Below are 288,358 nucleotides of genomic sequence, written 5' to 3' on the forward strand. Positions count from 1 at the left end.
ACATAAATATATTGTTAATAAAAGGATCTAAGCTGATTTAAGTAAACCCTGCCGGCATCGATGCATCGATGTCCTTGTAATGTTTCTCTCAAAAAGAATATCCAGCCACCGTTTAATATAACTGAATGGGCCACTGTTAACACGAGTGCTTTATAGAGTTAGAGATTTTAAGGCGTTTGTATGCATTTAGTATCCAAGAACGTCAGAAAGTCGAATTGAGGAAAAGACTTGAGAGTATTTAAGAGTTGACTGACTGATTTGTTTTAAATCTGAATTAATTTTAAAAATTTATTGAAAAACTGCATATTATCAGAATATTAGTGTAGGTGGAAGCGAAAGTTAATATAGGGAGGGGGAATCCCCGGTTCAATGAACGCTTTTTAGCTCTGTTGGTGATGCTGACGTAATGCTTTTAGGCATAACAAACTGATTTTCCTATTTATATTCACGACTAAGAGACGGGAATGGGTGTGCAGCTCGAACTATGGAGCCTGAGTGTTTAATGCCGTCCAAAAAACATACAAAGTTCAACATCATAACTAAAGAATGGTATACAAATATTCCTCAATAAAGTCACTCGGGCTAAACTAATCACGTGCGCCGCCTGATACGAAAACCCCAAAAACCCAATGGGAAAAAATTGGGAACGTATTCCCCAACCGATGCGGTCGCACAACCTCTGGGGGTTAAAGGTAGAAAAAATCAATCGATAGATGAATAAAGTAAGATATAAAAATAAAAGTTGATAGTTCGAGAGCTGAGATGAATACATTACAACTGTCAAAACCTTATATACCTAATAACAATAAAGTCAATTAACGCCATAGCGGGTCACGTGTGTTCATACCAATAGGAAAGTATTTACATTCTCCGTCACTGCCACTACGTTTAGCTCCGCCGAATGTAAATACATTAATCTGGTCATAACTTCACTGAAAATTTAATTTATCACTTTCAGGTTAATAGCGCGCCTGGCAAGAAAAAGAACTTATTCTTACGTGTTTTTTGCCCTGACCATGGCAGGTGAGTGCAACTTAATTGATCACTTAGCTATCTTCCTGTTGTTAGCGAAAAACAGCGGAAGACTCATGTTCAAGAAAAAGGAGGAAGAAAATCAAAGAAAGCTGGAAATGTAAAAGTTGAGAGACAGGGTCCCTTGGGCACCTAACTGAATAGGCCACTTTCGATATATTAAAATTCAGGATGAATTTATGTCGAAAGTGTTCTACCGTATTTAGAAAGCTGTAATTAAGCGGTAAGGAAAATTACTAGCTTTAAGTTACCCGCCTTGTAACTATGGGGCAGATGGTTTGAGCACAAATCAAGTGGCATTTGATATGATTCTAGTCAGATTCAGCTGACTGAATTTTTAATTTTGTCTTCTGAAGAACACCAGAAACCTACGAGTTCTACTAACAAAGACCAAGACAATGAAAATGGAAGTACTGATACCACGGCTGCAAACCATCACCATAGCGACTCCTTATTTCGAAGTGAAAGAGACACCTGGAAAACAGTACCCACAAAGGCTCAACACACAAGACCACCGAGAGGAGGGCCACATCGTGGCAGGAGAATAGCTAATGCTACTCGAGGGGCGTCAAGCAGGTCGGTACCGCACCAAAATCAGCGTGAAGATGGTCGACAGCCAATTCGTGGTAGAGGTACCAGGGGAAGAAGAGGGCGTAGTATCAGCACGAACACACCAGGCCGTGGTCACGGAAGAGGAGGTAAGTTAATTGTCGACATCGTAGTTGTCAACTAACGAAAAACGGCTTCTTTAAATGAATGACTGAAGAGATGAAGCACTCCGATTACTTCCTTACACCGTTAAACTGTTGTACTTTAGTGGGCATACCGTATTTATTCGATTAAACGCCGCGGCCGGCCTTAATTAAATTTTTAGCGTTTTCAATGAGGCGTTTATTCAAGGGCGGCGTTTATTTCGAAATCACTTTTTATATATATATATATCACTGACAACAGTTATTGTATGTTATTATGCTGAGATAGAATCGTAAACGTCTGGATGGTGTAAATTACCAAGTTGTACCGAGGTTTTTGGAGTAAACGCCGCATTCTTCTGATTAGGTGCGGCGTTTTTTTTAATATTCGAGGGTCGCGTTTATTGGTAATTTTGTTTCCATCTGCGGCGTTTAATCGAGGTTGGCGTTTATTCAAGGGCGGCGTTTAATCGAATAAATACGGTAATAAGGAACGGGTTGGAAGAATTTGCTTTAGAAAATGCTCTTTGGAATAAGTTAAAGATAAAAGTTAGATATATTTTGGCTTAGAATTTTGATACAAATCATGATGCCGAACATGGCATGGTGTGTAAATTAAAATTTATACACCATAAAATTTCACTTTGATTGGCTTGAAAAAAAAGCCAATTGGAAAAAAATTGGATAAGATTGGCTTGAAAAAACCTCTTCAAATTAACTATCGGGCTCTAACAGTACAATTTGAAAAAATTCAAACATTTTCAGTTCTCTTGGCAATGTTTTTGCCCGTCCGTGGCTTCATACGCCACTAACCTACCCGGCGACAATCGTAAGTCGTTACTACTTTCAAATCTGCGAAGCTGCACTCGTAACAACTTCGAAAACATGCGGCAGTAGATTCTAGGATGCGACTTCTTTTTCCTATATCGGAAATGTAATTCAGGCGGATTTGTCGCAGTCAGGTCGATGTTAATATCAGAACCAGCGTGTTGACCAAATACCAGATCACGGTGTCTTGCTGTACTGAGCACATGGTGTTCTTCTTTTCTGTTAACCGCATCAATCAGCCGTATTTTCCGTATTTACGCTAGGCGTCTTTAACGTCTTATATAAACATATCCGGCAATATTTATTTATTTATTTATTTGCTCCTTATTTATTTATTTAATCATTTAATCACGCAGGGCCTAACAGCCAGCCCGGAGCAGTGCAACGGCAACGTTACGATCCAGTCTTCTTAGGTTTTACACAACCTGATATCAAGTACGAGTGGAACAAGTTGTATGTCTTGGGACTGCGTCACAAATCATCACGAGACAGCTTAAAGAATTTCATGGAGCTGGTCAGCGGCGGCGCCTATAAAGTAAGGCATTTGGAGTGGTTTGGAAATGGAAAAGCTATCGTGACATTGAACACTAAAAAACTCTCAGGACCAGGTAAAACTTAAAAGTAAGCAGTAAATTGACAGTTTCAATAATTAAGCATTGACCTCAAGTATTTTGAAGGGAGTCAGATCATAACATACATTCGTTGGGATTCCTTGTCCTATTACAATCATAACACTAATAACAATACTAACACCTTGTAATCTTAACATTTACCTCATGAATAGATTGAAAGATTTAGGCACCTTTGTCTCCAAAGAGGATTTCGAATGTTGGCTTATCTTATTTGCCCAATCCGGTACAGAATTTTTTCATAGATTTTAGAAAATAAGAACCTGTTTAAAATTTTTAGGCTAAAAGGTGGCAAATTTTAGCGTAACAGGTTCTTACAATCCAGGTTCTTAGTCGCCGGGTTTTATTGTATCATCTTTAGCAAACTTGCGAGACGCCGATGAGGGCTCTCGAAATTACTCCAAAGGGATCGCCATAAATATAGATCTACAGTCTTTGTCACAAACTCTAAATGTGTCTTCGGAAAAAAAGTCCGTCGAAGTAAAACCCAACCTCGGTTAAAAAGTGTACATGTTGATTTAGGCTTAACAATATTTATTTTACCTAAGATTTTTCAAATATGCTGACCGAAGCGAAAAGAAGACCACAAGAAGGCGTGAACTACGTCATTGAAAGGGCGCCAGAATGCAAGAGCATTTTTGTCAGTGAGTTTTCCGAGGACACCACAGTGGAGCAAGTTGAAGCTTATTTTGATGAAGTTGGTTCTTTAGATCTGGCTCGCGGAGTGCAGGTAAACCATCGACTTTGGGAGGAAGATAAAAAGCACAAGAGAGCTATTGTCTACTTCAAAGACAAAAGAAGTAAGTAACATTTTCTAAGCTCCTTTTCTACTAAGTTTCGACCCCACGTAATTTCAGGTTTCGTACACGGCCTATTAAACATCAGTGTCGGATCCAGACCTTGAGGTCTCCAAAATCCCCTGGATCCGCCACTGAGGTATGCCTCGATTCCCGCCTCTCTCTCTCGGGTCCGGCCATGTTCCCGAACAGCGGCTGGTAATCAAACCTACATACTTGTCAATACTGATATGTATGGGAAAATGCCTCAGCTCCGCGAAGCCTTCTCAAAGATGGTGAATCCTAATGAATTTGTGAATCCGAAATAGGAAACGTCCTTGTTTGGTTTTATGTTGGATGAAAAACTCTTCGCCATCAACCTTAACACAGAAGTATTATGATGATTTTACTTTCGATGTAATACGCACCCCTAATACTGAGATTGGAGTAAGATTTTATAAGACAACTGAACGTTATTGTTTAATTAAATGAACGGATCTTGAGCCACGTTTGTGGCGTCAGTTTATTGTATTGCATCCCTGCAGGAGCCAGAAGGGACCTTTAGATCCCGCGACGACGGCAATAGCAACGGCAACGAGGGTGCCTCTTTGTGCGTGCAGCGCACTTTTTTGCACATATATTAGCCGTACCTGCACGACGACGACATTAAAATTTATTTTATGTTCTAAGCAGGGCGTAGACAAGCGAAAACGAAATGTTTTTTTTTCTTGTGAACTTGGGATATAGTTCTTAGGAATTCAGCTCCAAGAGAGTTCGGCTACATAATATTTTCACAAAGGCTGTAAGTATGAGTGAATTGGAATAATCATGATAAAGATTGAGAGAACGTGAATCCTCTCTTTAATTGGCTTTTTCGACGCCGTCCTCGGATCTTAGAGGATGGCTAAATCGCATTGGTAGGTGGGTCGTGGGTCGTACGTCGTGGGATGTGGGTCGTGGAAGGTGAGTCGCACACGAGTCAGTGGCCTCCGTCTTTCGTGTTAAGTCCACAGTCACATAATTTTTCAATAAAGCGAGACCAGTCCATATCTTTTTAGTGAAACCAACCTGATTATCAAAGCGGTGTGGTTAAAGCCTTTTTTCAGGATATTTTTAATTAAAATCTCATCACTGCTTTGTATACCCTTCAGAAACCGGCTGATGCAGCAGGATAGTCCTGATCAATACCGGAATCCTCTTAACGAATGGACTGGTCTGTCCGGGCAGTTCTAACTAAGGTCAAGTGCTCTGAGATAGCTTTTGATTCAAAGACGTTCAGTCCTGCTACTGATATTAACACACTTTCATTATTTGTTAGTTGGCGCGGCCTACCTTTTTTATCACAAGTTTTAGTACCCTAGGAAATTTGCTAGCAAAGGTAGTGAAAATGGGTGAAAATTGTTAAAATTGAAGGCGACAAACTGGGTACGCGTGTTGGGTGTAAAGTTGTCAAAAAACAAACCAAAAAAGCATATGTTCATGACTTCAATTTCATAACGAGATTATTTCATATCATCTTAGAATAACTTAAACGAGGCCTGGAAAGAAAATTGATGGCACGAAGGTTTTCACACCCTGTGATTTGCCCATAAAGTGTTATGTTCTCTATGAACAAATGTTATCAGTTGAAGTTAAAACTTCTTTACACGGACTACCACTAGATCTGTGATTTAGGCTTTTAAATATTGTCACTCAAAGGAAGTTTGCTGTTACTAAAATAGTGCTAGAATTGACGTGTTTAAATGGTGATGATTGGTCATAATTTGTTTTATGGAATAGTCTTCCCTAAACTAAATGCCTAATTTGATTTAAAAGCCATACTGGAAGGTTTTTGTCCAACGATATAGAATGTGAAACAAAGGCCGGGATTAAGGAGTGTTTTTTCTTTTTTAAAACTGGAAGTGGTTTCATTGGACGCATGTGCATTTCACTATGTACGCAGAGTGTGCGAGGAACATGCAGGAAAATGGAAGAGGACCGGGGAGGATAGACTTAGGCCCAGCTCCCGGTCTCTCCCATCGCTCACTTTGCCACCGAAAACATAAAAAAATTCTAGCTCGCGCATTGCGCTGGAGAAAAATTTTGAGCTCTACTTATGAGCAAGTCTACGAGGAGGAAATATTTCGTTGATAAGTTTGCATTACTAAATTTTATCGGAGAAACTTTACATAAATGTTAGGGGTCGTGTAAAGACAGTAAAGGGAGACGGTGCCTTCAAAGTCTAAGAGCAAGAGTCTTTTCGAAGAGCCACTATCCACAAAGCATGACGGCTATTATTAGGCACGATGCACGACCAACGACGCACGACCCACGGCCCTCGACGCACGACTCACGACCCACCCACCCACGCCAATTAGTCAATCTCCGGATCTTAAGGTCCCTATTGACATCAGTTTTCCAAGGCAGAGAGAGTCATGGATCAAGATAGGTCAAAGCACCCCGTAATTTTTTCTTATTACTACTTTTGTGTGTTTTTCTCTGTGTATCACAGGTGTAAAGAAAGCAACGACGATGGATCACTTTTTAAATGAAAAAGCCCTTCACGTGGAGGCTTTTTACCCTTACATGGGAATAACTGGTGAAGATAAGCAACCAAAGGGATCATTGCGACCTCTTCCAGGTGAACCTGAAGGATCCAGACAACCAGAATTCTACAAGTCAGTTAATCGGGACTTAATGGAATTTGTAATGAAGTCAAACCAAGAGGTGAAACTGAGGGAAGAGCTAGACTTGAAAGAACGTGCTCGAATCAGGTGGAACGAAGATGCATATGTGCTGATTAAATATGGTGGACATAAAGTGGACCAGGAGTTCGATGAACAGGTTTGGAAACGCCACTGTTCTGATATCGTCGACGCATTTCTCGATAACTGTTGTGCTAAAGATTTTCCACTGGAAGAGGAAATTTTGGACGAAGTTGCCGATCAGCTGCCGCAAGTCGAAAGGGCACTTCCGAAACTCACAGCGCAAGTAAAATTACAAAAGGAATCTTGCCAGCTAATACTGATATGTCAAAAATCAAATATGCCCGATTTTGAAGAAAGGCTAAAGGTTCGCCTCAAAGACATCAAACGAGAGGTCCTTGAGAGAAAGTTGGAGCAGAAGAGAAAAACAGACATACCTTGCGAAAAGCTGCAACTTCTTCAAAATGCCAGAATTGAAGATATACTGAAGAAAGAAATTAATACCGAAATTCAAGCGAAACTCGACTTAGGCAGCAAAAGCCTTGTCGTTAAAACACCTAAAGATCTGATGGCGTCGGTCATGTCATACCTGAAGCTGCGTCTGGACGAAATCGACCACAATTCCATGCCTTATCCTCCAGAGATTTTAGACATCTTAAAAACCAAAGTCGGGAAACGAAAGATGGCGGCTGAACTGCCAGAGGGGTGCTCCTTCAACGTCGACGAGAAAACCAAAAAGGTCATCCTTATCGGGCGAACACCGGAGGAAACTATACAAGGCAGGACGAAGGCGATGGAAGTGCTAATCAGCGACCGAAGTCTCGTTGTTAACGACAGAGATAACCATCTCATAGGATCCGAAAAGTGGAAAGATCTTTGTAAGAAATTGGAAAAGCGGCTTAAGATCCGCACAAAACGAGAACTATCTTGCATTGCCGTCTTTGGGTTCAGGCAAGATGTCTCAGAAGCTGTTACCAAAATGAGGGACTTTCTTAACGAGAAGAAAGCAACAGAAGGAGAGTTCAGACTAGGTTCGTCGATACATCGAAGGTTCTTCAATGAGTTCTACAAAGATGAACTATCCAAAATCAAAGAAGAGCTTGCAATTGCCTTTCACGCAGTCGAGATTTCTTTAGATGAAAACGGCGATCGAATAGTCTTTTCTGGAACTGAGGATGGCGTAAAGGAGGTAGAGGAGAGGTTGTACCTTTTGCAAGAGCAAATTAAAGAGAAGATGTTTAATATTTCCACACCAGGCATGCGAAGCTTCTTAGCTCAAGAGGATGGAAAACGGTTGATCGCAGCTGTAGAACAAGAGCAAAAGTGTGTTATCGAAATTACGGAACAAAACGGAGACCAACGTGAAGACGATGAAAGTGACGACGATGAGCCATTGAGCACCGGTAGTGACGGTGAAGACGAGGTTGATGAAAATAAAGAAACCATAGTCACCTCAGCGGGAAAAAAGGTTATCTGGAAGACAGGAAACATTGAAGAAGAAAAGGTTTGCCTTACTATTCTTTTTGCACTTATTCACCCTGAAAAGGAACACCAAAAACCAAACCAAAACAAACAAGTGAACGAGTTCACAATACAACGCTTTTGTGAAAACTTCGTTTCATTTACTGAACCGTAGTAATTCCCACTCTAACTTCCGGTTTGATCTGGAAAGTGTCTCCAAAGGTTTATCAGGTTTTTGAACTGATAAAGTTTTACCCGCTCTAAATAAGTTAGTTTGAGAGAACACAAGGTATAGGCCATCGGACCAGTATATCGATCTGACGAAACTGTTATTCATTGCAGGCAGATATTTTAGTGTGTTCTGTGGGCTCAAACTTTAAACTCTCCATTGGTGCGGTTGCAACTGCGATGAGCAAAGCCGCTGGACCAGCACTGCAAAAAGCCTTGAGAGAAAAAGAGGATGAGACAGCTGACCTCGGTGAAGGCGACATTATTCACACCGTTCCTGGAAACCTACCCTGCCGCTGGGTAATTCACTGTGTGTGTTGTCCATGGAAAGAAACTGCTGAGCAAAAACAGGTTGGCAGGAATGAACAAAGTCGCATTTTGTTAAACATAGGGATTGAATAAACCCTGTTTTTGGTTTTTATTAATCTCATAAGCGAGGTCAGGACTACATAATATTCTCATTGAGGTTCGTCATTGAAAACAAGTGACATCGCAGGTCCAGAACTAATTGACACTTGCTAATTCGAATAATAAACCTGTGAAACTACTCTGTCTTGACGTTTATGGGATTCCTTCGCAAAATCCACGAAGCCAGGGCACTGGGATTTGTCGATAATGCTCAGCCCTAGCTGTTTAGACGATTTCTGTGGAAAAGGGGTGGTTCATTGAGTCCGGCCCTTCTATGCTACTTAAGATATATTTGTTTTGATAGAAACGAGTTAATTTCGCTTAAGTAATTATGTGCAGTCATATTAATGAACCGAAGACTATCTGTTTGGACTACCTTCGTATTTCAACCAATGGCCGAAGGTATCAAGGAGCCCTCACAGTGAATGTCGGCCGTAATATTGAAAGTATTTCAAATAAATAATTAAATAAACAAGCATGTGCTATCGAAACTAAAAATAACCCACCTGTTTACAGGGTTCTTGCTTGGTCCAAACTCATGTTACCTCTTTGGTCCAACAGATTCTCAGAGATTTGTTGCGGAAGTGTTTTGACAAAGCTTCTTTGCTGGGGGCGAGCACTATTGGTCTACCACTGATAGGAACGGGTAACCTTGGTTTCCCGTATGACGTCGCTGTCCAAATTATGATAGAAGCTGCTCTTGATTACAGTCAAGCAAACCCAGACTCACCTCTAGAGGAGTTCAGATTCATTGTGTACTGCGGTGACCAGCTTGGCATTACAGAGTTTGAAGAAAAGTTTAGAAAGTTTAAGAAAGAAAACTATTCAAAGCCAAGGCCCTCTAGACGTCCAGCTGACCTGCGAAAAAGACGCCGGATGACCCCTGTATCTGAATTTAGTTGTAAAGAGGTTTACCTCGAAGGACTTACGGTGAAGCTTGTAAAAGGAGACATCACGCAGGAATTTTCCGACGCAATCTGCAATGTAGTAACCCAAGACCTTGACATGGAAAGTGGCAACTTAAGCAAAGTCATTGCTGAGGTCTGCGGCGAAGTGGTGCAAAGAGAGCTACGTTCAAAAGCACCGCAGCGTCCAGGAGAAGTTTTGATGACCTCAGCTGGATTGTTATCAACCAAGAATATTATACATATGGTTGTAGTATCTGGAAACAAGAAGCATCTTCAGGCATGTGTAGAGAAAGCCCTTAAGGTGGCTGATTCCGAAGGGTTGGATTCGGTGTCCATTCCAGCGGTTGGTAGTGGAGGATTGGGATTATCCCCTGAGGACTCGGCAGAAGTAGTTTTTAAAGCAATCGCTGCGTTTGCTGACAAACCTTCCCAATCCGTTTATGACGTGAGAGTTGTGGTCTTTGACGACTCCAAAATTGGTGCATTTGTGAACGAGATGGAAGACTTCCAAAGGGAGAACGCTCCTGTCAGTTGCTCCGAAGCCAACGAAGAGGTAGCAGATGCAGCTTACAATGACGAAACTCTGGAGGCCCCAGCGGATGATCTCCCTACATATTGGCGACGCCAAAAGGTAATCGTTCATGGGACCACAGAGTCCTTTGAAGCAGTAATAGAAGCCCTAAAGGATGGACTCATAAAGGCATGCAAGCATCCGCGCGTTATAAAACATGATGTCATCAACCGTTTGTCCAAACGGTGTATACGTGACCTAAAAAGAATGGCACGTGCACGAGATGTGAAATTAGACCAACCAGAAGCCGATACCATCAGACTGGAAGGGCTTCCTAAAGATGTGATGGACATAAACTCAGAAGTGTCCGATGCCATCGATGAGCAGAGGGAACGAGAGCACAGGGAAGAGCGAGCAGAACAAACGTCCAAAACTGTTCAATGGTACATGGTCGACGTCTCAGGAAAACTGGAGCCTTTCGAAAAAATGGCCAACAATGAAATAGACTCAGCATATAAAAGCAAGAAACCGTCGCTGCTTTTTACGCATGAGGATTTAAAGGCCGAAATCAACTTTGGGACCATGGAAGTTACATTTTTGAGAAATGGGAGGATCAAGCAAGTCCAACGAATAGATGGTAAGAAAATGCTATATTTAACTTTAGTCTGTTTAGCGTCTGTCAAAATAGAAAATGTCAAGTCAACGTAGAAAAAGTAACAAATAGTAGATCAACTACAATGCTTTCAAACAGACCATAAGACAACAAAAAAGGCAATTAACCCCTGGAAAAATACCACTGACATACAACCAAATTTTGTTTGTTCTGTTCAAACATCTTGGATGCCAGACCCCAGGCCCAAGACTACAGTCGACAGTCCTTAGACTGAATTCAGATCCAGGGCCCAGTTGTTCGAAAGCCGGTTAGCGCTAACCCAGGGTTAAATTTTAACCCAGGTTTCTTTGTTTTTGTTGTTCAAAAGCATTTTTCAGGATAATTTTCTCTATTCTTTTTAGAGCATCAAATCATCAAATTGTGGACAAATAGAATAAAACTGAATTTGCTTTTTGAGCTGTCATATCTGAATTGAAATTTTACACTAGCCCTGGGTTATCTTAATCCTGCTTTGATCAACCCAGCCCTGGGCCCAGTTGTTCCAACGCCGGTTAGCGCTAACCCAGGGTTAAATTTGAACCAGGGCTTCTTTTTCTTTTCATCAAAAGCACTCTCTAGGATAATTTTCTATATTCTTTTTAGAGTATCAAATTGTAGGCAAAGAGAATTAAACTGAATTTGTTTTTTAAGCTCTCAGTTCTGAGTTCAAATTTCGCACTAACCATGCGTTATCTTAACCCACCTTCGAACAGCCCGACCCTGCACTCTAAATTCTAACTTTTGCATGGACTTTTCGTGTGTAGCCAAATAAAACAACGACAGCAATCAAAGCATCAGACTGATAAAATTTAAGACTTCAGAATGACTGTACTGCTTTGGTTAAACTCGTGGCCTTTTTGGAATGGTCGAAATCTGCTGGAAGTATATTTAAACGATTTCACATTGCCTGCCCCCCCTTCCCCCCCCCCCCCTTTTTTTGAAACATTGTGAACACTTACGATGAGGTATAAAAAGACAAATTCGATGTTAATTGTAGATTTGAAATTAAATGAGGAATGAACATCGTAGGCACCAGCAAAAGTTAGAAAATTGCAAAAAGGTCTAAAAAGAATTCAAGGTTCTGACGGGACGTCGACATATCAGGTACTTCCTCGTTGCTACATTACCATTTGAACTCTGAGTTTGTATCAAGCCACTGACGTCGGTCAGATCCAACAATTTATCGGGCTTTTCACTAAGTTCCATAACAGGAATGAACATAGATTAAGTATATAAAACTGAAAAAATTCTACTGTTAACTATAGAGGTAAAAATCAACAAAGTGATCATCGCGGTTGTTCAGCCTACTAACTTTTTTATTTTCTAGTTGATTTTCTCCCGCTAATGATTTTACAGTGAGCTCCGTGAGAGAAAATATTTAACTCACAAGAAGACATTTGTTTTTAATTAGTCTATCCTCTCCCTGATGAATGGGACCCCCAGCCTCGAGACGAGCGCGGTAAAGAAGAGACTCTGCATTTGGTCAGCCTTGCACAGGACTCCCAAGAGTTCAAAACGGTCGAAGAGAAGTTTCTTCAGTCGCTGCGTGGGAAAGTCTCCATAACCAACATAGAAAGAGTTCAAAACCCATCGCTGTTTAACGCATACGCTGTGAGAAAACAAACTATGGATTTGAAAAACGGCCCCCATGAAAATCAGCTGAAACTTTTCCATGGAACAAAGTACGAATCTTTTAAGCCCATAAACGTGCAAGGATTTAACAGGAGTCTGTGTGGTAAAAATGGTGAGTCAGGCATAAAGTGTCCTTTTTTTTAGCTAGCAGCAAAATGATCAAAGAGTAACTAACCTTTCCTAGGGGGCAACATAAGGGCTAAGAAAACAAGCATGCAGGCACAAACACAGTTCCCTATTTTCCTGCTCCTTATTAACACGGTCAAACGACAAAAAATTCCACCACTTCTGTGCTCAACGGCAGTAATTTTTCTAAGTGGGAAACACTGTTTGTATCCCACACGGGATGCATATGAATTTAGTTGCTATTATGTGACCATGAAATAGCCAATGGCTGCGAAGCGATTGATCAAGAGACAAACAAGCTAGAGCTTTACTGATCGGTGAGCCACACATGACGCTAGTCATACATAAACCCCCCAATGGGAGTTATTATATTCTATTTGTTAGAACTAATGATGGGCCGCGGCATTTAGAGCTGTCTTCTCTTGAGAAAGCCCTTATGTTGTCATTACAGATCAATTTAGGTTTATGGGAAACTGCCCACCTACCCCTCCAGTGAAAGCCATCATTTTGCCCTAAAGCCTTGTTTTCACTAGTGCATAAGCAGAAGCATAAGCACAAGCACATGTGTAAGCAAGTGAAACTGGGTCGACATAAGCATAAGCAAAAGAACAAGAAAAACGGACAACTTCATTCTCCTTGTGCTTGTGCTTGTGCTTATGTCGTAGCTTAAACTAGTGAAAACTGGGTCGACATAAGCACAAGCATAAGCACAAGGCCGTGGACCAATCATAGGTCACTTTGACCCAGACCTTATGTGAATATATCAAAAGCAATATGGCGGACGCTTCGTCGGCTATCTTGTATATCATCGGGTTGAGGAGAGCTGGTATTGAGAATTGAGTCAAATATGCCATTCTGCGCGTGCGTATATGCCCTTATGCTTATGATTATGAGCTAGTGAAAACCAGGCTTAAGTGAGAACTAAGTGTTAATATTTGCATAGGGGAGGGGTAGGTTGGCAGTCTCCCAGAAGCCTGAATTGCATGATTCGTCATTACAACCTAGTTCCTCAGTGCCAGTGTAAAAGGTACAAAGTGGCTGTTTATTAATTCCTGTGAAGGCTAAATTAATCATCCAAATAGAAAGAGAAGAGATTGTTTACATCCTCAACCGCAGAGGAAGTCAGTTCATCGAGAAAAGGTTTTATTGAATTTTGTAATTCAGGTACTTGTAGCTCATTACTATGCAAAAACTCACTTACAAACCAAGTGATGGCGCTCTGATATGTTTGTTTGCAGCGACGGCCTACGGCGATGGTGTTTACTTTGCAAAAGATGCCAGTTACTCGGAGACATATTCACAACCAGGCCCTCACGGTGAACGCTGCATGTACCTGGCGATAGTGCTTGTTGGGAAGTACACCGCTGGAAATCAAGGAATGAAGAGGCCACCCCCAATAGATCCCAACAAACCAGAAATTCTTTACGACTCGGTCGTCAACAAAAAGGACGATCCGACTATTTTTGTGATTTTTAATGATTTCCATTGCTATCCCGAGTACATAATAACATTCAAGAAACCGTAAAGAGTAGTTAAATTAGCCCATTCGGGTGGTTGGTAATTGAGGTTATTTTAACGAGTATCATCCTGCACTACCTATAGATAATTAGAGTTTCAAATACATGTATTCATTGTTGGGCTGCCTGGGCAACCCAATCATAATTTGGGCTTCGTCTTCAGGGTCGCAAAAAGACAAAATGGCGGACGGACCACGTTTCCCGTCCCCCCTATGATTGGGCACCTTTTTTGACTATTGAGGAGAGGATGGGTCATTTTATTCAAAATATTTTCTGTTTCTGATTGGCTCAAATTCTCCGGCTAATAACCAGCTAGCGTTGACCAAATATGGTACACGCTTACGTATATCCGCGGTAAAAGAACATCAATAGGGAGCTTAAGCAAAGGCGTTTTGGGGGGACGCACGTCAACTGGAATTGAGACCTTTACTCTTAGCCACAAGTTGCTCGGCAACGTTTCGGCAACTTTTAATTTTTTTTAGCATTTTACTTTTTTCGCGACATTTATTAGCTTTCGAAAGAAACGTCAGCTAAATTCAACTGGTTTATACTACTGTGTGAGTGTGTGGACTCCAGGACTGGCCCAATCATCAATGCCAGCTTGCACGCCTTTCCGCGAGTTCAGTGGTATCACATGACACGTTTTTCAAGACGGCGGACTGTCATCAGGCCCGATTAATCCTATTGAGGAAGCTAAAAGGCTGGGGGCAAATTTCGCTACCCCGAGTTAGCTAAAATGGCTAGAGAAAAAAAATCCAGACGAATCCGGTCAGTAAAATCTGCAATAAACCAACTTCACGTGCAAACAAGTAAAATAAAATAGCAACTATTCGGCAACTTTTTCGGAATTCAGCAACTTTTCGAAAACTTTAAAAATAAAATAGCAACTTTTAGACACTTTTATTGGCAACTTTTTGGGAATTTATCGGCAACTTATGGCTAAGCTTAATGACTTTACGCTACCAAATATGTATCGCTAAGTGCCTTTATTCTTATAGAGGCGATTTGGCCGAGAATTTGGGCTAAACCACTGTCCATGACTAAATTAAAAAGGTCCATTTCCGGTTGACGTGCATCCCTCAAAATCGTGTTTGCTTCAGCTCCCTAATAGTTCAGCCTATCGCCAAAAGAGGGACGGCAAACCTAAAGCCTTGTGGGAAGCTCAGCTAGCTCAGTTGTCTTCATAGGGCTGGGGATGATTGTGGAAAATTTCACACGTTTTGTCTGCAAGAAATAGCCGAACTTCTGCCCAAAAATAAAAACATATAGTAGAAAAGCGAAATTACTACCCAACGGATGACAATTGATATTTGAAGAATATCTTTGGAAATTAGAGAAAGAAGGAAGGCTAACATCTGGGAATATAATTTTTTGCCAATATTTTGAAAGGTACGCCTTTCTTCTTCAGGGTCTTTGCTTTCTGTTGTTCGTATATTTTATAGATGATTAGATCCTCTACTAGGATCCGGTTTTTAATTTTTTGTAACGTTGTTCCTTGCTTCCAAAACTTAAGTCTTAGGCTTAAGTAAACATCCTATTATCATCTGAATTTGCCGAGGAACAGACAAATGAAGACCAGAACTTTACATCGATCGAGGTAAGCTTAATGATTTGAAGTATGTCAGAATTATTTTTTTGAATTATCAATAGCTAAAAATTATTGGATTATGCAGATCTTAGAGGGTGTTATCGGTCCAGGAAGATTAAACAAACGCCCTCGAGGATCTGGATAATTCTTCAGATCATACGAATGCCGAATCCCGAATCTAATAATTACTGAATTATTCCCTCATTCCAGGCCAGTGAGCAAGAAAAGAGGCCGAGTCTCTAGTGGACATTCTTATCATCGTCACCTGAGCCTCGCGTTGGTTCTTTTGTTGACAGGAATTCTGGGAAGGTGTAAGGTATTAGGGTACCAAAACCGATAACACTCTAATCTAAGTAGATTTCAGTGAAATGTTTAGCCGCATTCAGAAATGAGAATAATTATAGCAGGATTAGCTACAGATCTAGATATCCCCGTTAAGTTAGTACTTGTATGATGATCATGCTCTATACCACTTTCGATCCAGCCAGCCAAAAAAAATCAAATGTTGACGACAGGGAATCTCCATATTGCTTTTTTACGCTCAGATTTTTCCGCGCACCGCCATTTAAGAATTTTTTGACGTCGTGTGGTCTTAACGCTATGTGTTGAAATTTCTTTTGAAAGTCAACGGCTGGATCCAAATCAGACTTCCTTCAATCATAATGGTGGTGGGCACAATAGAAAAAACTATATATATGTACATACATTTCATGGTAATCAGCTCCCGATTTCATCTCCTTCTTTACTGATAGTGTTTGCTAAGTGGGCAGGTCCCTATCAGGAAATGTTCACTGTGAACGATGCAAAGAGACTAATAACACGTTAATGGCTTAAAACCGCGGATATGCTATTATGATTTTCTTGCTTTGAAACATCCTTTCGACATTAATCTAAAGAGACTTTAAGCAATTTAATAGTGCAAAGAGCATATATACGTATATACTGAAGTGGTTAACACTGTTCTGTCATATTGTATGTTTAAAATAGTAAGAGTAGAGATTTAAACAATTGTACGTAAAAATTACCCAGATACATGATTTGCATGATTGTATATCTAGCCGGATTTTTGATAACGTTGTCGCCAAATGGACCTTTTGCATCGAACAGTTGTTTTATGCCAAAGTAGCTATTATAAAAACTAAGAGTGCAACCATTGCTTTTTTTTCTTCTCCTCCTTTCCTTCTTCTTGCTCTTTCTTTTTCTCCTTTCCTTTTACTTCGTTACTGTGATTTTGGAGATTCTCGGGCTTAATAAACCTGCCTTTTGACGCCTTTTCACTCAAATGACCACACATTTCGTTAGGGTTGGTTTTCAAAAAATCGGCTAGATATGGAAAAGGCAATATTAGTGATATCTGATAAATAATTTCAATTGTCTGGTATCTAGCAAATATATGAGAAATAATCAAGTTTTTAAATAAATTAAACAGACGACCGCTACTTTAGTTAAACTTGTTTGGCTTCATGAGGTTGTGGTGATAGTCTTTTTTACGTCATCCCCTGCCTGGTTGTCTCATGGACACTCTCTTAGGGACGGATCATTAGAAAACTAATGGGGTGGGCGGGCGAAGTACAAAAAAAATATTCTCCCAAGGGAAAATTAAATGAGAAAAAAATTCATGCTATGGCCTAAGAAAATCATACAAGAAATTTGATAACGAAAAAATTCCTGCGGCTCGAAAATTCCCCCAACCCCCCCCCCCCCCCCCCCATAACGTTTCTAATGGTCCGTCCCTTAACGAGAGATGTCGAAGGGGCGATCAAAACCTCTGTTTGGCGCGAAGACTTATTACAAATGACGTAGCTGAAAATTCATTGATTGATTGGCTGAAAATAGATATCAGAACACATGTGTTCTGGTAACACAATGGCTCATATAATAACTTATTCTTATTCTGAAAACTGTCAAGTGAACGCGCCATAATTCATCAGTGATCTACAAATGTATCTCTATTTCTAGGGGTTGGAGTAATTACTGGACAAGCTATACACTCAGTATGGAAAATATTTAATTACTATAGCCCAATATCGCCTGTTAAAGGCGTGTTGTTTATTTATGGCATGCGTTTGCGATGTTTAGCTTTTTCAAACAAACAAAAAAAAGAGTTATTTTGCCCTTTCCCCCGGGTGGAGCATTTGCGCACAAGAAAAAACTGTTTGTCCACACAACGCGTAAATCGAAACTGACTGTCCGCCCCTCAAAAGAAACGAGTTATCTTGATCTCATATTTTCTTTCTCTCTTTCTTTCTTTTCTGTTTTTTACCACGGAAACACAAAATGTTGACTTGTTCGCTTAACAGTAAATGAATACTTCCAGATCCATTTCCTGCTCTTTGTTTTCTTGCTTTGTCTGCAATTTTTAATCTTTTTAAAAAAATGTGCTGAAATTAAAATTGTTATTTCCGTCACGTCGTCACGCTTGCAGACAATTAACTTCTCCTTGGTCTAGTTCCCCATGACTTTTTCTTGCGGAAAAGTCCTGGGAACGAGGTTGGGCCTCATTTTCATATCTTTTTCCCAGAATGAAGGCGGAAGTAGAAAGTAACTTCAGCGAAAAGGAGTGAAATTCGATTATTGCAGCTACAGAAAGTTTGCTTAATCAAGTCTTCGATAAATTGCTTCTTTAGTGTTTAGAGGTAAGTCGAGTGAACCGAAGAAACTTGTTAAACAAAACATCAGCTCGCCACGTTGTTTCTTTCACCTGGAAAATTAAAACAGGTATGTTCAGTCTTGAAGTTTATTAACCTTAAAATATAATTTTGCACATAAATGTTGAATTATTTAAAACATAAGCTTACGTGCCGAAATATTATTAAAGGTGAATCTAGGATCAGTCAGTAATCTGTTATTCTGTTCTTCCTTTTTATATTTCAAGCCATAGTTACATTATAAAACATACCAGATCAGAAGAAATGCTCATGCAATCATTCTTCGGTATTCGTAGATACACTTCAAAATATAATGTGAAAACATTTTAGCGTAATACCGATCGTAGTATATAGCACCCCTTGGTGATACCTCTGACTAATATTGATTTTATCATAGCATTGCAAACTGAGAGCTCAGAAAAACGAGTATTTTAAAAGCGAAAGCACTTTCTTTTGAATCTTCGCTCTCCGGCAAAGGCCCGGAGTCGATGTAGCAGAACGATCAGTCATGGCAAAGATGACCAGTTTGCCAAATGGATAATGAATTATATTCAATTACAGTGAAACCTCTCGTTAATCCGACCACAGGAGAGTCATGAAAAATGGATATATGAACGAGAAGTTTTTCGTTAGGTAAATTAAAACATTGTGTTTTCACGTTTACCTTTCCAAAGCCGCCCGTCCGTTGTGTATCTTTATAGAATGGGGGATCGCTCACTTTTAATGCATTCACAGCTCAAAAAAATTATAAAGGGGTTGGCAGAAGACAAATCATTGTGAGCAGCTACTATCTGTTACTTTACATTCACAAAAAAATGGTAAAAGTCTTATAAAACACAAGAACAAGTTTGGGCTTGATTGCATGGAGGTGGGGGACCCCAGGTAGGTGAGGTGACCCGCTTTGGTAGGGTAACCGGACCGTTCATATAGTCTCTCATTTTAATTTGATCACGATTACATGATAGGTGGGGTAACCCACCACATGTTTCCTCACCCATCTGGGGTCGCCCACCTCCATGTAAACAGGCCCTAAGAGAAGCTGTATAAAAGGAAAGAAAAACGAGCAAAGCAAGGAACGAAGGACTGGAAGGAGGGAGGCTGGAAGGAAAAGTAGGCAGCTTAGTATTCCTAGAAGCTAAGACTGAAGTTAGATATATTGTCACACCTAACACTTTTCTACATTTTTGAATCTTATATTGTTTTATTTTCTAATTACTGCATGCTTCAGATACAAAGGTTGAAGCCCGTTAGATCTCTGACGCTTTGGATCCAATATGGCAGGTTAGTGTTCGGTCAGAGCACTATAATTTTAGTTCCTGCATGTTGTCATATGGGATTCAGATCCTTCGAACGAAGGGAAAGGTAACATTTTCATGCACAATCCTAATGCCCTGAAAATACACGAAATAAATGACTGGCAATCGGTGATTTGAAAACTAGTAATTATTGCATGAAGCTGAGTATGCTTGCGTTCGACGCAGAACTCACTTCTAATGCAAATATGCAGCTTCGGGATCACCTAGTACCAACTTGCTAAGATAGAGGGAGCCTGGGATCATAATCATTGCATGCACTCCGCAATCTTTGATTAATATCACCAATATGAAGGTTCTGCTACTTAACGAGGCGTATACACTAATGTATACGAGATCTTAATAATTCATCGCAATATAAGAAGCCGAGTTGAACGAGTAATAATACAATTATTGCATTATCCGTCCAAGCTCAAAACATGCTTTTTTCCTACTTACTTCTATGTACAATTCTCTTCTTCAAAACATTTTCTTGTTCCTTGGCAAATTAGTTTTATGTTTATTCTGGCAGACATTTTTCATAACGCAGTTGTCATCCCTCAAGTGGTATTTGCGTATTATTGCTATGTTTTTCAGACAGTATTTGTACTATTTCTCCTCATAACATGTGATGGCATGAAGGTTTGATTTCGGCCTGCGTTGTCAAAAAACTTTTCAGGATTTTGAGTTTTTCTTTGACGTCAACCAAACCGTTACTGTAGCATTCAATCTTTGCTTGTCAAATGAAGGTGACAATAAAGAGCATAAAAAAATGAAAATAAAAATAAATGTTGGCGAGAACTTACCGATTCGTTTTCACCCTTCCATATCTGTGTTTCTTCCGGATTGAGAAGCTCTATAGAAACAATTTCACCTCAATCTAAATTTGCCATGTTTCCTTGAGCAGGTAAAAGTATTGAGAGCTATGATGATGATCGATGTGTGTGAACAACTTGTTCCAGTTCGGTGCCGTTGTTGTTCATAATATACCCACACGAAACTGCTATCCGGCAGAGTGTAAACATAGCATATTAGGGTTTTGTAAGCTGCTCTGACTGCCACCTCAGACAAAATGTCGGCAAAATTGCTATAGCGAAGGTCCAAGAATTTGTGAAGAGCAGAGAACTCCTGGACTAGGAAAAGGCAAAAGCCCGAGAATACTGCGGTTAGGGTTAAAGACCCAGGGGTAGTCAGTAAGGTCGGGAGAAAAGGTGCTACGAAAGGTTTTCCTACTTGAAAACTTTCGTCGCTTCGTTTCTGACTGACTGCTGCGGATGCGGAATAGACCTAATGAAACACGTCAGTCGTTACATTAAAGCATACATCCTCCAAATTTGGTCACCTCTAGCTGGCCATTAAAAAGTAGCCTTGGGATTTAAGTCAATCTGAAACGGATAATAATTAAAAGTGAAAAACAAGGAAGAAAAATAGTGAGCCGAATTAAAATTTCAGTCCTCAAAAACAGTTCATTTTTATCATGAAGAATGTCCATAATTTCTTTTTCTTTTTTATGTCATTTTAAAAGAAAAAGGTAAAGGAGGAATAAAACCACGCAACAGTTCAAGATCAGGATTTTCGAGGGCTAGAGGAGGTCGAGGAACCTACTACAGAGGTGTTGGGAGTGATCCGCACGCGGAAGGCCGGGGAAGAGGGCGTGAAGAACAGAGAGGTCGAGGATCAGTTAACGACGGACAGAGGCGGTCACGTGGAAGAAGGGGTAATTTCGTCCTCCTTCCTCTCCCTCTAAGAAGTGTTTGAGGCCGTTTTTTTTCCGCCCTGGCTCCTCATCCCTGCCCGGGATGAATTTGTGAGAAAGCGTGGCTTTTCTGTTGTGAACCTTAAGACCTCAGTGCATCTCTGAATCGTCTTATGAATATTTAAAACAAGCGACTAGGTTTTAACCACGGGAATGGTGAATATTAACCGGTCCCCTTATATTATATAGTCGCACATTAATTTCCGACCTCGCTCAGGTGATTTTGTGACTCGTTGTGGAGGCCCGGGCGATAAACTCCATATCCAAGATGAGTAAATTGCTCCGTGTTAGGTTCCGTCGTAAAGCTTTTCGAATTAGCGCCACGTGAAAGGGGAGGTGCCGCAAGGTCCTAGGCATCATTTTTGGTATCGTGGTCCTTTATAGGCTAGTTAAATCTCACAGGATATAAACCGTTGCTATAACCTGAACGACCCGTTCATGTTAACTTTTAAGTTAACTTGAACAAAATAGCCCACTATGTGTGCTTCAGTATTTGGTAAAAGAGAAAGGAGGTAATCTATCATTTTGTTGAACAGATGCAGCTTCTCGTGGATTCATATTGGACACTCGATATGAGGCAAACAAACTTTATGTTTTGGGTTTAAACAAAATAACCACCAAAGATGGTTTAAAGATGTTCATGGAGAGAATCAGTGAGTGTGATGTCAAACATATTCTTTGGTTTAAGCCAAAAGGAAAGGCCATTGTGACACTGAATCGTCGAATTTCAGGTGGGTATGTGGTCGCTGATTTCAAGGTTATCAACGATAAGTTTCTGGGATTCTTACTTTTTTGTAGCCTGCAAAAAAAGCGTTAGTATAATCTGCAGAATTGTCGTCATTTTTTTGCGTCTTTCAGGTTGGCGAGGGTAAGCGCGAGGCTGGCGTGGAACGTCAGTATGCACCACAGACAGTTTTTCGTCTTCCTTCCGTCCCTGCTGTCTGGTGGTCTATGCCCGCCCCGTGCTTGCCCTCGCTCGCCTGAAAAACGCAAAAATAACGGCAGTTAATTCTGCAGATTATATCAAAAGAGATTTGAAGAGCATCGAAAATGAAACTCAAATACATACAGTGTTTTGCAACGTGCCAACCGCCAACTACCGCGATAATAATATTATTCAATCAATGATTGCGCATACTGACCTCCAAACTGGTTCGATTCGCGACCGGACTAACACGCAAAGGTTTTACGTAACTGAGGATAGTAGAAGGTAAATAAATGCCTTTGTTTTGCATCTGCAGTGGTTTAATAGACCTTCTACGGTCTTCATGATCACCTTCACGATATGCTTGTTCTGGGACTTCAAAAGAAAAGGAAGAAACACTAAGCCGGACATAACAACCTTTGGCAATGATTCCCCTTAAGTAGTGGGGTACAGATGTTTTACTCCTTTTTTGTGGATTTAATTCACTTTTTGAGTGGTATACGTTAACGCCGAGGACGTCATGCATCTTATTAAGATAGGATGGTGTCAGAATACCCTAGGGGTTGACGTCATCAAAAAGCATTGAAATCATAATCTATAAATAGAAAAGTGATATCATGTCCCTACTTGGTCATGATGATGCCATAATTTATTCAGGTAAGATGATATCATGGTTTATTTTAACCAGTCACTGATTGGTTGGTGTAAAATAAACAAAAAAGACATAGAGGTAAACTGAAAAATCTTTATTTCAATTTTTGGTTGGCCATTAACAAAGCCGTTCTTTCTAGTCCCGGTATTTGGTGATCTGGCATCTGATTAGCATTTGGCATCTGATTCGCGTTCACGTGCATTACGTGTGTTTTCACTCATTAAGTAGATTAAGTCTTGGTTCTAAGTCTTTGTGAATTTTATGCAAATTTTTCCAAAATCGTTGTTAAAGACAACCTCCAGGAATAATTAATGGTAAGGTAAAATAACCTTTAAAAAACTTGAAAAAAGAAATCCAAATTCCTAGGTCACGTGATCGACTGCTCCCTTTTTTGTTTGAAAATTGCAACCAACGATTCCCACCACTTGATAAACGTAAAACTCCAGTTTCTCTTAATCAAAACTTTGACACTACAAAGTGTCTACGAAATCAACTCGGAATGGTTGGAATCTTCACACTTTGTTGGTGCAATTGGTGCTCACTGACAAGTGCCAGTCCTCCTCTAACTAAAATTGTCGTTAGGACAAAGAAAAAATGACTTCGTCTCATTCCAATCGTTTTTAGCCACTGTTTGGACCTACGAAAGGACAACGGTTTGCTTTCTACATTGTGGGCATTTCGAGCCAAAGGATTTCTCGATAAAATAGCGCGTGCCTGGTCACGTCATGCAGTTATAAACAATTTTTAGAATGAAATTTGAAGATTTTTTATTGAAGTGCAACTGAGCGTAAAAAACAGAATTGTCAAGAATACATCACAGAATACATCAAGGAAAATTAACGGAGTTTTGGATACGTAACTACAAGAGACGCTCGGAGGCCAGGAAAAACCCCTACAAAAAACCTGCGAGAGATGGGAAAAAATAGAGGAAACCTGGGTAGGAAAAAGCCAAAAAAAACCTCCACGACCTTCCTATGAAGCCGAAAAAATAACAATAATAAACGAAAGTACACACATCATATATATAGATAAATTCATTGAACGTAGATCAAGCTTCAATAGAGTTAAGCTCTATTTTTAAAATCAATCAACTGATCTAAATAAATCCTAAATATATATAAAATTTAAATTAAACGCAGAAAAGGAAGCGTAAAGACCGAGAATGACTCGCATACTAAACAGCCATATTTATATCAGAATACAAATACCTCTTAGCACGTATTAAAACAACAATTGCATTCAGGAAATACTGGAGACACAATCATACAAAACATCTCACAATTAATTCAACAGCTACAATAATAGCGAACAGAAATCAATTCTCTTCTAATGCTTCGCAACCGAAGAGAATTTACAACTATAAAAAATGAGGAGGAGGAGGAGGAGGAGTAAGTAAAAAATAATGCATAGTGTAAAAAAGAACTAGATTGCCTTTTTTGGTGGACTCAATATATATTTCTTTAAAATCACAAAGTATTTTTTTCTTTTTCCAATTATTAAAGGGTCATAAAGTTGATTTCCTGTGTCTTTAAAAGAAACGTGTCTGGTTTTATTGCGAGCATTTATTAGTCACATGTTTCAATTAATCCTTCCTAAGTTTTTTTATTATTATTATTATTGTTTTGTGTTTTATGATAACATGTCAAGGCTGTCTCTTGTGTCTAAGGGACTGTTTACATGGAGGTGGGGGACCCCAGGTAGGTGAGGTAACCCGCTTAGGTGGGGTAACCCGCCTGTCCATATAATCTCTCATTTAAATGTGATCACGTTTACATGTTCGGTGGGGTGACCTGCCACATGTTACCTCTACTAGGTGGGGTCCCCCACCTCCATGTAAACAGTCCCTAACTTTAGAGCCAATTTGTGTTCAAATGTCAGCACATTGTTGTTCTTCACGTTCGAATTTCTATGCAAATGTGCATTGTTAACTCGCATAATTAACCGACTAACGGCGCCTGAAACAAGACCCCCTTCAGGAGTTTGTCATTTCCTCGAGATAGAATGGAGAAAAAGGTCAGCAGAATATGGCCCGTAAGTACTTTTCGTCCATGACGTCATCGGCGTTAATTTTTACCACTGAAAAAGTGAATTAAATCCACATAAAAAAAAGTAAAACATCCCTACCCCACTACTTCCTTAGTGTCTGTTCCTTGGCCACACTATATAAATTGGAGCCCAGCCCCGTTGTTATTGTGATGGTCTTCCTACGCCAATGTGGTTAATTTAGTTTTAAAAATAAACTTTCTCAGGTTTTGTAGCTTATTGTGATTGCAATTTATTCTTTCAGATTACAAATTTGATAAAATTCGCGAAGAGGCTAAGAATAGGAAGCTGGACTATGAGTTCGTGTTAATTGAAAGAGCACCGGTGTGCAAGAGCATCTTCGTGAAAGGAATTCCAGAGGACACTCCCCAAGAGACCATTGAAAAGTACTTTGATAAGTTTGGTGTGGTGGAAAAGTTGGTGTCTAACACAACAGAGGTCAAAGCAAATAAGGCGAAAGAGCAAAGAGCGATCTTGTATTTCAAGAAAGAGAAAAGTAAGATTTTTGTAATTTCTTCATACTAACCTCTTTCCTACTGTTTTATAAACAATTGCAGTCGGTAAAGTGAAGGCAGGCGATCGTGATAGTGTTTCTAGGGAAAAAAGCCGGAGTTAGGCCTAAGCCGAAACGTCAAACTTTTCCCGAGACGAACCAAACTCTAATATGGGTCGACCTATATTAAGTTTTTAAAGATCGAACTTAGGATGTGTTGAACCAATCCACTCTTGAATCAGACCAAAAGGCAATCTAGCCGGCTAGCAGGTGTTCAGTAATAATTTTTCTCCCGAACGAGGCTAAAAGATACATTTCATACAAATTTTTCAATTTTTTAGTTTGGTTCGTCGTATGTGAATATCGACGTTTGCCCCGCCCGGAGATCTTTATTGGACGTTCTATCCGTCTGATAAGTAGACGGCTGGCCGGGACGTGTTGGACGCTCTAAACTCATTTAGAGAAAGTTAACTGAGCCAGACGTCGAACTTCTCATGAACTTAACTTACTAAGTTTGGTTCGCCTCATGAAAAGTTCGTCCTTCGGTCTAGGCCTTACATCGCGGATGAGTTTTAAAACTTTCATTTCATAACTTTACTCTAGAAATTCGGAATACAAGGAAGTAATAGCAGATTTTAAAAGGGGAAATGTAAGAAAAAGTTAGAAAGTAATCACCTAACTTCCCGAGGGTTACTGGATCACTACCGTTTGACTTTTAATTGCTTGTTTACATCTGAGCAAGAGCCATAATAGGACGTGATCTGAGTCATTATGAATTATAGGATGTAGAGCGGGGACAGCAACACCAACGTCAAAAAAAGCCATAGGTTTTAATACTAAGCAAAACAGTAATTTTGCTCTTGCGTTTATTACCTCATCGTCAACCGCTTTGAAATGGCGCCAAACATTTTCGTGTATACAACCCACGTACAGAGTACATTTTCATCTTAATTAAATACCGGAGGGTACTCCTGGGAATTCTTGGTGGGGGTGTGCCGCCCGGTTCTTCAAACCCTGACCCGATTTCAGACCAAAATATGTTCAGATTTTCCACACCCGTTTTCAGACCTGGCCTTTAGGCAGAAATTATGTTATCATTACGTAGATAAGAGCGCAAACAAAAAAATTCTTCAAATCCATTTCGAATTCGCATATTTCTCTTTCTTTCTTACTCATTTGGAATTGAAACGATAAAGACGTACGTTCATACACTCTCGTAGTTGACTAGAAAACCATACCCGATTGCAGACCAAAATTGGCAAAACCCTGCCTGATGGGGTGGCACATACAGGCTATATAGCTCATATAAGAGAGTACCCCCCCCCCCCCCCCCACGAGATTAAATATCGACTTTCTTCTGTTCTAAAGGTGTGAAGAACATTGTAGAGAATGATCACTTCCTTGCTGATAAAGTTCACTTGCACGTGGAGAGGTACTACCCTTTTATGGGTACAGTAGAACCCGTTGACGATAAAGGGCCACGATATGCCCCAGACGCGGAGATGCTAGTGTCTGAACTCCCGTATTTTCACATGGATGTGGATATGGATATTATCGAATATGTGACCAGCAAGTGTAATCAAGGTTTAGAACTCAAAGACAGACTATCCCGTGAGCATGCACACATCAATTTGACCAACAAAGATGGGTATGTTCTTATCAAATACGGCTCTAGAAGCCAGAAGCCAGATGAAGATTTTGATGAAGATGAATGGGAAAGACGTTGTATCGAGATTATAACTGACTTCCTTGAGCGTTTCGCAGTGAGAGACATTCCAGTCGATAAAGATATATGGGAGCCAGTCATTGACCAGCTTCCTCAAATTGAAATGATGTTTCCAAGTTTTTCTGCCCAAGTAAAAAAGTTTGAAGATTTGAAAGGGTTAAGATTAATCTGCCTCAAAAAAGATTTGCCCAAGTTTGAGGAAAAAGTTCAACGTCGGCTTGCAGAAATCGCGCAAGCAGAGCTGGATAAAACACTTGAACAAAAAACTTTGACAGATATACCCAACGAAAAACTTCAGCTTTTTAAGAATGCTGAAATAGAGCATATGCTTAAGAAAGATGTCCATCCAGATGTGAAAGCTGAAATCGATTTGAGCAAAAGAAGTATTTTCTTGAAGACTCCCAAAGATCATATGCTTGCCACCACAGCCTATCTTCGCAAACGCCTAGAGGAAATCGACCAAAATTCATTTTCAAGTCCTCCAGAAATAATAGAAATTTTGAAGACAAAAGTCGGAAAAAGAAAGCTGAATGATGCATTAAAGGACGCGACAGCTGAAGGGTGCGCCTTCAATGTTGTCGAAAAAAACAATGCAGTTCTGTTTCTGGGGAGAACTCTATCAGATACCGTGAAGGGCCTTGAACTAGCCAGAAAGGTACTTGTTACTGGCAAGCTTGACTTAAAAGACAGTGATAACGAGTTACTGGTATCTTCGAAATGGGATAATCTTCGTCGTGATTTGGAAAAGAGCCTAAAAATTCGGTGTGAGAGACGATTGACGGAATTTCACGTATTTGGAATGCAAAAAGATGTGGAAAAAGCTTTAAAGAAAATGAGAGACATTTTAAATGAAAAGATAGCAACAGAAGGTGAATTTAGATTCGATTCACCGGCGTATAAAAGATTATTCCACGACTTTCACAAGCATGAAATAACAAAACTCGAAGAAGACCTTTCGAAGTTTTCAGTCAAAGTAACGTCCAACGAACGTGGAGATTTATTCTTCACGGGGACAGCTGAAGGTGTAAAAGAGATCAAAGACAAGTTCAAGGCCTTTCAAGACGAAATAATCGAAAAGCATTTCTACATTTCCTTGCCAGGAATGAGGAGTTTCCTGGCGAAAAACAAAGGTGAACTTGTCGGGACTGTGGAACGGGAAAACAAATGTGTCATCGAAATTGAAGAAGTCTGCGAAGAACATCTGGATGAACAAGTCGATAGCGATGACACGTCCAGCCTCGATACGGACAACGAGAACGAGGGCTTCGATGAAGATGACGAAACATTTAGGACTCTAGAGGGAAAGAGAATAATCTACAAAAGAGGAAAAATAGAGGAAGAGGAGGTATGCGTTTTTTTTTAGCTTTTTTTGGTATTGATTTCGATTAACCGTCTTTCTGTTTACGGAATCCACGAGCCTTTTCATATGATATGGTGACGACTGGTGAAAACGCACCGTGACTGACGCGTTTCATACTTTTAAGGGAACACGCTGAAGTGCGTTTTGTCACGCTGAAGTGCGTTTTGTCACACTGAAGTGCGTTTTGTCTAGTTTGAAACACGAGAAGTAACTCAGTAGTTCTACACTGAACAAACTAATAGTTCCCTCGAATTTCCCTCGCGAAACATTAAGACCCTCGTTAAAACAAAACTAACCGTGTTTCCCTCGGCAGATGATATCAAGTACTAGTGGTCTATTATCAATGCTGCGTTATGATTGGTTGATCTACTTCTAAGTTATATGTTATAGCCCACTAGTAGCGAAAAGTGCCGGCTTTGAAAACCAAAACAATGGCGGCTGAATCGTGTTTTGCTAGCTAAAGTTGTTTTGTCTGGATATTTTTGACCAACTAATTGGATTTTACTAAAACAATTATTCCTCTCGCCCTCATGGCTTCTGAGTCAATAGCCCATTCGGCGTTCGGCCTCATGGGCTATTGATTCAGAGCCCGTTCAGACTCGTTGAATAATTGTTAATTATTTTTCTTTTATAAACAGGCGGATGTGCTGGTTTGCTCAGTCGGTTCAAACTTGAATTTGTCGATTGGAACGCTAGCACGTGCCATGAGCAAGGCCGCTGGTCCAGCTTTAAAAGAAGCGCTTCCTAAGGAAACGAGTATCATGAGACCAGGGGGAATTGTTCATACGTCGAGCGTAGGAAAATTGCCATGCCGTCACGTGGTGTTCTGTGTGTGTTGTCCTTGGGATGAAGGATTAAGTGATGAAAAAGAGGTAGGAATAGTACAAAGCTCTTTAACAGCATCGATTATTAATGGTTCCTTTCGACGTCCAAGTAGAGTGGCATAAGCCATGATGTACTTAGGCTTAAGACATATATTTAGCTCCGTACTTAGTATTTAACAGACAAATTTGTAATTTATATATGAGAGTACGGTTTTTTTCTTTCTAAACCTAAATTTAAAACTAACTGAGCCTTTACTACTTTCGTCTTCACTTCAAGCAAAAATAATGTTGTCTTAGAAATGTATTTCCTTAATTTTTAGCAGAACCTATAGATTAATATTAATTTGTAAGGAACTCTGACTACCAGCAAAATATTTCCTGTAGTTTTCACCTCATAATAGTGTATCCTTCACACGACACCATGCGCGTTGGGCAACAGGAAGAACTAACCCTTTTTTGAATGACATGAGGTCAGACTAATTTTCTTTTAATCTCGTTGTATTGCCATTAAAAGGAGTGACAGAATAAGCCTTTTTCAGTTTTGAATCCTTTGGGAAAAACCTTGAGATTTCGACTTTTTTCGGTCTGTATATAGAGACCCTTTGGGACGAAGCGGGGCCATTTATACGAGGAAAAATAAGACGCGTCTTACATAAGACGCGAACTTTCCGTATAAACGGCACATTTCGTCTAAAATAAGACGCGGCTTAGCTAAGACGCGTCTTATTAGATAAGACATGCTCGTATAAATGGTACAGTTCGCGTATTATTTAAGACGCGTCTTATTTTTCCTCGTATAAATGGCCCTAGTGTTTAGATGGTTTACCGGCATGGACGCGACTCTTTACAGTGTTGAAAGTCGTCTGACTTAAAACTAAAGAGGGCCTCTTTAGTTTTAAGTCAGACTAGCTAAGTTTTACATTAAAACCAGTAGCACTCACTGTCATATCATTTCTTGGAGCTTTTCAATGACCCGTTAATTTGTTGTTGTTGTTGTTTTTTTTTTCCTTTTAAAGATTCTTCAGACGTTGGTAAGGAAGTGTTTTGACAAAGCGTTGGAGCTAGGGTCGTGTTCCATTGCTTTACCACTCATTGGTACCGGTAATCTCCGTTTCCCGTATGAAATTGCCGTTCAGGTCATGGTGGATGAAGCCCTCAGCCACAGCAAAACTTACCCCAACTCACCCATAGAAGAGGTTAAATTCGTTGTACACAAGGAAGATAAATCTGGGTTGTTAGCCTTCGAGGAGAAATTTAGGGATATAAAGAAAGACCCTGAACGAGAAAGATTTATGCTTCCTGGAAACCCCTTGACCAGGCACTTACATTGTAACAAAGTTGAAGCGCCGATTCTAACAGGACCGAGATGTACAAGAGCCTATATAGGTGACACAGCTGTGGAAATAGCACGTGGAGACATTACCAAAGAGTCCTCAGAGGGCATAATCAGTGTTATAGGCGAAGATCTTCAAATGAAAAACGGTGTGTTGAGTGCGGCCATAGCTGATGCTAGCGGTAGTGAGGTCCAAGAGGAGCTGACAGCGTTTATATCCCAAGTGTCTAAAACGGTTTTGAGAACTTCTGCTGGACACTTGCCAGCCAAATGGATTGTTCACATGGTCGTACAATCAGGAAACAAGCAACACCTCCAAGCTTGTGTCCAATCAGCTCTTCAGGAAGTCCATTCCATGGAATTGAAGTCGATTTCTATTCCTGCGATTGGTAGCGGTGGGCTAGGTTTAAGTCCACAAGAATCGGCAGAAGTGGTTTTGGGTTCAATCTACTCCTTCTTGATGACAGTGGGCCCTCCCATCACTGTTCGAGAAATAAGAGTTGTTGTCCTCGATGATGATTCAGTAGAAGAGGCGTTTGCTTGTACCCTCCAACAGATGACTTCCGAGTCCAGTAAAAGCTACAGCTCCCCGGCTCAAGGCGATAAAGAAGAAGAGGCAATCGGAACTAAAAGAACAATAGAGGGCTGTCGACACAAGGTGGTGGTGTATCGACGACACGAGGTTTGTGAAGATGCCATAGCGGCTCTAGAGGCTGGTGTAAATAAAGAATGTCAATCTGTTGACTTCAGCGAAGATGCCGTACACCGTTTACCAAAACGGTGCATCAAGGAATTGAGGCGAAAGGGGCGTGAGGAAGATGTTAGTCTTGATTTTTCCCGACCAGGGACTATCGCCTTAAAAGGATTTCCATCTGATGTCCTGAAAATGCACGGAGAAGTTTTCAAAGTGGTTCAAGATCAGATTAAGGAGGAACATCAACTGGAACGCGCTCAAATGACGTCGCGAAATATTCAGTGGTGTTACCTGAGTGTAAGTGGGAAACACGAACCATTTGAAATGATGGCGAATTATGACATAGAAACAGCGTCTCAGTCCAAGCAACCTTCTGTCTCTTTCACGCACAAACATTTAAAGGCTGAAATTAAATTTGACCTCCACCAAGTCAAGTTTCTGAAAACGGGGGCAGTAAAGAAGATCTTTCGGAAAGAAGGCAAGTGTCTATTAGTTTATAGATTTTACAGTTTGTATATGTCTGTTAGCTCCGTTCCCGGGCCCTAAGAAAAGGTCTATTTTCGGTAAACAAATGTTGAATAAATCAAGAATCTAAAGGAAATAAAATCTCTTCGTAAATTAGAAAAATAATATTAAGAAAAATAACAGTGAATCAAGTAACTTTTACAAGTGCGAACTTTTTCGTTGAACTACTGTCCTTGAATGGCACATTACGTTGTTCGGCCCTGCAGAAATCTGTGCTATAGGTAACGTGTCCATGAAAGATGAAATTATGTTTGTTAATGTAAACAGTTATAGGAAATTGCACTTTCTTTTCTTTGATTTAGTTATTCCCCTTCCCCCTGAGTGGGATAGCCATCCCCTGGATCAAAAAGGACGGGAAAAGAGGCTTCATCTAGTCCTTCTTGAGGAAAAGTCGTCCGAGTACCAGGGAGTTGAGTGCATGTTTATGCAATCTATCACGAACGAAAAGGTATGTATTAACAGAATTACATACAGGGTTTTGCGTCCATACTGCCATTGAAATTAGAGTCCTGGTCAGTCGGTGATTTGCAATGTTTTAAAGTTGTTGGTAGTCTCAGCGTATACAAAGGGCGAATTCGTTCTCAAATCATTGGCCTAAACTTTGCACCCCATTTTTTCCCTTTGTTTTAAAGGTCTGTCTCATAAGTATTCAGAGGGTCCAGAACCCACCAATATACCGTTCCTATACGATGAAAAAGCAAAGCATGGCGGAGAAGAATGGAAACCACAAAAACGAAAGTTATCTGTTTCATGGAACAGGATATCACAATGTGAAGGACATCTGTGCTCACGGATTTAACCGGAGCTTCTGTGGAAGTAATGGTAAGACTACACCAGTTCCTCCTTAAAAATAGGTAGCTTTCGATAACATTAACGTAGGCGCTTCCTTAGAGAGAAATGGGCTCCCTTCAAACACTGCCCCTGAGAGAAATAACTTGAACTAAGGCTCAAGGGCAGCAACCTCTTAGGTTTCTCTCTTTTTTTCCCCTTTTTTTCTTTGTAATTAGATTTATTACTTTCTAAAAAAAATGTATAATATTCTATTCTAGCGTAAGCCATGCAGTATGAGGCGAACCGAGGCACTCGCCTCGGTAAAATTTTACCAAATACTGTCGATTTTTATTTTTTTTATCAGACTGATAATATTAGAAGATTTCATACGGCTAATTTCGTACAACGGACCGTGTGTTCGCCTCGGCCGTAGTTTCTTCCTGGCTACGGCCTAAAGTGTTCATGTCGGTCTGTCATACAAAAAGTAATGGTAGGGTTAGGAAGAAAAGAACCACAGAAACTGTTGAATCGACAATTATGGCTAATGTGTATGAAGATTGTGGGCTATGACTGGACTAAAAGTACGTCATATGGGATGCTGCTATAATCACTTGCGATTTGAGATGTTTCTGAAGAAAATAGGAGTATATCAGCTAAAAGAAAAGTGAATGAGAACCATCTGAAAGATAGGAAGGTATTTGTTCAAATTAAAGGAGACCGCTGATGCAAGCAATCGAATTAAAAAACGAAACATTAAGCCCCCAAGGGGTAATGCAAGCACGTTTTGTTTAATTAATTTAGTGAAGACGATGGTATCATTTCTCTATAAAACCTGAATGTAAGGGGGAAAAGCTCAGGAACATAAAGTTGGAGGTCATGAAATCGAAGATCGTTGAACAAATTCAGACTTCAAGCTTGTGAATAAATTCCATATCGGATCATTCCGCATGAAGTTTTAGAGTTGTGATAAGATTTAATAGGGAGGGGGGCTTTATAGAGAATTTATGGTATTTTGCTTCTGGATAGGCCATTTGCACTTAGAGGACAGGTGACATCGTTTTTATGAAAATGAAAGTTATATGATTTTTCTGTTTAAAAAACGATTGGTGGGTCATATCTTTAACAAAATAATAGTGATTAGTTTTTTCAAACCTGCACCATTTTCTTAAAATGAGTAAGTTCTTAGCTGGTCACGTGACCAAAATGAGATTTTAAAATTATGAATTACCAATTTCTAAACACAAATTTTGCACTTAAACTTCAAGGAAAATGTTAAAAAGTTGATGTGGGAACGTTTACAGCACATCTGAGCGTAACTATCAAACTTTTAACAAGATCTAAGCAAAAGGTAGTTTTGGCCGCCATGTTGGAGGGCAAAAGTATGCCCTCCAACATGGCGGCCAATACAACTGATACTACTTTGTTGAAAAATCAAAGAGCCATATAAAATATCTCCTTTAAATGCGTTTCCTCTCAAATTTCGGGTGTAAGATAATTTTTATATGCTCTGTCAATTTTTGGCATCAACAAGATTCCAACTCATTGTTTAAAGGAAGCATTGGTCACGTGACCTCTTAGTGCAAGTTGTCTATTGCCGCTCATTCGAAAAAATCTTGTCAAAGAGTGATATTTTTTCCTACTACTTGTTTCATTGGGTTTTGTTTGAAGCCAGAGAGATATAGGTACCTGGGTGGTCGAATTATCCATGGAGTTGAGAGTTGTGTCTTTCAAACAAAGGAAATCTCGATATGATGCCGGGAGATCTTGATATGGTTTTTAACTAAAGAAGCTGCATCAAAATGTTATTCATACTGACGGTCTACCAAAATTTTCTTACGCACGAACATTTCATCTTTACTGAGTACAAGTTCATTCTATTTCTTATAGGAGTTAGTTATGGAGAAGGCGTGTATTTTGCAACCGAAGCTTCTTACTCTCTCTCATTCTCAAAGTCGCCGAACTCTAAAGGTGAATGCTGCATGTTTCTCGCAAAGGTACTATCTGGCAAATATGCAACTGGAAAAGAATGTATGAAGACACCACCTCCGATAGACCCCAACAAAGGCGAACTTCTCTATGACTCAGTCGTGAACTCTACTGATGATCCGACTGTCTTTGTGGTATTCCAAGATGACCAGTCTTATCCCGAATACCTAATCACTTTTAAGTGCTTATCTAGTTATTACTAAGAAGCCCAGAGGCATAGCGTCGAATTAGATAAAATACTCACTACAGCTGAATATTAATACCATAGGTAGCCCAAGCTCGAAGTATGATGAGCGTGGGCACAGTTGTCTATCCTTCAGCAGGAATTAAGGCTATAAAGAAGGATTTTTTATCGGGAAAAATGATTGTTTACGAAAACTAAATATATCAAAGAGATTTATATTAAAAAGGACTTACCCTACAGAAGTTGTGTGCTAGTTATTCTTCGCGTGTTTTCGCCGAACCGATTTATGGCCATTTTCTTGGTTTCAGTAGATCCGGTTTGTTCGTCCATGCATTCAAACCCATAAATCGCCATGGGTGTTTATTTTTTTAAATTCATATCTCGGTCATATTATTTGTAGGTTTCATGAACAGTCATTGAATTGTTTTCCCCTTAAAGATCCTTATATTTTCGAACAGAGTTTTAACTCGGTGTCGACGCTCATATTTCGAGCTTGGTACTCCACTGAATATCTGATCTTAACTCAATCGTGCGTAAGTGCGCGCTAGTTTGCATTGTAAACGTACTGATTTAGCAACGTATCGTAGTTCAAGTTTCAGATCGATTCAGACCGCATCTGGCTTTTACTTGGTATAAATGATTATTTGTGAATCAATTTCATGTTAGCCTACAACCAATTTTTGAGCATTTTGGTATTTTACATATGGTTTGGAGCACCAGTAGGTACATGGCATAAATTAATTGTACACAATTTTCTTAAAACTAAATCGATTCAGTTAAACACGACCGCACTCGATGCATAAAACAGATATCGTGAAATTATTACACAATTCACCACTTAATATATAAGAATTTTGGAGCAGTTTATTCATTGTCGGTTAGCATTACCTCACTTAGGGTAGATATTTGGGTTAGGGAGAGGTGGGTGGGAAGTTTCTCAGACCACAACTTCGGCCAGACTGCCGCCTTGTTAACAAATGGGCGTCATAAAATTGGCTCAAAGGAAAGAACTTCGTGGTGAAATCAAAAGGGGCCCTTAGTTTTGGTGACGTATTGCTTCACTTAATCAGGGGCCTTTTCTCAACCCAGGTGGCAGTGTTGTTATATCAAATCTTATGTATGATGTCCATAACAATATGATGGTACCTTCTGACATTTTAAATCTTTTTCAAGAAACAAGTAGCTGCCACTACTACAATAAAAGAGCATCGGCTTCAAGAAATTTTTATTTTAACAGTTCCGATCTAGAATTATATAAACTGTCTTTCTCTCGCGTTGGGGCTAAGCTGTGGAATGAGATACCCTGTAACATTCGACAACTCCCAAAGAATAAGTTCAAAAAAACACTCCGCAAATTACTTTTTCTGAATTCAGAAGATGACTATATTAATACGCCCACCTTAATTAAAAAGGTACTGAATTAGCCAAAAATGTCGAAATATAAGTTCTTGCTTATTAGTTTCTACTTTTACAATTTATTTGTTTAATTCTTTTTCCTTTAGTCCGTTATCTAGTCCACATCCATATTACGATTTTTATTTGATTTATTAGTAACTAACTGCAAACTTTCCTTAGTTAATAGCCTTATTCTTTATTTCTTATATTTTGCACGCATTGTCCCGCCTCGAATAGCCTTGCTAACTGCGGGCAATACTTTTGTAATTTTATTTATTTATTAATAAAGGTTTTTTGTTATTTTGTTGCTTTCAACTTATTTGTGAATTCATTCTGAGCGCCAAAAACCTCCGCGCCTATCACAGCAGCTAGACTACTAATTCAAACAAATCCTGTTCATAGTCTATCTTCTCTTTTGAGACCGTCCAGCGCGCGAAAGAAAAAAAAAACGCGGGGATACTTCACTGATACACATATCACCATAGTAACGAGATTCACACCCTCATCAAGAGATCCGGACTAGATAGAAACCCTCCACCTCTTCATCAAGCACAGGTCGACCACGTTCGAAATATTACAATCGGTTCTCCTGCGTAACGTTCAAAATATAAGGGTTTTGTATGGGAGAAAAACAGTTGTTTCTGTCAGGAGCCCATCGGCTCCTGTTTCTGTAGAATATATACGAATGTGAAAGGATTTAAACAAAAATCTGCTAACCTCTCTTAAGTTGTGTATTTCTCCTACTTTTCCATGTGGTTTCCGAGCTGATGCATGGCCATTTGATTATCGGTGTAAAGCAAGAAACACAAATCTGTGTAAAGGCTCGATTACCAGCCGCTGTTCGGGAAAATGAGCCCGCAAAGACCGGACCAGGGAGACGGCGAAAATCGAGCCTAATCTGTATAATGCAAGTTGTGAAGAAGCTAAGGCTTAGCAATTCGCGATTTTATCTTTTGCTTCATCATGGTTGCATTAAGCTAGGTTATCCGATCTGTCTTTTAAATTATTTAATCGTCGAAACGATTTACCCTTGATTGATTGATCAGCACTGCTGTAGCTTGTTTCGAAGCGCTTTTACTATTACAGTTATAAACCCCCTCGGATATAAGCTCCTTTCTAAAACCCCTCATGAAGTTTTATCATCATCGGAGACCTAGGGACAGATAGTGGGGGCGAGGGAAAGTCTAAACGGGCGGGAAAAAATGTCAAAAATGGCTTGAAGGAAATCTAAAAACGGGAGGAAGACTAAAAGAGCTTCTCTACTTTCTTCGCGCATTTTTTTCCCGCCCGTTTTAGACTTTCCTTTGCCCCAGCTATCAGCCCTTGGCGGAAGTAGTGGCACGTAGGCTGTAGCTGGTGATCTCTGGGGCCTGCCCGAGAATCTTCCGGACTAATACGATCCATTGACGAGATCCGCCCGGAGATCTTACTGACAAAGACTGGCACGAGTGCGTGTTCGATTTCTCCTATCCGACGGATCTTGAATATTCAGCGCGACCAAGGCGACTATGTTTTCCCACGGTAAAGCTAAGGATTCCTTATATTATTGCCGACAGCAATTACTTGGACACAATGCTCTTATCTGCTGATTGCGGCCTTGAAGACTTGAAGTACGGAATTTTATGACCTTTCGCTCCTAAAAGTACTTATGTGTCGCTTTTGAAAACGTCTGGAAAGGTCTACACATCTTTCTCCTGTTGTTTGTCTGGAAAGGTATGATTTTCATTTTCGGTTTGTGTATACTTTTGTGAAGTGATCTTAAAAATATCTCGCTGCAAAATTCTGAACAATATCTGTTATCTTCGAAAGAATGGGAGAAAAACTATCAATTACAGCGCTTACTTCGAATTGTGAATTTGCTCACGCATACAGGATACAGCTGATACCGGACAAGTTGTGAAGAATATTATATCCAATGAAGTAGATTGCAAGCTTATGTGCAGTGAAGTGTGCCGAACGTCTTGAAAACATCGGGAAGTTTACTGCGAATAAACTACAGTCGCAGTGGGAAAGGTCGTTTTGAGATGGGTGAGTGTCTGACAATTGTGTGGCTTATAGAAATTACGGCGAATGTTTTAATTTTAAGACATGCGGGAAGACATTAACCTAAACCATTTGATTGAATGAAAGCTTAACCTTCTGTCTGAAATTTCAACTATAATTTTTAACCCTTTGGAAGAAGAAACTTCTGACCATTCTGTACTTTCTGCAACCAGCCATGTCATGATCTTGTCTCTCACTCTCTCTGATATTAAAAACGCGGCGATTCAATTCACAGATTCTTGCGCGTGTTGCATTTATGATTTCCGTTTTGAATGTGAGGAAAAAATTTACTTGATCCTGCCAAATTTAAGCCGTCTTACAGACCTCAACATAAAAATATCCTCACGTGTTCTGTATTTTTAACAAGAAACGTTTTGCGTTTTGATGTTGTGACATTTATTTCCAACAGCAGTAGCAGACATTTGTAGTTTCTCGATATAATATCTGCACGCTTCCTCCACGTAGCTAGAATATATGCATGTCGAAATTTCCCTTTTTTTTTTTTGCAAAGGTCCAAATTAGTCTTAAGCTTATTATTAAAAACCGCTTACACAAATTAAACTACTCTGACCGATCGCTGTTTTTGCTTGTACGTATGTACTGTGGTTAAAAAAAATGGAAAATTTAGAAATCATTGTTGTCAAATGTACAATATTTTTATTTTGTCAACGGCGATCGAATGTGCAGCAAATTTATAATGAATGGAGCTGCCCGCCGAGTGCTTTTCTTATTAAGTGATTTCTCACAGTTTGGCGTAAGACTTTAGCTCTTGAAGGTATAAAATGGCTAGTTTTAAACATGTACATGTTCTCTTGTGAGATCACAGTGTTTCTTTAATCCTAAAATGTCGAAACAGGAGCAATTTTTATTTCTTCATGTTCTCTGATTCTATACATGTATAAACGTGCGAACGAAGTTTTGTCTTCTGCTACGCTGTAAATAACAGTACATGTATTTGGAGCTCAAGATTGAAAAGCTTTTAAACTGGAATGTTCTGTTTCGTAAAGTTGCACCAATGCATTTTTATCGTTGTTTGTATAAACTGTGTAAACACAAGAGAAATCACCACTCGACAGATCTCTGTGACTTCGATTAAAAAATTCTGTTCCGGAGCGAGGATTTTGCTTCCATATTAGGCAAAAACGTTTCTTATAGGTGAGTTGTTCTCGGCAAGCAAATTATAATAATTTGCCTAAAAATTTTATGTCATTGGGATTCTGGCACGAATGATTATTTACATGGAGATTGAGGGCTAAATTTGCCAAAAAGGTTTTTTTGGCACGCGATGGAAGACTTTGGCAGCATATTAGGACAAAATTCTAAACAACCGATTCGACAACCATATGTATCAATGATAAAATAGATATTCTTGTAATATGGGGTACAGCCGGCTGACACAACTTTGCTAGCATATTCTGGACAGCATTTATTCATGAGGGAGTAAAAATTTGCTTCCCAAAGGTCAATGGTAATAGTATACGCTCAACTTACTCTCTTCTTTTTAATTAAAGCAAAGCTGAACAACTTCCGTTCAGAAATTTAAATAATTTTTTTCTTTTAAAATTTAGTCTCTTCTAATCCTTGATCCCTTAAAAACAATCACCTTTTCTCAGCTGAGATTAAATCCCCCACCCCCCCCCCCCCCCCCTCCAAGGCTCAAAATAGACTCTATTTTTTGCAGGATACGAAACTGTATAATATTATGTGGGTTCTGAGTTATTTCTGAGAATTTAACCATGTGATGTCTGGGCTCTATGTCTTTCCCTCTTAATTATTTTATTTAATTGCAGCTTAACTGTAGCTTTTTGATAAGTAATTTTTGGAAATAGATATGAAATAAAACTAGACACATAAAAATTATTGTAAAGTTAAGCAAATGTTTAAAAGCTATTGACACCACTGAATTTGTTAAAAGTACTTTAATACATACAAATTGTACTTAATGATCACACCGATTAATTTTTGGACTCAACATGTTGAACAGTGGTACATTTAAATGTATGCACCCAAATTTCAGAGCTTAACTGACAGATGACCAATAACAGCAACTTAATTGAGCAATCAGGTCAATAACCAGAGTTTAATATCATCAACTGACCTGATACAACACACCTTGACTCTGAAGATGACTACTGCACAGATGATTGAAACGTCAGTCACTGTCACTAACAACAGTCCTATTCAGGACTACGTTCTCCCGGACGATCATACTCAACCTACTTATGAAAGTATTAAAACTTGCACAAAAACAGCCGCACGCCGCCATATTTGTTTTCTGTATCCTGTGCGTACAAATTGGAGTGGGATGCATGTGCACAATGGACTTCCCTTTGAGAAAACTTGTACAAGCTACCTTAATTCCAATAATTTCATGTTTTTAGAGCCTTATAGAAACACCAATAAGTGAAGTTTAGGATTTGTTGTTAACTTTTAGTTGACCACTACTTTTCTTTCAGATGATGATCTTGAAAGTGGGTATCTAAGTCCTGGGAGTGATTCATCAAGATCGCAGACACACAGGCTGCACAACAATTTTATGATGCTAGAAAACAAGGTTGGAGTTTTTTGTTTGAGATGTCAAACCTCTGTTTGGGCTAAAGCAGTTCTAATTAACTCAGAAACTGTATAATTTTTTCTTATAATTTATTAGGCATTAGATTTGGCACACGTGAAGTTTGACCTCTGAAACATGCTGTAGCTTCTGTTATAACAGCAGTAAAGAATTATGTCTTTATGGCAGCCAGTCATTAGTGTTAATCTCAGAGAGGTGTCCCTGTTTAATTTTTTTACAGTACTACTCAGCCATTCTTTATGTTTCATGAATAGTGCTATGCGACTCTTGCCATGCGGCAAAGAATCACTTACATGTAGCTACAGGTTGCAGTTCTTAAATTTAATTTTTTTGTGTTAGTCACCAAAAAGCTTTCACAATGGATTCTTCAAATGGTGCAAGAACTTTAGCCATGACACTTGCAGTTTTTATGGCATTAAGCCCAACGAGAATTGCATTCTGCATTGCAGGAATTGTGTAGCATGCAACGACAATTGCATAGCACAATGTTTTGATTTGGGTCTTGCGAGAGAGAGGGTGTTAAGTTACTTGAGTGTCCTTTAGAGAGAGCTTCTTGACAATAGGATTTCTCTTTTCACTCTAACTGATGTTTGTCAGCATTTCAGTCACGTACAATCTACATGTGTACATTATTCTCAACACCTTTCTCCATATATTTTCTTGTGTCACTAATACTGACAAGAATTTGTTTTAAATTTATCTTTTGTCATCATTTCCTTTACTGTACAGTATGCATGTAGGATTAATGTCAGTTACAGGTTTACCAATTTGCTATCAATTTTGCAAAATCACCTTTTGAAGCTAGTTGAGCTTATTTCCTGGTCACTGTGTCTGGCTATAATGTGCCAAAATGTGGTTAAGAACTCAAGTCAATTAACTGCCTTCTGTACCATATCATCTTCCAAAGTTCAGGCACGTGCAGAAAGCAAATTTGAGATAGTTTGTGGGTTTAATAGTGACACAGAAGACTTGACTTTTACTTTCCACTTTCTTTGCCCCTCGTCTTTCTCTTTTTTTCTTTTGCCGGGCATTAACTAGGCTTCATTTCAGTGGGAGAAGTTTTTGGCAACTTTAGCTTTTATTAGGATCTTAGGATTAGCTTTATTTATATAGATGAAAGACAATGTAGGTGGATAGTGGAACAAGATTTTCATCAGAGTCATATTTATGATGGTTTTTAGCCTTTTCTCCAGCCTCCCTGACTGAATCGTGCTCGTTTTAGCGTGTTTTGAAAGAATCTCTTCCCCCTTTACAAGTCAAGTTGAATGACAAATTAACGTTGTCCTTGATAGTCAAAACTGATGATGCACATGTGAAATAGAAGGGAAGTGGGAAGTAGATCTGCACATGCGATGAAGGGCAATTCAGGTGGGGAATCGCTTAAGAGCTGGCACATTCATGCACACTACAGCTCGTAACTGCCCATGCACAGCCACATCATTCTTTCCTGTACCACTTGTGATCCATCAGTCAGTTTTAATAGCCATAAACAACTTGGATGCCCCTTCTGGCTTGTGCAAAGGGAAGAGATCAAGTGCTATTCAGTCAAACATACATGTACTAGGGAAAATGCAGAAAATCTTTTCCACTACCCTGAGTGGTAAATCCTTAAAAGACATTCCTGCTCACCATTGTCCTTGATGCCCAGCAAAGTAAAAAAAGAAAAAAATCTCTGGTGACAAGTGGGTCAAAGTAAATGGAGCATTAATTTTTCTCTTTGAGGAACCAATGAGGTGATGTCACTGGTACAATAATTGTACCAGTGACATCACTACAAAATCCCTGTTACAATAATAATTGTAACAGGGATTTTGTATGTTAACAATAATATTTTGAACTTGAAAATTGGCCATGAGTGATGCATTTCATTCCTCCAATGTTTGTATGACTCATTCATGACCAATCTCTTGTTTGTCATGTGATTTGTACAAAGTCGATCATTATCTTTTAATCTTCTCTTTGAAAACATTATTTTGAGCTGTTTAGTTTGACGGAGCTCTCGGTTTCAAGTTGTTAGCACCTACAGTAGTTTGTGGTTTTAACATCCACTTTCCATGTCATTTCTTTGCATGCTTGTGAGAATTAAAAGGGTAGAATTTTACTATTACAGGTAGTGAAATTGAAGAGAAGCGCATGGCTTTTGCATTTACATGAAAACTAATGGATGTTAATGTAAACAATTATTATTTATTGCAGTCAAATACAGTGCGCATCAAATTTGAATTTCGAGGAGAGAAAAGGTGAGGATGCATTAGGATCAATTCTATTTGTTTATTTTTCAGTCATGTGAATGTTTGAAAATGTGAACTCTTCTAGGTGCCAAGGGCAGGGGTTTTCCCAGCACTTTGAGTCCTGGTGCTTTTTTGCGGGGACTTTTATAATAATAATAATTAATTATGTAATCTGGCCAGTCTTTTGTGTGTGTGTGTTTGTGTGTTTGTTTGTTTGTCTTTGGAAAATATTATTTTTAGCAAGTACACCATTATTCTTCATCAAGTTGTTTAATTTGTTGCTTCACTGCCAGCACAGTCTGTTCCATTGTTTTGTTGTGGTGCCTTTTTTTGTCAGTGTGGTCTATTTTGTTTTGTTTTGTTTTTTGTTTTTTCTTGTTTCCATTTCTCAGTGTTGTCAACTCTTGCATATTCTATCAGTAATAATAATATCAATACAATTATAGTGATAAATCATAATTTTTTATCAGTATTATTTTTACCAGCTTATTTTTTATCTGTATTTCCTACACTGTAGGTTTATCTAATGGTTGCCCTGTCAGCATTGCAAAATTCATTATTTCTGTTGGCAATTAATACTTGCAGCATACATGTGTAGCTGGATGATTAATTTTGTCCACTGCTTGCCTGCTGTCTTTGAGCTTAAGGACAGTAAACAATTCTACATGTAACTGGCAGATGCAATGGCTTTAATTATCCATAAGCTACAAAAATGAATCCAGCGTTAACCTTGTTACCATGAGTTTGATGTGATTTAAATAACTATAATTGATATCAATTTCCATTAATAAATTGGTACACTGTTTAAGTTAATTTATCGTCTGGCTAATTTCCTTAGGATAATCCCAATTCCAAGGCCTGTTATTTTGTCAGAGCTACTTGTAAAGGTGAAGACAGCTTATGGACAGGAGTTGACTATGAACTATGTTGGAAATGAGGTACAGACTGTTAATGTTACTCATAGTAAGTTTTATAAAATAATTATGCAGGGTTCTCAATAGAAGGCAGCACCCGGCGATTGATCGCCGCTTACTTTGGGATTTATAGCCGCTTACTTTGTGTTTAGGTCACTTTTCTTTGCTTTGTTTTGACACCTCTGGCTTTGCTGAAGAGCCTCCTACTTTATCATTGATCACCTCCTACTTAAAAATCTATTGAGAACCCTGTTATGGCATGTATGCTCCAGTAGTTTTTGGAAAGTAATTGTGCCAAACAATGTGTAAAAATTGCAGAACACGTGATGAACAACTGATTGTGATGGGTTATTCTCATTGATCTCAAATGGCTCCAGTCAGTCAATTTTTTTAAACCCAGTATTGTACTAGTAACATATACATTATTGTAAGTGGCATTAATTTTATGATACCAATAAGCTCTTTGTCTATTTATACAATTAGACCAAGTCTTGGTTAATGTAAAGTGGGATGCTTATAGTGGCCAGCAGTGCTGTTCACCTTTCAGGCTTTAATAAAGTGAAGAAACACTGATTCAAGCTTTGAACACTATTTAAATTCCACTTGTAGTGTTGTAGGTGAAAATTTATAATAGAGAGTTTTAGATCCGAGTTTACCGCGAACCTCTAACCGCGGTTTGCCGTTACCCGTTTGCGGTTCAACGTTCAAACATAATTCGATTTAGATTGGTGGTGGATTAAAGAAGTGAAATCTGGTTTATTTTTCTACTTAGAAATAGAAGAAAAATGAATCAGTGAAAATAAAAGAAATTTACGGTAACACTGGGTTATCTAGCAGCAAAGAGCTGTAAATTCTTACATTAGTTCTTCTTGCAATTTTACAGCCGCCATTTTGAACCAACAGCCATGAATGGCACTTGTTTTCAAGATCCAATAGGATTTATCAAATTTAGCATTTCGCCCGTATTTGTGCCTTTGTTAATGGATAAAGACTTGCTCCACAAGATTTTTGTATCGTTACGTGGGATGAAACAAGATTTATACTCTAAAATCTTTCAGGTAAATGACATACGTGAAAATCTATCTCCCCACGTTGAAAACGCACGTCGTAAACCTCAAACGTGACGCGAAAGACTTGTCACGTGACCTCCAGCGGTTAGCGGTTCGCGGTAAACTCGGATCTAAAACTCTCTAATGAGTCAAATTCTTAGGGAGCACACAGTTTTATTATTTTGCAAATAATATGTACATTAATTTTTGTGGTGTATTGGGTGCAAGGACATGTACCAGAACGAGTAGTGGGCATGCAGTGACGTTTTTTTTGCTTATTAACTGTTGCCTTTCAATGTTCTCACGTATTCATTATCACCGTAATTATTGCTGAATCTCTGAATGCTTGTTTTTGCACCTGGGATAACCTGAGAAAAAAGCCGACATTTCACGATAACACTGTGGTTTCCCCACAAAGTGACATCTGAGAAACAAGTGCAGAAATTCCATACTGATGATGTGCCACTACCCAGATCTCAGTATTGAGTGCCTCTGATTGGTTGGAAATATGTGTCATTCATTATTGTAATCAAATTGCAGTCTCAGTAATTATGATGTCGCAACTGTTTCAAGTTAACAGAAGCTGCAACATCAGAAGGCAAAAATGGGTGACAAATTTTGTCCACTGTAGTGTAAGTTGTTATTATTGGGAGGACTGGGTTATTAATAATACATCATGTGTTTCTTTTACAGATTGCAAATGCAATTCCTATTTTAAGCCAGGCAGACCTTGATCAGGCCATTGAGATTTTGGACAGAAGCCAACACCTCACAAGTTTAAGAATACTCTTGTCTTTACCCAATGGTGTCACCGAGAATGCTGGACACCACAGCATGAAAGCAAATTCCTCAATGTTGCCTCCCAGTAATCCAAAGGTTGGGTCTTTCTTTGGAATTGCCAGCAAGCCATTTTATGTAAGTGATTGGATTTTGATTTCATACAGTGTTCTCACCAGGCAGTGGCCCTGTGGGATTCCCACAAGAAAATCTGAGATGGTGCATAAAGAAGAAGAAGATGCACCCTCTTGGGCGCAGGGGCATGCTACGAGTCAAACAGACTTTAGAACATCTACAGTTAAGTAGTTTTAATGGTGAACCTAACACCCCAGCATTTGGCTTGGTCGTATGCATAAAAAAACATGATATCAAAACATTCAAAGTCTTAAAATTTGTTTCCCTAACTTTCATTGGTCCCAGATTGGTGCATGCATCGTTATCGAATCACAAACACCCCGTCTGCCATATTGGATCAGGTAGATTCTTCACGTAACAGATAGGCTTTTGTACATTATGCTAGCATTTTTTCGAGTATTTTAGTGAGGCAAAAGCATGGAGCATTATTCGAGCATTTTAGTGGCATTTTCCCCGGAAAATTAATTTTCCCGAGAAAATAAAATAGAAATTAACTTTTTTCAGGAACCCATGCCCCATGAGCTCCTGCTTTTTTAAACAAAATGAAGACTAAAATTCAAAATTCACAAAAAACCTAATACAGTTGGTTTTTTTGGCTGTATTTATGAACTTGTACACGTTGTCGTTGTTACTCGCAACACTTGCACGTTTTTGTAAGTGTAAACTTTGAAATTAATTAAAAAACCGTTTGTATAATGAGCATTATCCGAGCATTTTAGTGACTTTTTTGGGGAGACCGAGCATTTTAGTGGGAAAAATGGAGCATTAAGGTGGAGCATTTTAGTAGGGAAGCAAAAGCATAATGTACAAAAGCCTAGTAACAGATCATTTGGAGTGGGGGCTCAGCTTATACCTTTGTTCCCCTAAAGGGTTCTTACAGGTCCCCTGTTCTCAACAGAGGGGGCCCTGGGAGTCCCCAGGCAAAATCCTTGTGAGAACACTGTTCATGTAAACTACAGCTAGTGTACTTCAAATAAGAACTCATCTTATCTGTGATGTGTGCCTTGTACAATGTAAATGTTAACTCAGGGTACCTTGAAAGTTGCATTATGAAAATATTGATCAATATCTGGAGTGTTTATTATTATGTGTGGCCTACAATGTGGGGCTTCCCTTCTCCACCTAGGGTTCTCATTAAAGTTTAAAGTAGACAGCCAGGATGTGAAAGTAGGTGGTTTGGTAACTGAGTACTGTAGGTAATTTCAAGCTATCACTCTCACTTTACCCTTTTTTCCCAAAAAGTAGACACCTCAAACCTCCAAGTAGCCGTTTTTTTAGCCAGCTAATCCTGATTATCAAGAAAAATTCTGCTCTTCTTCATGTAATATTTTTTTTTCTGTCAGTGATATTTGATTGTTGTTGTGTGATGAAGGTAAATGCCTTTTTTTTGTTTTTTTCTTGTCGGAAACCACAGAAAAGGGGGCGGCCCACAAGATATGGCTTCTTAGGAAACAGGTAAGGAAAAGAACTGTTGATATAGAATATTATTTTTTACTCAAACCAAATCACCCAACCAGGCCTGTCAAAAAGTTTTGAAGTAGCAGGCTGCTACTGAATAGTAGGTGGCTTTGGACCTCACACCAAAGGCACAAGTTCTTGAGGGCCGAGGCATCTAGGGACATTTTGAAATTTAGAGTCTCAGGAATGCCATTTCCAGAGTTTTTCAAGAGGTATTTTCCACCACAGACACCATGTTGTTTCGTCAGAATACATGTACATGCAAGACTGGGAACAATGTCGTCGAAATGTCCCAGGTGTTCCACAACATGGCACAGTTCGAACGTTTCACAGATCTAAACCATTTTAATTATGCATTCAATGTCATTCAAAACTTGGAAACGGATACTTTACAAATAATAGTTATTCGATGGTGCTTATTTTTTGTGAGCAGTTATGGTAGCAGGAACTGAAAGTAGCCAGCTAAGGATGGCTAACTAGCCAGTGGGTTTGGCTGGCTACTGGCCTTTATTGACAGCCCTGCCCAACTCCCTCTCCCCTCTCAGCCTGTCAAAAAAAAAAAAGTTGGTCCTTGAAAACTCCCTATTATACAGTTTGCGTTTATTTTAAACTGCACAGGCTTTGATTTGTAAGATGACTGTAGAAAATGTCTTCCTACAGTGTATAACTACATGTAGCCTAGGATACATTCAGTGTATGTCAGGAAAAGCTTAAATGATTGAGAATTTCACCCTATCCTGACCATCCCAGAGTTATTAGATATGGTGGAAAGTCCAGGTGTCCCAGATGTCGGTTTGATTTGTGAATGGGGAGACAGTAGCCAAACAATAGGGCTTTGTTGGCATATTGATATTCTGAGGTTGGGATTCCTGTGATATCAAGCTTTAGGATATTGCCGACATTCCAGGAACTTTGAGGGTCATAATGTATTTTAGGGATGATAACAGGAAAAAGAGGCTGTTGAGCATGCTTTTAATTTCACTATCCCACATGATCATGGACGTCTATGAATTTATGGGCGTGATCAGTGGGAAAATCTGGAATTGTAAGCAACCAGTGAAATCGATGATTGTCTAGAATTTTTGATACAAATCAGTATCAATGAAAACCAGGTTTTTATGTGAAGTAACTTGCTAATTAACAAAAAATAAAGGCATCTTTCCAGGTCACAGTCCACACCTGATGAGATAGCGCATATCGCATACATGGCAGTGGATCCACCCAATACTCCGAGTCTTTCCAGATACAATTACATCCAGTACATGTCTTCAAGTAGCATCAACACCACAGGGCGTAATTCACCTCCTCCTGGATTTCATCATGACCAGATCCCTATGCAGCCTTTTCATATGGTCAGGGTAAGGTTTTATTGACTGTTTTCTTCAAGGTGAAAAGCTGTCAAGCTACACTAGGGCTTTGTCGGCATTTGAACTGGTACTAATATTCTGAGGTTGGGTGTCCTGTGGATCACATTGAGGAGCAAAGGGGTCACTCTGCCACCTCCAATCTGCCAACTGACTAGTAGTATTTTACAGGTTTAGAATTGCACAGGAAGCCCAACCACAGCTAAATAAATTTTAATAATATTGTACTCACATTGTACATTGTAAGCATAAAATTCAATGTTGTTGAGTTTGCATTAATTTATAAAAATTAATACTGGAATGTCACTGTGTCTAAGGTGACCTTGCACATAATGCATAACTCAAATAATAATTTTTAATGATCTACTAAACATAAGTACTATTGTAAAGTAGGTGCATGAAGTATAATTAATTGTGACAGTTTTTAAGCAGTAGGTTACACTTTACAGGTGTAGAGTCCTAGCAAAAAGCAAAACCTGTAACTTGAAAACCAGATGGTTTAACCAGTTTATGAAGCCATTAATACAATGTAGCAGAGCAAACGTTGTATTCACATGCACATTTGGTTCACTATTTTGTCTTGTTTAACATTTGTCTTGGGTCGAAGATAATGTTAACGGACTCTGAAGCAAAGGAAAACAAAAATCAAACTGTTTTAAAAAGTTTTTGAACTAAGAAAAATAACCACAGTATAAAATACACTGTTTGTTCCCCATACCTTCCTGAAAATGTTTTGTCAATGCCACAAGGTAATTACCATTAGGTAATTATTTTTTCTTCTTTTTTCTTTTCCTTATACTTGTAAAGGGCGAGGGAGAATTTATTCCAGAAAGTCAAGATCATGTGGTATGTATAACATGGAATATTGTATCAGATTAATTGACTCCTTGTGTCATATTAATTTCGTTCATTTTGAAATGTTACCCTCTCTTTCGGGTTAATTTTCTTAATTGAAAGTCCTTTTCCACTGAATTTGCAGTTATTTAAGTTGTGTTAATTTCCTAAAATAAGGTACAGTGTACTACAATACATGAATGTATCATTATTATTTTTATTTTGGTTTGTTGTGTATTTCTTACACACATAATAAATACATAATATAAAGGTGGGGTTGAAAAATTTTCTTTTAAGACTTGAATGAAAGGAAAACATCAACGAGTTTATCTTGAAAGTGAGTAGTTCCAAAAAATATCCATACACCCCGCATACATGCAGGGCACTTGTGCTTTAGACCCCCCATCCCCTTGAATTTCCACCCCCCTGGAATTTCTGTGATTTTTTTCTAACTTGGTTGGGTATCCCCATTAAACAAAGATCATCAACAAAAACATTAAGTCTTCTTTTGAAAGTGAAATAACTGGTACACTGTAGCTTGCTCAACAGAGGCTCAGCTGGTAGTTTCTAATAACTCACCAATCTTGGAGCCCCCAGAGAAAAGACCTTGAGAAGCCACCCCACCCCCCTTGGAAATTGCCTCCTTTTGGACCCCCTCCCCTCAGAATTTCTTTTGCACTCCACGGTGGAGGTATGGATAGTTTCTAGAACTATACATTGCTGAAATTTAATAAATTGTCTATACAATAATATCGGCAGGTTTTGCCAAGAATGCCAAGACATAGTGCATGGTTTGATCCACTTTCTCACAGTCAGGTACGATAGTCTGTTTACTCAATATCGATAACCCTATATTTTCCATATTAATTTTTTTGTTTTCTTAATAATTGATTTCTTGAGAGCAAAATATTGTGCTTGGACATAAATTTAAAGGATATAGTAACATTATTATGAATTTGCAAGTGATATTCAATGTTCTGCATGCATTTGCATAATATCATTGCCAAAAAGAGTTGTAATATATGGAGGCGTCAAATTTATTCCTTTCAGGTCAGGGTGCATTCCAGTCCAAGTTCTGAGGGATCTTGGAAAGGATCATCATTTTCTGTGGACAGGTTGGTTGGCACAAAGTTAGCACCTTTTTGCATTCTGACGTGTTCACTGTGTTTTGGTCCTTTCCTTCTTATCTGGACCATTACTTAATTTTACAGTGCAGTAAAGAGTCTGAACTTTGAACTTTGTGATTTTGGTAAATGTTGGGAGTAGCCAGCTGTGCCACAGATGAAACTAAACCACTTGTTACGTATCTCTGCGAGCCAGTGCCAAAATCTTTGTTCAGGGTCCCCCACTCTATTTACCAGGATTTGAGTACATGCTATGGTTGGCCTTGTTTCATTGGCCAATCAGGTTGAAGGGAAATTTCAAACACACTTCAGGTTATTCTTTGACTCCGTTGGGGACCCAGAAAAAGAGTCTTGGTGCTGTTTCACAGACGTTACTAACCCGCCGGGTTAGATTACCCTAGGTCTGCCACACAGGCTATGTTGGGAGTTGAAGATGCTTTTTTTCTTTTAGTGGTGGAGAGTTACAGTCATTCCATACTTCAACAAGGTCTGCATCAAACAGTTCATTAGTCCTCACAACAGGAATGTTTTCATCAGGTAAAGGCCGCAACAGTTTTAAGAGTCTAATACTAGGGTATCTAAAAGATAGTAATGCTGCGGCACATTCTGTTGATACTGGCATTAGTTAGGCAGTGAGACTTAAAAGAATCAAAAATGACGTTGAATGTCCTATTTACATGTTGGAAAGTACTAGAATAATTACTATCAGTCTATAGAAAGAACTCGTGGGAACGTTGTTTAGAAAATGATCAAGTGGTTATCAACTCTGGTTTTCCCACAGTGAATTGTAGGAAATAATAGAAATTCAGATCGTTTATCCAATCCACAAAAATTAATTACTGTGGCACAAAGTTAAGATTGGCACAGTTAGTTGATCCGCGGCCTACTGTGTTAGAGGTCCCAAGTTCCCCAGATTGACCTCAAATCCTTGTTTTGACTTCATATCTTCCCATGCAGCTTTAAGTAAGTTTAATTACCCATAAAACAGAGAACTGATTGAGGCCGGTAAAATGAGTGCATCGTGGGCCTTAGATGTGCTAGTTTGATGATTACTATTTGGAGCTTCCAACGTAAAGTAAGGTTGCTTCAGGTTTACTCTTGTAAACCTTAGAATAGAAGGGTTTTGCATGCACCTTACGCATTGCCTTTTTTTGTCATTATAGAAGAGGACTTGATTGATTCAAAAGCACACACATATCCCAGAAGAAGGAGCCATACTATTGGAAGTTCGAATGCGGAATTCCATGATGGTAAGAAAATGAATCTATTATTTTTAAAATGTGTTTGGTCACACTTTAGGATTTCATCCACATACTTAAAAGTTTGAACCACCTTGTAAAGTGCATGTATAATATACAGCATCATGGGAAAGTACTGCTCGTAACGTTTTATTTGAATGGTTTCACCATAGGAGTTTATGCACAGACTCAAAAGTTAGAGTGGACCACCTTGTATAGCATAATAAACGGCACCACAGGATAGTACTGTTCAGTAGCTTTCATCTCAGTGGTCACACTTACGGATTTCATCCTGACAGCATGCAAAGAAAGTAGTGTCCGATAGCCCGGGACTAGTGGATTTTGCTATCGGGCTAGTTAATTCTGTTTTTAACTTGCCCGACGGGCAACTGATGTTTTATGAGGAATCTGAATAACAGAAGAACAAAAAGTTTTTGGGGCTAGTTGAAATGACGTCTGGGCTAGTAAATGCTAGCTTCAGCTTGCCCGAATGGCAAGCTGTAAAAATGATTTTCTTTGCACCCTGATCCACAGACTCAAAAGTTAGAGCCACCTTATACAGCTTAATAATTATTTGAATGGTCATACCATAGGATTTCATCCACACTTTCAAAAGGTAATACCAGCTTGTACAGCATAATAAACAATACCACAGGAAAGTCCAGTTCAGTAGGTTTCATCTCAGTGGTCTTACTTAACAATTTCATCCACAGATTCAAAAGTTATAAACCTCCGTGTATTTCATTGGTACAACGTAACCATAAGTAACACAATAAAAACAATGTGGTCTACAGGATGGGCAAATGAATAAGCCCTAAGGGTACTTACCATTAAACACAAATCATGCGGTTGGAAATCTTGTGCATAAAAATAAAACTATAAATTTGACATTGTGGGAGAACGATCCGCTACAAAGTATGTCTTAATCAACTGGACAGGCTAAAAAGAATGAAAAATTGCATCGCTGCAAATCGCAGCCCATAATTGTTTTTTGAGGCTTTAACGGAATGGCACAAACCATTTAATTTTTGTAACAGAATTTCTGGTTTTCCCATGTAAACTGTGTGTACCCCAATTGTTTTCCAGGAAACCAGATATACAATGGAACTCAAAATTCTCGCAAGCCCATTCCGCCCTCAATGAGAACAGACCAACAACTAAGCCCTTCGAGTAGCAGTAGTAGCAGTAGTGGTCTGTTGGCAGACATTGATAATGTGGGAAGCAGACGACCAAGACGAGAATCTGAGCTCGAGGCTGCTGTACAGAGGCTAAAAGATATGTCTGCGGTGGAACCAAAAGGTAAAAGGATTCTGATGACAAAACTAGTAAAAATCATTGAGCATGAGCATGACATCTGCACGAAAACGAGACTAAAGGAAACGAAAACGAGTCCAAAGGAGTCCAGCTCCTTGCGGCCGAGATGCCCCTGATAAAACCAGTTAATAGGGGCGGCTAATCGGCAGTCGCCCGTGATAGCTCGAAAATTTCTGCCTTTGTGCCATAGGAACACCAGATTAGAATGCGCTCTGACGAACGCGATTAACTGTCGTGAAATTAAATTGAAAGTACGTCTAACTGCTTTACCTAATCCGAGTAAACAGTCCAGCATACCAGCTAATCAGGACTATCCCTACATGTAATACTCTAAGACTGCGTGCAATGGTTCCTTAAAAGAAGCGGCGACCGAGTGTTTTTAGCCAACGTCGACGTGTCTGAATATTAGTCAACTGTTTGGTTTAGCTTCTCATATGATCGATACACATGTAACTCTTGAAGAAATTTAAAGGTGTAATTCCCAGATTTCATGGTAATTAGCCACTCTAGAAACGAGAAAGAAACTGGGCCAAGTTAAATTTCGCAAGCTTGTTAAACATCAGCCAATTGCGGGTCGCACTTTGGCTCCAGTTCCCTTTTGTTTCTAAAGTGCCAAATAGAGAAGTGTGACGTCACAAAAACTAAAATTTGTGAAATTATGGGGTTGGTTGGCATATTCAGAAAGAACAAGCTTGTTAAAAATCAGCCTGTTAGTGCAAATTGGTGCCGCGATATAAGCACCGTTATGTTCTGATGACTCTATACAAATCCTTGTCACATAACGGTGCTTATATCCCCACAATTTGCACCAACAGGCTGATTTTTAGCAAGTGGACATTTTTCATCTTGTCCTTTCTGGATCTACCCCATAATTAATTTTTACAAATTTAGTTTTTGTGACGTCATCACGTCTCTATTTGTATCCGTTATGCATGTTTTCTTTACTGTAGTGATTTTCTCTGTTTTCTCTTCATGAATGTTTGATGAGTTGAGGTACAAATGTGGAAACTACTCCGTTTATTTCCTTGTGTTTGACTCTCTCTTAAGTTTGCTTTTTCATTAGCAATATTCATGAACATTTTATTCCTTGGTATTCTTTCCACAGTACCTCAAGTTCCTGAAAACTGGACAAAAGGAAAGCTCCTTGGAGCTGGAGCGTTTGGACAGGTAAGGTGTAAGCTATCATGAGCAAGCTGTAACCTGTGTCCTGTTTGGTCACCATGAGGGATAGCAGTAAACTTGTATAACTGTTACCCACTGACGTCATAGATCCGCTCAAAGATTTTGGCGGAAAACATTTTCATGGTTACATATAGATCTCATGTGACCTCGAAGTACAAACTGATGGTGCGTTTATGGTGCGTCCGTCGGGGAAGGTTGATAGTGCGAGGGGATTGGGTAACACTTGAGCTACATAATAGATACCAGTCCCCGGCCGAAAGCCCTCATAAATTAATGTCGGGGGGGAGGCAGCTGAAAGGGCGTCGAAACAATAAAAAAAAAGTTGGGAGACTTAAATGCGAAACACAGCCAGGACTGCACTCATATAGGACAAAATTAGATTGCCCCAAAATTATCCGAGGGCTTTTGCTAAGCTTCCTTTCCCCCTCCAGAGATAACACGCTTTTGCTCCCACAAAAATTTCTAACTACCTTCCATGGAGTGAGTGTGGATACTCTCATTGTAAGCACCGATATTATAATTCTGTGCGAAGCAGCATGGGCTGTTGGTGTAGCTTGCAAAAACAGCCGTTTCTCGTTGCTCCTCGCCGCTGGGAACGTTTCGCAAAATGGCTGTTTTCGCAGGCTACTGTTGGTGGGGTAGGTTTGTAACTTCATTGTCGTGAGTTCTTGTCCAGTGCTGACCAATAGCTGGCCAGCAAACATTTCTTCATGTAGGATTTTAGTTCCAGGGCTACATCGTGCCTGCTGGGTGATGTTCAACTTGAAAAAAACATGACCGCAGGTTGCTCAGTAATAGACACTTAAAAGGTAGGTTGAGTTTGATCATCCGGGTGAACGTAGTCCTGAATAGGACCGTTGTTGTAGTCACTGTCAACAACAACAGTCCTATTCAGGACTACGTTCACCTGGACGGTCAAACTCAACCTACTTTTGAAATGACTCCTGGGTTCAAACCTTTCACAATAAACACTTAATGACTGGTCCGTCGGGAGACAGTTAATTTTGTTTCCTGAGAATCTCAATGTTCCTCGGGTAACATTGATATTTTCGGGAATCAAAATTAACTGTCTCCCGACGGACCAGTCTTTAAGTGATTTGTTATATAGCTGGAAATTTTGAAGCTGGAAATTCATTAATCCTCGTAGCGGCAGTCGTCGGTAAACGTCGGCGGGTAACAGTGCAATGTTACCCTCTGACGTCATAGATTTTGTTATGTTGCCCGCCCAGAGATTTTGGCGGGAAACAATCCCATTCATAGATGTCATGTGACCTCAAAGTAACAAATGAGGCAGAGGGCGCGCACTGTTGGGAAAAATTTCCAGCTATGTAACAAAATTTATTGATATCTTTTTTTAAGGTATACCTGTGTCATGATCATGATACAGGAAGTGAATTAGCCGTCAAACAAGTCGAAGTGGGACTTTTAAATACAGCAACTCAAAAGGTGCATCAACGCTTAAATAAACTTATACTTCCTTCTTGGATATGTACTAGTTTAAAACCTTGATTGTATTGTAATTTTAAATAACACTATTTACCGTGGATTATGTAATGTCGCTCCATGTTTTAAGAACACTGCGCATAGACTGCGGGTGGTCCCACGTTTTCTTCAGTTATATCAGAGCGAGCAAACTACACGAGCGCACGTTAAGATTGCCAACCGCGAGGAAGGTGACACGCGGAGGAAAGGTGAAAGTCGCGTTTCTCGTGGGTGGCGATTTTCACGCGCACTCCCTCGTTTCGCTTGCTTTTCTATCCCTGAGAAAAACCGACGTTTTCTCTGAATAGTCGACCTCTAACTACGCCTTGCTTACCACGTTTGCAGGAAGTAAACGCCCTTGAAGCAGAAATCGATCTTTTGAAGAATCTTCAACATGAAAGAATAGTTCTGTACTATGGAACAGAACAGACAGATCTTCATGTATATATCTTCATGGAATACTTACCCGGGGTATGATTTTTTAAGTTGAAGTGGTCATGATTCATTCTAGATAATAATTTTGCCTTTTAAGTCAAAAGTAACGGCTGCGTTACATGTAGCAGATGTTATATGTTCGTACAGAACGCTGAAACTTTTCTCGATTCATGTTTTAAAAAATGGCTTTCGTTATATCGCAAATTCTTCAATTCTTGCCTATGGCCGCGAATAAACTACGTTTGATTTTTCACAAGATACAGTCCGGTTGTGCGGGCAGAGCAAAGCTATGTGGGAGAGGTTGCAAGATTTTTTTCGTTTTCCCATGCGATTTAAGGTCACAAGTAGTGCGAAAGCAACTTAAGACATTGTATCCCGAATGTAATTTTAGAAGAGAAAGTATAATAGTACTGCTAAATAGGTTTTACCTTAACTCGGTTAAACTGACGCTTTTGTGCAGAAACTCTTAGCTAGAGCTACATTTCATGTTGTTTCTGTAAATTGCAGGCTTATAAAACAAGTATTTTTGAAAAGGGCGTTAAATAAGAGGATGTATTTTCCAATTGTACAATGAAGCATTTAGTAATGTTAATGTCGTCTGCCTTTTGGCTTCGCTTTTCCACAGGGATCTGTGCATGACCATATAAAACAACATGGAGCCCTCAATGAGAGCTTAACAAGAAAGTATACAAGACAAATTCTTGAAGGAGTGTCTTTTTTACACACAGCTCTTATAGTACACAGAGACATTAAAGGTAAAACATTATTATGGTTTGCTTTTAAATAACCGTTACCAAGAGGGAACAGGGGTCTTTTTTGCATGAGCATGCGCGACCGCTGAACAAGCGATGTGCATGGGGCGGCTCACCACAGGGTTTGCCTTCATCAAAATGGCGCGTCTCAAAGCTATCATAGCGATTATTTTGCTCGTTGGTCTTGGCGAATGTGCTCGGGATTTAACAAAATGTGTAGTTTGCAAAAAAAACTCTAACATGGTCTTAACAAAAGCGAAGTAGACAAGCTTAAACATACACGAGCTACTATCAAATTTCATCTCCCCACTTGACCTGGACAACAGCGCGCGTGTATGTAGTGCCTGGAGGATTGCGCTGACCTCATCAAAGTCTAAACAAAGTGCAGAAACAGTTTGTTGATGCAAGTAAACACTTTCAATTTTCTTTGTTTTGAAATCGGAAAGGAAGAGAAATATTAGAAAAAAAAACAAAGCAAATTTCAGCGAGTGGGTTCGGAGTGCGCGAAAGCCGATGTTCAGTTCAGCAGTGAATTAATATATGTTCTACAATTTTCCCAGCACTTTAAAGCTACAAAATTAAGAGCACACGAGACGTAGATTAGTCACCTGGTGAGATGTTGGTGGTAGTCACTCTGTATGTCTCGAACAATAAAAAAAATGAATATCAATGAGACACAGTCAAAACTGCATTCAATAGGACCGAAATTAAAGTCCAATCTTGTGACCGATTTTGATGAAACATACGGTTAGGTTTCCCAAGAAGTACAGTAAACATGTGATGCCGACCAAAAGTTAAAAATCATTAGAACATTTAAGTTCTGGCTAAAAGCAAATTCCTGCAAAAGATGCGTTACAATATTAGTCCACGCAAAAACAAGAAGTTCTACAATTTTCCTATAAACAAACTTTGTATCACTAAAATACTTAAGGCAAAAACTTTCTATTCCAACTGAAAACGGCGTGGTAGTCGCCCGCTGATCGTTATTAATCCACTCCCGAAATATGGCTAAATCAGCTATTAACAAATAATTGTCAGAAATCCTCTACGGCATCGAGAAACTGATTTACATCCGATTTATAGACAAACATTAAATAAAGAACATTTTGCTCAGTAGCTACGCATCAGCAATGCATTCTATGCCAAACTTTGCGGTTCTTAAAGGGGAATCAAGACACGAGTCGAGCGCCAAACAACAACAAGCAGCCATGTTCGTGTCAGACATCCTTGAGAAACTTGCTCTTTCACCTCGTTCAGCGCATCAGTCTCCACTTTAAATCAACAGATCTTTACTTATTTTGTACAATGAAGTTCTTTCCTAAGTTCCTGCTACCATTTCAATCTCAAGCAAGCGTTCAAAGTGAACAATTTGGTTCCTATGACTATGCAGCACGGTCGCTGTCACTGGTCGCGTGCTCTTTGTTAGTGCTCTTTGACAAGTCAGCGGTCGCGCATGCTCATGCAAAAAAGACCCCTGTTCCAAGAGGGTATTTTGGCAATTGGAACCACTTAAGTGGCCGTTGCAGTCGTCCTTAGAGAGAGGTTAAACCAGGGGTGAATGTATAGAATTTCCACCGAGACGAAAATGAGTAGCCGTTGAGGAGAGTTGGCCTTTAGTACAGAGTAGACGTAGACTGAAAAATTCAGATAACATGTGATTTAAGGAATATGTCCATTTCTTATGGTTGTCATACTTTTCATCTTTGAAGGAGCAAACATACTCAGAGATCTTCGTGGCAATGTAAAACTGGCAGACTTTGGAGCTTCGAAAAGACTACAGGTAAAATCGAAAGTTTTAATGGGCTGTTTTGTATTTGTGTCACTTTTGGCGCGTTACCCAATCAACGAAACTTGAAACTCGATTAAAAACAGAATTCATTCTGTGTGAACAGCGAGGATTATAGCCGATTTAGTGTCGGAAAGTATGCGCGGTAAATTTCATCTAAACGTCCACACCCCAGGATTTATTCCGCCAACTCAAAGGTTAGAATGATCAATAAGTATTAAGTATGTGTTTTTATGTAAATGATCAAATGTAGGTTGTATTCTTCTGTAAATCCATGGGGTCTGAAACCGTCTTGGGCAGCACTTGCACTGCTTTCTAGTAATTGTTTGAGCATTTTACAAAATGGGAGTAAAAAGGCTGAAATTATTAAACCAGTGAGGTACAACCTTTTTGATGTACATAAGCGTCCGAGAATTTGGGGGAAAAAACGCACTAACGTTTAAAGATGGAAATTACGGAATTGTAATGTTTGTGGGGCTCCATAAATGGGCTTAAAAATGACTTGGCTATATATGACACTGCTTTAATAAGGACTTTTGTTCCTTTTCTCTGCAGACAATTCGTAGTAAAACAGGGTTCCGATCTGTTCATGGAACACCTTACTGGATGGCACCAGAGGTCATTAATGGCGAGGGGTATGGAAGGAAGGCGGATATCTGGTAAGTTCAGTTTTGGTCACACTTTTTATACTTCTAGAACCATCTTGTAGAGCGTAATAAACAGAAACACGAAGGAATTCGCGAACTTAGTAGTTCAGTTTCATTTGAATAGTTACACACAAGGATTTTATCCACAGAATCAAAAGTTAGAACCACCTTATACTGCATAATGGACTGTACCATAGGAAAGCACTGCTCAGTAGCTTTCATTTGAATGGTCACACTTAAGGATTTCATCCACAGAATCAAAAGTTAGAACCACCTTGTACAGTACCACAGGAAAGTACTGCTCAGTAGCTTTTATTTGAATGGTCACACTTAAGGATTTCAACCACAGACTCAAAAGTTAGAGCCACCTTGTACAGCATAATAAACAGTACCACAGGAAAGTACTGCTCAGTGTTTTTCAATTGAATGGTCACACCATAGGATTTCATCCAAAGACTCAAAAGTCTGAACCACCTTGCACAGCATAATAAACAGTACCACAGAAAAAGTACTGCTCAGTAGCTTTTATTTGAATGGTCACACTTTAGGATTTCATCCACAGACTCAAAAGTTAGAACCACCTTTTACAGCATAATAAACCTTAACCACGGGTACATGTAAGTACTGCTCAGTAGCTTTCACTTGAATGGTCACACTTAAGGATTTCATCCAGACTCAAAAGTTAGAACCACCTTTTACAGCATAATAAACCTTAACCACGGGTACATGTAAGTACTGCTCAGTAGCTTTCACTTGAATGGTCACACTTAAGGATTTCATCCAGACTCAAAAGTTAGAACCACCTTGTACAGCATAATAAACAGTACCATAGGAAAGTACTGCTCAGTAGCTTTCACGTGAATGGCCACACTGACTTTAAAGTTAACAGCCACCTCGCTATTGAATGTGACAGAACTAAAAACTAGAACCACCTTGTACAGCATAACAATGAAAGTACTTTTGAGAAGCTTTTACAAAAATGGTTACAGTACTTTTCTCGTTCAGTTACACAGAATTAGACCCACCATATTGACATGTAGCAAAGCAAATTACTCCTGGCGTTGAAATTTGAAGCTACCTGGTGATTACTTTTCCTTTAAAAGAATTAAAAATTTTGTTTTGTCTCTTTCCCCCAAAGGAGTCTTGGCTGCACTGTTGTGGAGATGTTGACCACCAAACCCCCGTGGTCAGAATTTGAGCCAATGGCGGCGCTGTTTAAGATTGCAACACAGCTCACAGAGCCCGCATTACCGATTGATTTATCAGAAGATGCCAGGGAGTTTATACAATCAACTCTTATCAAGTACGTTTTTGTACTAACGATGCAGTTACAAAAGGCATTGCCAGTTATGAATGGCATGGCCAAGTTTTGTGTGGTGGATGTCGAACAAAACTAAGCCGTTAAGATGCTCTTAAATTACGAGTACAATTTATAATGGTAAAGTACTCAGTGGAGTCCAATTCGGTCTGTAATCACACCGGGCGGGAGTCCTTCATGACGAGTATGCTTACAGACCGAATTTGACGATACGAAGTTCTGTTACCAATTAATCAGAACTATATAAAAATTTGTGATCTTTTTAGCTTTTTAAAATTAAAACAAAAGTTTTTTTATTTCGAGAATTTTTGCCAGCAGTGAAAAAAAAAAAACAATCAAGTGCGCGTGTGCAGTGGCGTGTACTGTCCATTTACTTAGCGAAAGGGAAAATTATGGAAGTTTGTCAACGTGCCTCCCAAGTTAGCCCCATAAGTATCGTTATGATTGTAGCAGTAAAAGTAAAGAAAGTTTTCTTTTTCCAAAGCAACGTAATGCTACAGCAATAACAGTTAATTATAGACAGGAATTTTTCTGGATATTTTAAGAATTTCTGCGCTCCACTTGGCAACTTCAAGGTTTGTAAATAGCACAGTCATGCAATGGCATCCAACTATTAATAGTCTTTTTTTATAGTTGTTTGCTTAGTGTCCTGGTCTTAAAATAAAAGCGAGGCTGAAGGATACCTTTTTTGTTGCAAACCTTCCCATTTTCTCATTTGTTAATGAACATCTTCATGGGCTTGTTAGCGCCACGATTTCCTCAATTCAGGGTTCGTACGGAGTCTTGAATTCTTGAAAAGGTCTTGAGATATATCCAGCAATTTTCCTGACCGGGAAAGTCTGGAAAGCATGGTGAAAAGTCAGTAACATAAGAAAATCACCTCGAGGACACTAAGCACACAACTGTATACTGGCTTGTTTCATAAACGGCATTTGACCCAGGCTGGTGTAGTGTTGGTGTCATTGATGTCCCTGTAAGAATGAGTATAAAGGAATTCCTTTACCAATGGGGTGGACTTAATAGGATGGAGAATGTAGTTGAGTTACGTAAGAGGCCATCGTGTGCTTAAATTGCGTGTTCATCTCCGTTTTGATAGGAACTCAAGACAGAGGCCCTCGGCAGACGAGCTTCTTAGTTACCACTTCGTTCAAAACTCCGCTGTGACGACGTGTTTATGACATTAAGGAAACAGTGTTGCTGACAGGCAAGAGAGGGATGTGTACTTATTCCCGTCAGTTGAATACAGACAGGGTAGATCATGCGCTGTAACCAATCCCTGACGCAAACAGCCAAGAAGTTCTACCAACGTTATTAGAGACAGTCAAGAAGTGAGAAATCACGAACACTCAGTCGTTTCTACGAGTTCTTGACAGTCAGTCAGTCCTTTGGACATTTAGCACTGCGAGGCATAGATACCAATTTTAGCGCAGATATAAAGCTTTTGTAGCAGAAAACATCAACATCTATGAAATGAATCATTTCTTGACAATATTATCAGAGGAGTCGACTGATAAACGTCACCACAATGAACAGGAGCAGCTCCATTGAAGTAATCCATATCCACTGGAAACAGAAAAGATGGAGCAACGAATAAGCGCTGAGGGGTAGCAGAATGTAGAGAACAAAGAGTAAGCCGGGTGATAACTTTATTGAAGGTACATTGAGACAGTTAACCTGCAGAGGTATTCCTATTTCGGGTGATTCTTATACATGAGTTTAGCTGATAAGTTATTTTGAATTACATGTGAGGGAGGTTTTTTATTAATTTCGGTAAATCCATCTTGCCAACAGTCTTTCTTCCATGTGCTCGATTTTGGAGTGCTCGTGAATCGAGTTAGATCTTTGTTGAGCATGCGCTGAATGTTGCTAGGATACAGTTTCGAAACCCAGGCCCAATAGCCATGCGCTGTTATAGCGGGCTCAGTTGTGACCATCGGTTTCTCATTAAACGGAATGCTTGCACTCGAAAACCAGTTTGACGAGAGAAAACAAGATTGACAAGTCTAGAAGTGAGGACTGCGTTGACTTCAAAGGCTGTTCAGACATTTCTCCCTTGCTCGATCAAGAAGAGGAGAAAAGGAAAGCTCTGGTCGCAAGGTGTGTAATTTATCACACTGGAGTCAAAAAGTCGAGACTTGTTGATTACACCTCAGCTCTGATTGGCTGGTGAATTGGCCAATCTTTTTAGCTAATCATGCCTTAGCAATGCAACTCTAAACTCAACGCGGTACTTCGAGTGCTTAGTTGAAAACCGCTGCCCATAAGTTCTGATTTTAGAGTAGCCAGATATTAAAATATATTAAGATATTGTTGGTCATGTTTAATTGATAGTTTAAAGTTAAAATGAAATTAAAACCGCGCTGTTATGAATGATGGTTTTCCAAAAGTGTAAACTCCAAGTGAGCTATTGACATAGCACAAGGTAAAATTTCATGATCCTTAAATGGCGATCTACTTGTAATAATCAAAGGACATCAAATTATCATCTAAAAATAAATAATGAGTCGTGATGAAAAAATAAATGAATTAATAATGACTCGGAATGTAGAATTTACGTGTAAAAAAGAACGAAACACTTGACTTTGAAAGATCTCTTGAATTTGCAAGCTATCGTCCGCATTAAAACCTGTTGTCGTGTTTCAGAGAACTTTGTACGCAACTTTGTGTTCTTTGTATTTGTTGTAATTTCCGATTAAGTATTCTTGGGTTTCTCGTGAGCGCTGGTCATGCATTCGTAAAAATTCGGCCATTATTGCTTTCTACGTTTTACAAGACAAGAAATGAAACAAGAAGGCTGATGGGGAATATAATTTACATTTATATCTCATTACAAAGAGCACGTCAAAATTTCCCAGTTAAGTGCCTGTGAAAAAAAAATGCAAAACATATATACCATAAATGACCTCATAAACACCCGGGGCGTCTATTTAATTTTAGGGGTCCAAGCGAGGGCGTTTAAAAGAAGGAGGCGTATCATTACTGTAACAATCTCAAAAAAACTAATATACTTTCGGCTAAATTATCAGGAGAGTTTAAAGATAGCGGAATATCCTCTTCTTCAATTGATACATCTAGGCCGTCTAGAGATCCATATCGCTCTTTGAAATCCCAGCATTAATGCCAGAATCCTCGCTCATTGTTATTGTGTTGTCATCGTTAGTCTATCCTTACTTTAAACTTGACGTAGAACAAGATAAAATACGCCAAGCCTTGTTAATCAAGCAAGAAAGTGAATGAATTGAATGATTTTGCTCCTTTTTTGCTAATTCCCAGTATTTTGGACTAATTCTCTCGTCTATTAGACAGTGAGCGTTTATTAGAGAGGGGCGTCTAATAAAATTTTACCCATGTGGAGGGGGTGTTTATTAGATAAGAGGCGTTTATTTGGAAGTGGTCGTTTATTAGGCCATTTACGGTATATACTAACAGAACATATCGCAATCTATTCACAGGGAAGTTCGACTCAGGTTATTTGCGAAATTTTTAATTGGCCAGGCTTTTTAGAGTGAGATAACTGCAAAATTGCATTTGTCTAATCACCGCGACTGACATCGTCGGAGATTTCTAGGAAACTGCCCACCTACCCCTCCCCTGACTCGACGTTAACACGAACGCCTCACTTAGGGCAAAATGCTGGCTTAGGGGAGGGGTAGGTAGGCAGTTTCCTAGAAACCTAAGTCGTTTTTCTTGGGAAAATGACAAACTTGTTGTTCATGTTTTTGTTGTTGTTATTTTTATTTACTTTAGTGCTGTAGTGGCAGAGACGCTCGTTTGTAAATATAGCAACTATTGACTATGTAAAAATACTAAAAACCGGCCCAGTACTTGCACTGAAATTTTATTTACCGAGGATCTTTTTTGTATTATAGGAAAAAATTCGTTGCGAAGGCATGTCAATAACCGAAACAGTAAAAAATATATATATTGGAGACTATGTAAATACTTGATCAACCTAAGTAAATCTATTTAGTTTATTTCAATATATTCCTTTTTTATGTACGATTTTTTGAATGGAAAGCTCGCTTTGAAGCGTTGCATGTATTAAGCAAAAATGTATATTGTAAAATATCTTTGTAGATAAGTTTATTGTGTAGATAAGGTTATATTTTAAAGAAATAAATATGAATCTCTATGACCTACTATAAAGCGTTTTTCCAATTAAAAATTTAAGTATTTGCTGTCCAATTTATCACTGAGTATCTCCACTTAATTTATTCAGTGTGACGGTGACGGCCGTTAGTGGCCGCTCTTGGGGTGGTTCCCGCTTCCAGGGTTTTCATGGATACCTCCTCTCTGATTATTGCATTTGGCCCCCCACTGACCTTTAAGGCACCTGCTCCAAAGCTCATCATTAGCGATGAGTTTAACTCCCTTTAGGTGACTCTTTGTAACACGGGCATGCATCACTCTTAGACGGCGGAACCTTGGTCATAAAATAAACCCGAACCAGTGCGAAGCTGTTCAAAGTGACGCTACTGTAAACCAAAGACGTCACTCCAAATGACCCTAATCTTAGTGAATATTTATTAAAAACTTGAACATTTAGCCCAGTAATGTAGAAACTACACAGTAGTAATATAAAATACGTTATAATTTAACACTAAAAAACTACGCTGGGAACGAAAAACTCGCATTTTAGCCTAAAAGTGCTTTCAGTGTAGCTTGTTTCATCATTTCGTTGTTATGGCAACCGTCTTTCACCTCATTTGGGATCCACCCTTCTCATTAAACGCAGAGTTAATAGAGTAGAATGGTTATAAAGCCCGTTAGCCTTTGTTGATATGTTTTTGAGGACCTGACGGTGCACAACGTTCAATAGCATTCCATCATTTTGATCGAGCGATTGAAACATTGCATTAATTTATGCAGCACAATTTGTGAACAGAAAACAAAGGATTGTGCACCGCCGCGAGCTACCAACATAAACTGTAGCACCGTTGTTTTTATCTCTGATGTTTATTCTTCTAGATAGAAGCTCCTTGATTCTAATTCATAATTGATTTTTTTAATTAGTGGAACTCTTTTCACTTGTCACTTCCCTCCTGACATAACCAGTCTCCTCTACTATGTTTGAACATAACTGGCGCACAATGATAACTCACAGCAACATGCAACAGGGTGTGCAAACGGAAGCAACATGTTACATCCAACAATGTCGGGAGTTGTTGGCCAACAATGTACGGGACTTATACTCGCCATGTTCACATCTCCCATAATACACCTTGTTTCCCTCCCAAAATTTTGCATAAACATTATCCTCAGTTTCTCTTTCGACGACTGTATTACCCATGAGAAATTAAAAACAAAGGTTATGCAAAATTCTGGGGGCAAACAAGGTGTATAATGGTGAATTTGTAATTTGTACATCTCACATAATACAGCCGCCCAAGGTGAAATTGAGGACACTGCTTATGCAAAATTTGGTGGGAAAACAAGGCGTATTATGGGAGAGGTGCAAATGGCGAATATGTCCTAGTGTCTATGTAATGGTCCGGATAGCCTCAAAGGAAACGAGGGGATCCGGACGACTCTGTGAAAACTACTAAAGAGTCTTGGATTTACCTATGATCCCTGGAACAACAAACATATCATCCTTGGAGCATGGGTTACAAAAGATATGATGAAATCGCGATGTTAATAACTAGTGGAAGTTTTCTTTTATGTTGTCCTGGACACGACGATCACGTGCATCGCCATCATAGTAAATGTCAAGTTCGCTCCCCAAATCGATGACGGATTCACTCCAGCTGCATCAAAGTAAAAAAGGTACACATAGGGGAAAATCCCCGTTAGATCATCAAGATGCATTATATATAGGATAATTAGCCATTACATTTGTAATAGACGAGGCGAGATTAGATTTAGACTGTTCACAGTCCTCTATTTTTCCGTAAGATCATCGAGATCGAGCGCTTTGCGTTACGCGCTGCCATCTTGAATGAGTGTCAAAACTACTTAGGGGGCGGGGGAGCTATAATACCCGACGCCCGCCCCCTCGCTACATTTGAAAATCAAGATAGCCGGGACGGTAAGACGCGGTATATCTAAACGATCTCACGAAAAAATAGGGGACTGTGAACAGTCTAGATAAGATTAGATAATTTGAAGAATTACTGCAGATCGAGGAGGGTGTTATCCGCCGAGGCCGACTCCTTGATCTTCATAATTCTTCAGATTAAGGCGTAAAAAGAGCACACAGTTTTCCTGTGAAAGAAACAATCACAACATAACTTATATCCCTTAAACGTTTAAATTGGGGGGTTGCTAGAAATCGTGTCGTCACGCAACCCTTTTGTAGGGAGAAGTGTTGTTTGACGAGACAAGAATTGCTGCAAAGGAAACCCGATGGGAAACGGTCATTATTGCACCTTCGTATTTGATTGATCGCATTCCTTATAATATGCATGTCTTTGCCTCCTTGTAACCTAAAATTTACAATATTCCAATAATATTGCGGTATTTAAATATATTCCAGTTTCAACCTGTACGTTTTGCCAATTCATTTAACTGTTAATCACTGAAAAACTGCCGACACATGCCTTGTGTTCTAAATATCAAACATGTTGTCATTTTCCTTAACATTATAAACATTCTATATTATAAAATGCTTAGAAAGCACAACTACAGATACAGATACTGATACTACAGATAAATGTATTATTTTTCAGACAATATCATGGGTAACTTATAAAAAATAACTTACTCTTCAATATTATCGTAAATGTACAGTTACTGTTCCTGTTTCCAGACGGGTCCCATGCGGTATATACAATCTCATAGACACTTGGAACTACAAATAATCCACCATTTTGCCTGTTTGAAGCGTGGTTGACATGGCCTGAATTGTCCAAAAAAGATGGCTCCTTCCAGTTCACGGTAACTAGAACTTCTTCCTTTTCTCGCACAATGTCTCCTGGGTAGTAACTGAATGTCGGTGGTTCAGTATCTAAGGAGCGAAATATTTACAAAATGAATTGAAAAATACTTTAATGGCAGGGAGAAAGAAAACATACGCCTTCAATTCGGTAATGTTCAAAAGACCACAGCAGTGTTTTAATAAGATGCATCCAAAGCAACGATGCATTCTTGCTTCTTTTGGTTGATATGTTGTCTTACTATTAATTTACCGTTCTGGGTCCGTTTGTAAAGGATAAAATAGTCAAACTATATTATCAAAGTTATCAAGAGAACGGGGTCCTTCGTACAAGCTCCGCTTTTAGGCTTTTAGGCTTTACATCTCTCAATTTTTTAATCTTCAGAATTTTTAAGAACCTTTTATTATAATCACTATTTGTAAATAGGCTTTTTATCATGATTAATGTAATTTTATTGTTATCAATTTTTTTTAGAGGGCCACTAGGGAGGGAGAAAACTGGAATTCTTAAGATCTTTTATTATAATTACTATTTGTAAATACAGGCCGTCGCGATTGTTGTAATTTATTGTATTTTTAGAGGGCCACTAGGGAGAATACTTCATTGTAATGGGTGTCACCCTCTTAAAATAAAGGTTATTATCATTATTATTATTATTGTCTTGACAAATTGTGAGCTTCAGTCAAAAACCTCTTACCAGTACTATTTAACTCGTTTTCTTTTTTAGTTATTTTCCTTAAAATCAACCTACCTTACTTAACGTAACTGAAACAAAATAGTGGGGTTTTAACTCTGCTGTTTAATTGTCTACGGACAAGACATTTAGACACATTTTCTATCAATAATATTAGTTGAAGTCGTTTTAGTGACAGAAACGTAACCGTTACCTTTGATTTCAACTAGAAAGGAGCACATTGCGATGTTTCCGGCACCATCAGTGGCGATTACCCGAACGGAAGTCATACCAATAGGAAATTCTTGGGAAGGTTGATAACTTAAGGTATCAGCCACCCTTAAAATTGCCATTTTTCCATATGCTTGAGAGCTTTCTTTTAAAAAAAAAATTAGAAGAAAATATTATTTCTGTCCAAAGATATCGGGGGTAAAATATTTTTTCTCGTTAATTATCTTAATTGATCGTTGACAAGATCTGTCATACCCGTGTCATATATGAAATAGTAACGTGATACCGAGTGCGTGCTTCGACACAACACGTGCGAATTATCTTCGCGTTGTTTATAGCCTTTAGTATTCTCCGTGGATATTTAGCGTTTGCTTCGGTGAAAATGCCGCCAAAAAAAGAGAAAAGGTCGTGTCCGTTTTCGTCATCGAAACCGAGAGCGAAAAAGAAATCGAGGAGCGAGTTTGACAGAGTTTGGGCCGCAAAATTGGCAGAGAGCGACAAAGGCTAATTTTATCTGCAAGAGAAGTGGCTCGAGGAGTTGGATATTCAGAAAAGCGAAAATGCTGCAGTTGCTGAGAGTGCAGCCGCTCCAAAATCCAGCTTCAAGAGCCAGGTGAAGAGAGCCAATAAAGCTCATCGACTCCATCAGCTGATGGAACGTGGAAAACAATAAGCGGTCGAGCTATCGTATCGAGCGAAAAGCTGCTTGAGAAACTGGACGAGTCTGTATCTTGTCGATTTTGCCAGGGAAGAGTCCAAGTCATGGAAAATGTAGCGACTAAGCATGGACTTGGTTCTACCTGGAGAATCCAGTGCGAGAATGAAAGCTGTCCGTCGCACAAGACAAATTCTGTTTTTAATTCTTCCGAGAAGAGCAGAGCGTTTGAAATAAACCGGGCCTCAGTTCTTGGCCTTCGAGCAATCGGTGGTGGACATTCGGCGGCTTCAAAGTTTTTTAGTTTCGTTGGCCTGGCGCCGATCAGCATAAACGCCTGGGCGGATCATACAAAAAAGATCGAAGGAGAAGCAAAACTTTTGTTCGAGGAAGAATTAAACCGTGCTTCTCGTGGTGTAAAAGGGTGGAAGTTTCCCAACGGAGAATTAAACTGTTCACTTGCTTGCCGCGAAAGTTTGTTCCTGTTACATGTTACCTGTCAAAGTCCTATTGTTAGAGAAAATTGATCCCTATCTGATATCAATCAGAATAAACATTTAGGTGTTATAATCTCATTCCAGGTAGGATGTCGCCAAAAATGTATTTTCTATTTTATCTTCGAACGCAAATTTTGCCGATCGACTCGTACGTTTTGAACTCCAAGTCGTCAGTCTTTCAATCAATTTGGCTAAAATTTGGCCAGAGTGATGCCATATATCTCTTCTACAAAACCGTGTCTGCGAATTTTAATACTCCTTTTCATTTTAAAGCTAGAGCTTTTTTTCCACCGGGAGTGTTGACTAATAGCCTTCCCCAACTTCATTTGCTAATAAAAGAAAAACAAACGCACTTGTCAAAAATCTGAGACACGGTTTTTTAGTGGAACGTGTTGAGAAGCGAATGGGGTGTTTATTGGTTTCTTCCGTTTATGTCCGGCGGGAGTGGAACACGATTTATAGAGACGTGTACTTTTACACAAAGCGTTCCAATTTCGCAACACATTTAAGTAAATCGTTTTTGTTAGTTCAAATCCATAATCTGGAATTATTAAGCTTTTAAAAAATATATGGTTTATAGGGGTTTTTATAAAAACAACTAACGCTACAGCGATCCGCGCGCGGACGGTCCTGAAGGGTGGCTGATACCTTAAGTTTACAGTGATATTTTCTTTGGGATCCACAATAAGAGAGTTGTCTTTCACCTCGATCTTCCATGGTACTTTCCCTGTTGCTTTTCCTTTAGCAGTGGTTTCCCTTACATGTGGTCCAGGACAAATTAATCTTGGAGGCTAATAATCTATGGATTAATTAAAAGTCAAAACTTAGATTTTTTCTGGACACTCGTACACTCGTAACAAATGAGCAGTCAAGTGGAATGGCCGACGACACAGGATAACAAAAGTATATTAGGAGCTCTTCTCGTTAACTTATATGATTCTAAAACTGATTGAAATAGCTACTAAGTAAAAGAATTAAAATATCGAATTTGAATAACGAATAATTTGGTGCAATCAGTTTTAAAAATGAAAAATATGGTACATAATGCTATGTTACGGCTTGCAATTTAGTTACGATATGTGTAGTTCCATATACTTTGAGGAGTAGCGTAGTAGATACGCTTTTCGCGCTCGCCTCTATGCGAAACCATGCGAAAAACGAAGCACTTGAGGAGGAGGCAGGTACATAGAGATCAAACTGTATGTCAAGTGGTCGTTCACAAGAGCTCAAAAACAACGCTAAATTATACATGTAAAACTGTTATTCAAAATAGCGGTTATGGTCGTCTACGAGAGGTGGTAGTTTACGAGAGGTTCCAACCAAAAGGCTTCGACTGGAAAAATCTTGATGTTTTTGATCGGGAGTGGTATATTAGAGAGGTAAAGCATCACGATTATGTCTAACGGCAAACGCGAATTTCTTTAGTTTCCCCTTTACTTGTCGTTTACTGTTCATTATTTCAACACATAAATTAGTAGTTTCACGCAATTTTTTATCCATAAGAATTGTTTTGAGCTGTTTTTGTCTGTTCATTTTCTATTTTAAGAAATTATCAACTTGAATCTGACGTTTGCTGTTTTGCCGTAAATATACGTGATGCTTTAAACTCTCTACTGATGGCGGTTGCTTACAACAGGTGTCGCACGTGGAGGTTCAACACGATAACTTCGCTATCGCAAAGAAACAGACAAACAACAAAAACACAAGAGAATTACCTGTGCATTTAGGTACATCGGCATTCCATGATCCATTTCTCTGGCACACTAAAGTTCTCTCGAATTCAAGACCTTCAATTCCTTCGATTTTAAAACCGTCAGCACATCGGTACATGCACTTGGAGTTGAATGGCATTTATTGAATAACACATTCAGGACGACCCACAGTGGCATACTTGATGGTGGGAAGTTTACGGCAACGTATTTCTACGAAAGGAGAATTACCCTATGCAAGGTATTCTGGAATCTGGGAAAATTTTGCTTGTGGAATCCGGAATACAGCTCAAGGAATCTCGAATTCGACTAATAATTAGAATCCAAGTTTCAATGACAAATACTGGAATCAGGAGCCCATAACCTGAAGCGAGCAATTTCCATGTACTCGTGTCACGACGTTTTCGCGGCACTGTTGGGCCAACGATGTTGAGGGTTGGTGCGTCGGTTTGTACATATCCTTAGACTGGTTTCAAACTTTGTACAAGAGCATGCAACAGGGTGTACAAACGGAAGCAACATGTTACATCCAACAATGTTGGGAGTTGTTGGCCAACAATGTACGGGGCTAATATTCGCCATGTTCACACCTCCCATGATACACATTGTTTCCCTCCCAAGATTTTGCATAAGCATTGTCCTCAGTTTCTCTTTCGACGACTGTATTACCCATGAGAAATTAAAAACAAAGGTTATGCAAAATTTTGAGGGGAAACAAGATCTGGGTAGTGACGCGTCATCAGTATGGAATTTCTACGCTCGTTTCTCAAACGTCATTTGGTGGGGAAACCTGTGGTAGCTTCGCCAAATGTCGGCTGTTTTCTCGAGATAAGGCTTCTTCATTTGTTTTATAATAAAGAATCCTTAAATTCCCCACGCATTACTTTCTATAATTTTCAAAACAAACTATTAGCAGATGGCTGACAGTTCTAGCTCCATGTTTTTGACTCACATAAAGCACGATTTTTCAACCAATCAGAGTGCGAGTTATATCTGAATTTTATTATAATCATTTACCATAGAAATTCGAACCGTTTTGCACAGATTTCGTGGCATAATTAAGACATAAGACATAAGATAACTTTTTATTACTTAAACAAGGTTAAATTGTTTAGGTAATTACAGAAAAAAAGAGAAAACGAACTAAAACTAGCATTTAATGGTATTATGCAATGGAATACAAGAATATGTGGCCGCCCTGTGCAGGAACAGGTATTACTACGGTAGCTGATCTGATGTCATGAGGACCTAAATAACAATATCCAATACTTTTGGACAGAAACATATCTATTAACAATACGATTTATTCACCGTAAAACAAACGAATTATTTCCCTACAAAATAGGATTATCAAATTGAAGGAAAAAATAGGACAACGTCGCTTCCACTCCTTCAACCTGCCCAATCAGTGCCAAAGTTCTGCTATTTTTAAGCGGTTGGGTCAGGCTATCTTCGGCAATTCCAACACGTACTATACCACTGCCAGAGTTGACCACCGAACTTAGTCAACTTGATGTCAAAATAACAACCAAAAATTTCAGTACATCCACCTTGCATAATTTCCATACCCATACCACTGTTTACTTTAGTCACCCAATGATAAAAAGGGATAAAAACCTAGTGGTTGGCATCGTCTTTGTTAACTTCCGCAAGGCCTTCTCATCATGTCCTGCTGAATAAGTTTCAAGCAGTCGGTGTTGCTGGCAAACTATGGTGCTGGATAAAAGATTACTCAGCTGACCGCTCTCAAGCTACAGTCGTAAATAGTTTTCAGTCCGAAACTTTACCTGTGAAGTTTGGCGTGCCAGAGGGATCTGTTTTGGGACCTACCCTATTTTCGTTGTTTTGCAACGATCTGCCTGATATAGTTGAGGATTGTGATGACGAAATTGACATATATGCTGACGACACTACTATTTACGTGGCTGTGTCTTTTCCTGATATGATTGCTGTTGTCTTGAACGTCATCCTTCAGAAGTTGTATTGCTGGTGCTGCCTTAACCGCCTCATACCCCACCCGGTAAAACCGAGTACATGATTTTAATGCGAGGCTCGTTTGTTGGGCCGCTGCAAGCAGTATCATTGGGAAACAGTGTTGTCACTCAAGTCAAGTCAACTACAATCAGGGACAAAAGTAGTTGACACACTTGTTTGAAACGGGTGCTTTTAACAAACATTTAATTCATTTATTATTTCATTCCTTTTAAACGCCGTAAATCCCCCGACCCCCCGAATCAATGTTGTCTGAAGTAAAAAAAAGACTTGAGAGTCCAAAATTCAACATTGATCTTGGGGGGAAGGGGTTGGGGTAGAACAGGGAAGGGGATAAGTATATTCACTATGCAAAAAGGGGCCATTTTACGGAAGTGTGTCAACACTTTTGTCCCTCATTGTCTGAATGCAAAATTGTGCTACTGCACACAAGTTGAGCCGTGCATGACACTGATTTTAACTGAAATTAAAGGAATCAATGACATAATTATGTTATTGGTGCTGGGGGTGACATTGACTTATTCACGACCGAATTATAGGGCCAATTCGAATTACGCGACGACGTAATAAAAGGGCTGCGATATCCAGAATTAACGTCGATATGGTTTACAAGCTAAAAACTGACGCTGAAACTCGCGCACACGTGCAACTTTTGATGAATTTCAAGGGGGTGCGTACTGAAAATATTTTTATAAAGTGAATATTTCTCGTTCTTCACTTTATCCGATTGTTAAGGCCCAAACAATCACGGATAGGGTAAGGATTGACACGTAGTGGGGATAGTCACTGGCCGGCCACGGAAATATAGAGCGTTAGTGAGGAGCGGCCGTCACTGCGTTCAATATGGAAACTACGGAAAAGTGAAGGTAAATTCATAGCTAATTCAATAAAAAACTAAGGACAGCGTAGCAACCATTGCAAGTGTACACGAAAACAATTACTTTTAATCCCACCTCGTGACATCCTGTGTGACATGGTAACGCAACGCAAATAGCGTGACATAAGCGCATATGTCTGTGTATATCGACTGCATTTCTCAAGCGAAACCCTGTGTTTTTGTCTATTGTCGGCAGAGAAAATGAAAAAGAGAGCTTTGAAACGTGAACTGGTATTTGACTCTCAAAGAAAACGACAGCTCAAACTGAGGAAAACACTGCTTCCTTCGTGTTACAACGGTTAACCACGTTTCGGCAAACGGAAAGTAACAATATAAGTCTGTTATGACCTCTTAATGTGGATATGTATTCTCGTGGTTAACCGTTGAAACTCCTTATTTGCACCACATCGCTGGAATTTTTCTCGCCAAGAATACGTATTGCGAAGCACTTTCTACATAGCGGAATCTTCTTTTGCCTTTTGTGAGGAATTAGCGCATAAAAAAGGAAATTTTCCAGCGCCCTGCCATCACATCGATCACGTGTTATCCCGCTTTGCTTGTCATCAAGTGAACTTCTGGGCCAAAGTAATTGCTGTTTTGGCGATGATACAAACTGGTGTGTCTATCTTGAAAACAATTTCTTTGGCATTCTGTGATTTACGAGCTGGGAAATGAAATAGTTGTCCGTCCATCATCAATAAACAATCATGGCACTGAATAAATGGCAGGCGGTCATGCAAAATCATCACAAAAGTACATTCCTACGCTAAAGGTTTGGATCAGTTAGGTAAGAAAAGATCTCCAAAAAATAAAAAAAACACATCTATATATAGGGCATAGCACAAACGGCTGGCCCATTATTTATGAGGTTCATAACCTGTATATTGTTCACGTCCTTTCACTAATGGCAAAGGTCAATGTCAAAAATAATGCATGTCCCCTCTGTTACTCTGCAGTACTTCATTCGCTTAAGTTAACCATTTACCAGAACAATTTTCATTGTACCTTAGTGTTTCCATCCTTTTTCCACTATTGATAATACTTGTGAAAACATTACATCCGCAGCAACGGCGTTGATCAGAACACAAATCATTTCGTCTCGACCCGACAGGGTATCAGGAACGCGCGCGGGAGCACAAGATTAAGTAATGACATACGCTTCCTACATTTTACTCTACGTATACTACAAATCAGGACGAAACTTTATAAATTGATGTTTAAAAACAAACAATTTGGCCCACAGAGTAATGTCAGCGCACAAAAATTCAGCAGCGTCAAAAATCTCGCCGGAAAACACAGATACATATTTCAGACAATCAGGGACAAAAGTAGTTGACACACTTGTTTGAAACGGGTGCTTTTAACAAACATTTAATTCATTTATTATTTCATTCCTTTTAAACGCCGTAAATCCCCCGACCCCCCGAATCAATGTTGTCTGAAGTAAAAAAAAGACTTGAGAGTCCAAAATTCAACATTGATTTTGGGGGGAAGGGGTTGGGGTAGAACAGGGAAGGGGATAAGTATATTCACTATGCAAAAAGGGGCCATTTTACGGAAGTGTGTCAACACTTTTGTCCCTCATTGTAGGTGTTTATGCGTCGAAATTGACAGTAGTCTTAACTGGAACATTCATGTAAAAGAGTTAATAAAGTCCTCTTCAAAAAAATTAAATCTTCTCAGGTCTTTGTATTTCTTACATACGACAGAAAGAGCTGAATTTTATTTCAAAGTAATTTTACAATCCGTTACCTATGGGTTGGTTGTATGGGGTTCCTGCGGCAAATTGCTCTTTGATGAGCTGGAGATCGAAGATACATGTACGTGCCGCAAAGATCATCTATGGCCTGGATTGCTACACACCCAGCGATCAGGTCTTAGCCCAAAAGCAATTGGCCCACTGTTAAAGATTTATGCGAATATAGATTACTTTATGTTAGCACACGACTGTTTTTATAACTTTTTTACCCGTTCCTATTATGAAGCTGTTTACGAAATATGAGTTCAACAGCAAATAAGTAAATAAATAAAAGAAAGGATTATTATGACCTTACAAACACATAAAGAATTTAATACTAGATTATACTATTTGCCTGATATACAACTTAAAAGTTTTTACTCTCAATAGAACATACACTGTAAATAACAATTACAGGTATCGAAAGTCATGTTCCGAATGCGCGACACAAAATCTTAATGGTCGGAGCATTTCTTAAATCATCGTGTAAGGAGTTCCAGATGTTTGGCCCATAGCACCTAAAAGTGTTTAGTCCATACTTAGAAGAATTTGCCTTTGGCAGAGACAGCTTCAGCTTCTCGCGTAGATTTTGCGTAATTCCGAGCTCGGAGACATATTCCCTCACCCCTGCTTCTTGACTTATCCCTAGCTAATACCATTTCTGTCCTCGAAACCTGTATCGCAAACGAGTACGCGTGCAACTTGATTCAAACTGCATGGGACGAAAGGGTAAATTGCTGTTTCGGAAGACTTTTTTTTACAAAAAGAAGCCAGGACACGGATATGAGGTAGGACCAAGGTGCATAATTATGCTGGTAAAAAAAATTAAGGTGATTTAGTTATTGCTACGGAATTTGTCAACCTAAGAGTGCGAAGCAGTCTTCAATTGTCTCCGGCCTTCCCATAATTAAAAATGTTTAATTTATGAAACTAGCAAGACAAAAATCTTAATATGTCTTCAAAAATGCTTTAAAGCAGTCCGGGAAACTCACAAATTGCAACATATACAATAAAAGAGTAAGGCATTCCATTTTTATTTGTACCCAGCGAGCAGAGGCTACATTTGTAAGTCTCTCAGCACGCACGATTGCTCAGATTTGCTTGATGAATTTTGTTTGTACTCCAATTATACAAACGTAATAGGGAGCCTAAAAAGTGAATTAGCGCTGCCTCAAATGTTATCGCGCTTATTCCATCTCGTTTAATTCGTCAAATGTTGGCAAATGTTTTTAGAGGTAAATTCTAAGGGACTGAATCAAACTTCAGGAAAAAAAAAAAAAAGTTGTTGTCTTGTATTCCCGTCGTCGACAAAAAGTGTGAAACTAGAGACCTTCACGTCTTAGTCATGCAACGACAACAAAATATGACTGTACAAAAAGAGCGTGATGCACGTGCAAAGCTATTGCCGTCCTCGTTGCCGTCGCCGTCGTCGTTGCTTAAGTTATTGTCGCTTGTTGCATCATCAACATGTTCAGGGCCAAGCTTGTCCAGTCTAATCTTTAGAGCACGTTGCTGATACTCCTTGGCTTGCTCGAGGTCACCTAGGTCCTGGTAAATTAAAGCCAAGTTATTGTAGCTTGTTGCAACATCAACATGTTCAGGGCCAAGCTTGTCCAGTCTAATCTTTAGAGCACGTTGCTGATACTCCTTGGCTTGCTCGAGGTCACCTAGGTCCTGGTAAATTGAAGCCAAGTTATTGTAGCTTGTTGCAACATCAACATGTTCAGGGCTAAGCTTGTCCAGTCTAATCTTTAGAGCACGTTGCCGATACTCCTTGGCTTGCTCGAGGTCACCTAGGTCCTGGTAAATTAAAGCCAAGTTATTGTAGCTTGTTGCAACATAAACATGTTCAGGGCCAAGCTTGTCCAGTCTAATCTTTAGAGCACGTTGCTGATACTCCTTGGCTTGCTCGAGGTCACCTAGGTCCCGGTAAATTGAAGCCAAGTTATTGTAGCTTGTTGCAACATCAACATGTTCAGGGCCAAGCTTGTCCAGTCTAATCTTTAGAGCACGTTGCTGATACTCCTTGGCTTGCTCAAGGTCACCTAGGTGCTTGTAAATTGAAGCCAAGTTATTGTAGCTTGTTGCAACATCCACATGTTTAAGGCCAAGCTTGTCCAGCTCAATCTTTAGAGCACGTTGCTGATACTCCTTGGCTTGCTCGAGGTCACCTAGGTCCTGGTAAATTAAAGCCAAGTTATTGTAGCTTGTTGCAACATCAACATGTTCAGGGCCAAGCTTGTCCAGTGTAATCTTTAGAGCACGTTGCTGATACTCCTTGGCTTGCTCGAGGTCACCTAGGTGCTTGTAAATTGAAGCCAAGTTATTGTAGCTTGTTGCAACATCAAAATGTTCAGGGCCAAGCTTGTCCAGTCTAATCTTTAGAGCACGTTGCTGATACTCCTTGGCTTGCTCGAGGTCACCTAGGTCCTGGTAAATTAAAGCCAAGTTATTGTAGCTTGTTGCAACATAAACATGTTCAGGGCCAAGCTTGTCCAGTCTAATCTTTAGAGCACGTTGCTGATACTCCTTGGCTTGCTCGAGGTCACCTAGGTCCCGGTAAATTGAAGCCAAGTTATTGTAGCTTGTTGCAACATCAACATGTTCAGGGCCAAGCTTGTCCAGTGTAATCTTTAGAGCACGTTGCTGATACTCCTTGGCTTGCTCGAGGTCACCTAGGTCCTGGTAAATTGAAGCCAAGTTATTGTAGCTTGTTGCAACATCAACATGTTCAGGGCCAAGCTTGTCCAGTCTAATCTTTAGAGCACGTTGCTGATACTCCTTGGCTTGCTCGAGGTCACCTAGGTGCTTGTAAATTAAAGCCAAGTTATTGTAGCTTGTTGCAACATCAACATGTTCAGGGCCAAGCTTGTCCAGTGTAATCTTTAGAGCACGTTGCTGATACTCCTTGGCTTGCTCGAGGTCACCTAGGTCCTGGTAAATTAAAGCCAAGTTATTGTAGCTTGTTGCAACATCAACATGTTCAGGGCCAAGCTTGTCCAGTCTAATCTTTAGAGCACGTTGCTGATACTCCTTGGCTTGCTCGAGGTCACCTAGGTGCTTGTAAATTGAAGCCAAGTTATGGTAGCTTGTTGCAACATCAACATGTTGAGGGCCGAGCTTTTCAAGTTTTATGGCGAGTGAATGTGTAAAGTATGTTTTGGCCACGTTAAATTCACAATGCATTTTACAAATATGCGCTAGGTTTTCACATTTTTCTGAAATGTCTTGATCGTGAACTTGGAGAAAATTTTCTTTTGCAAACACTTCGTCGGTTACCACTGTTATGGCCTTTAAATGTGGAACGAGACGTATGGTGTCCAGTCTCCAATTCAATTCTGGGACAGCGTCTATAAATTCGTCAAATGATGTAATAACGGCATTTACGACTTCAGGGGTTTGAATCTCTGGGCAATTGCTCATCATAATTTTGATAGCATCATGCACAACCTGGTGCACACGAATGAAGTAGCCACCTTGGTCATCTTCGAAAAGCAAAAGTGAGCAATTTCTTAACTTCATGCGTATTAGTTCCTTGTCCTCTTCATGAAAGTCGTGGAGTACGTTAATGATATAATTGATTGCTACGTCCACGTTTAATTGTTGTGGTGCGCAGAGGGAAAGGAGAGTGAAAAGGTGTTTCACAATCTCGTCGGAAGTCATCAGTGTTTCGACGGCTAGCTTAATTGCTTGTGTCATTGACTTTGGGTAAATTGGGTTTGTATATGCGAGTGTATCCTCCGTAGTTTCTATTTTGCCTTTTTCTAACATCCTCAGGTATTCGTTCCAGCCAAAATGCTTCGATGCTTTGCCCTGTCGCATCCCTTTGACAAAGACGGCAGCGCCTGCTAAAGCAAGTGGTTGATAGTCTAGTTTTTGCGCCACTTTTCTCACTATCTCGCTGTCATTTATTCCAGATAGCTTGGCCAATAAGGAACAGGCATCGTCGGGCTCCATACCTTTGCTCGCTGAGATGTGATTAACAAAAGAGTCTTTTGGGGGGATTGACCTAATGTCTTGAGTTGTAATCAGCATCTGACCCCTTGCCCAAGTTTGGATTCCAGCCTGTGGTAAATGGACATGCATAGAGGACATGGTGCTGACGTTGTCAACAACCAGTAACCAAGACGTATAACAGCTAATTTTTACAGCAATAAGCATCTTAAGATAAGTAATCTTTTCCTCTACTTTCCAGTCCTTGGAGCTGAGGATTTCCATAACCGAGTAGTCTGGACACTTTAAAAAGCGAGCAAATGAGACATATGACTCCAAGAGTGAATCTGGACAAGCTGCATTTAAGGTCATCACAAATGAGGAACTGCCTGGGATATCCTTAATCTCGTCAAAGTACCTCTTAGCTACGAGGCCAGCTAACTGTGATTTGCCACTACCAGGATTCCCTGAGATGTACAGACAACTCATGTTGTTGTCACTGGCCTCTTTTAGCTCCCTCAGTTGCTGGGCTATTTCTGACACCTCGCGTTCACGACCACCGATGTCATGTGAAGGTTTAGGAGGGAGAATACAAAACGAAGGCGTTTCTTTGTGAAGCTGATCTTCAAGGACCTGGCGTTGATCCTCCTTTTCTTGAACTTCTTGTTCAAGGTCATCAACCTTTTTAAGGATCTGTTGTAATTCTTCGGTCGGAAACGTTTTCTGATTTTTTAAATCTTGCATTTTTACAGTGTGAAGACCAAGGCCTTGAAATGCCACCTCAACTTTGTTAATAGCATTCTGAAAATCTGTGTCAGAGAGTCTTCCTTGTTTCTTATGAGCAAATACTTCGTTCCTGAAGTTTCTAAGATGATCCACGTTCGTCCTTACAGTTGCGCTAAGACTGCGCCCAACACAATCGGAGAAAAGAATGGCGTAGAAAAGCATTGTGCAATCCCATTCTTCCCTGTTTCCTTTTTTCATTGTGGTTAAAAGATGAGCATTTCTTGTTTGGTTTCGGGCAGACTCTCCGTTATAAAAGTCCATTCCATTTGGAGGCTCGTCTTTCCATTCTCCTTTTGTTAATTTGTGCTGTTTGTCCCATTCTTGTTTGAAGATTTCTCTTAGGCCTTCGGTGAGAATATCAGTTGTTGCATAACAAATTCTGAAGTAATTCAGCTGTTCTTTGGAGTATTCTTTGGAAATGGACATACTTGATGTACCTCTGGTCCTTGGAACCTTTGGGAAAATAATCCCTTCTGTTAGCAAATCAACTCAAAGGGACAAATTAATTTATACCATAGAATCAAAAAAGAAAACAAGGAGCACTAAAAAGGAAAATAAATAAAAGGGTCGCCATATCAATGACTTATAGCTCTCTTCAATGCAGTCTCCCCACACTTTAATAGATCATTTTCATCATCTAAAAAATTTTAAAGGCACCGGACGAATTTTCGATTAGTTTAAAATTCTTGCGTTCATGCGTTCCTTCACACCTTCATACGGACTAACCGTACAAAAATTTAGACACTTGTAGGTTCTTATTTGCATAGTTATTATAGTGATTGATATTTTGTCACATGGAATAAAATCACACCTGGGCACTTGCAGAATCAAGGTCCAAGAGAGAAGTCCTGTATTTTTTTATATTCTGTATTAAAAAAAACCGTTTTGATTTTTAAATGTACTGTACAGTTTTTGTCACTGTATTTGTAACTACAGCAAAGTTTTATGGAATGGATAATATTTTATTGGTAAGGCTAAAAAGCAGTACACTACAAAAATTTTCACAATTAAAATCCAAAATTTCAACATCAAATCTGGAGCGTTTTTTTTTTTGGATATGAGAACCTATTTTTCTTGGTCAGATTGGATAGGTTCTTATATATTTGGGTATTAAAAGGCAAAATTTCAGCCTGTAGGTTCTTTAATCATTAGGTTCTTATACGCGGTTTCTTACTGTATTAGAAACTCTTCTTTTTATTTTACTTTATGACGGCGGCATAAGTGACGTTCACTGTGACGTCATGTACCTGAAACAGATCCAAAAGCAGCAAATGTCTATATGTTCAGAGGTTTAACTACGTTTTCAGTAAACCCCATAGTGTAGGCAATTTTGACCTACGTCACAGGCATTTTTATTACAAAAAGCCTTTGCTTTCACTCTCACCTGTCCTATTATATCATATGAAGTGTCGGCCGTTTTGACTGACGTTGCTGTTTCCCAGCTGCGCGATTTCCCATATAAATAGCAGAATCTAGGTAACTCGAAGTCTGAAGGGATAGCGGAGAACTGGATCGAACCATTCGAGTTAGCCGAGTTAAAACGACTGAAAAGTGACGTGAAATTCAAGAAAAATGATGGGCCGTAATTCGAGTTTAAAGGAACGACTGAGGGTAAAGATTTAGGAGCCTTATAGGCTCCCGAACGACCTTTTCCTAGCTTTTCCTATTTCAACGCCTTCTGCTAATATGGCCTGTTTCGAATAGGATCCTCTTAATACTTATAGAGCCACATACTGTACTGCAAGCCTAAACTTATTTTGGACATTAATATTTCTGTGCATGAAAAACAGGCAACTCATTCGTCATGCTACAACTGGCGGACACACTAATAATCAATCAAATGTGTATTGCGCGCGAAGTGAGGCGCCAAAGGCGCCTGGCCTCGCGAGGCTTATAATCTTGTCGCGCGTTAAACGCTTTTCCCGCGCGTGGTGTTACCGACCTACAAAGTCGGCCGGTCTATCTATACTTACATATATCGCGATGGCGTCCGCCCTGACGTCATCTAGTGTGTGACGTCACGGAGCATTTTGTGTTTCCAGGCAACACCGCAAAGTGACTACGCTTTGGTCATATTTCTATGGGTTTCGGTTTTTTGCGGTCGTTAAGTGCTCTTTGCAATGAATTTCGAATGCAAAAGTACTTTTAAGAGCAAATGGAGCGATTTTTGATAATACGCCTAAAGATATGAGCGAAAATCGAGGTAACAAAACACGTTTTTATAGCAGACGAGTTTATACCGTATCGGCTTAGTTCGGCATCTGTTCTTGAAATGCGAGGAAATGAGTTTACGTTGGGTTTTCACCGTCAAAACAGCAGTCATTCTTCTGAAAGGTATCTTTGAATTTGTGTTTAATAGGGCGCGATCAACTTTATACAAGGCGCGCTGGCGGAAGTTCTAGGGAAATGCCTTTCAATAAAATATTAGCGTTGCGTTCACAACAAGTTCCTCGTGGCTTAGTGGTAACAAAACGTTTAGTTTTTTTTAATAGTTATTGTAGGTTTGTTTTGCTTTTTTATATAGCTTGAGTTTTTTTAAAATTTATATATTTTCTTCCCTATTTCCCCTTCAACTTCTTGCCGTTCCTCCAAAGTCCTTCGCGAGGTCCTGCGATTCATGTATTTCTAGTAATCCTAAGCTATTGTTGCCAAGGCTGCGGGTAGATAGATAGATAGATAGATAGATAGATAGATAGATAGATAGATAGATAGATAGATAGATAGATAGATAGATAGATAGATATTCTGTTTATTTCACCCACTTGCAGCAATAACTGAATTGTCGGGGAAGGTCATTGTCGCATACAATTAACCATTTACATACATTCACTGAAATTTATAAGTTACAAAGTCATTAATTCTTCTGGTATGACCATGTTGACGTCTGATGAGACTCAAAAGCGGCAGGAGAGGGGATGATGTTCTTAATAAGGGAGGACATTTGGTGTGCAGTAGCCATAAACCGCTTACAAGCTCCTACTCTCTTGTCACTAAGAGACTCCAGGCCGGCCAAGACCAAGGCTTCCGCATAGTCTACCCGGCCAAATATTATTTTGAGGGCTTTCCGCTGTACAGACTCAATTAACTCATCAAGATATAAAGGGATCGCAGCCCAAACTGGCGAGGCGTACTCAACAATGGATCTAACAATACTACAGTAGACTAACGCGAGATCGTTAGTGCCCAGTCCAACTCTCTTGAGGGTCCGCAGCACAAACAATCGCTTAATAGCTTTAAACAATTTAGGGTTGTTGAAACAACCTTTCTGCCAAGCTTCCCCAGATTGTCGGTTTTTTGTAGATGATATACTTACTGTTAACGAAGAAGGCTAAGATGACAACTGTAGCATGATTACAGAGTTACTACTCGAAAAACCAAGGGAAGCAGAGTGTCAAAGCGGAAACGGGATCTTTCATGCCTGTGCGTGACATCTGTTTTTATTTTCGCCGTAATTCAAACCACTTGAGACTAAAGAAATACCCATATCAATTGCATATTTCACAGCAAATTTTATTGCATATTTTCACCATTTGCGTCCGCTTACCGCTTTCACAATCTATACTAGCAGTAACCGATGGTTAGGAGGCTAACATGTGAGTTTACCTTACAGATGTGATTGATGAGAACCGCTTGCATAATTGTTTACGTGAATCAGAGAAAGCCGTTTTAGTTCCAGTGTCAAAAAACTAATTATTGCGGATCATGAGCGTAGAAACTGAATTGAACAACACAGTAAACAGTACTCATATTTAATTCTACGATTTTATTCACAGTTGCTTAGATACATTAACCTGCGAACGGTGAGGACAGCTGTGAGGAGCGAAGAGAGAAGGCTGTATTCACATTCAAAGATACAATGAAAACAGTAATGCGTGACACAACCGTCAACCTGAAATGTATACAGTCACGACTGCATGAAGTCTTATTATTCAATCGGGTATTCAATCTGTGTTTAACGACCAAAGGCCTTGCATTGATATGCAAAAGAAAATAACGAAAAAAGCTTAGTTTACCACTGGAGTTTGAAGCCTATTGAAGCTTTCAGAAGCGACGTAACATGCTTGGAAATGTCTAAAAATACAAAACCCATGCACTGCGCTAAAACCTGAATAAACTTTATTTACAGGAATTTCTAGACTTTGCTAACATTCGTTTCTTCCCAACAACTCGTCTCGTACTAAGCTGAGATCAGGCTCTACTTTCATTTTCCTGGGTAAATAGATTTCCCACCGGAAAGGAGAATCGAAAAGACTCATTACTTGTGTACCTGAATTACGTGGTCTTGCGAATCGAACAATGATTGTTGCATCCCTTGCATGTACTTTCACGTGATTACTGGGACATCAGACGGACTTTAAACTCAACACCAGGGCCTTCGCGGCCACATACCATGTATGTTAGTCGGTACAACACGAGCATCCCAAGAATGTGGACAGATTTGGGAAAAACCTCGCTTTACAGTTAATAGAGTATCGCTGACCACGAATAATCTGCAGGCTCCTTTTGTTGCCCGCAATTACTCAGTGGAATATTTTCATGGTAAGTACTGGCCTGTTTCAGGCGTTTAGATGAGCGGAGAATTTCGCGAGTGGAGAGCAGAGAGAAAATAACAAGCGGGCGGGAATCGAAAAAGAAAGCAATATGTCAATTGCACAATGGTGTCAGTATTTTCATTTTCAGTGTATTCGACCTACTCAGCTCGTCAACTAGCAGCTAATCATGTCTTTCTTCTTCATATTACGCTTACTTAATAACTTTTTTGGTAACCTGAAATTGTAGTTCGACCACTTGCTATGAAAGTTCAGCCATACATGTTTTTCGTATAACAGTTGCTTGAATAATTAAGAATGTTACATTTTAGCACCGTAAACGGCACCACTTCACAATTTAGTACGCCAATAGGGTATAAGAAGCACAATCATTTTTGTAAGGGAGGTCCCCCCGGGTTTTGCTGTCGATTGTTCCCCGGTGGGGTCGGACAAACGACACTGAGAGCACAATTAATGGGCTCTTTCTTCTCCGTCACCTTCCTTTAATATATCCGTTTAAAAATGCATATATTTTATAAACTAAAGGAGAGCCTTATACAGTTTTGAAGGCCAAAATTCATTTACACATTGCTATGCAAATCAACTTCCGTCATGCCTGAATTGACAACACAATCAATGGAGAGGTTGAAAAGCTTGGCGAAACAGGATCAGGAACACGTCGCTTACATTCTTTTCACCACATTTCGCATTTAGTGTCGTAGTCCATCAAAGAACAGTATCCTATGTTCACTGCATTCTTAGCAGGATTATGTGTGCGATTCAGGCTCAACATTTCAAACCATTGCTATTTAGCACTGTATATGGGCTAAAAATTAGAAAATTGTTTACACTTTACGTTTAGAGACAGTCTGTTATCTTCGGGACCGCGGCAAGTTGACTAAAATACTCAACACTTGGTTACAAAGAGCTATGATCTCATAACAATTACGGCAAAAAAGCCAAAAGGTTGCCAAATCGACGTCGTTTTGGGCAATTTTAATCATTTTGGGCAAGGTTAATGATAACTATGACAAAATTCTCAAATCTTATTGGTTATCAACTGCCCTAATTTCAGCCTTAATAGGACAGTACGCGTCATGCTAAGTAATTGGACTGTACGCGCCATCACGCGCGCGCTTAAATGGCTGTTTTTTTTTCCATTGCTTCAAAAAAGAGCCTTATATATCACAAATTTTGTTAAAGTTATGATTAATTGGTAACAGAACTTCGTTTCGTCCAATTCGGTCTGTAATCATACTCGTAATTAAACAAATTGCACTCCCGCTACGCGGTCGTCCGATTTTGTTAATCATTCGACATGATTGCAGATCGAATTGGGCTCCTGGACTCCACTCAGTCCTGTTACCATTACTTAAAATATCAAATATCACCCTTCTACCGTGACGGCGTCAAGCACTGCACCACTCGGATAGTCAGTTTTTGAAGTACTCTTAGCTACTCTTAAAATTTTAAGGAACGGTTTTTTCCTACAAGTAGACACCCATACTTGCAATGATGTAAATGATGTTCTTATCGTTGAGGACACAAGAAATGCGTGGAGGTTTGAAGCATTGGTGAAGCAAATAATTTGTAAAAACACGTCGCTTGGGTAGACTTATGGATTTTGCTGTCTTGTCAAGAAATTCGTTCTAAATGAGGAGAGTATCAGGGGCACCCAACGAGAATATAGTTCAAAACCACTTAAACATAGCATTGCTGAACGTATTTTAGTATATAAACGGTAGATATAGGCATATTTTTATCCTCTAAAAGTTTTTCATCTGTTCGCATTTCCTAGCTGAAAGACTAGTGATCCGAAAATTATAGGGATCAAAACTTACTTTTTCGAAAATTTCAGCTCGAAAAAAGGCTTCCGAAAATTCTACGTGACCTTTTTAGGTAAAAATCCGTTAAAAATGGGCGATTATACCATTTTTTAGATGTTCCAAAATCCTAAGAGAGGCAGGCAAGCGAGAAATTTTACCACAAATGTTCCGAAAATTCTAGATCTCAAATCATCTTCCCAAAAGATATTTTTCCAAAAATTGACGTTGGATGTCCTTGAGAGTATCGATATAAGTTACTTCAGGTTCAACACGGCTCAAAATAGTACACCTCGTGAACATTGCTACAGGCCGAAAAAACCTTTAATATTCTTAAGCTATTGCAAGTCCACTTCGTTTGAACAGTTTTAGCGCCGGATGCCCCACGTCAAGCATTTCATTCACGATTTGTAGCTGACTTGATGTAAACGACCCACTACTTACATATACTGTTTACGACGAAGGTTCGGATAACAAATTATTGTAGCATGGTATCTCAGGTATTTGTAAAGAGTTACTGCTTGAATGACTAAGGGAAACAGACTGCGTCAAACACGGTTTCTTTCTTTTCAATACGCCTCTGAGTGATGTCTGTTTTTATTTTAGTGGTAATATCAAACCCTCCCAAAAATGCGCATTTTAATTGCATTAATTTCACGGCTCTCGTACCATTTGGTTTCGTTTGCCGCCCTCACAATCCATAGCTCAGTAGAGTATTGTCTTCGCGAGTAGCCAGTTCCAGGCGTTCAGTTGAGCGGAGAATGGTGCGAGTAGATAGCAGAAAGAAAATAACAAGAGGAATCGAAAGAGAAATCAATGTATCAATTGCACGATGACGTCAGCGTTCTACTGTCAGGGAATTCGACCTAGTCAGCTCATTCACCCACAGCCGCTTATCATGTATTTCTTCTTTACTATTCTAAATAAATTATTCTGGCCGACCTGCAGGTCGATGACGAGCGCGGAACAAATAATGTTGCAACAGAAATTTTTTTGACAGCACTTAAATACATATATACTGTAAAAGTTCACACCTATCGTTTTTCCGCGCGCGAACAGTGCGCCGCGGAGCACGATAGTTAAGAAAATGTGGTCCACTACCCATCCAAGAAAATTTGGTAATCACGTGACCGTACACCGACCGACCGACCGATCACCCGAGAGTCCGTCCGCACCACAGGCATACCAATGTAAAATAATTCAATTAACAGGTATGGCAACTGAAATGCAACTGAAGGTTTTATTTGGAAAGAAATCGCATTGCCGCTCGGACTTTTAGAAAGAAAAAACAACAACAAAGCCGTGTCTTTTTCGTCGTTATTTTTGTTGTTTACCCTCACGTGGATAACAGAAGAAGTGATTGAAAACAAAAGAGACGAATTTTGTAGGAAGAAAAACATGAAAATTCAAAGCGACGGTGAGACAATGAGAAATGCTAGCGGCTAGCAAGGAGCGGCAGCAAGGTGAAAATGAGCGGCAGTGAAAAATATAAGCGAACATGAACACAGGAGACAAAATCTTGGGTAAGCACATACGACGATTCCTTCATAGAAATAATGTGTAATTTCCTTTATTTTTTTTTTTTGCTAATTAGAAAAAAAAGTGTGCTGCACGTGCAATTTGTTTTTTTGCTAATTAGATCTATTAGTCTTGAAGCCATTTTCATTGTCGTCTCCGTTTGGCATTACACGATTTAAGATTTTTTGCTAAAAAATATTATTAACCAGAGCTTCGCTTTTAGCCCTGGCTAAATCTATATATTATATATCAAGAGCACAAGTGCAAACAAGGCATGACATAATTAGCTTTCACCTCACACCGTAGGCAGAGGAGGGAAAACCTTTCTAAGAATTTCTTGAAATGAAATGAAATGGCTTTTATATTTTGCTTTTTAAATCAATTCTTTTTCATGGGGAGGAGAGAGGGAGGGGAAGGTGAATTACAACAAAGATCTGTCCTGCTTTCCACGACACACTGCACTAGTCACGTTTGCTATACTGTCGCCCCATGCATAAGGGAATCCAAGACAGTCTTGGATTCTGCATTCCACGCCGTGGATTCTGATTCCAGGTACTGGATTCCAGTCTTTTTCTGTGGAACTTGGATTCTGGATTCCAATCGTTAGTGGGATTCCGAATTCCTTGAGCTGTATTCGGGATTCCGGATTCCACAAGCAAAAATTTATCGGATTCCCCTACTTGGGGTGATATATGCGTCACACTGCCGTAAATTGGTATAGAGCTAGGAAAGTTAAAGTTTTCAATACCGTTTGGCTCCCGGTGGGTATTGTACTGTAGTGACGGGAGTACTCGTTAAAAATTTTCGTAGACACCCGATTTGTATACTTGTATTGATGTAAATAATGTACTTACTTTTTTGCGATTTTACTCAGTCTCATTGCAATGAGCTGTTAATGAGAGCGTCTGCTTGAATGACGAAGGGAAACTGACCGTGTGAAAATGAAAGCGGATGTTGAAACATACCACGACGTGACATCTTATTCCGCACCACCATACATGGGAATATTCTGCATGAGGGGGGGGGGGGGGGAGGGGAGGGGGTAAATTGGCGTATTTAAGTATTTGAGTTGGGCGTAAAGACTACACGCACAAAAAAGCTATTTACCCCAAAAATCACTGAATAATTTCTGTACCCAAAAACACCTCCCTAGTATATCATACATTCATGTGAATCAAGTTGACTGTTTGGGTTATTATAGAATTGAATAAGAGCGAATGTGCTATTGATAAAATTCGCGTAGTTCAACAATGTCAACATCCAAAATGAATCTCATGTCGTTAAAAAGTTATCGAAAAGTGACCCGAAAAAACCATTACTAACCAAAATTTCAGACCCTTCCCCCCCCTCCCCCCCCTCAGAAGATACTTATAACCCTCTAACGGGCAAAGATTTTCTTTCCGCAAAAGCTTCTTCTGCAGGGCGCGCTGAGGCTGGGAGAGAGGAGAACGCGCTTGGCTCGGAACTGCCAAAACGAACTAAAGAACTGCTAAAACCGATGACTTGTGTCGGATCTGAATCAGTCTGAGTAGGTTGAAAGCCGAAGACTGATCCCAACGACAAAGCGATGGAAACTAATTAAACAAAAAGGAAAATTAATACAGTCAAGTTGCCGTTGTTATTGGGGACGCCGCCCTCGAGCTAGGGACGGCTAGGCGGAGCGAGAGCGAAACAATTAATACGCCAATAGGGTATAAGAGGCACAATTATTTTTGTAAGGGAGGTCTCCCCGGGTTTTGCTGTCGACTGTTCCTGGGTGGGGTCGGACAAACGACACTGAGAGCACAATTTAATGGGCTCTTTCCTTTCCGTCACCTTCCTTTAATATATCCGTTCAGAAAAACACATATTTTTATAAACTAAAGTATATCCTTATGCAGTTTTGAAGGTCAAAATTCATTTTAACATTGCTATGCAAATCAACTTCCGTCATGCCTGAATTGACTACACAGTCAATGGAGAGGTCGAAAAGCTTGGCTTAACAGGATCAGGAACACGTAGCTTACATTCTTTTCACCACTTTTTGCATTTAGTGTCTTAGTCCATCTAACAACAATATCCCTTGTTTACCGCATTCTTAGCAAGATCATGTGTGCGATTTAGGCTCAACATTTTGAACTATTGCTATATAGCACTGTATATGGGCCGAAAATTAGAAAATTGTTTGCACTTTACGTTTAGAGACAGTCTGTTATCAACCGTGGCTAGTTGACTTAAACACTCAACACTCGGTTACAAAGAGCTAGTATCTCATAACTATTGCGGCAAAAAAACCACAAGGTTGTCAAATCGACGTCGTTTTGGGCAATTTTAAGGTTTTAAACATCAAATAACTTTCTACCGAGACTGCATCAAATACTGCACCACTCGGATAGTCAGTCAGTTTGAAGTATTCTTAATATCTTAAGGAACGGTTTTTTTTCTACAAATAGACATCCGATTTATATACTTGCATCGATGTAAATGATGTACTTACTGTTGAGGACACATTCAATAAATGCGTTGAGGTTTGAAGCTGTGGTAAAACAATTCACACGTCGCTTGTGTAGACTTACGAATTTTGCTGTCTTGTTAAGAAATTCGTTCTAAATAAGGAGAGTATGGGATTAAGTTACTTCAGGTCCAAAACACGGCTCAAAATAGTATACCTCGTGAACATTGCTACAGGCCAAACTTTTTAAAAATTTGTTTCCAAAAAACAGCTAACTTTCTTCGTCACCGCGCGCCTAAGCAAGGTAACTACGGACACTTAATGCTTGGTCGCCAAAAGATACATTAATGTTCTTAGGTTATTGCTGGTCAGGGTCAAAGTCGCAAGTCCACGTCGTTTGAACAGTTTTAGAGCACGATGCCCCAAGTCAAGCATTCCATTCCCCAATTGTCCGTTTTTCACTGCAAATAGAAAGCCACACGATTTGTAGCTGACTTGGTGTTAATAAACTACTACTTACTGTTTACGACGAAGGCTCGGATTGCAAATTACTGTAGCATGGTATTTCAGGTATTCATAAAGAGTTACTGCTTGAATGACTAAGGGAAAAATACCGCTTGAAAGACGGTTTCAGTTTCTTTTCAATATGCCTCTGCGTGACGTCTGTTTTTATTTTAGTGGTAATATCAAGCCCCAAAAAATGCGCAATTTAAATTGCATATTTCACGGCTCTAGTACCATTTGGTTTCGCTTGCAGCCTTCACAATTCATAGGTCATTGCCTAGGGGTGGATAGCTCATTGGGGTATTTTTTTTGGTTGGTTGCCTATTCCAGGCGTTTAGATGAGCGGAGAATGGCGCGAATAGAAATCAGAGAGAAAATAACAAGCAGAATCAAAAGAGAAATGATTGAATCAATTGCACGACAACGTCCGTGTTTCTACTGTCAGGGTAGGCGACCTACTCAGCTCATTGACCCACAGCTAATCATGTATTTCGTCTTTACTATTTTAAGACTGCGTAATAATTGGACACAAATGCATCCATATATATTTTGGTAGCCTGAAGGTCGGTGACGTGTCTGGAAGAAAATAATGTTGCGTCAGGAATTTTTTGACAGCCCTTTAATACATAATTTTATATACTATAAAAGTTCACCCACGCGTATCGTTTTTTCGTATAGCAGTTATTTGAAAAAAAAAAAGTATTAATATATATCAATAGCACAAGTGCAAACAAGGCATAACATAATAACCGTTCACCTCACACCGTAGGCAGACGAGGGGAAACCTTTCTAAGAATTTCTTGAAATAAAATGAAATGGTATTTATATTTTGCTTTTTAAATCAATTCTTTTTCATGGGGAGGAGGTAGGATGGAGAAGGTGAATTACAACAAAGATCTGTCCTGCTTTCCACGATACACTGCACTAGTCACGTTTGCTATATTTCGCTCCATATAAGAGAATCAAAGACAGTGTTGGATTCTGGATTCCACGATATGGATTCCGGACTCCAGGTACTGGATTCCAGTATCTGTCAGTGGAACTTGGATTCTAGATTCCAATCGTTAGAGGCATTCCGAATTCCCTGAGCTGTATTCCGGATTCCACTTAAGCCCAGGATTACGGATTACGGATTCCACAAGCAAAAATTTATTGGATTTCCCTACTTGGGGTGATATATGCATCACACTTCCGTAATTTAGTATAGAGCTAGGAAAGTTAATATTTTTAATACCGTTTGGCTCCCGGAGGGTATTGTACTGTAGTGACAGGAGTGCTCGTTACAAATTTTCGAAAACACTCCTGAAGGATACATGAATCTCGTTATGAAGCAACAATTTATAACTAGCAGCGACAATTTTAAATCGCGATAACCTTTTCAGTTGACTAACAGATGGCCTCAATCATTTGTCTAGCTCCTTAACGTCAAATACCCCCAAAAAGGTACCACGACAACTCCAGCTGCTGTCGTTTTACATTTTAGTAATCTGAGAAGTACCACCTCACAAGTTATACCCCAAATGATGTGTGCAACGATTTTGTAACGAAGGCCTCCTGGGGTTTGCTTACTTTCCCTGTCGATTTTTTCACCTTCTTTTAAAACTCCCCGTTTTATATACTAGAGGGGAGCCACATACGGTTTTGCAATCCAAAATCCATTTAGACATTACTATTCAAAACAACTACCGTTATGGTTGAATATTGCCGACCCGCTTAATGGAAGTCAAATAAGCTTGAAGAAACAGGAACACATCGCTTCAATTCTTTAGTATTTGGATGTTGTCTTTTTCTTACATTTAGTCCCTTAGTCGATCTATGAACAGTATCTTCGTAAGATACCTCACGTCCACTGCATTCCAGGAAGGAGGACCATGTACATTTATGACGATTCAAGTTCAAAATTTTCAATTATTGCTGCAGACTAAAACTAATTTACACTTCGCGTTAAGAAACAGCCTGTTTTTGGCACCGCGGAAAGTTGACAAAAATACTCAATGCATGGTTACAAAAGGTATTATTCATTAACTATCGATGCGAAAAAGGTTGCCAGTCGACGTCGTTTTGAACACTGATTTTAAGGTCTGAAACATCAAATAATATTAAAATACCTTTCTACCCTAAAATCAGTGTAAAATGCGTCAAGCGTGGAACAGCATCCACCTCGATTGTCAGTGTAGTGCTTGCTCTTAATAATATCTTAAAGAATTTTTTTTACTATAAGTAGGTTACGCGATCTGTATACTTGCTTTGATGTAATCGGATGTACTTACTTTTTGCGATTTCACTCAGTCTTATTGCAAGCTGTTAATGAGAACGTCTGCTTGAATGACGAAGGGAAATACTGTGAAAACGAAAGCGCATGTTTACAACATGCCACAAAGTGACATCATATTCCGCACAATCAATCCATGGGTCATAGTCAGGACGGTGGGGAGGGGGAGGGAGAGGGAGTAAATTGGCTTATTTAAGAATTCTGCGTTGGACCTAAAGCTGACTACACGCACAGAAAAGGTATACGCACTACAGCCATTTATGTACTACAGGAGAGCCTCATGTTTGCCAATCCAAAATTCATTTAGGCATTACTATGTAAAACAACTACCGTTATGCCTGAATAATGCCAACACACTCAATGGAATTAAAGTCAAATAAGCATGAAGAAACAGAAAATGACTTGTCGCTTACATTCTTTAACGTTTGGGTGTCTTTCTTACATTTAGTCTATCTGTTGGTCTAACTATGAAAAGTATATTGATTCGATAAGGTACCTCAACGCGTCCACTGCATTCCTAGCAGGATCATGTACATTTATAATGATTCAAACTCAATATCTGGAACCATTGCTCCAGGCGAAAGTTTATTTAAACATTGTGTTAAGAAACAGGCTGTTTTCGGCACAGCAGAAAGTTGAAAAAAAATACTCAACGCATGGTTACAAAGAGGTATTCAGTTCCTCAACTATCGATGCGAAAAAGGTTGTCAGTCGACGTCGATTTGAACAATTCTAAGGTCTGAAACATCAAATGATAGACCTTTCTACACTAAAATCAGCAAATCAGTGTAAAATGCGTCAAGCGTGGAGCAGTAGCATCCACCAGGATTGTTAGGGTAGTGATTGCTCTTAATATATTAAGAAACGGTTTTTTACTACAAGTTATAGACACCCACATTAATGATGTTCATGATGTACTTACTTTTTGCGATTTCACTCTGTCTTATTGCAAGCTGTTAATGAGAGCATCTGCTTGAATGACGAAGGAAAATACTGTGAAAACGAAAGCGGATGTTTACAACATGCCACAACGAGACATCATATTCCGCACCACCAAAAATGCGCATATTGTGTAGCTAACGTTATCCACGGGTTATAGTCAGGGTGGGGGGTGGAGAGGAAGAGGGGGTAAATTGGCCTTTTCGAGATTTCGAGTTGGACCTAAAGACTACACGCACAAAAAAGCTATAATACCCCAAAAATCACTGAATAATTTTTGTACCCCAAAACTGAACACCACCTTTTTGTTATTAATTCATACATTCATGTGCATCACGTTGACTGTCTGTGAGTTACTATAGAATTGAGTAAGAGCGAATGCACTTTTGAAAAAACAATCGCGTAGATTACCCGCCGGCAAGTAAGAATCGAAAGGTCTCATATTTGGTACAGAACCTGTGTACCTGAACTACGTGTGCTTGCTAATGGTACAATGATTGTTGTACAATAAATAGATTACCGCTGACCACGAATAATCTGCAGGCTCCAATTGTCGTCCCCAATTACTCAGTGGAGTATTTTCATGGTAAGTACTGGCCTGTTTCAGGCGTTCAGATGAGCGGAGAATGGCGCGAGTGGGGAGCAGAGAGAAAATAACAAGCGGGCGGGAATCGAAAAAGAAAGCAATATATCAATTATTGCACAATGGCGTCCATATTTTCACTGTCAGGGTATTCGACCTACTCAGCTCGTTGACCCGCAGCTATTAAATCATGCATTTTTTCTTCATATTACGCCTACATAATAATTTTTTTTTGTAACCTGAAGCTGTAGGTCGATGACGTGCGCATGCTATGAAAGTTCAGCCACACATGTTTTTTTGAATAACTGAGAATGTTTTAGCACCGTAAGGGGTACCACTTCACAATTTATACGCCAACAGGGTATAGAAGCACAATAAGGGGGGTCCCTCTGGGTTTTGCTGTCGACTGTTCCCGGGTGGGGTCGGACAAACGACACTAAGAGCCCAATTTCTTCTCCGTTACCTTCCTTTAATATATCCGTTCAAAAATTCATATATAAATATAAAATAAGGGAGAGCCTAATACAGTCTTGCAGGCCAAAATTCATTTACACATTGCTATGCAAATCAACTTCCGTCATGCATGAATTGACGACAAAATCAATGGAGAGGTTGAAAAGCTTGGCGAAACAGGATCAGGAACACTTGGCTTACATTATTTTCATCACCTTTTGCATTTAGTGTCTTAGTCCATCTAAGAACAGTATCCCATGTTTACCGCATTCTTAGTAAGATCATGTGTTTGATTCAGGCTCAACATTTTGAACCATTGCTATATAGCACTGTATATGGGCTAAAAATCAGAAAATTGTATACCCGTGTTTCGCTGGCTCCACTATCCCTGAGGGAAAATGCTATTATCTCATAACTATTGCGATAAAAAGCCAAAATGTTGCCAAAGCGACGCCGTTTTGGACAATTTTAAGGTTTGAAACAAAAAATAGTACCTTTTTACTGAGACTGTGTCAAGCACTGCACCACTCGGATAGTCAGTCAGTTTGAAGTATTCTTAATATCTTAAGGAACGGTTTTTTCTACAAACAGACACCCGATTTATATACTTGCATTGCCGTAAATGATGTACTTACAGTTGAGGACACAATAAATGCGTTGAGGTTTGAAGCCGCGGTGAAACAATTAACACGTCGATCTCTTGCGTACACTTATGGATTTTGCTGTCTTGTTAAGAAATTCGTTCTAAATAAGGACAGTATGGATATAAGTTACTTCAGGTCCAACACGGCTCAAAATTCCGGGGGATGGACTCCGCATATGAAAGGGGTGGGGATGCTCGTCGTCTCGCTTAGGGGTGTAAATTTCGGATTTGATCTCACTTAGGGTGTTCTGGGCAAAACGCCATCATATTTAGCCGTGAAGGTCTTGTTTAGGGTTGCACGTGAAAAAATATGAAAGTATTATATTGTCTGTGTTTTAACATGGTCTCTTTTGGGGGGACAAAAAAGCTTGGGTGACGTCCAGATCTGTCTCCTTTAGGGGTTTAATTCAAAGTTTCCGACGAGCATCCCCACCCCTTTCATATGCGGAGTCCTCACACCTTACACCTCGTGAACATTGCTGCAGGCCAGACTTTTTAAAAATTTGTTTCCAAAAACAGCTAACTTTCTTCGTCACCGCGCGCCTGGGCAAGATAAGATATTCCCGACAAGTAAATCGCCCGTCACGGGGCCATTTTCTCAAATTTTGAAAAATCGTTGCGTGAAGCTGAAAACTCCCCGGGGGCTGGAACTAAGGCACATAATTGGCTAAATCTAACTTCCTGTGGGCCGAATTGGGGGGAATCGGAGGTAACGGAATTTTTATGCGAAGTTTCTTACGTCATAGACCAGATCTGGTCAATTTTTGCGCAGGGGCGGAAGACAATGAGTTTATAAATGACGAAAGGCGATTGGTGTGCAAAAGAAAATAATAAAAAAAAGCTTCGTTTTTACCACTGGAGTTTGAAGCCTATTGAAGCTTTCAGATGACAAGCGACGTAACATGGTTGAAATCGTATAAAAATACAAAAACCATGCACTGGAGTGAAACCTGAATAAACTTTATTTACATGGATTTCTAGACTTTGCTAACGTACGTATCTTCCCAACAACTCGTCTCGCACTAAGCTGAGATCAGGCTCTCCTTTATTTTTCCTGGGTAAATAGATTCCCGGCCGGCAAGGTGAATAGGAAAGTCTCATATTTGGTACAGTACTTGTGTACCTGAATTACGAGTACTTGATTGTTGCATCACTTGCATGTGTTTTCACGTGATTACTGTGACATCAGACAAACCTTAAACTCAACACCAGGGCCTTCACGGCCATATACCATGTAACACGAGCATCCCAAGAATGTGGACAGTTGCTATACAGTTAATAGAGTACCGCTGACCAAGAAGCAGGCTCCTTTTATCGGAGTATTTTCATGGTAAGTACTGACCTGTTTCAGGCGTTCAGATGAGCGGAGAATGGCGCGAGTGGAGAGGAGAGAGAAAATAACAAGTGGGCGGGAATCAAAAAAGAAAGCAACATGTCAATTCCACAATGGCGTCAGGTACTTTCACTGTTAGCGTATTCGACCTACTCAGCTCGTCAACTAGCAGCTAATCATCTATTTTTTTCTTCATATTGCGCCTACTTTATAATTTGTTTTGGTAACCTTCGTATAACAATTGCTTGAATAATTAAGAATGTTACATTTTAGCACCGTAAGCGGTACCACTTCACAATTAATACGCCAATAGGGTATAGGAAGCACAATCATTTTTGTAAGGGAGGTTCCCCCGGGTTTTGCTGTTGACTGTTCCTGGGTGGGGTGGGACAAACGACACTGAGAGCCCAATTTAATGGGCTCTTTCTTCTCCGTCACCTTACTTTAATATATCCGTTCAGAAAAACACATATTTTTATAAACTAAAGTATATCCTTATGCAGTTTTGAAGGTCAAAATTCACTTTCACATTGCTATGCAAATCAACTTCCGTCATGCCTGAATTGACTACACAGTCAATGGAGAGGTTGAAAAGCTTGGCGAAACAGGATCAGGAACACGTCGCTTGTATACATTCTTTTCACCACTTTTTGCATTTAGTGTCTTAGTCCATCAAAGAACAGTATCCTATGTTCACCGCATTCTTAGCAGGATCATGTGTGCGATTTAGGCTCAACATTTTGAACTATTGCTATATAGCACTTTTTATGGGCCGAAAATTAGAAAATTGTTTGCACTTTACGTTTAGAGACAGTCTGTTATCAACCGTGGCTAGTTGACTTAAACACTCAACACTCGGTTACAAAGAGCTAGTATCTCATAACCATTGCGGCAAAAAAGCCAAAGGGTTGCTAAATCGACGTCGTTTTGGGCAATTTTAAGGTTTCAAATATCAAATAGCTTTCTCGTACCGAGACTGCATCAATCACTGCACCACTCGGATAGTCAGTCAGTTTGAAGTACACTTAATATTTTAAGGAGCGGTTTTTGCCTATAAATAGACCCCGGGGGGGCACTCCCATACGGGTATGTGCCGCCCAACGGGGTCGTGATTTTGAAGCTCCTGATTTAGAACGGGGTATCCATTTCAGAGGCATTTTCTAGAACGGGGTATAAAAAATTGTGGATCGAGGCTTTATCTTCTGCTTAAAATTGTTGCTGATTATGAAGAAGCATTTATTTGATGTAATAAGTCGAACAAATAAAGAAATATCTTTTAAAAAACAGGGCTATTTCAATTTACAAACTTTCTAGAACGGAGTTTAAAAAATTGGTCCATTTCTAGAACGGGGTATCAGTTTTAGGGCGAATTCTAGAACGGGGTATAAAAAATTGGCCCATTTCTAGAACGGGGTATCAATTTTAGGGGAATTTTTTTTTAGAACAGGGTGCCAATTTGGAGTCACGGGCGGCACCGTATCCACCCAAAAACTACCCAAGTGCCCCCCCCCCCCCCCGCCCCGGGAAATAGACACCCGATTTATATGCTTGCATTGATGTAAATGATGTACTTACTATTGAGTACACAATAAATGCGTTGAAGTTTGAAGCAGTGGTGAAACAATTAACACGTCGTTTGTGTAGACTTATGGATTTTGCTGTCTTGTTAAGAAATTCGTTCTAACTAAGGAGAGTATGGATATAAGTTACTTCAGGTCCAACACCGCTCAAAATAGCATACCTCGTGAACATTGCGACAGGCCAAACTTTTTAAAAGTTTGTTTCCAAAAAAAACAGCTCACTTTATTCGTCACCGCGCGCCTGGGTAAGGTAACTACGGACACTTAACGCATGGTTGCCAAAAGATACTTTAATGTTCTTAAGGTATTGCTAGTCAAGGTCGCTAGTCCACGTCGTTTAAACAGTTTTAGAGAGCGATGCCCTAAGTCAAGCATTCCATTCCCCAATTGTCCGTTTTTGACTGCAAATAGACAGCCACACGATTTGTAGCTGACTTGATGTAAACTGAACTACTACTTACTGTTTACGACGAAGGCTCGGATTGCAAATTACTGTAGCATGGTATTTCAGGTGTTTATAAAGAGTTACTGCTTGAATGACTAAGGGAAAAATACCGCGTCAAAGACGCTTTCATTTTCTTTTCAATATGCCTCTGCGTGACGTCTGTTTTTGTTTTAGTGGTAATATCAAGCCCAAAAAGATGCGCAATTTAAATTGCACATTTCACGGCTCTAGTACCATTTGGTTTCGCTTGCAGCCTTCACAATTCATAGGTCATTGCCCAGGGATGGATAGCTCAGTGGAGTATTTTTTGTGGTTAGTTGCCTATTCCAGGCGTTTAGATGAGCGGAGAATGGCGCGAATAGAGAGCAGAGAGAAAATAACAAGCAGAATCAAAAGAGAAATGATTGAATCCATTGCACGACAACGTCCGTGTTTCTACTGTCAGGGTAGGCGACCTACTCAGCTCGTTGACAAACAGTTAATCATGTATTTCGTTTTTACTATTTTTAGCCTCCTTAATAATTGGACACAAATGCATCCATAAATATTTTGGTAGCCTACAGGTTGATGACGTATCTGAAAAAAAATAGTGTTGCGACAGGAATTTTTTGACAACCCTTTAATACATATATACTATAAAAGTTCACCAACACGAATCGTTTTTTCGTATAACAGTTATTTGAAAAAAAGTATTAAAATATATCAATAGCACAAGTGCAAACAAGGCATAACATAATTAGCTTTCACCGCACACCGTAGGCAGACGAGTGGAAACCTTTCTAAGAATTTCTTGAATTAAAATGAAATGGCTTTTATATTTTGCTTTTTAAATCAATTCTTTTTCAGGGGGAGGGGGAAGGGAGGGGAACGTGAATTACAACAAAGATCTGTCCTGCTTTCCACAACCGCTGCACTGGTCACGTTTGCTATATCTCGCTCCATATAAGAGAATCAAAGACTGTTGGATTCTGGATTCCACGATATGTATTCCGGACCCCAGGAACTGGATTCCAGTATCTGTCAGTGGTACTTGGTTCCAATCGTTAGGGGGATTCCGAATTCGTTGAGCTGTATTCCAGATTCCACTTAAGCCCAGGATTACGGATTACGGATTCCACAGGCAAAAATTTATCGGATTCCCCTACTTGGGGCGATATATGCATCACACTGCCGTAATTTAGTATAGAGCTAAGAAAGTTAAGTTTTCAATACCGCTTGGCTCCCGGAGGGTATTGTACTGTAGTGACCAGAGTGCTCGTTACAAATTTTCGAAAACACTCCTGAAGGATACATGAATCTCGTTATGAAGCAACAATAACTTGCACCGACAATTTTAAATCGCGATGGCCTTTTCAGTTGACTAACAGATGGCCTCGTTCATTTGTTTAGCTCCTTAACGTCAAGTAACCCCCAAAAGGTACTGCGACAACTCAAGCTGCTGTCGTTTTACATTTTAGTTATCTGAGAAGTACCGCTTCACAAGTTATACCCCAAATGATGTATGCAACAAGCGCTACAGTCATTTATGTAACGAAGGCCTCCTGGGGTTCGCTTACTTTTCCTGTCGACTGTTTCCACCTTCTTTTAAAACGCCCCGTTTCAAATAGCAGATAATTTATATGAAACAGGAGAGCCTCATACTGTTTTGCAATCCAAAAGTCATTTAGACATTACTATGCAAAACAACTACCGTTATGGCTGAATAATGCCGACACGCTCAATGGAAGTCAAATAAGCTTGGAGAAACAGGAACACATCGCATTTGGATGTTATCTTTTTCTTAAGTTTAGTCCCTTAGTCGATCTATGAACAGTACAGTTCGTAAGTTACCTAACGTCCACTGCATTCCAAGAAGGAGGATCATGTACATTTATGATGATTCAAGTTCAATATTTTCAATCATTGCTGCAGGCTAAAATTTATTTACACTTCGCGTTAAGAAACAGCCTGTTTTCAGCATCGCAGAAAGTTGACAAAAATGCTCAGCGCTTGGCTACAAACAGGAATTGTTCATTAACTATATCGATCCGAAAAAGGTTGCCAGTCAGCGAGGGGGAACGAGAGCCAGTATTAGCGGGGCACCGTCTGATACCGGGGGTTCAGAAAGAGTTTCTTTGTATTATGGGAGTGAGATGTATTTTCATTTACAACAATTTCGATAGATGTGCGACAGGACAATTTCAAATCCATCCAAGAAAATCATGATGACCAAGAACGGATGAAATTATATTTCTTTACGTTTCTTACTTTTTGTAAGATACTACCTGGTGTCCGCTATGACGAGAGTTAGAACAATAGAATTATGCTGTCGGGATCGAAAAAGAGTCTCTAAGTCCGTAAAAGTGAAAGTCCCTAATGGTAGAAATTTAGCTGCTGTCTGTATTTAGTGTCTGCGTGTCCGAAATAGCAAGGTGTCCGCAAAACGACCTTAAGTTTTTTTTTTAATAAAATGAATCATTTTATTTAAAATTACCTCTACATTTCGGCAAAGCTCCTTTAGTTACTTCTTTTCGAACTTCTGATCTCTTAAAAATATCAATCACAACAAATAAACTACATATTTTTTGTTGTTCAGTTACTGTGAAGTTAGAACGCTACAAAGACCTAAAGCGGGAAACTGGCGCATAAAATTTCTACGGCTTTTGATTGGACGAACGATTGATAAAAAAAAAATTGTCCTTCACGGTTCCCATTGGCCGAACTATTTTTCTCACATGCGAAAAAATCATTGTTTGCACCCCTGATTTTTTAGCTCTGCATAAGCATTTCCCGCATTCCCGTGTCAGTTTTCATACATGAATGTCGAAGTGTCTACTCACCTTTAATAAACCATGTTTCCATCAAAAAGCTTCATTAGCACAACCCACAATTCCTTCATTAGCTCTCATGGAAGGTTATCACTCTCGAAACATCAGTTTATGAATCTTTTTATGATGGCAAATTTACTGAATCAACTCAGCTGACGATATTTACGTTTCAATTCCCACTGCAGCAACACCACAGTTTCTTTTAATACTAGGAGTAATCTTAGGAGGAGATAGAGAGAGAGAGAATCTCTAGGAGCTTAGGAGATTGCGTTCGATACTTTTGTTAGGTATACAGGTAGCAGTTGAGGGGAAACGGTCATAATTAGACAATACACATATGTTGATAGAGTGCTAAAAGAATACAAGTTATAGGCAAAGGATTTGTGCAAGCACAAAGATCTCAACTTTATGAGCAAGAGTCAGTGAACTTTACGCAAATGTACAACCTGATGACGAAAAGACACTACAGACGGAGCTAGAGGTAATTTAATCGAGAGTTTAAATAGCTGTTAAATACTGCCTGGGGTGCATGCAAAATTAGTGCATTTCTCGAAAGCCCGATCCCGCAATCAAACACTGCAATCATTTTATCAAGGGAGATCCCCTCGGGATTTGCTTGCTTTCTTGGTCGAGCCCAATTTAAGGGGCCCTTGGTCCTTGATCACTATTCTTTAATATACCTCCTTCTAAATAGCAATAAACAGAATACATGCTTTTATGCAAACCAAAATTCAGTGGCACATTACTATGCGAAACAACCCCAGCAGGGGTACTCCGGATTTCAAGTGACAGGGATGATCGAAGGATTTTTTTTGGCTCTCAAATTTCCGATTTCAGGATTTTTTTGGGTAGGACAATTTTAGCAAGTCTTTTTTGGGGGTAGCTTGATTTAAGTACGGATTTTAATTTTGGGGGTTGAATTGGAAACAACTTGAAGATTCGTAATAGTTATATCATTTAATGCTTTCTGGAAATTTTTGTGGCTCGGAAATCTGGCATTGGATATTTTGGGGGTTGAATTTTGGTCCAGGGATTTTTTTCGGTTTTGTTTGAAGCCCTAGGGATTTTTTGGGGTTTTGATTTTTGCGCCCATTTGATAATTCTCGTCACTTTACTCGATTGGAAACGCTTGCTATGCAGGCTATGAAAACTAAGACGGTCCCTTTTGCGCCTGCCACCCAGGCTAGTCGGCGTTGAACATTACTATGCACGTCTTTAACTGTACTGACAGCAGTGTGATGCATATAGCCAACGTGACTTGTGCAGTGTGTCTTGGAAAGCAGGACGTATCCTCCGGGGGATGGGTATGTGCCGCTGGCCTCTCAGAGCCCCTACCCCATTATAGTCTATTTTGAGGCCAGATATAGACCCCATCTTAGTGACTTTTGGGCAAATGTAATTTTCGCGATCCCAATTTAGTCACTTCAGTTCTATTTATTTATCTACGACCTTATCAATCCTTTAAATAGGTATCCGAAAATGAATCAGACCATTTTTTAAAATTGAATTAAGAACCCTTTACTTTTCACCTACAGAACAAACAATCTTGTACGTTTGCTAAAGAGGAACTTTCTTACCCCAAAAATCCGAAAATGTGCGACCCCACTCTGATAACTCTATTGATAATGCGACCCCATTTTCGTCAATCCAGTCGTGAAAATGCGAGCCCACCCAGCGGTACATCCCCATTAGCCTCTTATAAGGAAGTTCCCTCCCCCCGGGACTTATCCATGTTGTAATTAATTCACCTCCTCTTCCCACCGCCCCTTCCCCTCATCATAAAATGATTTTCTTTCGATTCCGCTTAATTGTTATTTCTCTCTGCTCTCCACTCGCACCGTGCATTCTCCGCTTATCTGAACGTCTGGAACAGGATACTCAAATTATTCCGTGTGAGCTACCCACCCCTGGGCAATGACCTATATATGCCGGATTTTGAAGGCGGCAATCCAAACCAAATGGTACAAGAGCCGTGAAATATGTAATTAAATTACCCATTTTTTGGACCATTTTTTGGACCATTCGTAAGGAATGGTATTTACTACGCGTAGATACTTAATTTGAATACTTGATGCACATGATGAACTAACTGTTTGCCATTTCACTCAGATGGCAAGCTCATTACAGAGAGCTTCTGCTTGAACAACGAAGGGAAATACTGTGAAAACGAAAGCGAATAATTTACCGTGCCGTGGCGTGACCACCAAAAATGTTTTTCAGGCTTTCTTTTCGCAACTGCAAAACATAAGTAGATAACTGGGATGATGTTTCTTCATACAAATCTACAGTAAGCTGCACACATAACTTTGATGATCTTATATCAATGTTTTGGCTAAAAGACATAGCTCTTCCTAGCCTCAGATAGTCCCCTGATTGTGCGTGAGCGGTATTAGGAATTAGCCAATGAGATGAGCGTATGTTAAATGTTCTTGTTGACCCTGCAACACGTAGTCGTCGTCGCGCGTGATACCTGAGCACCCCCCAGATTGCCCAGAACCGAGAGCTTTCCAAATATTTTTCCACCGAAAACACATCGCAATACCCATGACGAGGGGAAGAGATAAGAGACTGACCTGACCTTAAGATATTTGGCGCTTTCATGGTGAATCCGTGCACGGTTCTTAGATGCGGGAGAGATTTGTGAGTCGAGACTGCACATAGTCACCTGTCTTGCTTCGCTTTATGTAGGAAAACAACGCTGAACAAACAACGAGCCGCAAAAACCTAATAAACTGGCCATGAATTGAGCCCGAGTCACACAGAAAAAGCAACAACAGGCCCAAGTTTACGTAAGTACAGTTCATTTCTATATTAATTTTTTACCAACTATATTGAATTTCTCACACAGTCTTAAAACCGTTCGTAATATGCAAAACAGAAATGAAACTCGCGGTAATTTATGTACCGAGTTTGGGGCGCCTATGTTTCAGGCTATTTCAAATCTCATTAACGGAAAAAATCAGTAGCAGAACTTCCAAAGAAAGGGTGGCGTGAGTTTGCCGGGCAAAGCTTAGAAGAATCTATATAGCCAACATTTTTTTGTATGTACTCGGTGGACATTCTAAAATTTCCAGAAAAAGTTACAATGAAAATGACATTTTTTTTGCGATAATTTTTTGTTTTGGGTAGTACCGGAGTCTAACTTGTTTGATCATCTTCTTCGTACGTAAGTGCGAGAAACATTTCAGAGTAGGAATAAATGAAAATTTCAGCTCCTATTCATAACCATTTGGGAACTGAAAACATGTGTTTGTATAAAGAGCGTTATAGAAATAACCATTTTAAAGATTGTTTAATCACGTGACCAAGTAATCTGAGTTTCGCATTCACCATTTTCACACCTTATTGTGCATTACAGTTGTTTCCAATTTCTAGTGAGTATTATAGTGGTCCCAAGAGAAATCGAAGACAATGGTTGTTGAGTGGGGGGGGGGGGGGGGGGGAGGAAGGGGGTTGGACAAACAAGGTTTATTATGGTCTGTATGAAAATGGTCAATTGATAGTTTTTAATTCCTGTTTTGTTTTACCATTTGCTATGCCTCGTGAATGGCGTTAACCGTCCTTTTTAGAAAATCACAAATGATTTGATTTAGAACCATGCCTTAATCTGCTTGAATCCGCGCTTTCTTTTGCAGTTGCGTTGTTATTTATACCTTCTTGTAACGTTTTGAGCGGTTATACTTTGTTTCAATCAATTTGGTGACAGTTTCCAAATTTAAAAATTTCGGGACAAATTATCTCCCGTTAAGCAATACAGTTTGCAGTAATTTGTTCAACGGTACTTTTAAGTCTTAAGTCAGGGGCACCCAACGAAGATTTTCTCCTAACATTAAAAACTTTTTTTAATGCTACCCAGAGTACTCTCTCTAGAAAGGCATTCTAAGAGGCGCTATAAAATTTGCATCTGTTCGATCGCCCTAGGGGAACTTGGGTCTTTTCAAAATTACAAGTGCTTTTATAAGTATTTTCCGGTTTCCCAGATATTTTAGATGAAATTTAACGTATTACGAAAGTGAGAATTGTTCTGATTCCTCTCCCTTTCACATTTTTGAATCCGAAACTTTTAGGTTTCCTTTTTGCTAACCTAGCCCAACCTGGAGTGTGAAATTTGAAATTCTAAAGTTTAGAAAATCGTAGGGGATTTATTAGATAAGCTTCGAAAATTGTACCTGAAAGAAACGGTCATCTAGAAATTTTTAGCCGTCCTCGAGCTATGCAAAATTCCCCGAACAGATATTTTACGGTTAACAGTCTTTGGGTGGCCCTATTAAGTGCCTCTAAGTAACAAAGGTCGGGTTTGTACGGAGACTGGTCTAGTAATCGGTCGGTATGAGTCGGTTTTCTGTAAACAGTAGTTTTTAGTTTGTTGTTGTCGCGAGTGACCAAGCTGTGTAGAAAAGGTATCTTATCATTTTCTTCGATCTCCTTGGTGAACTGTATGTCCTTGTTCTGTCTGTTAAGGTGTTCGTGAAAATCGTCGATTCCGTCTTTGTGTACGGCGGTGAATGTGTCGTCAACGTAACGTAACTAAAGAGGTACAGTTCGCGTGTAGGTAGCTTGGGCTTGTTCCTCGATGTTTTGCATGACAATTTCTGCTACAACAACATAAACAGGAGAGCCCATAGCTGTACCGTGTAACCCAGTGTTTGTAGTGTTTGCCGTTGTACTGAAAGTACGTCGAAGTCAAACAGAGGTTGAGTAGGTCCATAATGTCGTCTGTAGGTAGTGGTAGTTCAACAGTAAAGTTCTTAATAGCGTTCTCAGTACAGTCTAGAGTCAGTTGAAGTGGAATACTGGTGGACAGCGATTTGACGTCAAAGGACACTAGTTTGTGGTCGTCCGGTATCTGTATTGTCTTAATGGCGTCTTACATTGGTGAAACCGGCAGAAACCTAAGCACGCGACTGACCGAACACAAACGAGCGACGAAGAATGGTGACGTCAACAATTACATTGCTGAGCACCATTTAAAGACGAAACGTCAAATTGACTGGGACTCTGCGACATGTATAACGTATTCTACGGACTACTATCAACGTCTTACTTTAGAAAGCTGGTTTACGAACTTAGAACAAACGCCACTGAATCGTAGCCAACAGTTACCAGCGCCGTACAAACGACTTATTGACGAGATCAAGCAAAACTAACTACGAGAGAATGACAATTTGACTAACAATAGACGACTGTTAAACTGTGACAATAGACGGATCGAAACGCACCAATTACTGATTACGAGTCTTCATAGCCAACAACATCAAGGCTTAACTGACAGACGACCAATAACATCGCGACGTAATTGACCAATCAGATCAATAACCAGAGTATAATACCATCAACTGACGTGATACAACTCACTTTGACTCCGAAGATGACTACCGCACAAGTTGTCGAAACGTCAGTCACTGTCAACAACAACAGTCCTATTCAGGACTACGCTCACCCGGACGATCAAACTCAACCTACTTTTGAAATGACTCCTGGGTTCAAATCTTTCACAACTTTAGGATATCATCCACAGATTTAAAAGTTTGAACCACCTTGTAAAGTACATGTATAATAAACAGCACCGTGGGAAAGTACTGCTTGTAAGCTTTCATTTGAGTGCCATAGGATTTTATCCAAAGACTCTAAAGTTAGACTGAACCACCTTGTACAGCGAAATAAACGCCCCACAGGATAGTTCTGCTCAGTAGCTTTCATTTGAATGGTCATACCATAGGATTTCATCCACAGACTCTAAAGTTAGAACCACCATGTACAGCATAATACAATGTAAACAATACCACAGGAAATTACTGCTCAGTAGCTTTCATCTCAGTAGTCACACGTAAAAATTTCATCGACACATTCAAAAGTTATAAACCTCTGTGGATTTCATTGGTACAGCGAAACCATAAGTAACACAATAGATACAATGTGGTCTACAAACAAATACTTTAGGATTGTCTGTTGCTGCAGAATGGGCAAATGAATAAGCCCTAAGGTTACTTACCATTAAACATAAATCATGCAGTTGTAAAATCTTGTGCATAGAAATAAGACTATAAATTTGGCATTTGGAGAACGATCCGCCACAAAGTATTTCTTAATCAACTGGACAGGCTAAAAAGAATAAAAAATTGCATCGCTACAAATCACAGCCTATAATTGTTTTCTGAGGTTTCAACGGAATGGCACAAACCATTTGATTTTCGCAACAGAATTTCCGGTTTTCTTATGTATAAAACTGTATGTACCCCAAATGTTTTCCAGGAAACCAGATATGATGGAACTCAAAATTCTCGCAAGCCCATACCTTAAATGAGAACAGACCAACAACTAAGCCCTTCGAGTAGCAGTAGTAGCAGTAGTGGTCTGTTATCTTTTATCTTTCTCTTCTCATGTTGTTTCTGTAAATTGCAGGCTTATGGAACAAGTATTTTTGAAAAGGCGTTAAATAAGAGGATGTATTTTCCAACTGTACTATGAAGCATTTAGTAATGTTAATGTCGTCTGCCTTTTGGCTTCGCTTTTCCACAGGGATCTGTGCATGACCATATAAAACAACATGGAGCCCTCAATGAGAGCTTAACAAGAAAGTATACAAGACAAATTCTTGAAGGAGAGTCTGTTTTACACACAGCTCTTATAGTACACAGAGACATTAAAGGTAAAACATTATTATGGTTTGCTTTTAAATAACCGTTACCAAGGGTATTTTGGCAATTGGAACCAGTGGCCGTTGCTGTCGTCGTTAGAGAGAGGTCAAACCAGGGGTGAATGTATAGACTTTCCACCGAGACAAAAATGAGTAGCCGTTGAGGAGAGCTGGCCTTTAGTACAGAGTAGACGTAGACTGAAAAATTCAGATAATATGTGATTTAAGGAATATGCCCATTTCTTATGGTTGTCATACTTTTCATCTTTGAAGGAGCAAACATACTCAGAGATCTTCGTGGCAATGTAAAACTGGCAGACTTTGGAGCTTCGAAAAGACTACAGGTAAAATCGAAAGTTTTGATGGGCTGTTTTGTATTTGTGTTACTTTTGGCGCGTTACCCAGTCAACGAAACTTGAAACTCAAGTAAAAACAGAACTCCTTCTGTGTGAGCAACGAGGATTACAGTCAACTCTTACTGAGACGGACACCTTGGGGACCAGCAGTGTGTGTCCGTCTTAGAGAGATGGCCGTCTTATAGAGAATCAAATAAAGGGAGTAAAGAAAGGCAGGGACCAACTCTGAGTGTCCGTTTTACAGAGGTGTCCGTCTTATAGAGGTGTCCGTGAAGAGAGAGTAGACTCTATAGCCGATTTAGTGTCGGCAAGTATGTGCAGTAATTTCATCTACACGTTTACACCCCAGGTTTTATTCCGCAAACTCAAAGATTAGAATGATCAAGTATATTAAGTATATGTTTGTTATGTAAATGATCACATTTATGTTGTATTCTTCTGTACATCCATGGGGTCTTAAACCGTCTTGGGCAGCACTTGCACTGCTTACTAGTAATTGTTTTAGCATTTTACAAAATGGGATTAAAAATGCTTAAACTATTCATCCAGTGAGGTGCAACCTTTTTCATGTACATTAGCGTCCCAGAATTTATGGGGGAAAAAAACGCACTAACGTTTAAACGTTAAAGATGGAAATGACGGAAATGTAATGTTTGTGGGCTCCATAACTGGGCTTTAAAATGACTTGGCTATACAAAACACTGCCTTAGTAAGGACTTTTGTTCCTTTTCTCTGCAGACAATTCGTAGTAAAACAGGGTTCCGATCTGTTCATGGAACACCTTACTGGATGGCACCAGAGGTCATTAATGGTGAGGGGTATGGAAGGAAGGCGGATATATGGTAAGTTCAGTTTTGGTCACACTTTTTATACATCCATAACCAGCTTGTAGAGCGTAAAGAAACACGAAGGAATTCGCGTAGTAATTCAGTTTCATTTGAATAGTTACACACAAGGATTTTGTCCACAGAATCAAGAGTTAGGACCACCTTGTACAGCATAATGGACTGTACCATAGGAAAGTACTGCTCAGTAGCTTTTATTTGAATGGTCACACTTAAGGATTTCATCCAGACTCAAAAGTTAGAACTACCTTGTACAGCATAATAAACAGTACCATAGGAAAGTACTGCTCAGTAGCCTTCATTTGAATGGTCCCACTTTAGGATTTCATCCAGACTCAAAAGTTAGAATTACCTTGTACAGCATAATAAACAGTACCATAGGAAAGTACTGCTCAGTAGCTTTCACGTGAATGGCCACACTGACTTTAAAGTTAACAGCCACCTCGCTATTGAATGTGACAGAACTAAAAACTAGAACCACCTTGTACAGCATAACAATGAAAGTACTTTTGAGAAGCTTTTACAAAAATGCTTACAGTACTTTTCTCGTTCAGTTAGACAGAATTAGACCCACCATATTGACATGTAGCAAAGCAAATTACTCCTGGCGTTGAAATTTGAAGCTACCTGGTAATTACTTTTCCTTTAAAAGAATTAAAAATTTTGTTTTGTCTCTTTCCCCCGAAGGAGTCTTGGCTGCACTGTTGTGGAGATGTTGACCACCAAACCCCCGTGGTCAGAATTTGAGCCAATGGCGGCGCTGTTTAAGATTGCAACGCAGCTCACAGAGCCCGCATGACCGATTGATTTATCAGAAGATGCTAGGGAGTTTATTAAATCAACTCTTATCAAGTACGTTTTTGTACTAACGAGTTACAAAAGGCATTGCCAGTTATGAATGGCACGGCCAAGTTTTGTGTGGTCGACAACGAACAAAACTAAGCCGTTAAGATGCTCTTAAATTACGAGTACAATTTATAATGGTAAAAGGACTCAGTGGAGTCCAATTCGGTCTGTAATCACACCGGGCGGGAGTCCTTCATGACGAGTATGATTACAGAGCGAATTTGACGACACGAAGTTCTGTTACCAACTATATAAAAATTTGTGAAATTTTTAGCTTTTTTAAAATTAAAACACAAGTTTTTTTATTCCGAGAATTTTTGCTAGCAATGAAAAAAAAAAACAATCAAGTGCGCGTGTGCAATGGCGTGTACTGTCCAATTACTTAGCGAAAGGGAAAATTATGGAAGTTTGTCAACGTGCCTCCCAAGTTAACCCCATAAGTATCGTTATGATTATAGCAGTAAAAGTTAGCAGTAAAAGTAAAGAAAGTTTTCTTTTTCAAAATCAACGTAATGCTACACCAGTAACACTTAATTATAGACAGGAATTTTTCTGGATATTTTAAAAATTTCTGCGCTGCACTTGGAAACTTTAAGGTTTGTAAATAGCACAGTTATGCAGTGGCATTCAACTATTAATAGTCCATTTTATAGTTGTGCGCTTAGTGTCCTGGGCCTAGTTGCTCGAAGCATGGTTAGCGTTAACCAGCGTTTAATACCTTGACAACGTATTGGTTTTGATACTGCTTAACCAATGGTTAAAGCTAACCATGCTTTGAGCAACTCAGCCCTGGTCCTTAAATAGAAGCGAGGCTGAGGATACCTTTTTTGTTGCAAACCTTCCCATTTTCTCATCTGTTAATGAACATCTTCTTGGGCTTGTTAGCGCCACGATTTACTCAAGTCAGGGTTTCATACGGAGTCTTGGAAAGGTCTTGAGATATATCCAGCAATTTTTCTGACCGGGAAAAGGTCTGGAAAGCATGGTAAAAAGTCAGTAACATAACAAGATCACCTCCAGGACACTAAGCATACAACTGTATAATGACTTGTTTCATAAACGGCATTTGACACAGGCTGGTGTAGTGTTGGTGTAATTGATGTCCGTGTAAGAAAGAGTATAAAGGAATTCCTTTAACAATGGGGTGGACTTAATAGGATGGAGAATGTAGTTAAGTTACGTAGGAGGCCATCGTGTGCTTAAATTGCGTGTTCATCTCCGTTTTCGTAGGAACTCAAGACAGAGGCCCTCGGCGGACGAGCTTCTTAGTTACCACTTCGTTCAAAACTCAGCTGTGACGACGTGTTTATGACATTAAGGAAACAGTGTTGCTGACAGGCAAGAGAGAGATGTGTACTTATTCCCGTCAGTTGAATACAGACAGGGTAGATCATGCGCTGTAATCAATCCCTGACGCAAACAGCCAAGAAGTTCTATCATCGTTATTAGAGACAGTCAAGAAGTGAGAAATCACGGACACTCAGTCGTTTCTACGAGTTCTTGACAGTCAGTCGGTCCTTTGGACACTTAGCACTGCGAGGCATAGATACCAATTTTAGCGCAGATAAAAAGCTTTTGTGGGAGAAAACATCAACATCTATGAAATGAATCATTTCTTGGCAATATTATCAGAGAAGTGGACTGAAAGACGTCACCACAGCCAACAGGATTAGCTCCATTGAAGTAATCCATATCCACTGAAAACAGAAAAGTTGGAGCAACGAATAAGCGCTGAGGGGTAGCAGAATATAGAGAATAAAGAGTAAGTCAGGTGATAACTTTATTGAAGGTACATTGAGACAGTTAACCTGCAGAGGTATTCCTATTTCGGGTGATTCTTATACATGAGGTTAGCTGGTAAGTTATTTTAAATTACATATGAGGGAGGTTTTTAATTAATTTCGGTAAAATCCATCTTGCCAACAAGAGTCTTTCTTTCATGTGCTCGATTTGGAGCGCTCGTGAATCGAGTTAGATCTTTGTTGAACACGCGCTGAATGTTGCTAGGATACAGTTTCGAAACCCAGGCCTAATAGCCATGCGCTGGCATAGCGGGCTCAGTTGTGACCATCGGTTTATCATTAAAAGGGATGTTTGTACTCGAAAACCAGTTTGACGAGAGAAAACAAGATTGACAAGTCCAGAAGTGAGGACTGCGGTGACTTCAAAGGCGGTTCAGGCATAGCCTCCATTTCTCCCTTGCTCGATCAAGAAGAGGACAAAAGGAAGGCTCTGGTCGCAGAGTGTGTAATATATCACACTGGAGTCAAAAAGTCAAGACTTGTTTTTTTACACCTCAGCGCTGATTGGCTGATGAATTGGCCAATCTTTTTAGCTAATCATGTCTTAGCAATTCAACTCTAAACTCAACGCGGTACTTCGAGTGCTTAGTTGAAAATCACTGCCCATAAGTTTTGATTGTAGAGTAGCCATATATTAAAATATATTAAGATATTGTTGGTCATGTTTAATTAATAGTTTAAAGTTAAAAAGAAATTAAAACCGCGCTGTTATGAATGATAATTTTCCAAAAGTGTAAACTGCAAGTGAACTTTTGACATAGCACAAGGTAAAATTTCATGATTCTTAAATGGCAATCTACTTGTAATAATGAAAGGACATCAAATTGTCATCTAAAAATAGATACAATGTAATGAGTCGCGATGAAAAAACAAATGAATTAATAACGACTCGGAATGTAGAATTTACGTGTAAAAAAGAACGAAAGACTTGACTTTGAAAGATCTCGTGAATTTGCAAGCTATCGTCCGCATTAAAACCTGTTGTCGTGTTTCAGCGAACTTTGTACGCAACTTTGCGTTTCTTTGTATTTGTTGTAATTTCCGATTAAGTATTCTTGGGTTTCTCGAGAACGCTAGTCATGCATTCGTAAAAATCCGGCCAATACTGCTTTCTACGTTTTACGAGACAAGAAATGAAACAAGATAGCTGATGGGGAATATATACGTAAGTTCAAAATTTACATTTATATCTCATTACAGAGAGCACGTCAAAATTTCCCAGTTAAGTACCTGTGAAAAAAAAAAGTACAAAACATATATAACGTAAATGAACTCATAAACGCCCCAACAAAACTAATATGCTTCATCTCGGCGAAAATATCAGGAGAGTTTAGAGACAACGGAATATCCTCTTCATCAATTGATACATCTAGGCCGTCTAGAGATCTATATCGCTCTTTGAAATCCGAGCATTAATGTCAGAATCCTCGCTCATTGTTATTGTGTTGTCATCGTTAGTCTATCCGTACTTTAAACTTGACGTCGAACAAGATGAAATGCCCCAAGCCTTGTTAATCAAGCAAGAAAGTGAATGATTTTGCTGTTTTTTTTGCTAATTCCTAGTGTTTTGGACTAGTTCTCTCGTCTATTAGACAGTGAGCGTTTATTAGAGAGGGGCGTCTAATAAAATTTTAACCATGTGGAGGGGGTGTTTATTAGATAAGAGGCGTTTATTTGGAAGTAGGCGTTTATTAGGTCATTTACGGTATATACTAACAGAAAATTTCGCAATTTATTCACGGGGAAGTTCGACTCTGGTTAGTTGCGAATTTTTTAATTGGCCTGGCTTTATAGAGTGAGATAACTGCAAATTTCCATTTGTCTAATCACCGCGACTGACGTAGTTGGAGATTTCTGGGAAACTGCCCAACCTACCCCTCCCCTGGGTCAAAGTTAACACGAACTCCTCACTTAGTGCAAAATGCTGGCTTAAGGGAGGGGTAGGTAGGCAGTTTCCTAGAAACCTAAGTCGTTTTTTCTTGGGAAAATGACAAACTTTTTGTTCATGTTTTTGTTGTTGTTATTTTTATTTACTTTAGTGCTGTAGAGGCAGAGACGCTCGTTTGTAAATATAGCAACTATTGACTATGTAAAAATACTAAAAACCGGCCCAGTACTTGCACTGAAATTTTATTTACCGAAGATCTTTTTTGTATTATAGGAAAAAATTCTTTGCGAAGGCACGTTAATAACCGAAACAGTACAAAAAATATATTGGATACTATGTAAATACTTGATCAACCTAAGTAAATCTATTTGGTTTATTTCAATATATTCCTTTTTTATGTACGATTTTTTGAATGGAAAGCTCGCTTTGAAGCGTTGCATGTATTGAGCAAAACTGTATATTGTAAAATATATTTGTAGATAAATTTATTGTATAGATAAGGTTATATTTTAAAGAAATAAAATATGAATCTCTATGACCTATTATAAAGGGTTTTTCCAATTAAAAATTTAAATATTTGCGGTCCAATTTATCACTTTCTATCACAAATAAATATGACCATTCTAAGGCACATGTTTTTCCGGTCGTCAGTGTTATAAAACCGACTCGATTTTTCCGTCAAATAGTTGAGATCGAGTGGTTACCGTGGTGGCCATTTTGTTGTAAATGCACCATTTGAAATGTTTGCGATCCAATTTATCACTGGTTATCACCAATAAATATGACTATTCTAAGGCACCTGTTTTTCCGGTCGTCAGTGTTATAAAACCGACTCGATTTTTCCGTAAGATCGTTGAGATCGAGTGGTTACCGTGGAGGCCATTTTGTTGTAAATGCACCAGTCAAGGCTGGGAAAGACTAAATCAACTTGCCTATAGTCGGCTCTGTGCTGCGTCTTTTCAGACGGACACCTCTGCGTAAAACCGACAGCTGGAATTTGTCCCTTCCTTTCTTTAATGTGGCTAAATATCATTTAGGCAAAGTTAAACTCGAGCGAGTTGGCCAGCGGTCTTCTCCCACTTCAGTATGTGACCTACAGGGCGGCCCGCAGGGATTTGCAGGGCTCCTTGTGTGCTCTTTTGCTAGTGTTTCTTTGCATTGTAGCTTTGCTTGCTGATCGTAGCGGATCAATTTTTGCCTTCTTGCGAATCATTGCGGATTCTTGCTCCCTCTCCTCCATCCCCGCCTCGTGGTTTTGTAAGTATTTTCTCAGGTAAGTATTCTCTTAGGTAAGTATCTCCACTTAATTGATTCAGTGTGACAGTTCCGGTTAGTGGCCGTTCTTGGGGTGGTTCCCGCTTCCATGGTTGCCATGGATACCTCCTCTCTGCTTATTGCATTTGGCCCCCCACTGACCTTTAAGGCACCTGCTCCCAAGCTCATCATTAGCGATGAGTTTAAATCCCTTTATTTGACTCTTTGTAACACGCGCATCACTCTTAGACAGCGGACCCTTGGTCATAAAATAAACTCGAACCAGTGCGAAGCTGTTCAAAGTGACGCTACTGTAAACCAAAGACGTCACTCCAAATGACCCTAATCTTAGTGAATATTTATTAAAAACTTGAACATTTAGCCCAGTAATGTAGAAACTACACAGTAGTAATATAAAATACGTTATAATTTAACACTAAAAAACTACGCTGGGAACCAAAAACTCGCATTTTAGCCTAAAAGTGCTTTCAGGGTAGCTTATTTCATCATTTCGTTGTTATGGCGACCGTCTTTCACCTCATTTGGGATCCACCCTTCCCATTAAACGCAGCGTTAATAGAGTGGAATGGTTATGAAGCCCGTTAATCCTTTGTTGATATGTTTTTGTGGACCTGACCGGGCATAACGTTCAATAGCATTCCATCATTTTGATGTTATTGAGCGATTGAAACGTTGCATTAATTTATGCAGTCAAAATTTGTGAACAGAAAACAAAGGATTGTGCACTGCCGGGAGCTACCAACATAAATTGTAGTACCGTTGTTTTTATCTCTGATGTTTATTCTTCTAGATAGAAGCTCCTTGATTCTAAATTCATAATTGATTTTTTAATTAGTGGAACTCTTTTCACTTGTCACTTCCCTGATTTCGCACCCCTTTACAGACTTTCATAACCAGTCTCTTCCACTATGTTTTAACATAACTGGCGCACAGTGATAACTCACAGCTGATTATTATTCACTGTTTATTAATACAAACATATTACATAACACCAAAATCAGTTAGCACTTTGGGCTTAAGCTGGTGAACATTTTTTTCGTCTTGAGATTACTTCAAAATCTCTCGGATCAACCTGTTAATAAGAGGAAAAAGGTAAAGTTGTGTAAACAAAAAAAAAACTCTTTCGGTTCACTGAGACGAAGGGCTATACCGCTTTTAACGCTGGCTAATTCATAGTGTAAACTGCTGAGTTGGCAATGCCGCAGCTTTACAAAATTCTATTTGATTTTTGGACTCTGCGTTAAGTATGGCCAGTTCAAAAATAGCATTAAGGCGTTTAGAAAGACGAAGTGATATCGAACTTTGCTGCCGTTGAGCATGAGCGAGTCGTGACCATGTTCCTTCTAAGTACCTTAACGTAAAGTAGTATTTTTGAATAATTTTGACGTATCATCCTCCGAGCATTGAGTCACAAAAGATATGAAATCGCGATGTTAATAACTTGTGGAAGTTTCTTTTATGTTGTCCTGGACACGAAGATCACGTGCATTGCCATCATAGTAATAATATGCCAAGTTTGCTCCCAAAATGGATGACGGATTCACTCCAGCTGCATCAAAGTAAAAAAGGTACACGTAGGGGAAAATCCCCGTTAGATCGTCAAGATGCATTATATATAGGATAATTAGCCATTACATTTGTAATAGACGAGGCGAGATTAGATTAGATAATTTGAAGAATTACTGCAGTTCGAGGAGGATGTTATCAGTCGAGGCCGACTGCTTGATTCTTCATAATTCTTCAGATTATACGAAAGCCGAATCTAACCGTTTTGTTATTATTCCTTCCAAAAAATGCATAACTAAAATAACATGTTAACTTTGATCGATGTAAAGTTCCCATTTTCATTTAGCTGTTCTTTTAAGCACAGCTCTTCCCTTTAAATAATCGAAGAAAAGACGCACCCGATTTTTTCATCGCTGTCACAGTGATATGGGCATCCCCGCGTTTTGGGCATCCCCATTCCCAAAACCCTAGTGAAATGGGCATCCCCTGTAACCCTAACCCTGGCCCTAACCCAAATAGCCCAAACGTAATATGAGACGGAGATGCCCATGTCACTGTAACAGCGCCACATTTGAAACCAGAAGGAAATTAAACTGGGCCGAGTTAAATATCGCAAAGACTTCAGGGACTGTTACTAGGGACAGGATAGAAAATGGCCAATACGCCACTTGCACATCTCCCATAATGCACCTTATTTGCCCCCCCCCCCCCCCCCAAAAAAAAAAAGTTTTTGCATAAGCATTGTTTTCAATTTCCCTTTGGGTGGCTGTAATACTCAGGAGAAATGAAAAACAAAAAATAAGGTGCATTATTATATTTGCGGTCCGTAACTTGTTATGCGGACCAAAATTTCTAAAGAAAATACTCATTTCGGAGCTCTAAATCTCTTAACTTCGGAAAAAAGGTTTAAATAAAGTTATAAGACGCCTGGCAACCTTGAGGACTTGGATGTTGACTTTGGCCTTCAACATTTTAAACTGTGTTTATTTGTGAACGAAGGCGATGAAGAAACTTTCTCGTAATCTTATCGAAGAGGATTCTACTCAGTGTTTGAACACAGTAGTACACAGTTAAGAAGACGAAAATCGACCTGGTAGAGATTCGAGATGTTTTGCCTAAGGGAAAATGAGTAATTCGTTCGGCAAATATGATAACAAACATACCTGCACCCGATCATCTTGACAAGCTTCTTTGCCATTCGCAGTGTTTTATCAAAGACCAACGAAAGAAAGATAGAAGCAAGTTCGAGCCAGACACAATGTCCAGTTTTCAAAAGACTCCAGCGTCACATTGAAGAGTGAATACTTACAGTGCTCTTAGTTTTGACCGAATAAACTTAAAAATATGTCTGTAAACTCTGAGGACTAGGATGTTGACTTTTAAGCTAGCTTTGCTTTAATGAGAACGAAGCTGATGTAGAAACTGAATCGTAACCTCACTGAGGAAGAGAATTCTAGTCAGTGTTTGAAAATTTTAACGCAGATCACAATTGAAGACGAGAATGAACTGGCAGAAAGAGAGGTTTTTCCAAAGACAATTAACAAGCGAATCCTTCGACAATGTAACCTGAGATCAGGCTCTATTTTCTTTTCACTTTGTAAATAACATTACGGCGGGCATGGCGAAACTAAAAGAGAGCCCCAATTTCAGCGGTAGCCGTTAGAGAGAATGTATGAGAACCGCTCAAATTGGGCCTGATCTCAGGTTATCGACAATGACAACAAACTTACCTTGAAAAGCTTCTTTGCCTTTTGCAGTGTTTTGTTTACAAGGATAAACGGAGGAAAGACGGAAACGACTTCTAGACAGACAGTGTCCGGTTTCCAAAATACTCCAGAGTTACATTAAAGAGCTAAAACTTACAGTGCTCTTAGTTTTGACCAAATAAACTTTTTCAACATGGCGAATTTGTTTTTACTTTCTCGGAAAGCCTTTGTTATGTGCTATTGTTTTCGTGCGCCAATAAAAAACTTCCTTTTTTGACGCCTGTCAAATGACTGTCAAATCGTATGTCCTGCACTTGTTTCCGGTCCCCCAAACAGGAACAAGCCATATAATAAACATCTTATTAGCCTCGTCTTTTCGGTCCGTACTGTAAATTACGGATCCTCGTTTTTTGTCGCGGGACACACATCGGCTCCAGTCTCCTTCTCGTTTCCGTTTCGATTTGATTTAGGAGTTATGTGATATAGTCCCCTAAAAAGAAAAGTGAAGTCCGAACTCATCATGTAAAAACAATTAACTACGCGACAGACATGAGACGCGAACGACTTCGTAAACGTTAAGAGCCATGCAAGAGGAAACCTTTGCTCGCAGGGTAAAACAAGAGCACTTACCAGCACAGTTTGGCCCAGGGGTGACTGCTTTGTAAGGTAACATCGACCAGTAGTGCCACTTTGCATCCGTACAGAGATAGAGCGAAGAAGCGTCAAACACAAAGTCAGTGCCTTTGCGACATATAATTGCGCAAGTATCATCAGGAACTGTTGTAATACACACCAGGGCACTGTTTCGAGGAGGTGTAAAAAGAGTGCACGTTTTTTCTCTGAAAGAAATGATCACAACATAACTTGTATCCCTTGAAACTTTAACTTAAGGGTTTGACAGAGATCGTATGGTCACGCAACGCTCCTGTAGGGAGAAGCGTTGCTTGGCGACACGAGGGAGACTCGCTAGGAAATGGTCGTTGTTGCAACTTCGTATTTGATTGATTGTATTCCTTATAATATGCATGTCTTTGCCTACTTGTAACATAAACTTTACAATATTCCACTAATATTGCAGTATTTTATTATATTCCAGTTTCAACCTGTAAGTTTTGTCAATTCAGTTAAATGATAATCACTAAAAAATTGGCGACACATGTCTTGTGTTTTAAATATCAAATTAAACGTATTGTCATTTTCCTTAAAATTCTAAACATATTCTAGTATAATATTATAAAATGCTTAGAAAGCAAAACTACAGATACAGAAGGTTATGACAGATAAATGTATTGACATTTTAAAACTTTTCAGACGGTCATTTAGTAGCTGCTCGGAAGAGAAGTCACCAATGGTGCGTTTCCCTGACCCAAACAATACTCAAACAATTGGAAGAATGACAGGTAATTGTTTTCTTGGAGGGTCCTTTCAAGCAGCTCCTACACTACCTACCCTTTCAGACGGTATCATGGGTAACTTATAAACAATATCAACTTAACCCTTCAATATTATCCTAAATGTAAGTCAGTTACTGTTCGTGTTACCAGACGGGTCCCTTGCGGTATACACGATCTCATAGACACTGGGAACTGCAAATAATTCACCATTTTGCCTGTTTGAAACATGTTTGACATGGCCTGAATTGTCGAAAAAAGATGGCTCCTTTCAGTTCACGGTAACTTGAACTTCTTCCTCTTCTCGCTCGCGGTTCAGTATCTAAGGAGCAAAATAATTACAAAACGAATAAAAAATCTCAAATGGAAGGTAGAAAGAAAACATAAGCCTTGGGTAATGTTGAAAAGACCACAGCACTGTTTTAATAAGATACATCCAAAGCAATAATGCATTGCTTTCTTGGTTGATATATTGTCTATTTTACCGTTCCGGGTCCGTTCGTAAAGGATAACACAGTAAAACTATATTATCAAATTTATCAAGTGAATAGCTTCGTAGCTCCGCTTTTAGGCTTGACTAAACAAATCACTGAAGTTTGCAAAAACCTCTTGTCACTACTGTTTAACCCTGTTTTCTTTTTTAATTATCTTCCTTTAAGTCAACCTACCTTTCTTACCATAACTGCAACACTGTAGTGAGGTTTTAACTCTGCTGTTTACTTGTCTATGGACAAGAAATTTAGACCCATTTTCTATCAATAATACCAGTTGAAGCCCTTTTAATGACAGAAACTTAAGCGTTACCTTTGATTTCAACTTGAAAGAAGTAGTTTGCGATGTTTCCGGCAGCATCAGTGGTGATGACCCGAACGGAAGTCATACCAATAGGAAATTCTTGGGAAGGTTGATAACTTGAGTTTACAGTGATCTTTTCTTTGAGATCCACAACAAGAGAGTTGTCTTTCACCTCGACCTTCCATTGCACTTTCCCTGTTGCTTTTCCTTTCATCCTTTTGCGCGCCGCTAAACGTTTGATTGTTTTTAAACTTTGTGCAACAACTTCCAACAACAAGCAACAACATGCAACAATGTGTGCAAACGGACGCAACATGTAACATCCAACAATGTTGCGTCCGTTTTCACGGGGCTTAACATATTCATTCGTCATAAATTTGTCGTGATTCTTAAATGAGGCAAATGTGATTGCAAATTGATTTCAGATCTTTCGAGACAGAGTCTTGATTGATCGATGACTGGGAGCTGACCAGGTTTCTTGGGGCTTCCTTGCTTATTTCTTATCTTAATTTAAAGATGGTGTATGAAAAAAACAGCCATATATAGTGCATAATGTCAGTTTTAGGTTTGTAATTTTACGTTCACCACAGAGTTTTGAAAGAGCCAGAACAGTCGACTTTTCTTCACACGTCCCTGGGCCTCCATTTTTTTCTTTTGCTTGTTCGAATTTGTCGTTCTCGAGACAGACTCTGCATGAATCGAGTAAGATCTTTGTTGAGCATGCGCGGCATGTTGCTAGAATATAGTTCAGAACCCATGCCTAATAGCTGTGTGCTTGCTACAGCGGGGTTGGTTATGACCATCGGTTTATCAATAAACAGGAGCTTGCACTCGAACAAACCAGTTTGACGAGAGAGAACAAGATTGACTAGTTCAGAGGTTTGGGCTCCAGCGACCTCAAAGGTTTGACGCGATTCAGGCAGGGCCTCCTTTTCTTCCCATCAGGCTTTGCTCGCAGGGTGGGCCGCCATTACCCTGGGTCCCAGAGGTTTTTTCTCGCGTGTGGCGAGAAGCTTTGTCAGACGCAGCCACTTCTTTAGCCCAAGGCGGATGCCACGAGCGGCGAAGCAGCGTGAAAAAACTCTTCCAGATTTTCCCGCTTTTAAGACCTGCTTTTTTCCCGAAACCGGAAACCGCGCATGAAAACCCTCTGGCACCCAGCAGGGAATGGGCTTCTATACTGATAGAGGGATATTGAACAACAAGAAGGTAAGGACTTCACACAGTAAATATTTTATTGCTGCAACCTTCAGTTTTACATCTAAAATATTCCTTATTCACTTTAAAATTCCTAAAGGATTCTTCGGCACAAACTGTAGAAAAGTCAACCACTGTAGCAAAAAGTGCTCACAAGCAAACATGACCACACACCGCATTTACGAGTAACTTAAATCAGTACGTTCATGCTAATGAGAAATACTGTGAAAACGGAATTATTTACGCTACAAGTTGCTAAATTATATACGTGCAGCATTGACACTCCCAGAGGTTCTGAAGCTAGTAGTCGTGGTCTTCGAGCTGGTCCATATTGTTACGTGGCATATCTTGCAGCAGCTCGTAGAATTCCTTTAAAAATTCTCTTTTTTCGCTACACGGGTAGATTCTCTTACAGTTCCCTTCATAATCCTTCCTGTAGCACTTACGACACCCTCCGCCAGGGTTAATGATAGCAGACTCTGAGGCAACAACAAAAGCGGCAACAATAGCGATCAGCAAAAGTGTTGACTTCAATTCGTCTAGAAAAAACAGAGTAGTCAAAACATTAATATAGTTTATTTTGTCTTGGAAATACATCTCAGTCTAACTTCCAACCCCAGGGGGATAGGTAGTTACCCTACACAAACCACCCGGGTGGAAATCGTGGGCAGAAACATAAAACTATAAAATTTGACGTGGTGGGAGAAAGAACCGCTACAAAGTATATCCAGATCAGCTGAACAGACCAAAAAGAGTAGAAAAATTGCATCGCCTCAAAAAACAGCCCATGTTTTCTGAAGATTCCCAAACGGAATGGCGCGAACTATTTGATTTTCTAACCGAATTTCCGGTTTTCCCATGTAAAGCTGTAAGTACCCCGGATTTCATGTGACGGGGATAATCGAAGGATTTTTTTGGGATTGAAATTTTCGATTCCGGGATATTTTGGGCAGGAAAACTTGGCAAGTATGTTTTTGGGGTGGCTTGATTGTTAAGTATAGGATTTTCTGGGTATAAAACAATCTAAAGGATGGTGGTAGTGGCCGCGCATGATAACTTAATAAACAAACACAAGCATTCAATTTCTGATGTTCCTATTTTCCTTGTTATATCATTTAATTCCTTCCCGAAATTTTTAAGGCTTGGACATTCGACATGGGATTTTTGGGGGGTTAATTTTTGGTCCAGGGGTTTTTGGGGGTTTTGTTGGAAGCCCTAAGGACTTTTTTGGGTTTTGGTTTTTGCCCCCATCCAATGGATCTTCCACGCATTTAACTCGTTCAGACAAGCAGCTCTTCATGACTTTAAGGAAACCACTACGCCCCAATAAATCTCCCGTGTGTGATCGAAAGAAGGGGTTTTGTAGCAATAATTAAAAGTACAAGCCAAAAAATCAGTACTATTGTTGGATCGATTTGACATGTGTCTAAATCATTCGGTTATTTTAATGTGTGCCAAACTAAAGCGATGAAAAATTGGCTATTGTTATATAACTAGTATTCTTGTAGTTATAGTGCATGCACGATAGAAAACACTGACAGTAAAAACATAGTAAAAACGGACAGACAATTACGGCTGAATTGTGAGCAACGTTGACTCGGCTGAACTATTGTCAACTATGCCGAATAAAGAAAAACGTCAAAGACATTCAGAACTCTTCATATTTATCTGTCGTAGTAAAAAACCTATCTATCCCACGATATCTAGTTCAGTCTTCCAAAAGAAGTTTGGAACTGTCAGATATGTCAGATATTGTGCTCCAGGGTGCGGATCCTTCATTGCATATAAAACTATCATCAATAAACTTCAGACACGACACGCAATTGCGTCCTAAAAAGTGTACGTATGCATGTCAACTGCCAATTTCGTCTCACTAACACTTAACTACTTGTAATGTAATCGGTTGTAGTTCTGTGTTAAGGGACCTTTCCCAACTATCGTAGAGCCAGAAATAAAGCAGATACGTTGGTGCGAGAAGCTACATGTGAATTTTATCATTCCTCTTTGGGCGATAAGGAGGAAATGGTGCAGGTTACTTACCACTTTAAAGCAGGATGCTAAATCGACTTAGAGATCTTCCCAAAACCAAGCGAACCAACAGAATGAGTATTAACTTAACTGTTTCTGCTTATTATAGTCATACCAGAGTGGGAGGGACTTTGCGCTCGGACAGTTTTAGCATCGTAAATAAGCAAGATTTAAATTAAAGCACAAACAAAGCCGCCGCTGACAGCCACTTTTGTGGGAACTACCTTAAAAGTTAAAACTACACGCAATGCAGTTACCAGTGACTCTTAACCCTTTAAGTCCCAATATCCACACACAAATTCTCCAAACTGGTCTCCATACATTTCCTTAAAGAACGAGTTCAGAGAATTTGATAAAAGATTAAGGAATTTTCCCTTTGGTGATCATTTTATTAATTCTCATAGCCTAATCTCTTGACATTGTATAGATATCGTTAGGAGAAAATTGATGTTAGTCACTATTGGCACTTAAAGGGTTAACTGTTTCAGTAGCTATTGTAGTCATACAAAAGTGGGAGGGAGTTTGCGCTCGGACAGTTTTAGCATCGTTAATAAGCAAGATACAACTGAAGTATAAATAAAGCCGACACTGATAAGCACTTTTTGTGCGAGCTACCTTAAAAGTTAAAACTGCACGCTATGTTAATCAGCATGAATGAACACCGCATTGACACCCCTCATAAAAATTTTCTTTTCTTCTTCTTTTATCTTTTCAGGAAACTTAGAACAAAGAGAATTTCCTGAAATACCTAGAGGGAAAGTAACTTTGATAAATGCTTTCAGAATAATAGAAAGGAGTTGTATTCATATTTTGAAGATAAAAATCAAAGTGTTTGAAAGTGTTTGAAAACATATTAGAACTCGACCTCCTATTAAAGAATGTTCATTTAATTAATTAAACAAAACGTTTGAAGGCGGGGGAATTCAGTGAGTTTCCTTGTTAACCATTAACCCCGGGGGGGGGGGGGTACTGCCATATATGGGCTATATGGGTATGTGCCGCTGTGAAGGGTATGGTTTTCAAGCAGTTTACTCTAGGATAGGGTATATAAATCAGACTGTTTGGGTCTAGAATAGGGTATCATTTTTCAGGAAACTAATCAGTTGGTTGAAGATTTTATCTAGACTGGGGAAACAGCTACTCTAGGATAGGGGGATTTTGGGAGTTTACTCTAGTATAGGGTAGCAAAATTCAGCTGAACTGGCTCTGGTATAGGTCAAGGGTTCCAGGGTCCCAGCGGCACATCCCCACCCAGAAATTCCTAAAGTGCCCCCCTCCGGGGCATTAACGTTTGTGCTCTTATTTCTCTAATGAAATACATTCCAATTAAGGAATACACGTTTCTGTCTGACTGAAAAAAGGTATCGCGGACTGCTTCCTATATTGAAGAGCAAGTAAAAGAATGCGAAAATTATCAACCATAACGTGAAGAAACAATGAAACAGTGCTGAAAATGTTCGTGAAATAAAACTGGTGGTTTCGTGCAAATGGAACTGAACTTTGCGAGTTGAGTTATACACGTTTCAGGCCAATTCGGATTAAATAGCGCCTCTGAGGCACTGACCTTTTTGTTTTCGAAATTTCGTGATTGTTGGTGAGTGTGCCGCCCCGCAATCCCAACTTAATCACTTTCCGCCACCTCTATTACCGCGAATGTTCCCATTTTTTAATCCTTACTTTACCAAGTTTTTCTTACTCCAAAAATCCTGAAAATGTGCGACTGCATTCTAACAACTCCTGATTATAAATGCAACTACATTGTTGTCAATCTAGTTGTCGCAATATTATATATTGTGCTCGTGAGGGCAGATCCAGAAATTAAAATTCAGATCAGAGAGATGTTGCCTTCCCTGTTAAAATGAGAAGGTAACTTTTTTCAAACACTTATGAGGAAAGGAAGAAAGATTAAAACTAAAAATACAAAGTATCGAGGACTGCTTCTTGCCACTATGGAGTATGAATTTGAAAAGCGGCCGTTACATATATATATATATTAAAAGACCGGAAGTAAGGACAAGTAAAAGAATGTGAAAATTATTATATTCTTAACGTGAACTAACAGAAAAACAGCAAAAAATGTTCATAAAATACAACGAAATGTTTCGTGCAACTGGAATGCGTGTTGTTATGTTTTGACTCGAGGATAATTGATTAAATATTGCCTCTGATGCGCTAATCTTTTTGTTTTCGAAGTTTCGTGACTGTTAATGAGAGTGCACGTGCCAGCCCTTATATTTCATTAGGCGTTGTCTCTAAACAAATTCAGTTGCTAATTAAAAGCGATTATCATTGGGCGAAAATCTGACCAGTACCTTAACTTAGTAACTGTTTTTTTAGTTGGTGTCAAAAGTAAGGGAAACTTTGTACTCAGACATTTCTATAATAATTAGTTTGCACGTTAAGGCATATAAGATAATTGATCTTCCCAGGACCAGGTGAAGCAACAGAATGAGTGGTATATTAACTCAGTCAACTTACTAGAGTGATTTTACTTAACCCATGAAATAGATAGGATAAACTTACAAGATATATAATGATACGGACTTGTTCAGATTGACTAACTTTGCCGTCAACTCCAGAAAAGATCTTGATGTTGTTTTCACTCTTCAAGATATTCAATCAATCAATCAATCAATCAACAACTTTCTTTAACCACGCTAGTCACACACTACTAAAGCTGATTTCCAGGTGGGGGAGAAGCAAAAAATAGAAAAAATATGGTGTTCACAAAAGTTACATAGTCTTAGAGAATAATTAATTACATAAAAATTTACACAATTCAGTTAGTTTTACAATGTATGTTGGTGGGAGTTTTGAAGAAGAATTAATCCGTAAGTTTAAAATATTCACACATACAAACTATGGAATCAGAAGGATCCAGCAGAGGGCAACAGGGGAAAGTTTGCTTTTAAATTCGGAAAGCGAGCAGTGTTGGCGTGTATATTGATGAGAATCTTAAATACACATTTATCGAAAAATGCTCTAAAGAGGCTTTTCAGGCCCTTTTGGCTAAGTTATACCTACCCAAACATGCAAGTATAATGTGCGGAGTTGTTTATAGGCAGCATAATTCCCCAGCGCTTTTTTAGGAATAATTTGAAAAAAATATATTTTGAAAACCTCAGCGCCTCTGGCAAGTGAGCAGATCTTTTTGATGGGTGATTTTAAAATTAATCTCCTTTGCTTTCATAATTGCAAATACGCCCAAAAATTTATCTTAATATCTTTGCAAAGCTTCAACGTAACCCCAATATTTGACAAACCAACGAGAGTACATCATAACTCATGCATATTCACTTATTGACAACCTCTTTGCTAGCAATCTAGAAGATACCATAACAAGCGGAAATATAATCTCAGATCTTATACTGATCACTTTTCTCAATTCTGTATTCTAAACTCTTCTAAAGACCTCTTTGATCTCCAAAGTAAAAAAATATGCTACTCCGTGACTTCTCTAATTATTCAGAGGCAAAATTCTTAAACGAACTGTCCCAGCTTGACCCGATTGGAGCAGTCTCAGGACTGAATGACGTAAACAAATCTCTTTCTGTGTTTTACAATAAACTGAACAAACTTCTCAATAAGCACGCACCTTTTAAGCCAATATCGAAACGTAAGAAAAAGAGATTATTAAAATGCTGGGTAACAAAGGGGATCAGGAAATCAATTAAAATGAAAATGACCTTTCTTGTTCAGGCGACACCGCCACCAACAAACTCTATTGGAACAAAGTGTTGACGCTCACAAGAATTAGCAAAAAGATGTATTTTCACAAATATTTTGAAGAAAACTTTACCAATATCAAAAAGTGAAGAAAAAAAGTGAAGGGCATCAACAGCCTTTTAGGCCGGGAAAACAAAGCTCACAAAGATATATATAATCTCTCTTAAATGACCAAGAGGCAATCTAGTGTCACAAAATCCCTCTGAGTTTCCTGACATAAAGTTAGTCTTTGCTAGTTCATTCTTTTTTAACTCTGTATCTCTTTCTGAAATTTATTCCAGGCTGTATTCATTTCCCACTCGCATTTTAAGATAGGCTAAATATATTATTAGCCAACCTCTATCTATGCTCATCAATAACTCAATTGAATTATGAACATATCCATCTAAATTAAAGCTTGCCAAAGTAATACCAATTTTCAAAAGTGGTGATAAATCTGGCCCCCCCTAATTATAGACCCATATCGCTTCTCTATATCTTTAACCGTATCTTCGAAAAGATTGCCAACAGTTACCAGCACCGTACAAACGACTTATTGACGAGATCAAGCAAAACTAACTACGAGAGAACGACTGGAAAACTGACAATTTGACTAACAAAAGACGACCGTTTAACTGTGACAATAGGCGGATCGAAACGCACCAGTTACTGATTACGAGTCTTCATAGCTGATAACATCACGGCTTAACTGACAGACGACCAGTAACATCGCGACGCAATTGACCAATTAGATCAATAACCAGAGTAAAGTACCATCAACTGACGTGATACAACTCACTTTGACTCTTAAGATGACTACCGCACAGGTTGTCGAAACGTCAGTCACTGTCAACAACAACAGCCCCATTAAGAACTACGTTCACCTGGACGATCAAACTCAACCTACTTTTGAAATGACTCCTGGGTTCAAACCTTGCACAGTTTTAACTTAACCAGTTGCGAAGAAGAAACCTCTGCAAAAACTCAGTCTTGGACGGGATTCGAACCCATGCCTCTGTATGGCAGATTTTTTATGGGTTCAAATCCTGCAAGCCTGGATTTTTTAATTGATTTTTATTATTTCTTTAGGCTTTCTTTTCGCAATCTACTGTAAGTTGCGCACATAACTGCGATGATCTTAGAGAGCGTATTCACATGATGTCACGGCGGCCATATTGGTGTCCCAAAACAATAAAACAGCGGCCATGTTGGTATCCCAAAGACAACCCAGTGGGAATTGAACTCTTCTCTTATGTAACAGTTTTCTTTTACTTGTATTAATCAACATAGATGCTGGCCACGTGAGTGAATACGTTCTATATAAATATTTGGCTATAAAACATAGATCTTCCTAAACGCAGAAAGTCCCATGATTGCGCGTGAGCGCTAATTGGAATTAGCCAATGAGATGAGCGTATGTTATAGTGATGAGCATTCATGTTGAGCACGCAAAACGTAGTCATCGTGATACCTAAGCGCACGCCAGATTGCCCAGAACCGAGAGCTTTCCATGAAAATTTTGCACAAAAGAACACATCACATACTCATGACGAGGGGAAGAGAAAAGAGACTGACCTGATGGATTTAGCCTTTCATGGTGAATCGGTGCGCGGTTGTAGCTCTTTGATGAGGGAGAGGTTTGTGAGTTGAGACTGCACACAGTTACCTCCCTTCCTTTGCTTTATGTAGGGAAACAACAGCGAACAAACAACGAGCCGCAAAACCGTATAAATTGGCCATGAATTGAGCCAGATTACACGAAAAGGCAACGACAGGCCCAAGTTTACGTAAGTATACAATTTAATTCTATATTTATGCCTATATTTCTACGTTTTAACAACTATATTAAATTTCTCACACAGTCTTAAAATCGTTCGTAATATGCAAAACAGTATAGAAACTCGCGGTAATTTATGCACCGAGCTTGGGGCGCCTGTGTTTCAAGCTATTTCAAATCTCATTATCGTGAAAAATCAGTAATAGAACGTCCAAAGACAGGTGGCCTGAGTTTGCCGGGCAAAGCTTACAAGAATCTGCATAACCCTTGTATGTACTTGGTGGACATTCTAAAATTTCCAAAAAAAAGTCACTGCAAATGTCACAATAAAAATCAAATTTCTTGCGATCATTTTTGTTTTAGGTAGTACCGGAGTCTAACTTGTTCGATCATCTTCTTTGTACGTAAGTGCGAGAAACATTTCAGAGTAGGAATAAATAAAAATTGCAGCTCCTATTCATAACCATTTGGAAATTTAAAACATGTGTTCTTATAAATAGCGTTATAGAAATAACCATTTCAAAGATTGAATCATACACATGGAAATAAAGACAGACAATAGACCATAACGCACCCTGTTAAAATTTTGAATAACCATTGTTTCCAATTTCTACTGGGTATTACAGTCGTCCCAAGAGAAATCGAAGACAATAGGTGATGCCTTTTTTTTGGTGGTGGTGGTGGTGGTTTGGGGGGGGGGGGGGGGGCGAGGTTGATGTTGGACAAACAAGGTTTATAACGGTCTATGTGAAAATGGTGAATTGGTAGTTTATAATTCCTCTTTTGTTTTACCATTTGCTATGCCTCTTTGATGGGGCTAACCGTCGTAGTTGGAAAATTACAATAGGCCATTTGCACTAAGAGCTCCTGTGACATCGTTTTTAAGAAAATGAAAGTTGTATGATTTTGCCTTCGAAAAACGATAAGTGGGTCATATCTTAAACAAAGTAATAGTGATTTCAAACACGCACCATTTTCTTAAAATGAGTAGGTTCGTAGCTGGTCACGTGGCCAAAATGTGATTTTTAAAATTATGAATTTCCTCTTTCTGAATATAAATTTTGTACCTAAACTTCAAGGAAAATGTTGAAAAGATGATGTGGTAACGTTTACAGCACATCTGAGCGTAACTATCAAACGTTTAACAAGATATAAGCAAAAAGTAGTTTTGGCCGCCATGTTGGAAGGCAAGAGCTGATGCCCTCCAACACGGCGGCCAATACAAATTATACTACTTTGTTGAAAAATCAAAGTGCCATACTCAATGCGTTTCCTCTCAAATTTCGGGTGTAAGATAATTTTTATGTGCTCTGTCAATTTTTGGCATCAGCAAGATTCCAACTCGCTGTTTAACGGAAGCATTGGTCACTTGATTCAGAACCAGGCCTTAATCTGCCTGAATCCGCGCTTTCTTTTGTAGTTGCTTTGTTATTTCTACCTTCTTGTAACGTTTTGAGCGGTTATGTTTTGTTTCAATCAATTTGGTGGCAGCTCCCACTGTTTGCGGGAAATTTTACAAATTCCGTGACACAACATCTCCTGTTAAGCAGTTCTTCGCAGTAGTTTGTCCATCAGTGCTTTCAAGTCTTAAGTCAGGGGCACCCAACGAAGGTTTCCCCCTAATATTGAAAACACTTTTTATGCTACCCAGAGTACTCTCTCTAGAAATGCATTCTAAGCGGCGCTATAAAATTTGTATCTGTTCGATCATCCAAGGGCCGGGGAACTTGGGTCTTATCAAAATTACAAGTGCTTTTATAAGTATTATTTTTTCCGCAAATTTTAGATACAATTAAACGTATTACGAAAGTGAGAATTTTTCTGAATCCTCTCCCCATCACATTTTTGAATGCGAAAATTTTAGGCTTCCTTTTTGCTACGAAAAATAGCCTAACCTGGAGTGTGGAATGTGAAAAATTAAACTTTAGAAAATCGTAGGGGATTAATTAGGTAAGCTTCGAAAATTGTACATGAACGAAACGGTCATCTAAAAATATTTAGCCGTCCTCAAGCTATATAAAATTCCAGACAATATTTAATGCTTCTCCGAACAGATATTTTACAGAAAACAGTCTTTGGGTGCCCCTATTAAGTGCCTCTACGTAAAAAAGATGTCAGAATATTCAAAAAGTCTTCAACACACCACGGCAGAGGTTTTCCTCAGGAGTGCGAAACTGTCCCACGGGGCAAAGCTAGAGCTGAAGAGAAAAGTAATTTACTAAACAAACCAGTGACGTTATTACCCTAAACATGATTTCCCCTCAGCGAGCAAGGAAACTTATAACAGCCAGGCCAACCTTTCTCCCAGAATATAGGCGACTGAAGCAACGTATTATTATCATTAATCATTAAAGCAACGAGTGGTACATTAACGCTCAATAATAATTACTTCAGGTGCCTAAACAATATTTGATGGTTTTTCCTTTTTTTGGCATACGTGTCATGCTGAATCGAAAAGGATTTGACAAATGCAAGAAATGCCTCAGACCAAGCCATCACCCAGACAAAAGCAAATGAAGCAATATATGATCAAAAACAAGCTTTTAAAGGTATGGTCTCAAAAACATTTTTTGCAGTCCTTCGGGCCTCAGTTTGGTCTAAAAGTAAGGTGGGAGCCCTGACCCCCCGGGCCCCGCCCGTGGATCCGCCACTGCTAATGGAACTCATCGATAACGTTCAAATACAAAGAAGATCATACATTGTAACGTGTTTGGATATCTAACGGATTTAAAATTTCTCACTTTTGCATTATTGATGCCAAAACGTACACGTGAACATATTTTATCCAGTCATGAATATCTCGTAAACTTGTCGTTGACAGTCATTGCAGACGCTTTAAATATAGACATTACAATGGGTCCAAGGTGCATGGGAAGCTGACTGTGAATGCACGTGAGCTCCTCAAACTCATTGGAGCGCGTGAATGATGGAATTACCTGTCAACCGTCAAACAGCTTTAAGTTAATCGTCAACAATCAAAAAACTCATTCTTTTTTTACTGTCAACCGTTTAACAAAGTTATGATTATCAGTAGACAAACGCGACCAACTCAACCCCAAAAATGAGCTCCTCTAACGTTTACCCTGCGCAAATGTATTTTTTTATGCAGCTCCCATGTTACAAGTGAAATTGGTATACTATATACCACTTATTAACCGAGAGTAAGGTCATTACAGGAAACTCTCAGACCGAGACCTTGATGTATTGACCCATCGCTCGGTCAAAACACCAAGGGCTCAGTCTGAGATTTCCCTGTAATGACCAAACAGACGAGGTATTTTATGGCCTTTTCATTAGGACCTCAGCCTGCGGTCAATTAAAACCAACAACTGGTCAGCGGATAACTTTAAGAAAACACGTTACCCCAATAACTTGTACACTTTAGCCCGCGATGCAGTCAGGTGACACTGGTCAGCGGATACCCTTTTTGACAGCTGTCGATTGACCATTAAACATGGATGTCCATAAGGATGATTGTCCACTATGAAGTTAAAGACAGATTGTATATGCCTTGGACACCTAGCTAGTAATATCCGGTCATTAGAAGAAAAAAATGCCCGGTTGTTACAAAAAACAGCCAATAAGAGGGTGCGTACTATTGTAGCCATATATTTACCTATGTTTAGGACAAGTAAGCGACTTCTGTTTTGCATAGTTACGGAGTTCCTCAGTCAAATCAGTTAGAAGTGAAATTTTCATGGTTATTAGAGAGAACGTAACATCATTAAGTGACCAATACGTCACGACTCACTCATGGCTGTCACTATAGCTTGACAATATAACCAATTCATCAAAATTAGCCAGGGCATCCTATTATGCCACCACCCCACTTCCCATCTCCGAAAACTCGTCGCAAACTCATGAAAATCCCTTTCGTTCATTAACACGACAAAAAGTACAGCAGGTGATTTTCTAATTTTTATAGACTGTACAATAAATGTCACAAAATCTACCTAGGCAGTCCCTTCGGCATTTTCTGTTTTATGTCATCCTAACCATCTTTTACTTGCGGACGCGAACAATGAAAACGTCATCATTACCCAACGGTTCCATTCGGCCCCTGCCCCTGTTTTTTCTGGCATATACTCACTCAGGAGCCCACAACGAAGAGCGAGCAACTCCCATACTTGGCCTATATCACGGCGTTTTAAAGGACCAGTTTATTTTTACGACACTTTTTCCCGCGAAAATAGAATCTCCACACCATGTCTAGAGTGCATGCGAAGTATAAGATATCAAAAAGGAAAATTAGTTATTAAAAGGCCAGAAAATATCACTTTTAGGTCTGTAGGTTTTGCTGACTGGTTTGAGGAATTTAAAAGATATTTAAAATTTGCGCCAAAACCGTTCTAAAAATACTGGTCCATGAAAACGCCGTGTCACGAGCTTATGGAAGTTGCTCGATACGGGTTTTGGGCTCCTGCTTACTGTATATTTCAATTGTAAGTACTTTCCTTAATGTACGCTCGAGCTACTAGAGTGCCTTCTCGGGATTTCGCCTTCGATCTGGGCGAAATCCCTGCGGGGGCAACAACAACCGAATTTTAATATGGTGTGAATGCTTACCACGATTTCCCACTTTTCAATTTCCATTCCCCATTCTTCATTCTCCAATTTAGTAACATCCTTATCGCAAGTATTCATCGCTGGAAGCAAGGGAAGTTTATCGTATTTAGCAAAAAAAAAAAAAAGGTTTGACAGTGCTCTTTTCTGTTGTCGAAGCAAGCAGGAAGCGGCAAGAACAAGAAACAAGTGGAGGGGAAACATGAGACGTAGTCGAGTGTTTCTCCCTACGTCTTGAGTTTTCTAGCCAATTCCTACGCCCTTTATGACAGAACAGGACACAGTCAAAGCTTCTTCATTTGTTTTATGATAAAGAATCCGTTAAATTCCCCACGCATTACTTTCTAATTTTCAAAACAAACTATTAGTAGATTGGTGACAGTTCATAAAGCGCAATTTTTCGAGTCGAAGAGAAAATGCTCACCTTTTCGTCAATCCAATCCCGAAGTTAACCATCGTACTCATCTGAAAGACTTCTTCGTGTCTTAAATTTGTTCAGACCGGTGCTGTAAAAAATTTGCCACAAAGAAAACTCTGAGTCTGAGCAGCGAACGTTGCACGTTCTCATAAGAATTTGATCACACCGAAATTTCGGCGAGCGTGTGCTTCTTCGGAAACGATAGATCTTTGCACTCTCGAATTCGGATTAGCCTGGACCCGATGTCCGTCTACTACGAGTGAACGAGTGACTAATTTGCATATCCTAGTCCCCTGCAATAACTCGTGGTACGCTCGCGCCTCCCCGCTAGTTAAAAAGGGATAACAACCTAGAGGTTGGCATCGTCTTTATTGACTTCCGCAGGGCCTTCGATTCTATTTCTCATCATGTCCTGCTGAATAAGTTTCAAGCAGTCGGTGTTGCTGGCGAAGCTACAGTTGTAAATGGTTTTCAGTCCGAAACTTTACCTGTGAAGTTTGGCATGCCACAGGGATCTGTTCTGGGACCTACCCTGTTTTCGTTGTTTTGCAACGATCTGCCTGATATAGTTGAGGATTGTGATGACGAAATTCACATGTATGCTGGCGACACTACGATTTACGTGACTGTTTCTTCTCCTGATATGGTTGCTGTTGTCTTGAACGTCATCCTTCAGAAGTTGTAAGATTGGTGCTGCCTTAACCGCCTCATACCCCACCCAGTAAAACCGAGTACATGATTTTAATGCGAGGCCCGTTTGTTGGGCCGCTGCAAGCAGTATCAATGGGAAACAGTGTTGTCACTCAAGTCAAGTGAACTAGGTGTTTATGCGTCGAAATTGACAGTAGTCTTAACTGGAACATTTATGTAAAAGAGTTAATAAAGTCCTCTTCAAAAAAATTGAATCTTCTCAGGTCTTTGTATTTCTTACATACGACAGAAAGAGCTGATTTTTCTTTCAAAGTAATTTTACAATCCGTTACCCATGGGTTGGTTGTATGGGGTTCCTGCGGCAAATTGCTCTTTGATGAGCTGGACATCGAAGATACATGTACGTGCCGCAAAGATCATCTATGGCCTGGATTGGTACACACCCAGCGATCAGGTCTTAGCCCAAAAGCAATTGGCCCACTGTTAAAGATTTATGCGAATATAGATTACTTTATGTTAGCACACGACTGTTTTTATAACTTTTTTACCCGTTCCTATTATGAAGCTGTTTACGAAATATGAGTTCAACAGCAAATAAGTAAATAAATAAAAGAAAGGATTATTACGACCGTATAAACACATAAAGAATTTAATACTAGATTATACTATTTGCCTGATATACACCCAGCGATCAGGTCTTGGCCCAAAAGCAATTGGCCCACTGTTAAAGATTTATGCGAATATAGATTACTTTATGTTAGCACACGACTGTTTTTATAACTTTTTTACCCGTTCCTATTATGAAGCTGTTTACGAAATATGAGTTCAACAGCAAATAAGTAAATAAATAAAAGAAAGGATTATTATGACCGTATAAACACATAAAGAATTTAATACTAGATTATACTATTTGCCTGATATACAACTTAAAAGTTTTTACTCTCAATAGAACATACACTGTAAATAACAATTACAGGTATCGAAAGTCATGTTTCGAATGCGCGACACAAAATCTTAATGGTCGGAGCATTTCTTAAATCATCGTGTAAGGAGTTCCAGATGTTTGGCCCATAGCACCTAAAAGTGTTTAGTCCATACTTAGAAGAATTTGCCTTTGGCAGAGACAGCTTCAGCTTCTCGCGTAGATTTTGCGTAATTCCGAGCTCGGAGACATATTCCCTCACCCCTGTTTCTTGACCCATCCCTAGCTAATACCATTTCTGTCCTCGAAACCTGTATCGCAAACGAGTACGCGTGCAACTTGATTCAAACTGCATGGGACGAAAGGGTAAATTGCTGTTTCGGAAGACTTTTTTTTACAAAAAGAAGCCAGGACGCGGATATGAGGTAGGACCAAGGTGCATAATTATGCTGGTAAATTAAGGTGATTTAGTTAGTGCTACGGAATTTGTTAACCTGAGAGTGCGAAGCAGTCTTCAGTTGTCTCCGGCCTTCCCATAATTAAAAATGTTTAATTTATGAAACTAGCAAGACAAAAATCTTAATATGTCTTCAAAAATGCTTTAAAGGAGTCCGAGAAACTCACAAATTGCAACATATACAATAAAAGAGTAAGGCATTTCATTTTTATTTGTACCCCGCGAACAGAGGCTACATTTGTAAGTCTCTCAGCATGCACGATTGCTCAGATTTGCTTGATGAATTTTGTTTGTACTCCAATTATACAAACGTAATAGGGAACCTAAAAAGTGAATTAGCGCTGCATCAAATGTTATCGCGCTTATTCCATCTCGTTTAATTCGTCAAATGTTTGCAAATGTTTTTAGAGGTAAATTCTAAGGGACTGAATCAAACTTCAGGAAAAGAAAAGAAAGTTGTTGTCTTGTATTCCCGTCGTCGACAAAAAGTGTGAAACTAGAGACCTTCACGTCTTAGTCATGCAACGACAACAAAATATGACTGTACAAAAAGAGCGTGATGCACGTGCAAAGCTATTGCCGTCCTCGTTGCCGTCGCCGTCGTCGTTGCTTAAGTTATTGTCGCTTGTTACAACATCAACATGTTCAGGGCCAAGCTTGTCCAGTCTAATCTTTAGAGCACGTTGCTGATACTCCTTGGCTTGCTCGAGGTCACCTAGGTCCTGGTAAATTGAAGCCAAGTTATTGTAGCTTCTTGCAACATCAACATGTTTAGGGCCAAGCTTGTCCAGTTCAATCTTTACAGCACGTTGCTGATACTCCTTGGCTTGCTCGAGGTCACCTAGGTCCTGGTAAATTAAAGCCAAGTTATTGTAGCTTGTTGCAACAGAAACATGTTTAGGGCCAAGCTTGTCCAGTTCAATCTTTATAGCACGTTGCTGATACTCCTTGGCTTGCTTGAGGTCACCTAGGTCCTGGTAAATTGAAGCCAAGTTATTGTAGCTTGTTGCAACAGAAACATGTTCAGGGCCAAGCTTGTCCAGTGTAATCTTTACAGCACGTTGCTGACACTCCTTGGCTTGCTCGAGGTCACCTAGGTCCTGGTAAATTAAAGCCAAGTTATTGTAGCTTGTTGCAACAGAAACATGTTCAGGGCCAAGCTTGTCCAGTCTAATCTTTACAGCACGTTGCTGATACTCCTTGGCTTGCTCGAGGTCACCTAGGTCCTGGTAAATTAAAGCCAAGTTATTGTAGCTTGTTGCAACAGAAACATGTTCAGGGCCAAGCTTGTCCAGTGTAATCTTTAGAGCACGTTGCTGATACTCCTTGGCTTGCTCGAGGTCACCTAGGTCCTGGTAAATTAAAGCCAAGTTATTGTAGCTTGTTGCAACATCAACATGTTCAGGGCCAAGCTTGTCCAGTCTAATCTTTAGAGCACGTTGCTGATACTCCTTGGCTTGCTCGAGGTCACCTAGGTGCTTGTAAATTGAAGCCAAGTTATGGTAGCTTGTTGCAACATCAACATGTTGAGGGCCGAGCTTTTCAAGTTTTATGGCGAGTGAATGTGTAAAGTATGTTTTGGCCACGTTAAATTCACAATGCATTTTACAAATATGCGCTAGGTTTTCACATTTTTCTGAAATGTCTTGATCGTGAACTTGGAGAAAATTTTCTTTTACAAACACTTCGTCGGTTACCACTGTTATGGCCTTTAAATGTGGAACGAGACGTATGGTGTCCAGTCTCCAATTCAATTGTGGAACAGCGTCTATAAATTCGTCAAATGATGTAATAACGGCATTTACGACTTTAGGGGCTTGACTCTCTGGGCAATTGCTCATCATAATTTTGATAGCATCATGCACAACCTGGTGCACACGAATGAAGTAGCCACCTTGGTCATCTTCGAAAAGCAAAAGTGAGCAATTTCTTAACTTCATGCGTATTAGTTCTTTGTCCTCTTCATGAAAGTCGTGGAGTACGTTAATGATATAATTGATTGCTACGTCCACGTTTAATTGTTGTGGTGCGCAGAGGGAAAGGAGAGTGAAAAGGTGTTTCACAATATCGTCGGAACTCATCAGTGTTTCGACGGCTAGCTTAATTGCTTGTGTCATTGACTTTGGGTAAATTGGGTTTGTGTATGCGAGTGTATCCTCCGTAGTTTCTATTTTGCCTTTTTCTAACATCTTCAGGTATTCTTTCCAGCCAAAATGCTTTGATGCTTTGCCCTTTCGCATCCCTTTGACAAAGACGGCAGCGCCTGCTAAAGCAAGTGGTTGATAGTCTAGTTTTTGCGCCACTTTTCTCACTATCTCGCTGTCATTTATTCCAGATAGCTTGGCCAATAAGGAACAGGCATCGTCGGGCTCCATACCTTTGCTCGCTGAGATGTGATTAACAGAAGAGTCTTTTGGGGGGATTGACCTAATGTCTTGAGTTGTAATCAGCATCTGACCCCTTGCCCAAGTTTGGATTCCAGCCTGTGGTAAGTGGACATGCATAGAGGACATGGTGCCGACATTGTCAACAACCAGTAACCAAGACGTATAACAGCTAATTTTTACAGCAATAAGCATCTTAAGATAAGTGATCTTTTCCTCTACTTTCCAGTCCTTGGAGCTGAGGATTTCCATAACCGAATAGTCTGGACACTTTAAAAAGCGAGCAAATGAGACATATGACTCCAAGAGTGAATCTGGACAAGCTGCATTTAAGGTCATCACAAAGGAAGAACTGCCTGGGATATCCTTAATCTCGTCAAAGTACCTCTTAGCTACGAGGCCAGCTAACTGTGATTTGCCACTACCAGGATTCCCTGAGATGTACAGACAACTCATGTTGTTGTCACTGGCCTCTTTTAGCTCCCTCAGCTGCTGGGCTATTTTTGACACCTCGCGTTCACGACCACCGATGTCATGTGAAGGTTTAGGAGGGAGAATACAAAACGAAGGCGTTTCTTTGTGAAGCTGATCTTCAAGGACCTGGCGTTGATCCTCCTTTTCTTGAACTTCTTGTTCAAGGTCATCAACCTTTTTAAGGATCTGTTGTAATTCTTCCGTCGGAAACGTTTTCTGATTTTTTAAATCTTGAATTTTTACAGTGTGAAGACCAAGCCCTTGAAATGCCACCTCAACTTTGCTAATAGCATTCTGAAAATCTGTGTCAGAGAGTCTTCCTTGTTTCTTATGAGCAAATACTTCGTTCCTGAAGTTTCTAAGATGATCCACGTTCGTCCTTACAGTTGCGCTAAGACTGCGCCCAACACAATCGGAGAAAAGAATGGCGTAGAAAAGCATTGTGCAATCCCATTCTTCCCTGTTTCCCTTTTTCATTGTGGTTAAAAGATGAGTATTTCTTGTTTGGTTTCGGGCAGACTCTCCGTTATAAAAGTCCATTCCATTTGGAGGCTCGTCTTTCCATTCTCCTTTTGTTAATTTGTGCTGTTTGTCCCATTCTTGTTTGAAGATTTCTCTTAGGCCTTCGGTGAGAATATCAGTTGTTGCATAACAAATTCTGAAGTAATTCAGCTGTTCTTTGGAGTATTCTTTGGAAATGGACATACTTGATGTACCTCTGGTCCTTGGAACCTTTGGGAAAATAATCCCTTCTGTTAGCAAATCAACTCAAAAGGACAAATTAATTTATACCATAGAATTAAAAATAGCATATCTAAAATGTCGCCATATCAATGACTTATAGCTCTCTTCAATGCAGTCTCCCCACACTTTAATAGATCATTTTCATCATCTAAAAAATTTTAAAGGCACCGGACGAATTTTCGATTAGTTTAAAATTCTTGCGTTCATACGTTCCTTCACACCTTCATACGGACTAACCGTACAAAAATTTAGACACTTGGCCGTTCAAAAATTTAAACGCCAAAAAATCGAGCTCCTTGCATTTTTCAGCTCTGTTATCTGTGTTATACGATACAAAAGTACAATTGGACAGAAAACCCAAACCAAAAAAACCAAATTTTAAAGGCACCGGACGAATTTTCGACTTGCTTAAAATTCTTGCGTTCATGTGTTCCTTTCACACCTTCACACGGACTAACCGTACGAAAATTTAGGCACTTAACCGTTAAAAAATTTGAACGCCAAAAATCAAGCTCGTTGGATTTTTCAGTTCTGTTATACGATGCAACAATACAATTAGACAGAAAGCCCAAAGGACAATTAGAAGGTTTTTAAAAATGAACATTTTTAGTTTTTGAAAATGAATATTTTTGCTTAGAATTATAGGATAAAATTTGAGACTGTCAGTTAGATATGTTAACCCTCCATCGTACATGGGGTGGGGTGGGGGGCTTGGATAGCATTCCTTTTCCCAAGGGTAGTTTTCTGTAATTTTTAAACAATGATTAAGACCACAGTAAAAACCCGCGTATAAGAACCTAGAATTTTGGAGTTCAGGCTGAATAGGTTCTTATATTTTTTCCAATAACAGACTTATTAGGTTCTTATTTGCATAGTTATTATAGTGATTGATATTTTGTCACATGGAATAAAATCACACCTGGGCACTTGCAGAATCAAGGTCCAAGAGAAAAGTCCTGTATTTTTTTATATTCTGTATTAAAAAAAACTGTTTTGATTTTTAAATGTACTGTAGAGTTTTTGTCACTGTATTTGTAATTACAGCAAAGTTTTATGGAACGAATAATATTTTATTGGTAAGACTAAAAAGCAGTACACTACAAAAATTTTCACAATTAAAATCCAAACTTTTAACATCAAATCTAGAGCGTTTTTTTTTTTTGATATAAGAACCTATTTTTCTTTGTCAGGCTGAATAGGTTCTTATATATTTGGGTATTAAAAGGCAAAATTTCAGCCTGTAGGTTCTTCAATCATTAGGTTCTTATACGCGGTTTTTTACTGTATTAGAAACTCTTCTTTTTATTTTATTTTATGACGGCGGCATAAGTGACGTTCACTGTGACGTCATGTACCTGAAACAGATCCAAAAGAAGGCAAATGTCTACATGTTCAGAGGTTTAACTACGTTTTCAGTAAAAACCTATAGTGTAGGCAATTTTGACCGACGTCACAGGCATTTTTATTACAAAAACATTTGTTTTCACTCTCACCTGTCCTATTATATCATATGAAGTGTCGGCCGTTTTGACTGACGTTGCTGTTTCCCAGCTGCGCGATTTCCCATATAAATAGCAGAATCTAGGTAACTCGAAGTCTGAAGGGATAGCGGAGAACTGGATCGAACCATTCGAGTTAGCCGAGTTAAAACGACTGAAAAGTGACGTGAAATTCAAGAAAAATGATGGGCCGTAATTCGAGTTTAAAGGAACGACTGAGGGTAAAGATTTAGGAGCCTTATAGGCTCCTGAATGACCTTTTCCTAGCTTTTCCTATTTCAACGCCTTCCGCTAATATGGCCTGTTTCGAATAGGATCCTCTTAATACTTATAGAGCCACATACTGTACTGCAAGCCCAAACTTATTTTGGACATTAATATTTCTGTGCATGAAAAACAGGCAACTCATTCGTCATGCTACAACTGGCGGACACACTAATAATCAATCAAATGTGTATTGCGCGCGAAGTGAGGCGCCAAAGGCGCCTGGCCTCGCGAGGCTTATAATCTTGTCGCGCGTTAAGCGCTTGTCCCGCGCGTGGTGTTAGCGACCTGCAAAGTCGGCCGGTCTATCTATTCTTGCATATATCGCGATGGCGTCCGCCCTGACGTCATCTAGTGTAAGAAGTCAGGGAGCATTTTGTGTTTCCAGGCAACACCGCAAAGTGTCTACGCTTTGGTCATATTTCTATGGGTTTCGGTTTTTTGCGGTCGTTAAGTGCTCTTTGCAATGAATTTCGAATGCAAAAGTACTTTTAAGAGCAAATGGAGTGATTTTTGATAATACGCCTTAAGATGTGAGCGAAAATCGAGGCAACAAAACACGTTTTCATAGCAGACGAGTTTATACCTTATCGGCTTAGTTCGGCATCTGTTCTTGAAATGCGATGAAATGAGTTTACGTTGGGTTTTCACCGTCAAAACAGCAGTCATTCTTCTGAAAGGTATCTTTGAATTTGTGTTTAATAGGACGCGATCAACTTTATACAAGGCGCGCTGACAGAAGTTCTAGGGAAATGCCTTTCAACAAAATATTAGGGCGTCGATAAAAGCCGGAACAGGGAACATCCCGGAACATTCCGAAACATTCCGGAACATTCCGGAACATTCCGGAACATGAAAAAATTGAAATATTTTTTTTTATGAAAAAAAGATTAATTAATTAAATAATATTTATAATAATAAATAATAAAAGGAACAATAGATAGAAAACAATTTTGTAAAAATTTATAATAACAAAATAAATAACATAACATAACATAAAAACGAAAAATAAAGAAAGAAACAAACAAAGAAAGAAAAAGAAACAGGTATCATCTCCGAGTATGAGAAAACAATATTTTGTCGCAATGAATTTTTTGCAGTGGGCGAGTGAGGGTCCATTCAAATGACAGTAATGAGTGAAGGCTTGCTTCTAAATTCAAAATATATTAAAATGGGTCACGAGGAGAGGGTTTTCAAGCTTTCGTCACACAGCCACCTCTTGTAAACGTTTGCTATGCTGTTTAACGGTTATCCATTTACGGCTTTGCGACCGTAAGAAGAGCTTGGGGGCTCGTCGCTTTGGACTTGGATAATTAAATTTAAAGATTCACATTCGCCGTGAATAGTTGCAGTGGCAGTGGTAGCGCAGCGGTAGTTTCTAACTGTTATCAGTTAGCCTGAATTTTAGCCGTCTCCTCGCAAACTCCTCTTGCGACTCGAGGAGACGTCTGAAATATCATGCTGACTGTAAACAGTATAGAAACTACCACAAATGTGAGTATTGTCCACTAAAATCCAAACACAGGAGCCCCTATACTCTTCTTAAGTTCCGGAGCCGCCTAGTCTGTAAGTAATTCATGTTCAAGTAAAGCAAAGCACCTCAAGTAAGCAAATGTCGTTTATATATAAGGAGGCTATATGTTGGCTTGAAATGAGCTACTTACCAACTTGGCTTGACATGAAATACTGCACAGACATTTCAGACCATTGCAGAACCGTAAATGGATAACCGCCAAATGATTAACTCACGGCAAACAATTACAAGAGGTAGCTGTGTGAGGAAAGCTTAAAAAACCCCCCTCCTCGCGACCTATTTTTACATATTTTGAATTTAGAAGCAAGCCTTCACTCGTAACTGTCATTTGCATGAACCCGTGTTCGTGTTCTAGCCGTGTTCACAAGAAATCTGCTAAGGAAATCGTACCACCCATCCTTACTTGAAGCTTTCACGTCCTGCAGGCTTATCCCGCTGGATAAGAACCCGGGAATCAGACCAATTGGTGTTGGAGAGGTACTGAGGAGAATAGTGGGGAAAACGGTCAGCGGTTTCTTAAAGGAGGAAATAAAAGAAGCGGCGGGTCCCCTACAAGTTTGCGCTGGTCATAACGCAGGAGCGGAGGCTGCGATCCTTGCAATGAGTCAAGTGTTTGTTGAAGAAGGAACAGATGGAATATTGCTAATTGATACTAGTAACGCTTTTAACCAAATGAATAGGTCAGCGGCCTTACACAATATCCAGATCATGTGCAAAGAAATGGCGCTCTATGTGATTAACACATATAGAAGCCCATCTAGACTGTTTATTTGTGGGGAGGTGAAATACTTTCTCGAGAAGGCACCACACAAGGAGATCCGCTAGCGATGCCATGGTATGCACTTAATACATCCTTAATGATACAGAATTTGAGGGATCATTGCCCATTGGTTAAACAGGTGTGGCTTGCAGACGACTCAGCTGGAGGAGGGAGTATAGTACAGTTATACAACTGGTACAGGCAATTGAGTAAGGAAGGACAAAAGTTTGGTTACCTTGTGAATGGGACAAAGAACTGGCTTATTGTGAAGTCTAGGGAACTAGCGGAGGAAGCAAAGAGGGTGTTTGGAGAGGAAGTCAACATAACGACTGAAGGTCAGCGCCATCTGGGAGCAGTTATTGCGTCGCAGGAATACAAAGATCAGTATTGTGAGGAGAAGGTTCGTGCATGGAAAGAGGAAATCGAACGTCTCTCTGAAATAGCGAAGAGCCAGCCCCATGCGGCGTATATTGCTTTCACAAAAGGCTACAAGTCGAAGTTCACCTACTTCATGCGCACGATTGAATCGTTTGAAGATTATGTCGATCCAATCCAGGAAGTGATTGAAGATTTACTACTCCCTACTTTGTTCGGTCAATCAGAGCCTCTCCCTAACGAGGTGCGCAGACTTGCTACCTTAGCAACGGGTCAAGGGGGTCTAGGCATTCCTGATCTGAAATCCGAGGCACCGCAGCAGTTTGCTGCCTCGAGACTAATAACCACCGCCCACGTAGATTCTATTACATCACAGAGTTCCATCATGGTGCCAGGAGAAAGATCTACGGAGGAGCTAAAGAGGCATCAACAATCACTTAAGAGAGCAAGTGCCAAAGAGAAAATGGATAGCATTGATTCAAGCCTCTCCCCAGGCCTGCTGCGTCTGGTTAATCAATCGAGGGACAAGGGCGCAAGTTCGTGGCTGAATGCGATGCCTCTCGCAGACAAAGGTTTAGCCCTCAACAAGCAAGAGTTCAGAGACTCGCTACGCTTGCGTTATGACTTACCCTTAGTCGATTTACCAAGTCATTGCATATGTGGGGATAAATTCACCGTTAGTCACGCCCTCTCTTGTAAAAAGGGGGGGGGGGGGGGTTGTAGCGCAGAGACATGATGGTGTACGGAACTTGTTAACGACATTCATCGACAAGATCTGCAATAATGTCGAAATCGAACCACGCCTTCAACCCCTGGACAACGAGCGATTTCATTTGAGGAGCGCTGTTACAAGTTCTGAGGCAAGGTTGGACATCAAAGCGGGAGGTTTCTGGGCAAGAGGAGTTACGGCATTTTTTGATGTTAGAGTTACGCACGTCAACTCCAACTGTTACCAGAGCAAGCCAACATCGGAAGTTTTCAAAGAGCAAGGAGAAGAGAAGAAGCGCAAGTACCAGCAGCGGGTGTTAGATGTCGAAATGGGTTCGTTTACGCCTTTAGTGTTTGGAACCAATGGCGGAATGGGAAACGAGTGTCAGCGGTTCTTAAAGCATCTCGCAGACAAGATAGCTCAGAAAGACACCGAGCCTTATCATGTTGTAATCACTTGGCTCAGGACACAGATCTCGTTTGAACTCTTAAGATCGGTACATGCATGCGTCAGAGGTTCGCGAACGCCGTTTCGTAACAAGCTAGAGCAATCATTAGACTGTAAGATAAATGTCGCTAGTGCGGATATCTGAAATACGTGTCTATATGCTTTTATACTTAGGGCTTTTTATGGACACTGGTTTAGCCGTCATTAGTATAATTCGATTGCAGGATCTTAATATCTCTGCATAATGGAATTTTTAATTTTATAGAATTTTGAACTTTTATTGCTAATTATATCTATTTCCTCTTCTTTTATGTAAGGTTAAGTTACTTCTATTTTTTAGAATTTGAAAATGAATAGTTTTTTTCTATCTTCACTTATAATATATAGGATTGTTTTTGTTCTCTAATGAAGGACGAGGGGTTTCTTTTGTAACAGATGGAATTGTAGATAGTGTTTTTTGATGAATTAATTAGATTTTTTGTAACAGCAAGTTGATTGTAAATAGGATTTTAATTGAGGTTTTGTAATAAAGATTCTTTTCCTTTTGCATGAACCCTCACTCGCCCAACAAATTTTAATTTGTTGCGACAAAATGTTGTTTTCTCATACTCAGAGAGGATACCAGTTTCTTTTTCTTGATTATTTCATTATTTTTCGTTTTTCTTTTGTTATTTTATGTTATTAATAGTTTTTACAAAAATTATTTTATTATTATTATTATTTTTTTTTCATGAAAATTATTTTTATTTTTTCATGTTCCGGGATGTTCCGGAATGTTCCGGCATGTTCCGGAATGTTCCATGTTCCGGGTTTTATCGACGCGCAGAATATTATCGTTGCGTTCACAATAAGTTCCACCTGGCTTAGTGTCAACAAAACGTTTAGTTTTTTTTATTAGTTATTGTAGGTTTGTTTTGCTTTTTTATATAGCTTGAGTTTTTTTTTTTTTAATTTATATATTTTCTTCCCTATTTCCCGTTCAACCTCTTGCCGTTCCTCCGAAGTCCTTCGCAAGGTCCTGCGATTCATGTATTCCTAGTAATCCTAAGCTATTGTTGCCAAGGCTGCCGGTTAGATAGGTAGATAGATAGATAGATAGATAGATAGATAGATAGATAGATAGATAGATAGATAGATATTCTGTTTATTTCACCCACTTGCAGCAATAACTGAATTGTTGGGGAAGGTCATTGTCACATACAATTAACCATTTACATACATTCACTGAAATTTATAAGTTACAAAGTCATTAATTCTTCTGGTATGACCACGTTGACGTCTTGGAAGTTGGACCCTCATACTGTAATGAGACTCAAAAGCGGCAGGAGAGGGGATGATGTTCTTAAGGGGGGACATTTGGTGTGCAGTAGCCATAAACCGCTTACAAGCTCCTACTCTCTTGTCACTAAGAGATTACAGGCCGCCCAAGACCAAGGCTTCCGCATAGCCGGCCAAATATTATTTTGAGGGCTTTCCGCTGTACAGACTCAATTAACTCATCAAGATATAAAGGGATCGCAGCCCAAACTGGCGAGGCGTACTCAACAATGGATCTAACAATACTACAGTAGACTAACACGAGATCGTTAGTGCCCAGTCCAACTCTTTTGAGGGTCCGCAGCACAAACAATCGCTTAGTAGCTTTAAACAATTTAGGGTTGTTGAAACAACCTTTCTGCCAAGCTTCCCCAGATTGTCAGTTTTTTGTAGATGATATACTTACTGTTAACGAAGAAGGCTAAGATGACAACTGTAGCATGATTACAGAGTTACTACTCGAAAAACCAAGGGAAGCAGAGTGTCAAAGCGGAAACGGGATCTTTCATGCCTGTGCGTGACATCTGTTTTTATTTTCGCCGTAATTCAAACCACTTGAGACTAAAGAAATACCCATATCAATTGCATATTTCACAGCAAATTTTATTGCATATTTTCACCATTTGCGTCCGCTTACCGCTTTCACAATCTATACTAGCAGTAACCGATGGTTAGGAGGCTAACATTTGAGTTTACCTTACAGATGTGATTGATGAGAACCGCTTTCATAATTGTTTACGTGAATCAGAGAAAGCCGTTTTAGTTCCAGTGTCAAAAAACTAATTATTGCGGATCATGAACGTAGAAACTGAATTGAACAACACAGTAAACAGTAGTCATATTTAATTCTACGATTTTATTCACAGTTGCTTAGATACAATTAACCTGCGAACGGTGAGGACAGTGAGGAGCGAAGAGAGAAGGCTGTATTCACATTCAAAGATACAATGACAACAGTAATGCGTGACACAACCGTCAACCTGAAATGTATACAGTCACGACTGCATGAAGTCTTATTACTCAATCGGGTATTCAATCTGTGTTTAACGACCAAAGGCCTTGCATTGATATGCAAAAGAAAATAACGAAAAAAGCTTAGTTTACCACTGGAGTTTGAAGCCTATTGAAGCTTTCAGAAGCGACGTAACTGCTTGGAAATGTATAAAAATACAAAACCCATGCACTGCGTTAAAACCTGAATAAACTTTATTTACAGGAATTTCTAGACTTTGCTAACATTCGTTTCTCCCCGACAACTCGTCTCGTACTAAGCTGAGATCAGGCTCTACTTTCATTTTCCTGGGTGAGATTCCCCACCGGCAAGGAGAATCGAAAAGACTCATTACTTGTGTACCTGAATTACGTGGTCTTGCGAATCGAACGGCAATGATTGTTGCATCCCTTGCATGTACTTTCACGTGATTACTGGGACATTAGACGGACTTTAAACTCAACACCAGGGCCTTCGCGGCCACATACCATGTATGTTAGTCGGTACAAAACGAGCATCCCAAGAATGTGGACAGATTTGGGAAAAACCTCGCTTTACAGTTAATAGAGTGTCGCTGACCACGAATAATCTGCAGGCTCCTTTTGTTGCCCGCAATTACTCTGTGGAATATTTTCATGGTAAGTACTGGCCTGTTTCAGGCGTTTAGACGAGCGGAGAATTTCGCTAGTGGAGAGCAGACAGAAAATAACAAGCGGGCGGGAATCGAAAAAGAAAGCAATATGTCAATTCCACAATGGTGTCAGTATTTTCATTTTCAGTGTATTCGACCTACTCAGCTCGTCAACTAGCAGCTAATCATGTCTTTCTTCTTCATATTACGCTTACTTAATAATTTTTTTGGTGACCTGAAACTGTAGGTCGATCACTTGCTATGAAAGTTCAGCCATACATGTTTTTCGTATAACAGTTGCTTGAATAATTAAGAATGTTACATTTTAGCACCGTAAACGGCACCACTTCACAATTTATACGCCAATAGGGTATAAGAAGCACAATCATTTTTGTAAGGGAGGTCCCCCCGGGTTTTGCTGTCGACTGTTCCCGGATGGGGTCGGACAAACGACACTGAGAGCCCAATTAACGGGCTCTTTCTTCTCCGTCATCTTCCTTTAATATATCCGTTCAAAAATGCATATGTTTTATAAACTAAAGGAGAGCCTTATACAGTTTTGAAGGCCAAAATTCATTTACACATTGCTATGCAAATCAACATCCGTCATACCTGAATTGACAACACAATCAATGGAGAGGTTGAAAAGCTTGGCGAAACAGGATCAGGAACACGTCGCTTGTATACATTCTTTTCACCACATTTCGCATTTAGTGTCTTAGTCCATCAAAGAACAGTATCCTATGTTCACCGCATTCTTAGCAGGATTATATGTGCGATTCAGGCTCAACATTTTGAACCATTGCTATATAGCACTGTATATGGGCCAAAAATTAGAGAATTGTTTACACTATACGTTTAGAGACAGTCTGTTATCTTCGGGACCGCGGCAAGTTGACTAAAATACTCAACACTTGGTTACAAAGAGCTATGATCTCATAACAATTACGGCAAAAAAGCCAAAAGGTTGCTAATTCGACGTCGTTTTGGGCAATTTTAATCATTTTGGGCAAGGTTAATGATAACTATGACAAAATTCTCAAATCTTATTTGTTATCAACTGCCCTGATTTCAGCCTTAATAGGACAGTACGCGTCATGCTAAGTAATTGGACTGTACGCGCCATCACGCGCGCGCTTAAATGGTTGTTTTTTTTTCATTGCTGCAAAAAAGAGCCTTATATATCACAAATTTTGTTAAAGTTATGATTAATTGGTAACAGAACTTCGTTTCGTCCAATTCGGTCTGTAATCATACTCGTGATTAAACAAATTGCACTCCCGCTACGCGGTCGTCCGATTTTGTTAATCATTCGACATGATTGCAGATCGAATTGGACTCCTGGACTACACTCAGTCCTGTTACCATTACTTAAAATATCAAATATCACCCTTCTACCGTGACGGCGTCAAGCACTGCACCACTCGGATAGTCAGTTTTTGAAGTACTCTTAGCTACTCTTAAAGTTTTAAGGAACGGTTTTTTCCTACAAGTAGACACCCATACTTGCATGATGTAAATGTTCTTATCGTTGAGGACACAAGAAATGCGTGGAGGTTTGAAGCAGTGGTGAAGCAAATAATTTGGAAAAACACGTCGCTTGGGTAGACTTATGGATTTTGCTGTCTTGTCAAGAAATTCGTTCTAAATGAGGAGAGTATCAGGGGCACCCAACGAGAATATAGTTCAAAACCGCTTAAACATAGCATTGCTGAACGTATTTTAGTATATAAACGGTAGATATAGGCATATTTTTATCCTCTAAAATTTTTTCATCTGTTCGGATTTCCTAGCTGAAAGACTAGTGATCCGAAAATTATAGGGATCAAAACTTACTTTTTCGAAAATTTCAGCCCGAAAAAAGGCTTCCGAAAATTCTACGTGACCTTTTTAGGTAAAAATCCGTTAAAAATGGGCGATTATACCATTTGCAGATGTTCCAAAATCCTAAGAGAGGCAGGCAAGCGAGAAATTTTACAACAAATGTTCCGAAAATTCTAGATCTCAAATCATCTTCCGAAAAGATATTTTTCCAAAAATTGACGTTGGATGCCCTTGAGAGTATCGATATAAGTCACGTCAGGTTCAACACGGCTCAAAATAGTACACCTCGTGAACATTGCTACAGGCCGAAAAAACCTTTAATATTCTTAAGCTATTGCAAGTCCTCTTCGTTTGAACAGTTTTAGCGCCGGATACCCCACGTCAAGCATTTCATTCACGATTTGTAGCTGACTTGATGTAAACGACCCACTACTTACATATACTGTTTACGACGAAGGTTCGGATAACAAATTATTGTAGCATGGTATCTCAGGTATTTGTAAAGAGTTACTGCTTGAATGACTAAGGGAAACAGACTGCGTCAAAGACGGTTTCTTTCTTTTCAATACGCCTCTGAGTGATGTCTGTTTTTATTTTAGTGGTAATATCAAACCCTCCCAAAAATGCGCATTTTAATTGCATTAATTTCACGGCTCTCGTACCATTTGGTTTCGTTTGCCGTCCTCACAATCCATAGCTCAGTGGAGTATTGTCTTCGCGAGTAGCCAGTTCCAGGCGTTCAGTTGAGCGGAGAATGGTGCGAGTAGATAGCAGAAAGAAAATAACAAGAGGAATCGAAAGAGAAATCAATGTATCAATTGCACGATGACGTCAGCGTTCTACTGTCAGGGAATTCGACCTAGTCAGCTCATTCACCCACAGCCGCTTATCATGTATTTCTTCTTTACTATTCTAAATAAATTATTCTGGCCGACCTGCAGGTCGATGACGAGCGCGGAACAAATAATGTTGCAACAGAAATTTTTTTGACAGCACTTAAATACATATATACTGTAAAAGTTCACACCTATCGTTTTTTCGCGCGCGAACCGTGCGCCGCGGAGCACGCTAGTTAAGAAAATGTGGTCCACTACCCATCCAAGAAAATTTGGTAATCACGTGACCGTACACCGACCGACCGACCGATCACCCGAGAGTTCGTCCGCACCACAGGCATACCAATGTAAAATAATTCAATTAACAGGTATGGCAACTGAAATGCAACTGAAGGTTTTATTTGTAAAGAAATCGCATTGCCGCCCGGACTTTTAGAAAGAAAAAACAACAACAAAGTCGTGTCTTTTTCGACGTTATTTTTGTTGTTTACACTCACGTGGATAACAGAAGAAGTGATTGAAAACAAAAGAGACGAATTTTGTAGGAAGAAAAACATGAAAATTCAAAGCGACGGTGAGACAATGAGAAATGCTAGCGGCCAGCAAGGAGCAGCAGCAAGGTGAAAATGAGAGGCAGTGAAAAATATAAGCGAACATGAACACAGGAGACAAAATCTTGGGCAAGCACATAAGACGATTCCTTCATAAAAATAACGTGTAATTTCCTTTATTTTTTTTGGCTAATTAGAAAAAAAAGTGTGCTGCACGTGCAATTTGTTTTTTTGCTAATTAGATCTATTAGTCTTGAAGCCATTTTCATTGTCGTCTCCGTTTGGCATTACACGATTTAAGATTTTTTGCTAAAAAGTATTATTAACCAGAGCTTCGCTTTTAGCTCTGGCTAAATCTATATATTATATATCAAGAGCACAAGTGCAAACAAGGCATGACATAATTAGCTTTCTCCTCACACCGTAGGCAGAGGAGGGAAAACCTTTCTAAGAATTTCTTGAAATGAAATGAAATGGCTTTTATATTTTGCTTTTTAAATCAATTCTTTTTCATGGGGAGGAGAGAGGGAAGGGAAGGTGAATTACAACAAAGATCTGTCCTGCTTTCCACGACACACTGCACTAGTCACGTTTGCTATACTGTCGCCCCATGCATAAGGGAATCCAAGACAGTCTTGGATTCTGCATTCCACGCCGTGGATTCCTGATTCCAGGTACTGGATTCCAGTCTTTTTCTGTGGAACTTGGATTCTGGATTCCAATCGTTAGTGGGATTCCGAATTCCTTGAGCTGTATTCGGGATTCCGGATTCCACAAGCAAAAATTTATCGGATTCCCCTACTTGGGGTGATATATGCGTCACACTGCCGTAATTTGGTACAGAGCTAGGAAAGTTAAAGTTTTCAATACCGTTTGGCTCCCGGAGGGTATTGTACTGTAGTGACGGGAGTACTCGTTAAAAATTTTCGTAGACACCCGATTTGTATACTTGTATTGATGTAAATAATGTACTTACTTTTTTGCGATTTCACTCAGTCTCATTGCAATGAGCTGTTAATGAGAGCGTCTGTTTGAATGACGAAGGGAAACTGACCGTGTGAAAATGAAAGCGGATGTTGAAACATACCACGACGTGACATCTTATTCCGCACCACCATACATGGGAATATTCTGCATGAAGGGGGGGGAAGGAGGAGGAGAGGGTAAATTGGCGCATTTAAGTATTTGAGTTGGGCGTAAAGACTACACGTACAAAAAAGCTATTTACCCCAAAAATCACTAAATAATTTCTGTACCCCAAAACACCTCCCTAGTATATCATACATTCATGTGAATCAAGTTGACTGTTTGGGTTATTATAGAATTGAATAAGAGCGAATGCGCTATTGATAAAATTCGCGTAGTTCAACAATGTCAACATCCAAAATGAATCTCATGTCGTTAAAGAGTTATCGAAAAGTGACCCGAAAAAACCATTACTAACCAAAATTTCAGACCCTTCCCCCCCCCCCCCCCCCCACTCCGAAGATACTTATAACCGTCTAACATGCAAAGATTTTCTTTCCGCAAAATCTTCTTCTGCAGGACGCGCGGAGGCTGGGGAGAGAGGAGAACGCGCTTGGCTCAGAACTGCCAAAAAGAACTAAAGAACTGCTAAAACCGATGACTTGTGTCGGATCTCAATCAGTCTGAGTAGGTTGAAATATCGTACAAAGAAAGACGAAGACTGATCCCAACGACAAAGCGATCGAAACTAATTAAACAAAAAGGAAAATTAATACAGTCAAGTTGCCGTTGTTATTGGGGACGCCGCCCTCGAGCTAGGGACGGCTAGGCGGAGCGAGAGCGAGACAATTAATACGCCAATAGGGTATAAGAGGCACAATTATTTTTGTAAGGGAGGTCCCCCGGGTTTTGCTGTCGACTGTTCCTGGGTGGGGTCGGACAAACGACACTGAGAGCACAATTTAATGGGCTCTTTCCTTTCCGTCACCTTCCTTTAATATATCCGTTCAGAAAAACACATATTTTTATAAACTAAAGTATATCCTTATGCAGTTTTGAAGGTCAAAATTCATTTTCAAATTGCTATGCAAATCAACTTCCGTCATGCCTGAATTGACTACACAGTCAATGGAGAGGTCGAAAAGCTTGGCGAAACAGGATCGGGAACACGTCGCTTGTATACATTCTTTTCACCACTTTTTGCATTTAGTGTCTAAATCCATCTAAGAACAGTATCCCTTCTTCACCGCATTCTTAGCAAGATCATGTGTGCGATTTAGGCTCAACATTTTGAACCATTGCTATTTAGCACTGTATATGGGCCGAAAATTAGAAAATTGTTTACAATTTACGTTAAGAGTCAGTCTACTATCTTCGCAACCGGCGGCTTCTTTCTTTTCAATATGCCTCTGCCGGACGTCTGTTTTTTATTTTAGTGGTAATATCAAGCCCCCAAAAATGCGCATTTGAATGGCATATTTCCAGGCTCTAGTACCATTTGGTTTCGCTTGCAGCCTTCACAATTCAAAGGTCACTGCCCAGGGGTGAGAAGCTCGGTGAAGTATTTTGTGGTTAGGTTTTTGTTCCAGGCGTTCAGATGAGCGGAGAATGGCGCGAGTAGAGAGCAGAGAGAAATAACAAGCGGAATCGAGAGAGAAATCATTGAATCAATTGCACGATTACGTCCGTGCTTCTACTGTCAGGGTAGGCGACCTACTCAGCTCATTGACACACAGCTACTCATGTATTTCTTCTTTATTATTTTAAAAACCCTCCTGAAGGATACATGAATCTTGTTGTGAAGCAACCATAAATGGCAGTGACAATCATAAATCGCCACGGCTTTTTTAGTTGACCAACGAATGGTCCAGTTCATTTGTATAGTTCCTTAACGTCAAATACCCCACAAAAGGTACCACGACATGTACAACTCCAACTGCTGTCGTTTTACATTTTAGTAATCTGAGAAGAACCACTTCACAAGTTATATCCCAAATACTGTGTGCAACGATTTTGTAACAAAGGCCTCCTGGGGTTTGCTTACTTTCCCTGTCGATTTTTTCACCTTCTTTTAAAACTCCCCGTTTTATATACTAGAGGGGTGCCTCATACGGTTTTGCAATCCAAAATCCATTAAGACATTACTATTCAAAACAACTACCGCTATGGTTGAATATTGCCGACTCGCTTAATGGAAGTCAAATAAGCTTGAAGAAACAGAAATACGTCGGTTCAATTCTTTAGCATTTGGATGTTATCTTTTTCTTACATTTAGTCCCTTAGTCGATCTATGAACAGTACCTTCGTAAGTTACCTCACGTCCACTTCATTCCAAGAAGGAGGATCATGTACATTTATGATGATTCAAGTTCTGAATATTTTCAATCATTGCTGTAGGCTAAAATTTATTTACACTCCAAGGTAAGAAACAGCCTGTTTGGCAAAATACTCAACGTATGGTCAGGTTACAAACAGGTATTATTCATTAACTATCGATGCGAAAAGGTTGCCAGTCGACCTCGTTTTGAACAATTTTAAGGTCTGAAACATCAAATGATATTAATACCTTTCCACCCTAAAATCATTGTAAAATGTGTCAAGCGTGGCAGAGCATCCACCCCGATTGTCAGTGTAGTGCTTGCTCATAATAATATCTTAAGGAATTTTTTTTACCATAAGTAGGTTACCCGATTTGTGTACTAGCTTTGATGTAATCGGATTTACTTACTTTTTGCGATTTCACTCAGTCTTATTGCAAGTTGTTAATGAGAGCGTCTGCTTGAATGACGGAGGGAAATACTGTGAAAACGAAAGCGGATGTTTACAACATGCCACAAAGTGACATCATATTCCGCACAGTCAATCCATGGGTCATAGTCAGGACGGTGGGGAGAGGGAGGGAGAGGGAGTAATATAAATTGGCGTATTTAAGACTTCTGCGCTGGACCTAAAGCTGACTATACGCACAGAAAAGGTATATACCCAACGAGCACTACAGTCATTTATGTACTACAGGAGAGCCTCATACTGTTTGCCACTCCAAAATTCATTTAGACATTACTATGCAAAACAACTACCGTTATGCCTGAATAATGTCAATACACTCAATGGAATTAAAGTCAAATAAGCATGAAGAAACAGAAAATGACTTGTCGCTTACATTCTTTAACGTTTGGGTGTCTTTCTTACACTTAGTCTATCTCTTGGTCTAACTATGAAAAGTATATTGATTCGATAAGGTACCTCAACGCGTCCACTGCATTCCTAGCAGGATCATGTACATTTATAATGATTCAGACTCAATATCTGGAACCATTGCTCCAGGCGAAAGTCTGATTTAAACATTGTATTAACAAACAGGCTGTTTTCGGCACAGCGGAAAGTTGAAAACAAATAGTCAACGCATGGTTACAAAGAAGTATTCAGTTCCTTAACTATAGATGCGAAAAGGAAGTCAGTCGACGTCGATTTGAACAATTTTAAGGTCTGAAACATCAAATGATAGACCTTTCTACACTAAAATCAGCAAATCAGTGTAAAATGCGTCAAGCGTGGAGCAGTAGCATCCACCAGGATTGTTAGGGTAGTGATTGCTCTTAATATCCTAAGAAACGGTTTTTTATTACAAGTTATAGACACCCACATTAATGATGTTCATGATGTACTTACTTTTTGCGATTTCACTCAGTCTTATTGCAAGCTGTTAATGAGAGCATCTGCTTGAATGACGAAGGGAAATACTGTGAAAACAAAAGCGGATGTTTACAACATGCCACAACGAGACATCATATTCCGCACCACCAAAAATGCGCATATTTTGTAGCTAACGTTATCCACGGGTCATAGTCAGGGTGGGGGGTGGGAAGAGGGGAGGGGAAGAGGGGGTAAATTGGCCTATTCGAGATTTCGAGTTGGACCTAAAGACTACACGCACAAAAAAGCTATAATGCCCCAAAAATCACTGAATAATTTTTGTACCCCAAAACTGAACACCACCTTTTTGTTATTAATTCATACATTCATGTGCATCACGTTGACTGTCTGTGAGTTACTATAGAACTGAGTAAGAGCGAATGCGCTTTTGAAAAAACAATCGCGTAGATTACCGGCAGGCAAGAAGAATCGAAAGGTCTCATATTTGGTACAGAACCTGTATACCTGAACTACGTGTGCTTGCTAAAGGAACAATGATTGTTGTACAATTAATAGATTACCGCTGACCACGAATAATCTTCAGGCTCCAATTGTCGCCCCCAATTACTCAGTGGAGTATTTTCATGGTAAGTACTGGCCTGTTTCAGGCGTTCAGATGAGCGGAGAATGGCGCGAGTGGGGAGCAGAGAGAAAATAAGAAGCGGGCGGGAATCGAAAAAGAAAGCAATATGTCAACTGCACGATGGCGTCCATATTTTCACTGTCAGGGTATTTTTTTGAATAACTGAGAATGTTTTAGCACCGTAAGCGGTACCACTTCACAATTTAGACGCCAACAGGGTATAGAAGCACAATAAGGGGGGTCCCTCTGGGTTTTGCTGTCGACTGTTCCCGGATGGGGTCGGAGAAACGACACTAAGAGCCCAATTTCTTCCTTGTCACCTTCCTTTAATATATCCGTTCAAAAATGCATATATTTTATAAACTAAGGGAGAGCCTTATACAGTTTTGTAGGCTAAAATTCATTTACACATTGCTATGCAAATCAACTTCCGTCATGCCTGAATTGACGACACAATCAATGGAGAGGTTGAAAAGCTTGGCGAAACAGGATCAGGAACACGTCGCTTACATTCTTTTCATCACCTTTTGCATTTAGTGTCTTAGTCCATCTAAGAACAGTATCCAATGTTTACCGCATTCTTAGTAAGATCATGTGTTTGATTCAGGCTCGACATTTTGAATCATTGCTATATAGCACTGTATATGGGCTAAAAATCAGAAAATTGTATACACTTTACGTTTAGTAGACGACAAGTAGTCCACGCGCCCTTGCCTTTCGCTGGCTCTACTATCCCTGAGGAAAAATGCTATTAACTCATAACTATTGCGATAAAAAGCCAAAATGTTGCCAAAGCGACACCTTTTTGGACAATTTTAAGGTTTGAAACATCAAATAGTACCTTTTTACTGAGACTGCGTCAAGCACTGCACCACTCGGATAGTCAGTCAGTTTGAAGTATTCTTAATATCTTAAGGAACGGTTTTTTCGACAAATAGACACCCGATTTATATATTGCATTGATGTAAATGATGTACTTACTGTTGAGGACACAATAAATGCGTTGAGGTTTGAAGCTGTGGTGAAACAATTAACACGTCGCTTGCGTAGACTTATGGATTTTGCTGTCTTGTTAAGAAATTCGTTCTAAATAAGGAGAGTATGGATATAAGTTACTTCAGGTCCAACACGGCTCAAAATCCCGGGGGGTGGACTCCGCATATGAAAGGGGTGGGGATGCTCGTCGTCTCGCTTAGGGGTGTAAATTTCGGATTTTGGTCTCACTTAGGGTGTTCTGGGCAAAACGCCATCATATTTGGCCGTGAAGGTCTTGTTTAGGGTTGCACGTGAAAAAATATGAAAGTATTATATTGTCTGTGTTTCAACATGGTCTCTCTTAGGGGTCAAAAAAAGCTTGGGTGACGTCCAGATCGGTCTCCTTTAGGGGTTTAATTCAAAATTTCCGACGAGCATCCCCACCCCTTTCATATGCGGAGTCCCCCCCGGGGCTCAAAATAGTACACCTCGTGAACTTTGCTACAGGCCAAACTTTTTAACAACTGGTTTCCAAAAAACAGCTAACTTTCTTCGTCACCGCGCGCCTGGGCAAGATAAGATATTCCCGACAAGTAAATCGCCCGTCGCGGGGCCATTTTCTCAAATTTTGAAAAATCGTTGCGTGAAGCTCAGAAGTCCCAGGGGGCTGGAACTAGCCACATAATTGGCTAAATCTATTAACTTCCTGTGGACCAAATTTGGGGAGAATCGGAAGTAACGCAATTTTTTGCGAAGTTTCTTACGTCATAGACCAGATCTGGTCTATTTTTGCGCAGGGACGGAAGACAATGAGTTTATAAATGACGAAAAGCCATTGGTATGCAAAAGAAAATAATAAAAAAAGCTTAGTTTTTACCACTGGCGTTTGAAACCTATTGAAGCTTTCAGATGACAAGCGACGTAACATGCTTGAAATCGTATAAAAATACAAAAACCATGCACTGGAGTGAAACCTGAATAAACTTTATTTACATGGATTTCTAGACTTTGCTAACGTACGTATCTTCCCGACAACTCGTCTCGCACCTTGGTCCCGCACTAAGCTGAGATCAGGCTCTCCTTTCAATTTCCTGGGTAAATAGATTCCCGTCCGGCAAGGCGAATAGAAAAGTCTCATATTTGGTACAGTACTTGTGTACCTGAATTACGTGTACTTGATTATTGCATCACTTGCATGTGCGTTCACGTGATTACTGTGACATCAGACGGACCTTAAACTCAACACCAGGGCCTTCGCGGCCATATACCATGTAACACGAGCATCCCAAGAATGTGGACAGTTGCGATACAGTTAATAAAGTACCGCTGACCAAGAAGCAGGCTCCTTTTATTGGAGTATTTTCATGGTAAGTACTGACCTGTTTCAGGCGTTCAGATGAGCGGAGAATGGCGCGAGTGGAGAGCAGAGAGAAAATAACAAGTGGGCGGGAATCAAAAAAGAAAGCAAAATGTCAATTCCACAATGGCGTCAGTATTTTCACTGTCAGCGTATTTGACCTACTCAGCTCGTCAACTAGCAGCTAATCTTGTTTTTTTTTCTTCATATTGCGCGTACTTCATAATTTTTTGGGGGGTAACCTTGGTATAACAATTGCTTGAATAATTAAGAATGTTACATTTTAGCACCGTAAGCGGTACCACTTTACAATTAATACGCCAATAGGGTATAAGAAGCACAATTATTTTTGTAAGGGAGGTGCCCCGGGTTTTGCTGTCGACTGTTCCCCGGTGGGGTCGGACAAACGACACTGAGAGCCCAATTTAATGGACTCTTTCTTCACCGTCACCTTCCTTTAATATATCGGTTCAGAAAAGCACATATTTGTATAAACTACAGGAGAACCTTATACAGTGTTGCAGGCCAAAATTCATTTATACATTGCTATGCAAATCAACTTCCGTCATGCCTGAATTGACTACAAATTCAATGGAGAGGTCGAAAAGCTTGGCGAAACAGGATCAGGAACACGTCGTCGGTAACATTCATTTCACCGCTTTTTTGTATTTAGTGTCTTAATCCATCTAAGAACAGTATCCCTTCTTCACCGCATTCTTAGCAGGATCACGTGTGCGATTCAGGCTCAACATTTTAAACCATTGCTATATAGCACTGTATATGGGCCGAAAATTAGAAAATTGTTTACACTTTGCGTTTAGAGTCAGTCTATTTTCTTCGCAACCGTGGCTAGTTGACTAAAACACTCAACACTCGGTTACAAAGAGCCAGTATCTCATAACAATTGCGGCAAAAAAGCCAAAAGGTTGCTAAATCGACGTCGTTTTGGGCAATTTTAAGGTTTCAAACATCAAATAGCTTTCTTGTACCGAGACTGGAGACTTATGAATTTTGATGTCTTGTCAAGAAATTCGTTCTAAATGAGGAGAGAATCGATATAAAATACTTCAGGTCCAACACGTCTCAAAATAGTATACCTTGTGAACATTCCTACAGGCTAAACTTTGTTAAAAGTTTGTTTCCAAAAAACAGCTCATTTTCTTCGTCACCGCCTGGGTAAGGTAACTACGGACACTTAACGCATGGTCGCCAAAAGATACCTTAGTATTCTTAAGCTATTGCTGTCAAGGTCGCAAGTCCATTTCGTTTGAACAGTTTTAGCGCGCGATGCCCCACATCAAGTATTCCATTCCCCGATTGTCAGTTTTATTACTGCAAATAGAAAGCCACACGATTTGTAGCTGAGTTGATGTAAATGATGTACTACTTACTGTTACGACCAAGGCTCAGGGGCACCCAACGAGAATATAGTTCAAACCAAGAGAGGATAAAGGGGACAGAGAAGGCATCCCCCATACACACCCTATTCCATAGGTAATTCGTCTCGAGTTATTTTTAAGACCACAGATCCCAAGGGGGATTAGCCAACAGCCAATCACATAGCCAAATGTGTTCTGCCTGGATGACCCACACTCAGAGCCACGCGTCCTTCACGAATTGACGCTGAAAAAAATGGCGGTAGACGCGGAGAGCGATATTGCTGTTCGTTTTGTCGACGAAAACAACTAAAGAGAGAATTCTACTTAAGCGGTGTCAGCGAAATGGAAATTAAAAAGAATTGCCCTTCCTCTCTTGTATAGATCTAGAGCTAACAAAACATCAGGGAAATCCTTAACACACTGAATATTCTCTCAGGATCATTCATAATTTACAGTTTGAAGAGAGCAATTTCTGGTTTGACACTTATTCTTTTATTAGTCGTTTATTATTCAACAAAAATAACACTTGGCGTCCTACTTGCTTTATTGTACAAACGACAGGTTTCAATAGACGTTTAGTCATGCGAAACCTCCACGAAACATCCACGTAGCGCGCGAGGTAACTTTATCCCGATTCTAAAAATAAATCGAGACGAATTACCTATGGAATAGGGTGTGTATGGGGGATGCCTTCTCTGTCCCCTTTATCCTCTCTTGGTTCAAACCACTTAAACATAGCATTGATGAACGTACTTTAGTATTTGAATGGTAGATATAGGTATATTTTTATCCCCTTAAAATTTTTCATCTGTTCGGATTTCCTAGCTGAAAGTCTAGTGAGTTTCGAAAACTACAGGGATCAAAACTTACCTTTTCGAAAATTTTAGCCTGAAAAAGGCTCCCGAAAATTCTAGTGACCTTTTTAGGGTAGAAATCCGTTAACATGCTCAGATGTTCGAAAATCCTAGGAGAGGCAGGCAAGCAAGAAATTTTGCAACAAATGTTCCGAGATCCGAAATTCTAGATCTCATATCGTCATCCGAACAGATATTTTCCGAAAATTGACGTTGGGTGCCCCTGAAGGCTCGGATAGCAAATTATTGTAGCATAGTATTTATAAAGAGTTATTGCTTGAATGACTGAGGAAAAAACAGGCCGAGTCAACGGCGGCTTCTTTCTTTTCAATATGCCTCTGCCTGACGTCTGTTTTTTATTTCAGTGGTAATATCAAGCCCCCAAAAATGAGCATTTGAATTGCATATTTCACGGCTCTGGTACCTTTTGGTTTCGCTTGCAGCCTTCACAATTCAAAGGTCACTGCCCAGGGGTGGGAAGCTCGGTGAAGTATTTTGTGGTTAGGTTTTTGTTCCAGGCGTTCAGATGAGCGGAGAATGGCGCGAGTAGAGAGCAGAGAGAAATAACAAGCGGAATCGAGAGAGAAATCATTGAATCAATTGCACGACAACGTCCGTGTTTCTACTGTCAGGGTAGGCGACCTACTTAGCTCATTGACACACAGCTAATCATGTATTTCTTCTTTACTATTTTAAAAACCCTCCTGAAGGATACATGAATCTTGTTGTGAAGCAACGATAAATGGCAGTGACAATCATAAATCGCCATGGCTTTTTTAGTTGACCAACAAATAAAAACAAATAAAAAACAAATAAAATGGTCCAGTTCATTTGTGTAGTTCCTTAACGTCAAATACCCCCAAAAAAGTACCACGACATGTACCACTCCAACTGCTGTCGTTTTACATTTTAGTAATCTGAGCGAGAACCACTTCACAAGTTATACCCTAAATACTGTGTGTAACGATTTTGTAACGAGGGCCTCCTGGGGTTTGCTTACTTTCCCTGTCGATTTTTTCACCTTCTTTTAAAACTCCCCGTTTTATATACCAGAGAGGAGCCTCATACGGTTTTGCAATCCAAAATCCATTTAGACATTACTATTCAAAACAACTACCGTAATGGTTGAATATTGCCGACGTGCTTAATGGAAGTCAAATAAGCTTGAAGAAACAGCAATACGTCGGTTCAATTCTTTAGCATTTGAATGTTGTCTTTTTCTTACATTTATTCCCTTAGTCGATCTATGAACAGTACCTTCGTAAGTTACCTCACGTCCACTTCATTCCAAGAAGGAGGATCATGTACATTTATGATGATTCAAGTTCTGAATATTTTCAATCATTGCTGCAGGCTAAAATTTAATTACACTCCGCGGTAAGAAACAGCCTGTTTGGCAAAAATACTCAACGTATGGTCAGGTCACAAACAGGTATTATTCATTAACTATCGATACGAAAATGGTTGCCAGTCGACCTCGTTTTGAACAATTTTAATGTCTGAAACATCAAATGATATTAATACCTTTCTACCCTAAAATCAGTGTAAAATGTGTTAAGCGTGGAACAGCATCCACCCCAATTGTCAGTGTAGTGCTTGCTCTTAATAATGTCTTAAGGATTTTTTTTTTTCTAAATATGGGTTACCGATTTGTATACTAGCTTTGATGTCATCGGATGTACTTACTTTTTGCGATTTCACTCAGTCTTATTGCAAGTTGTTAATGAGAGCGTCTGCTTGAATGACGAAGGGAAATACTGTGAAAACGAAAGCGGATGTTTACAACATGCCACAAAGTGAGATCATATTCCGCACAATCAATCCATGAGTCATAGTCAGGACGGTGGGGAGCCGAGGGGCAGGGAGAGGGAGTAAATTGGCTTATTTAAGAATTCTGCGTTGGACCTAAAGCTGACTACACGCACAGAAAAGGTATACGCACTACAGCCATTTATGTACTACAGGAGAGCCTCATACTGTTTGGCAATCCAAAATTCATTTAGACATTACTATGCAAAACAACTACCGTTATGCCTGAATAATGTCAATACACTCAATGGAATTAAAGTCAAATAAGCATGAAGAAACAGAAAATGACTCGTCGCTTACATTCTTTAACGTTTGGGTGTCTTTCTTACACTTAGTCTATCTCTTGGTCTAACTATGAAAAGTATATTGATTCGATAAGGTACCTCAACGCGTCCACTGCATTCCTAGCAGGATCATGTACATTTATAATGATTCAGACTCAATATCTGGAACCATTGCTCCAGGCGAAAGTCTGATTTAAACATTGTATTAACAAACAGGCTGTTTTCGGCACAGCGGAAAGTTGAAAACAAATAGTCAACGCATGGTTACAAAGAAGTATTCAGTTCCTTAACTATAGATGCGAAAAGGAAGTCAGTCGACGTCGATTTGAACAATTTTAAGGTCTGAAACATCAAATGATAGACCTTTCTACACTAAAATCAGCAAATCAGTGTAAAATGCGTCAAGCGTGGAGCAGTAGCATCCACCAGGATTGTTAGGGTAGTGATTGCTCTTAATATCCTAAGAAACGGTTTTTTATTACAAGTTATAGACACCCACATTAATGATGTTCATGATGTACTTACTTTTTGCGATTTCACTCAGTCTTATTGCAAGCTGTTAATGAGAGCATCTGCTTGAATGACGAAGGGAAATACTGTGAAAACAAAAGCGGATGTTTACAACATGCCACAACGAGACATCATATTCCGCACCACCAAAAATGCGCATATTTTGTAGCTAACGTTATCCACGGGTCATAGTCAGGGTGGGGGGTGGGAAGAGGGGAGGGGAAGAGGGGGTAAATTGGCCTATTCGAGATTTCGAGTTGGACCTAAAGACTACACGCACAAAAAAGCTATAATGCCCCAAAAATCACTGAATAATTTTTGTACCCCAAAACTGAACACCACCTTTTTGTTATTAATTCATACATTCATGTGCATCACGTTGACTGTCTGTGAGTTACTATAGAACTGAGTAAGAGCGAATGCGCTTTTGAAAAAACAATCGCGTAGATTACCGGCAGGCAAGAAGAATCGAAAGGTCTCATATTTGGTACAGAACCTGTATACCTGAACTACGTGTGCTTGCTAAAGGAACAATGATTGTTGTACAATTAATAGATTACCGCTGACCACGAATAATCTTCAGGCTCCAATTGTCGCCCCCAATTCATTCAGTGGAGTATTTTCATGGTAAGTACTGGCCTGTTTCAGGCGTTCAGATGAGCGGAGAATGGCGCGAGTGGGGAGCAGAGAGAAAATAAGAAGCGGGCGGGAATCGAAAAAGAAAGCAATATGTCAACTGCACGATGGCGTCCATATTTTCACTGTCAGGGTATTCGACCTACTCAGCTCGTTGACCCGCAGCTATTAAATCATGTATTTTTTCTTCATATTACGCCTACATAATAATTTTTTTTGTAACCTGAAGCTGTAGGTCGATGACGTGCGCATGCTATGAAAGTTCAGCCACACATGTTTTTTTGAATAACTGAGAATGTTTTAGCACCGTAAGCGGTACCACTTCACAATTTAGACGCCAACAGGGTATAGAAGCACAATAAGGGGGGTCCCTCTGGGTTTTGCTGTCGACTGTTCCCGGATGGGGTCGGAGAAACAACACTAAGAGCCCAGTTTCTTCTCTGTCACCTTCCTTTAATATATCCGTTCAAAAATTCACATATAAATATAAACTAAGGGAGAGCCTTATACAGTTTTGTAGGCTAAAATTCATTTACACATTGCTATGCAAATCAACTTCCGTCATGCCTGAATTAACGACACAATCAATGGAGAGGTTGAAAAGCTTGGCGAAACAGGATCAGGAACACGTCGCTTACATTCTTTTCATCACCTTTTGCATTTAGTGTCTTAGTCCATCTAAGAACAGTATCCAATGTTTACCGCATTCTTAGTAAGATCATGTGTTTGATTCAGGCTCGACATTTTGAATCATTGCTATATAGCACTGTATATGGGCTAAAAATCAGAAAATTGTATACCCTTTACGTTTTGTAGACGACAAGTAGTCCACGCGCGCTCGTGTTTCGCTGGCTCTACTATCCCTGAGGGAAAATGCTATTATCTCATAACTATTGCGATAAAAAGCCAAAATGTTGCCAAAGCGACGCCGTTTTGGACAATTTTAAGGTTTGAAACAAAAAATAGTACCTTTTTACAGAGACTGCGTCAAGCACTGCACCACTCGGATAGTCAGTCAGTTTGAAGTGTTATTAATATCTTAAGGAACGGCTTTTCTACCAACAGACACCCGATTTATATACTTGCATTGCCGTAAATGATGTACTTACTGTTGAGGACACAATAAATGCGTTGATGTTTGAAGCCGCGGTGAAACAATTAACACGTCTCTTGCGTAAACTTATGGATTTTGCTGTCTTGTTAAGAAATTCGTTCTAAATAAGGAGAGTATGGATATAAGTTACTTCAGGTCCAACACGGCTCAAAATCCCGGGGGGTGGACTCCGCATATGAAAGGGGTGGGGATGCTCGTCGTCTCGCTTAGGGGTTTAAATTTCGGATTTGATCTCACTGAGGATGTTCTGGGCAAAACGCCATCATATTTAGCCGTGAAGGTCTTGTTTAGGGTTGCACGTGAAAAAATATGAAAGTATTATATTGTCTGTGTTTTAACATGGTCTCTTTTGGGGGGTCAAAAAAAGCTTGGGTGACGTCCAGATCGGTCTCCTTTAGGGGTTTAATTCAAAATTTCCGACGAGCATCCCCACCCCTTTCATATGCGGAGTTCCCCCCCACCCCGGGCTCAAAATATTACACCTCGTGAATATTGCTACAGGCCAGACTTTTTAAAAATTTGTTTCCAAAAAACAGCTAACTTTCTTCGTCACCGCGCGCCTGGGCAAGATAAGATATTCCCGACAAGTAAATCGCCCGTCGCGGGGCCATTTTCTCAAATTTTGAAAAATCGTTGCGTGAAGCTCAAAACTCCCCGGGGGCTGCAACTAGGCACATAATTGGCTAAATCTAACTTCCTGTGGGCCGAATTTGGGGGGAATCGGAGGTAACGCAATTTTTATGCGAAGTTTCTTACGTCATAGACCAGATCTGGTCAATTTTTGCGCAGGGGCGGAAGACAATGAGTTTATAAATGACGAAAGGCGATTGGTATGCAAAAGAAAATAATAAAAAAAGCTTCGTTTTTACCACTGGAGTTTGAAGCCTATTGAAGCTTTCAGATGACAAGCGACGTAACATGGTTGAAATCGTATAAAAATACAAAAATACAGTACTTGTGTACCTGAATTACGAGTACTTGATTGTTGCATCACTTGCATGTGCTTTCACGTGATTACTGTGACATCAGACAAACCTTAAACTCAACACCAGGGCCTTCGCGGCCATATACCATGTAACACGAGCATCCCAAGAATGTGGACAGTTGCTATACAGTTAATAGAGTACCGCTGACCAAGAAGCAGGCTCCTTTTATCGGAGTATTTTCATGGTAAGTACTGACCTGTTTCAGGCGTTCAGATGAGCGGAGAATGGCGCGAGTGGAGAGCAGAGAGAAAATAACAAGTGGGCGGGAATCAAAAAAGAAAGCAACATGTCAATTCCATAATGGCGTCAGGTACTTTCACTGTCAGCGTATTCGACCTACTCAGCTCGTCAACTAGCAGCTAATCATCTATTTTTTTCTTCATATTGTGCCTACTTTATAATTTTTTTGGTAACCTTCGTATAGCAATTGCTTGAATAATTAAGAATGTTACATTTTAGCACCGTAAGCGGTACCACTTCACAATTAATACGCCAATAGGGTATAAGAAGCACAGTCATTTTTGTAAGGGTGGTCCCCCCAGGTTTTGCTGTCGACTGTTCCTGGGTGGGGTCGGACAAACGACACTGAGAGCACAATTTAATGGGCTCTTTCCTTTCCGTCACCTTCCTTTAATATATCCGTTTAGAAAAACACATATTTTTATAAACTAAAGTATATCCTTATGCAGTTTTGAAGGTCAAAATTCATTTTCACATTGCTATGCAAATCAACTTCCGTCATGCCTGAATTGACTACACAGTCAATGGAGAGGTCGAAAAGCTTGGCGAAACAGGATCAGGAACACGTCGCTTGTATACATTCTTTTCACCACTTTTTGCATTTAGTGTCTTAGTCCATCAAAGAACAGTATCCTATGTTCACCGCATTCTTAGCAGGATCATGTGTGCGATTTAGGCTCAACATTTTGAACCATTACTATATAGCACTGTATATGGGCCGAAAATTAGAGAATTGTTTACACTTTACGTTTAGAGTCAGTCTATTATCTTCGCAACCGTGGCTAGTTGACTAAAACACTCAACACTCGGTTACAAAGAGCTAGTATCTCATAATCATTGCGGCAAAAAAGCCAAAAGGTTGCCAAATCGACATCGTTTTGGGCAATTTTAAGGTTTCAAATATCAAATAGCTTTCTCGTACCGAGACTGCATCAATCACTGCACCACTCGGATAGTCAGTCAGTTTGAAGTACGCTTAATATTTTAAGGAGCGGTTTTTGCCTATAAATAGACCCCGGAGGGGGCACTCCCATACGGGTATGTGCCGCTCAACGGGGTCGTGATTTTGAAGCTCCTGATTTAGAACGGGGTATCCATTTCCGAGACATTTTCTAGAACGGGGTATAAAAAATTGTGTATCTTCTGCTTAAAATTGTTGCTGATTATGAAGAAGCATTTATTTGATGTATAAGTCGAACAAATAAAGAAATATCTTTTAAAAAACAGGGCTATTTCAATTTACAAACTTTCTAGAACGGAGTTTAAAAAATTGGCCCATTTCTAGAACCGGGTATCAGTTTTAGGGCGAATTCTAGAACGGGGTATAAAAAATTGGCCCATTTCTAGAACGGGGTATCAATTTTACGGGAATTTTTTTTAGAACGGGGTGCCAATTTGGAGTCACGGGCGGCACCGTATCCACCCAAAAACTACCCAAGTGCCCCCCCCCCGGGAAATAGACACCCGATTTATATGCTTGCATTGATGTAAATGATGTACTTACTATTGAGTACACAATAAATGCGTTGAAGTTTGAAGCAGTGGTGAAACAATTAACACGTCGCTTGTGTAGACTTATGGATTTTGCTGTCTTGTTAAGAAATTCGTTCTAACTAAGGAGAGTATGGATATAAGTTACTTCAGGTCCAACACCGCTCAAAATAGCATACCTCGTGAACATTGCGACAGGCCAAACTTTTTAAAAGTTTGTTTCCAAAAAAACAGCTCACATTATTCGTCACTGCGCACCTGGGCAAAGTAACTATGGACACTTAACGCTTGGTTGCCAAAAGATACTTTAATGTTCTTAAGCTATTGCTGGTCAAGGTCGCAAGTCCACGTCGTTTAAACAGTTTTAGAGCGCGATGCCCTAAGTCAAGCATTCCATTCCCCAATTGTCCGTTTTTCACTGCAAATAGAAAGCCACACGATTTGTTGCTGACTTGATGTAAACTGAACTACTACTTACTGTTTACGACGAAGGCTCGGATTGCAAATTACTGTAGCATGGTATTTCAGATATTTATAAAGAGTTACTGCTTGAATGACTAAGGGAAAAATACCACGTCAAAGACGGTTTCAATTTTTTTTTAATATGCCTCTGCTTGACGTCTGTTTTTGTTTTAGTGGTAATATCAAGCCCACAAAAATGCGCAATTTAAATTCCATATTTCACGGCTCAGGTCCCTTTTGTTTTCGCTTGCAGCCTTCACAATTTATAGGTCATTGCCCAGGGGTGGATAACAAGCGGAATCAAAAGAGAAATCATTGAATCAATTGTACGACAACGTCCGTGCGTGTTTCTACTGTCAGGGTAGGCGACCTACTCAGTTCATTGACCCACAGCTAATCATGTTTTTCGTCTTTACTATTTTAAGCCTGCTTAATAATTGGACACAAATGCATCCATAAATATTTCAGTAGCCTGCAGGTCAATCACGTGTCCGAAAAAAATAATGTTGCGACAGGAATTTTTTGACAACCGTTTAATACATATATACTACAAAAGTTCACCAACACGAATCGTTTTTTCGTATAACAGTTATTTGAAAAAAAAGTATTAATATATATCAATAGCACAAGTGCAAACAAGACATAACATAATTGCCTTTCACCTAACACCGTAGGCAGACGAGGGGAAACCTTTCTAAGAATTTCTTGAAATGAAATGAAATGGCTTTTATATTTTGCTTTTTAAATCAATTCTTTTTCAGGGGGAGGAGGGAGGGAGGGGAAGGTGAATTACAACAAAGATCTGTCCTGCTTTCCACGACACACTGCACTAGTCAACTTTATTTTCATGGATTTCTAGACTTTGCTAACATACGTATCTTCCCGACAACTCGTCTCGCACTAAGCTGTCCTTCATCACAATTCTTTAGTATACCTCCTTCTAAATAGCAATAAACAGAATATGTCCTGTTTTGCAAACCAAAATTCAGTGGCACATTAATATGCGAAACAACCCCGGCGGGGATACTCCGGATTTGAAGTGACAGGTATGATCAGAGGATTTTTGGGGTTTCAAATTTTTGATTTCAGGATTTTCTTGGGTAGTCCTTTCCCCCGGATTCTGGCAATTTGTAGCTTGATTTAAGTACGGATTTTTGGGGGGTTTTCAAAACAATTTGAAGTTTCTTAATGGTTATATCATTTAATGCTTTCTGGAAATTTTTATGGCTCGGAAATTTGGCATTGGATTTTTTGGGGGTTAAATTTTGGTCCAGGGATTTTTTTCGGTTTTGTTTGAAGTCCTAGGGATTTTTTTGGGTTTTGGTTTTTGCCCCCAGTTGATCATTCTCGTCACTTGAAGTACGGAGTACCCCCCACCACCACCACCCCCTGGGGAAATATTTTTCGTCCTGCCTGAATATTGACGACACGCTTGATGGTGGTCAAGCTTGAAGAAACAGGAACACGTCTATTTTATTTAGACGTTTCTTTTATTTAGATTCACAGTTGATCTAAGAACGATATCTTCATAATTTACCTCATATCCATCGCATCCACTCTGAGTAGGGTCATGTATAATTTGGGCGGGAGGGGGAGGGGGTAAACAAGCGTATATAAGAACTCCCTGAACAAAAGTTTTGTTCCCAGAAATACTTCCTAAGCAGTTCGTACATTCGTGTGTATCAAGTTGACTCTTCTTTAGGGTTTACAAAAGAATTCGAAAAGAATTGAATGCGCTATTGATAAAAATCTCCTCATTCAGACGATAAGTTTTTATAAAAGAAATCATTTTTTAACACATAACCTCGACTTTTCGATAAAGCTCCTTACCATTTTTCAAACTGTTGATCTCTTTAAAAAAAAATTTATTCACAACAAATACACTACACATTTTGGAGGGTTGTCCAATACTCACAAATAGACTCCATTGGTGTTAGTGGTGAGAAGAAGGGTCTCCATTGGTACCAATGGTACGATTGGTACCAATGGAAAAGCACCCTATTCCAATGGTTCTATTAGTGAATATGCATCTCATTAAGAGAATTAGATTATTTTCTCATGTGGTCTAGCTGGGTACAGGGCAATTCCAATGGTCCATTGGTACCAATGGTACGATTGGTACCAATGGAAAAGCACCCTATTCCAATGGTTCTATTGGTGAATATGCATCTCATTAAGGAGACTTAGACTATTTTCAGATGTGGTCTAGCTGGGTACAGGGCAATTCCAATGGTCCATTGGTACCAATGGTACGATTGGTACCAATGGAAAAGCACCCTTTTCCAATGGTTCTATTAGTGAATATGCATCTCATTAAGGGGACTTAGATTATTTTCTCATGTGGTCTAGCTGGATACAGGGCAATTCCAATGGTCCATTGGTACCAATGGTACGATTGGTACCAATAGAAAAGCACCCTATTCCAATAGTTCTATTGGTGAATATGCATCTCATTAAGGGGACTTAGATTATTTTCTCATGTGGTCTGGCTGGGTACAGGGCAATTCCAATGGTCCATTGGTACCAAAGGTACGATTGGTACCAATGGAAAAGCACCCTATTCCAATGGTTCTACTGGTGAATATGCATCTCATTAAGAGAGTTAGATTATTTTCTCATGTGGTCTGGCTGGGTAAAGGGCAATTCCAATGGTCCATTGGTACGAATGGAACGATTGGTACCAATAGAAAATGATGTCATTCCAGTGGTTCTATTGGTGAATATGCATCCATTAAAAATTAAAAATCTCCGTCGATTCATATGTTTATGAGTGATAAGGAGACATTCAAACTTCTGCTGTTTTTCCACGGCAAGGGGTGCAATCCTGAAATCATCAGTAGATGGATTCTTCTAGCTCAGTCCTGGGCCTCATCGCAAGCTACAGCCTAGAAAAGAGCACGGCAAATACAATTTGTCAACGACAACGTTGACATTAAATACATCAATGGTTTTACTACGACCTTGATTATAGCAAACTGGTGTACCTCAATGGGTTACCACGACAAACCCCACGTCAACAGTCAAAAGTGACTTCAGTCACTTGAATATAAAACGGCTCTCTTAGGAGCCACCAAATACAATACAAAGTCATAACCAACAGCATGATATAACCACCCTTTTCGGAAACTCTTCATTGAAAACTTGTTTTGGTTTAAACGCTTCCATGTAGATAATGAAATTGCGCTAAGAAATTTCAGAAGTTAATTTCACAGTGAGTTGAGTACAGTTGTTAAAACCTGTTGCCTCAATACCACTTTGCTAGTTTCGCGCCTTTCCGCGTTGTTTCGGGTTCTATTAACAAGTAAGAATTACCAAAAAATAGTGCTTGCGTACAGGAAAGAAGACATTCATATGTCATGTTGTTTGCTCGTGAATCACAATAGACAGAACGAACCCGACAGTGACGCGTTACCTTTCAATTTTAATGTTCGTACGATGTTTGTTATACTCACAGCACCTTGAGATATTATTAGCGCTAGATATATAGGTCGCCCTCGCTTTGTAACTATTAGCGCGTTTCTACTTTGTGTGAAAGCGAACTTGTTTTGCGTGGTTAGCCTATAGAACGAGGAATATTCATAAGAATTATGGCGCGTTTTTAATTGGTGTAACAGCGAACTTGTTTTGCGTGGTTGGCTTATAGAACGAGGAATATTCATAAGAATTATAGCGCGCTTTTACTTGATGTAAAAGCGAACTTGTTTTGCGTGGTTTTCTTATAGAACGAGGAACGTTCCTAATAATTATTAGCGCGTTTTCACTTGGTGTAAAGGTGAACTTGTTTTGCACCAATAGAACCATTGGAATGGCATCATTTTCCATTGGTACCAATCGCACCATTGGTGCCAATGGACCATCGGAATTGCCCTGTACCCAGCCAGGTCACATGGGAAAATAATCTAAGTGCCCTTAATGAGATGCATATTCACCAATAGAACCATTGGAATAGGGTGCTTTTCCATTGGTACCAATCGTACCATTGGTACCAATGGACCATTGGAATTGCCCTATACCCAACCAGGTCACATGGGAAAATAATCTAAGTCCCCTTAATTAGATGCATATGCACCAACAGAACCATTGGAATAGGGTGCTTTTCTATTGGTACCAATCGTACCATTGGTACCAATGGACCATCAGTTTGACGAATCGTATCCGTTTGTGTATATTGGACATGTGTGCCTTTTTGTTGCTCCCGCTCTAACTTTCGTGCAATAACTCGATTGGAAACGCTTGCTATGCAGGCTATAAAAACGAAGACGGTCTATTTTGCGCCTGCCACCCAGGCTAGTCGGCGTTAAACATTACTATGCACGTCTTTAACTATACCAAATGACGGCAGTGTGATGCATATAGCTAACGTGACTTTTGCAGTGTGTCGTGGAAAGCAGAACGTATCCCCCCGCGGGAGGAGAGCGCGGGTACTTGGATTAATTTTTGCTGGATATGTGCCGCTGGCCTCTCAGAGCCCCTACCCTATTATAGTCTATTTTGTGGCCAGTTATAGACCCCACCTTAGCCACTTTTGGGCAAATGTAATTTTGGCGGTCTCAACTTAGTCACTTTCTTTTTATGTATCTACGACCTTATCAACGCTTTAAATAGGTCATTCTAAAGTGAATCAGACCATTTTTAAAAACTGAATTAAGAACACTTTACTTTTCACCTACAGAACAAACATTCTTGTACGTTTCCTAAAGAAGAACTTTCTTACCCCAAAAATCCGAAAATGTGCGACCCCACTCTAATAACCCTATTGACAATGCGACCCCATCCAGCGGCACATCCCCATTACCCTCTTATAAGAGAGCACCCCCCCCCCCGGGACTTATCCATGTTGTAATTAATTCACCTCCTCTTCTCACCGTCCCTCGATCCCCTTATCGTGCAATTCATAAAATGATTTTTCTTTCGATTCCGCTTAATTGTTATTTTCTTTCTGCTCTCTACTCGCACGCTGCATTCTCCGCTCATCTGAACGTCTGGAACAGGCTACTCACCAAAAAATTATTCCATGTGCGCTACCCACCCCTGGGCAGTGACCTGCATATGCCGGATTTTGAGGGCGGCAATCCAAACCAAATGGTACAAGAGCCGTGAAATATGTAATTACATTACGCATTTTTTGGACCATTCGTAAGGAATGGTATTTACTACAAGTAGATACTCGATTTGAATACTTGATGATGCACATGATGTACTTACTGTTTGCGATTTCACTCAGATTGCAAGCTCATACTGAGAGCTTCTGCTTGAAAAACGAAGGGAAATACTGCACCGGAAAGCGAATAATTTACCTTGCCGAGGCGTGACCACCAAAAATGTTTTTCAGGCTTTCTTTTGGCAATCGCAAAAGATCAGTATAAAACTGCGATGATCTTCCTTCATACAAATCTACAGTAAGTTGCACGCATAACTTTGATGATCTTATTTCAATGTTTTGGCTAAAAGACATAGCTCTTCCTAGCCTCAGATAGTCCCTTGATTGTGCGTGAGCGGTATTAGGAATTAGCCAATGAGATGAGGGTATGTTAAATGTTCTTGTTGACCCTGCAACACGTAGTCGTCGTGATACCTGAGCGCCCCCCAGATTGCCCAGAACCGAGAGCTTTCCAAATATTTTTCCAACAAAAACCCATGACGAGGGGAAGAGATAAGAGACTGACCTGACCTTAAGATATTTGGTGCTTTCATGGTGAATCTGTGCACGGTTCTTAGATGCGGGAGAGATTTCTGAGTCGAGACTACTGCACATAGTCACCTGTCTTGCTTCGCTTTATGTAGGAAAACAACGCTGAACAAACAACGAGCCGCAAAAACCTAATAAACTGGCCATGAATTGAGCCCGAGTCACACAGTAAAGGCAACAACAAGCCCCAAGTTTACGTAAGTACAGTTCATTTCTATATTAATTTTTTAATAACTATATTGAATTTCTCACACAGTCTTAAAACCGTTCGTAATATGCAAAACAGAAATGAAACTCGCGGTAATTTATGTACCGAGTTTAGGGCGCCTATGTTTCAGGCTATTTCAAATCTCATTAACGGAAAAAAATCAGTAGCAGAACTTCCAAAGAAAGGGTGGCCTAAGTTTGCCGGGCAAAGCTTACAAGAATCTACATAGCCAACGTAATCTTTGTATGTACTCGGTGGACATTCTAAAATTTCCAAAAAAAGTTACAATGAAAATGACATTTTTTTGCGATAATTTTTTGTTTTGGGTAATACCGGAGTCTAACTTGTTTGATCATCTTCTTCGTACGTAAGTGCGAGAAACATTTCAGAGTAGGGTTGGGAACTGAAAACATGTGTTTGTATAAAGAGCGTTATAGAAATAACCATTTTAAAGATTGTTTAATCACGCGTGACCAAGTAATCTGAGTTTCGCATTCACCATTTTCACACCTTATTGTGCATTACAGTTGTTTCCAATTTCTAGTGAGTATTACAGTGGTCCCAAGAGAAATCGAAGACAATGGTTGTTGAGTGGGAGGGGGGGGCGGGGGGTTGGACAAACAAGGTTTATTATGGTCTGTATGAAAATGGTCAATTGATAGTTTTTAATTCCTGTTTTGTTTTACCATTTGCTATGCCTCGTGAATGGCGTTAACCGTCCTTTTTGGAAAATCACAAATGATTTGATTTAGAACCAGGCCTTAATCTGCTTGAATCCGCGCTTTCTTTTGCAGTTGCGTTGTTATTTATACCTTCTTGTAACGTTTTGAGCGGTTTCAATCAATTTGGTGACAGTTTCCAATACAGTTTGCAGTAATTTGTCCAACGATACTTTTAAGTCTTAAGTCAGGGGCACCTAACGAAGATTTTCTCCTAACATTAAAAACTTTTTTTAATGCTACCCAGAGTACTTTCTCTAGAAAGGCATTCTAAGAGGCGCTATAAAATTTGCATCTGTTCGATCGCCCTAGGGGAACTTGGGTCTTTTCAAAATTACAAGTGCTTTTATAAGTATTTTCCGGTTTCCCAGATATTTTAGATGCAATTTAACGTATTACGAAAGTGAGAATTGTTCTGATTCCTCTCCCTTTCACATTTTTGAATCCGAAACTTTTAGGTTTCCTTTTTGCTAACCTAGCCCAACCTGGAGTGTGAAATTTGAAATTCTAAAGTTTAGAAAATCGTAGGGGATTTATTAGATAAGCTTCGAAAATTGTACCTGAAAGAAACGGTCATCTAGAAACTTTTAGCCGTCCTCGAGCTATGCAAAATTCCCCGAACAGATATTTTACGGTTAACAGTATTTGGGTGGCCCTATTAAGTGCCTCTAAGTAACAAAGGTCGGGTTTGTACGTAAACTGGTCTAGTAATCGGTCGGTATGAGTCGGTTTTCTGTAAACAGTAGTTTTTAGTTTGTTGTTGTCGCGAGTGACCAAGCTGTGTAGAAAAGGTATCTTATCATTTTCTTCGATCTCCTTGGTGAACTGTATGTCCTTGTTCTGTCTGTTAAGGTGTTCGTGAAAATCGTCGATTCCGTCTTTGTGTACGGCGGTGAATGTGTCGTCAACGTAACGTAACTAAAGAGGTACAGTTCGCGTGTAGGTGGCTAGGGCTTGTTCCTCGATGTTTTGCATGACAATTTCTGCTACAACAACATAAACAGGAGAGCCCATAGCTGTACCGTGTAACCCAGTGTTTGTAGTGTTTGCCGTTGTACTGAAAGTACGTCGAAGTCAAACAGAGGTTGAGTAGGTCCATAATGTCGTCTGTAGGTAGTGGTAGTTCAACAGTAAAGTTCTTAATAGCGTTCTCAGTACAGTCTAGAGTCAGTTGAAGTGGAATACTGGTGGACAGCGATTTGACGTCAAAGGACACTAGTTTGTGGTCGTCCGGTATCTGTATTGTCTTAATGGCGTCTTACATTGGTGAAACCGGCAGAAACCTAAGCACGCGACTGACCGAACACAAACGAGCGACGAAGAATGGTGACGTCAACAATTACATTGCTGAGCACCATTTAAAGACGAAACGTCAAATTGACTGGGACTCTGCGACATGTATAACGTATTCTACAGACTACTATCAACGTCTTACTTTAGAAAGCTGGTTTACGAACTTAGAACAAACGCCACTGAATCGTAGCCAACAGTTACCAGCGCTGTACAAACGACTTATTGACGAGATCAAGCAAAACTAACTACGAGAGAATGACAATTTGACTAACAATAGACGACTGTTAAACTGTGACAATAGACGGATCGAAACGCACCAATTACTGATTACGAGTCTTCATAGCTAACAACATCACGGCTTAACTGACAGACGACCAATAACATCGCGACGTAATTGACCAATCAGATTAATAACCAGAGTATAATACCATCAACTGACGTGATACGACTCACTTTGACTCCGAAGATGACTACCGCACAAGTTGTCGAAACGTCAGTCACTGTCAACAACAACAGTCCTATTCAGGACTACGCTCACCCGGACGATCAAACTCAACCTACTTTTGAAATGACTCCTGGGTTCAAATCTTTCACAACTTTAGGATATCATCCACAGATTTAAAAGTTTGAACCACCTTGTAAAGTACATGTATAATAAACAGCACCGTGGGAAAGTACTGCTTGTAAGCTTTCATTTGAGTGCCATAGGATTTTATCCAAAGACTCAAAAGTTAGACTGAACCACTTTGTACAGCGAAATAAACGCCCCACAGGATAGTTCTGCTCAGTAGCTTTCATTTGAATGGTCATACCATAGGATTTCATCCACAGACTCTAAAGTTAGAACCACCATGTACAGCATAATACAATGTAAACAATACCACAGGAAATTACTGCTCAGTAGCTTTCATCTCAGTAGTCACACGTAAAAATTTCATCGACACATTCAAAAGTGAATGTAAAGAAAAGTAAACCTCTGTGGATTTCATTGGTACAGCGAAACCATAAGTAACACAACAGATACAATGTGGTCTACAAACAAATACTTTAGGATTGTCTGTTGCTGCAGAATGGGCAAATGAATAAGCCCTAAGGTTACTTATCATTAAACATAAATCATGCAGTTGTAAAATCTTGTGCATAGAAATAAGACTATAAATTTGGCATTTGGAGAAAGATCCGCCACAAAGTATTTCTTAATCAACTGGACAGGCTAAAAAGAATAAAAAATTGCATCGCTACAAATCACAGCCTATAATTGTTTTCTGAGGTTTCAACGGAATGGCACAAACCATTTGATTTTCGCAACAGAATTTCCGGTTTTCTTATGTATAAAACTGTATGTACCCCAAATGTTTTCCAGGAAACCAGATATGATGGAACTCAAAATTCTCGCAAGCCCATACCTTAAATGAGAACAGACCAACAACTAAGCCCTTCGAGTAGCAGTAGTAGCAGTAGTGGTCTGTTGGCAGACATTGATAATGTGGGAAGCAGACGACCAAGACGAGAATCTGAGCTCGAGGCTGCTGTACAGAGGCTAAAAGATATGTCTGCGGTGGAACCTAAAGGTAATGGCTGGAAAAGGATTTTGATGATAAAACTAGTAAAAATCATTGATTATGGATCCGCGTTCGTCGTATTCATAGACTCTCCAACCTTTGTGTTATTCCACGAACATGATATCTGCACGAGAATGAGACTAAAGGAAACGAAAGCGAGTCCAAAGGAGTCCAGTTCCTCGCGGCCTAGATGCCCCTGATAAATCTAGTTTATAGGGGCGGCTAATCTGCAGTCGACCGTGATAGCTCGAAAATTTTTGCCTTTGTTCCACAGGAACACCATATTAGGATGCGCTATGACGAACGCGATTAACTGTCGTGAAACTAAATTGAAAGTACGTCTAACTGCTCTAGCTAATCAGAGTAGACAGTCGAGTATACCAGCTAATCAGAACTATCCCTACATGTAATACTCTAAGACTGCGTGCAATGTTTCCTAAAAAAAGCGGCCACCGAGTGTTTTTAGCTAACGTCGATGTGTCTGAGTATCAGACAATTGTTTGGTTTAGCTTCTCAAACGATAGATACACACGTAATTCTTGAAGAAATTTAAAGCTGTAATTCCCAGATTTTTTGGTAATTAGCCACTCGAGAAACGAGAAAGGAACTGGGCCAAGTTAAATTTCGCTTCCGGGACTGTCACTTGCCCAGTAACCAGTAGCGGATCCAGGGGAGGAGCCCTGGGGGCCCGCCCCCTTATTTTTAGACCAAAATGACCCTCCCCTACCCCCCCCCCCCCCCACTTATCTGAAGGTCTGGACCCGCCACTGGTATTGATCCCAGAAACAATTGCGGGTCGCACTTTGGCTCCAGTTCCCTTTTCGTTTCTAAAGTGCCTAATAGAGAAGTGTGACGTCACAAAAACTAAAATTTGTGAAATTATGGGATTGGTTGGCATATTCAGAAAGAACAAGCTTGTTAAAAATCAGCCTGTTAGTGCAAATTGGTGCGGCGATATAAGCACCGTTATGTTCTGATGACTCTACACAAATCCTTGTCACATAACGGTGCGTATATCCCCACAATTTGCACTAACAGGCTGATTTTTAGCAAGTGGACATTTTTCATCTTGTCCTTTCTGGATCTATCCCATGATTTTACAAATTTAGTTTTTGTGACGTCATCAGTTCTCTATTTGTATCCGTTATGCATGTTTTCTTTAATGTAGTGATTTCCTCTGTTTTCTCTTCATGAATGTTTGATGAGTTGAGGTACAAATGTGGAAACTACTCCGTTTATTTTCTTGTGTTTGACTCTCTCTTAAGTTTGCTTTTTCATTAGCAACATTCATGAACATTTTATTCCTTGGTATTCTTTCCACAGTACCTCAAGTTCCTAAAAACTGGACAAAAGGAAAGCTCCTTAGAGCTGGAGCGTTTGGACAGGTAAGGTGTAAGCTATCATGAGAAAGCTTTAAGCTGTGTCCTGTTTGGTCACCATGAGGGATAGCAGAAAACTTGTATTACTGTCACCCACTGACATCATAGATCCGCTCAAAGATTTTGGCGGGAAACATTTTCATGGTTACATATAGATGTCTTGTGACCTCGAAGTACAAACTGATGGTGCGTCCGTCAGGGAAGGTTGATAGTGCGAGGGAATTGGGTAACACTTGAGCTACATAATAGATGCCAGTTCCCGGCGGAAAACTCTCAGAAATGAAGAGTCGGGTGGGGAGGGGCAGCTGAAAGGGTGTCGGAACAAAAAAATCCGGTTTGGAGGCTTCAATGCGAAAGACAGCTAGGACTTCACTCATATGGGACAAAAATAGATTGCCCCAAAATTATCCCAGGGCTTTTGATAGGCTTCCTTTTCCCCTCCAGAGATAACACGCTTTTGCTGCCACAAAAATTTCTAACTACCTCCCACAGAGTGATTGTGGATATTTTCATTGTAAGCACCGACACTATAATTTTGTGTGAGGCAGCATGGGCTGTCGGTGTTGCCTGCGAAAAACAGCCGTTTCTCCTCGCTCCTCGCCGGTGGGGACGTTTCGCGAAACGTCTGTTTTCGCAGACTACTGTTGGTGGGGTAGGTTTGTAACTTCATTGTCTTGAGTTCTTGTCCAGTGCTGACCAACAGTTGGGCAGCAAACATTTCTTCATGTAGGATTTCTTAATTCCAGGGCTACATCGTGCCTGCTGGGTAATGTTCAACTTGAAAAAAACATAACCGCAGGTTGCTCTGTAATAAACACTTAATTACTGGTCCCTCGAGAAACGGTTAATTCTGTTTCCTGAGAATTTTAATGTCCCTCGGGTAACATTGATATTCTTGGGAAACAAAATTAATTGTCTCCCGACGGACAGTCTTCAGGTGATTTGTTATATAGCTGGAAATTCATTAATCCTCGTAGCGACAGTCGTCGGTAAACTTTGGTGGGTAACAGTGCAATGTTACCCTCTGACGTCATAGATTTTGTAATGTTGCCCGCTCAGAGATTTTGGCGGGAAACAGTTCCATTGTTAGATGTCATGTGACCTCAAAGTAACCAATGAGACAGAGAGCGCGCACTGTTGGGAAAAAATTTCCAGCTATGTAACAAAATTTATTTATTTCTTTTTTTAAGGTATACCTGTGTCATGATCATGACACAGGAAGTGAATTAGCCGTTAAACAAGTCGAAGTGGGACTTTTAAATACAGCAACTCAAAAGGTGTGTCAACGCTTAAATAAAGTTATACTTCCTTCTTGGATATGTACTAGTTCAAAAACTTTATTCTATTGTAATTTTAAGTGACACTTTTTACCGTGGATTATGTAATGTCGCTCATCTTTTAAGAACACTGTGCATAGACTGCGGGTGGCTTCACATCTTCTTCAGTTATGTCAGAGCGAGCAAACTACACGAGCGCACGTTAAGATTGCCACGTTAAGTCCTGTTTCTCGTGGGTGGTGATTTTCACGCGCATTTCCGCCTTTTGCTTGCTGTTCTATCCCTGAGAAAAACCAGAGTTTACTCTGAATAGTCAACCTCTAACTACGCCTTGCTTACCACGTTTGCAGGAAGTAAACGCCCTTGAACCAGAAATCGATCTTTTGAAGAATCTTCAACATGAAAGAATAGTTCTGTACTATGGAACACAACAGACAGATCTTCATGTATATATCTTCATGGAATACTTACCCGTGGTAAGATTTTTTAGTTGAAGTGGTCATGTAGCCTGCGAACAGCAGACGCATTTCCGGTCGTCGCTTCTCTCCCAGAAGCGACGATAGCAAATGCGTCTGCTGTTCGCAAGCTAATGGTCATGATTCATTCTAGATAATTATTTTTCCTTTTAAGTCAAAAGTAACGGTTGCGTTATACGTAGCAGATGTTATATGTTCGTACAGAACGCTGAAACTTTTCGTGATTCGTGTTTTAAAAAATGGCTTTCGTTATTCACAAGATACAGTTCCGTTGTGCGACAGAGCAAAGCTACGTGGAAGAGATTGCAAGATTTTTTTTCGTTTTCTCGTGTGATTTAAGGCCACAAATAGTGCTAAAGCAACTTAAGACATTGTATCCTGAATATAATTTTAGGAGAGAAAGTATAATAGTACTGCTAAGAGGTTTTACCTTAACTCGGTTAAATCGTACGCTTTTGTGCAGAAACTCTTAGCTAGAGCTACATTTCATGTTGTTTCTGTAAATTGCAGGCTTATGGAACAAGTATTTTTGAAAAGGCGTTAAATAAGAGGATGTATTTTCCAACTGTACTATGAAGCATTTAGTAATGTTAATGTCGTCTGCCTTTTGGCTTCGCTTTTCCACAGGGATCTGTGCATGACCATATAAAACAACATGGAGCCCTCGATGAGAGCTTAACAAGAAAGTATACAAGACAAATTCTTGAAGGAGAGTCTGTTTTACACACAGCTCTTATGGTACACAGAGACATTAAAGGTAAAACATTATCATGGTTTGCTTTTAAATAACCGTTACCAAGGGTATTTTGGCAATTGGAACCAGTGGCCGTTGCTGTCGTCGTTAGAGAGAGGTCAAACCAGGGGTGAATGTATAGACTTTCCACCGAGACAAAAATGAGTAGCCGTTGAGGAGAGCTGGCCTTTAGTACAGAGTAGACGTAGACTGAAAAATTCAGATAATATGTGATTTAAGGAATATGCCCATTTCTTATGGTTGTCATACTTTTCATCTTTGAAGGAGCAAACATACTCAGAGATCTTCGTGGCAATGTAAAACTGGCAGACTTTGGAGCTTCGAAAAGACTACAGGTAAAATCGAAAGTTTTGATGGGCTGTTTTGTATTTGTGTTACTTTTGGCGCGTTACCCAGTCAACGAAACTTGAAACTCAAGTAAAAACAGAACTCCTTCTGTGTGAGCAACGAGGATTACAGTCAACTCTTACTGAGACGGACACCTTGGGGACCAGCAGTGTGTGTCCGTCTTAGAGAGATGGCCGTCTTATAGAGAATCAAATAAAGGGAGTAAAGAAAGGCAGGGACCAACTCTGAGTGTCCGTTTTACAGAGGTGTCCGTTAAGAGAGAGTAGACTCTATAGCCGATTTAGTGTCGGCAAGTATGTGCAGTAATTTCATCTAAACGTTTACACCCCAGGTTTTATTCCGCAAACTCAAAGATTAGAATGATCAAGTATATTAAGTATATGTTTGTTATGTAAATGATCACATTTATGTTGTATTCTTCTGTACATCCATGGGGTCTTAAACCGTCTTGGGCAGCACTTGCACTGCTTACTAGTAATTGTTTTAGCATTTTACAAAATGGGATTAAAAATGCTTAAACTATTCATCCAGTGAGGTGCAACCTTTTTCATGTACATTAGCGTCCCAGAATTTATGGGGGAAAAAAACGCACTAACGTTTAAACGTTAAAGATGGAAATGACGGAAATGTAATGTTTGTGGGCTCCATAACTGGGCTTTAAAATGACTTGGCTATACAAAACACTGCCTTAGTAAGGACTTTTGTTCCTTTTCTCTGCAGACAATTCGTAGTAAAACGGGGTTCCGATCTGTTCATGGAACACCTTACTGGATGGCACCAGAGGTCATTAATGGTGAGGGGTATGGAAGGAAGGCGGATATATGGTAAGTTCAGTTTTGGTCACACTTTTTATACATCCATAACCAGCTTGTAGAGCGTAAAGAAACACGAAGGAATTCGCGTAGTAATTCAGTTTCATTTGAATAGTTACACACAAGGATTTTGTCCACAGAATCAAGAGTTAGAACCACCTTGTACAGCATAATGGACTGTACCGTAGGAAAGTACTGCTCAGTAGCTTTTATTTGAATGGTCACACTTAAGGATTTCATCCAGACTCAAAAGTTAGAACTACCTTGTACAGCATAATAAACAGTACCATAGGAAAGTACTGCTCAGTAGCCTTCATTTGAATGGTCCCACTTTAGGATTTCATCCAGACTCAAAAGTTAGAATTACCTTGTACAGCATAATAAACAGTACCATAGGAAAGTACTGCTCAGTAGCTTTCACGTGAATGGCCACACTGACTTTAAAGTTAACAGCCACCTCGCTATTGAATGTGACAGAACTAAAAACTAGAACCACCTTGTACAGCATAACAATGAAAGTACTTTTGAGAAGCTTTTACAAAAACGGTTACAGTACTTTTCTCGTTCAGTTAGACAGAATTAGACCCACCATATTGACATGTAGCAAAGCAAATTACTCCTGGCGTTGAAATTTGAAGCTACCTGGTAATTACTTTTCCTTTAAAAGAATTAAAAATTTTGTTTTGTCTCTTTCCCCCGAAGGAGTCTTGGCTGCACTGTTGTGGAGATGTTGACCACCAAACCCCCGTGATCAGAATTTGAGCCAATGGCGGCGCTGTTTAAGACTGCAACGCAGCTCACAGAGCCCGCATGACCGATTGATTTATCAGAAGATGCTAGGGAGTTTATTAAATCAACTCTTATCAAGTACGTTTTTGTACTAACGAGTTACAAAAGGCATTGCCAGTTATGAATAACACGGCCAAGTTTTGTGTGGTCGACGTCGAACAAAACTAAGCCGTTAAGATGCTCTTAAATTACGAGTACAATTTATAATGGTAAAAGGAGTCAGTGGAGTCCAATTCGGTCTGTAATCACACCGGGCGGGAGTCCTTCATGACGAGTATGATTACAGAGCGAATTTGACGACACGAAGTTCTGTTACCAACTATATAAAAATTTGTGAAATTTTTAGCTTTTTTAAAATTAAAACACAAGTTTTTTTATTCCGAGAATTTTTGCTAGCAATGAAAAAAAAAAACAATCAAGTGCGCGTGTGCAATGGCGTGTACTGTCCAATTACTTAGCGAAAGGGAAAATTATGGAAGTTTGTCAACGTGCCTCCCAAGTTAACCCCATAAGTATCGTTATGATTATAGCAGTAAAAGTTAGCAGTAAAAGTAAAGAAAGTTTTCTTTTTCAAAAGCAACGTAATGCTACACCAGTAACTGTTAATTATAGCACACATGTCCAATATACACAAACGGATACGATTCGTCAAACTGATGGTCCATTGGTACCAATGGTACGATTGGTACCAATAGAAAAGCACCCTATTCCAATGGTTCTGTTGGTGCATATGCATCTAATTAAGGGGACTTAGATTATTTTCCCATGTGACCTGGTTGGGTATAGGGCAATTCCAATGGTCCATTGGTACCAATGGTACGATTGGTACCAATGGAAAAGCACCCTATTCCAATGGTTCTATTGGTGAATATGCATCTCATTAAGGGGACTTAGATTATTTTCCCATGTGACCTGGTTGGGTACAGGGCAATTCCGATGGTCCATTGGTACCAATGGTACGATTGGTACCAATGGAAAAGCACCCTATTCCAATGGTTCTATTGGTGAATATGCATCTCATTAAGGGCACTTAGATTATTTTCCCATGTGACCTGGCTGGGTACAGGGCGATTCCGATGGTCCATTGGTACCAATGGTGCGATTGGTACCAATGGAAAATGATGCCATTCCAATGGTTCTATTGGTGCAAAACAAGTTCACCTTTACACCAAGTGAAAACGCGCTAATAATTATTAGGAACGTTCCTCGTTCTATAAGAAAACCACGCAAAACAAGTTCGCTTTTACATCAAGTAAAAGCGCGCTATAATTCTTATGAATATTCCTCGTTCTATATCCCAATCACGCAAAACAAGTTCGCTTTTAAACCAAGTAAAAGCGCGCTATGATTCTTATGAATATTCCTCGTTCTATAAGCCAACCATGCAAAACAAGTTCGCTTTTACACCAAGTAAAAGCGTGCTATAATTCTTATGAATATTCCTCGTTCTATAAGTCAACCACGCAAAACAAGTTCGCTTTTACACCAAGTAAAAACGCACTAATAATTATTATGAATATTCCTCGTTCTATAAGCCAACCACACAAAACAAGTTGCCTTTTACACTAAGTAAAAACGCGCTAATAATTATTATGAATATTCCTCGTTCTATAAGCCAACCACACAAAACAAGTTGCCTTTTACACTAAGTAAAAACGCGCTAATAATTATTATGAATATTCTTCGTTCTATAAGCCAACCACGCAAAACAAGTTCGCTGTTACACCAATTAAAAACGCGCCATAATTCTTATGAATATTCCTCGTTCTATAGGCTAACCACGCAAAACAAGTTCGCTTTCACACAAAGTAGAAACGCGCTAATAGTTACAAAGCGAGGGCGACCTATATATCTAGCGCTAATAATATCTCAAGGTGCTGTGAGTATAACAAACATCGTACGAACATTAAAATTGAAAGGTAACGCGTCACTGTCGGGTTCGTTCTGTCTATTGTGATTCACGAGCAAACAACATGACATATGAATGTCTTCTTTCCTGTACGCAAGCACTATTTTTTGGTAATTCTTACTTGTTAAAAGAACCCGAAACAACGCGGAAAGGCGCGAAACTAGCAAAGTGGTATTGAGGCAACAGGTTTTAACAACTGTACTCAACTCACTGTGAAATTAACTTCTGAAATTTCTTAGCGCAATTTCATTATCTACATGGAAGCGTTTAAACCAAAACAAGTTTTCAATGAAGAGTTTCCGAAAAGGGTGGTTATATCATGCTGTTGGTTATGACTTTGTATTGTATTTGGTGGCTCCTAAGAGAGCCGTTTTATATTCAAGTGACTGAAGTCACTTTTGACTGTTGACGTGGGGTTTGTCGTGGTAACCCATTGAGGTACACCAGTTTGCTATAATCAAGGTCGTAGTAAAACCATTGATGTATTTAATGTCAACGTTGTCGTTGACAAATTGTATTTGCCGTGCTCTTTTCTAGGCTGTAGCTTGCGATGAGGCCCAGGACTGAGCTAGAAGAATCCATCTACTGATGATTTCAGGATTGCACCCCTTGCCGTGGAAAAACAGCAGAAGTTTGAATGTCTCCTTATCACTCATAAACATATGAATCGACGGAGATTTTTAATTTTTAATGGATGCATATTCACCAATAGAACCACTGGAATGACATCATTTTCTATTGGTACCAATCGTTCCATTCGTACCAATGGACCATTGGAATTGCCCTTTACCCAGCCAGACCACATGAGAAAATAATCTAACTCTCTTAATGAGATGCATATTCACCAATAGAACCATTGGAATAGGGTGCTTTTCCATTGGTACCAATCGTACCTTTGGTACCAATGGACCATTGGAATTGCCCTGTACCCAGCCAGACCACATGAGAAAATAATCTAAGTCCCCTTAATGAGATGCATATTCACCAATAGAACTATTGGAATAGGGTGCTTTTCTATTGGTACCAATCGTACCATTGGTACCAATGGACCATTGGAATTGCCCTGTACCCAGCTAGACCACATGAGAAAATAATCTAAGTCCCCTTAATGAGAAGCATATTCACTAATAGAACCATCGTACCATTGGTACCAATGGAGACCCTTCTTCTCACCACTAACACCAATGGAGTCTATTTGTGAGTATTGGACAACCCTCAATTATAGACAGGATTTTTTCTGGATATTTTAAAAATTTCTGCGCTGCACTTGGCAACTTTAAGGTTTGTAAATAGCACAGTTATGCAGTGGCATTCAACTATTAATAGTCCATTTTATAGTTGTGCGCTTAGTGTCCTGGGCCTAGTTGCTCGAAGCATGGTTAGCGTTAACCAGCGTTTAATACCTTGACAACGTATTGGTTTTGATACTGCTTAACCAATGGTTAAAGCTAACCATGCTTTGAGCAACTCAGCCCTGGTCCTTAAATAGAAGCGAGGCTGAGGATACCTTTTTTGTTGCAAACCTTCCCATTTTCTCATCTGTTAATGAGCATCTTCTTGGGCTTGTTAGCGCCACGATTTACTCAAGTCAGGGTTCATACGGAGTCTTGAATTCTTGGAAAGGTCTTGAGATATATCCAGCAATTTTTCTGACCGGGAAAAGGTCTGGAAAGCATGGTAAAAAGTCAGTAACATAACAAGATCACCTCCAGGACACTAAGCATACAACTGTATAATGACTTGTTTCATAAACGGCATTTGACACAGGCTGGTGTAGTGTTGGTGTAATTGATGTCCGTGTAAGAAAGAGTATAAAGGAATTCCTTTAACAATGGGGTGGACTTAATAGGATGGAGAATGTAGTTAAGTTACGTAGGAGGCCATCGTGTGCTTAAATTGCGTGTTCATCTCCGTTTTCGTAGGAACTCAAGACAGAGGCCCTCGGCGGACGAGCTTCTTAGTTACCACTTCGTTCAAAACTCAGCTGTGACGACGTGTTTATGACATTAAGGAAACAGTGTTGCTGACAGGCAAGAGAGAGATGTGTACTTATTCCCGTCAGTTGAATACAGACAGGGTAGATCATGCGCTGTAATCAATCCCTGACGCAAACAGCCAAGAAGTTCTATCATCGTTATTAGAGACAGTCAAGAAGTAGGAAATCACGGACACTCAGTCGTTTCTACGAGTTCTTGACAGTCAGTCAGTCCTTTGGACACTTAGCACTGCGAGGCATAGATACCAATTTTAGCGCAGATAAAAAGCTTTTGTGGGAGAAAACATCAACATCTATGAAATGAATCATTTCTTGGCAATATTATCAGAGAAGTGGACTGAAAGACGTCACCACAGTCAACAGGAGTAGCTCCATTGAAGTAATCCATATCCACTGAAAACAGAAAAGTTGGAGCAACGAATAAGCGCTGAGGGGTAGCAGAATATAGAGAATAAAGAGTAAGTCAGGTGATAACTTTATTGAAGGTACATTGAGACAGTTAACCTGCAGAGGTATTCCTATTTCGGGTGATTCTTATACATGAGGTTAGCTGGTAAGTTATTTTAAATTACATATGAGGGAGGTTTTTAATTAATTTCGGTAAAATCCATCTTGCCAACAGAGTCTTTCTTTCATGTGCTCGATTTGGAGCGCTCGTGAATCGAGTTAGATCTTTGTTGAACACGCGCTGAATGTTGCTAGGATACAGTTTCGAAACCCAGGCCTAATAGCCATGCGCTGGCATAGCGGGCTCAGTTGTGACCATCGGTTTATCATTAAACGGGATGTTTGTACTCAAAAACCAGTTTGACGAGAGAAAACAAGATTGACAAGTCCAGAAGTGAGGACTGCGGTGACTTCAAAGGCGGTTCAGGCATAGCCTCCATTTCTCCCTTGCTCGATCAAGAAGAGGACAAAAGGAAGGCTCTGGTCGCAGAGTGTGTAATATATCACACTGGAGTCAAAAAGTCAAGACTTGTTTTTTTACACCTCAGCGCTGATTGGCTGATGAATTGGCCAATCTTTTTAGCTAATCATGTCTTAGCAATTCAACTCTAAACTCAACGCGGTACTTCGAGTGCTTAGTTGAAAATCACTGCCCATAAGTTTTGATTGTAGAGTAGGCCATATATTAAAATATATTAAGATATTGTTGGTCATGTTTAATTAATAGTTTAAAGTTAAAAAGAAATTAAAACCGCGCTGTTATGAATGATAATTTTCCAAAAGTGTAAACTTCAAGTGAACTTTTGACATAGCACAAGGTAAAATTTCATGATTCTTAAATGGCAATCTACTTGTAATAATGAAAGGACATCAAATTGTCATCTAAAAATAGATACAATGTAATGAGTCGCGATGAAAAAACAAATGAATTAATAACGACTCGGAATGTAGAATTTACGTGTAAAAAAGAACGAAAGACTTGACTTTGAAAGATCTCGTGAATTTGCAAGCTATCGTCCGCATTAAAACCTGTTGTCGTGTTTCAGCGAACTTTGTACGCAACTTTGCGTTTCTTTGTATTTGTTGTAATTTCCGATTAAGTATTCTTGGGTTTCTCGAGAACGCTAGTCATGCATTCGTAAAAATCCGGCCAATACTGCTTTCTACGTTTTACAAGACAAGAAATGAAACAAGATGGCTGATGGGGAATATATACGTAAGTTCAAAATTTACATTTATATCTCATTACAGAGAGCACGTCAAAATTTCCCAGTTAAGTACCTGTGAAAAAAAAAAGTACAAAACATATATACCGTAAATGAACTCATAAACGCCCCAACAAAACTAATATGCTTCATCTCGGCGAAAATATCAGGAGAGTTTAGAGACAACGGAATATCCTCTTCATCAATTGATACATCTAGGCCGTCTAGAGATCCATATCGCTCTTTGAAATCCGAGCATTAATGTCAGAATCCTCGCTCATTGTTATTGTGTTGTCATCGTTAGTCTATCCGTACTTTAAACTTGACGTCGAACAAGATGAAATGCCCCAAGCCTTGTTAATCAAGCAAGAAAGTGAATGATTTTGCTGTTTTTTTGCTAATTCCTAGTGTTTTGGACTAGTTCTCTCGTCTATTAGACAGTGAGCGTTTATTAGAGAGGGGCGTCTAATAAAATTTTAACCATGTGGAGGGGGTGTTTATTAGATAAGAGGCGTTTATTTGGAAGTAGGCGTTTATTAGGTCATTTACAGTATATATACTAACAGAAAATTTCGCAATTTATTCACGGGGAAGTTCGACTCTGGTTAGTTGCGAATTTTTTAATTGGCCTGGCTTTATAGAGTGAGATAACTGCAAATTTCCATTTGTCTAATCACCGCGACTGACGTAGTTGGAGATTTCTGGGAAACTGCCCCACCTACCCCTCCCCTGGGTCAAAGTTAACACGAACTCCTCACTTAGTGCAAATTGCTGGCTTAAGGGAGGGGTAGGTAGGCAGTTTCCTAGAAACCTAAGTCGTTTTTTCTTGGGAAAATGACAAACTTTTTGTTCATGTTTTTGTTGTTGTTATTTTTATTTACTTTAGTGCTGTAGAGGCAGAGACGCTCGTTTGTAAATATAGCAACTATTGACTATGTAAAAATACTAAAAACCGGCCCAGTACTTGCACTGAAATATTATTTACCGAAGATCTTGTTTGTATTATAGGAAAAAATTCTTTGCGAAGGCACGTTAATAACCGAAACAGTACAAAAAATATATTGGATACTATGTAAATACTTGATCAACCTAAGTAAATCTATTTGGTTTATTTCAATATATTCCTTTTTTATGTACGATTTTTTGAATGGAAAGCTCGCTTTCAAGCGTTGCATGTATTGAGCAAAACTGTATATTGTAAAATATATTTGTAGATAAATTTATTGTATAGATAAGGTTATATTTTAAAGAAATAAAATATGAATCTCTATGACCTATTATAAAGGGTTTTTCCAATTAAGAATTTAAATATTTGCGGTCCAATTTATCACTTTCTATCACAAATAAATATGACCATTCTAAGGCACATGTTTTTCCGGTCGTCAGTGTTATAAAACCGACTTGATTTTTCCGTCAAATAGTTGAGATCGAGTGGTTACCGTGGTGGCCATTTTGTTGTAAATGCACCATTTGAAATGTTTGCGGTCCAATTTATCACTTTCTATCACAAATAAATATGACCATTCTAAGGCACCTGTTTTTCCGGTCGTCAGTGTTATAAAACCGACTCGATTTTTCCGTAAGATCGTTGAGATCGAGTGGTTACCGTGGAGGCCATTTTGTTGTAAATGCACCAGTCAAGGCTGGGAAAGACTAAATCAACTTGCCTGTAGTCGGCTCTGTACTGCGTCTTTTCAGACGGACACCTCGGCGTAAAACCGACAGCTGGAATTTGTCCCTTCCTTTCTTTAATGTGGCTAAATATCATTTAGGCAAAGTTAAACTCGAGCGAGTTGGCCAGCGGTCTTCTCCCACTTCAGTATGTGACCTACAGGGCGGCCCGCAGGGATTTGCAGGGCTCCTTGTGTGCTCTTTTGCTAGTGTTTCTTTGCATTGTAGCTTTGCTTGCTGATCGTAGCGGATCAATTTTTGCCTTCTTGCGAATCATTGCGGATTCTTGCTCCCTCTCCTCCATCCCCGCCTCGTGGTTTTGTAAGTATTTTCTCAGGTAAGTATTCTCTTAGGTAAGTATCTCCACTTAATTGATTCAGTGTGACAGTTCCGGTTAGTGGCCGTTCTTGGGGTGAGTATTGGACAACCCTCTGGATACCTCCTCTCTGCTTATTGCATTTGGCCCCCCACTGACCTTTAAGGCACCTGCTCCCAAGCTCATCATTAGCGATGAGTTTAAATCCCTTTATTTGACTCTTTGTAACACGCGCATCACTCTTAGACAGCGGACCCTTGGTCATAAAATAAACTCGAACCAGTGCGAAGCTGTTCAAAGTGAGAGGGTTGTCCAATACTCACAAATAGACTCCATTGGTGTTAGTGGTGAGAAGAAGGGTCTCCATTGGTACCAATGGTACGATTGGTACCAATAGAAAAGCACCCTATTCCAATGGTTCTATTGGTGAATATGCATCTCATTAAGGTGACTTAGATTATTTTCTAATGTGCTCTAGCTGGGTACAGGGCAATTCCAATGGTCCATTGGTACCAATGGTACGATTGGTACCAATGGAAAAGCACCCTATTCCAATGGTTCTATTGGTGAATATGCATCTCATTAAGGAGACTTAGACTATTTTCAGATGTGGTCTGGCTGGGTACAGGGCAATTCCAATGGCCCATTGGTACCAATGGTACGATTGGTACCAATGGAAAAGCACCCTATTCCAATGGTTTTATTGGTGAATATGCATCTCATTAAAGGAATTAGATTATTTTCTCATGTGGTCTAGCTGGGTACAGGGCAATTCCAATGGTCCATTGGTACCAATGGTACGATTGGTACCAATGGAAAAGCACCCTATTCCAATGGTTTTATTGGTGAATATGCATCTCATTAAAGGAATTAGATTATTTTCTCATGTGGTCTAGCTGGGTACAGGGCAATTCCAATGGTCCATTGGTACCAATGGTACGATTGGTACCAATGGAAAAGCACCCTATTCCAATGGTTCTATTAGTGAATATGCTTCTCATTAAGGGGACTTAGATTATTTTCTCATGTGGTCTAGCTGGGTACAGGGCAATTCCAATGGTCCATTGGTACCAATGGTACGATTGGTACCAATAGAAAAGCACCCTATTCCAATAGTTCTATTGGTGAATATGCATCTCATTAAGGGGACTTAGATTATTTTCTCATGTGGTCTGGCTGGGTACAGGGCAATTCCAATGGTCCATTGGTACCAAAGGTACGATTGGTACCAATGGAAAAGCACCCTATTCCAATGGTTCTATTGGTGAATATGCATCTCATTAAGAGAGTTAGATTATTTTCTCATGTGGTCTGGCTGGGTAAAGGGCAATTCCAATGGTCCATTGGTACGAATGGAACGATTGGTACCAATAGAAAATGATGTCATTCCAGTGGTTCTATTGGTGAATATGCATCCATTAAAAATTAAAAATCTCCGTCGATTCATATGTTTATGAGTGATAAGGAGACATTCAAACTTCTGCTGTTTTTCCACGGCAAGGGGTGCAATCCTGAAATCATCAGTAGATGGATTCTTCTAGCTCAGTCCTGGGCCTCATCGCAAGCTACAGCCTAGAAAAGAGCACGGCAAATACAATTTGTCAACGACAACGTTGACATTAAATACATCAATGGTTTTACTACGACCTTGATTATAGCAAACTGGTGTACCTCAATGGGTTACCACGACAAACCCCACGTCAACAGTCAAAAGTGACTTCAGTCACTTGAATATAAAACGGCTCTCTTAGGAGCCACCAAATACAATACAAAGTCATAACCAACAGCATGATATAACCACCCTTTTCGGAAACTCTTCATTGAAAACTTGTTTTGGTTTAAACGCTTCCATGTAGATAATGAAATTGCGCTAAGAAATTTCAGAAGTTAATTTCACAGTGAGTTGAGTACAGTTGTTAAAACCTGTTGCCTCAATACCACTTTGCTAGTTTCGCGCCTTTCCGCGTTGTTTCGGGTTCTTTTAACAAGTAAGAATTACCAAAAAATAGTGCTTGCGTACAGGAAAGAAGACATTCATATGTCATGTTGTTTGCTCGTGAATCACAATAGACAGAACGAACCCGACAGTGACGCGTTACCTTTCAATTTTAATGTTCGTACGATGTTTGTTATACTCACAGCACCTTGAGATATTATTAGCGCTAGATATATAGGTCGCCCTCGCTTTGTAACTATTAGCGCGTTTCTACTTTGTGTGAAAGCGAACTTGTTTTGCGTGGTTAGCCTATAGAACGAGGAATATTCATAAGAACTATGGCGCGTTTTTAATTGGTGTAACAGCGAACTTGTTTTGCGTGGTTGGCTTATAGAACGAGGAATATTCATAAGAATTACTAGCGCGTTTTTACTTAGTGTAAAAGGCAACTTGTTTTGTGTGGTTGGCTTATAGAACGAGGAATATTCATAATAATTATTAGCGCGTTTTTACTTAGTGTAAAAGGCAACTTGTTTTGTGTGGTTGGCTTATAGAACGAGGAATATTCATAATAATTATTAGCGCGTTTTTACTTAGTGTAAAAGGCAACTTGTTTTGTGTGGTTGGCTTATAGAACGAGGAATATTCATAATAATTATTAGTGCGTTTTTACTTGGTGTAAAAGCGAACTTGTTTTGCGTGGTTGACTTATAGAACGAGGAATATTCATAAGAATTATAGCACGCTTTTACTTGGTGTAAAAGCGAACTTGTTTTGCATGGTTGGCTTATAGAACGAGGAATATTCATAAGAATCATAGCGCGCTTTTACTTGGTGTAAAAGCGAACTTGTTTTGCGTGATTGGGATATAGAACGAGGAATATTCATAAGAATTATAGCGCGCTTTTACTTGATGTAAAAGCGAACTTGTTTTGCGTGGTTTTCTTATAGAACGAGGAACGTTCCTAATAATTATTAGCGCGTTTTCACTTGGTGTAAAGGTGAACTTGTTTTGCACCAATAGAACCATTGGAATGGCATCATTTTCCATTGGTACCAATCGCACCATTGGTACCAATGGACCATCGGAATTGCCCTGTACCCAGCCAGGTCACATGGGAAAATAATCTAAGTGCCCTTAATGAGATGCATATTCACCAATAGAACCATTGGAATAGGGTGCTTTTCCATTGGTACCAATCGTACCATTGGTACCAATGGACCATCGGAATTGCCCTGTACCCAACCAGGTCACATGGGAAAATAATCTAAGTCCCCTTAATGAGATGCATATTCACCAATAGAACCATTGGAATAGGGTGCTTTTCCATTGGTACCAATCGTACCATTGGTACCAATGGACCATTGGAATTGCCCTATACCCAACCAGTTCACATGGGAAAATAATCTAAGTCCCCTTAATTAGATGCATATGCACCAACAGAACCATTGGAATAGGGTGCTTTTCTATTGGTACCAATCGTACCATTGGTACCAATGGACCATCAGTTTGACGAATCGTATCCGTTTGTGTATATTGGACATGTGTGGATGCAAAGTGACGCTACTGTAAACCAAAGACGTCACTCCAAATGACCCTAATCTTAGTGAATATTTATTAAAAAACTTGAACATTTAGCCCAGTAATGTAGAAACTACACAGTAGTAATATAAAATACGTTATAATTTAACACTAAAAAACTACGCTGGGAACCAAAAACTCGCATTTTAGCCTAAAAGTGCTTTCAGGGTAGCTTATTTCATCATTTCGTTGTTATGGCGACCGTCTTTCACCTCATTTGGGATCCACCCTTCCCATTAAACGCAGCGTTAATAGAGTGGAATGGTTATGAAGCCCGTTAATCCTTTGTTGATATGTTTTTGTGGACCTGACCGGGCATAACGTTCAATAGCATTCCATCATTTTGATGTTATTGAGCGATTGAAACGTTGCATTAATTTATGCAGTCAAAATTTGTGAACAGAAAACAAAGGATTGTGCACTGCCGGGAGCTACCAACATAAATTGTAGTACCGTTGTTTTTATCTCTGATGTTTATTCTTCTAGATAGAAGCTCCTTGATTCTAAATTCATAATTGATTTTTTAATTAGTGGAACTCTTTTCACTTGTCACTTCCCTGATTTCGCACCCCTTTACAGACTTTCATAACCAGTCTCTTCCACTATGTTTTAACATAACTGGCGCACAGTGATAACTCACAGCTGATTATTATTCACTGTTTATTAATACAAACATATTACATAACACCAAAATCAGTTAGCACTTTGGGCTTAAGCTGGTGAACATTTTTCTCGTCTTGAGATTACTTCAAAATCTCTCGGATCAACCTGTTAATAAGAGGAAAAAGGTAAAGTTGTATAAACAAAAAAAAAACTCTTTCGGTTCACTGAGACGAAGGGCTATACCGCTTTTAACGCTGGCTAATTCATAGTGTAAACTGCTGAGTTGGCAATGCCGCAGCTTTACAAAATTCTATTTGATTTTTGGACTCTGCGTTAAGTATGGCCAGTTCAAAAATAGCATTAAGGCGTTTAGAAAGACGAAGTGATATCAAACTTTGCTGCCGTTGAGCATGAGCGAGTCGTGACCATGTTCCTTCTAAGTACCTTAACGTAAAGTAGTATTTTTGAATAATTTTGACATATCATCCTCCGAGCATTGAGTCACGAAAGATATGAAATCGCGATGTTAATAACTTGTGGAAGTTTCTTTTATGTTGTCCTGGACACGAAGATCACGCGGCATTGCCATCATAGTAATAATATGCCAAGTTTGCTCCCAAAATGGATGACGGATTCACTCCAGCTGCATCAAAGTAAAAAAGGTACACATAGGGGAAAATCCCCGTTAGATCGTCAAGATGCATTATATATAGGATAATTAGCCATTACATTTGTAATAGACGAGGCGAGATTAGATTAGATAATTTGAAGAATTACTGCAGTTCGAGGAGGATGTTATCAGTCGAGGCCGACTGCTTGATTCTTCATAATTCTTCAGATTATACGAAAGCCGAATCTAACCGTTTTGTTATTATTCCTTCCAAAAAATGCATAACTAAAATAACATGCTAACTTTGATCGATGTAAAGTTCCCATTTTCATTTAGCTGTTCTTTTAAGCACCGCTCTTCCCTTTAAATAATCGAAGAAAAGACGCACCCGATTTTTTCATCGCTGTCACAGTGATATGGGCATCCCCGCGTTTTGGGCATCCCCATTCCCAAAACCCTAGTGAAATGGGCATCCCCTGTAACCCTAACCCTGGCCCTAACCCAAATAGCCCAAACGTAATATGAGACGGAGATGCCCATGTCACTGTAACAGCGCCACATTTGAAACCAGAAGGAAATTAAACTGGGCCGAGTTAAATATCGCAAAGACTTCAGGGACTGTTACTAGGGACAGGAAAGAAAATGGCCAATACGCCACTTGCACATCTCCCATAATGCACCTTATTTGCCCCCCCCCCCCCCAAAAAAAAGTTTTTGCATAAGCATTGTTTTCAATTTCCCTTTGGGTGGCTGTAATACTCAGGAGAAATGAAAAACAAAAAATAAGGTGCATTATTATATTTGCGGTCCGTAACTTGTTATGCGGACCAAAATTTCTAAAGAAAATACTCATTTCGGAGCTCTAAATCTCTTAACTTCGGAAAAAAGGTTTAAATAAAGTTATAAGACGCCTGGCAACCTTGAGGACTTGGATGTTGACTTTGGCCTTCAACATTTTAAACTGTGTTTATTTGTGAACGAAGGCGATGAAGAAACTTTCTCGTAATGTTATCGAAGAGGATTCTACTCAGTGTTTGAACACAGTAGTACACAGTTAAGAAGACGAAAATCGACCTGGTAGAGATTCGAGATGTTTTGCCTAAGGGAAAATGAGTAATTCGTTCGGCAAATATGATAACAAACATACCTGCACCCGATCATCTTGACAAGCTTCTTTGCCATTCGCAGTGTTTTATCAAAGACCAACGAAAGAAAGATAGAAGCAAGTTCGAGCCAGACACAATGTCCAGTTTTCAAAAGACTCCAGCGTCACATTGACGAGTGAATACTTACAGTGCTCTTAGTTTTGACCGAATAAACTTAAAAATATGTCTGTAAACTCTGAGGACTAGGATGTTGACTTTTAAGCTAGCTTTGCTTTAATGAGAACGAAGCTGATGTAGAAACTGAATCGTAACCTCACTGAGGAAGAGAATTCTAGTCAGTGTTTGAAAATTTTAACGCAGATCACAATTGAAGACGAGAATGAACTGGCAGAAAGAGAGGTTTTTCCAAAGACAATTAACGAGCGAATCCTTCGACAATGTAACCTGAGATCAGGCTCTATTTTCTTTTCACTTTGTAAATAACATTACGGCAGGCATGGCGAAACTAAAAGAGAGCCCCAATTTCAGCGGTAGCCGTTAGAGAGAATGTATGAGAACCGCTCAAATTGGGCCTGATCTCAGGTTATCGACAATGACAACAAACTTACCTTGAAAAGCTTCTTTGCCTTTTGCAGTGTTTTGTTTACAAGGATAAACGGAGGAAAGACGGAAACGACTTCTAGACAGACAGTGTCCGGTTTCCAAAATACTCCAGAGTTACATTAAAGAGCTAAAACTTACAGTGCTCTTAGTTTTGACCAAATAAACTTTTTCAACATGGCGAATTTGTTTTTACTTTCTCGGAAAGCCTTTGTTATGTGCTATTGTTTTCGTGCGCCAATAAAAAACTTCCTTTTTTGACGCCTGTCAAATGACTGTCAAATCGTATGTCCTGCACTTGTTTCCGGTCCCCCAAGCAGGAACAAGCCATATAATAAACATCTTATTAGCCTCGTCTTTTCGGTCCGTACTGTAAATTACGGATCCTCGTTTTTTGTCGCGGGACACACATCGGCTCCAGTCTCCTTCTCGTTTCCGTTTCGATTTGATTTAGGAGTTATGTGATATAGTCCCCTAAAAAGAAAAGTGAAGTCCGAACTCATCATGTAAAAACAATTAACTACGCGACAGACATGAGACGCGAACGACTTCGTAAACGTTAAGAGCCATGCAAGAGGAAACCTCTGCTCGCAGGGTAAAACAAGAGCACTTACCAGCGCAGTTTGGCCCAGGGGTGACTGCTTTGTAAGGTAACATCGACCAGTAGTGCCACTTTGCATCCGTACAGAGATAGAGCGTAGAAGCGTCAAACACAAAGTCAGTGCCTTTGCGACATATAATTGCGCAAGTATCATCAGGAACTGTTGTAATACACACCAGGGCACTGTTTCGAGGAGGTGTAAGAAGAGTGCACGTTTTTTCTGTGAAAGAAATGATCACAACATAACTTGTATCCCTTGAAACTTTAACTTAAGGGTTTGACAGAGATCGTATGGTCACGCAACGCTCCTGTAGGGAGAAGCGTTGCTTAGCGACACGAGGGAGACTCGCTAGGAAATGGTCGTTGTTGCAACTTCGTATTTGATTGATTGTATTCCTTATAATATGCATGTCTTTGCCTACTTGTAACATAAACTTTACAATATTCCACTAATATTGCAGTATTTTATTATATTCCAGTTTCAACCTGTAAGTTTTGTCAATTCAGTTAAATGATAATCACTAAAAAATTGGCGACACATGTCTTGTGTTTTAAATATCAAATTAAACGTATTGTCATTTTCCTTAAAATTCTAAACATATTCTAGTATAATATTATAAAATGCTTAGAAAGCAAAACTACAGATACAGAAGGTTATGACAGATAAATGTATTGACATTTTAAAACTTTTCAGACGGTCATTTAGTAGCTGCTCGGAAGAGAAGTCACCAATGGTGCGTTTCCCTGACCCAAACAATACTAAAACAATTGGAAGAATGACAGGTAATTGTTTTCTTGGAGGGTCCTTTCAAGCAGCTCCTACACTACCTACCCTTTCAGACAGTATCATGGGTAACTTATAAACAATATCAACTTAACCCTTCAATATTATCCTAAATGTAAGTCAGTTACTGTTCGTGTTACCAGACGGGTCCCTTGCGGTATACACGATCTCATAGACACTGGAAACTGCAAATAATTCACCATTTGGCCTGTTTGAAACATGTTTGACATGGCCTGAATTGTCGAAAAAAGATGGCTCCTTCCAGTTCACGGTAACTTGAACTTCTTCCTCTTCTCGCTCGCGGTTCAGTATCTAAGGAGCAAAATAATTACAAAACGAATAAAAAATCTTAAATGGAAGGTAGAAAGAAAACATAAGCCTTGGGTAATGTTGAAAAGACCACAGCACTGTTTTAATAAGATACATCCAAAGCAATAATGCATTGCTTTCTTGGTTGATATATTGTCTATTTTACCGTTCCGTGTCCGTTCGTAAAGGATAACACAGTAAAACTATATTATCAAAGTTATCAAGTGAATAGCTTCGTAGCTCCGCTTTTAGGCTTGACTAAACAAATCACTGAAGTTTGCAAAAACCTCTTGTCACTACTGTTTAACCCTGTTTTCTTTTTTAATTATCTTCCTTTAAGTCAACCTACCTTTCTTACCGTAACTGCAACACTGTAGTGAGGTTTTAACTCTGCTGTTTACTTGTCTATGGACAAGAAATTTAGACGCATTTTCTATCAATAATACCAGTTGAAGCCCTCTTAATTACAGAAACTTAAGCGTTACCTTTGATTTCAACTTGAAAGAAGTAGTTTGCGATGTTTCCGGCAGCATCAGTGGTGATGACCCGAACGGAAGTCATACCAATAGGAAATTCTTGGGAAGGTTGATAACTTGAGTTTACAGTGATCTTTTCTTTGAGATCCACAATAAGAGAGTTGTCTTTCACCTCGACCTTCCATTGCACTTTCCCTGTTGCTTTTCCTTTCATCCTTTTGCGCGCCGCTAAACGTTTGATTGTTTTTAAACTTTGTGCAACAACTTCCAACAACAAGCAACAACATGCAACAATGTGTGCAAACGGACGCAACATGTAACATCCAACAATGTTGCGTCCGTTTTCACGGGGCTTAACATATTCATCCGTCATAAATTTGTCGTGATTCTTAAATGAGGCAAATGTGATTGCAAATTGATTTCAGATCTTTCGAGAGAGCGTCTTGATTGATCGATGACTGGGAGCTGACCAGGTTTCTTGGGGCTTCCTTGCTTATTTCTTATCTTAATTTAAAGATGGTGTATGAAAAAAACAGCCATATATAGTGCATAATGTCAGTTTTAGGTTTGTAATTTTACGTTCACCACAGAGTTTTGAAAGAGCCAGAACAGTCGAGTTTTCTTCACACGTCCCTGGGCCTCCATTTTTTTCTTTTGCTTGTTCGATTTTGTCGTTCTCGAGACAGACTCTGCATGAATCGGGTAAGATCTTTGTTGAGCATGCGCGGCATGTTGCTAGAATATAGTTCAGAACCCATGCCTAATAGCTGTGTGCTTGCTACAGCGGGGTTGGTTATGACCATCGGTTTATCAATAAACAGGAGCTTGCACTCGAACAAACCAGTTTGACGAGAGAGAACAAGATTGACTAGTTCAGAGGTTTGGGCTCCAGCGACCTCAAAGGTTTGACGCGATTCAGGCAGGGCTTCCTTTTCTTCCCATCAGGCTTTGCTCGCAGGGTGGGCCGCCATTACCCTGGGTCCCAGAGGTTTTTTCTCGCGTGTGGCGAGAAGCTTTGTCAGACGCAGCCACTTCTTTAGCCCAAGGCGGATGCCACGAGCGGCGAAGCAGCGTGAAAAAACTCTTCCAGATTTTCCCGCTTTTAAGACCTGCTTTTTTCCCGAAACCGGAAACCGCGCATGAAAACCCTCTGGCACCCAGCAGGGAATGGGCTTCTATACTGATAGAGGGATATTGAACAACAAGAAGGTAAGGACTTCACACAGGAAATATTTTATTGCTGCAACCTTCAGTTTCACATCTAAAATATTCCTTATTCACTTTAAAATTCCTAAAGGATTCTTCGGCACAAACTGTAGAAAAGTCAACCACTGTAGCAAAAAGTGCTCACAAGCAAACATGACCACACACCGCATTTACGAGTAACTTAAATCAGTACATTCATGCTAATGAGAAATACTGTGAAAACGGAATTATTTACGCTACAAGTTGCTAAATTATATACGTGCAGCATTGACACTCCCAGAGGTTCTGAAGCTAGTAGTCGTGGTCTTCGAGCTGGTCCATATTGTTACGTGGCATATCTTGCAGCAGCTCGTAGAATTCCTTTAAAAATTCTCTTTTTTCGCTACACGGGTAGATTCTCTTACAGTTCCCTTCATAATCCTTCCTGTAGCACTTACGACACCCTCCGCCAGGGTTAATGATAGCAGACTCTGAGGCAACAACAAAAGCGGCAACAATAGCGATCAGCAAAAGTGTTGACTTCATTTCGTCTAGAAAAAACAGAGTAGTCAAAACATTAATATAGTTTATTTTGTCTTGGAAATACATCTCAGTCTAACTTCCAACCCCAGGGGGATAGGTAGTTACCCTACACAAACCACCCGGGTGGAAATCGTGGGCAGAAACATAAAACTATAAAATTTGACGTGGTGGGAGAAAGAACCGCTACAAAGTATATCCAGATCAGCTGAACAGACCAAAAAGAGTAGAAAAATTGCATCGCCTCAAAAAACAGCCCATGTTTTCTGAAGATTCCCAAACGGAATGGCGCGAACTATTTGATTTTCTAACCGAATTTCCGGTTTTCCCATGTAAAGCTGTAAGTACCCCGGATTTCATGTGACGGGGATAATCGAAGGATTTTTTGGGTATTGAAATTTTCGATTCCGGGATATTTTGGGCAGGAAAACTTGGCAAGTATGTTTTTGGGGTGGCTTGATTGTTAAGTATAGGATTTTCTGGGTATAAAACAATCTAAAGGATGGTGGTAGTGGCCGCGCATGATAACTTAATAAACAAACACAAGCATTCAATTTCTGATGTTCCTATTTTCCTTGTTATATCATTTAATTCCTTCCCGAAATTTTTAAGGCTTGGACATTCGACATGGGATTTTTGGGGGGTTAATTTTTGGTCCAGGGGTTTTTGGGGGTTTTGTTGGAAGCCCTAAGGACTTTTTTGGGTTTTGGTTTTTGCCCCCATCCAATGGATCTTCCACGCATTTAACTCGTTCAGACAAGCAGCTCTTCATGACTTTAAGGAAACCACTACGCCCCAATAAATCTCGCGTGTGTGATCGAAAGAAGGGGTTTTGTAGCAATAATTAAAAGTACAAGCCAAAAAATCAGTACTATTGTTGGATCGATTTGACATGTGTCTAAATCATTCGGTTATTTTAATGTGTGCCAAACTAAAGCGATGGAAAATTGGCTATTGTTATATAACTAGTATTCTTGTAGTTATAGGGCATGCACGATAGAAAACACTGACAGTAAAAACATAGTAAAAACGGACAGACAATTACGGCTGAATTGTGAGCAACGTTGACTCGGCTGAACTATTGTCAACTATGCCGAATAAATAAAAACGTCAAAGACATTCAGAACTCTTCATATTTATCTGTCGTAGTAAAAAACCTATCTATCCCACGATATCTAGTTCAGTCTTCCAAAAGAAGTTTGGAACTGTCAGATATGTCAGATATTGTGCTCCAGGGTGCGGATCCTTCATTGCATATAAAACTATCATCAATAAACTTCAGACACGACACGTAATTGCGTCCTAAAAAGTGTACGTATGCATGTCAACTGCCAATTTCTTCTCACTAACACTTAACTACTTGTAATGTAATCGGTTGTAGTTCTGTGTTAAGGGACCTTTCCCAACTATCGTAGAGCCAGAAATAAAGCAGATACGTTGGTGCGAGGAGCTACATGTGAATTTTATCATTCCTCTTTGGGTGATAAGGAGGAAATGGTGCAGGTTACTTACCACTTTAAAGCAGGATGCTAAATCGACTTAGAGATCTTCCCAAAACCAAGCGAACCAACAGAATGAGTATTAACTTAACTGTTTCTGCTTATTATAGTCATACCAGAGTGGGAGGGACTTTGCGCTCGGACAGTTTTAGCATCGTAAATAAGCAAGATACAAATTAAAGCACAAACAAAGCCGCCGCTGACAGCCACTTTTGTGGGAACTACCTTAAAAGTTAAAACTACACGCAATGCAGTTACCAGTGACTCTTAACCCTTTAAGTCCCAATATCCACATACAAATTCTCCAAACTGGTCTCCATACATTTCCTTAAAGAACGAGTTCAGAGAATTTGATAAAAGATTAAGGAATTTTCCCTTTGGTGATCATTTTATTAATTCTCATAGCCTAATCTCTTGACATTGTATAGATATCGTTAGGAGAAAATTGATGTTAGTCACTATTGGCACTTAAAGGGTTAACTGTTTCAGTAGCTATTGTAGTCATACAAAAGTGGGAGGGAGTTTGCGCTCGGACAGTTTTAGCATCGTTAATAAGCAAGATACAACTGAAGTATAAATAAAGCCGACACTGATAAGCACTTGTGTGGGAGCTACCTTAAAAGTTAAAACTGCACGCTATGTTAATCAGCATGAATGAACACCGCATTGACACCCCTCATAAAAATTTTCTTTTCTTCTTCTTTTATCTTTTCAGGAAACTTAGAACAAAGAGAATTTCCTGAAATAGCTAGAGGGAAATTAACTTTGATAAATGCTTTCAGAATAATAGAAAGGAGTTGTATTCATATTTTGAAGATAAAAATCAAAGTGTTTGAAAGTGTTTGAAAACATATTAGAACTCGACCTCCTATTAAAGAATATTCATTTAATTAATTAAACAAAACGTTTGAAGGCGGGGGAATTCAGTGAGTTTCCTTGTTAACCATTAACCCCGGGGGGGGGGGGGTACTGCCATATATGGGCTATATGGGTATGTGCCGCTGTGAAGGGTATGGTTTTCAAGCAGTTTACTCTAGGATAGGGTATATAAATCAGACTGTTTGGGTCTAGAATAGGGTATCATTTTTCAGGAAACTAATCAGTTGGTTGAAGATTTTATCTAGACTGGGGAAACAGCTACTCTAGGATAGGGGGATTTTGGGAGTTTACTCTAGTATAGGGTAGCAAAATTCAGCTGAACTGGCTCTGGTATAGGTCAAGGGTTCCAGGGTCCCAGCGGCACATCCCCACCCAGAAATTCCTAAAGTGCCCCCCTCCGGGGCATTAACGTTTGTGCTCTTATTTCTCTAATGAAATACATTCCAATTAAGGAATACACGTTTCTGTCTGACTGAAAAAAGGTATCGCGGACTGCTTCCTATATTGAAGAGCAAGTAAAAGAATGCGAAAATTATCAACCATAACGTGAAGAAACAATGAAACAGTGCTGAAAATGTTCGTGAAATAAAACTGGTGGTTTCGTGCAAATGGAACTGAACTTTGCGAGTTGAGTTATACACGTTTCAGGCCAATTCGGATTAAATAGCGCCTCTGAGGCACTGATCTTTTTGTTTTCGAAATTTCGTGATTGTTGGTGAGTGTGCCGCCCCGCAATCCCAACTTAATCACTTTCCGCCACCTCTATTACCGCGAATGTTCCCATTTTTTAATCCTTACTTTACCAAGTTTTTCTTACTCCGAAAATCCTGAAAATGTGCGACTGCATTCTAACAACTCCTAATTATAAATGCAACTACATTGTTGTCAATCTAGTTGACGCAATATTATATATTGTGCTCGTGAGGGCAGATCCAGAAATTAAAATTCAGATCAGAGAGATGTTGCCTTCCCTGTTAAAATGAGAAGGTAACTTTTTTCAAACACTTATGAGGAAAGGAAGAAAGATTAAAACTAAAAATACAAAGTATCGAGGACTGCTTCTTGCCACTATGGAGTATGAATTTGAAAAGCGGCCGTTACATCTATATATATATTAAAAGATCGGAGGTAAGGACAAGTAAAAGAATGTGAAAATTATTATATTCTTAACGTGAACTAACAGAAAAACAGTAAAAAATGTTCATAAAATACAACGAAATGTTTCGTGCAAATGGAATGCGTGTTGTTATGTTTTGACTCGAGGATAATTGATTAAATAGCGCCTCTGATGCGCTAATCTTTTTGTTTTCGAAGTTTCGTGACTGTTAATGAGAGTGCACGTGCCGGCCCTTATATTTCATTAGGCGTTGTCTCTAAACAAATTCAGTTGCTAATTAAAAGCGATTATCATTGGGCGAAAATCTGACCAGTACCTTAACTTAGTAACTGTTTTTTTAGTTGGTGTCAAAAGTAAGGGAAACTTTGTACTCAGACATAATTCTATAAACTTACAAGATATATAATGATACGGACTTGTTCAGATTGACTAACTTTGCCGTCAACTCCAGAAAAGATCTTGATGTTGTTTTCACTCTTCAAGATATTCAATCAATCAATCAATCAACAAATTTCTTTAACCACGCTAGTCACACACTACTAAAGCTGATTTCCAGGTGGGAGAGAAGCAAAAAATAGAAAAAAATATGGTGTTCACAAAAGTTACATAGTCTTAGAGAATAATTAATTACATAAAAATTTACACAATTCAGTTAGTTTTACAATGTATGTTGGTGGGAGTTTTGAAGAAGAATTAATCCGTAAGTTTAAAATATTCACACATACAAACTATGGAATCAGAAGGATCCAGCAGAGGGCAAAAGGGGAAAGTTTGCTTTTAAATTCGGAAAGCGAGCAGTGTTGGCGTGTATATTGATGAGAATCTTAAATACACATTTATCGAAAAATGCTCTAAAGAGGCTTTTCAGGCCCTTTTGGCTAAGTTACACCTACCCAAACATGCAAGTATAATGTGCGGAGTTGTTTATAGGCAGCATAATTCCCCAGCGCTTTTTTAGGAATAATTTGAAAAAAATATATTTTGAAAACCTCAGCGCCTCTGGCAAGTGAGCAGATCTTTTTGATGGGTGATTTTAAAATTAATCTCCTTTGCTTTCATAATTGCAAATACGCCCAAAAATTTATCTTAATATCTTTGCAAAGCTTCAACGTAACCCTAATATTTGACAAACCAACGAGAGTACATCATAACTCATGCATATTCACTTATTGACAACCTCTTTGCTAGCAATCTAGAAGATACCATAACAAGCGGAAATATAATCTCAGATCTTATACTGATCACTTTTCTAAATTCTGTATTCTAAACTCTTCTAAAGACCTCTTTGATCTCCAAAGTAAAAAAATATGCTACTCCGTGACTTCTCTAATTATTCAGAGGCAAAATTCTTAAACTAACTGTCCCAACTTGACCCGATTGGAGCAGTCTCAGGACTGAATGACGTAAACAAATCTCTTTCTGTGTTTTACAATAAACTGAACAAACTTCTCAATAAGCAAGCACCTTTTAAGCCAATATCGAAACGTAAGAAAAAGAGATTATTAAAATGCTGGGTAACAAAGGGGATCAGGAAATCAATTAAAATGAAAATGACCTTTCTTGTTCAGGCGACACCGCCACCAACAAACTCTATTGGAACAAAGTGTTGACGCTCACAAGAATTAGCAAAAAGATGTATTTTCACAAATATTTTGAAGAAAACTTTACCAATATCAAAAAGTGAAGAAAAAAAGTGAAGGGCATCAACAGCCTTTTAGGCCGGGAAAACAAAGCTCACAAAGATATAATCTCTCTTAAATGACCAAGAGGCAATCTAGTGTCACAAAATCCCTCTGAGTTTCCTGACATAAAGTTAGTCTTTGCTAGTTCATTCTTTTTTAACTCTGTATCTCTTTCTGAAATTTATTCCAGGCTGTATTCATTTCCCACTCGCATTTTAAGATAGGCTAAATATATTATTAGCCAGCCTCTATCTATGCTCATCAATAGCTCAATTGAATTATGAACATATCCATCTAAATTAAAGCTTGCCAAAGTAATACCAATTTTCAAAAGTGGTGATAAATCTGGCCCCCCTAATTATAGACCCATATCGCTTCTCTATATCTTTAACCGTATCTTCGAAAAGATTGCCAACAGTTACCAGCACCGTACAAACGACTTATTGACGAGATCAAGCAAAACTAACTACGAGAGAACGACTGGAGAACTGACAATTTGACTAACAAAAGACGACCGTTTAACTGTGACAATAGGCGGATCGAAACGCACCAGTTACTGATTACGAGTTTTCATAGCTAATAACATCACGGCTTAACTGACAGACGACCAGTAACATCGCGACGCAATTGACCAATTAGATCAATAACCAGAGTAAAGTACCATCAACTGACGTGATACAACTCACTTTGACTCTTAAGATGACTACCGCACAGGTTGTCGAAACGTCAGTCACTGTCAACAACAACAGCCCCATTAAGAACTACGTTCACCTGGACGATCAAACTCAACCTACTTTTGAAATGACTCCTGGGTTCAAACCTTTCACAGTTTTAACTTAACCAGTTGCGAAGAAAAAACCTCTGCAAAAACTCAGTCTTGGACGGGATTCGAACCCATGCCTCTGTATGGCAGATTTTTTATGGGTTCAAATCCTGCAAGCCTGGATTTTTTAATTGATTTTTATTATTTCTTCAGGCTTTCTTTTCGCAATCTACTGTAAGTTGCGCACATAACTGCGATGATCTTAGAGAGCGTATTCACATGATGTCACGGCGGCCATATTGGTGTTCCAAAACAATAAAACGGCGGCCATGTTGGTATCCCAAAGACAACCCAGTGGGAATTGAACTCTTCTCTTATGTAACAGTTTTCTTTTACTTGTATTAATCAACATAGATGCTGGCCACGTGAGTGAATACGTTCTATGTAAATATTTGGCTATAAAACATAGATCTTCCTAAACGCAGAAAGTCCCATGATTGCGCGTGAGCGCTAATTGGAATTAGCCAATGAGATGAGCGTATGTTATAGTGATGAGCATTCATGTTGAGCACGCAACACGTAGTCATCGTGATACCTAAGCGCACGCCAGATTGCCCAGAACCGAGAGCTTTCCATAAAAATTTTGCACAAAAGAACACATCACAATACTCATGACGAGGGGAAGAGATAAGAGACTGACCTGATGGATTTAGCGCTTTCATGGTGAATCGGTGCGCGGTTGTAGCTCTTTGATGCGGGAGAGGTTTGTGAGTTGAGACTGCACACAGTTACCTCCCTTCCTTTGCTTTATGTAGGGAAACAACAGCGAACAAACAACGAGCCGCAAAACCGTATAAATTGGCCATGAATTGAGCCAGATTACACGAAAAGGCAACGACAGGCCCAAGTTTACGTAAGTATACAATTTAATTCTATATTTATGCCTATATTTCTACGTTTTAACAACTATATTAAATTTCTCACACAGTCTTAAAATCGTTCGTAATATGCAAAACACTGAGTATAGAAACTCGCGGTAATTTATGCACCGAGCTTGGGGCGCCTGTGTTTCAAGCTATTTCAGATCTCATTAACGGGAAAAATCAGTAATAGAACGTCCAAAGACAGGTGGCCTGAGTTTGCCGGGCAAAGCTTACAAGAATCTGCATAACCCTTGTATGTACTTGGTGGACATTCTAAAATTTCCAAAAAAAAGTCACTGCAAATGTCACAATAAAAATCAAATTTCTTGCGATCATTTTTGTTTTAGGTAGTACCGGAGTCTAACTTGTTCGATCATCTTCTTTGTACGTAAGTGCGAGAAACATTTCAGAGTAGGAATAAATGAAAATTGCAGCTCCTATTCATAACCATTTGGAAATTTAAAACATGTGTTCTTATAAAGAGCGTTATAGAAATAACCATTTCAAAGATTGAATCATACACATGGAAATAAAGACAGACAATAGACCATAACGCACCCTGTTAAAATTTTGAATAACCATTGTTTCCAATTTCTACTGGGTATTACAGTCGTCCCAAGAGAAATCGAAGACAATAGGTGATGCCTTTTTTTTGGTGGTGATGGTGGTTTGGGCGGGGGGGGGGGGGGGGGGGGGGGGCGAGGTTGATGTTGGACAAACAAGGTTTATAACGGTCTATGTGAAAATGGTGAATTGGTAGTTTATAATTCCTGTTTTGTTTTACCATTTGCTATGCCTCTTTGATGGGGCTAACCGTCGTAATTGGAAAATTACAATAGGCCATTTGCACTAAGAGCTCCTGTGACATCGTTTTTAAGAAAATAAAAGTTGTATGATTTTGCCTTCGAAAAACGATAAGTGGGTCATATCTTAAACAAAGTAATAGTGATTTCAAACACGCACCATTTTCTTAAAATGAGTAGGTTCGTAGCTGGTCACGTGGCCAAAATGTGATTTTTAAAATTATGAATTTCCTCTTTCTGAATATAAATTTTGTACCTAAACTTCAAGGAAAATGTTGAAAAGATGATGTGGTAACGTTTACAGCACATCTGAGCGTAACTATCAAACGTTTAACAAGATATAAGCAAAAAGTAGTTTTGGCCGCCATGTTGGAAGGCAAGAGCTGATGCCCTCCAACACGGCGGCCAATACAAATTATACTACTTTGTTGAAAAATCAAAGTTCCATACTCAATGCGTTTCCTCTCAAATTTCGGGTGTAAGATAATTTTTATGTGCTCTGTCAATTTTTGGCATCAGCAAGATTCCAACTCGCTGTTTAACGGAAGCATTGGTCACTTGATTCAGAACCAGGCCTTAATCTGCCTGAATCCGCGCTTTCTTTTGTAGTTGCTTTGTTATTTCTACCTTCTTGTAACGTTTTGAGCGGTTATGTTTTGTTTCAATCAATTTGGTGGCAGCTCCCACTGTTTGCGGGAAATTTTACAAATTCCGTGACACAGCATCTCCTGTTAAGCAGTTCTTCGCAGTAGTTTGTCCATCAGTGCTTTCAAGTCTTAAGTCAGGGGCACCCAACGAAGGTTTCCTCCTAATATTGAAAACACTTTTTATGCTACCCAGAGTACTCTCTCTAGAAATGCATTCTAAGCGGCGCTATAAAATTTGTATCTGTTCGATCATCCAAGGGCCGGGGAACTTGGGTCTTATCAAAATTACAAGTGCTTTTATAAGTATTATTTTTCCCGCAAATTTTAGATACAATTAAACGTATTACGAAAGTGAGAATTTTTCTGAATCCTCTCCCCATCACATTTTTGAATGCGAAAATTTTAGGCTTCCTTTTTGCTACGAAAAATAGCCTAACCTGGAGTGTGGAATGTGAAAAATTAAACTTTAGAAAATCGTAGGGGATTAATTAGGTAAGCTTCGAAAATTGTACATGAACGAAACGGTCATCTAAAAATATTTAGCCGTCCTCAAGCTATATAAAATTCCAGACAATATTTAATGCTTCTCCGAACAGATATTTTACAGAAAACAGTCTTTAGGTGCCCCTATTAAGTGCCTCTACGTAAAAAAGATGTCAGAATATTCAAAAGTCTTCAACACACCACGGCAGAGGTTTTCCTCAGGAGTGCGAAACTGTCCCACGGGGCAAAGCTGGAGCTGAAGAGAAAAGTAATTTACTAAACAAACCAGTGACGTTATTACCCTAAACATGATTTCCCCTCAGCGAGCAAGGAAACTTATAACAGCCAGGCCAACCTTTCTCCCAGAATATAGGCGACTGAAGCAACGTATTGTTATCATTAATCATTAAAGTAACGAGTGGTACATTAACGCTCAATAATAATTACTTTAGGTGCCTAAACAATATTTGATGGTTTTTCCTTTTTTTGGCATACGTGTCATGCTGAATCGAAAAGGATTTGACAAATGCAAGAAATGCCTCAGACCAAGCCATCACCCAGACAAAAGCAAATGAAGCAATATATGATCAAAAACAAGCTTTTAAAGGTATATGAACACGAATTTTGTTTTTGTCGTTTTTAATTCTTAACATATGTGTAAGACGTGTATCCCATATATGGTGTCCACAGATTAGCCTTTCTACCAGATCGGAAATACTGGCCGTTTTCACGCTATAGACGGATAATACTTCTTCAAAGCCAGTAAAAATTGACGGAAAAACAGACGGATAAAGTCAGACAGATCATTTGTCCAACATTAAAGCCGTTCCGTGAAAATGGCCATTAATAAAACACATTGTCTATTAATCATCAATTGCGTTGGGCTTCAAAAATAAATTATTCCAGGTGAGCAAACAATTTTTGCCGTTAAAATATCATATCTATCAAATTGTAAAAGTGCCTGAAATTAAGAATACTGCTGTCGACAAGTACTGTCTAATTATCTCCACACTGTATCGTAACATCTAAACCACTCTAAGACATTCTAATCGTCACCAGTTAAACCCCAGTTAACGCCTTTTGCGTTCTTCTTATGTACTCCAATGGGTGTTTAAAATATTCATTTGAGATTATTCTTCACTAGTTCGCGTGATATGTTCACATGCATATTGACTACAGCCGAGAGGGGTGCATCACATGTTATCAGGATAATTCAACTCCAACAGCTTCTTTAAACATATATTGATAGATACTGATTCATCTAATACTCAACTGAGCTCCAAAGTTTTTTTTTGTTTTTTTAATTTACTTAGGAAACTGAACTTCATCGTCAATTTCAACTTCAACTTTGTTTGCATTGTTCAGATGAATTAATCTTACACATAGAGAATATAAAGTTTTCTTACAGAAATTTACTATTCCGCAAATATTAAAATATTAATAAATGGAAAATCTAGAGAGGATGTGCACAGTGGCCAAAGGAGCCTAGGCTTTCGAGTTGGCCACTGTAAACTGTCAACGTGAAGGCCGAGAGTAATGTTCATCCTCGTGAACTCCTCAGACTCATTGTTAAAGGTGCAGTGACAACTAACGTGATTTACTTAACACGTCACGGAAAAAGATAGAGGACTTATACGCAATTATACCCTAATTTCAATGCTAAGCTTTCTTTTGTTTTCTTATAACTATTTGGGACAGTTGGGACTAACTGTTACATACTGTTTCGTGGGTTAAATAAAACCACTCTAATCAGTGGCGGATCCAGATCTTCAGATAAGGGGGCAGGGGGAGTTGGGCGTCCTAAAAAACATTTTTTGCAGCACTTCGGGCCTCAGTTTTGTCTAAAAAATAAGGTGGGGACCCGGGGCCCCTCCCCTGGATTCGCCACTGCTAATGAAACTCATTGATAACGCCCGACAAAGAAGATCATACATCGTAACGTGTTTGGATATCTAACGGATTTAAAATTTCTCACTTTTGCATTATTGATGCCAAAACGTACACGTGAACATATTTTATCCAGTCATGAATATCTCGTAAACTTGTCGTTGACAGTCATTGCAGACGCTTTAAATAGAGGCATTACAATGGGTCCAAGATGCATGCGAAGCTGACTGTCAATGCACGTGAGCTCCTTAAACCCACTGCAGCGCGTTGATGATGGAATTACCTGTCAACCGTCAAACAGCTTTTAAGTTAATCGTCAACAATCAAAAAACTCATTTTTTTTTTACCATCAACCGCTTAACAAAGTTGTGATTATCAGTAGACAAACGCGACCAACTCAACCCAAAAAAAGAGCTCCTCTAACGTTTACCCTGCGCAAATGTATTTTTTATGTAGCTCCCATGTTACAAGTGAAATTGGTATACTATATACCACTTATTAACCGAGAGTAAGGTCATTACAGGAAACTCTCAGACTGAGACCTTGATGTATTGACCCATCGCTCGGTCAAAACACCAAGGGCTCGGTCTGAGATTTCCCTGTAATGACCAAAACAGACGAGGTAATTTATGGCCTTTTCATTAGGACCTGAGCTCGCGATCAATTAAAACCGACAACTGGTTAGCGGAAAATTTTAAGAAAACACGTTACCCCAATAAGTTGTACGCTTTAGCACGCGATGCAGTCAGGTGACACTGGTCAGCGGATACCCTTTTTGACAGCTGTCAATTGACCATTAAACATGGATTTCCATAAGGATGATTGTCCACTATGAAGTTAAACACAGATTATATATGCCTTGGACACCTAGCTAGTAATATCCGGTCACTACAAGAAAAAAATGCCCGGTCAGTACCAAAAAACAGCCAGTAAGAGTGTGCGTTCTAGTGTAGCCATATATTTACCTATGTTTAGGACAAGCAAGCGACTTCTGTTTTGCTTAGTTACGGAGTTTCTCAGTCAAATCAGTTAGAAGTGAAATTTTCATGGTTATTAGAGAGAACGTAACATCATTAAGTGACCAATACGTCACGACTCACTCATGGCTGTCACTATGGCTTGACAATATAACCAATTCATCAAAATTAGCCAGGGCATCCTAATATGCCACCACCCCACTTCCCATCTCCGAAAACTCGTCGCAAACTCATGAAAATCCTTTTCTTTTATTAACACGACAAAAAGTACAGCAGGTGATTTTCTAAGTTTTATAGACTGTACAATAAATGTCACAAAAGCTACCTAGGCGGTCCCTTCGGCATTTTCTGTTTTATGTCATCCTAACCATCTTTTACTTGCGGACGCGATTTTTTCTGGCATATACTCACTCAGGAGCCCATAACCAAGAGCGAGCAACTCCCATACTTGGCCTATATCACGGCGTTTTAAAGGACCAGTTTATTTTTAGACTCATTTTACGACGCTTTTTCCCGCGAAAACAGCATCTCCACACCATGTCCATGAGTGCATTCGAAGTATAAGATATCAAAAAGGAAAATTAGTTATTAAAAGGCCAAACAAATATCACTTTTAGGTCTGTAGGTTTTGCTGACTGGTTTGAGGAATTTGAGGAAGTTTGAGGAAGATATTTAAAATTTGCGCCAAAACCGTTCTAAAAATAAACTGGTCCATGAAAACGCCGTGTCATCACGAGCTTATGGAAGTTGCTCGATCCGGTTTTGGGCTCCTGCTTACTGTATATTTCAATTGTAAGTACTTTCCTTAATGTACGCTCGAGCTACTAGAGTGCCTTCTCGGGATTTCGCCTTTGATCTGGGCGAAATCCCTGCGGGGGCAACAACAACCGAATTTTAATATGGTGTGAATGCTTACCACGATTTCCCACTTTTCAATTTCCATTTCCCATTCTTCATTCTCCATTTTAGTAACATCCTTATCGCAAGTATTCATCGCTGGAAGCAAGGGAAGTTTATCGTATTTAGCAAAAAAAAAAAGGTTTGACTGTGCTCTTTTCTGTTGTCGAAGCACGCAGGAAGCGGCAAGAGCACGAAAGAAGTGGAGGGGAAACATGAGACGTAGTCGAGTGTTTCTTCCTACGTCTTGCGTGTTCTAGCCAATTCCTACGTACTTTACGACAGAACAGGACACAGTCAAAGCTTCTTCATTTGTTTTATGATTAAGAATCCGTTAAATTCCCCACGCATTACTTTCTAATTTTCAAAACAAATTATTAGCAGATTGGTGACAGTTCTAGTTCCATGTTTTTGACTCTCATAAAGTGCGATTTTTCAACCAGGGTGCGAGTTATACCTGAACTTTAATATAGTCTTTACCATAGAATTTCGAACGGTTTTACACAGATTTCGTGGCATAACTAAGACATAAGACATAACTTCACTTTTTATTATTTAAACAAGGTTAAATCCTTTAGGTAATTACAAAGAAAAAATAATGATTGGCTCATGATGTTAGGCAATGGAATACAAGAATACTTGGCCGCCCTGTGCAGGAACAAGTATTACTACGGAGGCTGATCTGAAGTCAAACCTGTCTGGGTTCCGGTGTGCCAATTTGATGTCATGAGGACCTAAATAACAATATCCAATTCTTTTGGACAGAAACATATCTATTAACAATACGATTTATTCACCGTAAAACATACGAATTATTTCCCTACAAAATAAAATTATCAAATTGAAGGAAAAAATAGGACAACGTCCCTTCCACTCCTTCAACCAGCCCAATCAGTGTCGGAGTTCTGCTATTTTTATGGGGCTGGATCAGGCCATCTTCGGCAATTCCAGCACGTACCATACCATTGTCAGAATTGACTGCCGAACTCAGTCAACTTGACTTTGAAATTAGCCTTCGGGCCCGAAAAGTTATCGGGCCTTTCGAGAAACTCGTCCCTGAGTTAACAGACGGAGCGGCCACTCAAGTGCACAGTGTGTTTTTTTTTATCGTTCGGGGCAAAGGACAATTTGGGACTCTTTTCTTAGGCCGGTTTCTAAAAGCGAAAACAGCCCCCCTCTCATCATCCCCGTAGCTGGGACGTTTAACGAGAGAGAAAACTTCTTGCGAAACGTCTCCAGCGGTGGGGAGCGATGCCGGAGAGAGTCTGGAGAGGCGACGGTATTCGCGGGTTAGTTTCTGGAGTGAAAGATTGCATGAGTTTTAAGTTTCTAAAGCGGCCAATACTAGCGAAAACATAGCGCTGCGTTTTGTAACTTGAAATTGTATGCAAATAAATCTCTTCGAAATAGTAGATGTGCCACACTTGTTCTCGATAGAGCTGGCTCTCTGTTGATTGGATCGTTAAAGGGGACCATATCGCTTACTTGAGGTTCGACTGTGTTCCTTTACTGATTAAATCCTATTATGTGAAATTAATTTTCTCAGGCTATTCATTTATCCTATTGTTAAGTCTTGTAGATTTAATCAAATCTATTGCATGCTACTCAGTTCACAGGAGTCGAAAGCATTTCTCCGTCAGTTGCCGTCAGTAGTTGCTGTGGTCGTTATGGCAACATTGTTAATTTTGGATGTGACTGCTGACACGTGACCCTCTTCACCGTTGTCGCTGCAGAAAGCATTGTCATTGTTGTTAGGAAGGTCATCATCCGCCAAACCCTGTTCAATGGAAGAACTCAGCGGCGGGATTCGTTGAAGTGGTACGAAGAAGCTGGAGTAGTAAACAAGTCCACGAATACCTTATAGCGTATAAGGATAGCCAAGAGTGAGTTACAACTTGATATACTCATTAAGATAGTAATATAAGTGTCACTGTCTGATAAAGTGTTCCAGAGGCCAAAAGTTGTGGTCAACCGATTTGGATGAAACTTGGCATAGGGTCTAGGTGTGACGAGATATTTCAAAAGCCACTTTGCCTCACTTCTCTGACTTTTAGTTTTGGAGTTTCAGAGGGGGTCTCATTTTTTGCCGTTTGAGCACCAAAAATACAGCCTTCCGGGGGGCATTTTGAAAGTACCAGAAAACCCCACTCGGTATCTTGTGCTGCCAAATGAATTTGACCACGAACTCTACCGTACAACAGAGCTTTTAGTTCATGCATGTAACTTTGTCCTCAGGGTATTGGACAGAGAGGAGCCTGGGCCTTTGTCCAAAATTGATGTCAAAATAACAAACGAAAATTGCCATTTTTCAAAATTTCAGTATATTCACCTGCCTTCTTGCATAACTTCCATACCTATACCACTGTTTACTTTAGTCACCCAATAATAATCAGAGAAAGACTATCGTCAACTCGTGGGAACGTTGTTTAGAAAATAATCAAATGGTTATCAACTCTGGTTTTCCCACAGTAAATTGTAAGAAATGATAGAAATTCGGATTGTTTATCCATATATTTAACATACTATATTTTCTCTTGAAACACAAAACTTTTCTTGCTGTTTATTGGACTTTATTAAATAACAGATATGTATTTAGGTATATATTTTTAGAAAAACAACAAAACAAAAAACAAACAAACAAACAAAAACGGGGGAAAAAAGAAAGAAAGAAAGAAAGAAAGAAAGAGGGAAGAAGGAAAGGTGCCAAGCAGGACTTGAACCCAGTCCCTTCGGCTCGTTGCGACTTTGCCTAACAGCTACAACGCTAAGGCTGACTACATCATCCTAGCGAAAAGGTTTTTTATTGAATGCCTTTTCCACGGAGAATCTACAAGCAAACGCCGTTTAAAGGTCATAGAGCCGCATAGAACGGCGCTTTTGACAGTTAAAAAAAAAAAAAAACATTGTAAACGCATTTCGTGGCAATCAATGAATGAAAGAGCATACATTGTATGCTTTACAAAGCCGATAAACCTCGTCTGCGAAGTACGACGCAAAACATATGTTTTCTTATCTCGATTTCCGCTGTTACTTTGAAGCTAATGGTCAAAATCACATCCATTTTTGGCTCAACCAGGTTCTTAAGAACAGCATGACATGATATTATTTCACTTTCAGATCACTTTCCAGAAAGCTGGAATTTGTTTATCCCCCGTGATCTTGCAGAGTCGAAGAGAAAATGCTCACCTTCTCGTCAGTCCAATCCCGAAGTTAACCATCGTACTCATCTGAAAGACTTCTTCGTGTCTTAAATTTGTTAAGACCTCTAACGGTGCTGTAAAAAAATTGCCACAAAGAAAACTCTGAGTCTGAGCAGCGAACGTTGCACGTTCTCATAAGAATTTGATCACACCGAACTTCGGCGAGCGTGTGCTTCTTCGGAAACGATAGATCTTTGCACTCTCGAATTCGGATTAGCCTCGACCCGATGTCCGTCTACTACGAGTGAGCGAGTGACTAATTTGCATATCCTAGTCCCTGCAATAACTCGTGGTACGCTCGCGCGTCCCCACGAGTTAAAAAGGGATAAAAACCTAGTGGTTGGCATCGTTTGTGTTGACTTCCGCAAGGCCTTCGATTCTATTTCTCATCATGCCCTGCTGAATAAGTTTCAAGCAGTCGGTGTTGCTGGCGAAGCTACAGTCGTAAATGGTTTTCAGTCCGAAACTTTACCTGTGAAGTTTGGCATGCCACAGGGATCTGTTTTGGGACCTACCCTGTTTTCGTTGTTTTGCAACGATCTGCCTGATATAGTTGAGGATTGTGATGGCGAAATTCACATGTATGCTGGCGACACTACGATTTACGTGGCTGTTTCTTCTCCTGATATGGTTGCTGTTATCTTGAACGTCATACTTCAGAAGTTGTATGACTGGTGCTGCCTTAACTGCCTCATACCACACCCCTGTAAAACCGAGTACATGATTTAATGCGAGGCCAGTTTGTTGGGCGGCTGCAAGCAGTGTCATTGGGGAACAGTGTTGCCAGTCAAGTCAAGTCAACTAGGTATTTAGACGTCGAAATTGACAGTAATCTTAATTGGAACGTTCATGTAAAGGAGTTAATTAAGTCCTCTTCACAAAAATTGATTCTTCTCGGGTCTTTGTATTTCTTACCAACTACAGCAAAGGCTGATTTTTATTTCAAAGTAATTTTACCATCAGTTACCTATGGGTTGGTTGTATGGGGTTCCTGCGGTGAATCGCTCTTTGATGAGCTGGAGAAGATACATGTACGTGCCGCAAAGATCATCTATGGAGTGGATTGGTACTCACCCAGCGATCAGGTCTTAGCCCAAAGCAATATGGCCCACTGTTAAAGATTTATGCGAATATAGATTACTTTATGTTAGCACACGACTGTTTTTATAACTTTTTTACCCGTTCCTATTATGAAGCTGTTTACGAAATATGAGTTCAACAGTAAATAAGTAAATAAATAAAAGAAAGGATTACTATGACCTTATAAACACATAAAGAATTTAATACTAGATTATACTATTTGCCTGATATACAACTTAAAAGTTTTTACTCTCTATAGAACATACACTGTAAATAACAATTACAGGTATCGAAAGTCATGTTTCGAATGCGCGACACAAAATCTTAATGGTCGGAGCAGTTCTTAAATCATCGTGTAAGGAGTTCCAGATGTTTGGCCCATAGCACCTAAAAGTGTTTAGTCCATACTTAGAAGAATTTGCCTTTGGCAGAGACAGCTTCAGCTTCTCGCGTAGATTTTGCGTAATTCCGAGCTCGGAGACATATTCCCTCACCCCTGCTTCTTGACCCATCCCTAGCTAATACCATTTCTGTCCTCGAAACCTGTATCGCAAACGAGTACGCGTGCAACTTGATTCAAACTGCATGGGACGAAAGGGTAAATTGCTGTTTCGGAAGACTTTTTTTTACAAAAAGAAGCCAGGACACGGAAATGAGGTGGGACCAACGTGCATAATTATGCTGGTAAAAAAAATAAAGGTGATTTAGTTATTGCTACGGAATTTGTCAACCTGAGAGTGCGAAGCAGTCTTCAATTGTCTCCGGCCTTCCCACAATTAAAAATGTTTAATTTATGAAACTAGCAAGACAAAAATCTTAATATGTCTTCAAAAATGCTTTAAAGCAGTCCGTCCTCGTTGCCGTCGCCGTCGTCGTTGCTTAAGTTATTGTCGCTTGTTGCAACATCAACATGTTCAGGGCCAAGCTTGTCCAGTCTTATCTTTAGAGCACGTTGCTGATAATCCTTGGCTTGCTCGAGGTCACCTAGATCCTGGTAAATTGAAGCCAAGTTATTGTAGCTTGTTGCAACAGAAACATGTTCAGGGCCAAGCTTGTCCATTCTAATCTTTAGAGCACGTTGCTGATACTCCTTGGCTTGCTCGAGGTCACCTAGGTCCTGGTAAATTAAAGCCAAGTTATTGTAGCTTGTTGCAACAGAAACATGTTCAGGGCCAAGCTTGTCCATTCTAATCTTTAGAGCACGTTGCTGATACTCCTTGGCTTGCTCGAGGTCACCTAGGTGCTTGTAAGTTGAAGCCAAGTTATTGTAGCTTTTTGCAACAGAAACATGTTCAGGGCCAAGCTTGTCCATTCTAATCTTTAGAGCGCGTTGCTGATACTCCTTGGCTTGCTCGAGGTCACCTAGGTCCTGGTAAATTGAAGCCAAGTTATTGTAGCTTGTTGCAACAGAAACATGTTCAGGGCCAAGCTTGTCCAGTGTAATCTTTAGAGCACGTTGCTGATACTCCTTGGCTTGCTCGAGGTCACCTAGGTCCTGGTAAATAAAAGCCAAGTTATTGTAGCTTGTTCCAACATCAACATGTTCAGGGCCAAGCTTCTCCAGTCTAATCTTTAGACCACGTTGCTGATACTCCTTGGCTTGCTCGAGGTCACCTAGGTCCTGGTAAATATCAGCCAAGTTATTGTAGCTTGTTGCAACAGAAACATGTTCAGGGCCAAGCTTGTCCAGTGTAATCTTTAGAGCACGTTGCTGATACTCCTTGGCTTGCTCGAGGTCACCTAGGTCCTGGTAAATATCAGCCAAGTTATTGTAGCTTGTTGCAACAGAAACATGTTCAGGGCCAAGCTTGTCCAGTGTAATCTTTAGAGCACGTTGCTGATACTCCTTGGCTTGCTCGAGGTCACCTAGGTCCTGGTAAATTAAAGCCAAGTTATTGTAGCTTCTTGCAACAGAAACATGTTCAGGGCCAAGCTTGTCCAGTCTTATCTTTACAGCACGTTGCTGATACTCCTTGGCTTGCTCGAGGTCACCTAGGTGCTTGTAAATTGAAGCCAAGTTGTGGTAGCTTCTTGCAACATCAAAATGTTGAGGGCCGAGCTTTTCAAGTTTTATGGCGAGTGAATGTGTAAAGTATGTTTTGGCCACGTTAAATTCACAATGCAATTCACAAATATGCGCTAGGTTTTCACATTTTTCTGAAATGTCTTGATCGTAAACTTGGAGAAAATTTTCTTTTACAAACACTTCGTCGGTTACCACTGTTATGGCCTTTAAATGTGGAACGAGACGTATGGTGTCCAGTCTCCAATTCAATTGTGGAACAGCGTCTATAAATTCGTCAAATGATGTAATAACGGCATTTACGACTTTAGGGGTTTGACTCTCTGGGCAATTGCTCATCATAATTTTGATAGCATCATGCACAACCTGGTGCACACGAATGAAGTAGCCACCTTGGTCATCTTCGAAAAGCAAAAGCGAGCAATTTCTTAAATTCATGCGTATTAGTTCCTTGTCCTCTTCATGAAAGTCTTGGAGTACGTTAATGATGTAATTGATTGCTACGTCCACGTTTAATTGTTGTGGTGCGCAGAGGGAAAGGAGAGTGAAAAGGTGTTTCACAATCTCGTCGGAAGTCATCAGTGTTTCGACGGCTAGCTTAATTGCTTGTGTCATTGACTTTGGGTAAATTGGGTTTGTATATGCGAGTGTATCCTCCGTAGTTTCTATTTTGCCTTTTTCTAACATCTTCAGGTATTCTTTCCAGCCAAAATGCTTCGATGCTTTGCCCTGTTGCATCCCTTTGACAAAGACGGCAGCGCCTGCTAAAGCAAGTGGTTGATAGTCTAGTTTTTGCGCCACTTTTCTCACTATCTCGCTGTCATTTATTCCAGATAACTTGGCCAATAAGGAACAGCCATCGTCGGGCTCCATACCTTTGCTCGCTGAGATGTGATTAACAAAAGAGTCTTTTGGGGGGATTGACCTAATGTCTTGAGTTGTAATCAGCATCTGACCCTTTGCCCAAGTTTGGATTCCAGCCTGTGGTAAATGGACATGCATAGAGGACATGCTGCTGACATTGTCAACAACCAGTAACCAAGACGTATAACAGCTAATTTTTACAGCAATAAGCATCTTAAGATAAGTGATCTTTTCCTCTACTTTCCAGTCCTTCGAGCTGAGGATTTCCATAACCGAACAGTCTGGACACTTCAAAAAGCGAGCAAATGAGACATATGACTCCAAGAGTGAATCTGGACAAGCTGCATTTAAGGTCATCACAAATGAGGAACTGCCTGGGATATCCTTAATCTCGTCAAAGTACCTCTTAGCTACGAGGCCAGCTAACTGTGATTTGCCACTACCAGGATTCCCTGAAATGTACAGACAACTCATGTTGTTGTCACTGGCCTCTTTTAGCTCCCTCAGCTGCTGGGCTATTTCTGACACCTCGCGTTCACGACCACCGATGTCATGTGAAGGTTTAGGAGGGAGAATACAAAACGAAGGCGTTTCTTTGTGAAGCTGATCTTCAAGGACCTGGCGTTGATCCTCCTTTTCTTGAACTTCTTGTTCAAGGTCATCAACCTTTTTAAGGATCTGTTGTAATTCTTCCGTCGGAAACGTTTTCTGATTTTTTAAATCTTGCATTTTTACAGTGTGAAGACCAAGCCCTTGAAATGCCACCTCAACTTTGCTAATAGCATTCTGAAAATCTATGTCAGAGAGTCTACCTTGTTTCTTATGAGCAAATACTTCGTTCCTGAAGTTTCTAAGATCATCCACGTTCGTCCTTACGGTTGCGCTAAGACTGCGCCCAACACAATCGGAGAAAAGTATGGCGTAGAAAAGCATTGTGCAATCCCATTCTTCCCTGTTTCCTTTTTTCATTGTGGTTAAAAGATGAGTATTTCTTGTTTGGTTTCGGGCAGACTCTCCGTTATAAAAGTCCATTCCATTTGGAGGCTCGTCTTTCCATTCTCCTTTTGTTAATTTGTGCTGTTTGTCCCATTCTTGTTTGAAGATTTCTCTTAGGCCTTCGGTGAGAATGTCAGTTGTTGCATAACAAATTCTGAAGTAATTCAGCTGTTCTTTGGAGTATTCTTTGGAAATGGACATACTTGATGTACCTCTGGTCCTTGGAACCTTTTGGAAAATAATCCCTTCTGTTAGCAAATCAACTCAAAAGGACAAATTAATTTATACCATAGAATCAAAAAAAAAACAAGGGGCACTAAAAAGGAAAATAACTAAAAGGGTAGTGTTGAAATTACATTCCAATCCCCCGTTTCGAAAAACTCTACAGTTCGATAACCTTTCTTCAGCATTTAACAAAGCAACGTTAAGCTATTAAACATAAACTAAAAGAAGAAATTTTAACAATAGCATATCTAAAATGTCGCCATGTCAATGACTTAAAGCTCTCTTCAAGGCAGTCTCCCCACACTTTAATAGATCATTTTCATCATCTAAAAAATTTTAAAGGCACCGGACGAATTTTCGATTAGTTTAAAATTCTTGCGTTCATGCGTTCCTTCACACCTTCATACGGACTAACCGTACAAAAATTTAGACACTTGGCCGTTCAAAAATTTGAACGCCAAAAATCGAGCTCCTTGCATTTTTCAGCTCTGTTCTATGTGTTATACGATACAAAAGTACAATTAGACAGACACCCAAACCAAAAATAACAAATTTTAAAGGCACCGGACGAATTTTCGACTTGTTTAAAATTCTTACGTTCATGTGTTTCTTTCACACCTTCACACGGACTAACCGTACGAAAATTTAGGCACTTAACCGTTAAAAAATTTGAACGCCAAAAATCAAGCTCGTTGGATTTTTCAGCTCTGTTATACGATGCAACAATACAATTAGACAGAAAGCCCAAACGACAATTAGAAGGTTTTTAGTTTTTGAAAATGAATATTTTTGCTTAGAATTATAGGATAAAATTTGAGATTGTCAGTTAGATCTGTTAGGGCCTGTTTACATGGAGTGGGGGACCCCGGTCTAGTGGGGTTGGTTTCTTTTGTTTTCACGCTCTGAGGGACACAAAACAAAAGAAACCTACCCCACTAGACCGGGGTCCCCCACTCCATGTAAACAGGGTCTTAACCCTCCATCGTACATGGGGTGGGGTGGGGGGCTTGGATAGCATTCCTTTTCCCAAGGGTAGTTTTCTGTAATTTTTAAACAATGATTAAGACCACAGTAAAAACCCGCGTATAAGAACCTAGAATTTTGGAGTTCAGGCTGAACAGGTTCTTATATTTTGGGTATTTTTTCCAATAACAGACTGATTAGGTTCTTATTTGCATAGTTTTTATAGTGATTGATATTTTGTCACATGGAGTAAAATCACACCTGGGCACTTGCAGAATCAAGGTCCAAGAGAAAAGTCCTGTATTTTTTTCTATTCTGTATTAAAAAAAACTGTTTTGATTTTTTAATGTACTGTACAGTTTTTGTCACTGTATTTGTAACTACAGCAAAGTTTTATGGAATGAATAATATTTAATTGGTAAGGCTAAAAAGCAGTACACTACAAAAATTTTCACAATTAAAATCCAAAATTTGAACATCAAATCTGGAGCGTTTTTTTTTGGATATAAGAACCTATTTTTCTTTGTCAGGCTGAATAGGTTCTTATATATTTGGGTATTAAAAGGCAAAATTTCAGCCTGTAGGTTCTTTAATCATGAGGTTCTTATACGCGGTTTTTTACTGTATTAGAAACTCTTCTTTTTATTTTACTTTATGACGGCGGCATAAGTGACGTTCACTGTGACGTCATGTACCTGAAACAGATCCAAAAGCAGCAAATGTCTATATGTTCAGAGGTTTAACTACGTTTTCAGTAAACCCCATAGTGTAGGCAATTTTGACCTACGTCACAGGCATTTTTATTACAAAAAGCATTTGTTTTCACTCTCACCTGTCCTATTATATCATATGAAGTGTCGGCCGTTTTGACTGACGTTGCTGTTTCCCAGCTGCGCGATTTCCCATATAAATAGCAGAATCTAGGTAACTCGAAGTCTGAAGGGATAGCGGAGAACTGGATCGAACCATTCGAGTTAGCCGAGTTAAAACGACTGAGAAGTGACGTGAAATTCAAGAAAAATGATGGGCCGTTATTCGAGTTTAAAGGAACGACTGAGGGTGAAGATTTAGGAGCCTTATAGGCTCCCGAATGACCTTTTCCTAGCTTTTCCTATTTCAACGCCTTCTGCTAATATGGCCTGTTTCGAATAGGATCCTCTTAATACTTATAGAGCCACATACTGTACTGCAAGCCCAAACTTATTTTGGACATTAATATTTCTGTGCATGAAAAACAGGCAACTCATTCGTCATGCTACAACTGGCGGACACACTAATAATCAATCAAATGTGTATTGCGCGCGAAGTGAGAAACCAAAGGCGCCTGGCTTCGCGAGGCTTATAATCTTGTCGCGCGTTAAGCGCTTGTCCCGCGCGTGGTGTTAGCGACCTGCAAAGTCGGCCGGTCTATATATACTTGCATATATCGCGATGGCGTCCGCCCTGACGTCATCTAGTGTGTGACGTCACGGAACATTTTGTGTTTCCAGGCAACACCGCAAAGTGTCTACGCTTTAGTCATATTTCTATGGGTTTCGGTTTTTTGCGGTCGTTAAGTGCTCTTTGCAATGAATTTAGAATGCAAAAGTACTTTTAAGAGCAAATGGAGCGATTTTTGATAATACGCCTTAAGATATGAGCGAAAATCGAGGTAACAAAACACGTTTTCATAGCAGACGAGTTTATACCGTATCGGCTTAGTTCGGCATCTGTTCTTGAAATGCGATGAAATGAGTTTACGTTGGGTTTTCACCGTCAAAACAGCAGTCATTCTTCTGAAAGGTATCTTTGAATTTGTGTTTAATAGGGCGCGATCAACTTTATACAAGGCGCGCTGGCGGAAGTTCTAGGGAAATGCCTTTCAATAAAATATTAGGGCGTCGATAAAACCAGGAACATGGAACATCCCGGAACATTCCCGAACATTCTGGAACATCCCGGAACATCCCGGAACATGAAAAAATTAAAATATTTTTTTTATGAAAAAAAAATTAATTAATTAAATAATATTAATAATAACAAATAATAAAAGGAACAATAGATAGAAAACAATTTTGTAAAAATTTATAATAACAAAATAAATAACATAACATAACATAAAAACGAAAAATAAAGAAAGAACCAAACAAAGAAAGAAAAGAAACAGGTATCATCTCCGAGTATGAGAAAATATTTTGTCGCAATGAATTTTTTGCAGTGGGCGAGTGAGGGTCCATTCAAATGACAGTAATGAGTGAAGGCTTGCTTCTAAATTCAAAATATATCAAAATGGGTCGCGAGGAGAGGGTTTTGAAGCTTTCGTCACACAGCCACCTCTTGTAAACGTTTGCTATGCTGTTTAACGGTTATCCATTTACGGCTTTGCGACCGTAAGAAGAGCTTAGGGGCTCGTCGCTTTGGACTTGGATAATTAAATTTAAAGATTCACATTCGCCGTGAATAGTTGCAGTGGCAGTGGTAGCGCAGCGGTAGTTTCTAACTGTTATCAGTTAGCCTGAATTTTAGCCGTCTCCTCGCAAACTCCTCTTGCGACTCGAGGAGACGTCTGAAATATCATGCTGACTGTAAATAGTATAGAAACTACCACGAATGTGAGTATTGTCCACTAAAATCCAAACACAGGAGCCCCTATACTCTTCTTAAGTTCACAGAGCCGCCTAGTCTGTAAGTAATTCATGTTCAAGTAAAGCAAAGCACCTCAAGTAAGCAAATGTCGTTTATATATAAGGAGACTATATGTTGGCTTGAAATGAGCTACTTACCAACTTGGCTTGACATGAAACACTGCACAGACATTTCAGACCATTGCAGAACCGTAAATGGATAACCGCCAAATGATTAACTCACGGCAAACAATTACAAGAGGTAGCTGTGTGAGGAAAGCTTAAAAAACCCCCTCCTCGCGACCTATTTTAATATATTTTGAATTTAGAAGCAAGCCTTCACTCGTTACTGTCATTTGCATGAACCCTCACTCGCCCAACAAATTTTAATTTGTTGCGACAAAATGTTGTTTTCTCATACGCAGAGAGGATACCAGTTTCTTTTTCTTGATTATTTCATTATTTTTCGTTTTTCTTTTGTTATTTTACGTTATTGATAGTTTTTACGAAAATTATTTTATTATTATTAGATTTTTTTTTTCATGAAAATTATTTTTATTTTTTCATGTTCCGGGATGTTCCGGAATGTTCCAGCATGTTCCGGAATGTTCCATGTTCCGGGTTTTATCGACGCCCAGAATATTATCGTTGTGTTCACAATAAGTTCCACCTAGCTTAGTGTCAACAAAACGTTTAGTTTTTTTTATTAGTTATTGTAGGTTTGTTTTGCTTTTTTATATAGCTTGAGTTTTTTTTAAATTTATATATTTTCTTCCCTATTTCCCGTTCAACTTCTTGCCGTTCCTCCGAAGTCCTTCGCGAGGTCCTGCGATTCATGTATTTCTAGTAATCCTAAGCTATTGTTGCCAAGGCTGCCGGTTAGATAGATAGATAGATAGATAGATAGATAGATAGATAGATAGATAGATATTCTGTTTATTTCACCCACTTGCAGCAATAACTGAATTATTGGGGAAGGTCATTGTCACATACAATTAACCATTTACATACATTCACTGAAATTTATAAGTTACAAAATCATTAATTCTTCTGGTATGACCATGTTGACGTCTTGGAAGTTGGACCCTCATACTGTAATGAGACTCAAAAGCGGCAGGAGAAGGGATGATGTTCTTAAGGGGGGGGACATTTGGTGTGCAGTAGCCATAAACCGCTTACAAGCTCCTACTCTCTTGTCACTAAGAGACTCCAGGCCGGCCAAGACCAAGGCTTCCGCATAGCCGGCCAAATATTATTTTGAGGGCTTTCCGCTGTACAGACTCAATTAACTCATCAAGATATAAAGGGATCGCAGCCCAAACTGGCGAGGCGTACTCAACATTGGATCTAACAATACTACAGTAGACTAACACGAGATCGTTAGTGCCCAGTCCAACTCTCTTGAGGGTCCGCAGCACAAACAATCGCTTAGTAGCTTTAAACAATTTAGGGTTGTTGAAACAACCTTTCTGCCAAGCTTCCCCAGATTGTCAGTTTTTTGTAGATGATATACTTACTGTTAACGAAGAAGGCTAAGATGACAACTGTAGCATGATTACAGAGTTACTACTCGAAAAACCAAGGGAAGCAGAGTGTCAAAGCGGAAACGGGATCTTTCATGCCTGTGCGTGACATCTGTTTTTATTTTCGCCGTAATTCAAACCACTTGAGACTAAAGAAATACTCATATCAATTGCATATTTCACAGCAACCGATGGTTAGGAGGCTAACATGTGAGTTTACCTTACAGATGTGATTGATGAGAACCCTTTTCATAATTGTTTACGTGAATCAGAGAAAGCCGTTTTAGTTCCAGTGGCAAAAAACTAATTATTGCGGATCATGAGCGTAGAAACTGAATTGAACAACACAGTAAACAGTACTCATATTGAATTCTATGATTTTATTCACAGTTGCTTAGATACAATTAACCTGCGAATGGTGAGGAGCGAAGAGAGTAGGCTGTATTCACATTCAAAGATACAATGAAAACAGTAATGCGTGACACAACCGTCAACCTGAAATGTATACAGTCACGACTGCATGAAGTCTTATTATTCAATCGGGTATTCAATCTGTGTTTAACGACCAAAGGCCTTGTATTGATATGCAAAAGAAAATAACGAAAAAAGCTTAGTTTACCTCTGGAGTTTGAAGCCTATTGAAGCTTTCAGAAGCGACGTAACATGCTTGGAAATGTATAAAAATACAAAACCCATGCACTGCGCTAAAACCTGAATAAACTTTATTTACAGGAACTTCTAGACTTTGCTAACATTTGTTTCTTCCCGACAACTCGTCTCGTACTAAGCTGAGACCAGGCTCTACTTTCATTTTCCTGGGTAAATAGATTCCCCACCGGCAAGGAGAATCGAAAAGACTCATTACTTGTGTACCTGAATTACGTGGTCTTGCGAATCGAACAATGATTGTTGCATCCCTTGCATGTACTTTCACGTGATTACTGGGACATTAGACGGACTTTAAACTCAACACCAGGGCTTTCGCGGCCACATACCATGTATGTTAGTCGGTACAACACGAGCATCCCAAGAATGAGGACAGATTTGGGAAAAACTTTGCTTTACAGTTAATAGAGTGTCGCTGTCCACGAATAATCTGCAGGCTCCTTTTGTTGCCCGCAATTACTCTGTGAAATATTTTCATGGTAAGTACTGGCCTGTTTCAGGCGTTTAGATGAGCAGAGAATTTCGCGAGTGGAGAGCAGAGAGAAAATAACAAGCGGGCGGGAATCGAAAAAGAAAGCAATATGTCAATTCCACAATGGTGTCAGTATTTTCATTTTCAGTGTATTCGACCTACTCAGCTCGTCAACTAGCAGCTAATCATGTCTTTCTTCTTCATATTACGCTTACTTAATAATTTTTTTGGTAACCTGAAACTGTAGGTCGATCACTTTCTATGAAAGTTCAGCCATACATGTTTTTCGTATAACAGTTGCTTGAATAATTAAGAATGTTACATTTTAGCACCGTAAACGGCACCACTTCACAATTTATACGCCAATAGGGTATAAGAAGCACAATCATTTTTGTAAGGGAGGTCCCCCCGGGTTTTGCTGTCGACTGTTCCCTGGTGGGGTCGGACAAACGACACTGAGAGCCCAATTAACGGGCTCTTTCTTCTCCGTCATCTTCCTTCAATATATCCGTTCAAAAATGCATATATTTTATAAACTAAAGGAGAGCCTTATACAGTTTTGAAGGCCAAAATTCATTTACACATTGCTATGCAAATCAACTTCCGTCATGCCTGAATTGACAACACAATCAATGGAGAGGTTGAAAAAGCTTGGCGAAACAGGGTCAGGAACACGTCGCTTGTATACATTCTTTCCACCACGTTTTGCATTTAGTGTCTTAGTCCATCTAAGAACAGTATCCCATGTTCGTGAACCGCATTCTTAGCAGGACCATGTGTGCGATTCAGGCTCAACATTTTGAACCATTGCTATATAGCACTGTATATGGGCTAAAAATTAGAAAATTGTTTACACTATACGTTTAGAGTCAGTCTATTATCTTCGCAACCGTGGCTAGTTGACTTAAACACTCAACACTCGGTTACAAATTAAAGAGCTAGTATCTCATAACCATTGCGGCAAAAAAGCCAAAGGGTTGCTAAATCGACGTCGTTTTGGGCAATTTTAAGGTTTCAAACATCAAATAGCTTTCTCGTACCGAGACTGGAGACTTATGAATTTTGCTGTCTTGTCAAGAAATTCGTTCTAAACGAGGAGAGAATCGATATAAAATACTTCAGGTCCAACACGTCTCAAAATAGTATACCTTGTGAACATTGCTACAGGCTAAACTTTGTTAAAAGTTTGTTTCCAAAAAACAGCTCATTTTCTTCGTCACCGCCTGGGCTAGGTAACTACTGACACTTAACACATGGTCGCCAAAAGATACCTTAGTATTCTTAAGCTATTGCTGTCAAGGTCGCAAGTCCATTTCGTTTGAACAGATTTAGCGCGCGATGCCCCACATCAAGCATTCCATTCCCCGATTGTCAGTTTTATTACTGCAAATAGAAAGCCACACGATTTGTAGCTGAGTTGATGTAAATGATGCACTACTTACTGTTACGACCAAGGCTTAGGGGCACCCAACGAGAATATAGTTCAAAGCAAGAGAGGATAAAGGGGACAGAGAAGGCATCCCCCATACCGCCCTATTTCATAGGTAATTCGTCTCGAGTTATTTTTAAGACCACAGATCCCAAGGGGGATTAGCCAACAGCCAATCACATAGCGCGAATGTGTTCTGCGTGGATGACCCACGCTCAGAGCCACGCGTCCTTCACGAATTGACGCTGAAAAAAATGGCGGAAGACGCGGAGAGCGATATTGCTGTTCGTTTTGTCGACGAAAACAACTAAAGAGAGATTTCTACTAAAGCGGTGTCAGCGAAATGGAAATTAAAAAGAATTGCCCTTCCCCTATTGTATAGATCTAGAGCTAACAAAACATCAGGGAAATCCTTAACACACTGAATATTCTCTCAGGATCATTCATAATTTACAGTTTGAAGAGAGCAATTTCTGGTTTGACACTTATTCTTTTATTAGTCGTTTATTATTCAACAAAAATAACACTCGGCGTCCTACTTGCTTTATTGTACAAACGACCGGTTTCAATAGACCTGCGAAATTTCTCATTTTATTAAAGCACTGAGGTTACAACAACTTCGAGTTAAACTGATTTCACGGGTTGTCAAAGAGTCCAGCGATTCCCTTTTCCTAGATGAGCGCCGGCTCATTTCGCTTCAATATTCAGAAATGCTCTCGATCTCTTTACGCTTTCATTGCTTTTCGCCCGACATGTTCTGCACGACGTTTAGTCATGCGAAACCTCCACGAAACATCCACGCAGCACGCGAGGTAACTTTATCCCGATTCTAAAAATAAATCGAGACGAATTACCTATGGAATAGGGTGTGTATGGGGGATGCCTTCTCTGTCCCCTTTATCCTCTCTTGGTTCAAACCACTTAAACATAGCATTGTTGAACGTATTTTAGTATTTTAATGGTAGATATAGGTATATTTTTATCCCCTTAAAATTTTTCATCTGTTCGGATTTCCTAGCTGAAAGTCTAGTGAGTTTCGAAAACTACAGGGATCAAAACTTACCTTTTCGAAAATTTTAGCCTGAAAAAGGCTCCCGAAAATTCTAGTGACCTTTTTAGGGTAAAAATCCGTTAAAATGCTCAGATGTTCGAAAATCCTAGGAGAGGCAGGCAAGCAAGAAATTTTGCAACAAATGTTCCGAGATCCGAAATTCAAAATGTTCCGAAATTCTAGATCTCATATCGTCATCCGAACAGATATTTTCCGAAAATTGACGTTGGATGCCCCTGAAGGCTCGGATAGCAAATTATTGTAGCATGGTATTTATAAAGAGTTATTGCTTGAATGACTGAAGAAAAAACAGGCCGAGTCAACGGCGGCTTCTTTCTTTTCAATATGCCTCTGCCTGACGTCTGTTTTTTATTTCAGTGGTAATATCAAACCCCCAAAAATGAGCATTTGAATTGCATATTTCACGGCTCTGGTACCATTTGGTTTCGCTTGCAGCCTTCACAATTCAAAGGTCACTGCCCAGGGGTGGGAAGCTCGGTGAAGTATTTTGTGGTTAGGTGCCTGTTCCAGGCGTTAAGATGAGCGGAGAATGGCGCGAGTAGAGAGCAGAGAGAAATAACAAGCGGAATCGAGAGAGAAATCATTGAATCAATTGCACGACAACGTCCGTGTTTCTACTGTCAGGGTAGGCGACCTACTTAGCTCATTGACACACAGCTAATCATGTATTTCTTATTTACTATTTTAAAAACCCTCCTGAAGGATACATGAATCTTGTTGTGAAGCAACGATAAATGGCAGTAACAATCATAAATCGCCATGGCTTTTTTAGTTGACCAACAAATAAAAACAAATAAAAAACAAAGAAAATGGTTCAGTTCATTTGTGTAGTTCCTTAACGTCAAATACCCCAAAAAAGGTACCACGACATGTACAACTCCAACTGCTGTCGTTTTACATTTTAATAATCTGAGAAAAACCACTTCACAAGTTATACCCCAAATACTGTGTGCAACGATTTTGTAACGAGGGCCTCCTGGGGTTTGCTTACTTTCCCTGTCGATTTTTTCACCTTCTTTTAAAACTCCCCGTTTTATATACCAGAGAGGAGCCTCATACGGTTTTGCAATCCAAAATCCATTTAGACATTACTATTCAAAACAACTACCGTAATGGTTGAATATTGCCGACGCGCTTAATGAAATTCAAATAAGCTTGAAGAAACAGTAATACGTCGGTTCAATTCTTTAGCATTTGGATGTTGTCTTTTTCTTACATTTATTTCCTTAGTCGATCTATGAACAGTACCTTCGTAAGTTACCTCATGATTCAAGTTCTGTATATTTTCAATCATTGCTGCAGGCTAAAATTTATTTACACTCCGCGGTAAGAAACAGCCTGTTTGGCAAAAATACTCAACGTATGGTCAGGTCACAAACAGATATTATTCATTAACTATCGATGCGAAAATGGTTGCCAGTCGACCTCGTTTTGAACAATTTTAAAGTCTGAAACATCAAATGATATTAATACCTTTCTACCCTAAAATCAGTGTAAAATGCGTCAAGCATGGAACAGCATCCACCCCAATAAATTGTCAGTGTAGTGCTTGCTCTTAATAATATCTTAAGGAATTTTTTTTCTAAATATGGGTTACCGATTTGTATACTAGCTTTGATGTCATCGGATGTACTTACTTTTTGCGAATTCAGTCAGTCTTATTGCAAGTTGTTAATGAGAGCGTCTGCTTGAATGACGAAGGGAAATACTGTGAAAACGAAAGCGGATGTTTACAACATGCCACAAAGTGACATCATATTCCGCACAATCAATCCATGAGTCATAGTCAGGACGGTGGGGAGAGGGAGGGAGAGGGAGTAATATAAATTGGCGTATTTAAGACTTCTGCGTTGGACCTAAAGCTGACTATACGCACAGAAAAGGTATATACCCAACGAGCACTACAGTCATTTATGTACTACAGGAGAGCCTCATACTGTTTGCCAATCCAAAATTCATTTAGGCATTACTATGCAAAACAACTACCGTTATGCCTGAATAATGCCAACACACTCAATGGAATTAAAGTCAAATAAGCATGAAGAAACAGAAAATGACTTGTCGCTTACATTCTTTAACGTTTGGGTGTCTTTCTTACATTTAGTCTATCTCTTGGTCTAACTATGAAAAGTATATTGATTCGATAAGTACCTCAACGCGTCCACTGCATTCCTAGCAGGATCATGTACATTTATAATGATTCAAACTCAATATCTGGAACCATTACTCCAAGCGAAAGTTTATTCAAACATTGTGTTAAGAAACAGGCTGTTTTCGGCACAGCGGAAAGTTGAAAAAAAATACTCAACGCATGGTTACAAAGAAGTATTCAGTTCCTTATCTATCGATGCGAAAAAGGTTGTCAGTCGACGTCGATTTGAACAATTCAACGGTCTGAAACATCAAATGATAGACCTTTCTACACTAAAATCAGCTAATCAGTGTAAAATGCGTCAAGCGTGGAGCAGTAGCATCCACCAGGATTGTTAGGGTAGTGATTGCTCTTAATATATTAAGAAACGGTTTTTTACTACAAGTTATAGACACCCACATTAATGATGTTCATGATGTACTTACTTTTTGCGATTTCACTCAGTCTTATTGCAAGCTGTTAATGAGAGCATCTGCTTGAATGACGAAGGGAAATACTGTGAAAACGAAAGCGGATGTTTACAACATGCCACAACGAGACATCATATTCCGCACCACCAAAAATGCGCATATTGTGTAGCTAACGTTATCCACGGGTCATAGTCAAGGTGGGGGGTGGGGAGGAAGAGGGGGTAAATTGGTCTATTCGAGATTTCGAGTTGGACCTAAAGACTATACGCACAAAAAAGCTATAATACCCCAAAAATCACTGAATAATTTTTGTACCCCAAAACTGAACACCACCTTTTTGTTATTAATTCATACATTCATGTGCATCACGTTGACTGTCTGTGAGTTACTATAGAATTGAGTAAGAGCGAATGCTCTTTTGAAAAACAATCGCGTAGATTACCCGCCGGCAAGAAAAATCGAAAGGTCTCATATTTGGTACAGAACCTGTGTACCTGAACTACGTGTGCTTGCTAATGGAACAATGATTGTTGTACAATTAATAGATTACCGCTGACCACGAATAATCTGCAGGCTCCAATTGTCGCCCCCAGTTACTCAGTGGAGTATTTTCATGGTAAGTACTGGCCTGTTTCAGGCGTTCAGATGAGCGGAGAATGGCGCGAGTGGGGAGCAGAGAGAAAATAACAAGCGGGCGGGAATCGAAAAAGAAAGCAATATGTCAACTGCACGATGGCGTCCATATTTTCACTGTCAGGGTATTCGACCTACTCAGCTCGTTGACCCGCAGCTATTAAATCATATATTTTTTCTTCATATGACGCCTAAATAATAATATTTTTTTGTAACCTGAAGCTGTAGGTCGATGACGTGCGCATGCTATGAAAGTTCAGCCACACATGTTTTTTGAATAACTGAGAATGTTTTAGCACCGTAAGCGGTACCACTTCACAATTTATACGCCAACAGGGTATAGAAGCACAATAAGGGGGGTCCCTCAGGGTTTTGCTGTCGACTGTTCCCGGATGGGGTCGGACAAACGACATTAAGAGCCCAATATCTTCTCCGTCACCTTCCTTTAATATATCCGTTCAAAAAATCATACATAAATATAAACTAAGGGAGAGCCTAATACAGTTTTGCAGGCCGAAATTCATTTACACATTCCTATGCAAATCAACTTCCGCCATGCATGAATTGACGACACAATCAATGAAGAGGTTGAAAAGTACCTTTTTACTGAGACTGCGTCAAGCACTGCACCACTCGTATAGTCAGTCAGTTGGAAGTATTCTTAGTATCTTAAGGAACGGTTTTTTCTACAAACAGACACCCGATTTATATACTTGCATTGCCGTAAATGATGTACTTACAGTTGAGGACACAATAAATGCGTTGAGGTTTGAAGCCGCGGTGAAACAATTAACACGTCGATCTCTTGCGTAGACTTATGGACTTTGCTGTCTTGTTAAGAAATTCGTTCTAAATAAGGAGAGTATGGATATAAGTTACTTCAGGTCCAACACGGCTCAAAATCCCGGGGGGTGGACTCCGCATATGAAAGGGGTGGGGATGCTCGTCGTCTCGCTTAGGGGTGTAAATTTCGGATTTGATCTCACTTAGGGTGTTCTGGGCAAAACGCCATCATATTTAGCCGTGAAGGTCTTGTTTAGGGTTGCACGTGAAAAAATATGAAAGTATTATATTGTCTGTGTTTTAACATGGTCTCTTTTGGGGGGACAAGAAAAGCTTGGGTGACGTCCAGATCGGTCTCCTTTAGGGGTTTAATTCAAAATTTCCGACGAGCATCCCCACCCCTTTCATATGGGGAGTCCCCCCTCCGGGCTCAAAATATTACACCTCGTTAATATTGCTACAGGCCAGACTTTTTAAAAATTTGTTTCCAAAAACAGCTAACTTTCTTCGTCACCGCGCGCCTGGGCAAGATAAGATATTCCCGACAGGTAAATCGCCCGTCGCGGGGCCATTTTCTCAAATTTTGAAAAATCGTTGCGTGAAGCTCAAAACTCCCCGGGGGCTGCAACTAGGCACATAATTGGCTAACTCTAACTTCCTGTGGGCCGAATTGGGGGGAATCGGAGGTAACGCAATTTTTATGCGAAGTTTCTTACGTCATAGACCAGATCTGGTCAATTTTTGCGCAGGGGCGGAAGACAATGAGTTTATAAATGACGAAAGGCGATTGGTGTGCAAAAGAAAATAATAAAAAAAAGCTTCGTTTTTACCACTGGAGTTTGAAGCCTATTGAAGCTTTCAGATGACAAGCGACGTAACATGGTTGAAATCGTATAAAAATACAAAAACCATGCACTGGAGTGAAACCTGAATAAACTTTATTTACATGGATTTCTAGACTTTGCTAACGTACGTATCTTCCCGACAACTCGTCTCGCACAAAGCTGAGATCAGGCTCTCCTTTATTTTTCCTGGGTAAATAGATTCCCGGCCGGCAAGGTGAATAGGAAAGTCTCATATTTGGTACAGTACTTGTGTACCTGAATTACGAGTACTTGATTGTTGCATCACTTGCATGTGCTTTCACGTGATTACTGTGACATCAGACAAACCTTAAACTCAACACCAGGGCCTTCGCGGCCATATACCATGTAACACGAGCATCCCAAGAATGTGGACAGTTGCTATACAGTTAATAGAGTACCGCTGACCAAGAAGCAGGCTCCTTTTATCGGAGTATTTTCATGGTAAGTACTGACCTGTTTCAGGCGTTCAGATGAGCGGAGAATGGCGCGAGTGGAGAGCAGAGAGAAAATAACAAGTGGGCGGGAATCAAAAAAGAAAGCAGGAAGAGCTTTGAAAATATATGATCTTTTAACATGTCAATTCCACAATGGCGTCAGGTACTTTCACTGTCAGCGTATTCGACCTACTCAGCTCGTCAACTAGCAGCTAATCATCTATTTTTTTCTTCATATTGCGCCTACTTTATAATTTGTTTTGGTAACCCTCGTATAACAATTGCTTGAATAATTAAGAATGTTACATTTTAGCACCGTAAGCGGTACCACTTCACAATTAATACGCCAATAGGGTATAAGAAGCACAGTCATTTTTGTAAGGGAGGTCCCCCCGGGTTTTGCTGTCGACTGTTCCTGGGTGGGGTCGGACAAACGACACTGAGAGCACAATTTAATGGGCTCTTTCCTTTCCGTCACCTTCCTTTGATATATCCGTTCAGAAAAACAGATATTTTTATAAACTAAAGTATATCCTTATGCAGTTTTGAAGGTCAAAATTCATTTTCACATTGCTATGCAAATCAACTTCCGTCATGCCTGAATTGACTACACAGTCAATGGAAAGGTCGAAAAGCTTGGCGAAACAGGATCAGGAACACGTCGCTTGTATACATTCTTTTCACCACTTTTTGCATTTAGTGTCTTAGTCCATCAAAGAACAGTATCCTATGTTCACCGCATTCTTAGCTGGATCATGTGTGCGATTTAGGCTCAACATTTTGAACCATTGCTATATAGCACTGTATATGGGCCGAAAATTAGAAAATTGTTTACACTTTACGTTTAGAGTCAGTCTATTATCTTCGCAACCGTGGCTAGTTGACTTAAACACTCAACACTCGGTTACAAAGAGCTAGTATCTCATAACCATTGCGGCAAAAAAGCCAAAGGGTTGCTAAATCGACGTCGTTTTGGGCAATTTTAAGGTTTCAAGTATCAAATAGCTTTCTCGTACCGAGACTGCATCAATCACTGCACCACTCGGATAGTCAGTCAGTTTGAAGTACGCTTAATATTTTAAGGAAAGGTTTTTGCCTATAAATAGACCCCGGGGGGGCACTCCCATACGGGTATGTGCCGCCCAACGGGGTCGTGATTTTGAAGCTCCTGATATAGAACGGGGTATCCATTTCAGAGGCATTTTCTAGAACGGGGTATAAAAAATTGTGGATCGAGGCTTTATCTTCTGCTTAAAATTGTTGCTGATTATGAAGAAGCATTTATTTGATGTAGAAGTCGAACAAATAAAGAAATATCTTTTAAAAAACAGGGCTATTTCAATTTACAAACTTTCTAGAACGGAGTTTAAAAAATTGGTCCATTTCTAGAACGGGGTATCAGTTTTAGGGCGAATTCTAGAACGGGGTATAAAAAATTGGCCCATTTCTAGAACGGGGTATCAATTTTAGGGGAATTTTTTTTAGAACGGGGTGCCAATTTGGAGTCACGGGCGGCACCGTATCCACCCAAAAACTACCCAAGTGCCCCCCCCCCCCCGGGAAATAGACACCCGATTTATATGCTTGCATTGATGTAAATGATGTACTTACTATTGAGTACACAATAAATGCGTTGAAGTTTGAAGCAGTGGTGAGACAATTAACACGTCGCTTGTGTAGACTTATGGATTTTGCTGTCTTGTTAAGAAATTCGTTCTAACTAAGGAGAGTATGGATATAAGTTACTTCAGGTCCAACACCGCTCAAAATAGCATACCTCGTGAACATTGCGACAGGCCAAACTTTTTAAAAGTTTGTTTCCAAAAAAACAGCTCACATTATTCGTCACTGCGCGCCTGGGCAAAGTAACTATGGACACTTAACGCTTGGTTGCCAAAAGATACTTTAATGTTCTTAAGCTATTGCTGGTCAAGGTCGCAAGTCCACGTCGTTTAAACAGTTTTAGAGCGCGATGCCCTAAGTCAAGCATTCCATTCCCCAATTGTCCGTTTTTCACTGCAAATAGAAAGCCACACGATTTGTTGCTGACTTGATGTAAACTGAACTACTAGTTACTGTTTACGACGAAGGCTCGGATTGCAAACTACTGTAGCATGGTATTTCAGATATTTATGAAGAGTTACTGCTTGAATGACTAAGGGAAAAAGACCACGTCAAAGACGGTTTCAGTTTTTTTTTAATATGCCTCTGCTTGACGTCTGTTTTTGTTTTAGTGGTAATATCAAGCCCACAAAAATGCGCAATTTAAATTGCATATTTCACGGCTCAGGTCCCTTTTGTTTTCGCTTGCAGCCTTCACAATTCATAGGTCATTGCCCAGGGGTGGATAACAAGCAGAATCAAAAGAGAAATCATTGAATCAATTGTACGACAACATCCGTGTTTCTACTGTCAGGGTAGGCGACCTACTCAGTTCATTGACCCACAGCTAATCATGTTTTTCGTCTTTACTATTTTAAGCCTTCCTAATAATTGGACACAAATGCATCCATAAATATTTTAGTAGCCTGCAGGTCAATCACGTGTCCGAAAAAAAATAATGTTGCGACAGGAATTTTTTGACAACCGTTTAATACATATATACTACAAAAGTTCACCAACATGAATCGTTTTTTCGTATAACAGTTATTTGAAAAAAAAAAAAGTATTAATATATATCAATAGCACAAGTGCAAACAAGGCATAACATAATTACCTTTCACCTAACACCGTAGGCAGACGAGGGGAAACCTTTCTAAGAATTTCTTGAAATAAAATGAAATAGCTTTTATATTTTGCTTTTTAAATCAATTTTTTTTCAGGGGGAAGAGGGAGGGGAAGGTGAATTACAACAAAGATCTGTCCTGCTTTCCACGACACACTGCTCTAGTCACGTTTGCTATATTTCGCTCCATATAAGAGAATCAAAGACAGTGTTGGATTCTGGATTCCACGATACAGATTCCGGACTCCAGGTACTGGATTCCAGTATCTGTCAGTGGAACTTGGATTCTGGATTGCAATCGTTAGAGGGATTCCGAATTCGTTGAGCTGTATTTCGGATACCACTTAAGCCCAGGATTACGGATTACGGATTCCACAAGCAAAAATTTATCGGATTCCCCTACTTGGGGCGATATATGCATCACACTGCCGTAATTTACTATAGAGCTAGGAAAGTTAATTTTTTCAATACTGTTTGGCTCCCAGAGGGTATTGTACTGTTAGTGACGGGAAAACACTCCTGAAGGATACATGAATCTCGTTATGAAGCAACAATAACTGGCAGCGACAATTTTAAATCGCGATGGCCTTTTCAGTTGACTAACAGATGGCATCGTTCATTTGTCTAGCTCCTTCACGTCAAATACCCCCAAAAAGGTACCACAACAACTCCAACTTCTGTCGTTCTACATTTTAGTAATCGGAGAAGTACCTCTTCACAAGTTATACCCCAAATGATGTGTGCAACGAGCACTACAGTCATTTATGTAACGAAAGGCCTCCTGGGGTTCGCTTACTTTCCCCGTCGACTGTCACCTTCTTTTAAAACGCCCCGTTTCAAATAGCAGATAATTTATGTTCTACAGGTGAGCCTCATACTGTTTTGCAATCCAAAACTTACTTAGGCGTACTATGCAAAACAACTACCGTTACGGCTGAATAATGCCGACACGCTCAGTGGAAGTCAAATAAGCTTGAGGAAACAGGAACACATCCCATTTGGATGTTATCTTCTTGTTACATTTAGTCCCTTAGTCGATCTATGAACGGTACGGTTTGTAAGTTACCTAACCTCCACTGCATTCCAAGAAGGAGGATCATGTACATTTAAATGATTCAAATCAAGTTCAAGTTCAATACTTTCAATCATTGTTGCAGGCTAAAATTTATTTAGACCATCTATTTACACTTCGCGTTAAGAAAGAGCCTGTTTTCGGCACCGCGGAAAGTTGAAAAAAATACTTTAACGCATGGCTACAAACAGGTATTATTCATTAACTATCGATGCGAAAAAGGTTGTCAGTCGACGTCGTTTTGAACAATTTTAAGGTCTGCAACATCAAATGGTATACCTTCACTACTCTAAAATCAGTGTAAAATGCTTCAAGCGTGGAACAGCATCCACCCGGATTGTCAGGATAGTGCTTGTTCTTAACATCTTAAGGAACGGGGTTTTTTCTACAAGTAGACACCCGATTTGTCTACTTGCATTGATGTAAATGATGTACTTACCTTTTCCGATTTCACTCAGTCTTATTGCAATGAGCTGTTAATAAGAGCCGCGGCGTCTGCTTGAATGACGAAGGGAAGCTGACCGTGTGAAAGTGAAAGTGGATGAAACATGCCACGACGGGACATCATATTCCGCACTAACAAACATGGGCATATTCTGCAGCCCACGCTATCCATGAGTCATAGTGAGGGTGGAGAGGGGGGAGGGGTAAATTGACGTATTTAAGTATTCTAGTTGGACGTATAAAGACAACACGCACAAAAAAGCTATATACCCCAAAAATCACTAAATAATTTCTGAACCCCAAAACACCTCCTTAGTATATCATACATTCATGTGAATCAAGTTGACTGCTTGGGTTATTATAGAATTGAATAAGAACGAATGCGCTACTGATAAAATTCGCGTATTTCAACAATATCAACCTCCAAAATGAATGTCATGTCGTTTAAGAGTGATCGAAAAGTGACCCGAAAAAACCATTACTAACCAAAATTTCAGACCTCCCCCCTCTCCCCCGCCCGGAAGATACTTATAACCCTCTAACGGTCAAGGATTTTCGTTCCGCAAAAGCTTCTTCTGCAGGGTGCGCGGAGGCTGGGGAGAGAGGAGAACGCGCTTGTCTCCGAACTGCGAAAAAGATCTAAAGTACTGCAAAAACCGATGAATTGTGTCGGATCTGAATCAGTCTGAGTAGGTTGAAATATCGTACAAAAAAAGACGAAGACTGATCCCAACGACGCGATGGAAACTAATTAAACAAAAAGGAGAATTAATACAGTCAAATTGACGTTTTGGGGGCGCCGCCCTCGAGCAAGGGCCAGCGAGGGGGAACGAGAGCCAGTATTATCGGGGCAACGTCTGATACCGGGGGTTCAGAAAGAGTTTCTTTGTATTATGGGAGTGAGATGTATTTTCATTTACAACAATTTCGATGGATGTGCAACCGGACAATTTCAAATCCATCCAAGAAAATCATGATGACCAAGAACGGATGAAATTATATTTCTTTACGTTTCTTACTTTATGTTTTAAAGATGCTGCCTGGTGTCCGTTATAACGAGAGTTAGAACAATAGAATTATGCTGCGAAATAGCGAGGTGTCCGCAAAACGACCTTAATTTTTTTTTAAATAAAATGAATCACTTTATTTAAAATTACCTCTACATTTCGGCAAAGCTGTTGTTCAGTAACTGTGAAGTGAGAACGTAAGGTTGGTATCAATTGTTTGGATGCCCGAGACGATACAGAGGAATATCAAATGAAGAATTATCCTTGCAGTTATGAACACAATCTATGCAATTGCGTAAGAAGCTTGAAACAAAAAAAAATCAGGACTTCAACGGGAGATATGGAAACGAGCTTAAGACTTCAGTTCTACTCAAGGGTTTCGGTCGCTCAATGGTAAGGATCGTTCCCGATGGTATCAGAGGTGTTCCAATAATCGTCTTGATCGCCTGAACCCATTTTAAAATATTTAGAGAGGTCACTCGGGCGATAGACTGATCACGATAAGTTTAACTGTAAAACAACCAAATGCTTCTATACAAGAAAAGTTCCTCAAATGGGTTTGTTTGGTTAATTGGGAGCTGCCCTAAAACATGTACATGTAAGACCAAGTAAAAAAAACAAAATGTTTCCCTTCTTGATTTCTATAAAAAAAAAAGAGAGCGGGCGGGCGATTTTTTTTTGTTTTCTTCTGACCTTTTCAATATTTCCAATTGAACGCTTTCTTTACACATTACTATACCCTCCCCCAGCTAGGGATAAGTTGGAGTTCTTACGTCAAATAAGAAAAAAATGAATTGTCATATATTGATTTAACACAAGTTTTTTTTATTTTGATACGTGATTTAAACAACAACGTGATGCACCATACGATATATCGCAATAGGAAGGGTACATTAAAAAACGTCAAAAAGACTATGATTTAGCCTGTCTGAGAGCTCTCGTGATTTTCTTCTTTGGCTTGCAGAACGGGTAGCAGTCCTCTCGCCTGTTGGTTTTTGTTCGTACAAACGTAGGAGTACTATGAAGAGGGACGAAGGAGCATATCAGCGTTCTCCCATATGAACACAAGTGATCAACACCCCCCAAACCAGGAGGGGGGGGGGCGTCTGCAGAGTGACTTTGCGCGTTTATCGCAATAACTAACACCTTCAGAAGCCTATTTAAGGCTTCTAACACCTTTGACGATTTCCAAGTTTTGATAAAGATGGCTGACAGTCATCGAAACTGTCAGCATCATGAAGACTTTAAGACTTTGGCTATGTTTTGAGAACATTTAAATAGATATTAACTTCACTAGCCTGATGAATTTCTTCAAGAATCGAATAAAAATACAAAAACCATGCACTGGACTGAAACCTGAATGAACTTTATTTTCATGGATTTCTAGACTTTGCTAACATACGTATCTTCCCGACAACTCGTCTCGCACTAAGCTGTCCTTCATCACAATTCTTTAGTATACCTCCTTCTAAATAGCAATAAACAGAATATATGCTGTTTTGCAAACCAAAATTCAGTGGCACATTAATATGCGAAGCGACCCCAGCGGGGGTACTCCGGATTTGAAGTGACAGGTATGATCAGAGGATTTTTGGGGTTTCAAATTTTTGATTTCAGGATTTTCTTGGGTAGTCCTTTCCTCCGGAGTCTGGCAATTTGTAGCTTGATTTAAGTACGGATTTTTGGGGGGTTTTCAAAACAATTTGAAGTTTCTTAATGGTTATCTCCTGGTTATATCATTTAATGCTTTCTGGAAATTTTTATGGCTCGGAAATTTGGCATTGGATTTTTTTGGGGTTAAATTTTGGTCCAGGGATTTTTTTCGGTTTTGTTTGAAGCCCTAGGGATTTTTTTGGGTTTTGATTTTTGCCCCCAGTTGATCATTCTCGTCACTTGAAGTACGGAGTACCCCCCCCCCCCCCCACACACACCACCACCCCCTGGGGAAATATTTTCCGTCATGCCTGAATATTGACGACACGCTTGATGGTGGTCAAGCTTGCAGAAACAGGAACACGTCTATTTTATTTAGACGTTTCTTTTATTTAGATTCACAGTTGATCTAAGAACGATATCTTCATAATTTACCTCATATCCATCGCATCCACTCTGAGTAGGGTCATGTATAATTTGGGCACAACATTTTGAACGATTGCTGTAGGCCGAAATTTGTTTACATTTTACGTTTAGAAACAGCTTGTTTAATATCTTTCACGGAACCGTAAAACTATCTCATGGTTACAAAGAGCGGTTATCTTTCTGCGAAAAAGGTTCCCAGCTGTCACCCTCGTTTGAACGATTTTAAGGTTTGAAACTGGCCAAATAATGTAAACTTGATGCAAATGATCTACTTACTGTTTGCGATTTGACTCAGAATGTAGGCTGCCTGAGAGCTTGTGCTTGAACGACGAAGGGAAATACTTTGAAACCGAAAGCGGATGCTTTACCGTGCCGTGGCGTGACCACCAAAAATGTGCATGTATTGTATCGGCAGCTACCGTAAAATTCCGAAAATAAGCCCCGGGGCTTATATTTTCCAAGGCCTTTTTTGAGGGGCGTATTTTTGGAAGGGTTTATATTCGGATGGGCTCATCTACGAAGGGAAATTTGCGTTTCAAAATCGATTGAGCTAGCGTTATAGTTGGAAGTAAATTTACTGCTTTTGCTTTGTTTTACTTTGTATTTGAGGGCAATTTTCCAAGTACAAGCCCCCGGGGGGCTTATATCGGGAGGGGCGATTTAACGGAGGGTCTTTTGCGTTACCGGTTTGGGGGGCTTATATTTGGAAGGGCTTATACATGGTGGGGCGTATTTTCAGAATTTTACGGTATTTGATCTCACTTGTTGCCCACGCAATCCATGGGTAATAGCCCGGGGGGAGGGGGAGGGGGTAAACAAGCGTAGATAAGAACTCCCTGAACAAAAGTTTTGTTCCCAGAAATACTTCCTAAGCAGTTCGTGCATTCGTGTGTATCAAGTTGACTCTTCTTTAGGGTTTACAAAAGAATTCGAAAAGAATTGAATGCGCTATTGATAAAAATCTCCTCATTCAGACGATAAGTTTTTATAAAAGAAATCATTTTTTAACACATAACCTCGACTTTTCGATAAAGCTCCTTACCATTTTTCAAACTGTTGATCTCTTTAAAAAAAAATTTATTCACAACAAATACACTGCACATTTTGAAAATGATAGCCTGTGTCGCAAGCGTTTCCGCGCGAGTTCGTCGAGATAGTTGGGACAAGAGCAAAAACAAATGAATGAAGGGGGAGTCCACCTTTTTGTTGCTCCCGCTCTAACTTTCGCGCAATAACTCGATTGGAAACGCTTGCTATGCAGGCTATAAAAACGAAGACGGTCTATTTTGCGCCTGCCACCCAGGCTAGTCGGCGTTGAACATTACTATGCACGTCTTTAACTATACCAAATGACGGCAGTGTGATGCATATAGCTAACGTGACTTTTGCAGTGTGTCGTGGAAAGCAGGACGTATCCCCCCGGGGGAGGAGAGCGCGGGTACTTGGATTAATTTTTGCTGGATATGTGCCGCTGGCCTCTCAGAGCCCCTACCCTATTATAGTCTATTTTGTGGCCAGTTATAGACCCCACCTTAGTCACTTTTGGGCAAATGTAATTTTGGCGGTCTCAACTTAGTCACTTTCTTTTTATGTATCTACGACCTTATCAACGCTTTAAATAGGTCATTCTAAAATGAATCAGACCATTTTTAAAAACTGAATTAAGAACACTTTACTTTTCACCTACAGAACAAACATTCTTGTACGTTTCCTAAAGAAGAACTTTCTTACCCCAAAAATCCGAAAATGTGCGACCCCACTCTAATAACCCTATTGACAATGCGACCCCATCCAGCGGCACATCCCCATTACCCTCTTATAAGAGAGCACCCCCCCGGGACTTATCCATGTTGTAATTAATTCACCTCCTCTTCCCACCGCCCCTCGATCCCCTTATCGTGCAATTCATAAAATGATTTTTCTTTCGATTCCGCTTAATTGTTATTTTCTTTCTGCTCTCTACTCGCACGCTGCATTCTCCGCTCATCTGAACGTCTGCAACAGGCTACTCACCAAGAAATTATTCCATGTGCGCTACCCACCCCTGGGTAGTGACCTGTATGTGCCGGATTGTGGAAGTGCCATGTGGAAGGTAATACGGAACTGTATCCCGTCAAAAGAGAAATCGAAACCGGTGTACTCAAGGGATATGACGGAACTGGCGAACGAGTTCAATGAGTTCTTTACTTCTGTGGGGGCAAGGGCTGCAGCTGAAGCTAAGAGGCTTGCTTCAGTTAACGTTCTTCCAGCGTATAAGCCCCCCTCATCCAAGAACCTATTCCAACTAGATGAGTTCCGATTCCGCGCAGTCACTACCTTTGAGGTACACCAGATCATCTTGTCTTTTCCTTTAAACAGGGCACCAGGAATGGATAAGTTACACATGAGTGTGATCAAGGATGCCCTACCAGTTATACTTCCAGTTCTGACAGAGCTTATAAATAGATCGCTTTTAACATCAGTTTTTCCATCTGCTTGGAAAGAGTCCGTGGAGATACCGATATTAAAGGAAGGAGATCATGAGGTTGCTAATAACAACCGGCCAGTATCAGTGCTACCCGCTCTGTCTAAGATCTGCGAGCGAGCAGCTCTTAATCAGTTAACGGAGTACACAACACGTCAGAACTGTTTAACTGAACATCAAAATGGAAACAAGAAGAAGCACTCGACAGAAACACTCCATATTTTCATGTCCGATATGATTCTCGAAGCAATGGATCGAAAACAAGTCACAGCGTTGGTTCTGTTGGACTTGTCAAAGGCCTTTGACAGTATCGAGCATGGGATCCTATTACGTAAACGTCGAGAGCTGGGTGTGTCTATACAGGCCATGGAATGGTTTAGAAGCTATCTGACGGACAGGAATCAGCGGGTGAGGATTGGTTGTGAGGTGTCAGATCCTCGCCAGGTAGCTTATGGTGTACCTCAAGGGTCGATCTTGGGACCAGCCCTTTTTAATATATACATCAACGATCTTCCAGCTGTCCCTAACCTGTGCTCACTAAAGAGTTACGTGGATGATTCCCAGCTCTATCTCTCGTTTCCTGTCCAGGAGACAGCCATGGCTGTGGAACATTTGTCCGAAGATTTGCAACGGATTGCCGCCTGGTGTTGCACACACAGCTTGCTGATAAATCCAGATAAGACTAAGTTATTGCTTCTTGGAACCCCGCAGATGTTAGCTCGTGTGCCGGAGGGGTTTGGAGTTACGCTACTCGGTAAGGAGATTCTACCGTCTCGTTCTGCAAAAGATTTGGGGTCATCGTGGACTCGCGCCTTAGTTTTGACGAACATGTGACCGATGTTGTATCTAAGTGTACAGGTAGCCTGTGCCAAATCAATCGTGTGAAACATTTGTTTGATAGGTCTACGCTCATAACCATCATAAATTCATTAGTGTTCAGCAAGATTTTCTATTGTTCGTCCATGTGGTCTAGTACAACAAAAAAGAACATTGCTAGGCTTCAAAAAGTTCAGAATTTTGCGGCACGGATTGTGACTGGCACAAGAAAGTATGAGCACATCACGCCGATGTTAAAGGAACTCCACTGGTTGCCGGTTGCTAAGCAACTGGAGGTTAGAGACATTTTAATGGCTTTCAAATGTATAAAGGGATTAGCCCCACCATCCTTGTGTAATAAGTTTTCGACAAGAAGCCAGGTGCATACTAGAAATACTAGGAATAAAGATAAACTTCATGTACCATCTTTTAGATCAGCAACAGGTCAGCGATCTTTCTCATATAGGGCTGTTCAGCTCTGGAATGACCTTCCAGAAAGTTTAGCAAACATAGAGTCATTCAATGTTTTTAAGAATGCGATTAAAGGACGTGCCCTTGACGAGTTTTTAAGCCATTGACACTCAATAGGTGTAATTATGCATATTTTATTTTTTTTAAATAGTATGGTAATGTTTTTTCACTTTCAAATGTTTATATTGAATTTCTATTGTTCATATTAGATTTTATTGTAATTGGTATGTGAAAACCCATTTTAATTGGATGTACCAATAAAGTTGATTTGATTTGATTTTGAGGGTGGTAATCCAAACCAAATGGTACAAGAGCCGTGAAGTATGTTATTACATTACGCATTTTTTGGACCATTCGTAAGGAATGGTATTTACTACAAGTAGATACTCGATTTGAATACTTGATGATGCACATGATGTACTAACTGTTTGCGATTTCACTCAGATTGCAAGCTCATTACAGAGAGCTTCTGCTTGAACGACGAAGGGAAATACTGGACCGGAAAGCGAATAATTTAGCGTGCCGAGGCGTGACCACCAAAAATGTTTCCCAGGCTTTCTTTTCGCAACCGCAAAAGATGAGTATAAAACTGCGATGATCTTCCTTCATACAAATCTATAGTAAGTTGCACACATAACTTTGATGATCTTATATCAATGTTTTGGCTAAAAGACATAGCTCTTCCTAGCCTCAGATAGTCCCCTGATTGTACTTGAGCGGTATTAGGAATTAGCCAATGAGATGAGCGTATGTTAAATGTTCTTGTTGACCCTGCGACACGTAGTCGTCGTGATACCTGAGCGCCCGCCAGATTGCCCAGAACCGAGAGCTTTCCAAATATTTTTCCACCAAAAACACATCGCAATACCCATGAACCCATGACGAGGGGAAGAGATTAGAGACTGACCTGACCTTAAGATATTTGGCGCTTTCATGGTGAATCCGTGCACGGTTCTCTGATGTGGGAGAGATTTGTGAGTTGAGACTGCACATAGTCACCTGTCTTGCTTCGCTTTATGTAGGAAAACAACACTGAACAAACAACGAGCCGCAAAAACCTAATAAACTGGCCATGAATTGAGCCCAAGTTACACAGAAAAGGCAACAACAGGCCCCAAGTTTACGTAAGTACAGTTCATTTCTATATTAATTTTTTACCAACTATATTGAATTTCTCACACAGTCTTAAAACCGTTCGTAATATGCAAAACAGAAATGAAACTCGCGGTAATTTATGTACCCAGTTTGGGGCGCCTATGTTTCAGGCTATTTCAAATCTCATTAACGGAAAAAATCAGTAGCCGAACGTCCAAAGAAATGGTGGCCTGAGTTTGCCGGGCAAAGCTTACAAGAATCTACACAGCCAACGTAATCTTTGTATGTACTCGGTGGACATTCTAAAATTTCCCAAAAAACTTACAATAAAAATGACATTTTTTTTGCGATAATTTTTTGTTTTGGGTAGAACCGGAGTCTAACTTGTTTGATCATCTTCTTCGTACGTAAGTGCGAGAAACATTTCAGAGTAGGAATAAATGAAAATTTCAGCTCCTATTCATAACCATTTGGGAATTGAAAACATGTGTTTGTATAAAGAGCGTTATAGAAATAACCATTTTAAAGATTGTTTAATCATGTGACCAAGTAATCTGAGTTTCGCATTCACCATTTTCACACCTTATTGAGAAATCGAAGACAATGGTTGTTGAGTGGGGGGGGGGGGGGGGGGGGCGGGGAGGGGGGTTGGACAAACAAGGTTTATTATGGTCTGTATGAAAATGGTCAATTGATAGTTTTTAATTCCTGTTTTGTTTTACCATTTGCTATGCCTCGTGAATGGCGTTAACCGTCCTTTTTGGAAAATCACAAATGATTTGATTTAGAACCAGGCCTTAATAGACCTATTCGGCTAACTAAATGTTGTACCCAATTCAAACCCTTTGGGGATAAAACGTTTTGTTTCAGGAATTTCCATATCATTTAAATGTGAATGCAATATTATAATGCAAATACAGTACACAAAGAATCTTAACCCCGGGAGATTTGAATTGGGTACAACATTGAGTTAGCCGAATACGTCTATCTGCTTGAATCCGCGCTTTCTTTTGCAGTTGCGTTGTTATTTATACCTTCTTGTAACGTTTTGAGCGGTTATGCTTTGTTTCAATCAATTTGGTGACAGTTTCCAAATTTAAAAATTTCGGGACAAATTATCTCCCGTTAAGCAATACAGTTTGCAGTAATTTGTCCAACGGTACTTTTAAGTCTTAAGTCAGGGGCACCCAACGAAGATTTTCTCCTAACATTAAAAACTTTTTTTAATGCTACCCAGAGTACTTTCTCTAGAAAGGCATTCTAAGACGCTATAAAATTTACATCTGTTCGATCGCCCTAGGGGAACTTGGGTCTTTTCAAAATTACAAGTGCTTTTATAAGTATTTTCCGGTTTCCCAGATATTTTAGATGCAATTTAACGTATTACGAAAGTGAGAATTGTTCTGATTCCTCTCCCTTTCACATTTTTGAATCCGAAACTTTTAGGTTTCCTTTTTGCTAACCTAGCCCAACCTGGAGTGTGAAATTTGAAATTCTAAAGTTTAGAAAATCGTAGGCGATTTATTAGATAAGCTTCGAAAATTGTACCTGAACGAAACGGTCATCTAGAAATTTTTAGCCGTCCTCGAGCTATGCAAAATTCCCCGAACAGATATTTTACGGTTAACAGTCTTTGGGTGGCCCTATTAAGTGCCTCTAAGTAACAAAGGTCGGGTTTGTACGGAGACTGGTCTAGTAATCGGTCGGTATGAGTCGGTTTTCTGTAAACAGTAGTTTTTAGTTTGTTGTTGTCGCGAGTGACCAAGCTGTGTAGAAAAGGTATCTTATCATTTTCTTCGATCTCCTTGGTGAACTGTATGTCCTTGTTCTGTCTGTTAAGGTGCTCGTGAAAATCGTCGATTCCGTCTTTGTGTACGGCGGTGAATGTGTCGTCAACGTAACGTAACTAAAGAGGTACAGTTCGCGTGTAGGTAGCTAGGGCTCGTTCCTCGATGTTTTGCTGACAATTTCTGCTACAACAACATAAACTGGAGAGCCCATAGCTGTACCGTGTAACCCAGTGTTTGTAGTGTTTGCCGTTGTACTGAAAGTACGTCGAAGTCAAACAGAGGTTGAGTAGGTCCATAATGTCGTCTGTAGGTAGTGGTAGTTCAACAGTAAAGTTCTTAATAGCGTTCTCAGTACAGTCTAGAGTCAGTTGAAGTGGAATACTGGTGGACAGCGATTTGACGTCAAAGGACACTAGTTTGTGGTCGTCCGGTATCTGTATTGTCTTAATGGCGTCTTACATTGGTGAAACCGGCAGAAACCTAAGCACGCGACTGACCGAACACAAACGAGCGACGAAGAATGGTGACGTCAACAATCACATTGCTGAGCACCATTTAAAGACGAAACGTCAAATTGACTGGGACTCTGCGACATGTATAACGTATTCTACAGACTACTATCAACGTCTTACTTTAGAAAGCTGGTTTACTAACTTAGAACAAACGCCACTGAATCGTAGCCAACAGTTACCAGCGCCTTACAAACGACTTATTGACGAGATCAAGCAAAACTAACTACGAGAGAATGACAATTTGACTAACAATAGACGACTGTTAAACTGTGACAATAGACGGATCGAAACGCACCAATTACTGATTACGAGTCTTCATAGCCAACAACATCACGGCTTAACGAGGGGGACATTGGGGGGTACCCATTACCGCAATACCGTAAGAAAAAATGGCAAATACCGAAATACCGCGTCGAAAATCGTCCAAATACCGATACCGCATATTTTAATCACATTTATAATCGGTTCCGCATAGTTATAGTTACTTCCATCTAACGCGTTTAATTATCTTAGGCATTTATTCACCAGATGTTCATGTTTTATTTTTTACCATTGTGGTAGTTCGCAAATTTTTCGCAAATATACACTAAAAAGTAAACTACATTCGTTCAAATTTTGGTAGGTCGACCCAACAGCTAATTAAGTCCAATAAAAATAACTCTTGAAAGCGCGAAAACAGGAACAAAGAACAGACCAACCAAAACCCTTTCCACGCACGTCTAGTGCGAGTCTTGATAAGTGTAGCCTGCAGTGCAGGCGTACTTTGGGCATTGTAACCGCCATCTTTGTTATGACGGAGGAAGATTAAGGAGAGTAAAAATAGTAACCCTAAGGGTAGGTGTCAGGGGAAAGAAAGAAAGAGGGGAGGCCCATTTCCTCCCCTCTTTTCGAGTTTCAACATGCGCTTTCGCGAGCAAAACATTCGCGCGCCCGAAGAAAACGCCTGCACAGCAGGCTGAGATAAGTGAGTCTAGTCTAGCAAGTCAGTCTCTCAGGGGTCAACTATCTCGACTGTCTTACACGTCGCGTAGTTATTCTTCTTGCGATAATGTTGGCCTCCTTCGCCCTCTTCATAAAAAATTGCCACACAGGCAATGATGACCACGCCGTGTTCAACCTCAGCCATTGTGAGAAAACGTGTAAGACCTCGAAGAAAGAACGTGTAAGGCCATTATTAAACTGTCACAAAATGACCCACAAATTCACAGGGTGAAATAAGGTGTTTCCGCAATTCGGAAATGCTGCGGAAACCTGATGGTTCAAAATTCCGTTGCGTTTCCGCGCGACGGTTACGACGGGAAACGTGTAAGATGAAAATGGAGGCATTCTTTCGTGTTTCCGCAGCGCTTCCGTTGACTTAAACGTGTCAGCTTGTTTCCATTGCGTTTCCGCAAGCGGTTTTGTTACTGAAATTTGCTGGTTTTCATGATCAATCCTAGGTTTCTCATATAATAAAATTTGTTTTAGCTGTACTGATTACGCTTCAGGCAAGACGAGGAATCATTGCATTGACCTAAAATCAGCTAAAATATCCGAAAGAACAGAGATAATCGCCTGCGCTAAACTACACGTCGTAAATACTGGAAAAGTTATAGATGATTCTCTCTGTCTTCCTTTTTTCAGAGATTTAAAGATGTGTTATTTTAAAAATTACTAGCGCTCCAAACATTGACGCGTAATTTGAAACAATTTAGAAACAGCAAAATAAATTATAGCGCTCGCACGCATTTTGCCTCGCTCTGGGGGCGCGAGTCTTACAAGCATGCGTGCCTCGTTTTCACGTTGAATTTTGAATCGCGCGCCCTTTTGAACATTCTTCGCTGTCGTTTCGCTTTCCATTTTGGTGGTTTGTACATGCAGGGCCGTTTTTATTTGTCAAGATGAGCGAGGAGAGTGTGATAGATTGCGGAGATAGACTGCAGGGGGAAAAAATACTTCGAAAAACTATTTAAACGAAACGCCAAATCCCATGGAAGCGGTGATGAAGGAGTTCAGTGTTCACTCTTGGCGACTCGAATGCACACTGAGTGTTTCAACCATCATTGAGAAGAAAGAACGCCTATTTTAAACTGTGGATCCTTGTTGTTTCGTAAGTACATTCTGAATCTTGTTTAAATATATAGAGGCATATTTAAGTCTATGTAATAGCTTTGGGAGCATTTCATCAATGTCGATCATAAAAATCGTTTCACATGTGAGCTTCATGCGACAGCGAGTTGCTTCGTACAGATCTGACCTTTGTATGTTGCCTGTAGTTTCTTTGATAACATATGCCTGTAAAGCACGTCTTTGTCTGATTTCTTTTACAATAAAGACATAGTTGCTGCTTCACCGAAAAAAAATTTTCTGTATACTAATGCACATTTTAATGGCGAAGATGGCAGCCGTAAAGTATTGAATCTCGAATGAGGAAACGGAATCACGGAACGGAGTACGGAATCCAATAGCAATGACAGAAAAATATTATATAAAAATTCCTTGACACTGAAATGTACAAAACATTTCCACTCCAATTTCTGAGACTGTAGATGTTTATCACAAGGATAAACCTATACAAAAATAATATTTAATGTTCATATTAATTTTTTGCATACAACGTGCATTTCCTTACTACCAATGGGAATTGTTCAAAATTGAAGTAAATGTAGTGCTTGTTACGAGACTTGTAGTGTTAAAAGGAACCTTTTCTCTTTGTGTACATGCACAATAACAAGTTTAATATGATGGTGCAGAAAGGTTCTAAAAGTCACAAGATTGTAGAGGGATATCATTTCCTTACACTTCAATTTGTCGTTAAACTTCGAACACAAGGATAACAGCTTTATTTGATGACAAAGCAACCTTCATTGACACAAGTAAGACGCCCATCTTTGAGTGGGAAGTCGCAATTCTATTTATCCATCTTTGAGTGGACAAAGTAGTGCTTGTGTCAATGATATTTCAAATGTTGCAAAAGTCACCAGTAGATAAACAAGAAGATTTTTCAGGAATATAATTTCCTTACACTTCAATTTGTGGTTAAGCTTCGAACACAAGGATAACAGCTTTATTCGACGACAAAGCAACCTTCATTGACACAAGTAAGACGCCCATCTTTGAGTGGGAAGTCGCAATTCTATTTATCCATCTTTGAGTGGACAAAGTAGTGCTTGTGTCAATGATTTTTCAAATGTTGCAAAAGTCACCAGGAGATAAACAAGAAGATTTTTCAAGAATATAATTTCCTTACGCTTCAATTTGTTGATAAGCTTCAAACACAAGGATAACAGCTTTTTTCAATGACAAAGCAATCTTCATTGACACAAGTAAGACGCCCATCTTTGAGTGGGAAGACACAATTCTATTTATCCATCTTTGAGTGGACAAAGTAGTGCTTGTGTCAATGATTTTTCAAATGTTGCAAAAGTCACCAGGAGATAAACAAGAAGATTTTTCAAGAATATAATTTCCTTATGCTTCAATTTGTCGATAAGCTTCAAACACAAGGATAACAGCTTTTTTCGATGACAAAGCAACCTTCATTGACACAAGTAAGACGCCCATCTTTGAGTGGGAAGTCGCAATTCTATTTATCCATCTTTGAGTGGGCAAAGTAGTGCTTGTGTCAATGACATACAAGATTGTAGAGGGATATCATTTCCTTACACTTCAATTTGTCGTTAAGCTTCGAACACAAGGATAACAGCTTTATTCGATGACAAAGCAACCTTCGTTGACACAAGTAAGACGCCCATCTTTGAGTGGGAAGTCGCAATTCTATTTATCCATCTTTGAGTGGACAAAGTAGTGCTTGTGTCAATGATATTTCAAATGTTGCAAAAGTCACCAGTAGATAAACAAGAAGATTTTTCAGGAATATAATTTCCTTACACTTCAATTTGTTGTTAAGCTTCGAACACAAGGATAACAGCTTTATTCGACGACAAAGCAACCTTCATTGACACAAGTAAGACGCCCATCTTTGAGTGGGAAGTCGCAATTCTATTTATCCATCTTTGAGTGGACAAAGTAGTGCTTGTGTCAATGATATTTCAAATGTTGCAACAGTCACCAGGAGATAAACAAGAATACTAGTCAGGAATATAATAATTATTTCTTTACACTTCAATTTGTTGTTAAGCTTTGGAAACAAGGATAAAAGCTTTTGAGACAAAGCAACCTTCATTGACTCAAGTAAGGTGCCCATCTTTAAGTGGGAAGTTGGAATTATTCTATTTATCCTTCTTTGAGTGGACAAAATGGTGCTTGTGTTAATGATACTCTCAATTTTTACAAATGGCTCAAGGAGATCAACTTGACGATTACACAGTTTTTTTATATTGTTACACTTAAATTTTGTTTTGTGCCTCAAGCACTTGGATAACGGCTTTATTCGATGATAAAAGCAACCGTCATTTTTTAAATATTTTTCATTGTAATGCTCTACCAGAAAACTGCCTCATTTTAAGCTTACTAGTTTTTTTAGAACCAGGCTATTACAATACATGTAATACATGTATTATTATTATTTTGATATAAATATTTGACATTTTTTTTGGTCTTTATTTCTTTGAGGTATACTGATGTGGAGAACAAAAACATTGAGGGTATTTTGGTTAACGAAGTGAGGGGAAATTTTGGGTAAACGAAATGGCCCAAAACAGAGAAAAAAGGTAAGTTGTACACTTTTCTAAGTTTCTTGAATTTGGTACAGTGAAACCCCACCTTACGGCCACCTCGGTTATACAGTCACCTTGTTATTACAGCCACTTTTTTTTGGCCGCCTGGCAAAAACCACCATACATTTTCCTGTAAACAAACCCTCATTAATACCGTCACCCCATTAATATGGAAAAACTTTTTTGGCCCATTGATGACCATGTTAACGGGGTTCCACTGTAGTTTCTTGGTGTTGCCGACAAGTGCAATCCCCTAATGACATAAATACAAAAGATGGAAAAGCCACTAAATAATACCCACACCAAAAACAGGAGCAAACCAACAATACTTTTAGCAACACCAAGAAGCACTCTTAATTCCTTTTCTACAGACCTGCACATTTAACATGCTTTCCTTTTGCTAGGGGCCATTTTTCAGTACTGGAGTCAGAGAAGTACCCGCGCAGATGTGGTAAGGCAGTAGAATGGAAAACTTGAAGCACGCAGAGTTCAGACAAGATTCCAATTTGAGAGCTAAAAAGGTAGGTAAAATACATGTACATTATTTTGTTAATGCTTGCAGTGCAAATATTTTTACTGTGTAGTTTAAGTCATCCACTTAGTGATTTATTTAGCCTGTCCTGCAACACAGCTGTGCTTTGGCAGTGCCTGGTGGCCCCTGTTGCATTACCGTTGCTCTTGGGGGACAAGGAAGTCTTAGTTTATTCAAACACATTCATCCTGGGTACCTGGATCTTTCAGGTTCAGTGCACAAGGCTCTTTCATTTTTTTAAGAACACAACACATGTTTTGCATGTGTGTCTTATGCATATATAATTAATGATTGTTATAGAATGCACTAGGGCCACACCCTACCCCCTTTGACATTTTTAATGTTAACAGTGTCCTTATATGCAAGGTTTGATTGTAGTGTAAATTGCTCAGAGTAGAGAGCAAGAACCAAATCTAAAGATTCAAAATAGTCAGGGTGACTATTTTGCCAGACTAAACTGTTGCTGAAGAACAAAGTAAATGTTAATTAAATGTTTATCATAGTAGTCATGTTACTGTGACTAAATAAGTTTTTTTGGTGTTCAGAAATTGACGAATCGCACAGACGTGTTGGACAAGGAACAACTTTCTCCAGATGACAAAGCCAAAATAAAGGCTTTATTAGACCTACACAATGCTATCCAATTTATGTCTCTGGAGGAGAGTGAAGACAGTGAAGAGAGGGCCAGTGATCCACCACCCAGGTACATCAGGCCACTATGCTCAGAGAGGTCAAAGCTAAGAAACATCAATGCTGTTCTTGACGCCTTTTGTGAGGCTTACATGTCAAAGAGGCAAAGAAAGAACAGCCAGGAAAATAACCAGAGAGGTTGATAAATACTTGTCAGACAGACCAGTACCAAATAACTGCCCTTCATGGGCAGGATGCCAATAATACCAAAGTCACAAATTGCTACAATGATCGCTACTATGGCAACTGGGAGTAAAAAGTCCAAAAATGACGCTGTGCGCGTGATGTCCAGAAAAATAATGAGCTTTAGCCGAAGCACAAAATGTGATGGCATAGTCGCTTCTACATGAGTATAAAATTCTACTTTTCCGCTATTTTTCACTGGTTTAAAACCTATCATTTTTTCTCTTAATCAAGAACGTATTTGACACTTCTAGTTCATTGGGCAGTAATTCAGTCTTCCCTGCGTTTTACTAACAACGAAACCAAATGAGTGAAAAGCCCTTAATGCCACTTGCATTAAGTTGAAATTTGACGGGCAACAGTAACATACTCTCTTCAGGACTGTAACCACGACCACCATAGTAGAGGTCACTGTAGCAATTTGCTTAAAGTCCCTAATGTATTATTGTGCCTTTAGTCAGGATCATCCTGTGATGATCAACTCTAACTAAATTGCACAATCTTATTGGAAAGGTGATAAGAGTTTTATTCCAGAAGTCAATCTTTACTCGACTGTGTTCATTAAAATTGCTGAAATTACAGGACAGTCAATGGATTATCCTAAAACTATAAAACAGGGAGTGTAAGATAGATGCATTGTGAAAGTGAGTCGCTTGTTAAAAGTGTGCAGTTTGTCATTACTATTCAAACTCAGATGTAGGCAAATTCTCGTAGACTACTTTGTATGCCACAGCCAGGTCCAAGTTATAGCCATGCACTTACAGCAGAGTGGCGACAAAAAGTGAGATACATGTGTAGAGCTGTTGGCTTATACATTTGTATATAAAGCCTATGGCTAGTTTTGTTTGCATCACTATCGTCGTTGTAGCATCAGTCTGATACTCCCCAATAATGGCCTCTCATCAGTTTGTGTAGGCTTTAACAATAATTTTTGGGGATGATCCACTAAGTACTGGTACTTGCTAATAAGAATTAAGGCAGCCGTTTAGATTTCCTAATGGGATTTTATGCAGTCTTACATGTAACTAAGTATAACTTTTATTTGTAATTTTTTCTTATTAAATTATGCAATAATTTTGCCGTGAACTACTTCTTGGAGTTATTTTGGAATGGAAATGCACGTTACTTATAATAATGTCAAACCTCTTTACAGTGGAACCCCGCTATAACGAAGTGTCACGGTACCGAAAAAAATGTTCGTTATACCGGGGTCTTCGTTATAGCGAAGACCCCGTTATAACGAATTATCCGGTCAACAACAGAAATATTCGTTATAGCGGGGTAATTTAAAATTACCAAAAATTCAATACTACACGTAGAAATCATTACTTTTATTCATTTTATATTGTAAACTATAAGTACAACGGTTGTCAATCGAGACATAAAATTCAAGAACATTTTCAAGGATATATGGGATTCAGTTGTTGGTGAAGTTCTGGATTGCGAGGTAAGACGTGTTTAACAATGTCAAATGTAGAGAACAGAACGTTGGCGATAAAAACAAACCCCTTAGTTCTTTGAAAATTTGGCGTTACAGTATTGATGAATGAATTGATCTCCGCAACACGCGTGTTTTTTTACGCAGCACGAGCCTGATAACCCACACGACACCCATGCTGTTGCCGTTAAACGGGTTCAAGATCAAGGAGGCATGCAGCAGATCGTAGGTCATGTGCCATTGACACTGTCACGTGTATTTCACTTGTTCTTAAAACACGGAGGACAAATCTCAGTGGAAGTGACTGGTAAACGGAGAAACAAGGGCATTGGACTAGAAATTCCGGCTACTTATTTGTTTTATCACAAGAAGCCTTCGAAAGTGAAGAAGTTAATAGAATTAATAAGAGACAAAGAAGAGAGCAGAAGTTAATTGATGTCGAAATACTGTATAACGCCAATGTCTATGACATAATAAGCCGTTGACTGATAGGTTGCTGTCAAAGGATTTGTTGACTGTTGATCTGTACAGCGTTTTATCTTCGGTCGCGTGTTGAGAAAACCGGAATAAAGCAAGCTGTGAATTCTACTCTACGCTCAAATCTGTCGTTGTTACTGACTGCGACCGAGCAACAGGACAAAAGATTCGTTATAGCGAGGTAAATTGTGCGTTGGGACCGTCAAAATCTTTCGTTATAGCGGGGATTTCGTTATAGCGGGGTTCGTTTCAACATATTTTACTGTAAATCTGCCGGGCTTTCAAATGTTGTTCTTTATAACGGGGTCTTCGTTATAGCGAGGTTCGTTATAGCGGGGTTCCACTGTAATACGGACACTAAAGGGACAGAACCAAGTGTCCGCTTTACAGAGGTGTCTATATTATAGAGGTAGGGATTGCATGATTTTTGGCTTTTCTGGGACCAAACGAACTGTCCGTCGTATAGAAGTGTCCATAAGAAGAGGTTAGACTGTATAATTATTATGTTAATTTATTATATAGACACGAGTGTTTTACTGGAAAATATACCACTCGTAGAATTCATAAAAACTACATCCGGGACCCGAGTGGTTTATTTTCCATAATCTCACACGCGATTTTATCGATGACGTAATTTCGGTAATTTCCCTCTATCATTTTATCGATGTCTTTTTGTCTATATAATAAAAAGAACATTACACGGCGGCTTGAAGATATGAATTTTATTTTCTCGTGGCAAAAACAATATTTTACGAACGAGCGCAGCGAGTGAGTAAAATATTGTTTTTCCACTCGAAAATAAAATTCATATCTTCGCGCCCCCGTATAATATCCTCTACCAAATCATTTCGAGGAAAAAATTTTGAATTTTGTCAATTCTAAAAGGATTATTTAATAGGTCATTTCCGAGTTCCCCGGGCCTCTGTTTCAAAACGAGGTTAAGTGCTCAGCCTTTGATATGGAAATCATTTTTCATTCTCATGCAAATAAAACTCATTTCACAAGAGAGGTTGCGCACCTCGTCTCGTTTTGAAAGTGAGAATTTTTGGAACTCGGAAGTGGCCTATTGAAATTGATAAGTTACAGTTTGGATATAGAAAATAGGAATACATTGTAAGGAGTCTCTTTTTATTGTGAAAATATTTAATATACATATGTACATATTATATGAAAATGGAGAGAGAATTATTTTAATGAAAACTTTAATACCAAAAATGCACCTAAATATGACTCAGCTTGATTTGCGTGTATCAGCGAAAATGGGTCATTGTGGATGCATGAAACGGTCCAGGGTAGTCTCACAAACGTCCACTTTTTTATATACCGGATAGAATGAACATATGATTCGAAACTGGGTGGTTAAGTAAAGTTAACACATTTAGGAAATCCAGTGAATAATCCACCGAAAGTGGAATCTGTGGAAACATGAAGGCTGCAGAATGTAAACCGGTCAAACTGAGTTTCCGCATTCATTGTTCCGGAAACTCAACGGATAATTGAGTATCCTCTGAATTTACTAGCTGCGGAAACATGACGGCAGTTAGCGTTTCCGCAAGAGTAAACCTGACGGAAACGCGAGTATAAGGGATGCGTTTAAGCGTGTCCGCAGAAACTGAAACATGACGGATACAGGTGTTTCCCGCAACGGTTAGTTACAATTCCGTCTGCGGATATTCAGGTTTCCGTGAGGTAACCGTTACAAAAACGGAAACGGAAACGCCTTTTTTCAACCTGTGAAATGGTTTAATCATTTACCACTATTTCTCAAGACTTCTTAACATTAACTTTTATTGACCTTTATGTCCTACTGTGTTTTTTTTGCGTATTGTATCGAAAGGAAAGCGCAAATAAACGGTACCGTAATGACGTGAACAATCTTATTTCACCGAACACCGTCAGCCAAAATGATGAAAAACTGCATACCGCAGAGCTAGATGATACCGCAATACCGCACGTTAAAATTAAAATTACCGAGATACCGCATGAAAAAAAGCCCAACACCGCAATACCGTAAACCCCCATGTCCCCCTCCTCAACTGACAGACGACCAATAACATCGCGACGTAATTGACCAATCAGATCAATAACCAGATTATAATACCATCAACTGACGTGATACAACTCACTTTGACTCCGAAGATGACTACCGCACAAGTTGTCGAAACGTCAGTCACTGTCAACAACAACAGTCCTATTCAGGACTACGCTCACCCGGACGATCAAACTCAACCTACTTTTGAAATGACTCCTGGGTTCAAATCTTTCACAACTTTAGGATATCATCCACAGATTTAAAAGTTTGAACCACCTTGTAAAGTACATGTATAATAAACAGCACCGTGGGAAAGTACTGCTTGTAAGCTTTCATTTGAGTGCCATAGGATTTTATCCAAAGACTCAAAAGTTAGACTGAACCACCTTGTACAGCGAAATAAACGCCCCACGGGATAGTTCTGCTCAGTAGCTTTCATTTGAATGGTCATACCATAGGATTTCATCCACAGACTCTAAAGTTAGAACCACCATGTACAGCATAATACAATGTAAACAATACCACAGGAAATTACTGCTCAGTAGCTTTCATCTCAGTAGTCACACGTAAAAATTTCATCGACACATTCAAAAGTTATAAACCTCTGTGGATTTCACTGGTACAGCGAAACCATAAGTAACACAATAGATACAATGTGGTCTACAAACAAATACTTTAGGATTGTCTGTTGCTGCAGAATGGGCAAATGAATAAGCCCTAAGGTTACTTACCATTAAACATAAATCATGCAGTTGTAAAATCTTGTGCATAGAAATAAGACTATAAATTTGGCATTTGGAGAACGATCCGCCACAAAGTATTTCTTAATCAACTGGACAGGCTAAAAAGAATAAAAAATTGCATCGCTACAAATCACAGCCTATAATTGTTTTCTGAGAGAGACTCTCCAACCTATGTGTTATTCCACGAACATGATATCTGCACGAGAATGAGACTAAAGGAAACGAAAGCGAGTCCAAAGGAGTCCAGTTCCTCGCGGCCTAGATGCCCCTGATAAATCTAGTTTATAGGGGCGGCTAATCTGCAGTCGACCGTGATAGCTCGAAAATTTCTGCCTTTGTTCCACAGGAACACCAGATTAGGATGCGCTATGACGAACGCGATTAACTGTCGTGAAACTAAATTGAAAGTACGTCTAACTGTTTTAGCTAATCAGAGTAGACAGTCGAGTATACCAGCTAATCAGAACTATCCCTACATGTAATACTCTAAGACTGCGTGCAATGTTTCCTAAAAAAAGCGGCCACCGAGTGTTTTTAGCCAACGTCGATGTGTCTGAGTATCAGAGAATTGTTTGGTTTAGCTTCTCAAACGATAGATACACACGTAATTCTTGAAGAAATTTAAAGGTGTAATTCCCAGATTTTTGGTAATTAGCCACTCGAGAAACGAGAAAGAAACTGGGCCAAGTTAAATTTCGCTTCCGGGACTGTCACTTGCCCAGTAACCAGTAGCGGATCCAGGGGAGGAGCCCTGGGGGCCCGCCCCCTTATTTTTAGACCCAAATGACCCTCCCCTACCCCCCCCCCCCCCCCCCCACTTATCTGAAGGTCTGGACCCGCCACTGGTAACGATCCCAGAAACAATTGCGGGTCGCACTTTGGCTCCAGTTCCCTTTTCGTTTCTAAAGTGCCAAATAGAGAAGTGTGAGGTCACAAAAACTAAAATTTGTGAAATTATGGGATTGGTTGGCATATTCAGAAAGAACAAGCTTGTTAAAAATCGGCCTATTAGTGCAAATTGGTGCGGCGATATAAGCACCGTTATGTTCTGATGATTCTACACAAATCCTTGTCACATAACGGTGCGTATATCCTCACAATTTGCACTAACAGGCTGATTTTTAGCAAGTGGACATTTTTCATCTTGTCCTTTCTGGATCTATCCCATGATTTTACAAATTTAGTTTTTGTGACGTCATCAGTTCTCTATTTGTATCCGTTATGCATGTTTTCTTTAATGTAGTGATTTCCTCTGTTTTCTCTTCATGAATGTTTGATGAGTTGAGGTACAAATGTGGAAACTACTCCGTTTATTTTCTTGTGTTTGACTCTCTCTTAAGTTTACTTTTTCATTAGCAACATTCATGAACATTTTATTCCTTGGGATTCTTTCCACAGTACCTCAAGTTCCTGAAAACTGGACAAAAGGAAAGCTCCTTGGAGCTGGAGCGTTTGGACAGGTAAGGTGTAAGCTATCATGAGCAAGCTTTAAGCTGTGTCCTGTTTGGTCACCATGAGGGATAGCAGAAAACTTGTATTACTGTCACCCACTGACATCATAGATCCGCTCAAAGATTTTGGCGGGAAACATTTTCATGGTTACATATAGTTGTCTTGTGACCTCGAAGTACAAACTGATGGTGCGTCCGTCAGGGAAGGTTGATAGTGCGAGGGAATTGGGTAACACTTGAGCTACATAATAGATGCCAGTTCCCGGCGGAAAACTCTCAGAAATGAAGAGTCGGGTGGGGAGGGGCAGCTGAAAGGGCGTCGAAACAAAAAAAACCGGTTTGGAGGCTTCAATGCGAAACACAGCTAGGACTTCACTCATATGGGACAAAAATAGATTGCCCCAAAATTATCCCAGGGCTTTTGATAGGCTTCCTTTTCCCCTCCAGAGAAACACGCTTTTGCTGCCACAAAAATTTCTAACTACCTCCCACAGAGTGATTGTGGATATTTTCATTGTAAGCACCGACACTATAATTTTGTGTGAGGCAGCATGGGCTGTTGGTGTTGCCTGCGAAAAACAGCCGTTTCTCCTCGCTCCTCGCCGGTGGGGACGTTTCGCGAAACGTCTGTTTTCGCAGGCTACTGTTGGTGGGGTAGGTTTGTAACTTCATTGTCTTGAGTTCTTGTCCAGTGCTGACCAACAGTTGGGCAGCAAACATTTCTTAATATAGGATTTCTTAATTCCAGGGCTACATCGTGCCTGCTGGGTGATGTTCAACTTGAAAAAAACATGACCGCAGGTTGCTCTGTAATAAACACTTAATTACTGGTCCCTCGAGAAACGGTTAATTCTGTTTCCTGAGAATTTTAATGTCGCTCGGGTAACATTGATATTCTTGGGAAACAAAATTAATTGTCTCCCGACGGACAGTATTCAGGTGATTTGTTATATAGCTGGAAATTCATTAATCCTCGTAGCGACAGTCGTCGGTAAACTTTGGTGGGTAACAATGCAATGTTACCCTCTGACGTCATAGATTTTGTAATGTTGCCCGCTCAGAGATTTTGGCGGGAAACAGTTCCATTGTTAGATGTCATGTGACCTCAAAGTAACCAATGAGACAGAGAGCGCGCACTGTTGGGAAAAAATTTCCAGCTATGTAACAAAATTTATTTATTTCTTTTTTTAAGGTATACCTGTGTCATGATCATGACACAGGAAGTGAATTAGCCGTTAAACAAGTCGAAGTGGAACTTTTAAATAACGCTTAAATAAAGTTATACTTCCTTCTTGGATATGTACTAGTTCAAAAACTTGATTCTATTGTAATTTTAAGTGACACTTTTTACCGTGGATTATGTAATGTCGCTCCATCTTTTAAGAACACTGTGCATAGACTGCGGGTGGCCTCACATCTTCTTCAGTTATGTCAGAGCGAGCAAACTACACGAGCGCACGTTAAGATTGCCACGTTAAGTCCCGTTTCTCGTGGGTGGCGATTTTCACGCGCATTCCCGCCTTTTGCTTGCTGTTCTATCCCTGAGAAAAGCCAAAGTTTACTCTGAATAGTCAACCTCTAACTACGCCTTGCTTACCACGTTTGCAGGAAGTAAACGCCCTTGAAGCAGAAATCGATCTTTTGAAGAATCTTCAACATGAAAGAATAGTTCTGTACTATGGAACACAACAGACAGATCTTCATGTATATATCTTCATGGAATACTTACCCGTGGTAAGATTTTTTAGTTGAAGTGGTCATGTAGCCTGCGAACAACAGACGCATTTCCGGTCGTCGCTTCTCTCCCAGAAGCGACGATAGCAAATGCGTCTGCTGTTCGCAAGCTAGTGGTCATGATTCATTGTAGATAATTATTTTTCCTTTTAAGTCAAAAGTGACGGTTGCGTTATACGTAGCAGATGTTATATGTTCGTACAGAACGCTGAAACTTTTCGTGATTCGTGTTTTAAAAAATGGCTTTCGTTATTCACAAGATACAGTTCCGTTGTGCGGCAGAGCAAAGCTACGTGGAAGAGATTGCAAGATTTTTTTCGTTTTCTCGTGTGATTTAAGGCCACAAATAGTGCGAAAGCAACTTAAGACATTGTATCCTGAATGTAATTTTAGGAGAGAAAGTATAATAGTACTGCTAAGAGGTTTTACCTTAACTCGGTTAAATCGTACGCTTTTGTGCAGAAACTCTTAGCTAGAGCTACATTTCATGTTGTTTCTGTAAATTGCAGGCTTATGGAACAAGTATTTTTGAAAAGGCGTTAAATAAGAGGATGTATTTTCCAACTGTACTATGAAGCATTTAGTAATGTTAATGTCGTCTGCCTTTTGGCTTCGCTTTTCCACAGGGATCTGTGCATGACCATATAAAACAACATGGAGCCTTCAAATGAGAGCTTAACAAGAAAGTATACAAGACAAATTCTTGAAGGAGTGTCTTTTTTACACACAGCTCTTATAGTACACAGAGACATTAAAGGTAAAACATTATCATGGTTTGCTTTTAAATAACCGTTACCAAGGGTATTTTGGCAATTGGAACCAGTGGCCGTTGCTGTCGTCGTTAGAGAGAGGTCAAACCAGGGGTGAATGTATAGACTTTCCACCGAGACAAAAATGAGTAGCCGTTGAGGAGAGCTGGTCTTTAGTACAGAGTAGACGTAGACTGAAAAATTCAGATAATATGTGATTTAAGGAATATGCTCATTTCTTATGGTTGTCATACTTTTCATCTTGAAGGAGCAAACATACTCAGAGATCTTCGTGGCAATGTAAAACTGGCAGACTTTGGAGCTTCGAGAAGACTGCAAGTAAAATCGCAAGTTTTAATGGGCTGTTTTGTATTTGTGTTACTTTTGGCGCGTTACCCAATCAACGAAACTTGAAACTCTAGTAAAAATAGAATTCCTTCTGTGTGAACAGCGAGGATTATAGCCGATTTAGTGTCGGAAAGTATGCGCAGTAATTTCATCTAAACGTTTACACCCCAGGTTTTATTCCGCAAACTCAAAGATTAGAATGATCAAGTATATTAAGTATATGTTTGTTAAGTAAAATAATGATCACATTTATGTTGTATTCTTCTGTACATCCATGGGGTCTTAAACCGTCTTGGGCAGCACTTGCACTGCTTACTAGTAATTGTTTTAGCATTTTACAAAATGGGATTAAAAATGCTTAAACTATTAATCCAGTGAGGTGCAACCTTTTTCATGTACATTAGCGTCCCAGAATTTGGGGGAAAAAAACGCCCTAACGTTTAAACGTTAAAGATGGAAATGACGGAAATGTAATGTTTTGGGCTCCATAAATGGGCTTTAAAATGACTTGGCTATACATGACACTGCTTTAATAAGGACTTTTGTTCCTTTTCTCTGCAGACAATTCGTAGTAAAACAGGGTTCCGATCTGTTCATGGAACACCTTACTGGATGGCACCAGAGGTCATTAATGGTGAGGGGTATGGAAGGAAGGCGGATATATGGTAAGTTCAGTTTTGGTCACACTTTTTATACATCCATAACCAGCTTGTAGAGCGTAAAGAAACACGAAGGAATTCGCGTAGTAATTCAGTTTCATTTGAATAGTTACACACAAGGATTTTGTCCACAGAATCAAGAGTTAGAACCACCTTGTACAGCATAATGGACTGTACCATAGGAAAGTACTGCTCAGTAGCTTTTATTTGAATGGTCACACTTAAGGATTTCATCCAGACTCAAAAGTTAGAACTACCTTGTACAGCATAATAAACAGTACCATAGGAAAGTACTGCTCAGTAGCCTTCATTTGAATGGTCCCACTTTAGGATTTCATCCAGACTCAAAAGTTAGAATTACCTTGTACAGCATAACAAACAGTACCATAGGAAAGTACTGCTCAGTAGCTTTCACGTGAATGGCCACACTGACTTTAAAGTTAACAGCCACCTCGCTATTGAATGTGACAGAACTAAAAACTAGAACCACCTTGTACAGCATAACAATGAAAGTACTTTTGAGAAGCTTTTACAAAAACGGTTACAGTACTTTCCTCGTTCAGTTAGACAGAATTAGACCCACCATATTGACATGTAGCAAAGCAAATTACTCCTGGCGTTGAAATTTGAAGCTACCTGGTAATTACTTTTCCTTTAAAAGAATTAAAAATTTTGTTTTGTCTCTTTCCCCCGAAGGAGTCTTGGCTGCACTGTTGTGGAGATGTTGACCACCAAACCCCCGTGGTCAGAATTTGAGCCAATGGCGGCGCTGTTTAAGATTGCAACGCAGCTCACAGAGCCCGCATGACCGATTGATTTATCAGAAGATGCTAGGGAGTTTATTAAATCAACTCTTATCAAGTACGTTTTTGTACTAACGAGTTACAAAAGGCATTGCCAGTTATGAATGGCACGGCCAAGTTTTGTGTGGTCGACGTCGAACAAAACTAAGCCGTTAAGATGCTCTTAAATTACGAGTACAATTTATAATGGTAAAAGTGACTCAGTGGAGTCCAATTTGGTCTGTAATCACACCGGGCGGGTGTCCTTCATGACGAGTATGATTACAGAGCGAATTTGACGACACGAAGTTCTGTTACCAACTATATAAAAATTTGTGAAATTTTTGGCTTTTTTAAAATTAAAACACAAGTTTTTTTATTCCGATAATTTTTGCTAGCAATGAAAAAAAAAAACAATCAAGTGCGCGTGTGCAATGGCGTGTACTGCCAATTACTTAGCGAAAGGGAAAATTATGGAAGTTTGTCAACGTGCCTCCCAAGTTAACCCCATAAGTATCGTTATGATTATAGCAGTAAAAGTTAGCAGTAAAAGTAAAGAAAGTTTTCTTTTTCAAAAGCAACGTAATGCTACACCAGTAACAGTTAATTATAGACAGGAATTTTTCTGGATATTTTAAAAATTTCTGCGCTGCACTTGGCAACTTTAAGGTTTGTAAATAGCACAGTTATGCAGTGGCATTCAACCATTAATAGTCCATTTTATAGTTGTGCGCTTAGTGTCCTGGGCCCAGTTGCTCGAAGCATGGTTAGCGTTAACCAGCGTTTAATACCTTGACAACGTATTGGTTTTGATACTGCTTAACCAATGGTTAAAGCTAACCATGCTTTGAGCAACTCAGCCCTGGTCCTTAAATAGAAGCGAGGCTGAGGATACCTTTTTTGTTGCAAACCTTCCCATTTTCTCATCTGTTAATGAACATCTTCTTGGGCTTGTTAGCGCCACGATTTACTCAAGTCAGGGTTCATACGGAGTCTTGAATTCTTGGAAAGGTCTTGAGATATATCCAGCAATTTTTTCTGACCGGAAAAGGTCTGGAAAGCATGGTAAAAAGTCAGTAACATAACAAGATCACCTCGAGGACACTAAGCATACAACTGTATAATGACTTGTTTCATAAACGGCATTTGACACAGGCTGGTGTAGTGTTGGTGTAATTGATGTCCGTGTAAGAAAGAGTATAAAGGAATTCCTTTAACAATGGGGTGGACTTAATAGGATGGAGAATGTAGTTAAGTTACGTAGGAGGCCATCGTGTGCTTAAATTGCGTGTTCATCTCCGTTTTCGTAGGAACTCAAGACAGAGGCCCTCGGCGGACGAGCTTCTTAGTTACCACTTCGTTCAAAACTCCGCTGTGACGACGTGTTTATGACATTAAGGAAACAGTGTTGCTGACAGGCAAGAGAGGGATGTGTACTTATTCCCGTCAGTTGAATACAGACAGGGTAGATCATGCGCTGTAATCAATCCCTGACGCAAACAGCCAAGAAGTTCTATCATCGTTATTAGAGACAGTCAAGAAGTGAGAAATCACGGACACTCAGTCGTTTCTACGAGTTCTTGACAGTCAGTCAGTCCTTTGGACACTTAGCACTGCGAGGCATAGATACCAATTTTAGCGCAGATAAAAAGCTTTTGTGGGAGAAAACATCAACATCTATGAAATGAATCATTTCTTGGCAATATTATCAGAGAAGTGGACTGAAAGACGTCAACACAGTCAACAGGAGTAGCTCCATTGAAGTAATCCATATCCACTGAAAACAGAAAAGTTGGAGCAACGAATAAGCGCTGAGGGGTAGCAGAATATAGAGAATAAAGAGTAAGTCAGGTGATAACTTTATTGAAGGTACATTGAGACAGTTAACCTGCAGAGGTATTCCTATTTCGGGTGATTCTTATACATGAGTTTAGCTGGTAAGTTATTTTAAATTACATATGAGGGAGGTTTTTAATTAATTTCGGTAAAATCCATCTTGCCAACAGAGTCTTTCTTTCATGTGCTCGATTTGGAGTGCTCGTGAATCGAGTTAGATCTTTGTTGAACACGCGCTGAATGTTGCTAGGATACAGTTTCGAAACCCAGGCCTAATAGCCATGCGCTGGCATAGCGGGCTCAGTTGTGACCATCGGTTTATCATTAAACGGAATGTTTGTACTCGAAAACCAGTTTGACGAAAGAAAACAAGATTGACAAGTCCAGAAGTGAGGACTGCGGTGACTTCAAAGGCGGTTCAGGCATAGCCTCCATTTCTCCCTTGCTCGATCAAGAAGAGGACAAAAGGAAGGCTCTGGTCGCAGAGTGTGTAATATATCACACTGGAGTCAAAAAGTCAAGACTTGTTTTTTTACACCTCAGCGCTGATTGGCTGATGAATTGGCCAATCTTTTTAGCTAATCATATCTTAGCAATTCAACTCTAAACTCAACGGGGTACTTCGAGTGCTTAGTTGAAAATCACTGCCCATAAGTTTTGATTGTAGAGTAGCCATATATTAAAATATATTAAGATATTGTTGGTCATGTTTAATTAATAGTTTAAAGTTAAAAAGAAATTAAAACCGCGCTGTTATGAATGATAATTTTCCAAAAGTGTAAACTTCAAGTGAACTTTTGACATAGCACAAGGTAAAATTTCATGATTCTTAAATGGCAATCTACTTGTAATAATGAAAGGACATCAAATTGTCATCTAAAAATAGATACAATGTAATGAGTCGCGATGAAAAAACAAATGAATTAATAACGACTCGGAATGTAGAATTTACGTGTAAAAAAGAACGAAAGACTTGACTTTGAAAGATCTCGTGAATTTGCAAGCTATCATCCGCATTAAAACCTGTTGTCGTGTTTCAGCGAACTTTGTAAGCAAGTTTGCGTTTCTTTGTATTTGTTGTAATTTCCGATTAAGTATTCTTGGGTTTCTCGAGAACGCTAGTCATGCATTCGTAAAAATCCGGCCGATACTGCTTTCTACGTTTTACAAGACAAGAAATGAAACAAGATGGCTGATGGAGAATATATACGTAAGTTCAAAATTTACATTTATATCTCATTACAGAGAGCACGTCAAAATTTCCCAGTTAAGTACCTGTGAAAAAAAAAAGTACAAAACATATATACCGTAAATGAACTCATAAACGCCCCAACAAAACTAATATGCTTCATCTCGGCGAAAATATCAGGAGAGTTTAGAGACAACGGAATATCCTCTTCATCAATTGATACATCTAGGCCGTCTAGAGATCCATATCGCTCTTTGAAATCCCAGCATTAATGTCAGAATCCTCGCTCATTGTTATTGTGTTGTCATCGTTAGTCTATCCGTACTTTAAACTTGACGTCGAGCAAGATGAAATGCCCCAAGCCTTGTTAATCAAGCAAGAAAGTGAATGATTTTGCTGTTTTTTTGCTAATTCCTAGTGTTTTGGACTAGTTCTCTCGTCTATTAGACAGTGAGCGTTTATTAGAGAGGGGCGTCTAATAAAATTTTAACCATGTGGAGGGGGTGTTTATTAGATAAGAGGCATTTATTTGGAAGTAGGCGTTTATTAGGTCATTTACGGTATATACTAACAGAAAATTTCGCAATTTATTCACGGGGAAGTTCGACTCTGGTTAGTTGCGAATTTTTTAATTGGCCTGGCTTTATAGAGTGAGATAACTGCAAATTTCCATTTGTCTAATCACCGCGACTGACGTAGTTGGAGATTTCTGGGAAACTGCCCCACCTACCCCTCCCCTGACTCAAAGTTAACACGAACTCCTCACTTAGTGCAAAATGCTGGCTTAAGGAGGGGTAGGTAGGCAGTTTCCTAGAAACCTAAGTCGTTTTTTCTTGGGAAAATGACAAACTTTTTGTTCATGTTTTTGTTGTTGTTATTTTTATTTACTTTAGTGCTGTAGAGGCAGAGACGCTCGTTTGTAAATATAGCAACTATTGACTATGTAAAAATACTAAAAACCGGCCCAGTACTTGCACTGAAATTTTATTTACCGAAGATCTTTTTTGTATTATAGGAAAAAATTCTTTGCGAAGGCACGTTAATAACCCAAACAGTACAAAAAATATATTGGATACTATGTAAATACTTGATCAACCTAAGTAAATCTATTTGGTTTATTTCAATATATTTCTTTTTTATGTACGATTTTTTGAATGGAAAGCTCGCTTTCAAGCGTTGCATGTATTGAGCAAAACTGTATATTGTAAAATATCTTTGTAGATAAATTTATTGTATAGATAAGGTTATATTTTAAAGAAATAAAATATGAATCTCTATGACCTATTATAAAGGGTTTTTCCAATTAAAAATTTAAATATTTGCGGTCCAATTTATCACTTTCTATCACAAATAAATATGACCATTCTAAGGCACATGTTTTTCCGGTCGTCAGTGTTATAAAACCGACTCGATTTTTCCGTCAAATAGTTGAGATCGAGTGGTTACCGTGGTGGCCATTTTGTTGTAAATGCACCATTTGAAATGTTTGCGGTCCAATTTATCACTGGTTATCACCAATAAATATGACTATTCTAAGGCACCTGTTTTTCCGGTCGTCAGTGTTATAAAACCGACTCGATTTTTCCGTAAGATCGTTGAGATCGAGTGGTTACCGTGGAGGCCATTTTGTTGTAAATGCACCAGTCAAGGCTGGGAAAGACTAAATCAACTTGCCTATAGTCGGCTCTGTACTGCGTCTTTTCAGACGGACACCTCGGCGTAAAACCGACAGCTGGAATTTGTCCCTTCCTTTCTTTAATGTGGCTAAATATCATTTAGGCAAAGTTAAACTCGAGCGAGTTGGCCAGCGGTCTTCTCCCACTTCAGTATGTGACCTACAGGGCGGCCCGCAGGGATTTGCAGGGCTCCTTGTGTGCTCTTTTGCTAGTGTTTCTTTGCATTGTAGCTTTGCTTGCTGATCGTAGCGGATCAATTTTTGCCTTCTTGCGAATCATTGCGGATTCTTGCTCCCTCTCCTCCCTCCCCGCCTCGTGGTTTTGTAAGTATTTTCTCAGGTAAGTATTCTCTTAGGTAAGTATCTCCACTTAATTGATTCAGTGTGACAGTTCCGGTTAGTGGCCGTTCTTGGGGTGGTTCCCGCTTCCACGGTTGCCATGGATACCTCCTCTCTGCTTATTGCATTTGGCCCCCCACTGACCTTTAAGGCACCTGCTCCCAAGCTCATCATTAGCGATGAGTTTAAATCCCTTTATTTGACTCTTTGTAACACGCGCATCACTCTTAGACAGCGGACCCTTGGTCATAAAATAAACTCGAACCAGTGCGAAGCTGTTCAAAGTGACGCTACTGTAAACCAAAGACGTCACTCCAAATGACCCTAATCTTAGTGAATATTTCTTAAAAACTTGAACATTTAGCCCAGTAATGTAGAAACTACACAGTAGTAATATAAAATACGTTATAATTTAACACTAAAAAACTACGCTGGGAACCAAAAACTCGCATTTTAGCCTAAAAGTGCTTTCAGGGTAGCTTATTTCATCATTTCGTTGTTATGGCGACCGTCTTTCACCTCATTTGGGATCCACCCTTCCTATTAAACGCAGAGTTAATAGAGTGGAATGGTTATGAAGCCCGTTAATCCTTTGTTGATATGTTTTTGTGGACCTGACCGGGCATAACGTTCAATAGCATTCCATCATTTTGATGTTATTGAGCGATTGAAACGTTGCATTAATTTATGCAGTCAAAATTTGTGAACAGAAAACAAAGGATTGTGCACTGCCGGGAGCTACCAACATAAATTGTAGCACCGTTGTTTTTATCTCTGATGTTTATTCTTCTAGATAGAAGCTCCTTGATTCTAAATTCATAATTGATTTTTTAATTAGTGGAACTCTTTTCACTTGTCACTTCCCTGATTTCGCACCCCTTTACAGACTTTCATAACCAGTCTCTTCCACTATGTTTTAACATAACTGACACACAGTGATAACTCACAGCTGATTATTATTCACTGTTTATTAATACAAACATATTACATAACACCAAAATCAGTTAGCACTTTGGGCTTAAGCTGGTGAACATTTTTTTCGTCTTGAGATTGCTTCAAAATCTCTCGGATCAACCTGTTAATAAGAGGAAAAAGGTAAAGTTGTGTAAACAAAAAAAAAAACTTTTTCGGTTCGCTGAGACGAAGGGCTATACCGCTTTTAACGCTGGCTAATTCATAGTGTAAACTGCTGAGTTGGCAATGCCGCAGCTTTACAAAATTCTATTTGATTTTTGGACTCTGTGTTAAGTATGGCCAGTTCAAAAATAGCATTAAGGCGTTTAGAAAGACGAAGTGATATCAAACTTTGCTGCCGTTGAGCATGAGCGAGTCGTGACCATGTTCCTTCTAAGTACCTTAACGTAAAGTAGTATTTTTGAATAATTTTGACATATCATCCTCCGAGCATTGAGTCACAAAAGATATGAAATCGCGATGTTAATAACTTGTGGAAGTTTCTTTTATGTTGTCCTGGACACGAAGATCACGTGCATTGCCATCATAGTAATAATATGCCAAGTTTGCTCCCAAAATGGATGACGGATTCACTCCAGCTGCATCAAAGTAAAAAAGGTACACATAGGAGAAAATCCCCGTTAGATCGTCAAGATGCATTATATATAGGATAATTAGCCATTACATTTGTAATAGACGAGGCGAGATTAGATTAGATAATTTGAAGAATTACTGCAGTTCGAGGAGGATGTTATCAGTCTAGGCCGACTGCTTGATTCTTCATAATTCTTCAGATTATACGAAAGCCGAATCTAACCGTTTTGTTATTATTCCTTCCAAAAAATGCATAACTAAAATAACATGCTAACTTTGATCGATGTAAAGTTCCCATTTTCATTTAGCTGTTCTTTTAAGCACCGCTCTTCGCTTTAAATAATCGAAGAAAAGACGCACCCTATTTTTTAATCGCTGTCACAGTGATATGGGCATCCCCGCGTTTTGGGCATCCCCATTCCCAACACCCTAGTGAAATGGGCATCCCCTGTAACCCTAACCCTGGCCCTAACCCAAATAGCCCAAACGTAATATGAGACGGAGATGCCCATGTCACTGTAACAGCGCCACATTTGAAACCATGAAATTAAACTGGGCCGAGTTAAATATCGCAAAGACTTCAGGGACTGTTACTAGGGACAGGAAAGAAAATGGCCAATACGCCACTTGCACATCTCCCATAATGCACCTTATTTGCGCCCCCCCTCCCAAAAAAAAAAAAGTTTTTGCATAAGCATTGTTTTCAATTTCCCTTTGGGTGGCTGTAATACTCAGGAGAAATGAAAAACAAAAAATAAGGTGCATTATTATATTTGCGGTCCGTAACTTGTTATGCGGACCAAAATTTCTAAAGAAAATACTCATTTCGGAGCTCTAAATCTCTTAACTTTGGAAAAAAGGTTTAAATAAAGTTATAAGACGCCTGGCAACCTTGAGGACTTGGATGTTGACTTTGGCCTTCAACATTTTAAACTGTGTTTATTTGTGAACGAAGGCGATGAAGAAACTTTCTCGTAATCTTATCGAAGAGGATTCTACTCAGTGTTTGAACACAGTAGTACACAGTTAAGAAGACGAAAATCGACCTGGTAGAGATTCGAGATGTTTTGCCTAAGAGAAAATGAGTAATTCTTTCAGCAAATATGATAACAAACATACCTGCACCCGATCATCTTGACAAGCTTCTTTGCCATTCGCAGTGTTTTATCAAAGACCAACGAAAGAAAGATAGAAGCAAGTTCGAGCCAGACACAATGTCCAGTTTTCAAAAGACTCCAGCGTCACATTGACGAGTGAATACTTACAGTGCTCTTAGTTTTGACCGAATAAACTTAAAAATATGTCTGTAAACTCTGAGGACTAGGATGTTGACTTTTAAGCTAGCTTTGCTTTAATGAGAACGAAGCTGATGTAGAAACTGAATCGTAACCTCACTGAGGAAGAGAATTCTAGTCAGTGTTTGAAAATTTTAACGCAGATCACAATTGAAGACGAGAATGAACTGGCAGAAAGAGAGGTTTTTCCAAAGACAATTAACGAGCGAATCCTTCGACAATGTAACCTGAGATCAGGCTCTATTTTCTTTTCACTTTGTAAATAACATTACGGCGGGCATGGCGAAACTAAAAGAGAGCCCCAATTTCAGCGGTAGCCGTTAGAGAGAATGTATGAGAACCGCTCAAATTGGGCCTGATCTCAGGTTATCGACAATGACAACAAACTTACCTTGAAAAGCTTCTTTGCCTTTTGCAGTGTTTTGTTTACAAGGATAAACGGAGGAAAGACGGAAACGACTTCTAGACAGACAGTGTCCGGTTTCCAAAATACTCCAGAGTTACATTAAAGAGCTAAAACTTAAAGTGCTCTTAGTTTTGACCAAATAAACTTTTTCAACATGGCGAATTTGTTTTTACTTTCTCGGAAAACCTTTGTTATGTGCTATTGTTTTCGTGCGCCAATAAAAAACTTCCTTTTTTGACGCCTGTCAAATGACTGTCAAATCGTATGTCCTGCACTTGTTTCCGGTTCCCCAAACAGGAACAAGCCATATAATAAACATCTTATTAGCCTCGTCTTTTCGGTCCGTACTGTAAATTACGGATCCTCGTTTTTTGTCGCGGGACACACATCAGCTCCAGTCTCCTTCTCGTTTCCGTTTCGATTTGATTTAGGAGTTATGTGATATAGTCCCCTAAAAAGAAAAGTGAAGTCCGAACTCATCATGTAAAAACAATTAACTACGCGACAGACATGAGACGCGAACGACTTCGTAAACGTTAAGAGCCATGCAAGAGGAAACCTCTGCTCGCAGGGTAAAACAAGAGCACTTACCAGCACAGTTTGGCCCAGGGGTGACTGCTTTGTAAGGTAACATCGACCAGTAGTGCCACTTTGCATCCGTACAGAGATAGAGCGTAGAAGCGTCAAACACAAAGTCAGTGCCTTTGCGACATATAATTGCGCAAGTATCATCAGGAACTGTTGCAATACACACCAGGGCACTGTTTCGAGGAGGTGTAAAAAGAGTGCACGTTTTTTCTGTGAAAGAAATGATCACAACATAACTTGTATCCCTTGAAACTTTAACTTAAGGGTTTGACAGAGATCGTATGGTCACGCAACGCTCCTGTAGGGAGAAGCGTTGCTTGGCGACACGAGGGAGACTCGCTAGGAAATGGTCGTTGTTGCAACTTCGTATTTGATTGATTGTATTCCTTATAATATGCGTGTCTTTGCCTACTTGTAACATAAACTTTACAATATTCCACTAATATTGCAGTATTTTATTATATTCCAGTTTCAACCTGTAAGTTTTGTCAATTCAGTTAAATGATAATCACTAAAAAATTGGCGACACATGTCTTGTGTTTTAAATATCAAATTAAACGTATTGTCATTTTCCTTAAAATTCTAAACATATTCTAGTATAATATTATAAAATGCTTAGAAAGCAAAACTACAGATACAGAAGGTTATGACAGATAAATGTATCGACATTTTAAAACTTTTCAGACGGTCATTTAGTAGCTGCTCGGAAGAGAAGTCACCAATGGTGCGTTTCCCTGACCCAAACAATACTAAAACAATTGGAAGAATGACAGGTAATTGTTTTCTTGAAGGGTCCTTTCAAGCAGCTCCTACACTACCTACCCTTTCAGACAGTATCATGGGTAACTTATAAACAATATCAACTTAACCCTTCAATATTATCCTAAATGTAAGTCAGTTACTGTTCGTGTTACCAGACGGGTCCCTTGCGGTATACACGATCTCATAGACACTGGGAACTGCAAATAATTCACCATTTGGCCTGTTTGAAACATGTTTGACATGGCCTGAATTGTCGAAAAAAGATGGCTCCTTCCAGTTCACGGTAACTTGAACTTCTTCCTCTTCTCGCTCGCGGTTCAGTATCTAAGGAGCAAAATAATTACAAAACGAATAAAAAATCTTAAGTGGAAGGTAGAAAGAAAAGATAAGCCTTGGGTAATGTTGAAAAGACCACAGCACTGTTTTAATAAGATACATCCAAAGCAATAATGCATTGCTTTCTTGGTTGATATATTGTCTATTTTACCGTTCTGGGTCCGTTCGTAAAGGATAACACAGTAAAACTATATTATCAAAGTTATCAAGTGAATAGCTTCGTAGCTCCGCTTTTAGGCTTGACTAAACAAATCACTGAAGTTTGCAAAAACCTCTTGTCACTACTGTTTAACCCTGTTTTCTTTTTTAATTATCTTCCTTTAAGTCAACCTACCTTTCTTACCGTAACTGCAACACTGTAGTGAGGTTTTAACTCTGCTGTTTACTTGTCTATGGACAAGAAATTTAGACGCATTTTCTATCAATAATACCAGTTGAAGCCCTTTTAATGACAGAAACTTAAGCGTTACCTTTGATTTCAACTTGAAAGAAGCAGTTTGCGATGTTTCCGGCAGCATCAGTGGTGATGACCCGAACGGAAGTCATACCAATAGGAAATTCTTGGGAAGGTTGATAACTTGAGTTTACAGTGATCTTTTCTTTGAGATCCACAATAAGAGAGTTGTCTTTCACCTCGACCTTCCATTGTACTTTCCCTGTTGCTTTTCCTTTCATCCTTTTGCGCGCCGCTAAACGTTTGATTGTTTTTAAACTTTGTGCAACAACTTCCAACAACAAGCAACAACATGCAACAATGTGTGCAAACGGACGCAACATGTAACATCCAACAATGTTGCGTCCGTTTTCACGGGGCTTAACATATTCATCCGTCATAAATTTGTCGTGATTCTTAAATGAGGCAAATGTGATTGCAAATTGATTTCAGATCTTTCGAGACAGCGTCTTGATTGATCGATGACTGGGAGCTGACCAGGTTTCTTGGGGCTTCCTTGCTTATTTCTTAATTTAATTTAAAGATGGTGTATGAAAAAAACAGCCATATATAGTGCATAATGTCAGTTTTAGGTTTGTAATTTTACGTTCACCACAGAGTTTTGAAAGAGCCAGAACAGTCGAGTTTTCTTCACACGTCCCTGGGCCTCCATTTTTTTCTTTTGCTTGTTCGATCTTGTCGTTATCGAGACAGACTCTGCATGAATCGAGTAAGATCTTTGTTGAGCATGCGCGGCATGTTGCTAGAATATAGTTCAGAACCCATGCCTAATAGCTGTGTGCTTGCTACAGCGGGGTTGGTTATGACCATCGGTTTATCAATAAACAGGAGCTTGCACTCGAACAAACCAGTTTGGCGAGAGAGAACAAGATTGACTAGTTCAGAGGTTTGGGCTCCAGCGACCTCAAAGGTTTGACGCGATTCAGGCAGGGCCTCCTTTTCTTCCCATCAGGATTTGCTCGCAGGGTGTGCCGCCATTACCCTGGGTCCCAGAGGTTTTTTCTCGCGTGTGGCGAGAAGCTTTGTCAGACGCAGCCACTTCTTTAGCCCAAGGCGGATGCCACGAGCGGCGAAGCAGCGTGAAAAAACTCTTCCAGATTTTCCCGCTTTTAAGACCTGCTTTTTTCCCGAAACCGGAAACCGCGCATGAAAACCCTCTGGCACCCAGCAGGGAATGGGCTTCTATACTGATAGAGGGATATTGAACAACAAGAAGGTAAGGACTTCACACAATAAATATTTTATTGCTGCAACCTTCAGTTTTACATCTAAAATATTCCTTATTCACTTTAAAATTCCTAAAGGATTCTTCGGCACAAACTGTAGAAAAGTCAACCACTGTAGCAAAAAGTGCTCACAAGCAAACATGACCACACACCGCATTTACGAGTAACTTAAATCAGTACATTCATGCTAATGAGAAATACTGTGAAAACGGAATTATTTACGCTACAAGTTGCTAAATTATATACGTGCAGCATTGACACTCCCAGAGGTTCTGAAGCTAGTAGTCGTGGTCTTCGAGCTGGTCCATATTGTTACGTGGCATATCTTGCAGCAGCTCGTAGAATTCCTTTAAAAATTCTCTTTTTTCGCTACACGGGTAGATTCTCTTACAGTTCCCTTCATAATCCTTCCTGTAGCACTTACGACACCCTCCGCCAGGGTTAATGATAGCAGACTCTGAGGCAACAACAAAAGCGGCAACAATAGCGATCAGCAAAAGTGTTGACTTCATTTCGTCTAGAAAAAACAGAGTAGTCAAAACATTAATATAGTTTATTTTGTCTTGGAAATACATCTCAGTCTAACTTCCAACCCCAGGGGGATAGGTAGTTACCCTACACAAACCACCTGGTGGAAATCGTGGGCAGAAACATAAAACTATAAAATTTGACGTGGTGGGAGAAAGAACCGCTACAAAGTATATCCAGATCAGCTGAACAGACCAAAAAGAGTAGAAAAATTGCATCGCCTCAAAAAACAGCCCATGTTTTCTGAAGATTCCCAAACGGAATGGCGCGAACTATTTGATTTTCTAACCGAATTTCCGGTTTTCCCATGTAAAGCTGTAAGTACCCCGGATTTCATGTGACGGGGATAATCGAAGGATTTTTTGGGGATTGAAATTTTCGATTCCGGGATATTTTGGGCAGGAAAACTTGGCAAGTATGTTTTTGGGGTGGCTTGATTGTTAAGTATAGGATTTTCTGGGTATAAAACAATCTAAAGGATGGTGGTAGTGGCCGCGCATGATAACTTAATAAACAAACACAAGCATTCAATTTCTGATGTTCCTATTTTCCTTGTTATATCATTTAATTCCTTCCCGAAATTTTTAAGGCTTGGACATTCGACATGGGATTTTTGGGGGGTTAATTTTTGGTCCAGGGGTTTTTGGGGGTTTTGTTGGAAGCCCTAAGGACTTTTTTGGGTTTTGGTTTTTGCCCCCATCCAATGGATCTTCCACGCATTTAACTCGTTCAGACAAGCAGCTCTTCATGACTTTAAGGAAACCACTACGCCCCAATAAATCTCGCGTGTGTGATCGAAAGAAGGGGTTTTGTAGCAATAATTAAAAGTACAAGCCAAAAAATCAGTACTATTGTTGGATCGATTTGACATGTGTCTAAATCATTCGGTTATTTTAATGTGTGCCAAACTAAAGCGATGAAAAATTGGCTATTGTTATATAACTAGTATTCTTGTAGTTATAGTACATGCACGATAGAAAACACTGACAGTAAAAACATAGTAAAAACGGACAGACAATTACGGCTGAATTGTGAGCAACGTTGACTCGGCTGAACTATTGTCAACTATGCCGAATAAAGAAAAACGTCAAAGACATTCAGAACTCTTCATATTTATCTGTCGTAGTAAAAAACCTATCTATCCCACGATATCTAGTTCAGTCTTCCAAAAGAAGTTTGGAACTGTCAGATATGTCAGATATTGTGCTCCAGGGTGCGGATCCTTCATTGCATATAAAACTATCATCAATAAACTTCAGACACGACACGCAATTGCGTCCTAAAAAGTGTACGTATGCATGTCAACTGCCAATTTCGTCTCACTAACACTTAACTACTTGTAATGTAATCGGTTGTAGTTCTGTGTTAAGGGACCTTTCCCAACTATCGTAGAGCCAGAAATAAAGCAGATACGTTGGTGCGAGGAGCTACATGTGAATTTTATCATTCCTCTTCGGGCGATAAGGAGGAAATGGTGCAGGTTACTTACCACTTTAAAGCAGGATGCTAAATCGACTTAGAGATCTTCCCAAAACCAAGCGAACCAACAGAATGAGTATTAACTTAACTGTTTCTGCTTATTATAGTCATACCAGAGTGGGAGGGACTTTGCGCTCGGACAGTTTTAGCATCGTAAATAAGCAAGATTTAAATTAAAGCACAAACAAAGCCGCCGCTGACAGCCACTTTTGTGGGAACTACCTTAAAAGTTAAAACTACACGCAATGCAGTTACCAGTGACTCTTAACCCTTTAAGTCCCAATATCCACATACAAATTCTCCAAACTGGTCTCCATACATTTCCTTAAAGAACGAGTTCAGAGAATTTGATAAAAGATTAAGGAATTTTCCCTTTGGTGATCATTTTATTAATTCTCATAGCCTAATCTCTTGACATTGTATAGATATCGTTAGGAGAAAATTGATGTTAGTCACTATTGGCACTTAAAGGGTTAACTGTTTCAGTAGCTATTGTAGTCATACAAAAGTGGGAGGGAGTTTGCGCTCGGACAGTTTTAGCATCGTTAATAAGCAAGATACAACTGAAGTATAAATAAAGCCGACACTGATAAGCACTTTTTGTGCGAGCTACCTTAAAAGTTAAAACTGCACGCTATGTTAATCAGCATGAATGAACACCGCATTGACACCCCTCATAAAAATTTTCTTTTCTTCTTCTTTTATCTTTTCAGGAAACTTAGAACAAAGAGAATTTCCTGAAATACCTAGAGGGAAAGTAACTTTGATAAATGCTTTCAGAATAATAGAAAGGAGTTGTATTCATATTTTGAAGATAAAAATCAAAGTGTTTGAAAGTGTTTGAAAACATATTAGAACTCGACCTCCTATTAAAGAATGTTCATTTAATTAATTAAACAAAACGTTTGAAGGCGGGGGAATTCAGTGAGTTTCCTTGTTAACCATTAACCCCGGGGGGGGGGGGGGGTACTGCCATATATGGGCTATATGGGTATGTGCCGCTGTGAAGGGTATGGTTTTCAAGCAGTTTACTCTAGGATAGGGTATATAAATCAGACTGTTTGGGTCTAGAATAGGGTATCATTTTTCAGGAAACTAATCAGTTGGTTGAAGATTTTATCTAGACTGGGGAAACAGCTACTCTAGGATAGGGGGATTTTGGGAGTTTACTCTAGTATAGGGTAGCAAAATTCAGCTGAACTGGCTCTGGTATAGGTCAAGGGTTCCAGGGTCCCAGCGGCACATCCCCACCCAGAAATTCCTAAAGTGCCCCCCTCCGGGGCATTAACGTTTGTGCTCTTATTTCTCTAATGAAATACATTCCAATTAAGGAATACACGTTTCTGTCTGACTGAAAAAAGGTATCGCGGACTGCTTCCTATATTGAAGAGCAAGTAAAAGAATGCGAAAATTATCAACCATAACGTGAAGAAACAATGAAACAGTGCTGAAAATGTTCGTGAAATAAAACTGGTGGTTTCGTGCAAATGGAACTGAACTTTGCGAGTTGAGTTATACACGTTTCAGGCCAATTCGGATTAAATAGCGCCTCTGAGGCACTGACCTTTTTGTTTTCGAAATTTCGTGATTGTTGGTGAGTGTGCCGCCCCGCAATCCCAACTTAATCACTTTCCGCCACCTCTATTACCGCGAATGTTCCCATTTTTTAATCCTTACTTTACCAAGTTTTTCTTACTCCAAAAATCCTGAAAATGTGCGACTGCATTCTAACAACTCCTGATTATAAATGCAACTACATTGTTGTCAATCTAGTTGTCGCAATATTATATATTGTGCTCGTGAGGGCAGATCCAGAAATTAAAATTCAGATCAGAGAGATGTTGCCTTCCCTGTTAAAATGAGAAGGTAACTTTTTTCAAACACTTATGAGGAAAGGAAGAAAGATTAAAACTAAAAATACAAAGTATCGAGGACTGCTTCTTGCCACTATGGAGTATGAATTTGAAAAGCGGCCGTTACATATATATATATATATTAAAAGACCGGAAGTAAGGACAAGTAAAAGAATGTGAAAATTATTATATTCTTAACGTGAACTAACAGAAAAACAGCAAAAAATGTTCATAAAATACAACGAAATGTTTCGTGCAAATGGAATGCGTGTTGTTATGTTTTGACTCGAGGATAATTGATTAAATATTGCCTCTGATGCGCTAATCTTTTTGTTTTCGAAGTTTCGTGACTGTTAATGAGAGTGCACGTGCCAGCCCTTATATTTCATTAGGCGTTGTCTCTAAACAAATTCAGTTGCTAATTAAAAGCGATTATCATTGGGCGAAAATCTGACCAGTACCTTAACTTAGTAACTGTTTTTTTAGTTGGTGTCAAAAGTAAGGGAAACTTTGTACTCAGACATTTCTATAATAATTAGTTTGCACGTTAAGGCATATAAGATAATTGATCTTCCCAGGACCAGGTGAAGCAACAGAATGAGTGGTATATTAACTCAGTCAACTTACTAGAGTGATTTTACTTAACCCATGAAATAGATAGGATAAACTTACAAGATATATAATGATACGGACTTGTTCAGATTGACTAACTTTGCCGTCAACTCCAGAAAAGATCTTGATGTTGTTTTCACTCTTCAAGATATTCAATCAATCAATCAATCAATCAACAACTTTCTTTAACCACGCTAGTCACACACTACTAAAGCTGATTTCCAGGTGGGGGAGAAGCAAAAAATAGAAAAAATATGGTGTTCACAAAAGTTACATAGTCTTAGAGAATAATTAATTACATAAAAATTTACACAATTCAGTTAGTTTTACAATGTATGTTGGTGGGAGTTTTGAAGAAGAATTAATCCGTAAGTTTAAAATATTCACACATACAAACTATGGAATCAGAAGGATCCAGCAGAGGGCAACAGGGGAAAGTTTGCTTTTAAATTCGGAAAGCGAGCAGTGTTGGCGTGTATATTGATGAGAATCTTAAATACACATTTATCGAAAAATGCTCTAAAGAGGCTTTTCAGGCCCTTTTGGCTAAGTTATACCTACCCAAACATGCAAGTATAATGTGCGGAGTTGTTTATAGGCAGCATAATTCCCCAGCGCTTTTTTAGGAATAATTTGAAAAAAATATATTTTGAAAACCTCAGCGCCTCTGGCAAGTGAGCAGATCTTTTTGATGGGTGATTTTAAAATTAATCTCCTTTGCTTTCATAATTGCAAATACGCCCAAAAATTTATCTTAATATCTTTGCAAAGCTTCAACGTAACCCCAATATTTGACAAACCAACGAGAGTACATCATAACTCATGCATATTCACTTATTGACAACCTCTTTGCTAGCAATCTAGAAGATACCATAACAAGCGGAAATATAATCTCAGATCTTATACTGATCACTTTTCTCAATTCTGTATTCTAAACTCTTCTAAAGACCTCTTTGATCTCCAAAGTAAAAAAATATGCTACTCCGTGACTTCTCTAATTATTCAGAGGCAAAATTCTTAAACGAACTGTCCCAGCTTGACCCGATTGGAGCAGTCTCAGGACTGAATGACGTAAACAAATCTCTTTCTGTGTTTTACAATAAACTGAACAAACTTCTCAATAAGCACGCACCTTTTAAGCCAATATCGAAACGTAAGAAAAAGAGATTATTAAAATGCTGGGTAACAAAGGGGATCAGGAAATCAATTAAAATGAAAATGACCTTTCTTGTTCAGGCGACACCGCCACCAACAAACTCTATTGGAACAAAGTGTTGACGCTCACAAGAATTAGCAAAAAGATGTATTTTCACAAATATTTTGAAGAAAACTTTACCAATATCAAAAAGTGAAGAAAAAAAGTGAAGGGCATCAACAGCCTTTTAGGCCGGGAAAACAAAGCTCACAAAGATATATATAATCTCTCTTAAATGACCAAGAGGCAATCTAGTGTCACAAAATCCCTCTGAGTTTCCTGACATAAAGTTAGTCTTTGCTAGTTCATTCTTTTTTAACTCTGTATCTCTTTCTGAAATTTATTCCAGGCTGTATTCATTTCCCACTCGCATTTTAAGATAGGCTAAATATATTATTAGCCAACCTCTATCTATGCTCATCAATAACTCAATTGAATTATGAACATATCCATCTAAATTAAAGCTTGCCAAAGTAATACCAATTTTCAAAAGTGGTGATAAATCTGGCCCCCCCTAATTATAGACCCATATCGCTTCTCTATATCTTTAACCGTATCTTCGAAAAGATTGCCAACAGTTACCAGCACCGTACAAACGACTTATTGACGAGATCAAGCAAAACTAACTACGAGAGAACGACTGGAAAACTGACAATTTGACTAACAAAAGACGACCGTTTAACTGTGACAATAGGCGGATCGAAACGCACCAGTTACTGATTACGAGTCTTCATAGCTGATAACATCACGGCTTAACTGACAGACGACCAGTAACATCGCGACGCAATTGACCAATTAGATCAATAACCAGAGTAAAGTACCATCAACTGACGTGATACAACTCACTTTGACTCTTAAGATGACTACCGCACAGGTTGTCGAAACGTCAGTCACTGTCAACAACAACAGCCCCATTAAGAACTACGTTCACCTGGACGATCAAACTCAACCTACTTTTGAAATGACTCCTGGGTTCAAACCTTTCACAGTTTTAACTTAACCAGTTGCGAAGAAAAAACCTCTGCAAAAACTCAGTCTTGGACGGGATTCGAACCCATGCCTCTGTATGGCAGATTTTTTATGGGTTCAAATCCTGCAAGCCTGGATTTTTTAATTGATTTTTATTATTTCTTTAGGCTTTCTTTTCGCAATCTACTGTAAGTTGCGCACATAACTGCGATGATCTTAGAGAGCGTATTCACATGATGTCACGGCGGCCATATTGGTGTCCCAAAACAATAAAACAGCGGCCATGTTGGTATCCCAAAGACAACCCAGTGGGAATTGAACTCTTCTCTTATGTAACAGTTTTCTTTTACTTGTATTAATCAACATAGATGCTGGCCACGTGAGTGAATACGTTCTATATAAATATTTGGCTATAAAACATAGATCTTCCTAAACGCAGAAAGTCCCATGATTGCGCGTGAGCGCTAATTGGAATTAGCCAATGAGATGAGCGTATGTTATAGTGATGAGCATTCATGTTGAGCACGCAAAACGTAGTCATCGTGATACCTAAGCGCACGCCAGATTGCCCAGAACCGAGAGCTTTCCATGAAAATTTTGCACAAAAGAACACATCACATACTCATGACGAGGGGAAGAGAAAAGAGACTGACCTGATGGATTTAGCCTTTCATGGTGAATCGGTGCGCGGTTGTAGCTCTTTGATGAGGGAGAGGTTTGTGAGTTGAGACTGCACACAGTTACCTCCCTTCCTTTGCTTTATGTAGGGAAACAACAGCG

At 39.6% G+C, this 288,358-nt stretch overlaps 7 protein-coding genes, 5 long non-coding RNA genes and 1 pseudogene across 17 annotated transcripts; 9 read left to right on the forward strand and 4 right to left on the reverse strand.

Moving 5' to 3' along the window:
• Positions 1–2,929: 2,929 nt before the first annotated feature.
• On the forward strand, positions 2,930–17,100 carry LOC140925312 (protein mono-ADP-ribosyltransferase PARP14-like). The gene is made up of 7 exons (XM_073375316.1): positions 2,930–3,160; positions 3,730–3,981; positions 6,449–8,145; positions 8,445–8,681; positions 9,300–10,794; positions 12,221–12,553; positions 13,806–17,100. The coding sequence occupies exons 1-7, from the start codon at positions 3,058–3,060 to the stop codon at positions 14,090–14,092; spliced, it is 4,404 nt and encodes a 1,467-aa protein (XP_073231417.1). The 5' UTR covers positions 2,930–3,057; the 3' UTR covers positions 14,093–17,100.
• A 1,116-nt stretch (positions 17,101–18,216) lies between these two features.
• On the forward strand, positions 18,217–36,582 carry LOC140924117 (uncharacterized). Of its 2 annotated transcripts, XM_073374135.1 has the most exons (11): positions 18,224–18,390; positions 19,549–19,601; positions 21,138–21,329; positions 21,905–22,099; positions 25,233–25,484; positions 26,850–28,552; positions 29,206–29,439; positions 30,408–31,896; positions 32,246–32,391; positions 32,576–32,765; positions 34,602–36,582. In XM_073374135.1, exons 2-11 carry the CDS (start codon positions 19,595–19,597, stop codon positions 34,901–34,903), a joined length of 4,710 nt encoding a protein of 1,569 aa, XP_073230236.1. In that variant the 5' UTR covers positions 18,224–18,390; positions 19,549–19,594; the 3' UTR covers positions 34,904–36,582. The 2 variants fall into 2 exon arrangements, 1 of the variants encoding a protein (XP_073230236.1); XR_012164199.1 differs by lacking the exon at positions 34,602–36,582 and having other exon boundaries at positions 18,217–18,390; positions 30,408–31,715; positions 32,576–32,704.
• Positions 36,583–37,763: 1,181 nt separating this feature from the next.
• Positions 37,764–63,031, forward strand: LOC140924139 (mitogen-activated protein kinase kinase kinase 3-like). Of its 3 annotated transcripts, none has more exons than XM_073374161.1 (22): positions 37,764–37,992; positions 38,089–38,307; positions 40,779–40,876; positions 43,091–43,134; positions 43,964–44,063; positions 45,782–46,003; positions 47,415–47,455; positions 48,612–48,816; positions 49,630–49,668; positions 50,416–50,472; positions 50,707–50,771; positions 51,232–51,317; positions 51,944–52,030; positions 53,105–53,317; positions 54,438–54,499; positions 55,874–55,960; positions 56,342–56,467; positions 57,057–57,186; positions 58,893–58,963; positions 59,525–59,628; positions 60,755–60,919; positions 62,031–63,030. In XM_073374161.1, the coding sequence occupies exons 2-22, from the start codon at positions 38,304–38,306 to the stop codon at positions 62,110–62,112; spliced, it is 2,088 nt and encodes a 695-aa protein (XP_073230262.1). In that variant the 5' UTR covers positions 37,764–37,992; positions 38,089–38,303; the 3' UTR covers positions 62,113–63,030. The 3 variants fall into 3 exon arrangements, with proteins under 3 accessions (XP_073230262.1, XP_073230263.1, XP_073230264.1); XM_073374162.1 differs by having other exon boundaries at positions 48,624–48,816; XM_073374163.1 differs by lacking the exon at positions 56,342–56,467 and having other exon boundaries at positions 62,031–63,031.
• Positions 63,032–76,806: 13,775 nt separating this feature from the next.
• Positions 76,807–235,676, reverse strand: LOC140924385 (uncharacterized). 3 transcript variants are annotated; one of them, XM_073374419.1, is made up of 5 exons: positions 235,637–235,672; positions 222,331–224,334; positions 221,136–222,204; positions 138,169–139,050; positions 76,807–79,288 (listed from the first exon to the last, which is right to left on the reverse strand). In XM_073374419.1, exons 2-5 carry the CDS (start codon positions 224,305–224,307, stop codon positions 77,514–77,516), a joined length of 5,703 nt encoding a protein of 1,900 aa, XP_073230520.1. In that variant the 5' UTR covers positions 224,308–224,334; positions 235,637–235,672; the 3' UTR covers positions 76,807–77,513. The 3 variants fall into 3 exon arrangements, 1 of the variants encoding a protein (XP_073230520.1); XR_012164264.1 differs by lacking the exons at positions 76,807–79,288; positions 138,169–139,050; positions 221,136–222,204; positions 222,331–224,334 and adding an exon at positions 202,905–203,397 and having other exon boundaries at positions 235,637–235,676; XR_012164263.1 differs by lacking the exons at positions 76,807–79,288; positions 138,169–139,050; positions 221,136–222,204; positions 222,331–224,334; positions 235,637–235,672 and adding exons at positions 202,905–203,397; positions 204,899–205,122.
• On the reverse strand, positions 79,382–81,347 carry LOC140924939 (uncharacterized). The gene is made up of 2 exons (XM_073374919.1): positions 79,461–81,347; positions 79,382–79,408 (listed from the first exon to the last, which is right to left on the reverse strand). Exons 1-2 carry the CDS (start codon positions 81,324–81,326, stop codon positions 79,382–79,384), a joined length of 1,893 nt encoding a protein of 630 aa, XP_073231020.1. The 5' UTR covers positions 81,327–81,347.
• LOC140924940 (mitogen-activated protein kinase kinase kinase 3-like) lies at positions 103,966–111,448 on the forward strand. Its single transcript, XM_073374920.1, has 5 exons — positions 103,966–104,064; positions 109,280–109,409; positions 109,671–109,741; positions 110,492–110,595; positions 111,286–111,448. Exons 1-5 carry the CDS (start codon positions 103,966–103,968, stop codon positions 111,395–111,397), a joined length of 516 nt encoding a protein of 171 aa, XP_073231021.1. The 3' UTR covers positions 111,398–111,448.
• LOC140924393 (uncharacterized) lies at positions 123,018–125,185 on the reverse strand. The gene is made up of 2 exons (XR_012164271.1): positions 125,045–125,185; positions 123,018–123,543 (listed from the first exon to the last, which is right to left on the reverse strand). It is a non-coding gene; the product is annotated as an uncharacterized lncRNA (long non-coding RNA).
• Positions 145,252–146,506, forward strand: LOC140925261 (uncharacterized). Its single transcript, XM_073375251.1, has one exon. It carries the CDS (start codon positions 145,252–145,254, stop codon positions 146,293–146,295), a length of 1,044 nt encoding a protein of 347 aa, XP_073231352.1. The 3' UTR covers positions 146,296–146,506.
• Positions 179,441–189,547, forward strand: LOC140924942 (mitogen-activated protein kinase kinase kinase 3-like; annotated as a pseudogene).
• Positions 235,677–254,692: 19,016 nt separating the features above from the next.
• On the forward strand, positions 254,693–259,953 carry LOC140924390 (uncharacterized). The gene is made up of 4 exons (XR_012164267.1): positions 254,693–254,901; positions 257,367–257,464; positions 257,875–257,991; positions 258,548–259,953. It is a non-coding gene; the product is annotated as an uncharacterized lncRNA (long non-coding RNA).
• Positions 259,954–266,624: 6,671 nt separating this feature from the next.
• On the forward strand, positions 266,625–267,837 carry LOC140924392 (uncharacterized). The gene is made up of 3 exons (XR_012164270.1): positions 266,625–266,750; positions 267,377–267,507; positions 267,768–267,837. It is a non-coding gene; the product is annotated as an uncharacterized lncRNA (long non-coding RNA).
• A 565-nt stretch (positions 267,838–268,402) lies between these two features.
• LOC140924389 (uncharacterized) lies at positions 268,403–271,019 on the forward strand. The gene is made up of 3 exons (XR_012164266.1): positions 268,403–268,512; positions 269,203–269,367; positions 270,599–271,019. It is a non-coding gene; the product is annotated as an uncharacterized lncRNA (long non-coding RNA).
• A 9,921-nt stretch (positions 271,020–280,940) lies between these two features.
• Positions 280,941–283,100, reverse strand: LOC140924388 (uncharacterized). Its single transcript, XR_012164265.1, has 2 exons — positions 282,960–283,100; positions 280,941–281,459 (listed from the first exon to the last, which is right to left on the reverse strand). It is a non-coding gene; the product is annotated as an uncharacterized lncRNA (long non-coding RNA).
• Between the last annotated feature and the right edge of the window lie 5,258 nt (positions 283,101–288,358).

Source organism: Porites lutea, chromosome 14, assembly GCF_958299795.1.
Source record: "Porites lutea chromosome 14, jaPorLute2.1, whole genome shotgun sequence".
In the NCBI taxonomy this organism is placed as follows: domain Eukaryota; kingdom Metazoa; phylum Cnidaria; class Anthozoa; order Scleractinia; family Poritidae; genus Porites; species Porites lutea.

What these genes read in the sequence shown, in the direction of transcription:
- LOC140925312 (XM_073375316.1), top strand. Translation starts at nt 3,058, where the DNA reads ATGGAGCTGGTCAGCGGCGGCGCCTATAAAGTAAGGCATTTGGAGTGG. An exon ending in GCAAGTCCAACGAATAGATG is followed by an intron (nt 10,795 to 12,220) that starts GTAAGAAAATGC and finishes GTTTTTAATTAG; the next exon opens with TCTATCCTCTCCCTGATGAA. An exon ending in GAGTCTGTGTGGTAAAAATG is followed by an intron (nt 12,554 to 13,805) that starts GTGAGTCAGGCA and finishes GTTTGTTTGCAG; the next exon opens with CGACGGCCTACGGCGATGGT.
- LOC140924117 (XM_073374135.1), top strand. An exon ending in GTATTTCAAGAAAGAGAAAA is followed by an intron (nt 25,485 to 26,849) that starts GTAAGATTTTTG and finishes TCTGTTCTAAAG; the next exon opens with GTGTGAAGAACATTGTAGAG. An exon ending in AATCTATCACGAACGAAAAG is followed by an intron (nt 32,392 to 32,575) that starts GTATGTATTAAC and finishes TTTGTTTTAAAG; the next exon opens with GTCTGTCTCATAAGTATTCA.
- LOC140924139 (XM_073374161.1), top strand. An exon ending in GTCTGCGGTGGAACCAAAAG is followed by an intron (nt 53,318 to 54,437) that starts GTAAAAGGATTC and finishes TTCTTTCCACAG; the next exon opens with TACCTCAAGTTCCTGAAAAC. An exon ending in AGTACACAGAGACATTAAAG is followed by an intron (nt 57,187 to 58,892) that starts GTAAAACATTAT and finishes TCATCTTTGAAG; the next exon opens with GAGCAAACATACTCAGAGAT.
- LOC140924939 (XM_073374919.1), bottom strand. Translation starts at nt 81,326, where the DNA reads ATGTCCATTTCCAAAGAATACTCCAAAGAACAGCTGAATTACTTCAGA. An exon ending in ATTTAAAGGCCATAACAGTG is followed by an intron (nt 79,409 to 79,460) that starts GTAACCGACGAA and finishes TTCACGATCAAG; the next exon opens with ACATTTCAGAAAAATGTGAA.
- LOC140924940 (XM_073374920.1), top strand. Translation starts at nt 103,966, where the DNA reads ATGCACGTCTTTAACTGTACTGACAGCAGTGTGATGCATATAGCCAAC. An exon ending in AGTACACAGAGACATTAAAG is followed by an intron (nt 109,410 to 109,670) that starts GTAAAACATTAT and finishes TCATCTTTGAAG; the next exon opens with GAGCAAACATACTCAGAGAT. An exon ending in GAGCTTCGAAAAGACTACAG is followed by an intron (nt 109,742 to 110,491) that starts GTAAAATCGAAA and finishes TTTTCTCTGCAG; the next exon opens with ACAATTCGTAGTAAAACAGG.
- LOC140925261 (XM_073375251.1), top strand. Translation starts at nt 145,252, where the DNA reads ATGCCATGGTATGCACTTAATACATCCTTAATGATACAGAATTTGAGG.
- LOC140924385 (XM_073374419.1), bottom strand. Translation starts at nt 224,307, where the DNA reads ATGTCCATTTCCAAAGAATACTCCAAAGAACAGCTGAATTACTTCAGA. An exon ending in GGACAAGCTTGGCCCTGAAC is followed by an intron (nt 139,051 to 221,135) that starts ATGTTGATGTTG and finishes TCGGCCCTCAAC; the next exon opens with ATGTTGATGTTGCAACAAGC. An exon ending in GGACAAGCTTGGCCCTGAAC is followed by an intron (nt 79,289 to 138,168) that starts ATGTTGATGTTG and finishes TCGGCCCTCAAC; the next exon opens with ATGTTGATGTTGCAACAAGC.